Source organism: Malaclemys terrapin, chromosome 2 (assembly GCF_027887155.1).
Source record: "Malaclemys terrapin pileata isolate rMalTer1 chromosome 2, rMalTer1.hap1, whole genome shotgun sequence".
Lineage (NCBI taxonomy): Eukaryota > Metazoa > Chordata > Testudines > Emydidae > Malaclemys > Malaclemys terrapin.
In genome coordinates, this window is record NC_071506.1 from 90564591 (window position 1) to 90786752 (window position 222162).

At 42.7% G+C, this 222162-nt stretch overlaps 1 protein-coding gene and 1 pseudogene across 1 annotated transcript; one reads left to right on the top strand and one right to left on the bottom strand.

Moving 5' to 3' along the window:
• The first annotated feature begins 7373 nt into the window (after positions 1 to 7373).
• On the top strand, positions 7374 to 210818 carry CEP192 (centrosomal protein 192). Its single transcript, XM_054017577.1, has 57 exons — positions 7374 to 7655; positions 10663 to 10713; positions 12826 to 12972; positions 15575 to 15786; positions 17903 to 18001; positions 19289 to 19429; positions 19789 to 19946; positions 20766 to 20916; positions 24230 to 24413; positions 29733 to 29746; positions 30518 to 30712; positions 31542 to 31619; positions 33650 to 33835; positions 40112 to 40237; positions 47346 to 47503; positions 50331 to 50380; positions 51474 to 51606; positions 61978 to 62132; positions 69102 to 69233; positions 69519 to 69663; positions 78059 to 78249; positions 80904 to 81264; positions 81624 to 81779; positions 83982 to 84046; positions 84141 to 84344; positions 85723 to 85849; positions 95392 to 95522; positions 102162 to 103251; positions 103350 to 103476; positions 104961 to 105135; positions 123336 to 124245; positions 127334 to 127482; positions 128398 to 128628; positions 131693 to 131818; positions 132497 to 132640; positions 133236 to 133299; positions 133652 to 133791; positions 133900 to 133992; positions 147585 to 147703; positions 154430 to 154606; positions 159568 to 159658; positions 160164 to 160340; positions 161533 to 161793; positions 162047 to 162168; positions 165395 to 165504; positions 174212 to 174353; positions 180027 to 180199; positions 180600 to 180723; positions 187490 to 187595; positions 192489 to 192690; positions 195542 to 195621; positions 196263 to 196358; positions 199528 to 199647; positions 206615 to 206736; positions 208127 to 208250; positions 208757 to 208815; positions 210363 to 210818. Exons 1-57 carry the CDS (start codon positions 7545 to 7547, stop codon positions 210499 to 210501), a joined length of 9654 nt encoding a protein of 3217 aa, XP_053873552.1. The 5' UTR covers positions 7374 to 7544; the 3' UTR covers positions 210502 to 210818.
• An 8242-nt stretch (positions 210819 to 219060) lies between these two features.
• Positions 219061 to 222162, bottom strand: part of LOC128831267 (uncharacterized) — a 5737-nt pseudogene continuing 2635 nt past the window's right edge.

Genomic DNA, 222162 nt, shown 5'->3' on the forward strand with positions numbered 1-222162 from the left:
TGTATCTGAGTTATGTCCAGAAAAGAGGGGAATATTTGAGAATGTCAGTCTATCACGCATGACTGTACGGAGAAGAATAGCTGACATTTCTACCAATTTAAGTGATCAGTTAAAGCAGAGGGTCAGTGAATTCTGCTTTTACTCCCTAGCTATGGATGAAAGCACCGATTTAAAAGACACAGCCCAACTTCTTATTTTTATTAGAGGTATTGATAAAAACTTTGAAATTACTGAAGAACTTGCTGGCATGTGCTCCATGACGGGTCGCACAACCGGAAAAGAAATCTCCAGTGAAGTGATAAAGTGCATGAATGATAAGTCGGGATTAGATTTCACAAACTTGGTGGCCATTTGTACTGATGGTGCTCCTGCTATGTGCCAAAAAAATGATGGAGCGGTTACTCTTCTTGAAGACTTTATCGGGAGAGAAATAACCAAACATCACTGCATTATACATCAGCAGGTTTTTTGTAGCAAAGTCTTAAAATTTGAGCGTGTAATGTCAGTGGTAGTTTCCATTGTAAACTACGTCCATTCTAGAGGACTAAAACATAGGACATTTCGAGCCTTTCTTGAAGGGGTAGACACCGAGTGCAATGACTTCATCTACCATACAGAAATGAGGTGATTGAGTCGAGGAAGAGTGCTCCAGCATTTCGTTGCTTTGAAAGAGGAGGTAGCAAAATTCCTAGAAAATGGGCCAATAAAATTCCCAGAGCTTGAAAATGAGTCCTGGAATCAAGATCTCTTTTTCTTTTGTGATATTACAGCACACCTGAATGATCTCAACATTCAACTTCAGGGAAAAAATCAACTTATATTTCAAATGTGTGCAGCAGTGAAAGCTTTCAAAATGAAATTGAAACTTTTCAGAAGTCAGCTGTCAAAAGATGAAATGTGTCACTTTCCCACTTGTGCACAGCGAATCCCTCAGCACAAACACGCCGAGTTAGGAGAAAAATACGCAAAGCACATCATTCTTTTGATTGAAGAATTTGACAGAAGACTTACTTTGTCTAAAGAAGAAGACGTCCAGTTGAAGTTGATTGAAGATCCCTTTTCTGTGGATCCAGAGGAAGTGCCACTAGATTTGCAGTTGGAGGTTATTGAACTTCAGTGTTCGGCAGTTTACCGAAATAAGCACAGAGAAAGCAGCTTGCGGGACTTCTACAAAAGTCTGGACAATGAAGTTGCACTGAAAACGTTCAGCATTTTTGGACGCATTTACATATGTGAACAAACATTTTCCATCATGAACATGAATAAAAACAAGCAACGTTCTTCTCTGACTGACGACCATTTGGAAGATATTATGAAAATATCCACTTCAAATATGACCCCCGAATGCGACAAGCTTGTTGCCGAAAAGAGATGTAATATTTCTCATTAAATTTGCAAGGTAATTATGAAAAGTACAAATGTTTTCTTTCAACGGAACAGATATTTTTTCATTTTTCCATGATTAATAAAAAAAATTAAAATAATTAAAAAAATTGTTTGATTTAATGGAAAAATTCTTAATAAAGTATCACACACCCTCCCCCCCAAACCTTAGCTGTTTCGGCGGGGCGGTGCTGGGGAAGGAGGGTTTGTTTCCGCGGGGCTGGGTGGCGCTGCGGGGGGGTGTTTCCGCGGGGCTGGGGGGTTTCGGCCCTCAGCTGTTTTCTTTGGAGTAATATGGCCCTCACCGCTTTACGAGTTGTGCAGGCCTGGTATAAGGTTTCACTTTATTATGATTATTTATCATCAATTTTAAACTGACCAGTTTAGTACTGCTTAGGCAGTATGATCATTTTCTATCAGTGCTGAGGTGGGTTCCTAGCATCAAAACCCATTGTTCCTAGTCTGTGCATCACAAATGCCATCTGAATTAACTAGTGTTCTGGTAGAGTGCCATTTTTAACTGCAGCTGGAGATACACGTAGATTAGTTAGGTGTCCACTTCTGTTTAACAATTAATTAACTAGGATCTTTCTATTTTTGGATATCAGGGCCAGATCCTCAGCTGATGTAAACTGGCCTATCTCCGCAGATTCCATGGGCTGAGAATCTGGCCATCGGTCTTAAAAATATATTATATTGATATTCTGGACTTAAAAAGTTCATTATATTTTAAATTTGACAGAAATTATATATTCACTAGTTCTTTGAGATTTTTAAACCTTGATTAAGTCACTGAATCATACAAGCTGCAAAAGAATGGATTGTTTGACAGATGACTTACTCTGTATGACTGGAAACAATTCTGGAAAAAATGAAGCACTATTCTTTATAATCAACAGAGGACGGAACAAGAAAGTCATCTTTCATCAAAAAGCAAACAAAAAACCCCCATTCAGAAACACTACTGTGAATTATAGAACTTATAAGCAGCATTAACGTTATTACTCACAAAAAATGACTAACCAACAAACGTTTGAAAGAACCAATAAAGAATTGAAATTTTATTATATAAATGTCCATAAACATATTTTAAGGAAGGACACACTATTTTATTTCTGATTAGCAATGACTGGATGGTCCTAGATGAGGGCATGGGTATTGTATCACATTTTTTCTATATCATTATAAAGTAAAATCACTTTGTGTTTCAAATGTCTGTGGTTTTATTATACCATCCCAACAAATAATATGAATACAATTTTTAATTACAGCACTGGAAACACCAAGTGTGACCAACTTTACTTGCTTTCATGTATTTTATTCCTTTTACTTAACCTACTATAAATTAACCTCCAGAGTTTTTACAAATGCTTGGAAGTAAGTAAGGTGCCTTCAATAGCATGTGATGGTTATACCCCTGCAAATCAGTCTGGTGTCCTCCTTGAAGAGTGATTCTTGCAGTGTAGCTCTCATTAGTTTCTCAATCATTTTGGGATCCAGTTCAAAATTACCTTATTGTTTTTCAAAACCCTCCACAAACTTGCTGCAATTGATTCCCACAGGCTTTGGACCAAATTCCCCTTTGGAGTAAGCAGACTCAAATGAATTGACCTAATTTCTATGAGAATGATTTGCAAATCTTTTTCTGCCCAACTTCTTCCTCTGCATTCAGATTTGAAATTTAAAGTGTCTGAAAGTATGTCGACACTTAAAACGCTACTGTGGCTCAGCTTCAGTGTAGACACTCACTACAGCAACAAGAGGAGTTCTCCTCTTGCTGCAGTTAATCCACCTCCCCAAGAGCTGGTAGCTAGCTTAATGTAAGAATTTTTCTATCGACCTACCACTGTCTATATCGGGGGTTAGGTCGGTTTTACTACGTCACTCCAGGTGTGGATTTTTCACTCACAAGCAACGTAGCTGGGTTGACTTAACTTTTTAATATAGGTCTGGCCTCAGACATCTCCTCTTGAATATCCTGCTGCTAGCTCAGAGTAAATATGTCAAAAACTGAAGTATATATCTCTTTTCCAAAACCCTTATCTTTTATTCTCCATAACTATCTAGTTAGTTGGGAATTGGTCCTGCTTTGAGCAGGGGGTTGGACTAGATGACCTCTTGAGGTCCCTTCCAACCCTGATTTTCTATGAGTCTATGATTCTATGATCAACAATGTTACCATTCTCCCTACCCCTCTAGCTCACAACCTAGTATAACTGTTTTAAACTTTATCCTTCTCCCCCAACATTGTCACTATCACTAATTTATGCTTATTCTACAAAACAGGTCAGAAACCCGATCATTCTTCACCTCTCCTATCACCCACACTTGTCCATGTTTTGATCATCTTGTGTCTTCTTGACATCTGTACCCACATCCTCTCTGTTTTCTGTTTCATACTCCTGCAATCCATCCGAAACTCAGCTGAATAATGTATCTACCTCACCTATAGCTTTGACCACATTCAGCCCATCTGCAAATTCCTTCACTTGTTTCCTCTCACCTTCTTCATCAAATGCAAGTTTTTTGTCCTTTCCTTTAAAACCTGCCACAACTTAGTCCTATGTCTAGCCCTAGAGGCTGATCTCATGCTCTAGACTAGAGCACATGGGCTTATGTGACAATCACCATCACAGAGCATACAGGACTCACAGCAGAATCAAGCCAGTGGTCCAACAGCGGCCAGACAATATGAAACCTAAAGAGAAAACAAAAGTGAATTATAAACTGATGCACTGAGAATTCCTCTTAACCTGTGTAATAGGTATATTAACTATGCATTGCCATAACAGAATGTTTCGTAGATTGAATTTTGTCAATAATCACCTACTGCCATCTATTGTTATATAATATCCATATTAATTATATTTATAAAATATAAATTGTAAGTTACCTTTTAATGTTTTAAATAGGCCTGTATAAAAACACAAAGGGTGACATTCACCTGGTTCAGAAGACAAGATGATAAACGTACAGCTTTCAGTATTGTCAGGAAAACATCCCAGATTTCCCATGAAATTCTGTCCTGGTATTGTCTAAAAAAGAATGGTAATACTTTTTTTTTTCTAATCTAACTTTGAGTAATGAATGTGAGTAGATTCAGTTAGACATTATTTTATATTCACTACTTTGTGCTTTTATATGATCCATTCCTAATTTTATGCACCTGTTGGTTTGTTTGCGTGCAGTTGAGAAACTCAATCAGCAACATCCATTAACATCTTTTTTTTGTAAAGATATTTCTGTGGGGAAGGGCGTGGGCTTTTTCAGGTTCACCAGAGACCTATAAGACCCTATAAGAAACTTGGAGCAGTCTATTTGTCCAGAATCATCAAAAAGGTTGTTTAAATATATAGCATGCTAGAAAAATTACTAGTTACACCTCTACCTCGATATAACGCTGACCTTGGGAGCCAAAAAATCTTACCGTGTTATAGTGAAACCGCGTTATATCGAACTTGCTTTGATCCTCTGGAGTGCGCAACCTTCCCCCCCCCCCCCGGGAGCACTGCTTTACCGCATTATATCAGAATTCCTGTTATATTGGGTCACGTTATATCAGAGTGAGGTGTATAATTAGGGGACTGGATGCTTGGTGGCTTATTTAGTCCAAGCTTATTGCACACACCAGGAGCTCCTTCCATTCCTCCATAAAGTTTGCAGATTACACAAAAATTGGGAGAAGCGTTAAAAAATGAAAAGGATATATCACTGATTCAGAGCAGTGTGGATGGCTTGGTAAACTAGGTGCAAGCGAACAATATGCATTTTAATATGGCTAAATGTGAATCTAGATATATAGGAACTAAGAATATAGGCCATAATTACAGGATGGGGGACTCTCCCAGCGCCATAAAAAACCCACCCCAACGAGGGGAGTAGCTACCAGCTACTCCCTCCTCCAGTTTTTTCACACCCCCCCCCGGAATGAGAAAGTTTCAGCCCTGTAAAGTGGCAGTGTAGACAAGGCCTAAGCATTGCTCTCCGCCAGGCAGGGCCGGCTTTAGCAAGAGCGGGGCCCGATTCCTGGGGGCGGGGCTTGCTGTAAGCCCCGCCCCCAGGAATCAAGCCGCGCCGCGGGGGGGACAGGGGGGGAGGGACCCGAGCCGCGGGGGGGGGGGGACGGGGGAGACCCAAGCCGCGCCGCGCCGCGGGGGGGGGGGGTGGGGACGTGACCCGAGCCGCGCCGCGGGGACCGGGCCGGGCCAGAGCCGACCCGAGCCGCGGGGACCGGGCCGGGCCAGAGCCGCTGGGGCCTGCGAGAACGGGCCGCGCCTCCCCGGAGCCCTTCTCGCGCCCCCACCCCCACCCCAGCTTACCTTGTGCTGCTGGCCCGCCCCTGCTTCTTTTCAGACTTCCCGCGAATCTCTGATTCGCGGGAAGCAGGGGAGGGGGCGGGGCATTCAGGGGAGGGGAGGAGGGGCCGGGGAAGTGAGCTGGGGGCGGGGTTCATAGCTGCAGCGCGGGGCCCTCTTGGCGCAGGGCCCAATTCAGCCGAATTGGCTGAATCGGCCTAAAGCCGGCCCTGCCGCCAGGCACGAGGAAAGCAAAGATGCTGTGCCATCTGGGTTTGATGGAAAAGAGGCATAGAACTGTTTGTACCATGTGCATCTTGATAGGACTACAGCCCAAATTGTTTTATTATTTTCCTCAGCATGACATACAGGAGGGGCAATCAAAATCAGCCTGGCAGAATGTGCATGAGAACGGTCTCTGGACAGATAAGCAATTGATCAAAATCACATTCTCTGATCTCTTGGGGCCAAATCCTGTTCCCATTGAAATAAAAAAAAGTTTTGCTATTCAGTTCAATGGGAACAGGCTTTGACATTTGGAGAGGAAAAAACAAAACCACTCAAGCAAGGGCTATGTTGCTTCAGATATCAAAGGCTGCTGATTCATGTGAGAAAGTCAGCAAACATCTGATCTTTGTCCACTACAAGGAAGAAATCAGCAATGAGGCTAAAACAGTCTCTGTTCTATATATCCAACTCATAAGTTCATCTGCAGAGGATCAAGGAAATACGAAGGTTCCAGATTACCTTAAAGTTTTCAGTTCCTTGGTTAGAATGCTCATAGTCAAGGCTGGAGCAGGAATCAAAAACACTGTTTAAACACCTTCTGTCCCACTCACCCCTCCCCTCTTGAGGACTTCTGACCAACTTAACAGCACACTACATATGCTAACAAACTAAGGGCAGCTCTTCAGTACGGGGGGGGTGTGTCGATTTAAGATACTCAAATTCGAATTTGACCTGTCAGAGCCGACTTACCCCACCGTGAGGACGGCGGCAAAATCGACCTCCACGGCTCCCCGTCGACAGCGCTTACTCCCACCTCCGCTGGTGGAGTAAAAGCGTCGATTCGGGGATCGATTGTCGCGTCCCGACGAGACATGATAATTCGATCCCCGAGAGATTGATTTCTACCCGCCAATTCAGGGGGGTAGTGTAAACCTAGCCTTAAACAAAGCCTTTAAGTTTGTTAGCATATGTATCGTGCAGTTAAACCCATATAAAAAATGAATGCCCTCCCTAGCCTAGTTCTTCTCCTTTAAAGAACAGAGTGCAGCTCTACCCCCCCCCCCCATGTCTTTCCAGTATCCCATACCCGCTAAAAATCTCTTGCTGGTACTGCATACTGGACTAGGGTGACCAGATGTCCTGATTTTATAGGGACAGTCCTGATTTTTGGGTCTTTTTCTTATATAGGCTCCTATTACCCCCACCCCGTCCTGATTTTACACATTTGCTGTCGGGTCACCCTAACTGGAGCATACCACCCTACTTGCATTCCAGGTTATAGCCCACAAAAGCTTATGTCCAAATAAGTTTGTTAGTCTCTAAGGTGCCACAAGGCCTCCTCCCTGTTTTTATATGGGAAAGGCTCGCGCCAGAGAACACCCGCACACCCGCAGTAGGAGGCGGGGCCACGATGCGCTCGCGCAGATTCCCGAGCGCTAGGAAACAGCCTTCCCTGCGCTGCGCGTGACGCCTCGGCTCGCCCTCTGATGGAGCGCGAGGGACGCTCCCTCGTGCGCACGCGCGAGCCACCCTCGCTCTGTCCCGGGGGTGAGAGCGAGGCGCGGTTGCCCCGCGCGGGGGGAAGCCGTAGCGGCGCGCTCGGAGGGAAGCGGAACCGGCGGCGGCCCAGGCTGGGGGATGTTCGTGGCGCGCAGCATCGCGGCCGATCACCGCGACCTCATCCACGATGTCTCCTTCGACTTCCACGGGCGGCGCATGGCGACCTGCTCCAGCGACCAGAGCGTCAAGGTGCGGGGGCCCCGCCGCTGTGTCCCTGCCGGGCGCCAGGACGCCCCAGCCGCTCAGTCCCGGGGAGGGCGCTGCGGGGGGCGGGAAGCGGGCCCAGGGCTGGACGGGGAGGGTTACAATAGTTCCGCCCTTCTGTGGGGGCGGCAAGACTTGGGTTCGGCCGGCTTTGACCGACGTCCAGCCTGCCCCGTGAGCCCGGCCCCAGGCCCAGCCGTGCCGTGAGAGCTCCCCCCACTCCCCCCCCCGTCTCTGCCGCCCTGGGCCGTGCCTGCTGCTCGCCAAGCCCCGCGGCGAAGTGCCCAGTGTTAATGTTTTGTTCATCTTCTGGTAGCTCCCTCAGAGCCGCGGTGGGGGCGGCAGCCAGCAGCCTTCAGCCCCTGCCACGTGTGTCGGGCACCGAGTAACTAGCGAGCCCTTAGTACTGGTCAAAGCCTCAAAGGGAGCAGGTGTGAGTGTCCGCGGGTAAAAGAAACGTAGTGTCCGAGCACCTTACTGGGTTATTACCAGGGCAGTGAGGAGGAAGCCACAGTGAGGGGGGGGCGAGTTTTGTTATAATTAATAAATAAACGTAGGAATTAACAACTCATTAAAACTGAGAAATCAAACACCCAAGTCGAGAAATGCCAAATATTCAGGGTTCTCCTGCCCAGGTTTAACCATAGTGCACTCTGATGCTGTATTCTGTTTGCTGGTTGTCTACCTTGCCTTAATATATTATAAATGATACATATTTTTATACATAGCATAAAATATACACTATAAAAAGATTACGTTTTACATTTTGCAGAGAAAACGAGAATAGAAAATATTTTGCATGTTGTGTTCATATTGCTTTTTGGAACTGTCAACTTTTGACATTTCCTGATTTGCAAATACATGATTTTTCAGTCTTTCTTTTATATAGCTAACATTAACATATTGCATTTAACTTTATTCTTTTTAAAGAAAAGAAAATGTTAACAGGTTCCTTGTAGAGGACTGATGTGACAGTAAACTTAACTTTTCTATATTGTTTGGAAGATTTAATAGCACTGTAATTTAAAATTAAGCAGAAGTAACATAAATAATGAGTTAAATGTTCTATCATGTATGCTCAGACAGGTACTTTTCTAATTCCCACACTTTAAACTACTCAACTCTTTCATATTTAATTTGCTCTTTCCTCCCTCAGTGAGGATTAAAATCATGGTAAATGGGAAATGTATAGTATGAGTTGCTTTTAAGTTATGTAAAGTTAATGGAATGCTGGTCAAAGTCTTGAAGTCATATGTTTTTGCTGCTTTCCTGTAACTCAAAAATAACTTGACCAATTTACCTCAAACTTAAAAAAACAAACAACCTTTGATCTGAGAACAAGTTTAACTTCTGCCTGGAGAAAATGTGCTTTAGAAAGTTATGGGTGATTGTTAAAAGGGGGAAAATACGCGTTAGAATAGAAGGTTTAGCTCTAGAGTTCATTGCGTGAACAGTATAATATTACTTGCCATTTATAATAGCACCTTTTTATCAGAGAACCTTGATAAGATTTACATTCATTATGTATCACAGTGCTCCTGTAAGTTACGTATTGGTAATTTTTTAGTCCCGTCTGCTTTACAAATAGGGTACAAATCTAGGAAATTGTTTGTAACTGTGGTTGTGTCCTAAACTGGTTACAACCAGGGTCGCATCAGAGGGCCATAAAGTGGGGCCTGGAGGCAACATGATTTATCTAAGGCCTGGTCTACACTGGGGGGGATCGACCTAAGATACGCAACTTCAGCTATGAGAATAGCGTAGCTGAAGTTGACATATCTTAGTTCGACTTAGCTTGCGTCTTCATGGCGCGGGGTCAGTTTCTGCGGCTCCCCCGTCGACTTTGCTTCCGCCTCTCGCGGAGTTCAGCAATCGACGGGAGAGCGATCGGGAATCGATTTATCGCGTCTACTCTACATGTGATAAATCGATCCCCAATAGATCGATTGCTACCCGCTGATCCGGTGGGTAGTGTAGCCATACCCTAAGATTACACAGTGAATGAGAGGAAGAGTTGGGAATAGATTCCAGATCCAGTGTACTCAGTTATCTGCACTAACCAGTAACTACCTCCATGGTTTATTTGAAAACACAGTAAAGGTGGGTAAGGATTATCTTTTTTTTTTTTGCATGTGGGGTAACTGAGGCAGAGAGAGGTTGTGATATGTTCAAGATCATACTGAAGTTAGAGGAGGGGGGAATAAGAAATTCAGCCTTCAGCCTCATATCCTGTTTACTAGACCACAGTGGCCCACAAAGGGGGAGGGGTCGTCAGTTGCATCAAAATTTTAATCTTAAAAGTATTTTATTAAAAATTGTTGGGTTGGATGTATATATATTGAAATAATATTTAATTGTTTAAAAACATCACTACATAAGAGTTGAAAAATTATTCACATCAACAATGTTAAGCTACAACTTTCAGCCACCGTATTGGGAATGCTGAGTTTTTACCATTTTAACGTTTTGTTTCCAGTTATACAGTTATCTTTCTGCTTGGACACAGTGGAACATTCTGGATTTTTCTTTGAACAAAGTAGCCTTACAGTAATAACCTTTATAATATAATTTACACACGTGTAGGCAGTCATAATTTCACAGCTTAGTTATTATAGGCTTTTACCTTGAGTGTAACAGGGTGTGAAACTAAGATTTTTTTGAATTCTCATGCTATTCTCAGATTAAGATGAAGTGAGCAGGATGTGTCCCTTTATTAATAAAATTTTTTATACAAAAATAAATAAGGCTCCTGTTTTTCAAATGGCTTGCATGAGTTGACCTTACAACCTAGTCCTGAAACTGCCTCCATCTAGATGCAAGGGTATGTAGGAAGGGGCAGGGTTTTCAGGGGGAAAAGGTTACTACATGGTATATGTGAATTGTGCCTCTGTGTGCAAGGATTGTATTGTAAGTTTTGCTTACCTTCCATTTCTTGCAGGAAGAAAAGGCTTAGATCAACAAAGTATATGATTGCATTTTGGTTTCTTAATAGGTTTGGGACAAAAGTGAAAATGGGGATTGGCATTGTACTGCCAGTTGGAAGGTAAGCATTATTATTTTAGTATAACTATCAATGGTTATGCCAGGGACTCCCCAGTATTTTGTCATTAAATAATCTTACTGAAGTATTTGCTGGCTCATATAGTTTTGTACAGTAGAAATTCCCGGATTATCATGTTGCTAATCTGCAAATCCAATTATTCTCATTTTAAAAAGTCCATCAGTCTCACCCCATTTCTCAAAGTTTAAAGAGCAGAGGCTGTAGTGATTTTTTTTTTACTATAGACTTCATTATATTTACAGATATATTTAGTAAATGTACAGTAACTTCAGTAGCCAGAACAGACAAAATACAATAGAGAGTTTTGGTTATTGTTGCTCAGACTTTGCATTATTATTATTTTCCAGTCCAGGGGTGGGCAAACTACGGCCCGGATCCAGGCCATCAGGGCTTTGGATCCAGCCTGCAGGATTGCCAACCCTTTGGCGCAGCAGGGCTAAGGCAGGCTCCCTGCCTGCCCTGGCCCCATGCCGCACCTGGAAGCATACGGCACCATGTCTCTGTGGCCCTTGGGGGGGCAGAGGACTCTGCCCTTGCAGGTCCCATTGGCTGGGAACGGGGAACTGTGGCCAATGGGAGCTTTGGGGGAAGTACTCGCAGGCGAGGGCATGCGGTGCCCTCTGTCCCCCTCTCCAGGGGCCTCAGAGGCGTGGTGCCGTCCGCTTCCGGGAGCGGCGCGGGGCCAGGGTAGGCAAGGAGCCTGCCTTAGCCCCATTGTGCGCCACTGCCATCCCGGAGCCGCTCAAGGTAAGCAGCGCCGGGCCAGAGCCCGCACCCCGAACCCCTCCTGCACTCTGCACCACAACCCCCTCCTGCACCCCAACCTGCTGCCCTAAAGACTTTTTGCTAGATGTTGAAATTATGGCGTCAAGGAACATACACAACTTTTCTTGCCAAAATTTATATATTCATCACAGCTCATGCTTACTGAGGCATGTATTGACATTGGAATTTATTGGTGCTATGCTCTTTTAATATTCTACCAAAGCTTATTACGGTGGAACTGGTATTTATTGTATCTAGCCTTTATAATAACTTTCTATCATTGCTTCAAACTATTTTATTGTTGTGTAAATTAACTTAATTTTTACTGAGCCCCACCCCTCTGCCGTACCCTGCACACCTCCTGCATCCCAGCCCCCTGCCCTGAGCCCCTTCCTGCACCCCACACTCCCTCCCACACCCGAACCCCAGCCCTGCATGCAATTTCCCCACCCAAATGTGGCTCTCAGGCCAAAAAGTTTGCCCACCCCTGTTCTAGTCTCATTATGGGACATGAAAATGGCAAAAAGTCATTTTAATCAACTGTATAGGTAGAGAGCCCTGTGGAGATACAAAATTTGTATCCGCGTTGGATCTGCAAAAATGGTCCGTGGGTATCTGCAGATGTAAAGCAGATATCCATGAATTTCGAGGGGTCTAGTATTAGGACATGACTTCTCAGAAAAAGTTATGGAAAAGAGCTTCTCAATGAGGCCAATCGGCATAGTTACCCAAGAGAACTGTGGTGGTCAATTTTTGAGTTGTTTTGCAGTTTGTATAACTGGAGTCCTCTTCCTCTAGGAAAAGAAGTAGGCAGACAGAGAGACTTGAAAAAGGAGCAGCAGGCAGGAAAGAAAATCAACTGTGTTCCGTATGGACTTTGGAGAAGTGCCCATGAAGCCAGAGATGATGGCAGCAGCATATGGCAGTTTAAAATATAGCTTTCATTTATATGTCAATACACATTCTTTAGCTTCTTAACCACTTCTCCAAATTTAGGGGTGTAGTAGTAATGTCTAAACTTGAGAAATAAACCCATATACTTTATTGGTTAACTTGTAGTTGATCTTTCCAGTGACTATGGAATTTTGAACATGGTTTTCAATAAGTAATATAGCTGATGTAGAATTTGGAGCCTTATTAGTGAGGATTCATTTGAAATAAGTACTTTAAAAGCCTTTTAGATTTGTTACTTTTTTGCTTTTACAGCTTTAATTCCTTACCTCCCTAGAAAACTTGATACTACTTAAAAATAAGATATTAACTTGAAATTTCCCATGATTCCAAGTGAAATACACATACTTCAGACTGCAATGTTTTTTTATTTCCCAGACACACAGTGGGTCCGTATGGCGTGTGACATGGGCTCATCCTGAGTTTGGACAGGTCCTGGCTTCCTGTTCTTTTGACAGAACTGCTGTAGTATGGGAAGAAATAGTGGGAGAGTCGAATGATAAACTTCGAGGGCAGAGTCACTGGGTGAGACTTGAAATATTATTGTTAGTTTTGATACACACTTTAATTCTCCTATACTTTATGCCTCATCTATTGATTGTTCAGTATTAAGGACCACAGATTTCAGCTGCTAAAACTCCAGAATTAAATAGAGGACCAGGGTGGATTTGATTTCAGTCACTATTCAGGAAGACTTGATTTAATCATGGATTTCTGCATAAAAGTGCATTCTTGTTGGTTGTTATAACCTTAATACATATTCTTCACAACTCAGAGAGAGATGAGACCCAAACTGGGTCTCTTTTACGGGCTGCTGCCATTATAGGTTTTCCCTTCTAGTGATAGAATGGTATGGTATATCTCAAATCAATGAAGGCTACACTCAGAAAGACCTCAAGACTTCTGGAATATGCTGCTCAAACAGTTTCACTTTTGTTTCTACTGCCTGTCCCTCCCTTCTCACATTTATCTCCAGACTTCTCCTTGTCCAGATGTATTCCGCCCCTAACAATCTTCTGTTCATTTAACTTTTTGAAACTTTGCACTTTTAGAGAGAGGTAAGGGACTGACTTTGTGTACACAAATTTGCAGAGGGACAATAGGGTTGAGGTCTGTTATTTCTCCTATCTAATCTATCTATCTAATCTATCTACATTTTTGCTGTTAACAAGCATGTTATCTCTGGAGACACAAATCCACAGTTTGAGAACTGCCAAACTAAGCATCTCTGATGGTATTTTGTAGACTGAGCACTCAGTCCCATTGGGTAAATAGAAAGATTAACCTAAATAATCTATACAGAAGTCCCTGGGACCCCATAATATTGGGTCCCTAATCCATGAACTACTGGAACTCAGTTACAAAACTTTTCTTAAACATTACATGAATATATTGTCTCATACTATAGAATTAGAATTTATAATCCCTATTCCATGATAAGATATCTTTGAGCTATAATGTATTTTAATTAAAACTATCTTTAGATAGGTTTTTTCCTCAAAAAGCATTTTATCAAAAAAATCCTATTTAAATTAAAAAAAATCTGATTTTTTTTAAATCATTGATTTTTATCCACCCTGTAGAGGACTGAACTTGGCTAAATTAGAAATTGTTCCAAACTGCAAGTATGGTAACTTGGTGAGAGTTCTCTTTTCTTCAACCCATTTTCTGTTCCCAAATAGAGCTAGAGAGTGTCCTTTTCCATGAAGCTTTTCTGTTACTATAAAATAATAGTCATTTATTTCACAATTGCCCTTGTTAATTTAGGATTGTGCTTTGTCTAAGCTCGTTTTAAATGACTGGCATGGTTTTCAGCATACAACCTGACAAATAGATGTCACTATTAAAAAGTGTTTACTAACATCAAGCTAAAGTGTTGCCTTTTCTCAACTTCATTATAGAGTGATGAGTGTACCTCTAAATTTGCAGCCTTTTTATATTATACATTTTACTTTGGTATCCCCTCTCTCTGTTCAAAAAACATTCACTGAGGAAAAAATTTTTACCTCAAAATTCTAATCTTCTATTTTGCACATTAGACCCTTCCTATGCCGCAGGAATCCCAGAATTATGTACGATTGCTCCCACCTACCCCCACACTCAGTGCACCATGTAACAATAAGTATGGTATCCTTTATTTTGATATTCAGCTCATTTTAGGCTGTTACCAAATTTAACGTGCAAAGATTTTGGTATTCAAAATGTATAATTACCCTAAATATCATGGGTGGGTGAAAAGTTAAAGGTTTGACTTCTGCGCAGGGGATATTTACGGCTTTTGGCACCTCAAAACAGGTGTGGAAGCTGATTTTGGTGGTTTTTTTTAAGTGCACAGGCAACATGCTTTGATACAGGTGAGGAAATGTACCTCTGTGTGCATGCACAAATGTATCTCTGTGTGCACGTTCGCTCTTTCACTTTTTTGGCTAGAGGGATGATTACTCTAAATAGGGGGGAAGGGATTGAAATTTCTCATCCCAATAAACCTTAACAAATTGTCTGGCCCCTGTAGCTACCCGAAACTATCACCAAGAGCAAAGAAGTATATTATCTTGATGTTCCTTCTAAAATGATCAACAGTGAAATAGTTAACAATATTGATATTTGAAAACATCATCATTAGGCCTCACAGTCAGCATCTCCATTTATATGAACAGAATATTTCACATCTCCCGGACATATAGTTTCAAGTTGGCTGAAAATTCAGGCAGATATACTTGTCAGTGCACATTTGTTCCACATTTTCAAGATTGTTTCCAAACTTAGAGCTTGATGCTATTCGCTGGCCTACATACATTGTTTGTGCACTGATTTAATTATTTGGTTAGAAACTGGTTTTGGTAAACTTACCTAATCAAGCTATATCAATATTAACACTTTTATATGGATATAATTGTGCTCACAATAGATTGGACTAATTTAACTGTATGTGGTTCTTAACCAGTATAGTTACACTGGTGCTGAAAGTGTCTGTAGGCAAGCCCTTAGGGATTTTTAAGATGAAACTCTAGACCTTGGAGCACTAGTACATGACAATTTATATGGCCACACAACTGCATCATAAACTGGTAACTAAATAATTGATGGAAGCGTTTTTTTCTTCAATGATTACTGCATTTACTTTCAGGTAAAAAGGACCACTCTGGTAGACAGTAGGACATCTGTTACAGATGTGAAGTTTGCTCCCAAGCATATGGGTCTTATGTTAGCAACCTGTTCGGCAGATGGAGTAGTGAGGATATACGAAGCTCCTGATGTTATGAATCTCAGTCAGTGGTCACTGCAGCATGAAATCTCATGTAAGCTAAGCTGCAGTTGCATTTCTTGGAATCCATCAAGGTAAGTTATAAAGCATCATTTAGACAGGTTTAAAGAATGAATGGAAGAAAAGTCCAAAGATTAGTTTGTCTAAAACTTATTAATGCAGTAAAAATCCAAAAGATTTTGTCAGGTCTAGAAGAAAACTTTACTAAAGACTTTGACCTAGTTTGATTGGATCAAATTATAAGTGAGAGTTTGAGAATGAATGATAATTGTGGGGGTGGGGGAGTAGTGACGTCTACATTAAGTTTGCCTAACTTTGTTATAAAGGATTCTTGAGACCTTTCTTTGAGAAGCTCTCCTCTGTTGTTTTCAGCAAGCCTTTGATATTTAACAGGAGGAATCTCTTTGGGCTACAGAAGTTTCTTTTCTTTGTTTCATGAAACAGCATTCAAATTTGCCCGAGAGATAGTGTTAAATATTGCCATTTCCTTTCTGTCATTTGTATTCAGGAAAATGTTACAAGACTGCCCAAGTCACTGAACATTGAGGCCAGGTTGATGCCGCTGTTAAAGCAGTAACACATGCTGAACAGGGAATACCCAGTGACCTGTCAAAGTGGCCTTTGGGGAAGGAGAGGGGACTTAAAAGAGAGGTGGTCTGGGCTCACTCGTAAACCCTACAGGGCTCCATGGGGCAAGTGCTCCTCCATCCCTTGGGGAGGGATGGAGTGAGAGACAGGATGGTCCCTACCAGGCTACCCCTAGATCCAGTGCATGACACCAGTCTCCTCTCTGGTGGGGAAACACTTGGGACAAGAGTTCCCCTAATACCAGGGATTGGGGTAGGAGGAGCCAGACAGGGCTACACTTCCTTGGATTTTTCACCTCTAGACCTGGTAACTCACCCCTTCTTTTGGAAAAATAGCCTTCTTCTGGAGCCAGCTAATATGTTTAGCTGTGTAGCTCACATAGTAGTAATCTGTGCTTCAGCACTGAAGGTTCAGGTTTAGACACTCCTAATTCATTATGTGAGGTGGAAATTCTTAAAGTTACACACAGTTTATTTTATCTTTTACTTTACTTAAAAACAAATTCAAAACCCTAAGAAATTACACATCAAATTAATAGTTAAAAATGTTATTTAGGTTGCAAAGACAAACACTTGCAAGTTAGGAAATGCCCAATTTATGATTACAACTCCAATTCTATCTCCATGTGTTTATGCATTAAATCAAAGATGCGCAAACTACGGCCCACGGGCCACATCCGTCCTGCGGGACCGTCCTGCCTGGCCCTTGATCTCCCGGCCGGGGAGGCTAGCCCCCAGTCCCTCCCCTGCAGCCATGCTGCCGCGCAGGCAGCACTCTGGGTGGTGGGACTGCAAGCTCCTGCGGGGCAGCGCAGCAGCATGTCTGGCTCCGGCTGAGCGGCGCAGCTGCCAGACATGCTGGTCTGAGCGGCATGGTAAGGGGGCCAGGGGATTGGGTAAGGGGCAGGGTGTCCCGGGGGGCAGTCAGGGGACAGGGAGCGGGGGAGGGGTTGGATAGGGCAGAGGTTCTGGGGGGAAGGGGGCGGGTGGTCAAGGGATGGGGAACAGGGGCGGGTTGGATAAGTGTGGGAGTCCCGGGGGGGCGTGTCGGGGGTGGGGGTGTGAATAGGGGATGGGGAAGTCAGGGGACACGGAGCGGGGGGGGGAGGGGTTGGATGGGGTGGGGTCCCAGGGGAGCAGTTAGGGTCGGGGGGGTCCCAGGAGGGGGCTGTCAGGGGACAAGGAGTGGGGGGTGGTTCTGAGGGGGGGCAGTCAGGGGATGGGAAGTGGGGGTGGGGGGAAGGCTGTTGGGGGGAGGGAGCACAGCCTTCCCTATCTGGCCCTCCATACAGTTTTGCAACCCCGATGTGGTCCTTGGGCCAAAAAGTTTGCCCACTGCTGCATTAAATGATAGTCTTCAGTTACATGCTGCTTTTTCCACTGGGCCCTAGTCTCATTCACTGAGGAGGATGGTCATTCTAGGGGGCAGAATTATGGTTGCACAGCCAGCTGAAAATCTGCCATTTCTTAACTTTTGAGTGCTTGACTTTGCAATCTAATTAACATTTTTAATTTTTTTAATCTGTAATACTTAAAATAGTTTAATTTGTATTATGCATGGTAGCAATTTGTAAATGTAATGGCACTTATTTTTCACTTGTAGCTCTCGAGCTCATTCTCCGATGATAGCTGTAGGAAGTGATGACAACAGTCCAAATATACTGGCTAAGGTTCAAATTTATGAATACAATGAAAACACCAGGTAAACTAAGGAATAAACCAGTACAGTAGAATTTCAGAGTTATGAATACCAGAGTTACGGACTGACCAGTCAACCACACATGTTGTTTGGAACCAGAGGTACACAATCAGGCAGCAGTAGAAACCAAAAAAAAAAGCAAATACAGTACTGTTAAATGTAAACTACTAATAAAATGGAAAGCATTTTTCTTCTGCATAGTAAAGTTTCAAAGCTGTATTAAATTAATGTTCAGTTGTAAACTTTTGAAAGAATGACCATAACGCTTTGTTCAGAGTTACAACACAGTTATGAACAGCCTCCATTCCCGAGGTGTTCGTAACCTGAGATTGTACTGTATAATCTTTATAATGGGTTTAGAATGTCTATTTGCTGGTTTATAACAACATAGTGATTAAATAATTCTCACTATTGTGTATAGATAGAAGTACAAAATATACTTTTGAGTAATAAAACATGTAAATTGTAAGAAGTTTGAAATGATGTTTGAAATACTGCCTCATTGTAGTTGCTGCATATATTCCTGTATCATGGAATGGGTAGAAGGAGAAGGATCTCAGAATGTTGGCTGATGTTGCACATCATGGTCATGGACCATGGCTAGTGCTGCCATTCCGAACACAAAAACCCCATGAGTGTCACTAGGATTTTCATGCAGAGATCTAAGGCCCCAGTCCTGCAAAGATTTACTTAAGGTGCTTAAAGTTAAACAGATGCATAACTCTTAGCAGGATTGGGATACAGTTGATGGTAGAAAATCCTGTGAATCATCAGCATTCTTTGAAAGCTATTAAGAAAGCATTAGATTTGTTAAATTAGTCACTCCAGTAAGAAAATGCACAGATGTGCATGTGAAACCTTAATTTTATGATAAACTATTTGATTATGAGATCACATATTAGAATCCTGCCTCATTCAGTGTGCCTGTTGAATAGTGCACGAGGCAGGAGAATCCTGAGGATTCATACCTCTTTCTGGGCCAGATTCTGTCTGCAGTGACAGTTGAGCAAATCTAATAATCACTTACTCTGATAAAGCAGAATTTGGCCCTAGTACAAAAGATGCTCATTATATAGCGAATGAGGCAGACAGAAGCCAGTCGTTGAACACAGATTACACAAATTAAAAGAAATTAATTTGTAACTATAACATTAATGATTCTTATTTTTAATTTATATTTGATTGCTGGACCCTTCTCTGTCCAGTAATTCCGTCTGTCTACTCCATGTTTGCATTAGTGGCTATGTTGTCAGCACTCATCAAATGAATAACCTGTCTGTTGCTCCTCAGGAAGTATGCAAAAGCAGAAACTCTTATGACAGTCACTGATCCTGTACATGATATTGCATTTGCTCCGAACCTGGGAAGATCCTTCCATATTTTAGCTGTAGCTACCAAAGATGTACGAATTTTCACACTGAAACCTGTAAGGTGAGCTTTTGAACCAGATTTCTTAACAAGAAAGCATATAGTTGTGTAGTCTTATGCTAATATGCTCAGGAGATAAAACAAAACATTATCAGTACTTAATACTTAAGCCTATCCAGAAAGAGTTGCTCTTAGCAGTCTATTAAAGGCAACCAACGAACTAGCACAACAAAATTTTCTTTCAATATCATTTACTGTTACTTGTTCAAGGAAAATATTGTCACAAACCTTGGAAAACATAGCTCCCTTTTGTTGTTGCACATTCAAGACAATTTGTATTTTCTTTGGTCAGAATTAGTAATGTTTATTGTCTTAAAATACAGATGCATGTAGAATTTTTACCCGCTTTTTTTTCTTAACAGGAAAGAATTGACTACTTCTGGAGGACTAACAAAATTTGAAATTCAGATAGTAGCTCAGTTTGATAATCACAATTCCCAGGTCTGGCGAGTAAGCTGGAACATTACAGGCACAGTGCTTGCATCATCTGGTGATGATGGCTGTGTTAGACTATGGAAAGGTAAGAAATTAGAGTTCTGTAGGGTACACATTAAGGTATTTTAGATTGCTTTGTCAAATGTTGAAAGATTGACCTGTACTTATGGGAAAACTTAATTGGTTCTGGAATGCAAGTTTCTTTGAATTGGTTTGTGGACCGTAAGACTTTCTATTGCTGCATGTATTTGGAAAAGAAAAGAAAATCTTTTATTTGCTGGACCTCAGAGAGCACTTGCTTTGTTTGATTTATAATACGGTAATAGCCAACAGAACTTGTCTTCTGAATTGTTCAGTTTGTTCTAACTAAAGTAGTACAAGTTAATGTGACCTTTTATCTCATGAACATGTCTTCTGCAGTCAGGAATAAATGTGAGATGTATACAAAACTCTACAATATCAAAGTTACAATTTCTGTTGCTGTCTTCACCTGATGGCAGAAGAGTGAAAAATCTATATTCCCCAGATCCTGCTCAGGGAACGATACAGATACTTAATCTTTAACATGTCCAACTAATACTTTGTAATTTTATCAGTACTAACATTTTTGCATATAGTTACTTACAGGAAGGTTCAACTTTACCACTTGTATTTTACTGATTTACTGAATAGTGAAGTTTTCAATCTTAATAAAGAGGAAATTGAAAAAAATAGTGTGGAAAGAAAATGTCAAACAGTTAAAGAGCTGTCTGAAATTGATATAGCTCCTCTGGCTTCAGTGGTACTTCACCGACTTACACCAGCTGAGAATCTGTCCAAAATGTTGTAACCTTATCAAATGTTCTTGGAGCTTAGGGATGGAAATGAAAACTATTTTTTTTTTTTTTTTTTAATGATTTTGCAGCTAATTACATGGACAACTGGAAGTGCACTGGTATACTGAAAGGTAACGGGAGTCCAGTCAGTGGTAGTTCTCAGCAGGGAATGTTTAATGCTTCTCTAGGTTCAGCCAATACAAGCCTACAGAATTCATTAAATGGATCAGCTGCTGGCAGGTAGGCTAATTTATACATAGTATATTCAAAAATTCTAGAGTCTATCTTTTGTGTATCTACTTCACTCTTAGGTTCCCCCAATTCTGATGTCCCTTTTATGGTTTTTAGGTCTGGTGGTAATGCTTATGTTTTTTATTTTTGTACTAGTGGTTTTTCCTGTTATACTAACATTTAGAAAAGTGCTTACTAAATTATTTAATTTTGCATTTGTAAGGCAATCATAGATTCCAGCATATAGCAGGTACCCTTTTTCAGGGCTCTGTGTACTCTGCAGCACAATGGGATCAAATTCCACAGCAGAATTTTCCAAATTCTGCAGCAAACATTATTTTATACTATCACTGTGAAATATCCTTCATTTCCATTCTTAGGCAAATGCAATTGTGGTTCATAGTTCAAAATATTCATTCACATAAAATTCAGTGATTATTTTTGAGGATGGGTATCTTTCCTATGCTCTCCAGGTGGCCTGGCTCCACAACTCAAGCCTTGGCTCCCGTGATGTTGTCCAGGAGGCCCAGCTCAGAAGCTCCTTCCCTTGTGTGTACTAGGGAAGGGGGAAGCTTGTAGCTGGCTTCAGCAGGTTATCTCCCTGATTTCCCAAGTGTCGGCTGCTACTCTGCTATCCCGGCAGCCCAGCTGGCCAGCCTATGCTTCTGGCTCCTCCTTCTCTTGGCTGTAAGCTGAACTCCAGCTCTGGCCCTCAATGGAACAGTGCAGGGATCATGCACTGTAATCTAATTAACTCTCCTTTGTGGGGAAAGCTAGAGAGCCAAGAGGCAGCTGCAGACCAAATCCCAGGAGGACAGGAAGACAAAAGTCAGCTGGTTGCAGCAAAAATGTTGAACTCTATATCATCTTGCAAAAATGCTGTATTCTACAGTTGTGGAATTGTAGACTCCACAGGGCCCTGACTGTGATGGATGGGACAGTTTACACCTCTTAGAGCTATTGTTTCAGGCTCTTGGCAGACTCGGGCAGCCACCACTTCATTGGTGTATGTTTCCAAGGTTATCTCCACAATTCTAAGGACTAGAAACATACTTTTAAAAAAAGAGAAATGTAAGATTCTTGTTCACAATTCTGCAGCAGGGGTGAATTCCACTGTGACGTCTACGGCCATGGAATCTCTGACTATACTGGGTCCTGCCCTTTATGATAGAGCCTTACTGTGTGAGAAAGTATTTACCTACCTATTTTGCTTTGTAACTACATTGGGTTGAAAGTTAGCTTAAAAATCATATCTATAATGTGCTTTAGTGGATTTTAAGTTTAATAAAAACAAAGCATATATTAACTATTGACCAAATTGGATTGGACCACCATTAGATTGCTTTTAGGCTGTCTCTAGGCTCTGACTTTCAATGCATTGTACATTTAAAGAGCTATGGGGCAGTTAAACTATAATAAGATTTCAATCTTTGGAAAATCAAATTTATCAGAATAAGTACATCATACCACTTATGCTTTCCAAACTGTGGGTTAGTGATAAAAATAGTTTTGGAATGATTTGAAACATGAAAATAAATTACTGGAAAACCCACACTCAGCAGTGCTGTGTTCTTATTGTGCTGATAACCACATGTGCCTAGATTTGTGATGCATTTTCCCTTCTCCATTTGTATTATGTCCTTTTTAACAGAAAACAGAGCTGATATCAACCTAACTGGAGTAACTTTGCTGTTTTGCTGCTTGTTGCATGCACACAGGAATGGAAAGAGAACTTCTTTTTCCCCTCCCCAACGCCGTTTGACCTCTCCCAAGACACCAGCAGCCTGATAACTACTAAAAGCAATTCAAAAGGCCTTTTTAAAAATACACTGTATACCTTTTTGTACTAGCCATTGCAGTTTGACACTGTTGGAACTTCTGAAAGAAAGATAATTGGAGAGGGTTCTTGTTGAGACAGATTTCCACCAAAATAGGTTTCCCCCCCCACCCCCGACTCCCCGCCCTGGAAAGCTCATGCAACTAATGGACTAGTAAATGGATTAAGAGGATTTGTTGTCCTTAGCTGGGGTGTGAGGAGGGAAAAGATTGCTTAATGACCATTAAAGTCAGTTAATTTTCATTAAATTGTTTTGAGTGTTGATTTTGTTTTACATTTTGTAGTATTCAAATATATAATTGATTCCTAAACATTACAGCTTTGTAATTACTTTGTAATATACTGAAACTGTTTAGTCTAAAAGGAATAAGAGAACAGTCTGATTTGACAACTGTACAGATAATAGCTTAATTTAATGTGGCGTTGCTTCATTTATAAATTTGAACTACTTCAAAGAAATGTTTTGTAAATGCTGTCATACTTTCTTCAGGCTCACTAAAAATACTTTTTTCTGATAATGTGTTTGTATGTTCCTGTGGTGTGATTCCAGAGAGTAATTATGATTCCCTGTGAGCACAACATTCTGAAACTTACAGTAATCTAGGAAACACCTAAATTCAGATCAACATGCATCTTTAAATGTGGATTATCCCAGGATTTATTAATTACTTGGCCACGCCATTCTGTAAATATTCTCGGAGCAAAAAACAAGACAGATAATGTCTCCAAATATTTTAATAGTTATATTAAAGTGCATAAATGTTACGGGTAAGTCATAATAGAAGTCGGCAAAATGACATGAAATGGCATTCTCTGAGCATTGTGTTGATCAGAAATCTTTAGCTTGTTCTGAGATTTCTGCAGAAATATGTAAATACATACAAAGATTGTATTTAATTGAAAAGAGTAGTCCTTCCTTGTAAATGTATATTGTGATCTCTAAGTATTGTAAAAACAATTTCATGTTTTTACATCTGTTCTAGAAACTTGCAGTAAAATTGATCTGAGTTGGATGCAAATGCAGCATGTGTACTTGCATAATATTTAATGTCTGCGTGGTGTTGCAAATGAAGCATTATTAAAGTCTCTGTTAATAAGTTGCATGAATTCTAGGAGAACCGTGTGCATCAAAGATGTTGATAGCTATGTTAGAAAATCCTTTTAATTTACAAAGTAACTTGTTTCTTTGTAAAATGCATATTAGGAATGTATTTACAATATTCTTTTTTATGAGGCTTTCAGTGGAAAAGAGTATACTTTTTTTTCTTTAAAGAACAGTTTCCAGACTTGTTCAATCAATCTTGTTTTGAATGAGTGCCTTGATTTCTGCGGTTACGTTTCATTGGTTTTGGCATGGATATACTAAAGCTTTGTTTTTCCAGCATGTCTTTTCTCCCCTTTGGTTCTCCTTGTATTTACTACTTTTCTCTTTTTCTTCTGTTTCTTTTTTGTTTTGGTGTTTTGTTCCTGTCTTAATTGTTTCAGGTATTTCTTTCCCCCTCTGGATTCCCCACGGGCTGGATCGAGATGGTCCAGTTATGCCCAGCTCCTACCTCCTCCTCCTCTGATAGAGCACTCTTGTGATGCTGACACTGCCAACCTCCAGTATCCTCACCCAAGCAGACGATATATCTCTCAGCCTCTTAACCTTTTACCTGAGAATGAAGGGGTTTAATATACATACTCAAAATAAATCCGAAAGGGCCTTATTCAGATGCTTGTAAATGCTTCAGTTTTTGGCTGCTTTCATTTTTCACTTTTCCTCCAAAAGCTTTTAAAAAATCAGGGCTTTCTTGCACGTTTTGCAAACACCACAGTATTTGGAACCTAATGTTTGTGCTTGTGCATCAAAGGGATATTAGCTCTATTATTTAGTACCCTTTGATGAACTATGATTGCACACAAGCAGCATTAACTGTGAGCTATATAGAGAGAGTAGCTGACTTCAAAGTGCCTATCTAATAGTTGGGAGTTTTTTGTGCTCGGTTTATTGTGGTCTTGAGTTTCTTACGTTATACGATATATCACAACCATAAATGTGAAATGTGTCGTCAAAGTTCAACACGCCTTCAAGAAACTGTTCTAGAGCTTTAAAAGATAATTTGAATTGACATCTAAAATAAAAGAAAATATTCCTGCATATACTACAATAGAAGTTTAATTAGGTGTGTTTGATCACTTTTAGAATTTTCCACCTTCTTGCATAAAATAAATTTTATAATTATTAGGTAGGTCAATTAAACTTATTTTAAAAGGTTTGTATTAGTTTGCTCTTTTTTCATCAAAAGGAATACTATTAATATGATAGAGCCTTTCTGATGCAAATATCCAATCTAACACATTTACAGTGGGGTACATGTGAGCGAATTAAGCAACTTCTTCAGAAGGCTTACAACTCAAATTTCGTGTATTGTTTCCTTTAAATACTTTCAAACAAGATTTGGCTGTTAGTATGCAAGACATAACAGCTTGCTGATTGTGACTACAGTAGTTGAGTGATCACCAAAAGTCTTGTCTAGTACACTTCTTTACTGGCTTATGATGTATAAAGAACTGAAAGTAAGTTGTATTTTTTCCCCTCATTTTTAATTTAGAAATTCAGGTTTTGTGTGAAATTTTATCAAAAGGGGCAAAGGTGTGAAAGGTAAGGAAGTGAGAGGGGAACTTTTTTAAATGCTTATCACTGACATTTGTAAAGTCAATGATAAGCATTTTACATAACGGATGTCTTAAAAGATTCAATGCCTCCTGCCCTTTCAGTTGAGGTGCAAGACCCTGATACATATCTTCAGAGCCCCCGCTATGTTCAAGAGCAAAACACAGCAGAGCCTGGTGTTAACATTCCCAATAGCTAAGATTTTTTTTTAAAAGCAGAACAAAAGTTAGATCTTTATGCCCTAAGTACCAAAAATGGCCCAAGCCCAGTTGCTCAAAAATTAGTAACAGATTATCTTTAAGACTGCAAAACAGTTGCCATTCTACCCCTTGTTTTAACATACTACAGCTTTACACAAGATATGGATTGAAATTTCCCAATATTCTGCAACACTCAAGCATATGCTTTAACATTGTGTGAGAGTATTCTCATTCACTTCAGAGGGTTTGCTCCTATTTGTAAAGTTAACCATGTGCAGAAGTGTTGGTAGAACTGAGAACTGCTTGAAGTTGACTGTTTTTTGTTCTATTTTAAGTTACAGCTCCTGCTCCCTGTCCTGAGAATGGGGAGTAAAAAGCTTGTGCAGTGTGTAGTTGGGAAAAACAAACAAAACCAAAAACCATTTTCTCTTTGCTGACCAGTACTCAGTGTACCTCTTCCTGATAACTAAAATGCCTGAATTTCAGAGTTTAAAATTGTGGTATGCAAGTTAACCTTTATGAGTACGGCCCTAGCTGATTATTTTTAAAATAAAGTATAAATATTTGAAAATGCAAGACTAAAAATGTGCACTAGCTTAACGTTTTCTATCATCTGTACACTGAAAGTATGATATGTATGTACAGGTGCTTTTGTAGCTATTTGGTGTCCTGAATTTACAAGCTCAGCTGCTGAAGCAAGAGAAGATTGTTCCACAGGGGCTGGTGGTTTTTTTTTATTGGGGGGGAGGATTTTTTCCTACATAAACAAATGCAGAATAATTGTAGTGAAAGAGTGCATCCGCATGATTTGTTTGTTCTGGCTTAAGATATGGTGGTTGTGGATCATTGTATTTATGCAACTTGGGCCAGATATCCTACGGTGCAGTGGCTCCAATCCAAATGTACTTAGGAGGAAGGGACACTGACACTTTTCCCCCATGCGGCAGCAGGAAGCCATATTGTAGCAGGACAGTACCCCGAAGTGCAAGGTTTGTGCTTGGGGGAATTTTGTGCCCCAAAATTAAAAATTCTGCACAAGATATTTTAAAATTCTGCATATTTTTTATTTGTTAAATTAACACACTATAATCATGCCTGTTTCAATTATGTTGGGAAATTATTTCAAAATACTTGTCAGCAAGTATATAACAATGCAGACAAAAAAGGTCAACAAATGTTTTCTGTCAAATAAGGTTCCTTATTAGGCATATTAATACAGATCTCTGAGTAATAATTCATTTAAAGTACAATACAGAAATGTATTTCCTGCACACCTCAGAAGCAATGCAAAGGCTTGGGGGCGTTGGGGATAATGGAGGAGCTGAGGAAGAGGGAAGTAAGTGCTAGGAAGGAGCCTGAGACTGAACGTGGAGGTTGGTTGGGTGTGGATAGGAGAAGCAGGGAACTTTCTGTGGGGCGGGGGAGGAGGATTGTTAGGGAGTGGGGGAGCTCCTGTATACAACCCCTGCCTGACCCTTAGCCTCTTCCATTCATTTAGGCACATCTGCCCCTATCCCAATGTGCCCCCGCACTTCCCTCTCCCCATGTGTGTGTATCCCCACTTAGCCATCCTTCTTCCTCTGTCCTTGTGTTGCTGAACCCCGGTGCTCTGTCCTTGCACCCCTACACTCCTGGCTTAGTGCTGTCACCCCACTAGCTGCTGTACCCCCACTCCAGTCTCTGACTACCCAGCAGCCCTGTGTGCCCCATCTTTCTGGTAATCCATGCCTCCTTACCTGCCCCCACAAGCAGGGTGCTGTGAAGAAAGCAACCTCTCCATGGCTGGTTGCTCTGGCCCAGAGCCAACTGCTGTCTTTTCTGGCACCACAGTGGCCCCTGGTCTGTGAAAAGTGTAATTGCAGCACATCCTGGGCAGAATGTACATGGGGGGGCGGGGCACTTAATTCTCTGTGTGTGCAGTGGCACAGAATTCCCCCAGGAGTAAAGTTGCTACTGCTGTCAGCACTGGTGGACCCGTCACATCACCTCAGTGCTACGGTATAGGAGTGTGGCTATGGTCTATAGTGGGGTGGGCAAACTTTTTGGCCCAAGGGCACCATCTGAGTATAGAAATTGTATGGTGGGCCATGAATGCTCATTAAATTAGGGATTGGGGTACAGGAGGGGGTGAGGGCCCTGGGGATGAGGGGCTGGGAGTGCAGGAGGGTGCTCTGGACTGGGACTGAGGGGTTTGGAGGGCAGGAGGGGGATCAGGGCTGGGGTGGGGGTTGGTGTGCGGAAGGGGGCCAGGGGTGCAGGCTCTGGGTGGCGCTTACCTCTAGTAGCTCATAGAAGCAGAGGCATATCCTCCCTCCGGCTTCTCTGCGGAGGCACATCCAGGCAGCTCTGTGTGATGCCCTGTCCACAGGCACCACCCCTGCAGCTCCCATTGCCTGTGATTCCTGGCCAATGGATGCTGCGGGGGCGGTGCTTGGGGTGGGGGCAGCATGTGGAGCCCCCTGGCTGCCCCTATGCATCGGAGCCAGAGGGGGACATGCTGCTGCTTCCAGGAGCTGCGTGGAGTGGGGCAAGCCCCCGACCCGTCTCCCCAACGGGAGCTTGAGGGCTGGATTAAAATGTCTGGAGGGCCAGATGCAGCCCCGGGCTGTAGTTTGCCCATCTCTGGCCTATAGTGTGTAAGAGCAGAAGGGGTGAGTGTGAGTAAGGTAGTCGATAGTGGAGACTGTGCTCTTTCAAAACTATAATAACTTCCAAGATTGAGCTTTTTTCTCTGTTGTCCTAAATAGTATTTTGCTTGCTCTTCGTACATAATGGCTGCAGACACTGCTGCTCCTTATGTTCATTGCACCTTCTCTTCTCAGTTCCTTTAGTGTTGCTTAATTTTTGAGGGGGTTTGTATTAATTTAGTCCTAAAAATATAACATTCAGGTTACTAATCTAATCCAAGAAGCACTTTCTGGTGGTCACAGAAAGCTGTCTGCTCATAGGGTGCTGGTTCTTGTTTCCAGCTAAGAGAAATTAAAGTGGAAGGAGAGGGAAATGAAATGTTCACCAAAAGTAAATGGTGAGGTTTATTTTCTTTAAAAAAAAAAAAAAAAAAAAAAAGACAAAACACATGGAGCAAATAAAAATATGGTAAATACTTTTGAAATACTATTTTCCTATGTTATGTGGTTATAAAGAAGGGGGCAAAAAAACTAGAGCCAAAATGTTCTTGAAAAAATTGGTCTAGTAACATAGGGCATGCATTATGAAAAAGTTAGGGAGACACTCAACTAATAGCATCTACCTACCTAACAGCTCCTAGATTTGTTATTCTAGTATAGATTCTCAACCTGTTCCAGACTGTAACTCAAACAAGAAAATTTGGGATTGCCCTCAAGAAAAGAAAAAGAAGGTGGATGGGACATCCCATGCCCCCAGTCCAGTTTTGAAAACGTGTTCTTGAATCTTTGTATTATTATCGCCCAGTACTGGAGGGAATGCCAGGCTTATGATTGTACATGTTGCCCATTAAAGTGTGTAGCCTATGGAAGATAAGCTCTAACTACAGTACTACAACAAAAGCATAAATCAATCATGGCAAAATAGATGCTCAGAGGAACCTACAAAACAGAATTCAAAACCTGACATGAAATTTTCCTTTAAAATATAATTTTTGGGAGAGAAAAGCCGTAATCTAAAACAGGAACTCTAAAAGAAAGACTTCTAATAGCATTTTTTGACAAAAAATGCTAACCTGTTGACTATTGTGCTTCTGGGATTCACTCCCTATGTATGGTATCTACTGAACTAATCAAAATTTTTCATTATCTTGGGTATTTTTTAGAGCTTCTACTGTTTTATTTAGGCACTTGTCCAAAAGTCATTTTATTTTCCTACCTAGCTGAGGAAGTACTGCTATTGGGTATCTTCCATTAACAATATGCCAGTCACACTTTTTCCTCAAAAGAAGTTGTACTATTTATAGCTCTCTGGCATATGAGTTATTATTCTATCCAATGAATAATGTATGTTAGAAATATCTCCTTTAAAAGTCTGGGATGTTTAATATCAGTATTTTGATAGTCATGAAATGTTTATGTGCATACAGTAAGATATTTGAAACATTTACCCCATAACTTTCTTTTACTGTTAATTTTAATGTTAATGCAAAATAAACTTATTGCAGACTCAGGGTCTCAGGTAAGATGTTTTTGCGTGCTTGTTCTATGCATACTGTTGAATTGTGTGTGGAAATTTTGTTTTTTAGCTTTTAGATCACGATCAGGTATGCAGGTTGGCCATCTGCAATGTGTGTTAATTCTGGCCCATCCTGTGATTCACACGGTATCTATGGTATCCCAAAACAGCTATTTCATACAACTCGGTCACTAATACAGCAGGTGCAGCTAGACAGCTCTAGAAGTGTATTTAATAAAGTACCATGTGTCATAACAACTGCTCCCAGCAGGAACTCAGAAGCTGTACATAGGGCACCCTGACTTATGCTTCACATGCTAGGCTCTCAGGGAACGCAGAAAGGGTCGGGCCCCCTGATTGACCTCAGCCTCACATGACGGCCCACATTGCTTCTCAGGAGCCCTTGAGCGGGGCTAGGCATTCCCTGCAGTCACCTGCTCTCAGCTCTGCACAGGGCTGGGCGGCAAGAGGCTCGCAGTGGAAGTCAGCGGGAACTGCACCTCAGCGCATCAGCTCCCTGACTTGCCCACAATCGCTGAAGCTGCCCCCCGGCCCTCACCCATTAGCGAAGAGGTGTGGGCTCAAGTCTCTCCCTCCCCTCCCCCGACAGGGGCTGGGCTGGTGTCACTCACAGCAGCCGGGGGAGGGGGTTAGTTGCGTCATGCCTCTCTCCCCCAATCAGAAACCTAGTCCAGGCTTTTCTTTTTAACCGGAGCTGCCCAATGCCAAGTGCCAGCTCCCGCTTTTTTTTTTTTTCCGGTTCCTTTGGCCCAGCCCCCGGGCCAGCACGGGCAGCCTGGCGCGGCGAATGCGCGCCCCCGGAGGGGAGAGAAAGAGTCGCAGAGCCTGGTGGGAGCGTGCGCGCGTACGTCCGCGCGCCCTGGGGGGAGGATCTCGCGGGCGGCGCGGGGTGTCTCGCGCACAAATCCGGCGGAGCGGCGGCAGCGCGCGCCTTCTGCGCTGGGGCTGGTGAGTGAACGAGCGAGCGCGGCGCCTGCGGGAGGAGGCGGAGGGAAGCTGAGCGGCGGTTTGAAGTTGTGGCGGTTGGGTGGCCGGGCTGCTCCTGGCTCTGCTCCGTCCGTGCCGGTGTCGGATCCCGGCTGCTGCTTTTCCCCCTCGCCGTGTTGGCTCCCCCGCCCCAGGCACACGCGGCAGGGCCGGGCAGTCAGGTGTGTGGGGAGTGGGGGGCTGTAGGTACGGGGGCGGGGTAAGGCTCGCTCTCTGCCCCGCTCTCTGCCCCGGTCCCCCGGCTGTCCGAGGGCAGCTGTGCCCCGGACCCCGCGAGCGAATAGCGCCCCCGCAGGGAGGCTCCTGCCCCAGCTCCGTAGGACTCCCGTGTCCCTGCCCCGCTGCCCGGGGCCGTCTCTGGGGCCGGTGGCGTGAGGGGGTGTGTGGAAGGACGGAGTCGGCTGTAGCCTGTGGCTGGCTATTGAATGGGCCAAGTGATGCGAGCTAACCCAGGAAAGGGCGTCCTTATGCCGGAGCGAGCGTGTCCACACTCGGAGCGGTACCGAGATCATTGGGCTGTGCAGATGAGCCCTCGCTCTAGTTGCTTCCTTGCTCCATAACCTATCCCGTCCCCTGTGCGGGGAGTCAGCAGTCAGCAAGGCCAAGGGGTGTGAAATCTGCTCCTTGTGGTGCCTGTGAGCTCCCTGGCTATGGACCGGACAGGAGGGAGGAGTGTGTTGTGGGGGAGCCTAATTTCTAGGTGCCCATCGCTGGGATCATCCTGGACCTTCGTCTCTGATTCAGCAAGTTTAATGAAGGTGATGCTTTACATAGTGTGTGTTTTTTATAGGCTCCTTCGGGTGCTTGAGGCCTGTAGAAACAGAGGAAGATGCTGTCTGCTCCAAGCAACTTTACAAGCTAAATACAGGTCAGGCACCTGAGGGCTCTAACTTGGAGTTAATGTCTCTTTAAAAAACAAAACAAAAAACACCTTGCACCAAAGACACCTTCCTTCTTCTTGAAGGAAGAAGTTTAAATAAGTTTGTAGATATAGTTGTGCTTCTATCCGTAAAGGATATGGCCAGTGTATTGTCTAGATTTTTTTTTTAAATCGGAAACAAACAGAGCGGCAACAAGTTACTTATGTTATTGTAAATGCAGTTGATTTGCTTTTATATTCAGATGTTGCTTAATCAGGATGTGTCCTGCTTTCAGTCAGTCTCTTCTGTGGCACCTATCACAGTCTAGTAAATTTGCTGGCATTCTGATTTTTATCCTACTTAGAAAGTCCAAGCTGACTTCTTGTCCCACCATGCTGCTTTTGGGTAGTCTTTAGTGGCTTCCCAGGTAAACTTCAGTACCTGTTCCAGTGCCAAAATGTGATCCTGTTGGATAATAGTCTGCAGATTGTTATTTAAGCTAAGAAAATAACGGGGGCTGATTTTTGTAGCTTTAACTGAGTACACTACTCAAGGTGTGTTCTATGCACCTTGGAAAAAAAAATCACCAGTCTTACAATCTTTTACTGATTTTGTTTTTTAAAGACTTTATTAATATAGTGTTAAAGATCTTGGATGGAGACGGAGTGCACTGAACAGTGAAGGAGATAGAAGCACAAGGAAACTAGCTTTTTACTTGGGTACTCTAAATGTTTTGTTTTAGTGGTTGTGAATTTGAAATTTTTTGAAATTGAGTTAAGTATCAGAGGGGTAGCCTGTAAAAAGCAACAAAGAGTCCTGTGGCACCTTATAGACTAACAGATGTATTGGAGCATAAGCTTTCGTGGGTGACTACCCACTTCGTCAGACAGCTATTCACCCATGAAAGCTTATGCTCCAATACATCTGTTAATCTATAAGGTGCCACAGGACTCTTTGTTGAAATTGAGTTAAATCTCCCAAACACTTATTTGATAAAGCACCCTTTAAATAACATACCTGAAACTTTAAAGTGAATGTTTTCTGCTCCCTTGTTGAAATTTTATGAGGGCTTTTCTGCATAGGTGACATTGACTATAAAAAGTAATGATGAAACTGATTATATTCAAAGCTGTCAAATGCATGTTTTCACTAGCATTCTGTAATTCCTTTCAGTTCTGACAATGTTGTGTATTAACTACAGTAGGTATAAAATTTTAAAATGTGACTTTTTAAAAACAATGGTTTTATTTGGACTTAGTAGCAGATTGGCTTGAAGACTAACAAATGGATAGTGTCCATTGCTTTTTTTGGTGAAACTTGCTCTAGCCAAAGGAAGCATACCATCCGGTATCTTTGACTTGTCTGATTTTACTTTGGGTGAGTGTTCGTACCATTCTGGACTCAACCGTTGTTTTAAAGAATACATCTTTTTTCATACATGTAATATTTTAGCCAACTGTATACCTATGCTAGATTGGTTTTTTTTTTTAATATATGAAAGGAGTACCGTTGCTGTTGGTAGTCAGCAAAACTATGTTTAGACCTTGTGTGTACTGGTAACTGTAGGGAAATCTAGCACTGCTTCAGCTTCATTGGTGCTAGTAATAGTGTAATCTGGTCACCAGTGATTTTGTCATTTAATTTTGTGATCTAGATGACATTTTGGAGTAACACTGCTGACTTGATGATAAGTTTAAGCTAATGCTGTTAAAGTAACTACTGTTAGTAGTGCTGGTGAAGCTTCAGTGCTAGTACAATGGAGGGAGATGACTCTAAAACTGTAGCTTTTTAGGCCATGGATAATTGTTAAGAACTGTAGTACATAATTCAGAATCAGGATTACTTTTGTGAAAGTCATGTATCTGGACTTGGAGTCCTTCCATCCTGGTCTGTGAAAATAAAATCTTTCTATATCTGCAGCTTGAAGAATCTGGCTGTGTTGCTTCCAATGGGAGTTTACATGACTTTAGTGACAATTCTTTGAGTATCCTCTTGTTTGTTATGCTGAACTGACTTATTCCAATTCATTTTTAAACAGTGTGCTATTGTATGGCAGGATGGAAGACTTCAGAAATATTGCAGATGAGACATTTCCAAGCTTTTTGGCTAACTCACTGAACAGTAATACCAGTGGGATTTTGGAGAATGTCACCATTTCATCAAACCTTGGCTTACCTGTTGCAGCTTCAACTGTTGCCAGGAATAAAACAGGTTGTGACAACAGGTAAGACTGTCTTCCTAATAGTCTTTCATAACCTAAAATACACTTGCGTTATGGGGAAGGGTAGAGGTGTCTGATCTCTTCCAGAATGATTCCTCTTGCATACTGTCTGCTCAGAAAGCTGAAACTGGTTATTTGGATACTTCTGTAACATGCTGTGAATTCATGAAGTGCTGAAAAATGTCAGTGTGTTGTTGAATGAACTTCTGATGACTGCCACAAAATGAGTGATAAGGTAGGTGAGGTGATATCTTTTATTGGACCAACTTCTAATGGTGAAAGAGATAAGCTTTAAAGACAACAAGGAGTCTGGTGGCATCGTAAAGACTAACAGATTTATTTGGGCATAAACTTTCGTGGGTAAAAACCTCACTTCTTCGGATGAGAGCAGGGAAGTGCTCTCATCCAAAGAAGAGAGGTTTTTACCCACGAAAGTTTATGCCCAAATAAATCTGTTAGTCTTTAAGATGCCACCAGACTCCTTGTTGTTTTTGCAGATACAGACTAACACGGCTACCCCCTGAAGCTTTAAAGCTACACAGAGCTCTTCTTGGGTCTGGGAAAGGTATTCAGAGTGTCAAGTGGGCAGTTAACACCTCTGCAGCCATAGGACGACAAAAAAAAAAAGGGCGGGGGGCCTTTAAGGTTACAGATAGTTGAAATAATAAACCATACATCTGGTGTCTTTAAGACCAATATTAATAGTCTCTAGCAAAGTTATGAATTTAAGCTCCTTGGCTTGTCCTTTGAAGGTGTTGTGTACCTTCCCAGATTTAAGAGCTCTTTGTATCCCAAAAGCTTGTCTCTCTCACAACAGAAGTCAGTTCTATAAAAGATATTACCTCATCTACCATGTGCCTCTAATATCCAGGAAGGAACACAGCTACAAAACTGCATGCTATAAAATAAAGCATTTTGTCAAATAAAACTTAAGTTGCCATGCTTCATTACAAAATGTTAACTTGCTTTTTAGACTAGAGTTTTAAATGTATAGTGAGTTAATACCCTTTAACCTGAACAGTAACCTAACTCTGGAGCATCCTGTATTTCTTGCACATGATGTCAATAGTTATTAATTTTAGTAATTATTCGGAGAATAATGGTTCTGTAGTACTTTGCTTGAAACCAGAAAGATTAGTTATGTACAATTAACTTACAGTAGTTTGTGCCGATACTATAGTGGGAAAACAATTAGGAAATACTTAAGCTACTGTTGTATTTTTGGTCACAATTATTTTTTGTTCAAGGTGACTATTACACTATACTGACTCGGGTCAAACAAATTTTGGTACCAAAGATAAAACCTGTACAGTAGTGAGTAAAGCGCATGATCCATCCTTAAAATTTAGCCAAATGACACACAGAATCTGTTGCCTCCTTTATGGATGTAACATGTCAAACTGAGTTTGGGATCATTGGGCATTACCGCTTCCAGGAGAGTATGATGCAGAGTTTGCAGAAATAAATTGTTGTGTAGTTTTTCCCATAATTCTCTTGTCCAGGAGTCTGTGTTGGCCTAGTACAGGGGTAGGCAACCTATGGCACGTGTGCCAAAGGCGGCATGCGTGCTGATTTTCAGAGGCACTCACACTGCCCGAGTCCTGGCCACCACTACGGGGGACTCCGCATTTTAATTAAATTTTAAATGAAGCTTCTTAAACATTTTAAAAACTTTATTTACTTTACATACAACAATAGTTTAGTTATATATTATAGACTTCTTCTAAAAACGTTAAAATGTATTACTGGCACGCAAAACCTTAAATTAGAGTGAATAAATGAAGACTAGGCACACGACTTCTGAAAGGTTGCCGACCCCTGGCCTAGAATATTGTTCTCCAGCCCAGTCTTGTTTCACTCTTGGTTTCTGGCACCATCTTTTTTTAATTTTAAACCGGTGGGTTTATCTGAGATGTCAGACGTTTGAGCTACATTACATTCCTGGCAACTATATGTGATAGCTTATGGACAGAGTGCAAGTTCCTGTAGTATATTGACCCATTCCACCAGCGATTTCTTGGCTGTGTAGCTGGCCGTAACGATGAAGCATAAGAATTGCTAGTCTAGTGACTGAGAATTATCTGTAACTGGTTAGCTGACTCCTGTACTAGCCAGGCATCTAGGTTTGCTCAAGAAAGTTGTTTGAAAACACTTCTATCCCACTTTTGTTTTCTTCTCTCTAAACTGCCAGAGTTGATCAGAGTTCCTCATAGTGAACAGTTCTTTGGTGAACATTACTGTTATTAGACTGTTATTGGCTGGTAATTTTTTTTAATTTAAATTTATAAAATGCAAAAATAAAAACTGAAAGGCTACACAACATAAATTATAGATAGACTTGTAGTAAATGAATTTCTTCGGAGTACTTGTTTGGCAAGAAAAACAAGTGGTTTCATCATTTAGCCTGATGAAACCCTGACTAAACTGGGAATAAAGATGAAACTAGGTACTTTGCCATCCCTTTTTATATGGGATTAGATTCCTACAATCCTTTTGTGGTGCTAAAGTAGTATTCAGATACTCTATAAGAAACAACACAACTTGACATACATCATGCTTTAAATTATTTTCTTATATAGAGTTATTGAGTACCTTCATCACCAGTGTAACCAGAAAATATTTAAATATTCTTACACCACCAACACTGGTTGCTGTCCTGTCTCTAGTCTTGTTTCTGCTCTCCTCTCCACGCTATGCCTAGGCTTCAGTCGTTTGACAGTACACTATTGATAACTCATGCTGCCTTTCTACTCTGCCATGAAATTTAAGCCATGCTAGAACAGAGCTCTTAAGCTGAGGAAGGGAAACTGTTGTCCCACAGAATGCTGTGTATCTTAAAATCCATCACTAGAGCAGTAAGAACTAATGGAAACCTAATGGTGCAAGGAAGGGATGCTCTGAGTCCTGAGTACTGTTTGCTGGTGGTCCAGTTGAACACCACAGGAATCCAGTTTTGAGGAGCAAAAGATGGAGAATGCTTTATCAGATTGGGATATGGGAAAAAGTGTTTCATTCACTTCACAAATACTTTTGAAGAATGGGAGGAAACAAACTTTTAGAACTGAATAAGACAAAACTGTGGTGACTGATAAGAATCTTGAAACTAAATTTTACAGCTTTCAAATGAGCGATTAACCAAAAAAAGATTTAATCAAGGATGATAAGCCTTCAGGCTTGACATAACTGCAGTCTCTCTGAGAACGTTCCCAATATAGTAGCTTCCTCAGAATGACCCCTTTGCATTTGGAAGGTTAGGCTCTTACAACCTGAAACTACCAAATCAATCCTCTGTGCTAAAGGCTTGCCAAAAAATAACTTCTTGTAGGTTATGTAGATCATATCAGCCTAGCTATATTCATCTTTTGGTGCAAATACCTCACATACTTAGCAACATACAGTAACGCCTCACTTAAAGTCGTCTCGGTTAACTTTGTTTCGTTGTTGATCAATTAGGGAACATGCTTGTTTAAAGTTGTGCAATGCTCCCGCCTGCTTTGTCCACTGCTTGCAGGAAGAGCAGCCCATTGCAGCTAGCTGATGGGGGGCTTCTAACCAGGGTGGACCAGCCGCCCCCAGTCAGCTCCCCGCTCCCCTAAATTCCCTGTGCTGCAGCTGCCCAGCAGGCTATCAATCAGCAGTTCATCTGTCCCTCCCCGCACTGCCGTGTGCTGCTCCTGCCCTCTGCCTTGGAGCTGCTCCCAGAGACTCCTGCTTGCTGTGTGTGGGGGGCTAATGTCAGGGTGCTCCCTGCTCCTGCACCCTCCTTACCCCTTCTCCATATAGAGCAGGGAGGGGACACTGATGGGGAGAGACAGAGAGAGCTGTCTCAACTTCATGATCCACTTAAAAAGACAATGCACTTAAGAGTGGGTCAGCTTACTTAAAGGGGCAGTGTACATCTGTCTCTCTCTCTCTTCCCCACACACAAGGTGTGTGTCTGTCTCTGTCTGCTATGCTGTCTCCCCTCCCTCCTGTTTGGGCTGCCTTGATGAGAGGCTATATTAACAACAGTGTGTTAACCCTTGAGGGCTCAGCTGAGGGTTAGTTCATCATTTAGCAGCAAGGCATTTCCTGGGAAATATCCCTCCCTCTTCCACCCTCTAACTTCACCACCTCAACCAAGCTTCACAATCATCATCATAGCTGTGAACAGTATTAAATTGTTTGTTTAAAACGTCTACTGTGTGACTATCTATATAATATATAATTTTTTTGTCTGGTGAAAAAAATTTCCCTGGAACCTAACCCCCTCCGTTTACATTAATTCTTATGGGGGAATCGGATTCACTTAACATTGTTTTGCTTAGTCGCATTTTTCAGGAACATAACTACAACGTTAAGTGAGGAGTTACTGTATTCCCCAAAATCACACTTAGTCTACTTCTGTGGAGCTTGACAGATGGCTGTATATAGGGATTGCTGACTGATTTACAGAAGAAAGTAAAGACTGAGATTTGCTGGCCAGTATTTGGTGGAAAGAAAGGAATTATACTCACACCAGATGAGTCTTGTCCTTTATCAGGGCGCACTTATCCCCTGAGCTAGGCTTGCTCAATTTCCATTCACTTCAGTGGGAGCTATATGCATGCAAATAACAAGATGAGCAGGCCTCATAGGTATTAAGTGCGTGAATAGTGTACAGAATCAGGAGGAAGGGAAGGAGAGAGCCTCTGAAATACCTCTTCTCTGTTCCACCAAGAAAAAAATAAAATGATCTTTAATCCGTTCACTGTTCTTGAAAGATGAAATCTAGTTGATCGCAAATGGGTTTGGAGAAACAAGGAACTTGCACCCTCCCTTGGAGGAGCTCTGATCTCAAGTCCCTAAATATAAATAGCCAATAGCAAGAAATGAACCTTATGCCCTGTCATCTAAATCTCATCCCCCAAGATCATTTTCCATTCCAAATGAGAGAAATCAAATCGGCCACCTCAAATATTGAGATGGCAACACTTAATTATTTCAGAATTGATTTTCATTAATAAAGTTCAAATGATTCTAGTATTCATTTAAAGTCTGATGAAGTGGGTTTTAGCCCAAGAAAGCTTATGCCCAAATAAATTTGTTAGTCTCTAAGGTGCCACTAGTACTCGTTGTTATTTTTGCTGATATAGACTAACACGGCTACCACTCTGAGAGCTCCTTGCGTGCATCCCACAGATGACAGGCCTGCCTTGTTGCACTGTGGGTTCCACACACTCTTAGACTGGATCTGTGCTCTCCAGACCCATGGTTCCCAGCATTTAGTGACACAGGCCCAATTTGTTTTGGCACCTGTAAGAGTTTCCCTTTGAGAGCATGCGACTGTATATGTTTGCAGTGATACAGAAACAGCTTCTTCAAAGCATTATTCATTCCTCAAAGGTACAAAGCACATGGAGCAAAGAGTTTAAAAAACCCAAAACAATAAAATGCCTACACTCATGGTCTTGCACCTTCAGCTTTCCTTTCCATTTGTAAATTCTCTTCAGCCTAGCTAACTTCATCTCTGGCAGGGAGAAGCAGCCTTTCCCGCTCACAGCATCTGTCTCCCTGTCTTTGTGTAGCTCCTTGTCAGCTTGTTGGCTTTCACTGATACCCTAAGAAGTTTCTGGCCACTCACTGAACCCTTCTTTCCTTTTCTAGGCTCTTTGAGGTTTTTGATCCTAGGCTCAGTCTTGAGAAAAGTAAACCATTCTAGCTTGGAAAGAGCCAGACGGGACAGTCCCCAATTGATAACTCACCTCCCCAACCCCATTGTTTCCTCAAGGAGCCTCATCTTTGCCATTGATTTGTTAGAATCATAGAATATCAGGGTTGGAAGGGACCTCAGGAAGTCATCTAGTCCAACCTCCTGCTCAAAGCAGGACCAATCCCCAGACCAATTTTTACCCCAGTTCTCTAAATGGCCCCCTCAAGGATTGGACTCACAACCCTGGGTTTAGCAGGCCAATGCTCAAACCACTGAGCTATCCTTGCTCCCCCTCTTTTTGTGTTTCCCCTCTTTACAGCCTCCTTTGATTTACCTTTGGCATCAGGCAGCTTAATATCAAACAGGTAACCTGAAGGGCATATGATATTTATAAATGAGGAAAAAAAACTATACAGCTCCCTCATTCATCACCTAATATATACTTGCAAAACCAGATATACTAATTAAAAAACAGTTTTCAGTTATTCAGGATCATCCACTTAGAATAGATGGGGTATGCATTCTTGTTAGGTTCATTTTTGTCAACTCTTTCAAGAATTGAAAAGATGCAAATTTGAACAGTTAAAATTGTTTTTTTTCCCCAACAGGCTTTCTGATATTCAAGCTTCTTATCTAGAAGAAGGGAGATTTTCACTGCCATCAGCATCTTCTCATAGTGGTCAGTCTGCTTCGGAGCCAAGGGGGAAGTTAGCTCTCAGCTTTCAGGGTGACTTGTAAGTGATATTGCTGTTTAATCCTTTTAAAAAAGATTGGAAAAATTACTTATAGGAAATTCTGTTATAATTGTACGTATCAATGACTTTACTCTGAATTGTTTTTTCTTTATGAAATAACAGTATTGGCTGCAGTTAAATGCTTTATTTTGCTCCTACCTACTTATCAATACAATTTATAGTGTTTTTCATGATTCATTAAAATTTGTTGCCTAAATCCAGGATCTGAGGAATATACTTGCTTTAAAAGGAATGTCTGAAGACCGTGAAGTTATTGGAGTTTAATTCTAGTTCAGTGGTTCTTTAATTTTTTTTCATTTGCTGGATAACTTCATAAAACTGGGGCTCCTTATTACTTGTGCCCATTTCAAAACAGTTTTTGCTCTGGAGATATTTCCTTCATTATAGTTTGTGCAAATATTTCAATTAATTCTCTGTAGTCTTGCTATGCGATTCTGTAAGCTTTCTAGGTAGAGCTCCAGTGCCATGCATGTGAGGCTCATAGAGTAGTTTGTGAATTGGTAATCACAATTAAGTCATAAGTGCAAGCAAATATAACTTTTATAGGTTTTCAAACTGTATGAAGTGACTTCAGAAAAAATAGCTTATGAATATCTTGTCTAAAGTCAATATTCTGCAGAACACAGGGAAGTGGGAAATCACTGCTTCTTGGTATCTTAACAAGAACTTACATAGGTTGTGAACAGATTATAAAAGCCTCAGTAGCAACTCCATGGTTGAGATGGAGTTTTTAACTTAAAGCAGGGATTCAATCTCTTAAGTATGAAGCGTGTAATTTTCAAGAGAGTACATAATTTACTTTGAATACAGAATAAATTTTCTGAGAATTCCAAGTAAATCTCTTATTTAGTTTAAGAAATAAAATTAAAAATAGGCTTCTTGAGAAATTTGGTACCCTGTGTGAGACCTCTTTTTCCCCTGATAATTGCAGTAACAGAATAATACAAATGCTATAGCAGCACATCTGTAGTGTAGACACTTTTCACAGCAATACAAGAGGTTTTTCCATCACCATAATTAATCCACTCCTCCAACAGGTGGTAGCTAGGTTGTCTTTACCGCCTCTGACAGATGTGAAAAATTCACATCCCTGAGCAATGGAGCTACATCAACCTAGATTTTAGGTGTAGACCAGGCATGAATGCTCTAAAATCCATATGGTTACTCAGATTGCCTTGAAATTTGGTGTCTCTCATGGGGGAGGCAGGCTTTGATTAATTACCCAAATTTGGGGCTGTTTGATCAAGGGGTTTCTGAGAGACAGCTTTGTGTGGCAGGATTTGTAGAGGCTCCTGCCCATCTATAGGGGTCTGACCTCCTGCCCCCTCACATGAGCTGGCAACTGGGTCCTTACCTGCCATATGTGCCCGGGTCAGGGGAAGCCCTGCCATCTGGGTGTGAAGCAGAGAACTGGCATAAGTACCAAGAACTCTGCTAACACTGAGGCAAAGAGTTGAGAATGGGCATGCTTGATCCATATTACAGGCTCTCCAGCCCTGGTGAGGAGGGGATGGGAACACCCACTGACATGAACAGAACACTTCACACATATTAGGGCTGTTGTTTCAAGTGTATCCATCTCCATCCAATGGTCTTACTCTGCTGAGAGCATCTTATTGAGATGAATGGGCCACTTGACACCACTCAGAGCTTCTTATTTTCAGGATTATCCTTTGCTGGGGAATCTGCACACAGCAAAGCAATTATTAATGATTAATTTTAATATATGTTATGGTTAATGCCCTCCTTAATTTGTGATATTGTGGAAATTACAGATCCTGCAATATTAAGCATCCACTACAATTTTGTCAGCTGGGTGGCTGGCGACCTGAGTCCCGCTGCTCAACCTGGGTGGCTGGTGTCGCGAATCCTGCTGCTGTCCCCAGGCATTAATGACTGTAATAGAGTTGATACCCAAAATGTCTGGGTATCAAAAATAAATAAATAAATAGCAGGCATAACGTAATACTTGAGTGTTTAAATTGTTCCAGCAAGTTTTTCTTAAACAAATAGTTTTTTTTGGCTTTTCCAAATTACTGCAATTACAATAGAACCTCAGAATTATGAACACTTCAGGACAGTTACAAACATTTCAGAGTTAGGAACTGAACAAAATGTTATGGTGGTTCTTTCAGAAGTTTACAAGTGAACGTTGACTTAATACAGCTTTGAAACTTTACTATTCAGAAGAATAATGCTGCTTTTAACCATCTTAATTTAAATGAAACAGGCACAGAAACAGTTTCCTTACCATGTCTAAACTTTCCCTTTATTTTTTTTATTAGTTTATGTTTAACACAGTGCCTTACTGTATCTGCTTTTTTGGGGGGTGGGTGGGAAGGGATCTCTACTGCTGCTTGACTGCGTACTTCCAGTTCCAAATTAAGTATGTGGTTGACTGGTCAGTTCATAACACTGGTATTTGCAACTCTGAAGTTCTACTGTAATAAATATCTGTTATTACTTTTCCATGATTTTCCATGTCTTGTCCGCAACTCAGCTGCAATTATTTGACAATTATCCCACGATTCAAGTAGGACCATAGTTATGGTGGAATGCCAGCTCTGCTATACTTAAGATTGAAAAGTTTTTTTCCTGTATAAAGGACAATGTTTCTAAATTTTCCAAAACTCTAAGATGTATCTGGATTTTCTTGAAATGTGCTGCGCCTTTTGAAGATGCAGGGTATAGTTAGTGATGCAAATTTGGGATCATTTGAATAAGAGGTTCCTGAGATGCAGGATGCAACAAAAACAGGTTTTTTGTTTTTTGTTTTTAAGTTCACAGATTCTCCTGGCTTCTGAAATGCTAAGTATTTAATGGGACAGGAACAGGAGGATGAGCTGGAAATGATGGCTGTGTGTGTGTGTGTGTGTGTGTGTGTGTTGAGGGAAATAAGGGGAGGAGAGAAACCAGTCTTCTTTCATATGCTTAGTTACTGTAACCATCAGGTAATAAAATTGTCCAGTTCTTGGGATATAGACCATGTCTGAGACCTCTCTTATTGGCTCTGTTAGCAGTTAGACTCCAAAGGTTTTAAAGCAAGACCATTATCTACTTTTCAGTACAAGAGAGCATACAGAGGTAGGGGATACACTTAGGAATCACATAACCGGGTGGCCTACTGTAGAGAACAATCAAAGAAATTTGGGCTCTATTTCTGGCTCTGCCACTGTGCTTCTGGGTAACTTTGGCCAAGTCACTTCACTGCTCCGTGCCTCAGTTTTCCCATCTCTGTAAGGGGAAAGTTTCCCTTTTTTGAGATCTACTGATGAAAGACTGCATTGTAAGAACTAGATATTATTACTTGGTCACAGGACCATCTGAACTGCACACCTAGATTATAATTATAACTGCCTAGATTACCACCAACTACTGGCAGTAGCACTTCTTTCTATTTGGTGTTTGTTTATTTTTTTTAAATAACCAAACCTTGTTAATTCACCATTACGGTTGCCTGGTGATAGCTCATTCCCTTCCAGAACATCAAATTCAGCAAGACTCAAAAGTTGTGAAAATAAGGGAATACAAAGTTAACGTATGCACCCACAGAACTTTAACTGTGCCGCCTTTTCAGCAATATCCTAGTATGTCTAACACATACTTGCTCTCTGCCTTTGCAGAGCAGGAGCTCCTTACCCTCATACACTTAGCCTCCTCCCTGCAGTCATACACATCTATTAAATTTTGCAATTCCATCAATCCCTCTTACAGCCCCTTCAGCCTTGTCGACCTTCACTCAACTAAGACCGCACTCATTTCCTTAACCTAACTATGGTTCTAACCTAACTATAATCTATCTATGGACAATCCCCAGGGCAAGAAGACCACTATGCCCTGCTGCTGACACAGCCTACACACTGCAGCAATTAAATGAGGCATACTTCGTCTCCCATGGTACACATGCTCTTATTTTCTTTGATCACACACAGGGGTAAGGGAGATGGGCGTTCTCACCTCCAGAAGGCCACAACCTCCCGTCACTTCAGGTCAACTTTCAAGCTGCTCTGTCTTACTCCTCCACCATTCAGTGCAGCTACACCTACCTAATGTGAATGCAGCTGGATTGCATGCATATGATTCCCAGTGGCTATTGCTAGTTCCAGGGGGGCACAGTTAAGGGTGCCCGGGCATGTTCTGTAACTCTATATTTCCTGGTTTTCACAAGTTTATTTTACTGAACTCTGCAAAGAGCACAAGCTGTCACCAGTCAACTTTAACTTGGCATTCACAAAGGTTTTTGCCATTTCATAAAAACTTGCTCAGATCTTGTGCACAGGTTACGTTTGAGTAGTTTTTGACAAGGTTTTAATGGTCATTTCCTCCCCCTCCTCCCTGGCCCGATAATTCTTCTTCAGTAAAAACCTTAACTCTGCTCTTTAGTGACACCATGCCAAAACATATGATGATGATTAAAGCATTTTAGTGTTTGTGGACTCGAAATAGATGAAGTAGGTTTTTAAAGACAAAGCAGATATCAACATATTTTGATTCACGGTATTGCGATACATCAGAATTAAGTCTTTGGATGAAGGAAAAAAGACCATTAATCCTTAAGGAAAAAAAAAATCAAATATATCCTATGCATAGGATTTCAGTGAGTTTTAAGTGTATATGGGAAGCTTGAAGAACCTGTGACGGGGTGGAGTTTTGAGTGCCCTAATTGCATTTTCATACATTAACGTGTTTGGATTTCTTTTAAGTTTCCTGATTTTTTTATAATGGTTTGCTTTGTGATAATTACAACATCCCTGTTTATGTAGCATCGCATAAATTATTAACTCTCCAACCTTAACTCCATTTTAGCAATGTTTGGCTGAGACTATTAATAGTACTTTAAAGTCACAAACGTAAGAGTGGTGTAAACAGAGTTGTACCAATTTAACTAAACTTGTGCCTTAAGCTAGTTCAGAACCTTGCATTGGCTTCTATTGGTTTAGCTCACATTGGTTCAGAGTTAAACTGCTGTAAGTCAGGCTCACACTGGTAGAAGGATTTGCACTGGTTTTAAAATTGGTTTTAGTTAATCCTGGTGCAACTTCTATATGTAGAGAAGGCCACACATTGTTACAATTTTCAGTTGCATCGTAAATATAGTTAATTGCCTAGAAAGTACCTCAAATAGGTTTTTCTACACTCTGACAAAAAATACTGTCTATGTTTCATCAGTACAACGGGTGTAGTGCTGTTACTGGTAGCAATAGCATAGGTGGGTATCGTATACGTACCAACTCATTTTATAATCTTGCTCAAAGTATTGTTAAATACAATTGTGGTAAAAATGGCAGAGACCAATCTGTGCTACAGCTACTACCATTTACTCCTGGGGGGGATTCTGCGTGACTGTGTGACGGTAGAATATGCCCTCCTCCCTTGCAGAATTACTGAGCTTCTGTGCGGAATATGGCAGGGAAGCAAAGGGAAGCCGTGTGGGTGGGGGGGAAGGAGAGGGATGACCATGGGCACATTTTTTTGGGGGGGATTACTCCCCCCTAACAGAGGTGAGGCATAGGGGGGCACATGGGGTTACATGCCACTGGCCGCCGCTGGCCTCCCCTTCTCCCATTTCTGCAAGTGCAGAGCTGCCCAGCTGAGGGAGGCTGTGTCTGGGTTCCGCTGACTCTGCAGCTGAACGCCGCCTCCTGGGTCCTAGTGCCAGTCCCGCTCCCCTTCTGTGTTCTGGGAGCCTTCCTGTTTTCTGTGCAAAAGTGGATGCCCGCAGTGGGGCTGGGTAAGGAGAAATGAAGGAAGGAGGTGTGTGAGGAAGAGGCAGTGGGGAAGGAAGTGGGGTGGAACAGGGCAGGGGGAGGAGAATGTGGGAGTGAAGGAGGAGGATGGAGACAAAAAGGGAATAAGGGAATGGCAGGCCTCCGAGCACCCCACACCAAGACCCCAGTCCCTCTAATCCCAGCCAGCTGCACCTGGACTCCCACCTCTCAAGCCCCACTCCCCCAACCCATACCCCCTTTGCCGAGCCCATCTTCTTACACCCAGACGCCTCGCTAAGCCCCAACCATCTTCACCTGGATCCCCTGCAGAGTCCCATTGTGCCTGCACCCAAAAACTCCAATGAGCCCCTGTGCATCCAGATCTCCCACTGAGCCACCCGCACCCAGATTGTCCCACACAGAAACCTCTCTCTCCACACCTGGATCCTCCCACACCAAGCCCCTCCACACTTGGATTCCACCCATATCTGGTGCACCTGGCGCAGAGGGGCAGGGTCCTGGCATGTTTCTGGGGCAGGCTGAGCCCATGCACTGTGTCAGGGGCAGGTGCAGCATCACTGCCAAGTCCCTGTACTGGAGGAAAGTGGGGGCTTTAGGGTGATCTCGCACATCAATGCAGCCAGTGGCCTGTGCTCCCCACTGCCATGCTGGAGCTACATTTATTTGACAAATAAAATTTGCAGAATTTTAAAATATTGTGCATATAATTTTGTGGCACAGAATTTTTAGGTTTTTTTTGGTGCAGAATTCCCTCAGTAGTAACTGTTGATGCCACTGATGGAGGTGCAGTAGTGGTGATTTGTGTGCACTTTGACTAGTGTAGACAAGACTTAGGCCTAAAGGCTTCTACGTGATAACCAGAAGCAAGAGGGTAATTTGAAATTGGGATAGGGGAATGTTATTTAACCCTTAAATTAAAACCTAATACTATATCTGAAAGACTAAAGGAATAAATACCTCTTTATTTTAATTATTTTGAGCATTTAACAGTGTGTTGTGTAGCCAGTCTGTTTTTCACACAGCAACAGTATAGAGAAACACTTGTAATACATTTTCCTATTTGTCAAAACCACAAATTGTTAGCAGAGACTCAGTAACAAGTAGTACTTTGAACTACTACTGTGGAAGTGACTAGATTTTTAAAGTTCAGTATTCTTTTAATAGGTAGCAGATATTTCTCGCCATTTTATAACAATCTTTAAATATATCCGGGATAGGTTAGACAGCAGTGTTTGTACTCTGGGTTATAAAGAGAATAAACACACACTTATATGTCCACAAAGTAAGAGAAATTGTATACTGATTGTGATCAAATTTTGGCTTAAGTAAAGTGTCACTAAATTTATTTATTTTTCTAGGGGAGTTACTACACTAATTACAGACGCTCCACCTGTTCCTGATGGCTTGAAAGAGTCCAACTTAATGCAAAAAGGGCACAACCAGAATGCCATCGCTGACTGTTTAAGTCTCAGTCAAGATACCTTGTTTGACATATTACCAATTGAACACTTGGAAGGTATTTAACTTTTAGAAATTCTTGCACTTAGTGGTCCAGTGTACTTACATCTTTGTTCTGGTGTATTTTGTTTTGGTATAACATAAATAAGAATAGCTCTTCTCTACTGGAAATCTTTAATTCAGTTTCCATTCTCTACAAATCAATTAGTCTTTGGTCTGGGACTTGTTATATTAAGTCTAAATCTGTGGTAAAAAAGGAAACCAAGACTAGGGGGCCAGTGACAAATCTCCAGTCTGATGTCTTACAAATAGTAAACTAGAAACTAATCCTGAACACTACTGGAAAATTGTGGGTTTCAGTATTCCAGTGGTATACATCACTTATTTATCAGGTATGAAACCACAAAATCATATTTTTATTAGCATCTTTCCTTTTTCGTCTTCCACTCTGATATGAATTCAGTGACCATTACCTTCAGTTGCACTGACTTCTAGATCTTGCTTTATATCGTCTAAAAACATTTAATCTAGTTTTCAAATGACATGATACATTAATACCTAACTCCAGTGGTTTGGAATACCAGCTGCTAAAATCATGCTGCCGTGAAATAAGAATAGAGAGTTAAGGGGAAGCAAGATAGTAATAAGTAACCTGATCTTAAAAAAATGTTGTCAGTATTTTATTAAAATAGCTTTCCAATATTTGAGTGCAGATATTAGGAAACCCAGGGACTCCATAAAATGCTCTATTTGTAGTTTGGTTCCCTGTCCAACCCACCCTTCCCCCCGCCCCCTGCAAAAAAAAGAGAGAGAGAGGGGGAGAGAGAGAAAACCGAAACAAAACCCCACAAAAGACTGAGAGAAAATTTGCATTCTTCATAGCTGCTGAAGTCCTGTGGGGTAGAAAAGGATAACTTTAAATTGTTAGAAGTCAAGTAATTTTATTTTATAAACTATTACAAATATTTAGTTAGTTTAGAGCAGCAAGAAATGGTAGGCCAGCTCTTACTAGGAGCACTTTATCCCTATATTTTATGGTTTGATAAAGAGCTTCAGTGTTACTTTTCTCTGAAGTCTTTTTTGTGCTTACCAGTTGGTCTTTACAATTAAAGCTTCCATCAAATATTCTATATAAAGCACCAGTTACAACCACCAAGCTTACATCCATTTTTCAAAACATAGTATAAAAGAAATAGTTTAAAATACAGACTTTTTTGAATTTATATAAACTCTTTTTTAGAGGTAAGTAGGGAAATTTTAGGGAAATCTTAGTGAAATTTGCTTGTTCTTGGGGGGACAAAGCAGAAAACTCCTGCAGTTTCTTTAGCCAGTCTGAATGTTTTACAATATAACTAGAATATACACACATATTGTTATATTTTCAATAGGGCTGTCAAATGATTAAAAAATTATGATTAATTGCACTGTCAAACAATATTATTTTTAATAATAAATATTTTATGCATCACTAGTGAGGTCTCTCTCCTATATTCCTGTTTCTCCATTCAATGGGAAATACTAGCTAGTTATAAAAATATCAGATTAGAAAAGATGCATCCACTTTAGTGGCCTAATGAAACTAGAAAATAGTTCCTCTTGAACATAAAACAGATTTCTTGAAATTTCAGCAGTAATCTTGGACTAAAATACCCATTCCTATTTTATAGGAAGAGGTAACCATTGCAAAAATGCCAAGACAAACTTCAGTTGTGGTTTTTTTTGTTTGTTTGTTTATTTGGAACTGGGAAGCTTGCGGAGTTAACTGTCGAGTATTCCAGAATTATATTACGTGATACCAATGCCTTTCGGTAACATCTTTGGTCCACTTGGGCTTGAAACATTTCTGTAGACCAATAAGAATAAATTCTGGATTAGTGAATTTATCAAGGCAGTGGTTCATGCCAAGTTGTTGGTGTTTTTTTCCCTATTGCACTGGTACCTAGAGATCCCACTTGGGGTTCAGAGCCCTACGGTGCTAAAGACAAAAAGAAAGGACCCTCTGCTCATGAAGAGCTTAAAATACAGTAATTGAAACAATGTGTGGGTAATGTATGGAAGGAAACACAAGGTAATTGTAAGTGATGAAAGAAACAGTGTGACACAGTGGCTAGAACATAGCACAGAAGGCATGTCTATACTTACCTCTGGAGCGATTGATCCAGCAGGGTCAATTTATCGCGTCTAGCGAAGACACGATAAATTGACCGCCGAGTGCTCTCCCATCAACTCCAGTACTCCACCAGAGCGAGAAGCATAGGAGGAGTCGACGGGGGAGCGGCAGCAGTCGACCTACTGCAGTGAAGACACCATGTTAAGTTGCTCTGATTACGTCGATTTCAGCTACGCTATTTTCGTAGCTGAAGTTGTGAAATTTAGACCAACTTAGCTCCCCCCACACCTTCCATGTAGACCAGGCCTGAGACTCAAAACACCTGTTATTTCAGTGTCTGCCACTGACTCTGTGATCTTCAGCAAGTCACTTCAACCTTCTATTTTCCTCCCATCCTATCTTGTTTAAGTAGATTCTAAGACCTTGCAGTAAACATTTTCTTGTTCAGTTTGTGCACTGAAGCCATGAAGCCGCAATTTCTGTTGGGGGTATCTTGATATTAGTGTAATAAGAATAATCAGAAATACATAATCCCATAAACGTGGATTTTGTCATAAGGTAACTTATTTTATGGTACTGTAAAGTGTGCATAATACTTGACAAACTAAATAACAAGTCCTTGCCCCAAGAAGCTTAGTTTGTTGTATTATAATTATAGTTATAATTATTCCTTGTTCGCAAGGGAACTGTGAATATACAAATTTAGTACTGTAATATAGGAACAAATTCAAGGTGCTGTTAAATAACTCTTTTTTTGTCGTTGTTGTTGTTACAGATTTGTCCATTGGAATATGTTCACTGCCACAAAGTAAAAAGGAAAACCAGGTAAATCTGTTCCATGTGCTGGGAAACTAAAGAACTCTTTTTAAACAAGAAGAACTGTATTAACATAAATAAGGGGATAAGTTTTCTGTAGAGAGAAACAAACCTTACTGGCTCAGTTTATTATCTTCTGTGTCCCTTAAATTTGTGACATCCTCCACGTTGCAACATAATTCACAGTAATAAAGGCAGAAATAACTTGCTACTGACATTTTGCAGCTTTGCAAAATAATGGCTTGATGGCTTTCCCTTTAACTTCAAAACTTGACTTCCGGAAAAAGGGATGTTGATCTTGCAATGAGTCACCCAGATAATTTGAATTTTGTCCTAGGTAGTTTAATCCCTCATTTTAGAGGGGACTACTAATTGCCTTTAAACTCCTAAAAATTGATTCCTTATTCATAAAGGCCCTACTTGAATCACATCCAAGAAGTTCTGTCATTTCGGTAAGTTCTCAGTGTTTGTTGATAGTCTTACAAGTGGAACTGGAATGAATCATCTGCTTGTTACGGTGTTGATATGATATAAATGTGTATAAGTGTATGTAGATCTCAAAGGTATAGAATTTTTAAAATACTTCATTTTTAGTTAACTGGAGTCAGCTGAAACAAAATTTCAAAACTAACTTTTCAATAATCGTGTGACTTTCCATGCAACAATTTCCATTGGGTTAGTGTATGAGGCCCACATGGGCTGGAGTTTTGCTTTAACAGGTCATGAGCCTGTTCAAGCAAGTCCTTCTGCATGCTTCATTGTAGGATATGGGAGTAATGACTGTTTTTTCCACATGGAAAACTTCAAGTACTTAGCTTTCCATCTAGAAATCTTTAAACATTTACTATGGTTAAGAGTTAGCCTTTTCCTCTCTACTTTCCAAGCTCCTGTATCTGTCTCTATTACTCTTTCTGGGAACGGCTGCAAGGAGAACACAAAGTGCATCACAACCAGAACTCATGGTGAGAGAATGCAAAGAGAGGGAAGAGTCGTGGTTCGATTACTAAAGAAAGTGACTAACATATGAAGAAGCCGTTTAAACTACTGATTTATACAGTAGTTGGGAACGCTTAAGCACTTATATGCTTTAATTTTTTCATAGATTGGTGCACCTGAACCTGGAGAAAAAATTTCACCTTCCACCAACTTAAGTGACCATTTCAGCACAAGTCTTTCAGGTTCCTTAGAAAATGAGAAACTGCTGTCTCTTGCAAGCCTAGAAGGAAACTCAACTGGTACAGTATATTCTAATTTAACTTGTAGCATGTTTTCATTTATATTGGTTCCAACAGATAACTTTTTTAATGACATGAATCCACTCTTGCTACTAATCCTGCATGAGAGGAGCATAAACTTCGATGAAAATAAAGTACCTCTAAAATTTAAGGCTAGTTTTTTTTTTTGAAGTTATGCTTAAAATGAGTAAGTAGACTTCTACAATTAATGGTACCTTCCCAGAGGCACCCTACAGCTGTTGGAATATTGGTGCATAGAGAATTCATTGCTGAACTTGGTATTAACTGACATGATTTTAGCTAGCTAGAAATTAAAAGGTGAACTGTGCTCTGTTGGTGCTGTGAATCAAAAGTTTAAGGAGAAAAGCAGTCAATTTACATAGAGACTAGCAACTCGGGGTAGTGAATACAACTATAACTAGTTGTCTGTTGTGACAGAACTGAACATTTAAGCCTGAATTGTAGACTTAGAAGTGCACACTTGAAATCTTCTAGTTCTTTATTTCCGATTGTGAGACTTTTAACCTTACTTATATATTGCATACAAAAAAAGTTAAAAGAAACTTACTTAAATTGCAGTGTCAGGGGACTGAAATTTGCAAAAGTTCATTCTGTCTCCTAGAGCACATGCGTTATGATAGTATGCAATTAAAGACTTTCTTCATCTCATCATCTCCCACAGTTCGTGAGGTGTGGGCTGCTCTCCTCTCTCTGAAGTTCATGGAGGCAAATCAGACTTTGGGAGTCGCATAATCTGGCCACAGCTCCTGCTTGCTTCCAGTTTCTCTGCCTCTGTGGCAGTGTGCTAATGGTGATTTTTACAGCTTTCATCTTCACATCTGCTTAATATTTTTTTGGTCAAAATTTGGGTCTTAGTAAGCAATGACTTCCCTTCTCCCAATGTGCCAATTTTTTAGTTGGGTGTTGGAAGTCGCCCCCAGAGCCTCAGCTGCAGTGCTTCCCTGCTGACTCCTCTGCACTTCCAGGTATGGCAGAGCAGCCTAAAAGGCACTAAGTGAAATCCAAACAGTACTCCATTTGTGAGACTGCCCTCCCAGACTTGGCAGATGGTGAGTTGTTCCCAGCCTGCCTCCAGCCTTCTGTCCCTGACTCTGTTAGGTTCCTTGGCAATTAGTCAGACTGGCACATGGGATCTTGTATGTACAGAAGCAGCCACAATGCCGACACAGGAAAAATGGACCAGAAGTCTAGAGCCTCTCCCTGCTCTGGCCAAGGATGAGGACGACCCTGGTCAACCAACTCAAGGGGAAAGTTCCAAGGGGCCCCTGGAGAACACAGATGGCAGACTTGAGGGGTCACAATCCTCCTTCTCCCCTCTCTCCAGTCCTAAAATGGTTCCTGAGCGCTCTTGGAAAAGCAGGGTTTATCAGCACTCCCCTCTTTCCCAATTTGGCCAGGAGGGTTCTGGAAGTGTTTCCCTCCCTTCCTAGGGAATTGGTCCCAGCAGGCGATGACTCAGCTAGAGATCTTGCAAGAGGACTTCAGGCCCTCAGCAAGGATAGCTGCAAAAGGCTGAACTAAACCTGCGATGGAGTTTGTACACTCTCTAAGCAAGCTAAAAAATCAAAGCAGAAAAGGAAAAGCATAAAAGATCTAGGAGGTATGAGTAGTCTTCCTCTTCTCCCTCCTCTATAGAGGATGGTGAATTGTCGGGCTGGGACTCTGATCAGGACCAGGAAAAGACTCAGCAAAGGTTATGTGCAACAAGGTTGTGTGCACTATTCAGATTGAATCTGAGTAAAATCCTGAGAATAAACCTCTGAGCAAATTTATCCTCTCAAAATCCTACTTTGAGGACATGATTCTCCTGCACTCCTCCTTCAACTTAGTAATCGGGGATGAATGGGGTAGGCCAGATAAGGGCAAGCGCATTAACAAAAATGAACTCTTGGTTCCTGAATCCTATAGCACCTAAGTCCCAATTACTGAGATACGAAGATTGCTGCTACTGTAGCTTCCCTTAACAAAGATATTGTTATCCCCTCAGAAGAGGCGTTGTTGCATAAAACTCCCATGGATAGAAAAATGGAGGCCCCTCTCAAATAAGGCTCTGAGGCCTCCTCACTCAGGGCATACCTTTGCAGCTGCTTGCTTTGCTAGGGCATCTCTCTCCTAGCTGGAAGATCTCCGAGCCCTCAAGAATAGAGATCACCCTGATTTTGGCTCTACATTAAAGAAAGTTTCCCTGGCAACAGCATTAGTTGCTGATTCCAAGAGTGACCATATTTCCCAAAGGGAAAATGAGACCCAGTGCAGGGCTCGCCTGACCCCGTCCCCCTGTGCACGGCTGGCCCGAGCTGCTCCTCTGAACATTCCTCTGTGCCACGCTTGAGGGGCACACCCCACTTTTTGGCAAAACTGGGATTTTGTGGTGGTTGCTCTTGCCATCTGATGATCAGATGGCAAGAGCAAATGGGACATATGCCCAGTTTTGCCAAAAAAATCAGGATGTCCAGGCCTGTCCTGGCCAAAACTGGACGTATGGTCACCCTACTGATGTCTCAATGAATGATGAGATTCTCAGTCAAAGCTGTGGCCTCCAGCTCAGTAATCAGGTGCCACCAATAGCTTCACCCTGGAAGGTGGATGGCTACTCAAAGCAGGTGCTGTGCTCTGCCAAATTTACAAAAGCTATGATTTTCAGTGAGAAGCTAGACAAGATAGTGGTGGACATGGCTATAAAATCTAAATAGTTCCTTCCGATGCCACATGATGCTTTTTTTGATAGGATGCTCAAGGATGTTGTACCGGTTTCTGGATCCTGTTTCTCCTTTGTCTGCGGACCACTTGTCCCACTTCAGCTGGGTCTGGACCTGTATCACTACAGACTGTTGTGTACTGAACACAGTGGAAGTGGGATATACCCTCCAGTTCAGTTCTACCCCTCCTTCCCACCCTCCCTCTCTGTCCCTCCTCAGGGACCCCTCTCACGAGCAACTTCTAGCCTAGTAAGTTCAGTCATTCCTTTAAGTGGAAGTTGTGGATGAGATCTAAGGGACAAAGAATTTTACTCCCATTATTTCCTAATTCCAAAAGTCAGGAGTGGTCTCAGAGCTATTCTAGACCTGTGCCAGCTCATCAATTACCTTAGGAAGCTGAAGTTCCTTTTGGTCTCCTTGGCTTCCATTATCCCCTCCCTGGATCCAGGGGACTGGTACACCACCCTCGATTAGAGACGTGCCTACTTTCACATATTGATCTTTCAAGGACACAGAAGGTTCCTCAGGTTTATCATGAACCACACACACTACCAATTCGCAGTCTTCTGTTTGTCCTGTCAGCAACCCAGCGAGCGTTTCCAAAGTGCATGGCGGTAGTTGTGGCCGAACTGAAGGGACGAGGGGTGCATGCATAGATAGGGTCTACCCATATCTGGATGACTGGCTGGTCAGGGATCAGGTGGAGTCCAGTATCCACCTTATCCAGTCAACAGTCAAGGCCCTAGGCCTGCTAATAAACATTCTGAAATCCACACTCACTCCAGTGCAGAGGATAGAGTTTATTGGAGCGGTGCTCAACTCTACCCAGGCCAGAGCCTTCCTCCCAGAAGATCGATTTCAGACAATCAAGTCCCTGATTCTACGCCTCAAGGACCACCTGATTACAACAGCCTGGAGTGGTTTGAGGCTTTTGAGCCACATGGCTGCATTTACGTACATGGTACAGTACACAAGACTATGCCTCAGGTTCCTCCAGGCATGGCTGACCTTACTGTACTCGCCAAACCACCACACTCTGGACTTGGTTATCACAGTACCTCCACCAGTTTTTCTCCTCCCTCAACTGGTGGCTGGATCCTCTGGCGGTTGGCACAGGTGTTCTGACAGATGGGTTTTGGAAATGATTTCCCATGGATATTTGATCCACTTCACCTGCCTTCTCCCCACTCCTGTCCCTCTTCAGGGACCCTTCTCACAAGAGACTATTAAGAGAGAGATCACCTCCTCTGCCTAAGAGCCATAGAACCCATCCCACTGCATCTCGAAGGCAAAGTGTTATACTCTCAATATTTTCTGTTCCCCAAGAAAAAGGGAGGATGTAGCTCTGGATCTCAGAGCACTGAACAAACACATAAAGGCTCAAAAATGCAAGATGGTCACACTGGCTGCAATTATTCCATCTCTGCAACAGGGAGATTGATTCTTGACCTCCAGGATGCATATTTCTATATATCGATCCTGCCATCCCACAGATGTTTCCTCCGATATACTCTGGGTCAGGACCATTGCCAGTACAGAGTACTCTCTTTTGGCCTCTCACTGGCTCCCAAAGTCAACAAGGTCCTCTCCATAGTGGCGGCCCACCTACGTACCCAGGGGATCATGATCTAGCCATATTTAGATGACTGTCTTCTCAGGGCCCACGCCTTCGAAGAAGCCCTGCGGCCATCCACAGAATTATGGATGTATTCGTGAAACGGGAATACTAATTAATATCCACAAATTAACCCTAACTTTGGTACAATGCTTTGAATTTATAGGGGCTGATCTCGATTCACTGCAAGCAAGAGCTCTCCTTCCACAGCACAGATTTCACAGCCTGTCTGTGCTTATAGAGACCGTGGAAACCAGGCCTGAAATGTCAGCCAGACATTGCCTCCAGCTTCTGGGACACATGGTGGCAGGCATGTTGGTAATATCTCATGCCCGACTTCATGTAAGGGGCCTGCAGATGTGGTTCAGCTTGGTTCACAGGCCAATGACAGGTTAGACAAACCTCTCTCGATTCCTTCCTGGGCCAAACACTCCTTGGATTGGTGAAAAGACCCAACAAACATTTGCACAGGTGTCCCATTCACACAGCCACCACCTCAATACTTCTCACTATGGATGCATCCCTCATAGGTTGAAGTGCCCATCTCAACCACCTCACGACTCAGGGCAAATGGTTGCCTGCGGAGGATACTCTCTACATCAACCTCCTTGAACTCAGAGTGGTCATGAATGCTTGCACTTATTTTCTTCCACTGATCAGAGGTACACACACAAAAGTCATGACAGACAACATTGTGTGCATGTACTACATAAATTATTGGGGGCACCAGGTCATCCGCCCTCTGCGCAAAAGCGCTAAAGCTCTGGAACAGGTGCATTTCCCACAATGTTCTAATATCAGTGACCTATCTACCAGGAGTGCAGAACACAACAACAGAGGGTCTGAGTTGCAAGTTCTCACACGACCACAAGTGGGAAATGAACCCAGCAGTACTTGACAACCTATTTTGTCAATGTGGGATAAAGACGATAGGCCACTTACCTGAACAAGAAATGCCTATGCTATTGTTCCAAGGCAGGCCTTCGACAGTACTCATTTGGGATGCTCTCCTCCTTCCATGGAACGAGGGCCTTCTACATGTGTTCCCTCTGCTGTTGAAGGTCCTGTTAAAAATAAAAAGAGAGAAATCAAATGTCATACTGACTGCTCCCACCTGACAGATGTATCTGTACCTGGCGGTGTCTACAGATCTCTCTTCAACTCACTCCTTACCTCTTCTCGCAGAACGAAGGACGCACTCTCCATTGCAACCTGTGGATACTCTGGTTTAAGGCCTGGTTACTTCCTGGTTCCAACACAGAGAGCTCCTGCTCTGTGGAGATACATGAAGTTTTACTATACAGTAGGAAATCAGCTACCTGTAAAATTTATACAAAAGTGGACCAGGTTTCAAGTTTGGTGCAATTCCAGGCAAATTACCCTGGCATCTGCTACTCTTCCCCCATAGTTTTAAATGACAAACTGACTCAAGAAATCAGGGTTATCTCTCAGTTCACTCAATGTACACCTGGCGGCCATCAACAAATAGAGGGATACTCAGTTTTCTCACTCAGCTACAAAGAGATTGCTCGAGCATAGCAAACCTCTTTGCTCAGCCCAGACATCCAGTCCCATGTTGGGTAGGAACTTAATTTTAAAGAGCCTGACTAGACTGTCCTTTGAATCTATAATCCCTTGTTTGTTCACACACCTGTCAATGAAAATGGCATTTCTGGTCGCCATCACCTTGGCAAGGAGAATAGGGGAAATAGTGACATTTATTGTGCACCCCAGTTTTACGGTTTTCTTTAACGACAAGGTTACTCTCTGGCCACACCCAAAGTTCATACCCTAGATGACTTCATCTTTTCACATGAACCAACCAGTTCACCTCCTGACCTTTTATCCTTAACTTTACCATGATAACAGAGGCTATACTACACATGCTAGATGTTAGGGAAAGCCCTGGCCTTCTACCTGGATAGAACAAAGGCTTTTAGGAAATCTCCTAAGCTTGTTCTTTCCATTGCAGATCAGTCTAAAGGTGTGGCGATATCAGCCAAAGGCTCTCCAAATGGGTCTCTTACTGTATCAAATGCTGCTATCAGGTTCCCAGTATAATACCTCCATCTGGAACTGCACACACTCCACAAGGTTGGTTGCCTTCCTCAAGAATGTCCCAACTTGGAAATCTGAAGAGCAGCCACTTGGGCATCCATGCATACCTTTGCAGAACACAATGCAATTACTGGGAACTCTGCTTCTGATGCTAGCTTTAGCAGTGCAGTATTATCATCCATAAAAGGCTCAATGCTGAAGCCCCAACCTTCTATCTGGGTACTGCTGAGGAGTCACCCACACTGGAGCACCCATAGGGACACTACTCAAAGAAGAAGAGGAAGTTACTCACCTTGTGCAGTAACAATGGTTCTTCAAGATGTGTCTTCCTATGGGTCCTCCACAACCTGCCCTCCTCCTCTCTACTTTGGAGTTCTTGATAAGGAGTCTGTGGTAGAGAAGGAACTGAGGGTAGCTCACCTACACAGCACTAAATAGCCTTGAGGCAGAGCATGAGGTGGAGGAATGCATGTGCAGGCGGACGGATACTGCTACCAAAGATCTCCGATCAGAAGCACATGGACGCAGATACACCTATAGTAAAACACCGATAGGGGGACACATCTCGAAGAACCATTGTTTCTGCGCAAGGTGAGTAACTTAATCTTCTCATTTGGTGCACAGGATGCATTATATTTAGAATGATGCAGCTACTCAGTACTTATTTTTATCTTCATTCAAAATGTGGCCTGATCTCTTACTGTATTGTATAAAAATACGAAGTGTCGTAGCACAATATTACTGAAAAATTGCTTACTTTCTCTTTTTTGCCATATAATTATAAATCAATTGGAATATAAGTATTGTACTTACATTTCAGTGTATAGTGTGGAGAGCAGTATAAACAAGTCATTGCCTGTATGAAATTTTAGTTTATACTGACTTCATTAGTGCTTTTTACGTAGCCTGTTGTAAAACTAGGCAAATATCTAGATGAGTTGCTGTAACCCCTGGAAGACCTCTGCATACCCCCAGCGGTAAGTGTACCACTGGTTGAGAACTACTGGTGTACATCACCATGGTATCTGAAGCTTGCAAACATTAGCTTATCTTGATTGCTACCTTGTGAGATAGCAGATCATTATTCCCAATATACAAATGGGGAATTGAGGCTTAGGGAGACAGAGGCCAGATTTTGCGAATGTCACCACTAATTGGAGGTCCTAAGTTGAGACACCTAGCGCCAACTTTTCAAAGTACTCCAGCATTATATAGCACTATATGTTCAAAGTACTATACAGATATTAATTAATGGGTTAGTATAGCCCCATTTTACATATTGAGTGGGAATTGACAAAGGCAGTATGAACTTCCCCAAAGCCACACAGGAGAGTCAGTGGCAGAGCGATTATTAGGACTTTGAACCTCTTGGCTCTCAACTCTAGGCTCATTCGTCCAGGCAATGTTGTTTTTACTACCAAAGTTGCTGAGGATCCACATTTTGCATTTGACTTTATTTGTTGGTGTTTAGTGCTCAGAATTTCTGTGGATCAGGCCCTAGGCATCTCAAGTTGGCCATCCAGAAACAGAGGAACACACAATTAGAGACCACCTGTGAAAAGCTTGGTTTAAGTGACTTGTCCAGCTTTATAAAAGTAGGGATAGAATCCAGTTCTCCAGGGTGGCATTCTACTGCTTAAACATGAGATCATACTTTATTTTCTGCAATCCTTTGTCTTATTCATGGTACACTTTCCAACTTCTACAAGAGATAAAACTGGGTCCCACAGGCCAAGGCCTCCTTTGACCAAAAGGCCTAATGTGATCTTTGGATATATAAACAGGGGAATCTTGAGTAGGAATAGAGAGGTTATTTTACCTCAGTATTTGGCACTGCTGCTGGAATACTGTGTCCAGTTTGGTGTCCACAATTCAAGAAGGATATTGATAAATTTGAGAGGGCTCAGAGAAGAACCATGAGAATGATTGAAGGGTTAGAAAACATAACTTATAGTGACAAACAGATTGAGCTCTTTCGGCCTAACTTGACAAAGAAGTTTGAGGTGATTTAATTAGTCTTTAAGCACATACATAGGGAACAAATACTTGATAATGGGCTCTTCAATCTAGCAATGGTATAACATCATCCAGTGCCTGGAATTTGAAGCTAGACAAACTCAGGTGTAAATTTTTAACTGTGAGGATAAATAACCATTGTACCAATTTATCAAGTTTTGTGATGGTCTCCATCACTGATCACTTTTAAATCAAGATTGGATGCTTTTCTAAAAGAGATGCTTTTGAAATTATTTTGTAAGTTCTGTGGCCTGTTATACAAGAGGTCGGACAAGATGATCATAATGGACCCTTCTGACCTCAGAATCTATGAATCTGTGTGACTACCCTGAAGACTGCCCATTCTGTTCACTGAATGAGAATGGCTTTGTAGGGGTTTGGGGTGGGTGTGGAACGTAAGTAATGATTAAAGACTAGTACAACCAACTCTGCTCCCTTGTGGATATGCATGGCATTCCTAACTGTTTCTATTATGAAGATAAAATTGCCAGAAAATCTCAAATGTCCAAATCAATTTGAAGACAAATTTTCTTTCTTTAGTCTGAAAACAAACTTTTGCTTAATATCTCTATGCAACTCCTTTAGGAGACTATCTTCTTAAAGCGTTTTTAGAAAAAATATAGTGTAGCATAAAATGTTCTCATGACTGCAATGAAATAAGAGCAAATCTTGGTGTTAATTAATACTTAAAATATATTTTACAGTAGTTCTGAAAGCTTTACTGTTGTCATTCCTTAAGATACTGAGTTGCAGTTACAGTAGCAGACTATATTATCGGCTTTCTAGTAGGAGACCAGCCATTTATAAAGGGCGTTGGTCTCTTAGGGTATGTCTACACTGCAATTAGATACTCACGGCTGGCCTCTGCCAGATCACTCAGGCTTGTGGGGCTTGGGCTGTTTAATTGCAGTGTAGCCTTTCAGGCTCGGGCTGCAGCAGGAGTTCTGGGACCCTCCCACCTTGCAGGGTCCTAGAGCCCAGGTTCCAGCTCAAGCCTGAATGTCTACACTGCAATTAAACAACTCCTTAGCGTGAGTCTCGCTATCCTGAGTCAACAGGCACAGATCAGCACGGGTGTCTAACTGAGTGTAGAGGCATGCTTAGTGATAGCTACCACTTCAGTTAAATATGTACTGAAACAGTGGTGGGTGTTTTTAAAAGCACTATCAAAGTCATCTTCAGCATGGTTACAAAAATGTAACTAAAAGTGTAAGTAAATGTTTCAACTGACCTGAATTGAAAAAATATTTGGGCTTTTTGGTTTGTGAGCATTCGAAATTTTAATTTTTCATCCTGTTTCAGGAATAGGAAGAATTTCCAACATTTTTATGGGATGGGAAAACAATTTCTCTTAGATTGACAAATTGTGTACCTGTTGATCAACTTAATAACTAGGTTTCAATTTTGACCATTTTTATTTTAAAAAGGCTTTGTACTATAATTCGCTTACATTCAAAATACTGTAAAAGTTTATAATTCATTTTGTTTAGAAAATGTCAAAACATCTTGTTTAGACAACTTTGAAACTTTTTTTCAAATTTGAGTTGAGAAACTGATGAAAACCAATCCCTTCCTGCAACATTTTTGTTTTGAGTAATTGACATTTTTTAATAAAAAGACATTTTATCAAAAAAAAAAAATCCCGATTAGCTGTACTTTGCAGATCCAGGTCCAATTGCTTGCTTTACCATAGTTTTCTTGTGTAACATTGGGTAAGTCATAGTCTCTTTGCCTCAGTTCTCTGTTGATAACATGGGGACAATAGTATTTCCCTGCCTCATAAGGGTGTTGTGATGTTCAGTACATTGAATATTATGACATGCACCGATGCTATGGTAATAGGGGTCATTTTTATCTGTCTATATCTATATCTATAGATATTATTTATATAGATATATAGATATATATAATTTATACATCTCTAGCAATACAAACTTTTAATGCATTTCTGTATATCAATAGATGACGATATTGACGATGAAGAGTTCTATGACAACCAACTGGAAGCCTATTTCAAACAGCTGGTGTCACCAGAAGTGCCAAGGGGTGATTGTGAAAGACAGGAACTTTCAGAATGTAGTACAGCATTGAAGCTGCCTGAAAATGGATTAAAACAGGTAAGCCTAAGCATAATGGGCTTAGGCCAACAGCTTAATGGGACTAAATCAGGTGGCCCAGATAATCTTCACCCAAGAATATTAAAGGAACTGGCACATGAAATTGCAAGCCCATTAGCAAGAATTTTTAATGAATCTGTAAACTCAGGGGTTGTACCGTATGACTGGAGAATTGCTAACATAGTTCCTATTTTTAAGAAAGGGGAAAAAAAATGATCCGGGTAACTACAGGCCTGTCAGTTTGACATCTGTAGTATGCAAGGTCTTGGAAAAAATTTTGAAGGAGAAAATAGTTAAGGACGTTGAGGTCAATGGTAATTGGGACGAAATACAACATGGTTTTACAAAAGGTAGATCATGCCAAACCAACCTGATCTCCTTCTTTGAGAAGGTATCAGATTTTTTAGACAAAGGAAACACAGTGGATCTAATTTACCTCGATTTCAGTAAGGCATTTGATACGGTTCCACATGGGGAATTATTAGTTTAATTGGAAAAGAGGAGGATCAATATGAAAATTGAAAGGTGGATAAGAAACTGGTTAAAGGGGAGACTACAGCAGGTCATAATGAAAGGTGAACTGTCAGGCTGGAGGGAGGTTACTAGTGGAGTTCCTCAGGGATCAATTTTGGGGCCAATCTTATTTAATCTTTTTATTACTGTCCTTGGCACAGAAAGTGGGAGTGCGCTAATAAAGTTTGCGGATGACATAAAGCTGGGGAGGTATTGCCAATACAAAGAAGGACCGGGATATCATACAGGAAGATCTAGATGACCTTGTAAACTGGACTAATAGTAATAGGATGAAATGTAATAGTGAAAAGTGCAATGTCATGCATTTAGGGATTAATAACAAGAATTTTTGTTATAAGCTGGGGACTTATCAGTTAGACGTAACAGAGGAGGAGAAAGACCTCGACGTGTTGGTTGATCACAGGATGACTATGAGCCGCCAATGTAATATGGCTGTGAAAAAGGCTAATGCAGTCTTGGGATGCATTACGCGAGGTATTTCCAGTAAAGATAAGGAGGTGTTAGTACCGTTATACAAGGCACTGGTGAGACCTCGTCTGGAATACTGTGTGCAGTTCTGGTCTCCCATGTTTAAGGAGGATGAATTCAAACTGGAACAGGTAAAGAGAAGGGCTACTAGGATGATCCGAGGAATGGAAAATCTGTCTTATGAAAGGAGACTCAAAGAGCTCGGCTTGTTTAGCTTAACCAAAAGAAGGCTGAGGGGAGATATAAATCTCTCTCTCTCTCTCTCTCTCTCTCTCTCTCTCTATTATATAGATATAGATAGAGATATAGAGATATAATCGGAGGGATAAATACCAGGTAGGGAGAGGAATTATTTAAGCTCAATACCAATTTGGACACAAGAAGAAATGGATATAAACTGGCCATCAGGAAGTTTAGACTTGAAATTAGACAAAGGTTTCTAACCATCAGAAGAGTGAAGTTCTAGAACAGGCTTCCAAGGGGAGCAGTGGAGGCAAAAGACATGTCTGGCTTCAAGACTAAGCTTGATAAATTTATGGAGGGGATGGTCTGATGGGATAGCCTAATTTTGGCAATTGATCTTTGACTATTAGCGGTAAATATGCCTGATGGGATGTTAGATAGGGTGGCATCTGAGTTACTACAGAGAATTCTTTCCTGGATGTCTAGCTGGCGAGTCTTGCCCACATGCTCAGGGTTTAGCTGATTGCCATATTTGGGGTCGAGTAGGAATTTTCCTCCAGGGCAGATTGGCAGAGGCCCTGGGGGTTTTTCGCCTTCCTCTGTAGCGTGGGGCATGGGGTCACTTGCTGGAGGACTCCCTGCACCCTGAAGTCTTATAACTATGCTTTGAGGATTTCAATGGCTCAGAAATAAGTCAGGGGTTTGTTGCGGGAGTGGGTGGGTGAGATTCTGCGGCCTGCGTTGTTTAGGAGGTCAGACTAGACGATCATATTGGTCCCTTCTGACCTTAGTCTCTGAGTCTATAATTCAAGGCTCCGTATGCTTAAAGGCTTTTTAAGTCTGTGTGATAAATGACTGTTAATCCTCTTCTAGTACACATTAGGTTTTCACCGCTTCCAGCCTTTTTCAGAAAACAGTCCTTCGGTAAAAGGAGGATTTGTCTTCAGTATATTAATTTAAAGGCCTAATACAAAAATATAAATAAATAGTTTTGTTCTAAATTTCTTAGATCCTGTTTCCATTTCCATTTAGGTTTCCCTTCAAGAGAAAAAGATACAAAATGGGCAAGCAGCCTGCTAGTCAGACTCTCCCCCTGCTTTGCTTGCTTTCTTTCTCTTCCTGGTGCATAGAGCTAAGAGCAGATGTAGCAGTCAGTTACACTAGTTCCTATGTCCAGGATTGTGGCAGGGAAGGAGAGTTTGCTCAGGCTATGGCTACACTAGAGAGCTTACAGTGGTGCAGCTGCGCCGATGCAGCTGCGCCACAGTAGTTCTCTAGTGTAGCTGCTCTAAGTCAATGGGAGAAGCTCTCCTGCTGCCATAGCACTGTCTGTTCTAGAGCTTGTGTGTGTGTGTCTCCCTTTAATGGACAGCCAGCCAGTTAGCTGTAAAATCCCTCTTGGTAGCTGTTCTCTACTTGCTTTACCAGTAATGGGTTAAAACGTCCTCCTGGTGTGTGTGGGTTTAAAAAAAAAAAAAGTGGGCACCTGACCAAAAGAGGGAAAGCTAGAACTTCTTAAAATTGGGAAAGAAACTTTCCCTTTGTCTGTTGTTCTCTCTGGGATGACGAGACGGGACAGCAGGAATGCTGTGTAAAGTTTTAAACCAGATATGAAAATCATCAGATCATATCTAGAACTACTTTTAACATCCCAAATATGTAAGTAAATTAGGAATGTTTAGGAAGATGTTATTAGGTTTATTTCTGTTTGTTTTTTTAAGGCTTGTGGACTCCTCTGTGCTAACACCAGATGCTTTTGTTTGCTTGTAACCTTTAAGCTAACCCCCAAGAAAGCTATTTTGGGTGCTTAATTTTTGGAATTGCTCTTTTAAAAATCTAGCAAAAGCCTGAGTTCCAGATGTATTTTCTTCTTTTTTGTTTTTAATAAAATTTACCTTTTTTTAAAAACAGGATTGGATTTTTGGTGTCCTAAGAGGTTTGTGCATGTTTGATAAACTGGTAGCAAAAGCTAATTTCCTTTGGGGAAAAAGCTGAGAAAGAAAACAGAGGGGGGATGAAAGAACTTGAGGGTACCCCACAGGGAGGAATTCCCCAGTGCTCTTTCCTGGATCCAAAGGATTTTTTTTCATTTGGGTGGTGGCAGTGTTTACCAAGCCAAGATCAGAGAAAAGCTGTAACCTTGGGAGTTTAATACAAGCCTGGAGTGGCAAGTATTCATTTTAAAAATCCTTGTGGGCCCCACCCTCTGTATTCAAAGTGACAGAGTGGGGATTCGGCCTTGACAGCTTAGGTCAGTGTAACTTGTGTCGCTCGGGGGGTTGCTTATTCACACCCTGAGTGACATAAGTTATACCAACATAAGTGGTAGTGGTATAGACATAGCCCAAGTGACAGGCAGATGGTTGTCTTTCGGGGTTATGGGAAATAAGTTGGGATAATTGGTGAGACATAAGCATGCCGTTTCCAGCAGGGTAGGGCACTATCTTGGAGTGTAGACTTTGCTTTGTTTACATTTTTTTTCTTTTACATCAATTCTTCCTCTGTCCTTCTTTTGTGCATTTTCCTGGCATTCTTCTTACCACTGGTGGGCACTAGTGGCAGAGAAGCCTGTGGGTTCAGTTCTGTTGGTGCTGCTGTATCTCCTAAAGAAGAAAACTATAATCATCTGTGTCCAGTTCTTTTTTTCTCCTGTGGGATGGCTGGGAGCTTAAAATCAGGGAGGGGGTTGTTCTCTGATGATTGACTTTTGCAAAAAAGTGATGTCAGTAGAAAAGCCTTTCCACCAGTCTGTCTGAGTCTTCTAAATTGGCCTTCGCAATATGGACCAAGAATTCCTCAAAACAAAGTCCTTTGCTTAAATGAAAAGGACTACATTTCTGAACAGCCTAGGGCTAAGTCCTTAAAGGCTTAATGTTATTCTAGGATGTGAATATATGAAGTTGGATCATCTTGGTTAGCTTGATCTAATGCATTCTGAAATGTTACTGAGCACAGGGGAAGTTTGTAATTTAGCTAAACTAGACAAATTAAAGCCAACTTGCCAGTTTGGCACGTGCAGAAGTACAACTTGCGTTGTCTTTAGTAGTGTTTTTTTAAGTAGATCTTAGATCAAGCTAGCTAACGTGATCTAACATCATACCTTTTTAAGGAATTGTCTTGACTAGGATTTAGAGACTCAGTTTAGAGATAGTGTGACAAAGTTCTGTCCTTGACTCTGTGGGTCCTGCGTTTCCTGGCGGATTTTGCTAGTCTCAGAGGCTCACTGTGACCCTCCACATAGCCCTTGTCTCTCTAGAGGCAAGGGTCAGTCTACTGAGCCATTTTCATCATAAGCCAGCAAGGGAGGTGAGGAGAAATAACCCTCCCTCACACAGTCTCTGTTGTCTCCCAGTATCCGTGATTAATCAGGGAGGGGAGTGGGGGAGCCCAGGCCTGCCCTCTACTCCAGGTTCCAGCCCAGGGACCCTAAACTTAGCAACTATGGAAGCTCCCTTTTTGGAAATAGGGCATGTACAATTCCCTGGGCTACTTCCCCACAGCAGCCCCCACTCAATATCTTCTTCACAATTATCTCAGGGCCTCCTTCCTTGCACCTGAAATGGATTCATACTACTTCGTTCCTCCAACAGCTCCCTCCTATAGCTCCTGACACCCACACTGCACTGACTAACTGGGAGGCTTTTAACTAGTTCCAGCCAGTCCTTGATTGGTTTCAGGTGTCCCAATCAATCTAGCTATCTCCACTGCCTTCTAGAAGGATCTTAATTGGCCCCAGGTGTCTTGATTAGCCTGGAGCAACTGCCATTTGGTTACCATGGTACAAGGGATTTGTTTAGCCTGGGGCTAACATACCTGTTCCTCACTACTTTACTGTAGCCATCTGGCCTTGCCCCATCACAATAGGTGTAACCATTTTTCTGTCTATTATAGTCTTCTCTACAAATTCCTCATCCCATCCCAAATGCCTGTTTCAAGATAGTGAGATATCTCTCAGGCTAAGGGTTCAGGGTCCTCTGAAGACTACTGGAAGAAGGAGCTCCTCAACTGTGACTAAGCCCATTTATAGTGGACTGCCAACTCTACTGTAGTTAAGCTTTAGACCAGCTTTCTGTTTAAAGCTCAACTCTAGGTGCTCTAAAATCTGCATGGTTGCTTGAATTGCCCTGAAATTTGATGTGTCCCATAGGACATGCAGGGTAGAGTTAATAACCCAAATAATTTCATCAGCCTCACGGGGAAAAAAAGCTTTCTGATGGCTCATGGTCTTGACCAACATATTTTTTGCCCAAGATAAGATTCAAACCAGAGCTGTGATCGTTGCATCAGGGTCTCAGTTGCTTGAGAGTTACCTCCAAAGAGTGCATGCCACCCACTAGCCCTTTGGAGAAGCAAAAATCCCATTATTAACAAAAGTTTAAACATACCTAACACTCTTAAACTAAACTGAGTACATTGAGCATGCATAGAGACACAAGAGTGTGTGTAGCCTTGAAAGCGTCACAGCAGCTGGGGAGAGCTCAAGGGTCCTTTGTGTCAGTAGTGGGGCACAGAGCTGGCCTTGCTAATGGGATTGTCATCAGTGAGGTGTGGAATGAGAGCAGTCTGTGAATCATGGGTTAGTGAAAGTATAATGTAAGAGTTGGGGGCTGTAAGATTTAACAAGTGGGAGGGTTGTTTCTGGGGAGAAGGCTTAGTGTTTGAGAATAGAACAGATGTAGGCAGCTCCTGTTCAGTACAGCTCACCTAAAAATGGTAAAATAACTATCACTTTTAATCCCAGGAGTCTTTGGGGAATGTGTGATTTTCCCAATGTTAGTCTGAATGGCAATCAGGGCTTGCCTGATTTTCTCTGAATACAGAGGAGAATTTCCCTTACAGGAAGCTATCCTTCCTCTGAAACTGTACCTATTACCCATAAACTACTTACCTTTATGACCTTAGTTTTGAATTTAACAGCCCCTACAAGATCTTTTGTCTCATAGTAGTGGTTAAGCCTATTTCCTATTCTTTCCATTTTCACCTTGGACAAAGTCTCCCACTCCATTTTTCCACTTGGTCTGTACAAGTGGTAAATAGCATTTACCTTGACTTGATATTTAAAGGTCTTTTGAAGTAACATAAGAAAATTTTCATATTCTAAAGGGCTTTGAATCATTTTTTTTTCAGTATATTGGGGGCCACAGGAAGGTCATTACAGTCTCCAAGTGAACGTCCTCATGTTTAAGACAGTATTTTGGCATTCTATACCCCCAGAAGGAGAAATCCCTTCTTGAGGGAATTAAAGGCTGCTCCAGGGACCATATCTGGGAATGGTGTGCATATTACCTTACAGTAACTACAGAGCAGTGAGGTGGCCCTATTTCACATGTTTCATTATGTTGAATGTTGCTGCACTTGCTGATTCAGCGTTTAGAATTACATTTATGTTAAATAGCCCTTCTTAGGGTTCTGTGTGGATGGAATGGGAGTATTATTTGAAGAAACCTTGCTGATCTACCAAGCCTTGTTCCATTGCTTTTCTAAAGTTTAAGGAAATGCATGGTGTGTGTTTTTGTGGTTTTTTTTTTTTGCACAGTATTTTCATAATATTTACTACATTAATCTGCAAGACCCTTAGCTAAAGTATCTTGTAATATTTGTCTGCAGAAACTATTGTAGCTGTAACATCAGATTAACATCGGGGATTATAACATGAAAGTGAACAGTGTACTTCTGGTCAAAGGAGGTACTTTGCTTCACACAATTCAATATTGTGGAGGCAGTGACTGTTAAGAATAATCAAATGTTGTTACTATAGCTGAATTGTAAATGTTAATGCATTAGGAGAATTTCCAAGTGCCTCACATTCACCAAGCTGCCACAGAAATGGATTCTGCAACTGCTAGTGATGAAGATTCACATGAATTGGAGAAAGCTGGACATAATGTACAAAGAGAACCATTCTTGCCAAAAACGGTAAGATAATTGGTATGTAGGACTGTTTGATGATAAATCTTATTAAACTGTCTCCTTCATTATCTAAATAACCTCCCTTGGAACAGACGCCTGAAAGTAAGTTTGAAAGCTGGTAAGTGACTAAGCTAACAGGGATAGTACTTTTCCTCATCAGAAAGTTTATTAAAATTGAATAACTCTTAATCTTAAATCTTTGCACAAGTGTTATTTTGTAAATGGTTTACTGTTAACTTGACCAACTCTGTAGATTTATCTAATGTAGCTCTGCACCTATTTCTTCAACAGATAGGCGAAACTGACAAGCCAAGTTTTAGACCTGGACTAGAAGGCAATAGTGCTGATGAGACTTCTGTTGGAACAGTAGCCAATAATTCCAAAATAGAATACAGTCAGTCTGCAGAGGATCAGATTATTGGTCCATCGGTAACAGGTACATGTATTTGGCAGTTGTGTACTTCCTTTTGGTAAGTTTAGAGCTTATGTTCATAAATTGCTAATGCGCACTACTTGAAAACTTTGTCACAGGAAAGACACTAAAATGTAGTTGAGATTACACTTCTTTTCAACCCCCTTAAAAAAATGGGTAGGCAACTCTCCCCCCGAAAACGAATACAGAAAATTAGTGTGACTACCTAAATTAAAATAAAAATGGATTGATGTTGGTGTTACTCCAAGTCTTTTGTAACTTAGAATCTTCCCAGAACAGTATTTTTATTAATTTAAAATTATAAACAATTATGGTTCCCAAACTTCCCTGGTAACTAATTACTCAGCTATGTCCATCCACTCTTTGAGGCTGGGGAAAACAAAGCCCCCAGTGAGTAAACTTAGGAAACCGTGACTGTGTTAGAGCAATCTCAAAGGTGGTTCATCCAAGAATTCAAGATTTATAGAAGGTTTTGGAATTCAATTGGTGTTGGGCGTTGTTGCTGGGAAGGAGTAGGGGGTAAAAAAGTACCAAATGTACATATTTTCTTAAGGTTAGCGCTCAGTATTTCAGTTCCTATCTCTCACCTTAATCTTGTCTGGCAAAGTTGTTAGTTAGCCATTTAAGAACATTGAGATTCTGAATCTGAGGAATTATATCCCTTCCATACTCTTGTTTTATGGCCTGATTCAATAAACTCCTGTAGACTTAATGGGCTTTGGATGAGAACAGAGTCCATTCATGGGTGGAGCAGCAATTTCTGTTGAGCTAATCCACTAAATCATTTTGGATGCCTGGTAAGTCAAGGACTATTAGGCTGATCCGATGAAGGATACAGTGGTGTTCTTCTGGCCAAAGATGTCAGGTTTGATGCTGCTGTCAAGAATGTGGACCAATTTTTTGCGGGGGATCATTTCCCTTTCATTCTTTTGGCAACTTTCTTTTTTTGCGGTTTCACAGACTGCAGTTACTACTGACCAATGGGCCTTGGAAGTTATCTAGAAGGGACATGCAAGTCAAGTCCTCTGCCATCTCCTCCCTCTCCTCAGGGACCCCTCTCAGAATTGCCTATTGCATTCAGAGAGACTCTTCTGTTGGGTGCAGTGGAGATGATGCCTCGAGTTCTGCAGCAAGGGATTCTATTCCCATTACTTCCTTATTCAGAAGAAGAAAAGAGGATGTTATCCTCTTCATTTGTCACTTCAGGTGTCAAATGCTCATCTTTTTTTCTGTAATCCCCGCTTTAGAGCCCATGAATTATTTCATGAGTCAGTTTGTAGATGCTTCCATGTGTACATTCGTTCAGCTAACAAGTATCTGTGCTTCATGGTCAATGACCTTCTTTATCAGTTCAGAATCTGACCATTTGGATTGTCAATATCTCCAAGGATTTTTACCAAATCTCTTTTGGTGGTAGCAACTCACCTGAGAAGACACGGCCTTTAATTGTACCCATATCTTGATAACAGGTTGATTTGGGGGCCACTGATCACAGCAGGTCACAAAAGGAGGTTCAAATAATTCTCCCTCTATTCTCCTGGCTAGACCTGAGGCTTAATACAGGCAAAATCCACCCTCACCCCTATCCATTTTATAGTTTATATGGGCAGTGGTGATGTCTTTCTCAAGGAAAGTTTTGCGCAGTGTCATTTCACTTCACACCTCTTCTCTGCCAAAAATCTCAGTGAAGAGTCGGCCTCCGTTTGTTGTGACACATACTGTGACACTAGTTTTTGTGACCTCCATGTGCAAGGTTAAGTCTCTACCATCTTTAGATGGGTGAAATCTGTTTACCAACTGATTAGACACAGCATGGACTTACCTGTAGCTGTCCCACGGAAGTGCTGGAATCTCTGCTGTGGTGGACAGACCTTTAAAACATCTTCTGTGGTGTAATGTTTTAATTCTCTCTCCCCCGTCCCTCAAACCTTTGTTATAGACTCATCCAAAGAGGGCTGAGGCATCTAGACAACCGTTAAGTACAGGTCCTGTGGTCCAGGGTGGAGCACGTTGCACATAATACTAGAATTCAGGGCTATCCATCTAGCCTGCAAGGAGTTTCTACCCCTCCTGCAGGGCATCACAACCCCAAATCCTGATGAACAGTGTGACACCAGTGTGTTACAGAAACAGATGGAGTGAGATTGCCTCCCTTAAATCAGGAAGTGGGATTGGTCCATCCTTCATCAGCTCAACCTAATGGTCTTTCACTTACCAGGCATCCAAAATGATCTAGTGGATTAGCTCAGCAGAAATGGCTGCGTCACCTATAAATGGAGTCTAGGACTCCGTTCTTGATCAGAATTTCCTAGAATGGTGGGTCCGTGGGCCCCCCCCCCCCTCCACCATAGACCTCTTTGTATTGACTTTGGTAGCATAGTGTCCTATATTTTTGCTCCTAGGGAGGAGTCTGAGTTCTCTGGCAAATATATTCCTGATTCAGTTGGAAGGGAACTCCTGTATATTTCCTCCCATCTTTTTAAATCCCAGAATCCTGAGGAAGGTATGACCGACAGTGGCCAGCTGGCATTGGTGTGTCAGTTCTGGTACTCCAATGGGATGCACCTGACACTCTCTCCCACTTCCAAACTTTCCAGGCATCGTTTCTGAGAACCAAAGTCTTGGGTTGTCTGGACCAGGCAACTCTCTAACTAACAGCATGAAGACTAGCTGGCTGGCTGTTGACAGGAGTTGTTCCGAGGCAGTACAGGACATTTTGGCTCAGAACAAGAAGGTTTCTAAAAGACTGACATAGAGATAAGTGGAGGTGTTTTTCAGTGTGATCCATTAAAAGATCTCTTCAACCCATGGATTCCTCTGTTCCTGTTACCTTGGACTACCTTCTGTCTTCGAAGCACTCAGGTCTGTCTATTAGCTCTGTTGCAGTGTACTTAACTGCTGTCATCACATCATCCACCTTTTGAGGATCATTCAGTTTTTCCCACCCCACTGTATTAGGGTTTCAGGTGAGCCTGCTTCATATGTTTCCACCAGTCAATGAGCCCTTTCTTATCTAAGACTTGAATGTGGTGCTTCTATCATTGATATATAACCTCTTTACTTAACCTATGTTATAGTCATTCTACCACCTTTCCATTAAGACAGTGTTTTTGGTGGCTATTACTTTGGCTCACGTTGTATGAAATCCAGCTGTTGGTAGCAGGCCCTGTATACACCATATTTCCCAAGGACCGTGCTATTCTTATACTGCATCTGAAACTTTTTTGCCAAAAGTGGTTTCAGATTTTCTTATTAAGCAATTTATACACTTACCTGTATTTTGTTCCTAACTCTCATAGTTCTTCTGCCTTGACTATGTTCATTCACTGAATGTTCTTAGATTGTCTTTTTAACTGTGAACAGCACAGCCGTTTTGTAAATAGTTTAGGCTCTTCGTAAATTTTGAAGATCAATCTGAGGCAAACTCTTTCCCACTTCAAGAATCTGAGAGGAATCACAGTATTAGGGTCTCCAATGTGTTGAACAAACAACCACCTCTCTCTTAGGTTAGGATATCGTCTGTTAAAGGTCAGATAACATCAGTAGTAGCATGCTTCCATGGGAGTCCCTCTTTCAGAAATTTATAGGTCAGCTACTTGGAGTTTGTCATACATTTACTAATCATTACTTCATTGTTCAGCCTGTAGATGAGACCCAATTTGGCAAGCTGCCCTACAATTATTTAGATAGGACTCTTATCACTTGCCTTCACTAGGAGGTAAATTGATGGGATCCATGTAGCAAATACTAGAAGAAGACCATTATTTACCTTACAGCAACTGTTCCTTCAAGATGCTTTTGGCCAGATAGATCCCACAGCCTATTCTCCTCCTCTATTGAGATAGAGCACAGTATAGGTTTGGAGAGGGTCCAGGAGATTTCTCATAGACTTGTGGACCTTCTGAGTTAGGCAGAACTATGCTAGAAGGCCCTGCCGATCAATGACAACATACTAGAGCCCGCCAAATCCTTGTGGCAGATGCCATCCTCTGTGCCTCTGACAGCTAGAAGAACTGAGAGAATGTACCATGTCTGTTTCCAAGGATATGAACATTTATATACCCATCCTTCTCAAGGTTCTGTAGTTGTCTCAGCAGTGAATGAAAGAATGAGTCAGGGTTGTCCCTCTTCTACCCCAAAAGACAAGGAGGTAAAGAAGTTAGACTTGTTTGGTAGAAAAATGTATTCTTCATCTTGTCTACAATTCCACGTTGCTAATCCACAAACATTATTGGATAGATACAACATCTCCCTCTCGGGCAATATGCTTAAGTTCTCAGGTTGCCAGAGGATGCCAGACAGGAATTCCAGGCTCAGTTAGAGGAGTGCAAGATGATTGCTCGCACTCTCTGCAATCATTCTTAGGAGAGGCAGATTTGGGGGCCAGAGTCCTGGCATCTGCAATATGTGCAGATGTTCATGGCTTCAATCCTTGGGCCTTGAGCAGGAGGTCCGGCAGACTATGCAGCATCTCCTTTTTGAAGGTCCTATCTTTTCTTGACGAAGTAGGCTGAAATGTTCCACGATCTCAGAGTCGAAAGCCACATTGAAATTGTTGGAAATTGACACGTCTTTCCCTAAAAGAAAGCAATTCTGCCTTAATCTCTGTAGAGATACCTACCTTTTCCACTGGGACAGCCTGATCAATATAGAAAACAAGGCAAAACAGGAGAAGACAAACTCTTTCACTTCAGTTGGTTCTCCAACTGTTAGGAAATTCCAAATAGTCTGTGTGCCTGTATTGTCAAGGACAAAATACCAGATTGCGATGTACCAGTTTCTCAATTCTCTCCCCCCCCCCTTTTTTTTTTTGGTAGGTTACCCATTTCCTATGTGCCTGGTCCCATATTACCACATATTGATAAATCCTAAGTACTGTGAAACAGGGATATACCTTGTAGCTTTTCTATCTCCACACCACATCGTGTTGCTCTTCAGCTCATGAAGATGTTTTCATCTGAAAAGTACAGTCTCTTCTCTGTTTGGGAGCTACTGAAGAGGTTCCCACTCTTAAGCGAAAGAAAAGTTTCTATTTATGCTATTTCCTGATTCCGAAGGCAAAAGAAGGTCTTGGGGACCAACCTGGACTGGCAAAATTTGAACAAATGTTTGCATGGTCACCCTAGACTCTGTCATCCCTCTCACTGGGTCCCAGGAACTGGTACGCTGCCCTCGACTTTATAAGGAGTAGACAGTATGTTCAGGATCCAACACCTCTTCAGTGTTCTGTTCCAGACATTGTTAGGCTTTTGAGATCTATAGAAATGTTTATCTATTTACAACAATAAGAAACTGCCGCAGTCTACTGGGGCACGTGGCCTACTTGCATGTATGTGGTTTGGTATGCCAAATTTTGTCTCAAAGTTGCAAGGCTGGTTAAAATCATGTACTTTCTGGCTAGTCATCCATTGGCCATGCTGATTTGAGTGTCTGCAGGAGTGCTGGCCACCTTGGACTGGCGACTTGATCTGGCCAAAATATATATGGGAGTTCCATCTGCCCTGCTCTTTTATCAACATTGACTCTGTTTACAGATGCTTTTCTAGATTGGAGAGCTCACCTAGGAAACCTGCCAACTCAGGGTCTGTGGTTTCATCAAGATTTGGCTCTCCACATAAATGTTCAGGAGTTGCAGGCCATGCTTCTGGCCTGTCAGGGTTTTCGTCCTCACGGATCCCATTATTGAAGCTCTGTATGAACAGACAGAGGGGCCACATCAGACAACATTTGTCAAAAGGCAATACATCTTTGGAAGTTTTGTATCTCCAAAGTAAATCATGTAAATGCTTCCTACCTTCCTGGTGTTCAGAACAGCTTGGTGGATCACCTGAGCAGATAATTTGCGGGGGGGGGAGGAGGGAATCATGAATGGTTTCTTAGCTCAGATATTATGAGAATAATTTTTCAAAGCTGGTGTATCCCTCACTTAGACTTGTTTTTGCTCCTTGGTTGGTTAACTTTTTTTAAGAGTTGAGGAATCTATTCCTTGAAGCTAGGCAAGTCATTGGGCTCTCTCATTAAGGATTCCTACCACTTGAACATTCCTTGATCTCATCTAATTATTCTAGGTTTTTTCTGTCTATGAATACAGTTTTTGAGGTTAAAGTGTCACTGTTTTGTTTTTGCGGCTTCTGAGAGATCCATTTTGCTAACTCTGCTCTCATATTTATTAGAGATGGTCTCTATCCAATCATAATTTAGATTTTTGTAATGAACATACTTCACGATACAGTTATAAACCCAAATAATCCAATACATTTTTATTTGCCTCCCTTGCTGCATGCCTTTCTATTTTAAGATGATGTAGGAGTATTTTGCTATAGCCTTGAGTCGATGACTTAAAGAAATGACCCTCTACTTTTTCTCTTCCCTTTCCAAGTAACAAACTTTTATGGGTATTTGTAACCCTTTTTTGTTTGACAATTTTTCAATTTTTTACACTGTATTAGGATTTTTCTCTTTTTGGTTGGGTGCTTAATTGTGTAATTCTAATGTGACCTTTTTTCAGTGCTAGGGCCTTTCTTAATTTGATTTTTAATTGCTTAACTTTGTCAAATTACTTTGCATGAAACTTATCAAGAGTTTTGACCCAGAAGTACCTTTTTATAGAAATCCATGTGACTGAGTTACTCATGTAACTTAAATTCAACCACTTCCTGATTAGAGTATTTAACTGTACAGCCTTAGTATACTCCTGGTGTAGCTATTGGTATGCTTATAAACATGACTTCAAAAATTTACCCAACACCTACTAGCCCAAGTAATAAGTCTGCTTGCCATGTCAAAGTATGTGGGTGCTTTGTTACACCCCTTCTGCTCAGTCTTTTGTTGACTAGGTTGGGCCTGAAAAGTAGTCTCCTGAAAGCTGAAGTCTCAACCCATCCCCCCAGTAATGTTGCCGCCTCCATATACCAATCAGTTAATGGTGGGCCACCCTAATAACATACTCCCATCCTGCCCAAATATAGGGAGCAGCAGACTGAGGAACAGAATCCACAGTCATCCAGAAACGAGCAGTGGTGGGTGCCCTGCCTTTCATTGTAGCAGGGCACTCTTTTCTAGGGAGTTGGCCCTGTTAACAGCACCCTAACAGGCAGAAGGCTCTTAAGGTTTAAGGGAGTTCTTGCCACACTAGCAAAGATTTCTACATGTGGGGGCCATCCAAGCAGAGGGCTCTGAGGGAGGCAGAGAAGTGCAGCGAGACCCAGCCATCTGCTGGGATGGTGGTGTCATTAAGGGGGTCCCACACACTCCTACCTTGAATGGGGTAGGTTGGATCCCCAAGACCCTCTATTACAATGGTGAGCATCCACCTAGTACACCTTACTCTGACTGCTCTACCCTTATCTCCCCTAATAGTGGCAGTGCTGGATGTCTCTGCGTACTTAGTAAGACATTACTACATTAGTTACATTCAGTACATGTTTGGTAAGTTCTCTTCAACCATAACAGCATAAAGCTTAAGCAGTTTTTGTAATAAATTAAACTGCAGAAGGTAATGATGCTTGCCTGGCAAAAATTTCTACTTGCTAGTTCTGCTTATAATGCATGCTTTAGACTCATTTACAGACCGTAAATTTTAATAGAATCACTTGGTGATTTGCACCTGCAAATAGCTTGTTTGAGCAAGTTGCCTAGTAACCTAACCTTCAAAAATTATACTCTTGGAAATAGTTCAAACTTCAGGATTATTTTCGCAGTAGAACAGAATGGATAGAGAAACGGCAACCATCGTTCAGACTGAGACTCAAAAGCAGCAAACTAAAAGGCAGATTGCCTTTCCATATTCATTTGAAATAGCACTGAAACAGATAAGTTCTGGCATACAAAAGAAAAATAGGAAACCAGATTTTCAGGATACTCTAGATTGATGCTTCTAAACCTTTTCCATACTGTGACCACATGTTGCAACAGAATTTGTGGATACATCTGGTCACTAAACCAAAGCAGCCCTTGGAAACCTGTTTGTAACCCTTATGTTTTGACCCTTTGCCCTAAATGACTGCATGTTAAACTACTATGGAACACATGTGACCACCTCAGGTCTCTGGGTCCAGCCAGGGAATTGCCAAGTGTCTGAACCTCAGCTGTTGTTTCAAACAAACATGTTATTACTGACCCAACAAGCTACCCTCTCTTACCTTTTGACCGGCCAGGCAGACTTTGGACCACATTGAACATTTATGTTTTGCTTAGCAACATAAGCAATAACACTCCAATTCAGATTGGACAACTCAAAGATCAGTTTTTAAGATCATTGGACCTTAGTCAGTGAGTTACAAGAGAGCCAAAATTACCTCATGGTAAGTCTTTCCAAAGTGAACCACTTTGTGGGTGTTCTCACAGCAGAAAACTTAAATTAATACTAGTAAACCACTTTATTTCTCTTGTGCTGCAGGAAATGGTTGTGGCTTTGGAGATCTTGGTAGTGGAAGTGAAGGAACAGCTTTGGTAACACTATTTCCCCCTAACATGCAGAGTTTTGATACAGGGGGAATTGGAAGAAACCTAACTGGAGAAGAAAATGAAGTCTTAGTCCAGGCTTCTTTCAAATGTATGACTCTTGATGATATTCCTACTCACAATGAGGTACAAGCATTTTGTTACAAAGAAAAAAATCAATTTTTTTTGTGGTTGCATGCTTCCAATAAGTCTGTATTTAAAATATTCTGTCTTAATTTTCTGAGGACTTGTGTATTATCAATGTGGGGTCTTTGGCAATGTGTCTGCAGCTCCAGGTGTCAATAAACATCGTATTTGGCTCTGTAGGATGTGAAGAAGAAGGGATATTGCTCCTCTAGCGATGAGCAGGGAGGAGATGTATACCTAGTCTATACAATCTCATCCTCTTTTCCTCCTCTTCCAAGACAGTGCTGAATGGGCTGATGTGTACAGATTTCTGGAACTGTACTTCTGAGTCAGCCCTTAGAGCAGAGGGAAGACTCCAGAAGAGGGGAAGCAGAGTTAATTGAGATGGGTCCTCTTTAGGTGGCCATATAATAAAGACTAGTATATCCTCCTCCTCCTGAAAGTATTCTACGCCAAAAATTTAAAACATCTGCGCCCAAAAAAATAAAAATTCTGCGCACAATATTTTAAAATTCTGCAAATTGTATTTGTCAAATGTGGAGGCTCCAGCATGGCATTGGGGAGCACAGGCCACTGCCTTCACAGAGGTGGAAGATGACTGCAGTTCCCCCCGGCACATGAACTCAGTGGTGAAGCTGCACCCAACCCTGACACACTGCAATAAACAAGCCTGCCCCAGAAACATCCAGGACCCTTCCCCTCTGTGCCAGGTGCACCAGGGGTGGGCAGGCAGGCTCAGCAAGGAAAGATCCAAGTGTGGAGGGGCTTAGTGTGGAGGGATCCAGGTGTGGGTTGAGAGGGTTCTGTGTGGGGCAATCTGGGTGCGTGTGGGGGGGCAGTGTCTGGATGCACAGGGACTTGTTGGGGGTTCTAAGTACAACAGTAATGGGTCCAGGTGAAGGTAGTTGGGGCTCAGTGGCGGGGAGGGGGAATCTGGGTGTGTGGGAGGATAGAGCTCGGTGGGAGTTTGGCTGTGGGGGCTCATTGCGGGGGTCCAGATCCTGGGGCTCAATGGGGTGGAGATCCAGGTGCAACTGGTTGGGGCTTGGTGGGGTGGGATGGGGATCTGGATGCGGGTGGCTTGTCGGGATGGTCCAGGTGCCGGGGGAGTGGGGCTCGTCGGGGACAGGGTTCTGAGTGCGGGGGTAGGGGGTGAGATGTGGCGGGAGGGTCTCAGTATGAGGGGGGGGTCTCGATGCCTGGGGTTTGGGCGGATGGGGGAACAGCTCCCTGTACAGGAATCCTTCCCCCTGGAGTTGAGGAGCAATGGGTGCACGAACCAGGGGGGTTTGGGGGGCAGGGGTGTGTGTGTGTGTGTTTGCAGAGCTTTCTTCAGATGGGGGAGAAATCTGGGGGGTGAGTCTGACCCAGCCCAGGGTGCCATGCAGGGGAAGAGGAAGTCCCATCCTCCCCAGCCCGGCTGGGACTAGCAGTTGAGCCCATCACACAGTAGAAGCCACCATCTGGGTCTTCCCCAGTCCCACCCCGTGCCCCACAGGGATTTACCTCTCTGCTGGCTGCCCTGGGCACCCGAAACATACTCCTGGGGAGGGTTGTATGACCGTTCTTGCGGCTTCCTTTTGCTTCCCCATCAGAAAGTCTTTGCTACTCTGCAGAAAAATGAAATCTGCAGGGGACATAAATTCTGCGCATGCTCAGTGGTGCAGAATTCCCCCAGGAGTAATCTCCGTGGACTATTTCAGGATGGTTTTAAAATAGCTTTCCTAAAAAGATAGTTGTCTCTTGTATACGGGTATCACTGTATTTTGTCACTACAAATGGTCAGGTCTCTTTCCTTCCGACCCCCTCCATCCTGATTCCTTAAATTTGTGGCATTAGCTTAGGAGATCTGGGATGTAATTTCTGGCTTCCGTGAGAGTATTCATTGAATCCTGTTTAATGTATCCCTTCTTACTTATCTTAAATGCTGCTTCAGCATAGTATTAATAACCTTGCTGCTTAATACCGCATGAGGGGAAGAGAATATGAAAAAAAACTAATGTGGGGCCACAAACACTAAAATTGTCTTAATCATAATTGTATGGTTATGGCATGGCATCACTACAGGGCACAGTGGATATTGTTTCTGTCTTACTATGTATTTCCACAGTTTGGCTTGGTTCAATTTCTGTTGTTTATAATCTTAACTATAAAGTTCCAGTGTTTGTAATGCTTGTTTTGGGAATAATTACATTACAGGGATGTAAGTTTCTGATACATACTTTCAACTTGAACTCATTGTAATGTAGTTTGGGGTTTTTTGGCTGGAATAAGTTAAGTTTGAGTATATGTTGAGGTCTTCATTTTACTTGATTATAGCCAGCCTTAAAAATATAGCGTGGATCCAATTGGAAATGGTGATAAGATGACTTCAGCATTATCAAATGGGATCATAACATAAGAGAGAGGCTAGTAAGACTGCATGTTAATGTTAGTAGTTCCTAATTTAAGTAGGTCTAAAAATTAGACCAAATTATTTTAATTTTAGTTTAAATGCGCATTCTATATTCAGCTGCTACTTAAAACAATGATCTAATCTGTGTAAACTGGACAGGATGGCTTAAAGCCAAATTTAACTAGAAACGCTTGCTGGTTTTGTTTGTGTACAGATACAGTGTGAACTACTTTGTTAATTTTTTGTTGTTGTTCTTAAGGATGCCATTAATGGTGAAGATGTACTAAATTCCATCAATGTTGCTGAATTCAAACTAGATTCATTATACCTTCAGCATATGGGTATCAATAAGACTGTGGTTGATCTCTCCGATGCCATTTTAGAGCAGAGAACACAATTCTCTAACTTGTGTCATGCTTTTTCATCTGATGCTGAAGAAGTATTGCACTTGACAGATGAGGTATTTGTGTATGACACAGCTCCTCAAAGTCCTGTTAATGAAAATGCAGCTGTGACTGATACAAATCCAGTTGATGAGTGTGAACTTGGTCTGGCTGATACTTACCTGTCTCCAACTGCTGGTGGTAGAGCAAATGAATATCAAGATGCAGCAGAAGAAGGTTAGTTGCTGTAAAAATAGCCCATTGGTTTGTATGGTGAGGGAACTAAAATTGCAAGTTAAGCTTTTTCCTAAATATACCAGAAGTTTATAAGAAAAGATCTAAGTCTAACTTAATTAGAAGAAATATCTAGTTCAATTCTGAATACCATTTTTTATTGATGCTGTTTAATATATTAAATCACATAGTAAAACTTAAATTGTGGCGTGTTGTACAGTTCATAAAAATGTTATTTCAATGACAGTAACTAATATAAATTACAAGTTAGAAAATGTAACTAACCAGCAAACAAATTGGTAGAATTTAAGAGGCAACTTTTTTTTTTTGTACCCCTTTATCTTGCCCTAAAGTAAATTCAGCATTTTATGACCTGGATGACCCACCACACAGTGTTGTCTATCAAAACGAAGAGGGAAAATGGGTGACTGATCTGGCATATTATACCTCATTTGATAAAGAGCAAGACTTAAATCTACCTGCAGACAATAAAATAAGTGAGGACTTCATAACTGCATGTAAGTAACCTTTTTTCCTTGTTCTATTGACTACTTGGTTCATATAATTAAGACTGCTTTCTTTCCAATACATGAGCATAGGAATGATTGGTGCTACTACAGTCTCTAGTATCAAGTATAAGTCTCTGGTCCTGGAATCTATGGATTTCCCAAGAATGGATCATATGGCTAAGGCTATGTTTATGTCACGGAGGTCATGGAATCCGTGAATTCCAGAGACCACCATGACGTTCTCTGCTTTAGCCCTAGGGGCTGCAGGATTATGGAGGTGAAAGCCAGTGGGGTCCTGGTAGGTTTCCGGCAACAGCAGCGACAAGCGACGGGGGGGACCTGCAAAGTTCCAGCGACAGGTGACAGACTCCTGAGGGGGTACTCCTCAGGGTTCCAGTGATGGGCGACAGCCTCATGGGGGGGGGGGGGGGGGGGAGAGACGCCTCAGGCAAGTGGCTGGGGTATCCCGTTTTCTCTTTGGGAGAGAACCCCACAGCTTCCCACCTTCCTGGTGGCTGGAGAAACCATGGAGCTGCAGTAGCAAAAGTCGCAGACAAGTCACAGCTTCCGTGAATTTTTGTTTATTGCCTGTGACCTGTCCATGACTTTTTTCTACTAAAAATAACCCATGACAAAATCTTAGCCTTACATAAGGCTAATGGCTTCTTTCCCATGTCTTTTCCCTCCATCCTCCAGTGAGTATTGTGGTTTAAAGGATCTGTTGACTCTCACACAGATGTGTGTGATTACTGTTGTGTAAGTGAACTGGATGTCTGAATGGTACAGGAGTGTAGAACAAAATTGCTTTTGCTCTAGGGCCGGGGTTCTCAAGCTGGGGGTCATGACCCCTCAGGGAGTCATGTGGTTATTACCTGGCGGTGTCACGAGCTGTCAGCCTCCGCCCCAAACCTCACTTCACCACCAGCCTCCGCCCCAAACCTCAGTTCACCACCAGCATTTATAATAGTGTTAAATATAAATTAAAAACACCTTTTTTTATAAGGGGGGTTGCACTCAGAGACTTGCTGTGTGAAAGGGGTCACTACCAGAAAAGTTTGAGAACCACTGCTCTAGGAGATGCTTTTTCCAAAGGTACTGAGCATTTGCAGCTCCTATAAACTTCAGGGTTGAGTGCTTAGCATTTCTGAAAGCCAGGTCCTAGGCATCTCAAGTGATGTGCGCAGAATTGTAGGAACACACAACTAATCAGAATCTTCAGAAGTAGCTGCTATAGTGACTTAGTAATTTTTAGAAGTCTTTGGCAGAGCAAGGATAGGAGTTATCCTAGTTGCCAGTTCAAGTGCTTAATCACCCGATCATTTCCCCCCACATACTACCTGGTGTTCCCCTTCATTTACTAAACACCTTCTAACTTCTGCTTCAGATGAGTCAAGGGTCATGTGGAAAACAACCTTACTTCGCAACACAACCCTGTAACATTCTCAATTCATCCTGTACACTGGATGAACAGGGTTGCTACATTGTGTGATCATAGAATTAAAGACTGTATCATAATGCACATGTACAAGGAGACAAGTCAGCTTGCATGGCAACCTTACAATAGACCTATGTTCTCAATCACAACTGCTTATTGTAGGGACCAAAGCATTTATTATTTTGTATATGCTAATAATGTAGCTGCAATTCAAGCATGTACATCTAAAACACAAAGATGTGTTAAATTTACCATATTGGTTACTGTGTATGGATGTTGCAAAAACCTGGTACACTACAACTCTGAAATGCTTTAATTTATGGGAGGCATTTTGAAACTTTGAAGATAATTTTTCATGGAGGATACATGGGTTTGAAAGCCAAAAGCTGTTTGAGTTCTGTTTGAGATAGGCCCTACAGTGTTGAAGACTATTGCTACAGACACTGTACCAAAAAAGGATTGACAGTTAGGGCTTTTTTTGCTGCCAGGAGGACTACATTACATCTAAAATGAAAGCTTAAGTTTTTTATACCTAAGGAGTGGGGGCTAGATTTACAAAGGTATTCAAAGCAGGGGCTTTTGTAAATCCCCCACTCGCATCTTTGTGTGTCTATATACCTTTGTAAATCTGGTCCTTGTATGCATAGTTACACATGCTTTAGTAGAAAACATTTGTCATTGACTTGGAAAAATGCTTCAAACTTTATGAAATTTTAATTTCAAATCAGTTTTATATCATTCGCTATGTTGTAGTTAATTATTTTCATTTTTTAAAGCTGAAGCAATAGCTAAGATCACACAAGATCAAGAAGAATTTGAGAGGGATCACAGATTTTTGCAGGTTAGTGACTTTATAAAAAGTTAACTTTCTGAGAACTGCAGAAGGGTGATCTACTTATTTTGAACTACTTTCAAAATGATTTTTTCATTCACAGGAAGAAAAAATAGACACACACAATACATCTGAAGTAGAGGATACATCATGGAAATCTGCCAATAGCTATAACCTGCTGAAGGCGTCCCAAACAACATCTGATCTTAGTAAAGACGCTAGCTACTTACGTTTGTCTTTGGGGGAGTTCTTTGGTCAGAGATCGGAAGCTCTTGGCTGTCTTGGCGGAGGCAGTGACGTGAGAAGGGTATGTGGCTGACTAACATTTTAATGCAAAGAACTGGACTTCAGTGTAAAGAAGAAAAGGATAAGAGGAACATAGCTGGAACTCCTGTTCTTCTATTGCATTTGTAACCAATGCTTCCAGAAGAGTCTTATCTTCTAGACTAATCCAATTGCTAATAATTCTCTGTTCTAGCACGTGAGAGAGATTGGATTAGTTTGGTTCCCAGGCTGGGAGTTATTAGAGAGCGGGTATAGGGTATGCGTTGTGTTATTTAAGGGACCACTTTGACTACCAGTGGGTTTCAAATGCCACCTTTTGAAGAAGTAATATTGTACATTGGGCTATAGCAGGGGTGCGCAAAATACGGCCCACGGGCTGGATTTGGCCCATCTAACATTTCTGTCTGGTCTCCTCTTCCCCCAGCGATCTCAGTCCAGGCTGCTAAAAGTCCCTCTGTGCAGCGGAGCGCTCAGGCAGGCTGCCTACCTGCTGTAGCCCCACACCACTCCTGGAAGTGGCTGGCTGCTGCTGACATATCTCTGCACGTCCCTGGTGGGCGGGGAGGCGGCTCCCTGCATGGCCCCTGCCCCCAGCACCATCCTCAAAGCTTCCATTGGCCAGAAAACAGCCAATGGGAGCTGTGGGGGGTGGTGCTTGCGAGCGTGGGCGACACACGGAGACCCGCTGTCTCCCTCCCCCCAAGGGGCACGCAGAGATGTGCCAGCAGCAGCCGGCCGCAGCTGCTTCTGGGAGTGGCATGGGGCCATGGCATGCAGGCAGCCTGCCTGAATCTTGCTCTGCTGCCGGCCAGGAGCCGCCTGCGGTAAGCGCCTCCCAGCCAGAGCCTGCAACTTGCACCTCCTTCTGCACCCCTGCCCCAGGTCAGAACCCCCTCCTGCACCCAAACTTCCTCCCAGACACTGCACCTCCTCCTGCACCCCAATCCCCTGCCCCAGCCTTGAGCCCCCTCCTGCACCAAACTCCCAGAACTCACACCCCTCACCCTCTCCATCACCCCAACACTCTGTACCAGCCCAGAGCTCCCTCCTGCACCCAAACTCCCTCCCAGATCCCGCACCCTCTCCATTAATATAGTAGAAATGTGCAGCCTGTGACGACTTACCAAAATTCGTGGCGTGGCCCTCGTGCAAAAATTATTGCCCACCCCTGGGCTATAGTATATAGTATAAGTAGGCCAGGAGGATCATTGGAGGTCTGTGGAGATTATCCTCTTTTGGGGTAGTGAGAAAAATTTGTTCAGCTAAACAAAAATGTTTTAAGAATTAAAACAATTATGTTAGTTTTTTTTTTATGTGCTACCTAAACACTCTACAGACAGTTTTTAGGATGTTATAAAACTACTTGAGGAAAAAATCACTAACTGACTTATTTTTTACAGCCATCTTTTGGTTATCATATTACATCTCCAGAGAAAAGGCAACCTGTAGCTTTGTTAAGGCAGTCTGATGCATCAAGAGGCAACTCTGAGCAAGAGAGTTCACAAATTTCTGATACGTTTTTTCCAGGTACTATAAAATGGGTAAAATAGCAGGATCAATTTGTGAATTGTTAGCTATATGTGAATATTCCTAACCACTAAAATTAGAATTTGTGAAGACTATTATGAATAAACTCTCAAAGGGGGCAATCACTGAAATATTTTTTACCAGTAGTTATTTTCTCTTCTAAAATTAAAGAACACAAAATCTTTATAAGGATTGCATAAGGTCCTAATGCCAGAGAGCAACTTGAATTGTTCTGGCCATCTCCACATCTTTCAGGAACACTGGAAAATTGCAGGAAATTACATTTTCAAGTCTTGCAGATCACTTTGGGACACTTAACACTTATTTAGCCTGTTACTAGTTAAATACTATTTACACTACATCATCTACATGTCTACTCTTGTACAAGAATTCAAACTAGGTCCCTACCTGGAGAGACAGTAGACATTGGGTGGGCAAGGAAAGGGTGAGAGTCATAACCTAGAACTTTCAGTAATTTGTTTTATTCATTTTTTTTTGAAGTGGTGGGAAGAACAAGCTTTTGCTTGTGAGTAGAGGGTAAATGTTATTAGGGTGGAACATTTCTGTGACCTTAGTCTGGATATCCCCCTGAAAGGAAAAAAATCCCCATAGTTCACTTATCAAATAAAATAGATAATTGTTGCCTGGGGAGCGGAGAGGGGAGTCAAGCATCCTCAGGTTCCTTCCTCATTGCAGAATTAAGGTCCCAGAGACCTACGCTTTTATAGCTCAGGGGAGGAAAAGCCTCCAGAATCTTAGAGAAGTTTCATACCTTCTTCCTTGTCAGGGTGCAGCACTCAAACTTCCTCTTAATACTTCCCTCTCCAGCCCCTTTCCCCAGGAGCAGCACAATGTCAGCCAAAAACATGTCTCCTCTCAGGAAGACAATACCCTTTTGGAATCACGCCATAAAGGTGAGGAACCCAATAAACAACACACCCGCACTCTCCGAAATTGCTTGAGAAAATGACCAGGAGAATCATAGTAGCTATTGAAATAATCAGGAAGGTGAATCAAAAACTCAGGCATGGCAGCGCTGTTCTGTAAACACGTGGCTTAAGTTCAAGTGGTGTTCCCTTTGTGAAACAGCACTTACAGGCTCTACAATGGGTGAATTATGCCCTGCCTGTTCCCTGCCAGCCAACACTGGTACAGGGCTCAGTTGGACTGGTATGTTGGGGCCCCATCTTTGCCTGAAGAACTGCAATTTCAACACAAAAAAGGTGTTCCCAGACTGGATCAAGTTCTTGCTTCAAGTTCTACAGGTACAGTGTAGAGAACTAGGAGGAGGACTTGAACTCCCTCTTTTTTGTATCCTTTATGTGAACTGTCTTGAAAGTTAATCTTCTCTGCCCAGGACTTTATTTCCAGTGTCACAGAAAAGTTTTGACTCGCTATTTCCTGCTTTTGGAAGGGATATAAATACTTAAGCCTCAATTATAAGCCAACCTCCAGTGGGAGATAGGAGACTTCCTCTGTGAGTATTGTAATTTCTCATTCTGTGATTTCTTGCACCTTCTACTGATGCAGATGGTACTGATCACTGTCAGACAGACCAATGGACTTGATGGACCACTGGCCATGGGTTTTGCTTTTATTTTAATTTTTTAAGTGAGATTGATGTGTTGAAATTAACTAAAATGATGTATACTATGAATCTGAGCCTCAGTGACTTTTCAGGAGTTAGTGAAGCAGGTTGTGCCTTCTCTTTTTCCTCCTTCCTTCTTGATGGCAGGAGAGGAACATACATGCCTTCTCTATCAAAGGACTTTTGAGTCAGATGTCAACACTTTCTTAAACACCAATATAGAAAATGATTGAAGCCCCAACTGGCTACTGCTCAGAAGGCTCTTCAACCACAGGAAAAGCAGCTAAAAATCGCACTCTTTTCAAATGCAAGGCCTAAAACCAACCTACCTTTTCTCCTGGACAGTAGCAGGATTTTTAGTATGCTTTCATGGCTATACTTCTAGGTGAAAGGAACATCAGGAAGATCTGACCAGACAAAGCTCATGGGACATTAATAGCTTTAACTTGAATGTCATTTTTAATTCTCCCATTGTCATGGTTTCAGTACCTCCAGTCTTGCTTCCAGTTCTACCAGATGATTTTGCTCTTACAAGCAATTTTTTCTATGCATTGATCTGAAACCACTGTAGTGGCATGCACAGTGATTTGAGTTTAGGCTTTGAGTCACTTTAGGAAGTTCAAGATAATTCTTTTGCAGAGTTAAAAGCCTTCAACAAAAAAAATCTTGAAGTACAAGTTTTTATTGCAAATGTTTTGTTGGTTTCCATAGTTCCTTTCATCTGGGGTTTTACTTAGTTTGGTTGTCTTTCAATGCTGTTTCAAGCACGTCCGAATATTGGCTGTTCAGTCGGAGCTGTACCAGTCTCTCTCAGTGCATAATTCTTTACTACTCCTTCTGTGAAGAGAGATTTTTGAATTATCTCTTTTTTTGTGAACCAGCACCTTTCTGGGACACAGACTTGGAAACTAAGCAACTGCCTTTGAGCTGTTAGCTAATAAAAGGGTTCTCCTACACTTTTAAAAAAACTGTATTTTTAGAACAGAGGTTTGAGAAGGAATTTGAAGGTAGATAATGTAGCTTTGTGTATAGGATGTGCCTCCCAAGTGTGTGGGGTAGCATGGGAGAAAGCACTAAGTTAGGAAAATGATCTTTGTTGCAGCATTCTGAATGGATATGAGATGGGTAAGATTAGATTTTTCATGTTCATGGAGAAGGGCATTGCAGTGATCAAGATGCAAGATAAGAATTTGGATTAGAGCTTTTTAGCTGTGGAGCTAGGAAAGCCCATGTCTAAAGGATTTTACTCAGAATTGGCAAGATACAGACAGGACACAGGACCTAGAGAGAAGTCAGTTGAAGATGGCAATGTCTGAGTAATAGGCAGGATGATGGTGTCCACAATGATCAAAAAAGGAGGTAATAGGGAGGGCTTTGGGGACAAGATTAGGAGCTGAGTTTTATTCATGTTGAGCTTAAGCTGACCGCTAGGAATCCATGAGGAGATGTCTGAGAGACAGGCCAAGAATTGATATTGTGCAGAAGGCGACAGATCTGAAGCAGTGAGGTAGATCAGTGAATTGTCCACACAGAAATGGTAATTGAACTTGTGGTTGCAAATATTACTCAAAGGTAAGGTGTAGAGGGAGAAGAGAAGGTGACCAAGGACAGAGCCCTGTGAAACCTCCACAGAAAGCTGGAGCATGAGGAGGGTCATCCAAAACACATGCTAAGGAGTTATTGAAGAGAGGGAGAACCAGGACAGGACAAAGATTTCAAGAAGAGTATGATCAGTAGTATTGAAGACCACTGAAAGGTCAGTGAGGATGAAGAACTGGTTCTGAGCTTTAGCTAGGAAGAGGTCATTAGTAATTTTTGGCAAGTGGTTTCTGTGGAGTGCAGGAGGTGGAGGCTGGGTTGGAAAAGGTCTAGGATGGAACTGAAGGAGAGCAAGCAGCTCCAGACAGTGATTGTAGACTGTGTGTTCAATGCGCTTGGATATCAAAGGAAGATGTGGTAGTAGTTGGAGAGGCAAGTGGAGTTCAAGGTGGGTTTTTAAGATGGGAGAGACTAGACCATGCCTTTATTATGAGGGGAAAGAGCCAGAGGAAAACAAGAGCTTAAGGAGAAGAATAAGAGAGGGGGATGAGAGTAGGCACAAGGGAGATCAAGAGATGAGGCGGGGTCACTGCAGCAAGTGAAGGGGTTAGGGTAGAAGAGCAGACTGACTTCTGCATCCGTGATGGGAGAAGAGAGAGTTGTAGGAGGAGAAGGGAAGGCAGTCTGAGGGAAGGGGCGATGTTTTGTCAGTTTTCTTTTGGAAGATACGCGTGAGATCCTGTTAGGAGAGAGTGCAAGCAGGAGGAGTAGAGGATCTGAGGAGGGAGTCAAAAGGTGGCTGGTTGTGCTGTTTCTCAAGGTACCCAAGAGTGATTCACTTTGTTGCCACCTGCCTACAGTGTGAGGTGTTGCCTCCCTAACATAACCGGAGTGTCAGCCACTCAAGCACTCTCCTCTGGGCTATATCAGCCCTGGCTTTACCCTGCAGATTAACAATAGATGCACCCTTGTGAACACTACTTTAGTGTCCCCCTGTGATATTCAGCCCCAATCACTGGATAGCCACAGAAATCCCAGATCTTCCATTCCCAAAGGAGCCATGCATCCCAATTTTACCTTAGTCCAGTGCTGCTGTGTCTCTAACACCACTTGAGTTCAATTATAGTAAAACAAAAGGACAGTTATTTGAGAGAGAATAGAGATTCAAGTGGAAGCAAGTGTGAAACAGTTATGTACAAATCAAAATCATAAAACTAGAGCCTATACTTTATTAACAGTTACCTTTCTTATCTAATAAAGTAGATTCCTTTTGCAATGTTTGCTAGCTCAAAGGAGCTAGGAGCGCTGCTTCTTTCATGAAGCACCCTGGCTTTAGCAAGATACCTTCTCAGTGAGTGGATCCAGGGGTCTTTCTTCACTCTACGATATACTGAATCAGTGTTCTGTCTTCATTCACAGACAGGGCAATCCCCTTGCTGTCATATCACTTCCATGTCATTTTCACTTCCGAGTGGTTTTGATGTTTATGGTTTGTCTTTGATGGTCTTCCATTGACTTTTCTGGGTTGGTGAAAAGGTAAACAATTGAACAACACATTACGTAATCAGCTAGCCAGGGAGGCTCAACTCCCTCCTACCTGAATGGGCGCTCAACAAGACACCTTATTCCCTGGTGACTTACTTTCACTCCAAGATCATAGGGCATAACTTTCAACATAGTTACATTATTCCTTAAATATTACCTGTATATACATCTCACAATGATGTGTATCAGTAAGTTACAAGACTTCAGTAGAGAACTCACATGTTGCCCTTTATGGATGAATACCGTGAAAATGGTCTTTTGGGTGTAGTGAGTTTGGCAGGTCTGAGATAGAAGTTACTTCTAAAGAACAGTGAACACTTTGCCAGTTGGCACCAATGGGCCTCTGTGCCAGACTGGTGTATTCTGTGATGAGATTCAATTAAATTGGAGAAATAGAGTTGTTTGGCAAGGAAGATAGCAGAACTGAGGGAAAAGAGAACAAATTTGTAGTGCAAGTCAGCCGAATTTTGGGATGCTCTGCAGTGTGAGAGCAGGATCATAGGAAGATGATGGGAGTGAGCTGGGATTGGCAGGTTTGCATCTTGTGTTGGGGGAGAGGGACAAGAGTCAAGAGTGGAGGAGTGAAGCATGCAGAGACTCAACAATCCTGTTAAGGGAGGAGAGAGCTGAGAGCAGACACAAGGAAGTAATCAATACTGGTGGATGGGAAATCATGGAAAGGCTGAGTGACAGGTTGTGTGGAGGGGTTGGGGCTGATGAGCAATGCTGAACGAGACCAAGTGATGGTCAGAGTAAATTCTGTAGCAGAGAGCACAGTGGTTGGTGAAGAACCAGCCTTCTTAGTGAGTATGAGAATTGAATGAGGAGTGCAGGTCAAATGGAGAGTTGAGGGTGAGGAAGTGAGTAGCTAAAGGGTCGAATGGAAGTTGGTGTTCCTGAGGGTTACTGTGGGAGATTGACACCTGGCTCTCTTTTCCTATCCAATCAGAGGAAGGATGATGTGGAAAAGTCGGATGGATGGTAGATGAGAGCAACATGGAGTGTGAGAGGAGAGAAAAGTTGTCCTTTTTCAAAAGAGGAGAGAGAATGAGAAGGGAAAGGAGTAGGGGGGGAGGTGTTGGTTTTGGATTGGAAGTGGTGGGAATGAAGAGAAGCCCACCACACTCTGATCTGGGGGAAGGGTGGGGGGAAATGTGTGATGCTTCCCGGGAGTATCTAGGGTTGTGAGGCATCTCGCCACAAGCAACACAACCCCCTAGGTCTATGTAGGCTGTGCGCTTGGTCGCGCACTCTCTCTCTCTTCAGGTTAGTGATACGCACACTCCAACCACCAAGCTCTCCAAGGTCTCCCTAGAGTGTCTGGCCCCTATTCCACGGGATACTCTCAATATTTACCGATTCACTGCTCCCAAAGAAGCAGTAAAAGCTTACAAGTTACACCTCAGATTGCAGCTCCACTAAACACAGAACACTTTGATATGTTTGTAGTGAAAACAAATAAGCATATTAATGAAGTATAGAGATTCCGGTAATGGTAAGTAGAAGTATTGGAAACAGATGGTTACATGTAAAATGAAATCACTCTCATTCTAGTGCCTAGACTTTTAGACATGAGAGTATCTTGTTAATTAAGTATTGCTCACCAGTGCTTTCTAGCCAGGCAGGCTGTGATATCCCTTGTTTTATGAAACAAAGCATAGAATCAGAAGTGTAGGACTGGAAGGGACCTCAGCAGGTCATCTAGTCTGACTCCCTGCACTCAAAGTAGGACTACATAATAACTAGACCATTCCTGACAGGTGTTTGTCTAACCTGTTCTTAAAAAAAACCCAGTGACGGAGATTCTACAACCTCCCTAGGCAATTTGTTCCACTTCTTAACTACTCTTACAGTTAGGAAGCTTTTCCTAATGTCCAACCTAACCCTTGCTGCTGCAATTTAAGACCATTGCTTCTTGTTCTGTCTTCAGAGGTTAATAAGAACTATTTTTCACCCTCCTCCTTGTAACAACCTTTTATATACTTGAAAACTGTTATCGTGTCCTTAGTCTTCTCTTCTCCAGACTAAACAAATCCAATTTTTTTCAATCTTTCCTCATATGTCATGTTTTTTAGACCTTTAATTATTTTTGTTGCTCTCCTCTGGGCTCTGTCCAATTTTTCCACATCTTTCCTGAATTGTGGCACCCAAAGCTGGACACAATACTCCAGTTGAAGCTTTGTCAGCACAGAGTAGAGTGAAAGAATTACTTCTTGTGTCTTGCTTACAACACTCCTGTTAATACATCCCAGAATGATATTCGCTTTTTTTCCAACAGTTGACTCATATTTAGCTTGTGGTCCAATATGACCCCCCAGATCCCTTTCTGCAGTACTCCTTTGTAGGCAGTCATTTCCCATTTTGTATGTGTGCAATGGATTGTTCCTTCCTAAGTGGAGTACTTTGCATTTGTCCTTAGTAAATTTCATCCTATTTACTTCAGATCATTTCTTCCATTTGTCCAGATTATTTTGAATTTTAATGCTATCCTCCAAAGCACTTGAAACCACTCCCCGCTTGGTATTGTCCGCAGACTTTATAAGTGTACTCTCTATGCAATTATTTGAATCATTAAGATATTGAACAGAACCAGGACTGATCCCAGTGGGGCTGCACTTGATATGTCCTCCTAGCTTGAGTGTGAACCACTGATAACTACTCTCTGGAAAGGGTTTTCCAACCAGTTATGCACCCACTTTTATAGTAGCTCCATCTAGGCTATATTTCCCTAGTTTGTTTATGAGAAGGTCATGCAAGGCAGTATCAAAAGCCTTACTGAAGTCAAGATCTATCTCATCTACCGCTTCCCCGCCATCCAAAAGGCTTGTTACCTTGTCAAAAAAAGCTAGTAGAGTTGGTTTGACATTTTTTTCGTGATAAATCAATGTTGACTGTTACTTATCTTCTTAGTTTCTAGGTGTTTGCAAACTGATTGCTTGATTATTTGCTCCATTATCTTTCTGGGTACTGAAGTTAAGATGACTGGTCTGTAATTCCCTGGGTTGCCCTTATTCCCCTTATGATAGATGGGCACTGTATTTGCCCTCTTCCAGTCTTCTGGAATCTCTTCTGTATTCCATGAGTTTTTGAAGATAATTGCTAATGGCTCAGATATCTCCTCAGTCAGCTCCTTGAGTATACTAGGATGTATTTCATCAAGCCTTGCTGACTTGAAGACATCTAACTTGTCTAGGTCATTTTTAACTTGTTTTCCTTATTTTAGCCTCAGATCCTACCTCATTTTCACTTGCATTCAGTAGGTTAGATGTCCAGTCATTACTAACCTTTTGGTGAAAACTGAAACAAAAGTCATTTAGCATTTCTGCCATTTCCACATTTTCTGTTATTGTTTCCCCTTCCCATTGAGTAAATGGCCTGCCCTGTCCTTGGTTTTCTTCTTGCTGTTTCCAGAATGTTTTCTTGTTACCCTTTGTCTTTAGCAAGTTTAATCTCATTTTTTGCCTTGGCCTTTCTAATTTTGTCCCTACATGCTTGTGGTGTTTGTTTATATTCATCGTTCGTAATTCGATCTAGTTTCCACTTTCTGTTTGACTTTCTTTTGAGTTTCAGATTGAAGATCTCCTGGTTAAGCCAGGGTGGTCTCTTGCCATACTTCCTATCTTTCGTACACAGTGGGATAGTTTGCTTTTGTGCTGTTAATAATGTCTCTTTAAAAAACTGCCAGATCTCTCGAGCTGTTTTTCTCCTTAGACTTGCTTCTCATGGGATCTTACCAGCTCCCCGAGTTTGCTGAAGTCTGCCTTCTTGAAATCCATTATCTGTATTGTTCTGTTTTCCTTCCTACCGTTCCTTAGAATCATGAACTCTCTCATTTCATGATCACTTTGACCCAAGCTGCCTTCCACTTTCAAATTCTCAACCAGTTCCTCCTATTTGTCAAAATCAAATCTAAAACAGCCTCCTCACCTAATTGCTTTCTACATCTTCTGAAATAAAAAAAATTATTTCCAGTGCATTCCAAGAACTTGTTGGATCATCTGTGTCCTGCTGTCAGCTTGTTTCCTAGGTGAAGGAAGCTGTGTTTCCTTGTATTCCCTGATAGAGCAGACCAATCCTTTTGATCTTAGCCATAAAGGGGATACCCGTGTGCTGATTATTTTCCTATAGGTTTCCTTGTAGATTTTGCAATCTTATGCCTGGTATCTGGCTTGGTATGCAAATAGGCGTCTATTTTATGTCATACAATACACACGTGACCAGAGAGATAACTGCAAGAGAAGTGTAGAGGGATGGGTGTGAAGCTAGGAATGGTGGCACCGGAGGGGTAGAAGTTGTAGTGGAAATGGGTGTGGCAGGGGGAGAGGATGGGGATGGAGAGAAGGCCTTGGTTGGGACAAATGGCTCCAAAGGTGAGGAGAAGGCAGAAGAGGAGGGTGGATGTAGGCTCTGGATTAATGCTGGTGGGACAAAGGGTTGATGCTATGTGGGGGAGTGGCAGATGGGTGAGAGGAAAAAATAAATTTGATAAATGCTGTGGAAGTAATGCTTTTGTAGCCCCCCTCAGGAAGCTGGTGTTAGTTGCCTTTCCCTTCTGAGGAGGAGGAAAAGTGAGCAGCAGAGTTCTGCCCTGGTACATTGTAGCAGGGGGGACCCAGGAGCTGATCATCTCATCAGGTGCTTTTGCAGCCCTCCCTCCCCCACCCCCCCATGAAGCTGGAGTTCGTAAAAAGGGCTGTTGCCCCAACAGGCCTCACTGTTTGGATTTGCAAAGGAAGACATAAGGTCCTGATGATCACTGCTTTCAGCAGAACTTGAGGGGTGGGGTGGGTACATCCCAAGAAAATGGGTATTTAAACAATCTGTTTATCAGTAACTACTTCTTATCCTTTTTTTTTCTCTGTTTTTATAGAAGTCATAAAAGTGCACACAAGGGAATATCCAGACTCTGTGTCAGCCACGTTCACTGTTGATGAAATGGAGACTACAGCAGGAATAAATAAAAGCATAAATACGCAAACTGCTACTGAAAATAAAATAGAGGTATCTCCATGTATTTATAATATAAAAGTATAGGGAAAACTCATAATTCATCTGAGCTGTGACTATTAATTAAAATTAATAAGATATCAAATGTGAGCTTTCACAATGAGCCATTGCTTTTTTTTCCTTTTGTAAAGTAGATCATGTCAAATGGGCAGTACAGCATGGGGAGAAGGTGGCCAACCCTCTGTGGAGAAAGAAGTGGTGCGGGACTATTTAGAAAAACTGGACGTGCACAAGTCCATGGGGCCGGATGCGCTGCATCCGAGGGTGCTAAAGGAGTTGGCGGGTGAGATTGCAGAGCCATTAGCCATTATTTTTGAAAACTCATGGCGATCGGGGGAGGTCCCAGATGACTGGAAAAAGGCTAATGTAGTGCCCATCTTTAAAAAAGGGAAGAAGGAGGATCTGGGGAACTACAGGCCAGTCAGCCTCACCTCAGTCCCTGGAAAAATCATGGAGCAGGTCCTCAAGGAATCAATTATGAAACATTTAGAGGAGAGGAAAGTGATCAGGAACAGTCAGCATGGATTCACGAAGGGGAAGTCGTGCCTGACTAACCTAATTGCCTTCTATGATGAGATAGATGGCTCTGTGGTTGAGGGGAAAGCAGTGGATGTGTTATTTCTTGACTTTAGCAAAGCTTTTGATACTGTCTCCCACAGTATTCTTGCCACCAAGTTAAAGAAGTATGGGCTGGATGAATGGACTGTAAGGTGGATAGAAAGCTGGCTAGATCGTCGGGCTCAACGGGTAGTGATCAATGGCTCCATGTCTAGTTGGCAGCCGGTTTCAAGTGGAGTGCCCCAAGGGTCGGTCCTGGGGCCGGTTTTGTTTAATATCTTTATTAATGATCTGGAGGATGGTGTGGACTGCACTCTCAGCAAGTTTGCAGATGACACTAAACTAGGAGGCGTGGTAGATACACTAGAGGGTAGGGATCGGATACAGAGGGACCTAGACAAATTAGAGGATTGGGCAGAAAAAAACCTGATGAGGTTCAACAAGGACAAGTGCAGAGTCCTGCACTTAGGACGGAAGAATCCCATGCACTGCTACAGACTAGGGACCGAATGGCTAGGTAGCAGTTCTGCTGAAAAGGACCTAGGGGTCACAGTGGACGAGAAGCTGGATATGAGTCAACAGTGTGCTCTTGTTGCCAAGAAGGCTAACGGCATTTTGGGCTGTATAAGTAGGGGCATTGCCAGCAGATCGAGGAACGTGATCGTTCCCCTTTATTCGACATTGGTGAGGCCTCATCTGGAATACTGTGTCCAGTTTTGGTCCCCACACTACAAGAAGGATGTGGAAAAATTGGAAAGAGTCCAGCGGAGGGCAACAAAAATGATTAGGGGTCTGGAGCACATGACTTATGAGGAGAGGCTGAGAGAACTGGGATTGTTTAGTCTCCAGAAGAGAAGAATGAGGGGGGATTTGATAGCAGCCTTCAACTACCTGAAGGGGGGTTCCAAAGAGGATGGAGCTCGGCTGTTCTCAGTGGTGGCAGATGACAGAACAAGGAGCAATGGTCTCAAGTTGCAGTGGGGGAGGTCCAGGTTGGATATCAGGAAAAACTATTTCACTAGGAGGGTGGTGAAACACTGGAATGCGTTACCTAGGGAGGTGGTGGAGTCTCCTTCCTTGGAGGTTTTTAAGGCCCGGCTTGACAAAGCCCTGGCTGGGATGATTTAGCTGGGAATTGGTCCTGCTTTGAGCAGGGGGTTGGACTAGATGACCTCTTGAGGTCCCTTCCAACTCTGATATTCTATGATTCTATGCTTATCTGTTCTAGAGCAGTAACAATCTCTAGCTCTGTTCAGGATCCTTTCACACAAGAAGCTGCCTCTTGATCACCATCTTATTTTTCTCCCCTCTCCCACTCCCCAACTGTCTGTGAGGCTTCTTAGTATGTTGACTCACTGCTGTCTACCTGTGGTGGATGGGGAAACGGTCTTTAGTCTCCGCTATCTAGAGCTTGAGTTTTAAAATTAAAAGGCATGTCTTGCCTCAAACACATTTTCTAAAGAACTTTGATCATTAACAGCTCAGCAAAGCTGTTTTGGCATTTAGCAGTGCAAAACCAAAATAAGTTTGATCTTGAAAATAGCTAATTTTGAATTTGTTAATCTCAGGGCTCTTACCTTTTAATCTGGTGAGGCAAGATCTATCCCCCCGTACGTAGAAACGGTCACCTGGTGGAATTAATGTATAAGGAATTGAATCACCCTGTTGGCAGTTTACCTTCCGAGAGTTCAGAATGTGTTGGTGGACACTTTCAGTAGGCATTTCACTATTGATTATGAGTGGAAGCTGCATGATTTGGTAGTGAGTAGTGTCTTTGCTCAGTAGGGACCTCCCTTCTGGGTTCTAGTAGTCTCCCAAATGAACAACATCTACTGTTTCAGGGGAGCTGTAGGTCTAGGTCTATACTCTCAAGGCAATGCTCTCCTTCCCTGGTCAGGACAGCTGAAATAGGCCTCTCTTCCCTTATTGCTTCTACTGTGAGTCCTATAGAAATTTGACAGAACAGGGACAAGTCATCCTCATCGTCCCCAATTGTCCCTGACAATTTTGGTTTCCAAATCTCCTTTTAATATTATTTCATCTTTCAATCAGCATCTAGTCCTTTTGCAATCTCTTGATGGAGGGGGAAGGCAGGATCAAGCATCCTGACCCTAAAACACTTAATCTTATGGCTTGGTTTTTGAATGGGTATCAACCCTAGAATATTCCTACTCTGAAGCTGTATTAAGGTAAAAAGATTCTAATGGGAAATGCTATTCAGCCGAGTGGAAGTGGGCACAGCTGAAACATGTATCTCCTGAGTCAGCAGATATTAACCTCACTTTGTGCTATCTTCTTTCTCTCAAGATGACTGGGCTGTCCTTCAGTTCTGTACAAGTCCACCTGGCAACAATCAGTGTGTGCCACCCACCATATGGTGCTATGGAATTTCACCTAGTCAAGTAAGGGGTTGTCACCGACTGCCCTGTAACGATTGGTGTTTCTGTGCTATGCAGATTTGGCTCCAAGCCCTGACACCAGCAGCCTGCTAACCATAGGTGACCTCGCTTTGGCTTCCATCAGGCTTTTTGTTCCTTGCAGAGTGACACCACTAGTCCTTCCAGTCCCGAGTCTCCCCAAAATTATCTCCCCGTCAGTGTCCAGTCCTTCACTGGACCCTCACAGAAGTTATCCAGTTTGCTGCTTCCAAAGAGAGACAATTCATTATGCATCCATTCCTGTTAATTTGGGTGAAGACCCACAATTTGGTTTAATACACAGCACTGAGATGGCTTTGTAGTAAAAGAAAAATAAGTTTATTAACAAAGAACATAGGTTTAAGTGATTACAAGGAAGAGTGAAAGAGGGAGGAAAGGTTACAAGTAAATCAAACATGCTTTCTAGTGACTAAATCTTAATTCTAACAATTTCCAATACTTGCCTAAGCAGTTTCCTTACTTACATTATCAGCATCCTTCCTGCTCTAGACCAGGGGACCCAATTTTCATTGATTTGAAGGATGCTGCACCCTGTATCCCCTCAGTGATGGATAACAAAATGGCTTTTTGCCTCTGCTGGTATCTTCCCAGTTCATTGACCCTGTTTCAAGAGATAAGGCTGCTTCCTGGGGGTGCAGTCTCCATCCCCCATTGATATTAAGTGGTCATCTTCCCCCACTTGCTTACCTGATGGCTTTGTTGACCTTGCATGTAAATGTGCTTTTCATAGTCTCTGGTCACACTTCGCTTAATTTATATTGGAGACGGTCAAACCTGCAAAACAGTCTTTTGTCTAGGATAGGCTAGGCTTAGGCATTGTCTATCAAACACATTTTAGGAACATATTTCCAGCAGACAGCTATAATTCTTTATACACCACCCATATATACATAACACAATATTAATAATGACCAGCATATTACCAGTTTGCATATGAAACATTACATGACATCTTTTTAGATACAGATTATGACAGCAGTGAGTTGGGGCAATGAGTGCATCAGGCCTGCTGCAAGTTATGGTGTGGTGTGCCCTTTGCTAGTTGGCAAAGGGGCTCCCCGGGTCACATACTTATCAATGAAAGTTGCAGTCCTTGTGGCCATCACCTCAGCCTGAAGTGTAGATGAGCTTGGAACCCTAATGATGGATTCACCATACATTCCATTCCATTAGGACAAAGTCTCATTAAGGCTAAATCTGAATTTAACCCCCAAGGTACTTTCGGAGTTCCGTTTAAACCAGTCAGTCCACTTACCTGTGTCTTTTCTAAAACCACATTCATCTGAAGAGGAGAAGAGACTTTCATTTCCTCCTCCAATATGTAATGAGCATTGGCTTTTTATCTACAAAGGTAGGAACCAATCAGAAAATCACCTAGACCAGAGGTGGGCAAACTACGGCCCGCGGGCCACATCCGGCCCGCGGGATCGTCCTGCCTGGCCCCTGAGCTCCTGGCTGATCAGCTAGCCCCCGGCCCCTCCCCTACTGTCGCTCCCTCTCACCCGCAGCCACGCTCATGCAGGGCAGTGTGGCAGTGTGTTTGGCTCTGGCCAGGAGGCACGGCTTCAGACATGCTGCTCTGAGCCGCATGGTAAGGGGGCTGGGGCCGGGGGTTAGCTATGGGGCAGGGGATTCTGGGGGGCAATCAAGGGACAGGGAGCAGGGGGCGGTTGGATGAGGCAGAGGTTTGGGGGGGGCAGGGGATAAGGAACGGGGGATTGGGGGGGGACGGGGTCCCGGGAGGCCTGTTAGGGGATGGGTGTGTGGCTAGGGGTCGGGGGGGGCAGGGGATGGGGGGGTGGGGCTTGATGGGGGGGGCAGTTAAGGGTGGGGGTCCCAGGAAGGGGCGGTCAGGGGACAAGGAACCGGGCGGGTTGGATGGGTCAGGGGTTCTGAGGGGGGCAGTCAGGGGGCGGGAAATGGGAGGGGGCGGATAGGGGGCAGGGGCCAGGCTGTTGGGGGAGCACAGCCTTCCTTACTCGGCCCTCCATACAGTTTCACACCCTGATGTGGCCCTTGGGCCCATCCCGACCTAGACTGTTTTGTGCCATAGCAGAATGACTCTGAGGTCAAGCTGTATCTTTCCAGAGGCTCTTTAAATGGATCTCTGGCAATTTCCTACTTTGCTACTAGCTATAACAACTTTCTTCCCCTTATCCAGTAAGGGCTCATTCTGCAAATGCAGAAGCAACATCACGGGTATTGCTTCAGGCTGTAGCTTTACTTGATGTTTTCAAGGCAGCTACTTGGAGTTTCATTCACACTTTCACAAGACATTATGCTCTAGTACAGGACTTCTCTACTGACTCATCTTTTGGGACAGCGGTCTGTCAAAAAGTTTTGCTGTCTGCATCCTGCCACCCTCTCCTACTTTAGTACTGCTTCAGCCACCCACAGTGTAACTATACATAGGAAACAACACTCAAAGAAGAGGAAGTTACTTACCTTATAGTAACTGGAGATTCTTTGAGATGTGTGGTCCTAGTCTGTATTCCACTACCCACTCTCCTTCCCCTCTGCCTCCAGTCATTCCTGAATTCGCTGTAGAAAAGGGACTGGAGAGGCAGTTGATCTACTCTGCCCTTTATACTTTCTGTTTGAGGCATGAGGAGAGCAAGGGTGCACCTGTGGGCCAATGGACACTGCTTGTAAGAATTCTCCAATTCCATGGACATGAAGTGAATATGTACGTGCAGTGGAAAACAGACAGTGACCACCCATTTCCCAAGAACCTCCAGTTACTATAAGTAACTTTTCCTCAGGCAGGAAAAGAAGTATAAAGAAGCCTGCTGGTGAGTAGTATGTTTTCAGAAATTGGCTTCAGTTAGGGCTCTTTATCCAGAGATTCTCTCTCTTTATCATGTCTGAAGCCTCTCCCCTCTTTCTTGTAAACTGGCATGTTTCTGTCCCAGTCTCCATTATCTTAGTCCTGGTTTCTTAAGTTGAATTGATAGGAGGCATGGAGAGGACTTTTTTTTAACTGTGATAGGCTCCCAGGATGCCTTCTGTACTAATTCTTATGAAACTTGCCAGCTTGTTGCTTTCATTAGATCTTTTCTAGACATTTTCTGAAACTCTTGTGAAGTATGGATCTAACTTCTTATGGTACTCTTTTTATAAGCAAACTAAATAATGTTTGTTCCTTATAAGATATTCCAAGGCATTTACAAGTCACTCACAAAATTTATAACACTCCTGTAGGCAGACATGTCAAACCCACAGAAAAAACGCAGAAATTGGGCTTGTTTTTGGTTTAATTGGCTTGTTGGCTAGTTTTTGGTTTGTAGCTTGTTTGGCTTGCAGATTGTTGCTGCTTTTTTTATCAACTCCCAGCAAGGTGAGTGGGGAGGGGGCACAAGCAGGGACAAGGGTGGGGGGGGGAAGAGAATTGGGCCCACCACAGTCCCAGACTGCACACCAGGGGGATCTAGTCAGTGTTGGGCTTTTTAGGGATTGGCTTGTTTTGGCCTTATTTTGAAATGGAATTAACTTGATTTTTGGCTTATTGTGAAAGTCATGGTGCTTATTTACCGTGTGAAAGTTGGTGACTGTGCCTGTAGGAGGCTAAGGCTGAATTACAAAGTTATTTTTAAGTAAAATTTGGGTTAAGCTTGTATTTAACTTTATTTCATTTTAGGAAAGACTTGATAAAAACAAATCTGAAGACAAGCTGCCTGATTTCACAGACCCTATCCTGAGCATAAGCACAATTGCTTCAGCTATTGCTAATGCATCTGCTAGTGCTGATCCTTCTCAATTAGCTGCTATGATAATGGCTCTTTCAAATAAAAGTAGAGAGAAACCCTTTCTTCCTGAAGCTGATAAATATACAGACCTCTCCTTCATCAATCAGCTTTTATCCAGCAAAAAAGAAAAGCATAATGCTTTCAATATGGAGAAATATCTTAAAAAGACTGAAGAGGCTGGGCATGAAAGTGAGCCTGAAAACTTTACAAGATCTGATGTATCTGTCCATGACCTTATTTGGGATAGTTCTTTACCATATAAACATAAAAGTCAAGATACTCAGGCAGCAGACTTGCTAAATAGTAATCTTCTTATGAAGCAAGGAGGAGAGAAATGGCTTCTGGACTATACGGAAAGCTTTTATGAAGAAAATGGCACCCAGGATTCCTCTTGTGCATCTAACTTTCCTGAGAATAGAAAGAAAACTGTAAACAGGGCTAACCATTCAGAAAAATCATCTGATTTGATAACTGGTAAACAACCACAGCCAAAGAGAACTAGCCTCACTTTAAATGTACTAGATACAGAAAAGACATCCAGTGAAAATGAGAGACAAGGATTTTTGAGTGTGCCTGCAACAAAAAAGGAGATGGTGTGTATAGGCAAGTGTGCTTCATTAAAGCAATTTGCTAGCCAAACAAATAGCCTCACAAACTCGCATATTAACGATTCCAATGAAAATAAAGAAACAACTCATCAGGTGATGAACAAAATTGTTCCTAGATCAAGTAATGACTCAGTGAAGAGAGCAACTACAGAAAGCACCGTGTCAACCAACAGCTTAAAACTTGTCCAGCAGTCTAGTATTCCGTTACCTACAAGTCCTACCAAAGCAAAATCTACACAGAAATTGAGCAAAGATGAAAAGAGACAAGATGGAAAAATGCAAAAAGGAATCAAGGAGGCTAGTGCTACTTGCAATAATTTTGTAAAACACGTGACTTTTGAAAAGCCTTCTGTGACTTCCCCAAAAAATATTGGTAAGTAGATGTATTGTCTCGATCCATTTCCTATATGGCCTGTTTTGAAAACAGTCTTGTTACTTTCATTGTGCTTAAAGAGATTATTCTGTTAACAGATCAGAAACCCACATCTTCTGAATGTGACTTACAGTCTTTAGAGGATGAACAATATAGCTTCAGACCCTCAACTTCACCACTAATTCATTCTTCTCCCAGCGAAGCTTCTGGAACAACTCTTTCAGGGTAAACTTTTTTGATGGGGGAGTGAGGAACTAACATTTCCGTATACCCCTATTTATGCTGTATTTTGAAATGTCTACCTGAAAAGGTAATGCCAGAACTCAATTTATTGTAGGATCTTGTTTCAGTAATGCATGACTCTAGTGTCCTTTAGTTATAAGAATCGGTAGTTTTTTTTTTTTCAAATATGCAAGTGACAGGAGCCTTGAGCAATAATTGGCTTTCTGTATTTCCCTGCTGGTTTGAGCAGAAGATCTCCGCTTTAGATATCAACTTTTAATTGTTTTGTGGCATTGAGATGAATGTGGCAGTTCACACTTCTCACAGGTATTTTTTTCCAGGGTAACTCAAGCAGACATCACTGGATTGGTTGCAATTTGTGGGCTTTTAAAGTTTTATTTGCAACCATAAGGGCTGGAAGCTTTCTGTCTGTCTTTCTTTCACAGCTCAGGTTCTAAAAATTGCAAAATTTAATTGGGATTGTAGGCCTGGACCTGTAATACTGATGTTTAATTTGGCCCTGGTCAATATAGTTCTAAATTAATATACTAAGCCATAGCTAATGATGATAAATGGAACATGGCCCCCTCAACAAAACAAATATGATAACCTTACCCTAATTTTCATGTTTTCAGTTACTGTTAAACAGTAACTTTTGTTTAGAATTAAAACGTTAATGCTATATTGTACATGCTGTTAATTTTCAGAATTTTGGGGCATGCAGTTTTTTCCAGAAGTTAATACACAATTTTGGATGAATAATCTTTTATGCCCCTTATGTATTACAAGATGTGAAATATATAGCTTTGGGGTATCTTGATAAATAATAGTATGATGATATTATTGGTGACTCCTTTATATAAAAGCTTTCATAGTTGCCCCTCCCTTGAACTCTGGAAAGGTGTTCTCCATGCAGAAAATGTACGTTTTAGATGTTAAGTAAAAGGAGATGTTGGATGCTCTTTGGGAAAAATATCTACTTCTGTTGATCTGGATGTTAAGGAATGCCATATGGTGTTAAACATAATGCAAGAAATACAGACCTGCTTATAGTGAAGGCTTCTTTGTGCCATAGCAGTTTACTTTTTAGTTTTAGATTCTTAAACCATTTCCATAACCATAGTATCAGTGTGTCCAAGCTTCAGTTTTATGGCTCAAGATGTGCCCTTGGCAACCCAAATGTAGATCCTATTGAAACTGGGGAATTGTGCATACATATCCAAGGGCAGAATTGTGACTGGTACACAAATCATAAGAAACAGAAGTTTTATTATTCAGAATCCTAGTGTTGACTTGGGTATCTTTTGGTGGTTGACCTATCCAGTTATTTTTCAACAGTAAATAGTCTACAGATTGAATTGAACAAAGCAGCTAATTCAGATAATTAAATACCTAAAAAGTGGTTTCTGACATTTAAATTTTGATTTTGGGGGGATGAGGTGGGAACGTAGAAGTCAATATTGATATACTTTGCATTTCCTCCTCAGATCTGAAGCTGATTCTCCTTGCACAGCACCTTATTTTCAGAGTTCTGCCTGCAATGACAGCACCTTAATTCAGTCAGTATGTTCAAGTCCTAGCATGAGTCGACTGACATATGTCTCTGCAACTGACAATACTCTTAAGAATATAGCCATCATACCTAGTGCAGCGAGACGTGAGGTAAGATAGTCTTGATCTGTAGTTTAACCATGTATGAACAAGTATTTTTTTTAATTCATTAAATTCTCTTTGAAATACTAAACATTTTTATGAATTACCTACAGTTTAACTTTTGACAGGGGGCTTTAAAATATAACTTGAATAAAAAGTTTGTGGCAATCTTTATTTAAGTGAATAGTTGTCACCTTTTACTGAATCAATTTGTCTTTAAAATTGACTTGTTGAAAGAGAGTTGCCCTTTTTTGCCTCTACATTCATTAAAGGAAGTATGAGGCTTTTCCAGTTTGTTTTTTTTACACTGGGGAAATATCAGGGCTTGACTTATCTGTTGGGTGCCCTTCTGAGAGTGGAAAACATGAGATAAGAGCACAAAAGACTAAAACCTGAGCAGATAAATGCGGAAGGTATTTTAGTTATTCTCTGAAATTGTTCTTTGAGTGATTGCTCGTGTATTCCATAATAGGTGTGCGTGTTCGCCACATGCACCGGTGCCGGAAGTTTTTTTCCCCTAGCAGTACCCATAGGAGAGCGTCCCTAGCGACCCCTGGAGTGGTGCCTCCATGGTGCAGTATAAGGGGTGCTGTGCGCTCCCCCCACCCTCAGTTCCTTCTTGCCGCTTGTGCTTCGGAACTGCTTTGCTCCAGCTTGTCTGCAGCTTTCCTTCACAACACTTGTTCATTCAGTGTAGTACCACCAGTAGTTGAAGTAGTTGGTGTAACTTAGTTTAGTTTAGTGCGCCTAGGCCGGGCATGCCCCATGCCCTGGGTTTTAAGTCATGTGACACTTGTAGGCGACCGATGCCAGTGAGTGATCCACACACGACTGTTTACGCCGTCTGGGCGAAACCTATCTCAGCGATCGCTGGAAGATTTGCAGGTCTTTCAAGACTCAGACCAAGAGAGAGAGATATTCATCTCTGGGCTATCCTGATGGAGTCGGTGTTGACCCTGACTCTGGTGCGCCGCTCTGAGTCAGTACTGGGTACCGCGGTGTCAGTGCGCGGTGATCCCTTGGTGCTGTCTACCAGTTGGCACCGCTCCCCGTCCGCGGGGCACTCCAAAAAGGCTAAGAAGAGGCCTTTGCTGCCGGAGCAAGATCGGGGGAGAGACTAGATCCAAGTTGGGCAGTCCTCAGTCCCCATCAGCCTCCAGTCCTCCGACTCAGGTTGAGCGGAGTAGCCTGGCCCATTCGGAGCAGGCTTCCCTGGATGTCCTCCACACTGGAGGCCCAGCAAGCGGCCCGGGATGTTATGTCCATGCTGGTACCAGGGGCACCGCTAACACTGGTTCCAGAGTTCAGAGGCAAGCCACTGCTGGGATCTCCGCAGTTGCCCCAGCTTGGTACCATTCGTGGTTGAGGGAATCTTCCTGATGCCGTTTGCTGCTCATCGACCCTCCCATGCTTAGTCCATGCCGGTCATTGTCGACCCTCACCAGGTGTCTGGTTGGGTTCCGACTGACGGGCTCCAGGCACTGCTCCGACTCGAGGAGCGGGCACTGTTGAGACAGATGACACTGAAGGGCTTTGTCTCCGAGGGGCTACCGTAGCTGTCGCAACACGAACGTCAACGCCATTCCCGTTGGTCGCCTCGCTCCTGGATCCCGCCATGGCACCGCTGGTTCAGTTCTGGGTGTCGATTGCCGGTGCCTCGCAGTTGCGGATCTGCCCGCTGGAGCCGATCACGGAGCAGCTGCTACCGGCAGTACCGTTCCTCCACGTCTGGTTCATGGTCTCGTGGTTGGTACCGTTCCCGACACCGCCGCTCCTCCCGGTCCAGGGACAGTGGCAGGTCGTACACCAGCCCGGCCTCCCTTCATAGTCATCGATTGATGGGACAGGCCAGTCAGGCTGAACAGCCTGCTCCCCCGGTGCCACAGCAGGTGCAATGGCACTGGGCTCTGTGGCCGGCACAGTGGTACCAATGTGCCCCGTGGCCCCCAACTCAGCCCCTGGTGGGGGCTCGCCGTTGGCCTCCCTGTCCCAGCCTCCGAGAATGGAGTCGGTGGAACGTGCATCTTCAATGCCGTGCCTGAAGGGCGACCAAGTGGTGAGTCCTCTGGTATCTGTAGACACGCAAAGTACCGCGCCTGCCTCATCACCCTCCCCTGATGAGGCGATTACGGTCCCTCCTCCTAAAGCCCACCAGGAACTATTGGAAAGGTTGGCATCAAGCCTCAGCCTTCAGGCTGAGGAGGTGGAGGAGCCCTCGGAATCCCTCTTCAACATCCTATCCGCCTCGGTGCCGGGCAGGGTGGCTCTTCCACTCCAAGAAGGGGTGGCAAAAATTTCAAATGCTTTATGGCAAACCCCAGCTTCCTTGCCCCCCATCTCTAAGAGGGCTGAACGGAAGTACTTTGTGCCTGCCAAAGGACATGAATACTTGTACACCTACCCTGCCCCCAACTCCCTGGTAGTAGAGTTGGTCAATCACAGGGAACGGTAGGGCCAACCAGCCCCTACTCCGAAAAATAAAGACTCAAGGAGGCTGCACTAATTTGGGGGAGAGGTTTATTCATCCTCGAGTTTCCAGTTAAGGATGGTGAAGCATCAGGCTCTCCTGGGTCAGTATAAGTTCAATTTATGGGGCTCTCTTCCCAAATTCAAGAACTCCCTCCAGGACCGTGACAAGAAGGAGTTCAAAGCTCTGGTGGAGGAGGGTACAGCAGCTGCCAGGGCAAGCCTGCAGGCAGCATCAGATGTGGCAGATATGGCTGCATGGTCCATGGCTCTGTGGTGTCCATGAGGAGGATGTAGTGGCTCCTGCTGTCTAGACTGTCCAGTGAGGTGCAGAACTCCTTGCAGGACCTGCCGTTTGATGGCAAGGCTCAGTTTGCGGAACAAATAGACATAAAGCTGCCCGGCCTGAAAAATTCCTGCACTATGCTTAAGACGCTTGGCCTCCATGTTCCCGCTCCGGCTAGACCTAAGTTTAAGCCGCAGCAGACTCCCACTCAGGCCACCCACTCTAAATATGAACCCCCTTGTAAAAAAGTCACGGGATTATAAGAAACGCCCGCAAAAGCAGTCACAGTCTGCCCACCAATGGCAAACAGGTGGGGAAGCGACGGTTTTGACGGGACGCCCGGGGGTGACTTACCAGTTCACATCAGGGATCCACCCACAATAAAGCTTCCCTTCTCCAACCGGTTGTGTGCTTTTCTCCTGGAGTGGTCGCGATGGGTCCTCAACACCATCTCCTGGGGTTACACTCTCCAGTTTACCTCTACCCCGCCCAACCACCCTCTCACAAGGCCCTGCTTGAGCAGGAGGTGGAGCAGCTCCTTGGCTGAGGAGCGGTGGAAGTGGTGCCAGCGGAGTTTAAACACAAGGGGTACTATTTCTGCTATTTCCTTATCCCGAAGGCCAAAGGGGGATCAGGCCCATCCTGGACCTGCGAGGTCTGAACCAGTACATGGTAAAGTTCAAGTTCTTCTTCGAGTGCTTGCTCATATCCATTCCATTAGGTGTGTGCGCGCCGCGTGCACGATCGTCGGAAGATTTTCTACCCTAGCAACACCGGCGGGTCGGCTGTGGAGCCCCCTAGAGTGGCGCCTTCATGGCGCTGAATATATACCCCAGCCGACCCGGCGCCCCCTCAGTTCCTTCTTACCGCCCCTGACGGTCGTTGGAACTGTGGAGCGCTGCTTAGCTGTTCTCCACTCTCCCTAGCTTAGTTTGTTGTATCACAGTTATAGTTATAGTTATAGTGTTTATAGTTAAATAGTTAAATAGTTTAAAAGTTGTTCTAATTGTTCTAAGTAGTTCAGGGGATTAAGGGGGTCGTCTCCCCCTTTCTCCCCCGGCCGCGGGGCCGGGCTCATGCCCAACGCTCCCGGCTTCAAGCAGTGCGCCTCCTGCGCTAAGCCTATGCCCACGAGCGACCCGCACGACTCCTGTCTGAAGTGCCTGGGAGAGTCCCATCAAACAGACAAGTGCAAGATCTGTAAGGCCTTCAGACCAAGGACCAAGAAGGAGCGGGACTTTCGGCTCCGGCAACTCCTGATGGAGGCGGCACTTAGTCCGGACGCTCCATCTACAAGTCAGGCCCCGGCACCTAGCACCTCGGTGCGCAGTGCCCCGGCGGCACCGGCTATGACGACCACACGAGTGGCGTCAGACAAGCCTCCCCGGCACCGGACCTCGTCGGCACCGCAAGCAGTGCCTCGGCGCCGGTCATTATCCCCGGGGCATAAAAAAGCCCATAAGACGGGGACATCCGTGCCGAAGACGCCGGCTCCCCCAGTGCCGGGGGTAGAGCCGCGTCCGCCGGTGGAGCACCGGAAACAGGTGCCTCCAGCACCGTCGACTCCGGCGCCGAGGCCGTTGAGTCCGGTGCAGATAGCGTCTCCACCGAGACCGGCGGTGATACAGTGCCTCCCGTCGACTCCAGAGACCTTCGCGGCGGCGAGAGACTTAATAGCTCTCACGGAGCCGGCACCGCCTCAACCACCGGCACCGACTGCACCGTTGACTCGCCCGGTCCAGTCGAGGGGGAAACCTGCCTTGATGCGCCCTCCATCGCAAGGGCTGGAACCTCGGCACCGATCCAGGTCCCGAAGCAGGTCCCCACGCCGCTCGCAGTCCCGGCACCGAATATCGCCTCGGCACCGGTCGTACTCGCGGCCAAGATCTTCTTCGCGGCACCGCTCTACGTCTCGGCACCGCTATGATCGTCGGCACCGATCAACGTCGAGACGTAGTTCTCGGCACCGCTACGGTCGACGCTCGACGTCGAGAGGCCGTTCCCGGCACCGGGCATACTCCAGGTCCTCGTCGAGGTCCAGATCCGACTCCCGGCACCAACGAGGTCATCGGCACCGGTCGCGGTCCCGGCACCGATCGCCGGCACCGCGTAGAGATAGATCATCTCCGGACCGGCACCGTGCGGCACCGCAGCCAATGGGAATCGTCTCGACGCTCTCGGCACCGCCGTGGCCATCGAGATCGGTGTCCCACTCCTCGGAGGACCTCTCGAGATCGGCATACCCCCCCTCAGGGGCAAGCCGAGGAACAGGACTTGGGCCATTGGCAGGAGATGGCAGAGGACCATTCTCATGGCCCATCTCACTGGTCGTTTTGGACCCCGTGGGCGTACCATCAGGCGCAAGGGGCTCCAATTGCTTCGACCTCTCGCTCCGGTCACTCCATCAGAGGGGCCCCGGAGTCCACCATTTCTCGGCCTCCGCCAGGGGGCATGGAGGCTTCTGGGTCCGGACCACCTGACGCCCTGGACCCAGGCACAGGTGATGCTCCAGCCCAGGAACAGGGAGACCAGGACCAGCCCTTGGATCCTGTTCCACCGGAGGCATCTTCCTCTTCTTCTCCGGATGAGGCAGTGGCGGGCACATCGTGCACAGGCCCACCTCCAATAGATCTTCGGGCTCACCAGGATTTTCTGCGCAGGATGGCCCGTAACATGGACCTGCAGGCGGAGGAGATAGTGGAGGTGCACGACCCGATCGTGAATATCCTTGGAGCGGATGCCCCATCGAGGGTGGCGTTACCCCTGATCCGCACGATTCAAACGAATGCGGATACGATATGGCAAACTCCTGCCTCTATCCCACCCACAGCGAGAGGGGTGGAAAGGAAATACTTTGTCCCGTCTAAGGACTACGGGTACTTGTATACCCACCCCCAACCGTGTTCACTGGTGGTGGAATCAGTGAACGCACGAGAGCGCCACGGCCAGCAGGCTGCAGCGCCTAAATCAAAAGAGGCTAAGCGGCTCGATTTGTTTGGCCGTAAGGTTTACTCAGCCGGAGGGCTGCAACTTAGAGCGGCGAACCAACAGGCGCTACTGAGCCGCTACAATTTTAACTCCTGGAACTCTATGGGGAAGTTTAAGGAGTTGATTCCCCAGGAGTCCAGGGAAGAGTTTGGAGCCATGGTAGAGGAGGGCAAGAAGGTGGCTCGGACCTCCTTGCAGGCCTCCTTGGACATAGCAGACTCAGCTGCGAGGACCCTGGCTTCGGGTATCGCTATGCGCAGGATCTCCTGGCTTCAGGTTTCGGGTTTGCCTCCGGAGCTGCAGCAAACCCTACAGGATCTGCCCTTTGAGGGACATGGATTGTTCTCAGACAAGACGGACTCTCGCCTGCAGAGCCTCAAGGACTCGAGAACAATCATGCGCTCCCTGGGGATGCATGTTGTGGGCCCTCAGCGCAGACCATTTAGGCCGCAGCCTCAGCGCTTCTACCCCCCCCCCCCCCGCCTCGTCAGAGACAAGACTCGGCCCGGAGGCGAGGGCGAGGTGGTAGGAGAAGATGGGCTGGCCCTCAACCCGGTCAGAACCAGGGGCCACCAAGACCACCTTCAGGTCCTAGACAGAACTTTTGAAGGTGCGGTCGAGGACGGCGCCCCAGTCATCCCCCAGGATCCAGCCCCCTCCTTTCAGGATCGTCTCTCCCACTTCCACCGCGCTTGGTCCCTTATAACTTTGGACTGTTGGGTCCTCCGCACGGTGGAGAGGGGATACGCTATCCAGTTTTCTTCTATCCCCCCCTCCCACCCCCCTTCCCCGTCCCTCTTCAGGGACCCTTCTCACGAGCAACTTCTTATACAGGAGGTTTCTACGCTCCTGGCCATGGGGGCCATAGAGGAGGTTCCGATAGAGTTAAGGGGCAGGGGATTTTATTCCCGTTACTTCCTGATCCCCAAGTCCAAAGGAGGTCTGCGGCCCATCTTGGACTTGCGCGGACTCAACAAATTCGTAGTAAAGTTGAAGTTCCGCATGGTCTCTTTGGGGGCCATTATCCCTTCCCTCGATCCTGGAGACTGGTTCGCCGCCCTCGACATGAAAGACGCATACTTTCACATCTCAATTTACCCACCTCACAGACGCTTCCTGCGATTCGTGGTAAACGCGGTGCACTACCAATTTGCAGTCCTTCCCTTCGGCCTATCCTCGGCCCCAAGAGTGTTCACGAAATGTATGGCTGTCGTGGCAGCGTACCTTCGTCGGCAAGGGATACAGGTGTTCCCGTACCTAGACGACTGGCTGGTACGCGGTCGCACCAAGGAGCAAGTTCAAGCTCACGTCCACATAATAGTGCACACATTCAACGAGTTGGGCATCCTACTCAACAAGGACAAATCCACTCTAGAACCTACCCAGAGAATAGAATTCATAGGCGCAGTTCTAGACTCCAGACGTGCACAAGCCATCCTGCCAGACAACCGATTTGGCACCATCACGAGCCTCATTCAAGGGCTCCAGGCGTTCCCAACTACCACGGTGAGGTCGTGCCTTACCCTGCTGGGTCACATGGCTTCCTGCACGTACGTAACCAGGCATGCCAGACTTCGGCTTCGCCCACTCCAGACCTGGGTGTCGTCGATATATCGACCACATCGGGACAGCCTGAACATGGTGGTCACGGTCCCGATCTCGGTCCTGACCTCCCTCACCTGGTGGCTAGATCACAATGTGGTCTGCGAGGGGATGCCATTTCACGCCCCACAACCCTCTCTGCACCTGGTCACAGACGCTTCATCTCTGGGTTGGGGCGCCCATCTCAACGAACACCATACCCAGGGCCTGTGGACTGCACCCCAGCTAGCCCTGCACATCAATGTTCGGGAACTGATGGCGGTGCGCCTGGCGTGCCAGGCATTTCTCAACCTCCTACGTGGCCGATGTGTGTTAGTTCTCATCGACAACACCACGGCCATGTTTTACATCAACAAGCAAGGAGGAGCACGTTCGTCAATTCTATGCCAAGAGGCCATTCGCCTGTGGGACTTCTGCATCGCCCACTCAATCCATCTCACGGCATCGTTCCTCCCTGGAGTCCAGAACACTCTAGCGGACCGACTCAGCAGGTCCTTCCAGACGCACGAGTGGTCTATCCGTCCGGACATCATACATTCCATCTTCCAAAAGTGGGGGTTTCCCCAGATAGACCTGTTTGCATCTCGAGACAACAGGAAGTGCCACGTGTTCTGCTCCCTACAAGGTCGAGCTCCGGGCTCCCTCTCGGATGCGTTTCTCCTTCCCTGGAAAGACCACCTGTTTTATGCCTTCCCTCCGTTTCCTCTGGTCCACAAGGTACTGCTCAAATTGCGCAGAGACCAGGCACAGGTAATTCTGGTCGCTCCAGCGTGGCCGAGACAACATTGGTACACCACACTGTTGGAACTCTCGGTTCAGACACCGATCCCGCTTCCGTTGTGTCCGGATCTCATCTCTCAGGACCACGGTCGGCTGCGTCACCCCGACCTGCAATCACTCCACCTCACGGCGTGGCTGCTCCATGGTTCACCCAGGCAGAGCAGCAATGCTCGCACTCTGTCCAACAGATTCTGCTGAGCAGTAGGAAGCCCTCAACACGCACCACGTACCTGGCCAAGTGGAAGCGGTTCTCCTGTTGGTGCGAACAACGAGCCATGTCCCCGTTGCAGGCACCCATTCCTCTCATTTTGGAATATCTCCTCTCCCTAAAACAGCAGGGGTTGGCGATATCTTCAATTAGAGTTCACCTGGCCGCTATATCGGCCTTTCACCCAGGGGAACTCGCGTCCTCGGTATTCTCTAACCCGATGGTCGTTAGATTCCTCAAGGGCTTAGACCGGATGTACCCACAACAACGTCAGCCCGTTCAGACGTGGGACCTCAACCTGGTTCTCTCCAAGCTCACAGGTCCTCCATTCGAGCCACTGGCCACCTGTTCACTTTTGTACCTATCCTGGAAGACAGCCTTCCTTGTAGCCATCACCTCAGCAAGGCGCGTTTCTGAACTCAGGGCGCTTACATCCGAGCCCCCTTATACAGTTTTCCATAAGGATAAAGTGCAGCTTCGTCCACATCCTGCCTTTCTCCCTAAGGTGGTTTCTCCTTTTCATATCAACCAGGACATCTTTCTCCCGGTCTTTCATCCCAAACCACATGCCACTCGCCAGGATCAACGTTTGCATTCCCTGGACGTACGAAGGGCCCTGGCCTTCTATATTGACCGCACAAAGCACTTTAGAAAGACGACGCAACTCTTCGTTGCAGTGGCCGACCGAATGAAAGGCTCACCGGTCTCCTCACAACGCCTATCCTCCTGGATTACGTCTTGCCTCCGGACTTGCTATGACCTGGCAGGTGTCTCAGCACCGCACCTCACCGCTCACTCCACGAGGGCCCAGGCTTCCTCGACGGCTTTCCTGGCACGAGTTCCGATCCAGGACATTTGTAGAGCAGCGGTTTGGTCATCAGTCCACACATTTACAGCTCACTATGCACTAGTGCAGCAGTCCAGAGACGATGCTGCTTTTGGATCAGCGGTTTTGCACACAGCAATGTCTCACTCCGACCCCACCACCTAAGTTGGGCTTGGGAGTCACCTAATGGAATGGATATGAGCAAGCACTCGAAGAAGAAAAGACGGTTACTCACCGTTGTAACTGTTGTTCTTCGAGATGTGTTGCTCATATCCATTCCAAACCCGCCCCCCGTCCCCACTGTCGGAGTAGCCGGCAAGAAGGAACTGAGGGTGCGCCGGGTCGGCTGGGGTATATATTCAGCGCCATGAAGGCGCCACTCTAGGGGGCTCCACAGCCGACCCGCCGGTGTTGCTAGGGTAGAAAATCTTCCGACGATCGTGCACGCGGCGCGCACACACCTAATGGAATGGATATGAGCAACACATCTCGAAGAACAACAGTTACAACGGTGAGTAACCGTCTTTTCCACGTGGTCTCTCTGGCCTCCATCATCCCCTCCCTGGATCCCGGGGACTGGTATGCCGCCCTCGATCTGCAGGACACATACTTCCACATCCATGTATTCAAGGGGCAGAGGTGCTTCCTCCATTTCACGGTTGGGCAGGAACACTACCAATTTCCAGTCCTCCTGTTTGGCCTGTCCACTGCTCCCAGGGTATTCACAAAGTGCATGTCTGTGGTTGTGGCCTACCTCAGACGTACTGGGGTCCAGATCTTCCCCTATCTGGATGACTGGCTGGTCAAGGGCAGCTCCAGTTGCAGGTGCGGGATCATGTAGTGCTCCTTCACGTCCGCTACCGTGGCTGTTGCTGTCCCTCCCGGACCTGTCTCCCAGGGCTGCCTCCTCCACCCCAACCTAGCGGCATTCTACCTCACAGCGTGGCTTCTCAATGGTTAGGCTGAGAGGAAAGGACATGCTCGGAGGAGGTTCAGCATGTCCTCTTGGAAAACAAGCGACCCTCCATGCGTCAAGCCTACTTGGCAAAAAGTGGTCTTGGTTTTCCTGATGGGCAGCTGACTGGGGCATTTCCCCTGTGGCTGCCCCGATCCAGCTCATTTTAGACTATCTCCTGTATCTTAGAGCCCAAGGCCTGGCGCCCTCCTCCGTCAGGGTGCACTTGGCGGCCATATCCACTTTCCACCCACTGGTGCAGGGGCACACAATTTTCTCCCATGCTATGACTGGCTAATTCCTTAAGAGATTGGATCGTCTCTTCCCATATGTTAGGCCCCCAGTCCCGCAGTGGGACCTGAACTTGGTGTTGGCCCGATTGACGGGTCCCCCCCTTCAAGCCATTAGCTACATGCTCCTGGTTGCACCTCTCGTGGAAGGTAGCCTTCCTGGTGGCGATCACGTCTACTAGATGGGTCTTGGAACTCAGGGCCCTGACCTCCGAGCCCCCGTACATGGTGTTCCATAAGGATAAAGTCCAGCTCCACCCCATCATTCCTCACGAAGGTGGTCTCCGCCTACCACATGGGTCAGAACATTTTCCTGCCGGTCCTCTGCCTCATGCTGGATGTGAGATGGGCTCTGGCCTTTTACCTGGAGTGGACTAAGCCGTTCAGGAAGTCTTCGCAGCTGTTCATCACCTCGGCCGAATACATGAGGGGTTGGCTGATCTCCACTCAGTGGCTCTCCAATTGGATCACCTCGTGCATCCGTACCTGTTACGACTTGGCGGGTATCCCCCGCGCCGTCAGTTGTGAGGGTACATTCGACTAGGGTGCAGGCATTGTCGGCTGCCTTTTTAGCTCATGTCCCCACTGCAGGGTTTGAGGTTTGAGTACCCTATGGGTACTACTAGGGGAAAAACTTCCGGCACCGGTGCACGTGGCGAGCATGCACACCTATTGTGGAATAGACATGAGCAACACCTCTCGAAGAACATCAGTTACAGAAAAGGTAAGTCTTTTTTTGCTAGTATCTATTTAATTCAAACTCTTACAAACACTTTGGGTAGGTCTACACTGCGGTAAACCCATGACACTGAGTCTCGGAGCCCAGGTCAGCTGACTCAGACTTGTGTGGCTCAGGCTGCGGGGCTATAAAATTGCAATGTAGACGTTTGGGCTCGGGCTGGAGCCTGGGCTCTGAAACCCTACCCCCTTGTGGGGTCTCCAGAGCCCAGACTCCAGCTTGAACCTGAAGATCTACACTGTAATTTTATAGCCCCCAGGAGCCTGTCTCAGCTGATCTGGGCCAGCTGTGGCCAGGCTGCTGGTCCTTGATTGTAGTGTAGATATACCAGTAGAAGAGAAGTTCAGAGATTTAACGCACCTTCTTTTTCAGTTGAGGACTGAGGATGCTCCAACTATAGTTTTCCGATCCTTCGAAAAAATCGATCAAAACTACAAGAAAATTCTCCTTTTTTTAAACTTTAAAAAACAAATATTAAACAGCTTTTTAAAAATAAAAACAAAACATAAAATCAGATCTTTTTATGAGTTATAAAGGCAAAACACACTCTTCCCCATTTGCATGTTAGCTTTGATACAGTTTCTCATTTCTTGAGTCTTTGTGCTTCAGTATGTGTGCACTAGAGGATGAGAAAATGATGCAGTGGCAGTGTTTCATAGCAGAGTTTTGATTTATGTTAGATTATTTTTGTCTTAAATGTAAACTCTCTTCCATGTGTTTCCATAATTCTACTCCTTAAACCACTGTTTGGTAAAATCAGCTCATCTTGTCTGTGGGCAAGGATACTTTTCAAATGACTGCCCCCAACAAAATATGGTCTATTTTAGTCCTCCCCTCCTAGACTCCTGAAAGTATCAAAGTATTCAGTCTACACTGTGTTGTGAGAACTATTGATCTTGGTTGTAATTTTGAGTTTTTATCTAGTGTTCATCATGCTAAGGTCCACAGATATGTAACAATGGGTATCAAGTATCACGGGGTAGCCGTGTTAGTCTGTATCTACAAAAACAACAAGGAGTCTCTTGTTGTTTTAACAACGGGTACTTCACCCTGTTTACAACTTGGGAGCAGAGCCAGTCACAAGCATCAGAGGAATGTCTCACCTCCTGAAATTTTTGCTGCTTTTATTTGTCTCCAAGGCAGGCTTATCTAATCCTCTTGGCTACAGAGCTTTTCTGATAAATGCCAGCCGTTGACTTCAAATTTCTGACTAACAATTTGGCTAATTTGTAGTCATGTCCCAGGTCTCTACTTGGCTCTTAGGAAGCTTTTCCTCTTTGCTCAGTTCTCTCTTTTCAGGTCCTTCCCTAGCTGGTGCTGCTTCAGAGTGAGAGCGAAGTGTCCACTTGTTCTTCCCCTTCTTATCAAGTGTCTCATTGAAGCTTGGCCTTCTCTGTGGGCAAAATATAGTTTCCATTTAAAGCCTAGTCTAGGCAGGGTCACTCTAGCCCTGTCTCCTGGCCAAGAAAGGAGCTAGGCAGGGTTAGAAAAGCCAACTTCAATGCAAGCAGTGCCTCCACCCCAACTTTGAAGGGATTGATGCCAAAAGGCAGCACACCAGATGGAAGACTTCCAAAATCCCTAAAGCCCACACCAGCAGTCATGCTCCTGATAGCAAAGCTCAACTGCCTCCTCCCCTCTTTTATCAGGCTGTGGTGGACGACAGTGGACGCAGCATGAGCACTGCCAGCACCAGAAAGTACAGTAAGGGATTTTTGGGTCCAGCTATCTACTTGCTGATACCTCTGTCACAAGACTCTCGGAGGTCCCCACTCATATTCCAAGATGGGGGCTCCAAAGGAAGCAAACCTATATGGAGCCCTGCACTAAAGGGGGGCAAAATATTGGGGAATCCATTCTTGAGACCCAAAGGAGGCCCTGAATGCTGTGAAACAGAAGTTTGTGACTTCCATGGACAAACAGCGCCTATGTATAGCTTCCTAAGGACCATGAGACAAGACCATAATAGAGGCATCAGGATTTCCTGCCACATCTAAGACTAGGAAAGTACAAGTGTATTGTCCCCAGCTGCTCTTGTCCCCATCAGTTGCTACAAGTTGCTGTGTCTTGCCGTCATCACCACCTCATTTCCAACAGCTGGCTGTGCAATGATGAGAGCCCAGATGTGGAAGCAGGCAGTAAGACCTTTTAGCTTACTGTTTGTTTTCTAGCCCTACTGGTATCCATTTTATAAGGTTCCTCAGTGTGTACAAATCAAAATTCAACCAGCGGTCACTAGGAGACATGTAGCGATCTTTCTTGGTGGCCCGGGACACAGTGTTTCCAACTAGAGGAGACTTTTTTTACCTGAAGGAGTCGTCCACTCACTTTACAGGCCTTTCACAGGGAGTCCAATCTGGACAGGCCTTGCCTAAATCTACTTTCACTTGGCACAAAAGCTATCAGGTGACATCAGACAGACACAAGAGAAACTACGAGGTGTTATTTGACACCACAAGTGCTTTCACAGTAATAGGAATGTGACTGAACAGTGTTTTAGATTGGGTCATTTTCAACTTAAAAATCTAACTTAAAAAATGGCATGAGGGCTTCTTTCTGACATAGTGGAATACAAATCCTTTTCATGCAAGTATATGGGGCTCTGCTCATTGAGAGCAGAATCCAGGCAAATCAATTCCCAGTTCTTAGTACTTCATTAGAGAATTTAATAGGCTTTTGGTGTAATTGGAAAAAAGGCTACTTGCAATTCTTTTAGTGATTGCACGTGTGCATTCCACTCTTGGTGTGTGTGAACCCTGAGAACAGTTGTTGAAAATTTTTCCCTTACCAGTACCCATTGGTGCAGCTCAAGCAACCTCTGCTTGTGAATGCCTCTGCATGCAGTTATAAAAGGCGAAGCTGCCCCGACACCCATCACTTCTTTCTTACTGCCTGTGACCGTTGTTGGAACCTACTGGTCTTGCTTTAGCAAGTGCTCTCAAGATGTCTTTTGTTATATGTAGTTACATATTTGTATAGTTATTAGGGTTAGTGTTTGTTGAGTTAATTTAATATCTGTTAGTTTTTCCTCAGTTCCCCAAGTTTGGGGTTCTGTTATCAGTACCGAGGAATGCATTCGTCACCAAGCTGCCTAGCATGCTCAAAGCTCAGACCTGTGAGCAGCCCACACTCTAGTTGTTTGAAGAGGTTGGATGAGTTTCATGGTGGGGATTGGTGCCAAATTTCCAAGGATGTCAAGCCTACGACCAAGAAGAATCATGAGGCCAGGCTTAAGTTTATTTTGATGGAGGCTGCTCTGAGACCACCTTGAGAGCCTTCTTGTTTGTAGAGGGTACTGAGCACTTCAGCATCTGTGAGAAGTGCACCTCTGATGCTGACTGAGTTCTGGCACCGCTCTTCTTCACTGATGCCCAGGAAAAGCAGAAGGCTTCTAAGGACACTGCTGGAAGAGGCAGCTCTCTGTTCCCTAAGTCTGCCAAGAATGGGAACAGTGTGTTGAATAGAGTGCAGTCAAAATCAAAGCACTTCTCCATCAGTGAAGCTGACTCTCTGTGCCAGGGCAGGCACTGTCTAGTCCGGGGCCCAAAGCAGACTTCCATAGGTACTGGCCCCACGGACGTCTCTTGTGCCCTGGTCAGAGGCTATTCTGGTATAGTCTATGCCAGAGGCATTTCAAGCTGCAAAGGATTTGCTGAGCTTCAGTTCTGATGTCCTTGGTGGTGCAGGAGATTGCTCCTATGGTACTGGTAAACCACGCAGCGCCAGCCTTCTCAGTGCAGTTCCCAACACAGAATCAACCTCCTATGTCCTGGAACTCTCATCTTTTAGTACCATTGAGTGGGAAGTCAGCAGTGATAGCCTCTCTTCGCTCTTCCCCCGGACTCTCGGCACTGATACCCAGCACTGACTGGAGTGGCCCCTCCACAGAGAGGAAAAGGCGACTTTTCTTTTGACACAGAGGTTGGCTCTTAGGTTTCCCAGCTGCAGAGTGTCTTGCCATTCCCATCCTCGGCCTCATCTCCTGGGGTACTTGTGAGACCCTGCGATTGATGCTGGCATGGATATGTGGGCTGCAAGACGTTGGGATCCAGTGCCCTTTAAGTGGTCTTTTGGAACCCATATAGGTTTCCCCCCATTTCCAGATCTTCCCTAGCTCAATTGTATTCTTTGCTAGATGTGGGGAGTCAGCTCGTTGAGCCCCTCCTGATCATTGGTATAGAGTCCAATACCAACCTGGAAGAATGTGTTCAGGAGTATTCGGCAGGACAGCTAACAGAAGGCACAGCCTCAATCTGTGCTGGCTTAATCTTCCACCTATCCAGATGAAGCAGTTTTCTCAGGGGTGTCTTCATCCCCTATTGATGACTACAGGGCTCACCAGGTACTCTTAAAAAGAGTAGCCTTGGCCTTGGACATTCAAGTAGAGTTGGTTAAGGAATCTTCATGCCACCTTGTTGATATTCTGGCCTTGGGTGGTGGTGCCAATTAATGAGGCAATTTGAGAACTTACCAAGGCTCTCTGGTAAATCCCTCCTTGCTCCCTCCCATATCTGAGCAAGCAGAGTATAGGTATTATGTGCCCTCGTGGGTTTTGAGAACTTTTATTCCCACCCTTCTCCAGGGTCACTAGTTGTCTCTCTTGCCAACAAGAGGGAGAGCCAGGGCCAACAGGTCAAGGGACAAAAAAGCTAGACTTGTTTGGTAGAAAAATGTATTCTATGGCAGGATTACAGTTTAGAATTGCCAGTCAGCAGGCTTTATTAGGGCTGTATGACTTTAATATCTAGGATGTTACTCTAAAATGTAAAAAGCAACAGAGGGTCCTGTAGCACCTTTAAGACTAACAGAAGTATTGGGGGCATAAGCTTTTGTGGGTAAGAACCTCACTTCTTCATATGTTGTTCTAAAAGGTAAATACAAATTGCTTGAGGATGCTAAGCAGGAGTACCTTTCACTGGTAGATGAAGGGAAGCTGGTGGCGAGAATGTGATTCAGCTGCTAGGACCATGGCCTCTACCGTCACACTGTTCAGGTGCCCATGGCTGCAAACTGTGTGGTTGCCCCAAAAGGTTCAGCAGACAGTGCAGGACCGGTTACTTGAACGGTCATCCCTCTTTTCCTCTTGGAGGATAAACTTCATAGCTTAAAGAACTCCAGGGTAACTGAAGTCAATGGGCATGTATACATCTGCTCAGTCCAGGAAGCACAACATAGAAGTCTCTGCAGTGTCATGTTCAGGAAAAAAGTCCTCTGCAATTGCAACATTAAAACTTCTGTAGGCGATTACCCTGATTCCAGTCTTAGAAGGTCATAGACCACAATATTGGCACCTTACTCATACTTAAAGCTCTATTTAAACTGAACTCCTGCAGAACTTGTTCTTTTTAAGTAACTTTCCCAATAGTTGGTACTTCCAGTTAGGTAAGTTTTCAAATTCAGGAGCTTTTTCTGAAGAAACCCAGAATTGTACCTTTAAATTCAGAGAAGTAATTATCTCAGCAACATACTACTGATTCCCAAAGTAAACTTTTTTGGTCACAAAATTCAAAAAATATTTATTCTGTCCAGCATCACAGCCCAATCCTTAAAAGCGCTGAATTTCATGGACAGAAAAGTAATGCATCCCTTAATGAGATCTCCTACATGGCCACATTGCCATCAGTATGTAAGTTCATCAGTAAAACAAATTTGTTATCCAATCTTTGTCCAATGCCATGTTTTGGCAGACATCTTTATGCTATAGTTCCTAGTAAAGGTAAGCTGGGATACAATTTACTTCATTTGTGGATGTCCATATTTAAAGAATAATCCTGTTTTACACCCTGGAGTAGCACTTCTATGAAAATTCCACTGTGATGGATAAGAGGAAAACTTTATCCAAGCTTTCTAGACAGAAAACTTGAATATTCACCCCTTCTTGTCAACTGTTGAGAATAGGCCACTTACATCTGAATTGAAGTGGCCTCATTAGCACTGACCCCCCCCCACTTGGTAAGGCAACTCCCATCTTTTCATGTGCTGTAATATATGTGTATGTGTGTGTGTATATGTATATATATATATAATGTGTACTGCTTACTGTAGCTTTCACTCCATGTATCTGATGAAGTGGGTTTTAGCCCACGAAAGCTTATGCTCAGATAAATTAGTCTCTAAGGTGCCACAAGGACTCCTCGTTGTTTTTGCTGATACAGACTAACACGGCTACCACTCTGAAAAGTGATCATCCAGAGTCAAATAAAAAACTGACTTTTAAAGATTCAGGTTTATTTAGTTAGGGGAACCTATCCTTTGCTCTGTAGTAGAAGAAACTTGGGTTTATTTATTTTTAATTTATTTATTTAGAAATGCAGTTAGCACAATATGTACTTTAGGAAAGTGGGATGGAGTTACATTAGCCATGGAAGCTAACTTAACTGGTGGGAACTTGAGGAAGTGGGGCATTCCTCAGCAACTTACAGGTCTAGTTCTCTCCCCAAGTTCCAGGCAGTTGGAGGCACCTACTGTAATTTATCTGTGGACCTTATTACTAGAAGAAAGGGAACTTCCAGAAATTTGGTTAAACTTTATTATGTCAAGTGGCCCTGTAGATATTTCCAAGCAAAGATTCCTGTTCCACTTTTTGGTATGTACCAATGTAAACGCTAATATTTTTCCTATAATTAGGTTAGGCAGAATTCAGTGTTTACTTTCTATAATTTTGATAGATAATATTAATGATTATTTTAAGCTTTCCCACTTCCCCTCAATTTTTATCTATTAAGTTTTCATAGTGGCAGGAAATTATGGTGAGGAGGTCAGACAATTATTTAATGACAGTAGATGTTGATATTCAAAAATTCAGAGCTTTATAACTGTTACAACAGTGTCAACATCATATGTCAAAATATACAAAGTAAATATCCTTATACTATAGTTCTCAAACAGCGTTTTTCTTTCTTTTTCTATCTGTAAATTTTGATTAGGGATGGAAATATTTCATCCGTTTATGTACAGTGAAATTGACTTTTACTGACCTTTACTGATAAAAATCTCATCCTTCCAAGCCTACCTATAACTTTTTAAATATTTAATATTAATGTGTGCTATTTAACAACTTCTGTTCTAGAGTAATAATGCTAGTGGGTTGAGCACAACAATAATTCGATCCAGTCCAACTCCATTAGTAGAACAGACTACTGAAAAACCCAAAGACTTCTCATGGCAAAGAAATAGAAGAGGAACATCACGAAACACTAGTCAGAAGAACATGAATGAGAAACCAGAAGCAAGTGAGTCTACAGGTCCTAGCAACAAACTTGAAGATTCAGTACCTAACCATAAATTGTCCAGAGTGTGTTTGCCAAGAAGTGAAAATGAGTTTACATCTAGTCTTCCAAACACAACACCCAGTCAGAACGAAATGGGACATGTTAATCCAGCTTTACCAAGCAAGTCATGTGTCCTTCAGTCATTATCTGTTAATGTCGATACACCTGTAGCTTGGCAGGATCATATGAACAAAACAAAGAAACCAGGATTATCCTCTTTAAATATGGTACCCACATACAGTGCATTAGGTGTTTATATTCCATTAAATCAAAACACGTGTGGTGAACAGTATATTCCTATTTCAAGCTTCAAATCCCATGGATCTGCCTCTGAGACTCAGACAGTGTCTTCTGCAATTCCCACGCTACTTACTGGACGTTCACTTGCAACAACAGCATTTGCTCAACAATACCTGGGAAACATGCAATCAAGTGGAAATGTTGCTTTGTCTCAGTATGGTGGCAGCTGCACCGGTTGTTGTCTTCCACCTGGACTTCCTTTTTCTAGCATCCCAGCAGGACATGTTCAGAATTCAGTTACAGTAGGAATTCCTTTAGGTCCAAGTGTTGGGCCTGGATTGTTGGGTACATCTTCACTTTGTAATCCACACTCTGGTTCCTGGAACCCGAATATTTTAAGTACAGAATCGTACAATGGGCAATCTGCTGGCCCTAATGGAAGTAAACGGTGGGAGCCTTCTGGGTTTGGTAAGTTGATTCTTTTCTAAACATCATAATTTTGTTTAAAATACTGTTACTGATCAAAACAGGTTTTTAAATGGTAAATCATAAACTTAATTTACCTCAAGAAATAGAAACTGTTTCATGGATATACAGCTGCAGCTGTCATATGGCTTGTTTCATATACACTGGTTTTTTATTCTTTTCATCTTTATTTAAATTTTGTGTTAAATCAACATTTACTTAAATAGTATCAGTCTCTAAGATACTATTTTAGTTATTAGAAGTACTAGGTCCTGGCATTCTTCTTTGTAGAGGATTTGGTAGGCTCTTTAGGGAACGTGAGTGGTGACATCACGGTAGAAACCTGCACTGCAGTTCTTCCTGTTTCCAGTTGAGTGAGTAGGAGATGGTAAGTCACACTCCACCTAAAATCCAAGACTCTGCATCCTGTTCTACTCCCACAGGACACTAAAAGTGCTGCAGCCCTTGGTTTCACCCTCACTTGCTGTCACTGCTCAGCCAAATACTTTCCTCTCCCTCAGGCAAAAAATAATTAAGTCCTGACTTCCCTTTCTGGAGAAAAAAACCTTTTTTGTCTTTCACTGTACTTTTCTCGTTTCCTATTGAGAGCAGGAAATGGGAGCTCCTGACTTCGCTTTTGCATACCTTCTGCATACCTTCGCTTTTGCATACCTTTGTCTCTGTTACGTTGCTGATCAATTAGAGAACATGTTCGTTTAAAGTTGCGCAGTGCTTCCTTATAACATTGTTTGGCATCTGCCTGCTTTGTCCACTGCTTGCAGAAAGAGCAGCCTGTTGGAGCTAGCTGGCAGGGGCTTGGAACCAGGGTGGACCGGCAGCTCCCCGCTCCCCTAAGTTCCCTGTGTAGCAGCTGCCCAGCAGGCTATCAATTGCCAGGCAGTTCAGCTGTCCCTCCCCCCACTGCCGTGTGCTGCTCCTGCCCTCTGCCTTGGAGCTGCTCCCGGGAGCCTCCTGCTTGCTGTGCAAGGGGTGGGGAAAGAGGGGTGCTACTGTCAGGGTGTTCTCCTCCCTCCTGCTCCTGTACCCCCATCTCCACAGAGTGGGGGGGAGGAGGGGGGGAAGGGGACAGGGCCCAGGATGGAGGGAGCTTGCTGGCAGCAGCTGCTATCTCAACTTGCTGATCTACTTAAAAAGGCAATGTACTTAGAGTGGTGTCAGCATATTTAAAGGGGCAATGTACATCTCCCTCTCACACAGTGTGTCTGTCTCTCTCTCTGCCATGCTGTCTCCCCTCCCTCCATTTGTGCTGCCTTGTAGAGTGTAGGGCTACATTAACAACAATGTATTAACATGGAGGGCTCAGCTGAGTGCTAGTTCATCATTTAGCACCAAGGCATTGTCTGGGAAATATCCCACCCTCTGACTTCACCACCTCAACCAAGCTTCACAATCATCATTGCTGTGTACAGTATTAAATTGTTGGTTTAGAACTTAGTGTGTGTGTGTGTGTGTGTGTGTGTGTATACGTACACAGCTTATACTGTGTGTATATCTGTGTGTGTGTGTGTCACAGTCAGTCAGTCTTTGGCAAAAAAATTTCCCTGGAACCTAACCCCTCCCATTTACATTAATTCTTATGGGGAAATTAGATTTGCTTAACATCATTTCGCTTAAAGTAGCATTTTTCAGGAACACAATTACAACATTAAGCGAGGAGTTACTGTCTCTTAATTGAACTTGTTCACAATGCCTTGGTCACCTTCCTGAATAGTTAATTAAACCTACTGGCCATTGATATGACTAGTTCAGTCCATTCCTTTCAAAGTCCATTATGTAAATCTTAGGCTGATGCACTAAGTGTAGGCTTTCTGTTTCAGATTCCTGGCATTGAGACTCTTCTAAAGGTATTCCACCTCTGCTAGGGAATTGGCTCACCTAAATTTTGTCCTTCAAGTTTTAAGATCTCCCTAGTCACTCCCTTTTCCCATGCAATTAATTCATTTATACTGGTCTTAGTACAGATCTCTACCTTAATGTTACATTAATGGTGCTCATTTAATTTAATTTCCCTTTTAAGAGTGGGAGAATAAGGATAGCTGAAATACATGCTTGAATTTAGAAGCTAAGGCAGCCCTAAAATAAAATTATGGTTGTTGCAGTCATGCAAAAAACTGGTGATTTTCAAACAATTTCAAATCTACTGAACTCTTAAACAGCTTTAGTGTTCCAGTCTAATAGGAGAGGTTTTTCAATTTAATGACACAAATCAGTGTGTAATTTATGTAGTGTTCTAGAACAGGGGTTGGCAACCTCTGGCACACGGCTCGCCAGGGTAAGCACCCTGGCAGGCCGGGCCGGTTTGTTTACCTGCTGCGTCCGCAGGTTCGGCCGATTGCGGCTCCCACTGACTGCAGTTCACCGTCCCCATTGGCCCGGAGCAGCGAACTGCGGCCAGTGGGAGCCGCGATCGGCCGAACCTGGAAAACGCGGCAGGTAAACAAACCAGCCCGGCCCACCGGGGTGCTTACCTTGGTGGGCCACGTGCCAAAGGTTGCCAACCCCTGTTCTAGAACTTAGTTTAAAGAGTAGAAACCTAAAGTCGGCAGTCAGTTTTGTAATAAGTTATCACTTTAAGTACAGTAAATGAGCCTAATCAGTATTGTGGTGCTGGATGCTTACAAAAACACCTCATTTCCTGTAAGTTGTACATAATGAACCCCTCAGTTACTATTCCATTTGATGTGAAACCTTAAGCTGCGTACAGTTCAGTCAGTACTGTGTGGTTGTTGGTGGTTGGTTTTTTTTTTTTTTTTTTGGGTTGGCTTTAGTAACTGCATTTGGCACACTTTCCTTAAACATCCTCATTTTTAAGGACACTAGAATCTTGAACACTTAACTAAAATCCTCAAGTTCATGAGGAAATATTCCCAGGAAATCTCAGAGCAATGTTAGTAATGTTTGGAATGAGGGTGTATTTGTCAAGCCAGGTTATGAACTATTTAACTCCAGACTATCAAATTGGTCATGGTTTAGCTACCTTTATCAGGGTGCTCATGATAGCAATTGTAGATGCGTATATTTTGTAAATATATAGATATTGGTTATTAATAGAGATGGTTTTCTTTCCTAGGACATGTGAGAGTACCAGAAGAGCTGAAGTTCGCCAATGCTTGTTGTGTAGGAATTGCATCACAAACTAGTCTTGGTATTTTTAATCCAACTGAAAGATGGTTGCAGGTCAGCATTGGAATTTTCAGTATTTCAATTAATGGAGAAAAGGTAAGCTTTTTCTGTATAGTTTTTAGTGTACAGTACAATGTTTAAAGTGCTAGGGACAATGACTATAGAGTCCTATGAATTCTTAAATTCTTTCTAAACTCGTCCCCTCCTGCAGTTTTAATCCGTCAAAAACTTAAACGCCATTCCTGCTATTATGACACAAATTCCAGTAGGAAAAAGTTCTCTAGTTGGCTCCTTCCAGACCAATTGGTGCTTATTTTTCCCCCCCTTCTCTCAGCATTGTAGCATGTAGCCTCTACTACACTGGTAGCTTCTTATCAGCTATGAACTCATGATCCCAACTTAAATCCCTGCATGGCAGGTGGTGCAAACATCTACCTACCAAGCTGGCTTATACTTAGTACTGCTCTAACATTTGAAACCAGAACTGGTAAAAACTATTTATGTTGAGTTTTATGTAGCAGCTTACTCTTCTTGTGTACTCTGTTCTGGAACAGTGTAAGGTATATTACTTCATTTTGTAAAACTAGTTCTTCATATACAATGTCTATAGGAATAGTGGAGAACAAACATAAATATATTCATGTTACAGGAAGCTTAGGATGTAAAACATTCCTTATTCTACTTGTTCTATACAGTCTTATGTATATTACAATAAGCTATAGGATCTGAGCAGGCCAGTGATCTTGATGCTGTACAAACTGGGAGAGGGATTTTTCCAAAAACTGAAAATATAAAATTCAAACGATGCAACAGTTGGATGAGACAGACACATGGGGAAAGGGGCAGGAGAAGGTAACATTAAAACCATTAAGCAAAAACATGATCATCAAGTACCAGTTGACCACCTACCGAGCCATTGTTACTTACCTTTGTGGGTAGAGGTAAGTCTTAAGGGTGGAATACTTTGCCTTTTTTTACTTTTGCAGAAACTAATAAGGCTTATTTTTTTAGATGGATCCTCTGAAATGTCAATGTCTAGTGTTCAAGAACAAAACCATCATAGGACCTCATTCTACAGAAGAGCTGAAAATACTTTTCTTACCTTGTCATCCTGGAATCTTCCAGTGTGTCTTCAGTATTTCATCTTGGCCGGTTTCTGCAGATGCTGAGACAATAGTCCAGGCAGAAGCTTTGGCAACTAGGGTAGTTTTGACAGCAGTTGCTGAAAATCCTAATCTCGAGGTAAGAAGCAGTTTGTTATATTGAACTGATATATTCTTATGTGTTTGCTTTTTCTAAATACTTAAACTATTTGGAGAGCTCAAGATTACTTTATTTCGAAAGGAGATGAGAATACTTCATGTAAATGGCAATGTACCAGAAGTATAAACTTTAACACAAGATACTTAGCAAAATTCATTTGCAGAAGGGCCCCTATATGGGGCATTGGAGACTTCCGCTTCATGAGTAATTAGCATTTTGTCTATGCTAAGGTATGGTGCATAGTTTCTCATTTCATTCAGTCTTAATAATTGGGTGGCTAAAATATGAGGAATAAGTAAGTTTTTTTTCTTTGAGTAATTGTCCACAGGGATCCTCCTTCTGTTGCACATACTCCATGTTTGTGAGATTGGATTTTTTTGGCCAGCTGTGTGTGTGAGCCATTCCTGTGCTGTGGATGCTCATATGCTCTTCCCCAACCTGGGCCCTTTACCCTTCATCAAGATGATGGGTGGTTTCTACTAACTCCTGAAGAAAACTCTTGATCTAACCATTCATTCCTGTCTGTTAATGCTGGTTAAAACAAGGAGGCAAGCCTGGATATGAAAACAGAAAAACCTATTCCAGAGTCTCAATTGTGGCAAATTCTTGCTGTCTCAGGAGCTGATCAGTCTGTCCTTGGGTCTATGCTGTCACTGAAGAGTTTCTGTTGGAGCCTTTGTGAATTTGAGAGAACAAGTCAGTTCCTTGACCCAGTTAAACTGTCACAAAATGGATGATGATTCTGGTTCTGTGATTCCAGTCCTAATGCAACAGGCATGCTTTCAAATACAGCTGCTCCAGCTTTGTATACTTGCATGTTAGTCATGCTGCTCTAAGCTCTCTTGCCTGTCTCTGTAGTTACTAGTTCTCTTTTCCTCACCTGTCGCTTGCAAGATAAGTTTGTCACCAGGAATAGTCTTTGGTTGCCACCATCACTCAGATTGGAGGGTAGTCATGACTAATTTGTTGCTTGGGGTACAATTTCATTGAAACCACAAAGTGGCAAAAGTATGCTGATCAGGAGAATGCTCTGCTGCTGACTAGGAGTGAATTATTAGTATACAACTTGCATCTTAAACCAAGGAGAAGCCAAACACTGTCATCACAGTGTCATATATTAATCAGGAACCAAAGAGCAGGAGATAGTTACAGAGGCTTGTTTAGCACTTTGTAAGCAAAGATCTGTTTTATGTTTCTCTGAGCCAACTTTTCTGCCGAGGTTTTGAAATCCAGGATATAAGCAGCTGAGCTGTGGCTAGTACCATCTGGAAAAAGTGAAAGACACAACTTCAGCACTCTCCTGTCTTTCTGCAGTGGGGAACTTTGAAGTGAATAAAAGCTTTCAAGTAAAATGAAGAGAGGATGGGGTGAGAGTGAGAGCCAACCTGCAGACTTTGCTGGCCCCTGAAAAACCTCTGATTCTCTCCTTGACTTTGACTTCCTTTGTTTGCCTTCAAAAATAGTCTGAATAGAATCATCCTGTGATAACCCTAAATATCCACAAAGGCCTTGGTTTGCTGGAAATGCCAAATCTCTACCAATACAAACTTTTCCTTTCCTGTCTTCCCATCCTCCCCGGCTATACCTTTTTATGTCATCAACAGATAAGAATTATCTTTTTGCTTAAGTGATTGCTGAGTGAGCATATGTGGAAAAAGGTTGAGTAGGTTTTTACTGTGCTCATAGATAGGAAGTCTAAATCTGCATATTTGATTCTTGGTAACTTTCAGAATCTGGTGTATAGATTCAAATACCAGATTTAAGATTCTTGTTTTACAGGATTATATGGATTAAGGCTGAGGGTCCAAGTGGCAATGCAAAGGGCCTGAAGCAGAGCTTTATGTTCTGAGTCCTCATTCAGAAGTGACTTATCTTGCAAAGTGTACACTTTGGTCTCCTTTGGTCTATGCATTCTAGTCATTCTAGTTCTTAAAGCATCCTGTCATGTTCTCTTTGAACTCTTGAGAGATTCTCCAATATCTGCGTCATTCATGTCTATTTGCTTAACCAGGGTGGATAAATAAACATTCTGCCTATTTCATCAAGATGGGGAACATGTTTAATCACTATTTCGTTTCCAAGGTAGTATTTTTCAAAATATTCACAAATGTGAGCATTGTCAGTCTCATTCATAAGAGAGCTTTTCTTTATCCTGTCTGCACCTGCTGATTTGGAAGACTTTTTTTACCATGATCTGAACTGCACAGAATGACTCTAAGGAATTCTGTTGAAATAGCAATTATTTCTTACATATCTCTTCAGCCTCTCAAAGATTGATAGCATCTCTTTATTGAAATAAAGGTTTTAAGATCACTAATGGGTAGCTATTTGAAATTTAAGTGTACATTAGTAAGTTAGTCAAAAATCAAAATTTGCTCTTCTGTGAGTACCTCAGTGCAGCATGTAATTTTGGTTCAGTTCTTGATATTACCAGCATGTAAACATTATACATATCCTTTCGTTCCTATTTAAAAATCTTTTTAGCAGCTTATGAACAAACATTCTTAGGGTAGTTCTCAGAAGGTTCAATTTTTTTCTTCCCTCAAACTGTCCTCCTGAGATCTCAACTGTAAATTAAATGAATCTTGAAGAAAGGATAATACAAAGTTTTTGATTAATTAAGCTGATTTCATGAAGTGTTTATATCAAACAAAACACACTTCTAAAATTAAACATCAGGTTTGTGTTCTCTGTGAGCTTTGAAATATGGATTTTTGTGAATTCTGCATTTTTACTGAGCTGCTTTTACAATGCTGCTGTTAAATTCCTATGTCCTGATACCCAGCCTGTTCCTCTACTGCTAGCCTTGTGTGCTTACTTTATCCTGCCTATCCCATAGAAATAGATTCAGGCTCAAAGTGTGGGAGACATTCAATTGGATGGTGCTGCTTGTTGGTGTCAAAGCCAGCTTCTCCCTTCTTCCACTTCTGACAGCAGGGGAACTGCACTGTATTGCTGGGTGCAGGGAAGGAGAGAGGCAATATGTGGAAAAGCATGGTCCTTCCCTCAAATTTATAAAGGCTATATCTATGTCTAATATCAGGTGGAAACAGGAAAGACAGATGGTCTAGATTTTGGTGACCTATCATCTGGCAGTTGGAAGGCTCTTCCACTAAAACTAATCAACAAGACCCATGCTTCTGTGCCCATCAGACTTATTATCAAAGCAGTAAGTACATTAAGTTATATATCTCTAAAGGTGGAATCAGAGGACTAGAAGGGACCTCGAGAGGTCATCTAGTCCAGTCCCCTGCACTCATGACAGGACTAAGTATTAACTAGACCATCCCTGACACGTGTTTTCTAACCTGCTCTTAAAAATCTCCAGTGATGGAATAAACTTATCTGTATCAGGGGGTAGCCGTGTTAGTCTGTATCTACAAAAACAACAAGGAGTCTGGTGGCACCTTAAAGACTAACAGATTTATTTGGGCATAAGCTTTCGTGAGTAAAAACCTCACTTCTTCGGATGCATCATGCATCCGAAGAAGTGAGGTTTTTTCTCACGAAAGCTTATGCCCAAATAAATCTGTTAGTCTTTAAGGTGCCACCAGACTCCTTGTTGTTTTTGTAAACTTATCTGTAACATTGATTACTAGAATTACTGTAGATAGGGATGAACTTGTCATGGGAGAAGCATATTTTATATGTATCTGTTATGGCTGCTTTCCTGTATTGCTAGGATATGTTTCCACAAAAGGATAATTTTGAATTATCAATTCTGTGACAGCCTCAAAGGCTATACCCATACCTAGAGAAGTATCCTCAAAACTTCCATGTCTATATATTACTTTTGAAAATATGGATCTTAATATTTTATTTTTAAAAAGCGGTTTCATTATGACAGAATGCTGTAGCGTGGCGTTGCTTCACATTTTCCAAGGAACCAGTTAATACTTTTATTGAATGTTCACCTCAGACTGATGCAATCTCTCAGCTAGCAGCTCCATCAGTTGTGAACCATGTGATACACGCAAGTTATGATGGACAAGTAAGTATCTCATAACAATATTAGTTTTTGCAATTGTTCCTTTAAAATTATTCTAGTTAGATAACTGAATCCACACTAACTGTATGAAGGGTAGTGATGTGATCAATATTGTTTTCTTGTTTTGAGTTGATTTTGGTTTTCTGGTAGTGGGAGTGATCAGGCAGTAGTTTAACTGTAAGAGTGTTTTTGGGTGGTGGAGAGTGTAGGTAACTTTTATCGTCATAATTTAAAATACTAACTAAAAATCAAACTATTGGGATTTTCCAAGAAAGTAGATTCAAGATTGTTCAGAGCTTTTACTTTACTGTTTAATTCCCTCTTACACTTCAGGTATACTAAGGGAAACCTGGATAGCTTCTCTGTATATTAGCTCACTTTAACTAAGAAACTATTTTTTTGTAACCTATAAAAGGAGCGTTCATAGTAAAACTCTCTTTGGTTGTTTTGTATTAGAAACACTGCTTTTCCAGATTTGAGTCTAGACATGTAAATCTTCAATATAATGAATGTCTTGTTCAGACTATCTATTGGACAGTTTAAAAGTTGAAATTTTCAGTAGATGTGTGTAAAGTATCAAATATATTCCTTTTTTCAGGATCCTGAAATCTTAGTAGTGTGGGTCCTGTTCCACGCACCAAAGAAACAAATCTCTCTTTCAGGTATAGTAGTTTGACTTCCATTTTAACTACTTTTGTGTATTACAAGTTTGCTTTAGGACTAAAAGGATGAGTCACTAACGCAGATAAAACATTTCAGTAACTTTTTTGCTCTGGTGCCCTAATCTGCGTACGTCCATCCTGGCATTGACAGATCAGTTTTAATACTTGAAATTAAATAATACCCAAAATAAAAGTACAGTTATATCTTAAGTAATTAAGGCCCCCATTACCATAATAACCACTTCAAAATAAAATATTGAGCTTCAAGTTGGTTATAGTTCAGGCATCAAACTTTAAGAATTTTGCAGGTAAAAAATGTTTAACTCTTTTGTTGAATTTAAAATCCTTCTAGATATCTTGGGTCCAGCAGATGAGTTCTTAGCAAGAGTTGATATAGAGGTTGACAGTCCAGGGCCTACTAGTGTGATAAAAAGTATTCCCCTCAGAGCAAGAGCTGGAACAGCTAGGATACATGCTCCGAAGGACTTACAGGTATTCTACAATTTTTTTTTATAAATTGTGTACTTTAGCTTCTTTGCTGTTGGTAGTTCTGTATTCTTTGTAAAATACAACCGCCTTTTTTTTTTTTTTTTTTTTAAGGCCATGTGTCTGTCTGCTAGTGTGGGTTCTTCAGCCAAGCAGCAACTGCCTTTAAAGAATGCTGGAAATATTGAAGTCTATTTAAAAATTAAGGTAGGGAGACATCTTAATTTTCTAAATAGTAGTCTTAAAATCATTGGTTTTGTGCTGCCCACATTGCATTGAAATTAGAGCTGACCTCTGGAAGCCCCACAAACCTTGCAGTCTGGTTTTTCCCTCTGGCTTTTTGGGGGGGACTGTAGCTGGCAAGGGTGTCCTCCATATTATTTTTTTTAAGTAAAGTTTCCTGACGCTTTATTAGAAGAGAAGCCTTGAAAATTAAATCAGTCACTAGGGTTGGAAGTTTATTGCAGTGGTTTTTGTTCCCTGAAAGTCATAGGCTATTCAGTCACTTTTATAATTGTGTATGCTTGGCTTGTGAGTATGTCAGTATTAAATAGCTAATTTTGTGAGTTTGTAGCTGTAGGTAGTACCACTTGTCACAGAGGCTCTGTGTGTCCAGTGCAGGGTTGATACACTGCATCACACAATCGTCAGGACTCTGAGCTGGGCCAGACAGCCATAACCAGGGACTCCGGCCCTCTGGTTGGAGTGGAGCAAATGAACAATCTGTAGCTCTTAGCCTCCTGACTGGGGCTGATAATAACAGTCTGGGGTTTTGGCCCTCGGGCGAGACAGAGCAAACCAACTACACCGCTACCTCGATATAACGCGACCCGATATAACACGAATTTGGATATAACGCAGTAAAGCAGTGCTCTGGGGGGGCGGGGCTGCGCACTCCGGTGGATCAAAGCAAGTTCAATATAACGCGGTTTCACCTATAACGCGGTAAGATTTTTTTGGCTCCCGAGGACAGTATTATATCGGGGTAGAGGTGTACTTATATCAGCGATCCCTGACAATAATGCGTAGTGGCAAGTGCAGGATGAGATAAGGGCAGGGCACCCAGGGCGCTAAGAAGCCAATGATCAACTTATTAAGGGTCAAGTGGCGGCTCCCAATGCGTTCCCTGTGTCACTTCCAACCCTTGAGTCTCCTGCAGGCTTGTTCTCCATAGGCTGTGGCTTGGCATCTGTTTGCCTCCGTTAATGGGGGCTCTCCCATAGTGTAGTCAGGGATACCCCCCTTTGCAGTCAAGAGATCTGACGGTACTTCAGAAGGAGTCGGCAGTGCATGTCCCTCCTCCTCCTCAGCCAGCCCAGACTGGAGTGAGCTGCTTCCTTTTATCTGCTCTCTCCACCAGAAGCATGTGCAGCAATGTTGAGGGTCATGGCCATTTGGGCCCACAGTGAGTGATGAACTCCTGTTTGCCCAGTCTGGGGTTGATACACCCCATCACACCACTCAGACTATGCTTTAAGTTTCTTCCCCAGTTAGTTTCTGCAAGTGTCTGCTTTTTTTGCTCAGCACACAGTATAGCTCTCAGTGTAGAAGGTAGGTTATCTACAGTAGTTGCATGAGACAGTGTGGACTAAATGTTTGATTGAACAAAGGTTTCCTTCATTCTAATTCATACTCAAATATTGACTTCCTTATGGCTTTGATCAAATCACTTAAGTTTTCTCTATCACAAGTACAAGGGATAATAGCTTTATTGGAGACTTATTTGGATGACTAGTTAATGTGCAGTGGATATCTCATTGGAGATGAGAGCTTGGGGAGAAAACATAAGGGCAGAACAAAAGTGGATTCAGGAAAGGAAAAACAGTAATACTAGAGCAAGCTAAGAGTTGAACCACCTAGTATGGGATGTATTTGAAAGAATAAGGGAATGGGGATGTTGATCTAAAAGAGAATAGAAGCAATAGGCAATTAATCAATATTTTATTCCATTGCCTGATACAGAGGCAGAATGAGTGACATGGAAGAGAGAGAATTAAAAAAAACAAAACCAAAAAACAACATAAAATTGTTTGTGGTAGATGTCCTAGGTCTCCTCTCTGAAAGAAAGGGGTGGAATGGCTATCTTGAACACACTACACCTCTACCCCGATATAACGCTGTCCTCTGGAGCCAAAAAATCTTACCACATTATAGATGAAATTGCGTTATATCGAACTTGCTTTGATCCGCCGGTGCGTGCAGCCCTGCCTCACTGGAGCGCTGCTTTACCGCGTTATATCCGAATTTGTTATATTGGGTCACATTATATTGGGGTGGAGGTGTACTATTTTTATTTCAGTTTATGTACACTAACACAAAAATACTTGACTATCTCAAGGTATTGTTATAGCGAGAGATGGCTACCTTCATGTGAGTTGTAGATCCAAAGATAATCAGACCTCTTTAAAGCCGATGTGTGCACCAAATAATCTTTCAGGCTCAACAGAAGGATTGAATAAGACCCCTTTTTGTAGTAAGAATAGCTATACGCTATGGAGCTACCACTCAAGGTACTAGGCAACATAGCAGGTCAGAGCTAAGCCATGTGGAGTGAATCGTTCTCTCAGAGACTGACTAGGAGATTTAATTGCACCGCATATGTGTTGGAGTCAGAAAAGCATGTAGAAGGAGTTGAGCATGATCCTGAGAGGAATTAGAGAGAACTTTGTGGGTGCAGAACTCACTGGAGTGGTAGACTTGGATTACTGAGCAAGAAAGCTGCCTGCTAGGTTTTTTTTTTTTTCCTACTTCATTGAAGGAGACCAAACTTTATGTATATTTTTTTGTAAATAAGCAAGATAGCAGTAAGAATATATCTGTCTCATCACTGATTTCTTCTTATAGTGGAAATAACCCTAAATATTAGCCAGCTTTGTGGATCAAAAAGGCAACACTAGATTGTTAAATTAGTTATCATGTTAAAGTTGTTAATATTACTAGCTACTCAGGATTATAGTTAAACTACAGAAAGACTTGATAAATAACCCAAAATAAGCCTGCACACATCCCTCCAGAAAATAGGAATTCTGTGGCCCTCAGACTCTGAGCTTATTTGGAGAATTACCCTTTGAAATGCTTTCAGCATTTTGGCAATTATGTATAAAGCTATAGGGTTCCAATTCTGCACCCGGTGGCAGCAAAAAGTCTGTCTTCCTTTCTTTCCTGTCATCAGTCAGTTAATGATGCATTTGGATGTACCTCAAATAATTACTTCAGACTTTTTACTAAAATCCTGAGGCAGTCCTGGACAGGAGTTGGTGATTTTGTGTGGGGAAAGTTGTTTTATAGATCAATCCTACATATCAAGACCACTGCACCTGGTAGAAATGCTGCTGTGATACAGATTTTTAGTGTTCCCGGCACGCTAAAGCCCAGGCTGAAAAAGGTTACAAACAAAGCCTCATGTACTCTGTAGCAAGCTGTGGTGAGATTCTTAGATTCTGTGACATGGCCTTGCAGAAGACAGAAAATTTTCATGTAATTGAAAGAAAAATAGTAAAAATGTACCTGAGTAATCATCCCCCTATTTGTTATAGCTTTCAGCTGAACAATCCTTTGAGATTAATGGAGTGGGTTCATGTCTTCTACAGCTATTTTTTCAGGCTGTCTACAAACTCAGGAAGATAGCACTGCATTAACTTAAATTTGGCTCAGGTTTTTTTCAGCAATGGTTAGAAACATTTTTTTTCCTTTTAACTAAAAACATGATTTCTGGAGCACAGCTTTGTGATGAGGTAGGTTCTGTGGCAAATTCTGTGGCCCCGGAACTTCAGAATGCATGGGTCTCTGATTAGAACACTTGCTGTCAACTGTTGATAAATAACTTTTAAAACAAATCTGCCAAGAAATAGAAAACTTGATTAGTTAATATACTGACAAATCCAGATAAAAAAGCTAAAACGAAGGCCCAGAGAAACTAATCACTATTTAACTTAACATTTCTAGCTTGTAGTTATTCTACGAACTCAGTACAATTGAGTTGCCTCTGGTATACACTGGAGGCAGCTGAAAATGGGGGTATCTATGGGGGTTATGAGTTTGGCTGTGCCTCAAACAGTTTCAGACCATATTCCCTGCCTCCAACCAGCTAAACAAAGCAGTGTCTCTGCTCTTGCACTCATCCTGGCTCTTAAAGCCATTCTAAAGCTGTAGTAATGAATCCTGTTCTCTTCTCCCAGCCCTCCTTCTCTTCGTTCACTGGAGACCAATTTAAAACAACAAAGATCTTTCCCAGAATAAGACATCTATTACATTCCCCGTTTTTCGTGCTTTCCTATCCTATGGCAGAGTTGGTCAAATAGAGCAGGCAAATGGCCAGAGGATTCCCTCCATCTGATAAAGATCTTTTGAGGAGCCACAAAAGGGAAGCTCTGCCACATCTGGTCCCAGCCTGTGAACCCTGGCTCTGCCAGGTGAAGGGTTTAGAGCCTGTACAATTTTGGGGGCTCCTAATTTCCCCATATTGGTGGTTCCTGAGGGACCTCTGCAAGGATAGATTGGTTCTTCTAACAGGCAGCCAGGACCATCTTTCTAAATTAAGGATTCATCAGAGGTGAATGTTCCCCTTCTCTGCACAGTACTGGCTTCATCACGTACAAGGGTTCCATGTCAAATCTTGGAGAGTAATAGTCTCTTGACAAAAAGACTAGAATCCTCGCTGACTCCCATTCCTCCCAGAGGATGGTTTGGACTCCCTCAGGGATGTGCTCCTTGCATGTGATTTTTAGAAAACTCATCAGACAAGGAGCACAGGTATTTAAGGCCCCTCTCCACAGGCTAAAATACAAAAATAGCACTATGTAGGAAGAGGGACTGACTCTCAGATGGGGGACAGAATCTTCCCTTTGATTTCCAGCCTTATGTGAGTTAAAGAAGGAAAAATTATTTCAGATCTTCATCCTCTCTAATTAGCTCCAGTTCTTACCCAAAAAAGTCTTCATATTACAATAACCCTAAACCAGACAAGTAAGAGAGGTTCTTCTTCGAGTGGTTGCTCATGTCAGTTCCAATTAGGTGTGTGCGTGCTGCGTGCATGGCAGCTGGAAGGTTTTTCCCCTAGCGGTACCGGTCAGGTCTGTCTGGGTGCCCCCTGGGGTCATAGAATCATAGAATATCAGGGTTGGAAGGGACCTCAGGAGGTCATCTAGTCCAACTTCCTGCTCAAAGCAGGACCAATTTCCAACTAAATATCCCAGCCAGGGCTTTGTCAAGCCTGACCTTAAAAACCTCTAAGGAAGGAGATTCCACCACCTCCCTAGGTAACCCATTCCAGTGCTTCACCACCCTCCTAGTGGAAAAAGTTTTTCCTAATATCCAACCTAAACCTCCCCCACCACAGCTTGAGACCATTACTCCTTGTTGTGTCATCTGGTACCACTGAGAACAGTCTAGATCCACCCTCTTTGGAACCCCCTTTCAGGTAGTTGAAAGCAGCTATCAAATCCCCCCTCCCCATTCGTCTCTTCTGCAGACTAAACAATCCCAGTTCCCTCAGCCTCTCCTCATAAGTCATGTGTTCCAGCCCCCTAATCATTTTTGTTGCCCTCCTCTGGACTCTTTCCAATTTTTCCACATCCTTCTTGTAGTGTGGGGCCCAAAATTGGACACAGTACTCCAAGTGAGGCATCACCGACTAGAGGGGAATGATCACATCCCTCGATCTGCTGGCAGTGCCCCTACTTATGTAGCCCAAAATGCCGTTAGCCTTCTTGGCACATTGTTGACGCACCTTCATGGCGCTGAATATAGAGCCCTGCCGACCTGCCACCACTTCAGTTCCTTCTGACAGCCTGTGACGGTTAGCCGAAACACTCATAGCTCTTGCTTTGTAAGTGCAACTTCTCTAGTAGGTTGAACTTTTGTCCTGTAAATAGGTAGGTTTATAGTAGTATAGTTTAATATAGTGCTAGATAAGTTTCAGTTGGGGGTAACCCCCCTCTTTTGCTCCACCTTTTCCCCGGTACCAAGGAATCCCTTGATCCCGGGGGTTTAAACCCTGCACAGTGTGTGGGGCAAGTCTATGCCAAGAAGTGACCTCCACACTTCCTGCTTGAAGTGTTTGTGGGAAAGCCACCAGAAAGAACGCTGCAAGATCTGCAGGGGATTTCATCTAAGGACTCAGAGGGATCAGCGCCTCAAGATCCTGCTAATGGTGGCTGCTCTACATCCTCACTCGGACCCTGGCTCAGTGGAGCAGACGTCATGCACAGCCAAGGCATGAGTCGGCGCTGAGGAAGGACTCTGCCAGAGACCCTCGGCACCAGCAGGGTTCCACACAGGGAAGTGGACGGCACCATTCTCAATCCCCTGTGCCCCACAGGAAGAGGAGACCCGAAAGGGGCTGCTCCCCCATGCCCAGACTGGCGCAGGAGCCCACCACCGTGAGACCCGCATTGGGCCACAGGTGTTCAGCACCACTGACTAGGGTCACGTCTACTCCTGCCCCAGCACAGGAACAGTCGAGTCCAGGCCCCCAGCACTCCCCAATCTGGGAGGACCATGATCTCCAGTTGCCTTTCACGCCGGAGTCATTCGAGGCCACCAACGACTTCATCTGCCGCTACACCTTCCCCTCTGAGGAGAGACAGGACACTGAGCTCGGTTTCAGCGGCACCCGTGAGACCCTCTGTGCCATCCAGAGGCAAACCTTCTATGGTACTGCATCAGTTGCCATCTCCTTGGTACCAGTCGCCTGTACAATCCATCAGTGGACCCATAGGGGAGTCGCACTGGTCTCCGAGTTCCAGGCATTGCTCCTCCATGGTCCTCGTATAGTGAATGCTCAGAGTTGGATGCAGAGTCCCACAGATCCAGGAAGAGCGACGATTCAGGTCTGACAGATGCGGGCACAGTGGACTCATCTGGTGCCGTGGCCTGGTCAGTGGCAAACTCTCACCCAGTGGCCATTCCGGACCCCCTGGGCATTCCGCCAGGGCTAGAGCCAGAGGTGGTCCTCTAGGTCGGCGTCTGTGGCGTTAGCTTAATATGTGCCTCCGGCACCTCACCAGGGGCAGGACCTAGGATGGGCTACGCTGCCGGCACTGACACCACCAGCATCCACTGCACCGCTACCAACATGACCTGCGATGGAATACCAGGTGCCGCATGATCCCATTGGTGCCAAGGGCAGGGAACAGGTCCCACTTCCAGCTAAGGCCTTGTCCTTGCCTGATGAGGTGGTGGCGGGAATGTCAATGGCCCCCATCCTGGAGGAGAGTAGAATGCGCCAGCAGCTGCTGAGGAGGGCAGCACAGAACCTTTGGATCCAGGCAGAGGAGGTGGTCGAGACATCAGACCCCATGGTGGACATTCTCGCCCCTTCTGATTACTCCCGTATTGCCTTGCCACTTATTAATACAATTCAAGGTACCACGAAGATGCTGTGGCAAACCCCTGCTTCTTTACCACCAATAGCAAAGAGGAACAAACAAATACTTCTTTCCCTCTAAGGGGTTCGAGCACCTTTTCACACCTCCCCCACCAGACACCCTAGTCGTAGCAGTGGCTAATGAATGGGAGTGCCAAAGCTATCAGAGACCCTCCCTGAAAAACCGGGAGGCCGAAAAGTTGGACCTCTTTGGAAGAAAAATCTATTCCACATGGGGACTCCAGCTCCAAATTTCTAATCACCAGGCTGTCCTCAGTAGATACAGGGGGTCCTGTGGCACCTTTAAGACTAACAGAAGTACTGGGAGCATAAGCTTTCGCAGGTAAGAACCTCACTTCTTCAGATGCAAGAAGTATTGAAGGTGCCACAGGACCTTCTGTTGCTTTTTACAGATTCAGACTAACACGGCTACTCCTTTGATCAGTAGATATAGTTACAACTCCTGCAGCGTGATGGCAAAATTGATGGAGCTGTTGCCGCAAGACTCCAGGGCAGAGTTCTCCTTCTTGGTAGAGGAGAGTAAGCTCATTGCCTGGACTTCGCTGCAGGCAGCCCTCCACGTGGCAGATTTGTCCACTCACACTATGGCCTCTGGAGTAGCTATGAGAAGGATCTGGCTACAGGTCTCAGGTCTACTGTTTTGAGGTCCAACAAACCATCCAGGACTGTCCTATTTCTGCCCTACGTGGACCGATATTACATCGGATCACTGGGTACTCCGCACGGTAGAAAGGGAATACTCCTTCCAACCCCTTCCCCGTGCCTCTTCAGGGACTCTTCTCATGAGCAACAACTTGCGCAGGAGGTGCACTTGATCCTAACTCTGGAGGCAATGGAAAAGGTTCCTCAGGAGCTGAAGGGCAAAGGTTTCTATTCATGTTATTTCCTAATACTGAAAGTCAAAGGCAGCCTCAGGCCCATCCTAGACCTGTGAAATCTCGACAATGTCATGAAGGAACTGAAGTTCCGCATGGTCTCTTTGGCCTCTATCATCCCTTTCTTGGATCTGGGGGACTGGTATGCCGCCCTCGATTTGAAGGATGCTTACTTTCATGTTTTGATAACGCCATCCCACAGAAGGTACCTCAGGTTCATGGTGAACCACAATCATCAGTTCACTATCCTCCCGTTTGGCCTGTCAGCAGCTCATTGAGTGTTTACCAAGTGCATGGCAGTTGTGGCTGTGTTCCTACGCAAGCACCAGGTGTAGGTGTTTCCATACCTCGACAACTGGCTAATCAAGGGCTGCTCCAATGTGCAAGTGGAGACACAAGTGAGCATCATCGGGCTACTTTCAATGAGCTGGGTCTTCTACTGAATGTACAGAATGTACAGAAATCCCCCATTCAGCGGATAGTTTATAGGGGCGGTATTGGACTCTAAACAGGTGAGGGTGTTCCTCCAGAGTAGTGTTTCCGGTCCCTGTGCAACATACGAAGTCTCAGGCAGTTCCCTATACCACAGCAAGGAATTGCCTAAAGCTTCTGGGACACATGACTGCTTGTTCCTATGTAATACAGCAAGCCAGACTGAGACTCCGGACTCTACAGGTGTGGCTGGCTTTGGTGCATCAGCCGATTCAGAACTGTCTAGACAAGATCGCTCTTGTCCGGTCCTTGACTCCCTCCTATGGTGGCTTGACCCGCAGGCGGTGTGTGTGGGTGTTCCTTTTGCCAGACCACAGCCAGCCCTCTCGCTGGTGACGGAAGCATCAGCATTGGGGTGGGGTGCATACCTGGGAGACCTCAGAACTCAGGGCGTCTGGTCCCAAGTGGAGATCTCACTTCACATCAACATCAGAGAGCTGAGAGCGGTCTGTCTGGCATGCCAGACATTCCAAGTTCATTTGGAAGGAAAATGTGTATTGTCATGACAGACAATACAACAGTGATGTGGGGTGTATGCTCCGCTCCTCTGTGCCAGGAAAGCCCTCAGACCATGGGACTTTTGCATAGCTCACTCAATACACCTGGAGGCGTCGTATCTCTCCAGAGTACAGAACGAGTTGGCGGACTATCTCAGCAGGTCTTTTCATGGCCATGAGTGGTCCCTATGCCTAGGTATCGCAAATACCATCTTCCAACAGTGGGAGTTTCCCCCGATAGACTTGTTTGCCACGCATCACAGCAGGAAGTGCCTGAAGTTCTGCTCCTTCCTGAATCACAGACTGTATTCCATTGCAGACCCGTTCCTCCTTCCCTGGAAGGGACACCTGTTGTACACGTTTCCTCCAATACCGCTCGTTTACAAGGTGCTCCTCAAGGTTTGAAGGGATGAGGCTGCTGTGTTATTGATAGCTCCAGCCTGGCCTTGCCAGCACTGGTACACATCCCTCCTGCAAATGTCCGTGGAAACCCCGATCATCTTACCACTGTTTCCGGACCTGATAACCCAAGATCACGGCCACTTCCAGACGCGAACCCTCTAATCGCTTCACCTCACGGCATGGAATCTCCATGGCTGAATCCAATGGAGTTTGCCAGTTCAGGTCCGATCAAAGAAGTCCTCCTTGGCAGTAGGAAACACTCCACTAGGGCTACCTACCTGGCCAAATGGAAGAGATTCACAATTTGGTCTTCACAATACCTCCCATCTCCAACACTTGTGTCCATACCTGTCATATTGGACTACTTTCTTCACCTCAAACAGCAAGGGCTTTCCATGTTGTCAGTAAAGGTTCACTTGGCTGCCATTTCTGCCTTCCATCCAGGCATGGTGGGCTGATCGGTCTTTGTCAGTCATTTCCTAAAAGGCCTCGACAGACTGTACCCTTATATTCGACAGCCGGTCCCAGCCTGGCACCTTAATCTGGTCCTTTCCAGACTAATGGGGCAAACTTTCAAATTGCTGGCAACATGTTCTTTCCTGTACCTCTCGTATAAGGTGGCGTTTCTGGTAGCAATAACATCGACCAGGAGGGTGTCTGAGCTCAAGGCCCTAATGTCCAAGCCTCCTTACACTGTGTTCTATAAGGACAAAGTTCAGCTCCGACTGCATCCGGCTTTTCTCCCCTAATGTTGTCTCCAAGTTTCATGTTAACCAGGGTATCTTTCTCCCAGTTTTCTACCCTAAGCCGCAGTCAAGCAGCAGTGAGCAAAAACTTCGCTCGTTGGACATTTGCCGGGTGTTAGCATTCTATATCAAGCAAACAAAACTGTTCTGGAAGTCCATTCAGCTGTTTATCGCGGTAACAGACAGAATGAAAGGGCTTCCAGTCTCCTCCCAAAGGATTTCATCATGAATCATGTCTGGATCTAGCGAAGGTACCGGCCCCTCCGCTGACAGCGCATTCCACCAGGGTGCAGGCATCTTCATCAGCATTCCTTGCCCATGTTCTGACACAAGAGATCTGCAGAGCTGTGTCTGGATCGTCTATAGATACTTTTATCTGACATTATGCTATTACCCAGCAGGCTAGAGATAATGCAGCCTTTGGTAGGGCGGTGCTTCAGTCTGTGAACCTGTGAGCTCTGACCCTGCATCCAAAACTTAGGCTTGGTAATCACCTAATTGGAATTGACATGAGCAATCACTCAAAGAAGAAAAATTGTTACCTACCTTTTGTAGCTGTTGTTCTTCGAGATGTGTTGCTCATGTCCATTCCAATACCCACCTGCCTACCTCTGTTGGAGCAATCCGGCAAGAAGGAACTAAAGTGGCAGTGGGTCAGTAGGGCCCTATATTCAGCGCCATGAAAGTGCAATCCCAGAGATCGTCCGGACCGATCCGCTGGTACTGCTAGGGGAAAAACCTTCCGGCTGCGCGCACACCTAATTGGAATGGACATGAGCAACAAATCTCAAAGAGCAACAGTTAGGAAAGGTAGGTAACTGGTTTTTTGTCTCCTCCAGGCATGTTTGAAATAGAGGGTAAAAGGCAGTGACCATCAAGATTCAACCAGATAAGGAGAATAAACATACAACATTTCCTCCAAACAAGACAGAATTTGCAGTCTCATTCATTGCTTCAAGTATGATATTAGGGAAGACCAGGGAAATGTGCATAATAGAAAGGGTGATTTGGCAAGTCATGAAATTCTGAGACAAGCATACTCTCTCTGCTCCAAGGTATTGGTGGCATTGGCATACCTGCTTAAGGAGAGGGCTTTTTCCTACAGATAGGAAGATGTAAGCCACTTTCAAAAGGGATGTTGAAACTTTGTCAATGCCTTGCAGATACTCATTAGAAATTACATGTTTTTTCAAGGCCACAGAATCTTGAGAGACAAGGATTTGTTGTGACTTATTTGCTGTCCAGCTTCAGCCTCCTCAAAATATTGACCAACTTAAGTCATGATTGAAGAAAGTGTTTTTGACCATTGTTTATCAGATCCGTGAGGCTGTTGGTGAGAGCCATGGTAGCAAATTCAGTGGCTAGTTTTAAATCAAATCCTTGGCAGAGCATAATTAAAACAAATCTATGTCTGAGAAAACGATAGGCAAAGCTTATTAATGGAGAAATTTCATAGGTAGTAGTTGAAAATATGGACAAGACAAAGTATTTGCTTGCTACTCCCGACAAGCATAAAAATTAAAAGCCCTCATACAGGAGCAAAAGATTAATATTCACAGCAATAGGTATGTGAGAGATGAGATGTAAGCATGGAACTCCAGAGGGAAACAAATCATGAAATGAGCCCAATTTTTTCCAGTAAGTGTATAGAGTCAGTCTAACCGCAATCAACCTTGTCCCCACCCAGAAATAGATCTAGCCTACAATTCATAGACAGACTGTACCAGACTCAGCAAGTAGGTACAGGAGAGTGTAGTGGGATTATTCTGGAGTTTCAGGCTCATCCACATCTGATCTTAATTTCCCCTCCAAACTTGAGGCATTCAGAGAAGCATCAAATTATTGTGAAATAAGTTACACGCCTCCTGGAATGAGGGAAATACAGACTGCCCTTCAATGTGAAGGATACTCAGGACTGTATCACTAGCATTACCAAAAACCTCAGTTGGAATTTGGCCCCATATACTGAAAAAGCACCAGAGAGACAGTCCCTGATTTACTACCAGAAGTAAGTAACTTCAGTTTGTCTTTGGAAGTAGCTACTAGCAATACAAAATGCTGTTCTTCAGCCTGTTAGCTTCCCTCTTTTCCCTCAGTGTTCATGAAGGTATTGGTAATAGACAGGCTGAAGAGTATAGAGTATTCTAAATGCTCATTCCTATCTTACATTCTTATCAAGCATCATTAGAAAAGTTAGATGGGGTGACTTGTCTTGAAAGACCTTTTCTATGCTTTAGGATCAAGGGATTATGGTGAATTTTAAAAAGATCCAGAGCAAATCATATTTAGCAGATAAAACAGAGAGGGTCAATCTTCCTGAAACAGAGAAATTTGTTAAGATCTGGACACTAATCTCCATGATGTCTGTCCTCCATCCAGTCCTGGCTATAGTTCTGAGGTAACTTCTGCAAGATTATTCCTTGGACGGGGGCTTCATAGATATTTCTTGAAGGCTCAGATCTGCCCTGTAAAAGATGGTGAAGAAAGAGGGCAACTTCCAGTATCTAGTCGGTTGGTTGAAGTATGAAGTAAACATTATAGTAGATCTTCCCTTCACAGACTGGATTCCAAAAAATACTGACTATAAATGTTTAGTTTTCTGGATAGGAAGTGCACTTGGTGCACCATAAGTTACAGGGAATGTGATCAGGATCAGAGATTTCAGCACACTGCAGTTTGAGATGAAAGCAGTCAGACTGGCTTTTCTGGTCTTTCAGGATCACCTGAGAGGATTATGATTCTGGTCCAACCCGGGAAAACAAATTGGCAAGAAGCTCAAGCTTAAACATCAGAGCAATGCATTCTCTCCTAGCTTCTGTCAGAGTAATCCATATTAAAGTGCCACTGAAAATGAGAGCAGACTAGCTGAGCTTTCAGACTCTTTAGAATGGTCCCTGAACCAAGAGTTTGTTCTGGCTGATATCCCAGGAACTAAGCTACCTTACGTGAGCCTATTTACGATCAATCAAAATGCTCACCTTTCCCCCACTACTAATGTTTCCATATTGCTTGCTACGTTCCAATCCTATCTGAGTGGGCAAAAGTCTAGATCCGTAAAATAAAACTTACCTGATCTCCTTTTGTGGAGTTACTTCTTCCCAGTTGACTCCACCCAAAATGTTCTCTAGGTTCTTCTACAGGTCTTCATTGTCACTGATGTCATTAGCATAGTTGAATAAGAAATATCTATTTAAGAACTTTATATTTAGTTTGCTAAAGTAGGGTTTCTGTGCAGTGTTGGAACTATTTACTTGGTGCAGGATTGTTGGCTGTTTTGGGAATTTCCCATGTATGTGTCTGGGCTGCCTCTGATGTATGTACTGAAAGAGAGGCATAACACATCAAAGCAGACTGGAGGGGGATTAATCCTGAAAAAGTAAATGGTTTTTTGTATCGTCAGACATCAGGTCAAGACAACTGCATTTCTGTTGAACCTGAGGATCTTTTCCTTATGCCTGGAGAAGAACAAGAAGTGGCAGTCCTATTTTCTCCAAAAGATTTAAAAATCAGTAGTGAAAGGTAAGGTATAATCTGCTTGATGGTCAGTTATTTAAAACAGAGATTCTCAGTCTGTGGGTTGTGAACAGATGTTAAAGGGTCCCACATAATTTCATATAATTCAGAGTAAGGGTTTTTTGTCAGGATGTGCCAGCCTCCCAAGTATCTTGTATTTGTTGCCATTTATTTTGTCATTTAGCTGCTTTGGTGTTCAAAGATTGATGCCAAGCAACTTAAATGTGTCTACTAGACTGGGAGCAGAGGGTGGGGGAGAAATAGTGTGATCCTCTCTTCCCGTGGTTTTATTTCCTGAAGGCAGAGATCTTTGCTCTCAAGTTAGTTCTCCAGTTCCTTTGGAAAGTCTGATTCATGGTAATTTTTCTACAAGTGTCCACTGCATATTCCCACTGTTGGGCATGTCAACCAGTGCAGTGAGGATGGTGGAACCTTCTGGTGGCAGTGCTTGTTAGACCGTTCATGCACCTCTTCCGCTCTTTCCTGTCAGCTGTGTGGCATGTTTTGAGGGCATGGCCAAAGAAGGGGGCAGGGTACTGGGTGACTTCCACCCACCACAGCAAAAGAAAATGTACCCCTCCAAATCACAAGGATTGGTAACTAAAAATAGTGCCTTCTATTTTTGTAGATTAGTTTTAGGATGTCAGTTTAGCTAAGCAAGATAGATATTTACCTGGTATAATATCGTGGCAGGTCTGAATTGAAAAAATCCGGATTTAAAAGGTGTACATCATGCTCAACCGTCTTCCCAGCATCTTACTCATGTCCAGTGCCTGAAATCTTAGGAGAAAAACATTCTCCTTCACATTATGCTATTTGCAGCATATTTACTTCTCGGGCCCATAAAGAGAGACAGAAAAGACTTCATTTGCTTTTGTTATAAGAGGCTTTGTCAGCCAAACCTCTGGAGTTGTATATAGCTATACTATGGTGATGCGAGGGAAAGGATAGGACATTTGAATCAGCTCAGATTGTTTCCAGATCCAAGAAGGCTTAATGAAGGTTCCAGCCTCGGCACCAAACTCCAGTTCCAAGTCAACTGAGCTTGCAGGAGCCAAATATATTCAGAAAGGCAGATTTCAACAGACTCAGAGAAATAGTAGGCAAGGCCCCATGGAAAGACCAATTAGGACAGTGGTGCCAAAACTTTTCCTGTTGCCTGTCCTCCCTTCCCACCAATGGAGTCTGTCCCTGGCGCCTCCGCTTCCCCACCCCCCCCATTGCTACACAGTTGGCTCAGCAGAGGAGCTTGGGCTGAAGGTAGAGCTGGGGACGAGGGTGGAGCTGGGGCCAGAGCGGAGCTGCAGCTGGGGCCGGAGCAGAGCTGGGTGGCAATCCCTTCCCACTCCCATTCTTCCACACCCCATAGTTTGGGGACCACTGAATTAGGAAGAAAAGGAGTCAAAGGGAGTTGGCAGTTCTTAAAAGATGTAAAACTAGAGGCTCAACATCAAGCTGTTCCAACACAGACAAACAATAAGAGCCACAGGAGGCCAATGTGGCTGCACAAGGAGCTTTTTAGCTATCTTAAAACCCAAAAGGGATACATACAGGAAATGGAAGAAAGGGCATGTCACCAAGGAACTATACATGGGAATAGCGCAAGACTGTAGGGATAAAATCAGGAAAGCCAAGGCAAAGAATGTGTGTTAAGGCTTGCAAGAAACGCTAGAGACAACAGGAACGGGTTCTTCAAATATGTCAGACAAAAAAGAAAGATCAAGGACGTCGTGGGTCCACCGCTCAATGGAGGTGAGCTGGTAACGGAAGATGATAGTAAGGCAGAGCTGCTCAATGAATGCCTACTTTGCCTCAATCTTCTCAAAAAAAATGTGACCAGATGACTAGCAAAGTTACCTTAGACAGTAAAGGGGAAGGGATACAGATTGGGATAAGTAAAGAACACATCAGAGAACTTCTGACCAATATGAATGAATTCAGATCAGTGGGGTCAGATGCTATTCACCTGAGGGTACTGAAGGAATTAGCTGAAGAAATCTTGGAGCCACTGGTAATAACATTTACAAACTCATGCAGAACAGGAGAGGTCCCGGAAGACCAGAAGTGCTAAAGTAGTGTCCATCTTTAAAAAGGGGGAAAAGGAGGAGCCGGGAAACTATAGGTGAGCCTGACTTCGATACCTGGGAAGCTACTAGAGCAATGTTTCTATCTTAATCCACACCAGAAGGAGAAACTAGGGCATTCTTTGAAGCTTAATAGACCTTCAAAATGTGCTTAAACAGAGAAGAAACAGTCTAGGGAATGGATTCCCTTCTTGTTCTCTTCCAAGATTAGAAGAGGCCTCAGGAAGTCCAGATGAAGCCCATTTATGGGCAAAAGGATCAGGTTCTTAAAAGGCTGGAGAAGATCTCTCTCCAATAAGATTTAAAGCTAATTTCCTTAGAACCATGAGCTAGAGAAAGGAAGGTATCTGTGGCCAAATTAGCAAAGCTGCTTTCTGGCACTTATTGTATATGAGCGTGCCCTTTGACTGCAGAGTGCTCAGGGCTTTTGTGAGATGCTTTCTCTTCAGGACAGTGTGTGCAGGGGTCAGAGATTCCTGTTTCCCATAGCTCTCCTTTAGCCACTCACTTTGATATCAGTTTCAAGTCTTTTCCCGTAGATTGATAGATTCTAAGGCCAGATGGGACAATTGTGATCATCTAGTCTGACATCCTATATAATATGGGCCATAGAACTTCCTCAAAATAATTCCTTTTGAACCAGAGCATATCTTGAATTAAAAATTACCAGTGATGAAGAATCCACCAAGACCCTTGGTAACTTGTTCCAATGATTAATTACTGTTAAAAATTTACATCTTATTTCTAGTCATAATTTGTCTCAACTAACTTTTGCATATGCATGGTGCTCACTTAATAAGCAGCTACTGAATATTTTTCTCATGATTGTTTAGTGTGCGACTCTATGCCTTACTGCACACTATTCAAACCCTGCTCCGAAGACCGAATTAATTTCCTCATGGGCTTTTCTGTGGTGCTCAGCAGTATAATATTCAAGTGCATCACAACATGAATTTATTTTCACAACGTAACTTTGATATTACGGGGGAATTTTCCTCATTTTACAAGATGGGAAGTGAGAGACAGATTCAAGTCAAAAGTGGACACCAAAATTAGTGACTAATTTGAGAATTTAAGACCTGATTTTTCAAGGTACTTAATATGTTGCAGCATTTGACACATTCAACACACAGCTTACATTAAATTTAATTGCAGTTGTGAGTGCTCACCCCTTCTGCAAATGAGACCCCAGGGTCTCAAGTCAGGGCCTCATAAAATGAGGAATATAATTAGTGGCCCTCTCTGAGAAGTTTAGTTTAACTGATGCTTCCAGGGGGCACTCAGTGCTGTGAGGCTCCTCACTACTATCTGCCTATAGCGTGAGGAGGCCTTGTCTGAGCGTGCCAGGGGTCAGCTCCCTGATGCCACAGGCTACACAAATGCTCCCCTCTCACCTGCGCAGTCTTAGCTGTCCCTCAGCAGTAGGGTGACCAATTTCCCAAAGTGTGAACACTGTGTGGCTGGCCTGAGGGACTTCTCTCCCCCCCTTCGCCCCCAAGCAAGGCTGGCATAAAGGGTCACCCTATCCCCTCCTCCTACCCCTGCAGGGCTGGCTCGAGGGGGCCCCACCATGGCACTGCTGAACACCCCCCCCCCCCCCCCCCGAACTTTCCTCCATGTCCCCTTAGAGGGGTGTGCCCGACTGTTTTTTGGCAAAACTGGGCCTTGATCATCAGTTGGCAAGAGCAAACCAGACAAACGCCCAGTTTTGCCAAAAAACTCGAGATGCCCAGGACAGGGCATAAAAAGGCGACTGTCCGGCCAAAGTGAGACATGTAAACCTACTCAGCAGGTAAGTAATAGGTATGCTCCAACCTATGAGTGCTTTGAGCTTCCCGCTGGAGTGTCCAGCCCCTGTTACACTGGCTACTTGCAGAATTCACAGATAAGGTGTTCCCAAAAGAAAAGTACACCTCAGTTTACCAGTTACATCTCAGGTTCACCACTCTGCCCAACTCTCAGCATTTAGATATGTTTATGGTGAAAACAAATATAAGTTTATTTTACAAAGATTTGAAAAGAAGCAAGCAGAATTAATGAAAACAAATGGCTATTTATAAAATAAAATCATAGCATGCTTTTTAGAGCCTAAACTTAACTAACAAGGCGTTTTTCTGTCTTTTAAAGGTTACCTCACCCAGAATCTTTCTCCCAGCTTTAAACAGGCAAACCAGCTGTCATCCTCTGTTTATAAAACAAATAAAACAAACCTGCTGGCAGCTTGTCCCCTAGGTGAAGGATACCCGGATTTACCTTTGTAACTTCAGATATAGTTTCAACAATCCATCGTCTTCACTAATGACAGGATATCTCCTGCTGCTTGTTTTTCCTGTTGAGAATCTCCCCTGGAGACTTCACAAATTTTAGCATTTTGCTCAGATGGTCAATAGGCATTCATTGAAGTATACAATACTTAATTTACATATAGCTAGACACGAAAGTAATCATCTCCTGCCTGAAGAAACGTATTCATCGCCTTTTGGTGACCAGCCCCAACTCTCCGACTTTAAGAGCATAATTTTTAGTATGTATACATGACTCTTTACATATTATCCATACATACATTTTACAATGGTTGATATTCACTGGAACTTAAGCTTTCATTAGAGATCTTCTGTGACACCTTTTGACAAACTATTATGTAGGGTCCAAACCCAAGGGATCCCTCTAAATCCTCTGTGCCCCTGTGCAGTCTGCTAGTTGGCACCAAGAGGTCCCTGGATCACAATGGCTTGCTTCATATCACCTAAGAAATCTGTGGCAGAGGCAGGTATACAATCTACTTCTTCAATGGAGAATTCAGCTGTCTTAACTATAAAACCCTCCTTTCTCTTTCTGCACTTCACTGCCTTGTTTATTACACACCTTCCAGTTTCAGCAACAAATGAGACAGGTGTCCTACTGACAACAGCCTACTTCACAACACCGTCCTTATTTCATCCCTGGACTACTGTTCATCCTGTTCATAGAATGAAGCAGGGATCCGGGAGGGAAGAGGGGAAGTATGTGGTCATGGAATTAGATTGTATCATAATGCATATACACGAGAGCTGAATTAGGTTGCATAGACGACCTTAATTTTAACACTTTCTAAGTGCTTGACTTTGCAACCTTACAGTTCTTTGAATGTAGCTTTTTGTGTGTAATTTCCATGGTTTTAAAAAAAGCAAACCTATAAAAACCAAATTCCATCATGTGGTATATTGAGACCCACACGGTTCATCAGCAGGGTTGGATTTAGATCCCTACTACAGACTCCTGCCACTTGAGCTAATGGAATAAATTATAGCAATAGTAAATTGTCATGTTCTGTGGAACAACACTAGAAGGAGATGGGACACTGTGCCAGTGTGTTTGCCAGATGCTATTTGCTGACAGCAGAGGAATAGTGAGACTAAGGAATCTTGGGTTTCATTCCAGGCTTCAAACGGGAGTGTGCTCTAGTAGTCACAGACACCTTCTGCCTGTTCTTTGCCCCCCAAAGCTTGATCCTTCTGCCCATGTCGTTCATTGTGTCCCTGATCCAGTCCTGTCTGTTCCCCACCTCTGGCTCTTCATCCTAGTCTCAACTGAGGCTTCTTACCAAGTAATTCCTAGTCTCTCACGTCTGGACTCCCCACTAGTCTCCCCATCCCCCAGCTCCTTGTTCCCAGGGTTGGTCAGGGTGTGTGTGGGAGAACTGGGATTGCCTGCTCTTTGTGTAATCTGTCCTCCGTGCCCCCTCCCCCCCGCCACCAACTGGTTCCTAATCCCAGTCTATTTGCCCACCTAGTCCAAGGCTTCTCCTAGCTCCTTGTCAGTTGTCTTCCCTCCATGGCTCCCACTCCTTGTTTCCCTGTCCAGCTAGTTCTAGTTCCTTCACCCCAATTCCCAGTTTCACATGGTCCTCCCTTCAGTCCCAGGTCCTTGTTCCAATCTACTACTCCTGCTGTGCTCAGACCAACATCCAGATCTTGTCATTGTTACATTCAAATAAAGCAGTTTTCTCCTACATGCTGCCTGGGCCACAGTAGGTGAATGGTTAGTGAGAGCACAGAAGAGAAAGGGTCTCAGTCCTAGTGCCTTGGCCCACAGCAGTTGAAGCTGTAATTGCTGGGAAAGTCCTGCTCAGCCCCAGGATGGAGCTTTCTGAGCATGGACAGAATCTTAGGGAAATCTAACCATGGAGCTCTAGCAAGTCTTTACTGGGTGTGTGCAAATTGAAGTTTGGTTTTTTGAAGGCTTGTAACTTGGCTGAATTTGAGTGGATTTTCATATGGATGACAACAAGCATATTCCTGACATGCTGCACACCCACTTGATAAATTTGAAGTCCCTGATTCAAAACATGGGTTACTAGGGTGTCTCAAAGGAAAGGTTGCCAAAATGTTGAGATGCGCAAAGTTGTATTTTCCCCAACATTGTTGGAAATAGCACAACTGTTGTCTGAAATTTTCCATGATGAGTGTCTACCTCAAACAGTTTAAAGTTTGGCAACTGAAAATATGGTCTTACGTTGGGAGTGGTTACCCAACACTTTTTGGATGGAGCAATTTGCTCTGCCTAAAATAAATACTGTGGGTAATGTTATATACAACTAATTTACGTGACAGTTTGCATGATGAAATCCCTTGCTTATCAGATGACTTTCAGGATTTTCTACTTGTAGTATCTTGAAAATCCTTGTGTTGCCATCTGGACCTCAGTATGAAGTGGTGGTAAAAGGTGAGGTGAATATTTTGGGAAACAGACCACTGGCAACGACTTCCTGCTACTCAGACATTCCACCCATTCTCTCCAATAAGCAGTTCATGGCATGGGGAGGAGTTACACTTGGAAGAACAGTGTAAGTACCAGCAGTTCAGTTCTTCACATTTAATGTCCCATTAATATTGTAATGCACTTCTATGCAGTGTAATTTTTTTGCTATGCTTGCATTTAGAGACTGAAAATGCAATGATAGACTAGATTTATTAAATGTCTTCCTAAGTTCATGTACCTAGTGTTGAGCGTACATTACATATATAATAAACCTTTTACTTTTTATGTGGGAAATCTTTAGAGACTCAAACTGTAATCTTGCTTTAGCTCTTGACTTTGCTTAACTTTCTGATGGCAGTGGCTGGAAAAATATATCCTGAACTAGTTTTAGAGAAAAGGAAACTAGTTCAGAGAGTTCTATAGTATTAGAAACACATCCAAAGTATTGTGTTGAAAAATTGTGAATGTATAAGTTGTTTTGATACCAAGCAGCCACTAGCAATAATAGTTTGCTATAAATATGGATCACTTTAAAAGCCCTGTTTAGATTTTAAGGCCAGAAGGGACTATTGTGAATGTCTAGTATGATCTGTATAACACGGGCCATGGGATCTAATATGAATCAATTCCAATCTTGACTTTAGAATTTGTATTGATGGTGAATCCATCACAACCTTTAGAAAGTTGTTCCAATGGCTAATTACTCTTATTGTTAAAAACTTGTGCCTTATTTCTTATTTGAATTTGTGTACCTTCAACTTCCAGACGTTGGATCTTGTTATACCCGTGTCTACTAGTTTTGAAGAGCCCTCGGTTATCAAATTTCTGTTCCCCCCCTTAGATACTTATAGACTGTGATCAAATCACACCATGACATTCTGTTTAAGCTTGTTGGGTGAGAAATGAGATCTACTCCAATTTAGGCTTAAACATTTCTTTTAGCTTTTATTATGCTTGTTTTAAGACAATGCTATTATCACCTATTAATTATACATACATGCAATAACAGAATCAGCAAGAAAAGTAAATGATAGTTAGTTTCCTCAGGGACAGGGCAACTCTTTTCACATCTCTGATCTCTGCAATGTTCAGTTATTCTTCTCCTATATCTTCTCCACTCTTATTGTCAGTCCTCTACCTTTTATCCTCTGTTCTGCAACTTTGTGCAGCTACCTCATCTGTGTTCTAATGAAAACCATTTTCATGCATGATTTCCAGTAACTAACCTAATACATTTTTGCTTATCCTGCTAAATCTTACTTTGTTCTCTCTGGTTCCCAACTCATCTGTTCCTTGCTATCACCCCCATTGACTCCATCCAGTTCTTATTTTACAGTATTTATTCTTTCTGGTCTGTTTTTGTGGCCTGAGGTTTTTACTTGTTAGCTTGTCTTGTTGGGAAGGTGTGTGTGCACCTGATTTATTGCAAAGCTAATAGCTCCCTCTTGACTCTTCGCTTTACCCTGCTATCTGTATAGCCAAGATTTTTACAAATAAGGCACAAAAACCAGTTTTCTGATTTATAAACGCTCTTAGAAAAATCTGAAATGCTATATCAGTAGAAACATACAAAAAGCAAAAAAATCTATTTCTTCTATATAAATATTCATTTATCTAACATTTAGTATATATTTGACTAACATGATTCATTACACAGTTCTCTAACAAGCTAGTAAGATTGATATCCTTGAGTCTGTTACCATAAGGCTTGTTTTCTGATCCTTTAATCAGTCTCATGGCTCTTCTCTGAGCTCTCCCTCTAGTTTTTTGATACCCTTGAATTGTGGACACCAGTGCTGAATACAAAGGTAATATAACTTTCCTATTAGATATTGCCTTGTTAATACATCCCAGGATCACATTATCCCTATAGCCACAGCGTTACACTCGGAACTCATGGTCAGCTGATTATCCACCATGACCCCCATTTTCTCTTCAGTGCCACCACTTACTAGTATATTCTCCAAACATGTAAGTGTGCCCTATGGTCTTTGTTCTTAGATGCATGACTACATTTGGCTATATTGAAGAACATATTGCTTCCCTGCTTATCAAGCAGTCCAAATCACTCTGTATCAGCAACTTGTCCTTTTCGTTATTTACTATTCCCACAGTCTGTATCAGCTGCAAAGTTTATCTGTGACTTCTGTTTTCTTCCAGGTTAAAAGATAAAAATGTTAAGTAGTGTAGGACCAAGAACCAGTCCCTCCAGGACCACACCAGAAACACCCATTTGATTTCAATTTCCAATTAAGTTTTGAGATCCATCAGGCAATTATTAATCCATGTAATGTGTACCAGGTTGATTTTGTATCATTGTGGTTTCTTTAATCAAAATGTTGGTGCAGTATCAAGTCAGATAATTTAGAGCAGGGGTTGGCAACGTTTGGCACGTGGCTTGCCAGGGTAAGCACCCTAGCGGGCCAGGCCAGTTTATTTACCTGCTGACCCGGCAGGTTCGGCCGATCGCGGCCCCCACTGGCTGCGGTTCACCGTCCCGGGCCAATGGGGGAAGCGGCGCGGGCCGAGGGATGTGCTGACTGCGGCTTCCCACAGCCCCCATTGGCCCGGGACGGCGAACCACGGCCAGTGGGAGCCGCGATCGGCCGAACCTGCCGCGTCAGCAGGTAAATAAACTGGCCCGGCCCGCTAGGGTGCTTACCCTGGCGAGCCGCGTGCCAAACGTTGCCAACCCCTGCTTTAGAGGTTGAAGTATATTACGTAACCATACTTGTAATCTCATTTTTTAAAAAGTCAAGTTAATGTGTTAAGGTCTGTTTTCCATAAAGTTATGCTGGATTGGCATAATGTTAGCCTCTTTTAATTCTTTATTAATAGTCATGTATCAGCTGATGGTTTGCTTTGCATGGGATCGATGTCAGGCCTATAATTTCCCGTATCATCCCATTTACTCTTTTTTTTTTTTTTTAAATATTCCAGTCCTGTGGAATTTTCCCAGTATTCCCAGACTGATTGAAAATCAACATTAATGGTCCAGCGAGCCCTTTTAAAACTCTTGGATGAAAGTTATCCTCACCTGATGATTGTAAAAATGTCTTTCTTCAATAGCTGATGTTCAATATCATCCCAAATTGTCGTTTAAATGGGAAATAATTCATCACCATGTGATATGAAAATATCATCTGCCTTTTTTTCAAATATTAGAACTAAAACTTGTTGAACTCTTATGCCTATTTTGAATTATTGACAATTGACATCTAGACTAGCATCATTGTTAGGATTCCTTTTGTTCCTACTATACTTAAATTCCTGTTGGCCAAAGATTTCTCAATGTGTCCTTTGGCTTCCCTTATCATTTTTTCTATATTTCTTAGCTTCTAGTTTATATTCATTGCCATCAACTTCCTCTTTTTTCTATTTGTTAATATATTGCTTTTTTAACTTTTATAGATGCTTTCACTATCCTTCTAAATGAGGCTGATTTTTTTATTTATTTATTTTTTAAACCAGTGTAGCCCTCTTTCTCTGTTGTGGTATTGTAGCTTTATGAGCATCTAGTAAAATGTTCTTAAACAATTTATCATTGTAAAGTGATCCATATATATTGCAAAATATTAATGCTGATGGCTTTTTTCCTAGAAAAAATCTATTATTTTGCTTTTTTGTTTTAATTTCCAGCTAGGGTAACTTTTAAATAATTTAGTTGGTAAATATGTACATTTCTTTTTAGAAAAGGGTGTTTTTCAGGTACTGCATTGCTGATGTTTATACACACACACTCTAAACTACACTGTATTACCCAGATGTGAATCAAGTCAAAAACTTTATTTAGAACTCTTAATAAAATGAGCCTTATGAAAGGAGTCATCTGGTTGGCTATCAAATATTGCAGTTGTGCCGGTATTCACAGGCTAGAAATATAGTTCACCATTTAAAGCTTTATAACTGCCTCTTTCAAGTATTCAACACTAATATGGTGATCCTTATATAAAATGTTTCATTAGATGAAAGGTAAAACTAGTGAAGAGCTCTTTTGAATGTTTATAACCGCATTTACATGTTGGCATATGTTTTAAGCTCTGTTCTCATAAAACAACTTAAAAAGCAACTCTTTTCATATTCCTTCTTGAAATTTGTGTTTTGGCAATGTGTAGTTTAGGATTTAATATATGTGTCATGTTAATATATATTGGGATGGAGATAGCCTTGTAATATAGATCTTGTATCCTACTCAAGGCAAGTTCTTGGATGGACACGCTTGTTTTCAACAGCCCAAAACTTCATTTTCTGGGAAATATCACAAATCCCGTGAAATATCACAAATGCAATGGACATGTTAAGAACATAATGGCCATATGGGGTCAGACCAGTGGCTCATTTAGCCCAGTGTCCTGTATTCCAACAGTGGCGAGTGCCAAGTTCTTGTGAAGGAATGAACAGAACAAGGCAGTTATTGAATGATCCATCCCCTATCATCCAGTTCCAGCTTCTGGGAGTCTCAGGTTTTAAGGACACCCAGAGCAAGGAGTTGTGTCCCTGATTATCTTGGCTAATAGCCAATGATAGACCATTCCTCCAATGTTAACTACTGATTGTGTAATCTGAGGCCTTGAAAAAGCTGCACCAGGTCAATTTAAATTGGTTGTTGAACTGGTGCATAGAATGTGTTTTAAATAGTCTTCTTTTGGTTTAGCCTAAATTCCTAAATTACTTAAGCCTGGTTTAAGGTGAAAGTGTCTGTTCAGCCTCTTGCACCCCATTTCACTTAAATCTGTTTAAATAACACCTTTTGTTAAAGAGGTACATAGACTCCAGCCCCGGATCATGCCCTTTGGAGAGGGAAGCAGTAATGTAACAACTTTCTCCAAAAGAGTGTAGCAGGGTGTAAATAAAAAGTGTAACAAAGAGGAATGCAGTTTGCATCTAATTGACATGCAAATAGCAGTCACTTCTGCAGCAGGTAGAACTTCAGTCCCTCTTGCTTGGTTTGAAGGGTGAGGGTCAGAACCACTATTATCCCTTTAACATTAATAAACGTGTTTAAATAAATCCTGTGTAGCTGAAACTATCCTAAATATTTTTCAGTCAACAGAAACTAACTCTAAGAAATAACTCTCCATCTGCAACTCAGCATTTACGACTTTTGATAAGAGGTCAAGATCAGAACTGCTTTCAGGTTAGCATAATGCAAACTTCTGTAACACTTTTAACCAAAGTTATAAAAAGTCTTTATTTTAGTAAAACTCCAAAACTCTGCTTGTCTAATATTTAAGCTTGATATGGCATTTTATCTAAAAATGTTTGCTCATACAGGTAGCCTCATTAGAGAATCTTAATTTACATTAAGGGATCATATTCCAAGGGTCATATGTGAATCAGTTTCAGTACAAACAGTAAAATTCTTGAGTTCATTCTAAAACAGCAGGCCAGTCCATCTCCATTTTAGAGGATGGGTTAAGTCCTTTCAAACCAGTTTCTTTGGTGCCTGTCTCTTTGAAATAGCCAGTTTGAAATAGTGTAAGACAGATATTAGAGGCTGCAATCCCAAGTGTCTGCCTTCCACTGTCAATTTCAGGTTTAGTTAGTTTGAAACTCATTTTATAAAGTTAAACTTTTTTGAATTAACAGTGAAATGTTGTTGCTGGTTTTTATTGCACTCAATCATTTTATTTTTTTTATAGTTGAGAAATACATTTGGTACAGAAGAGCGGTTGACTAGTAATCAGGAGCTCAAAATCCGCCCAAGAGAAGATTCCAATATCTTCTTGATGTTTGCACCCACTCATGTAGCTTGCATGTTAGCAAAGCTTGAAATCAAACAGTTGGGGATTCAGTCGCAACCAGGAGTTAAGTTTACTGTAAGAGTTCTGACTTAATTTTGTAATATTTCTAGTGAGTGAGCTCCTGGCTTCTCCCCTCCTGGGGCGGGGCAGAGGGTGGCAGGCAGCAGCAGTGGGTGTGTGGGAGGCTTGTGTGCAGGAGTGCTGCAGGGAGGTGGGCGAGCTCCTGTCACCTCTTCCCAACTTCTCAAGGAGTGTAACAGGCCTCACCCACCCTTCCATGTGAACCCCTGAAAGGCTGGGGGTGTGGGCAAGCACTCTTCCCAGCAGGTGTGTGGGGAGACAGCATGGAGCTAGCAGGAGCTGGTGTGGAGAAGGGAGTGTGTGGGGGGGAGGCTGTTTGGGGGTGAGGGAAGCTGAATGCTGAGAGGAATGTGCATGGCCAAAGGGAGTGTGTGTGTAGAGGAGTTAGGGTGACTTGCTTCCTGCGCATGTCCCCTCCTCTCCCCCCCCACCCCCCGCCCCCCAGCCTGGGTTGGGTCTAGGTGAAGTGGTGTTTTTTTATGATTTTATCAGCTGGAGCCTGGGCTCTAGAACCCCGCAGGATCTGGGGCCTTCCCATCCTGCAGGGTCCTTGAGCTAGGGCTCTAGCCCAAGCACAGAGGTCTACACAGCAGTGAAACATCCTCGCAAGCCCAAGTCAGCTGGCCAGCCACAGGTTTTTCTTTGATGTGTAGACATACCCTTAAGGCCTGAGTGATGCGTGTTGACCCCACTTACATACATGGTAGGGTAACATGCACTATAGGGGTGTCATTTCTGAAGCACGCTAATGTGTTGTGTCCCGGTGTGCCTTAAAAGTTCCTTAATGGATACATATTAAAATGCACTAGGAAACTCTCAGTTTTTAGCAGGCTTTACACAGATGAACTGATGTGCTTTACACAGGTTTATATTGTACAAACATGTTTGTGCACTTCAGAAATCATACTGCACATTACCCCACCATGTAGGCAAGCCCTCAGATGTTCTTGCAACTGCTAGAAGGGTGTTAACAGAATTTTAAACAGTCTGAGGTAAAATACAATAAAATTAATTTACACTTAATGCCACTTCGAAAAGATCTATTTTCAGTGCATCACATTTAAAGCTTTTTCATGGGTCCCTCCCTTAACCATTTGGATTCTTTGTAAACCTTAGTAGCTTTCATAACACTGTTTTTTTAGAGACATTCTTAAAATGTTAGCTGAATTACTATTTTTATTTTCAGATACCTTTGTCTGGATATGGGGGAACAAGCAATGTAATTTTAGAAAAAGTTAAAAAACTGTCTGACAGTTACATGGTAACACTGAATGAATTATTGCCTGATAAATCTAGAGAAGTTACTTTCCGCATAAGAAATATGGGCTCTCGAGCTGCCTATGTTAAAGCACTATGCTTTAGGGACCTTCAGTCAAAAGCTGTCATGGATCCTAAAGTGATGATTGTTTCTCCAGAGAAATTTGTTCTTAAGGAAGGAACACAAGAGGTAAGTGTAAAAGCCCAATTCAACACAAGTTGTATTAATTAAATTGAAGCTAACCTATCCAACTAATATGACCTGTAAAATGTGTACAAATTCTCCAATTGAACTGTATTCAAGTTTATGAAATCCAGAAGACTAAACTAGCTTGGCGTTATAGTACACTTCATTGACACTGACTTTATTTTACCAAACTTGATACTAATTTCAAGGAAAAAACTTTGAAAATTCAATTATTTAAAGACTTTCTTTCTATCAGGTGGTTACAGTAACATGTAATCTTGTGGAAAGGGAAGAAATGTTACATAAAACAAGCACATCGTTGTTATCTACAATATGCTTCTTTTGTGGAGATGAAGTTTCCAGGCAACAGTATCGCAGGTAAGGTTGAATTTACTACTCTGAAATAGTCAGCTATTTTATTACGAGTATGTTAAGTCAAATGTAAAGTACTACTTATGTGGTTTCTACAGTGTCTCTAAGGATAACATGAATATCCTTGCTGATATTATGAAGACTCATTAAGTCTAGCATACTTTGGATTTGTGTGACTCTAGTATCAGAAGAGAGATTCTACCTTTTTATTCCTAATATGCTTTGCTCTTAACTTTATATAGCCTTTACTTAAATTCAAAAAAATTGAGAACTCTTGAGAGGAAGAGTGTAGATGTTCAATTTTTTTATATTAGTCTTCAATGAGATCCTCACCTTGGCTTGCTGATTTGTACTCTTGTGTGGAGAGGGTTCGGGATGCGTGTGTATGCACAAATGAAATCTAGGATATTTAGACGTTCACACTTCAGAGGTTATTCAAGTAATTCAGGTGTGGACAATGGATCTGAGGTATAAATGTTTAATTGTAATAAGATGAAAAATTAACCAGCCACTCTACTTTTAGTAAGATAAGTTTAAGGAGCACTTTTGCTGCATCTAGAACAGGTGATCTGATCATATATTGAAGTTGCAAACTAAGTATCAAAACACCAAACCATCTATCACTCAGAACATTCAGCCCAAGTTTCCCAAAAATGGATTCCAAAATTAGTGAGCATAGACGTCTTATGGGGGAATTGGCTAGGCTTTAGGTTGACTGGCTATATCCACCCAAGCCTTGCAAAGTTCTGGAAGACATGTGGCTCATTGAAATAAATGATCCTTACGTAAATCAACTGTGTTTCAAAAGCTAAGTTTTTTCCTGTTTGTGCACCAACTATCGGAGGACTTATGGGCAGTTCTATAGAACACCACTACACAGGTCAGAGTTGCTGCTTACATTTACCCCAGGACTCATCCAGTCTGGGACTCTGACCTGTAGGGAGGAAATATACAAAGCAAACAGTTTTTCCAATTTTATTAATGAATCTAAGTAAACAACATCATAAAATAAAATACATATAAACTTTTGATTTAGTTTATATCAAACCAATATATCAAACTGATTAAACCATACCAAATAAACCAACAGTTCCTTGTAAATTTCTGTGTAATAACTTAGCTAAACAAGACTGTCCCCAAAGTAACAGGGCATGATCAATCTCACTGCCACTCAGTTATATTTAGGTTCCAACTAAATAGTTGATAGTCATAAAGCATCAAACCACTTCCAGGATGAAGCTAATGTTGAGACTACAGCTCTGATGCCAATTAATGTAGCTTTCCCAAATTATATAGGCGGTTAGGTAACTGCCAGTATCTTCACTCCATCCCCCAAACATAGAGGGTTACTTGCAATATTCCAATACAATTCAAAATGACACGGCAGGTTATATTTGAAATTCAAATAAATTTAGGTGAAAACCTTATTTTTCCTGATTAAACATACACCACCTAACCCATGAAATATATGCATGTGTGATCTTTTAGACAGCAAGGCAGTTTAACTTAGGAACTATTCGATAGGCACGCTTCTCAGATGAATTCCGTTGGTTCTAGCCATCCACACGCGCTCACTACCAGCCATCTGCCAGAGTTAAAAACAAGTGCAGGAATGTTGAGGTAGAGGCATCCCTCTACTAATACCTAGAAAACAAAATAAATTTGAAAAGTTGATACTTAGGAAGGATGTGTTTTACTCTAGTAGCTACATTCAGCTTCGGGAAACTGGTACATGGTTGAAAAGATTAGTTGGCACTTTCATTGGCTTAGATGTTGTGTATGGACTTACTGGCTAGCAAGCTGGAGGCTGCTTGCTTGTAGATGTCACACCTCAAATGTTGCTTGTTGATGGAGTCTTATCCCTTGGTAGCCAGCCAGCAGGGTGGAGGAAGCACAGGGTCTCTGTCGGGCATGATGGCATTGCTTAGCCAGAGGTCAGTGACTATAGCAGTCGCCATTGGAGGCATGTAAGCAAGTCAACAAGTAAAGTTGTCTTCCTTTCATTCAGTTTTTGAAGAGGGTGGCCTAACGCGTTTCTCATGCTTGGAGCTACTCCTCAGGAGTCCTGTAGTGAATCAGAATAGGAGACTCCCTTGAGATCATTGACATAGGGACTTGATTAATTCACCTTTATGTAAACGAAGAACTTTGCCATTCCAGTAATTTCATGCTCAAAGTCCATGAATCCAAAAATATATCCAGTCAGCAGGTCTTTAGGTTTTTGTGACATTTGAGTTGTAGGTCAATCAACCTAACAAAGTCCTGAATTTAAAATAATTTAAAAATGCAAAACCAGCAAAAATTCCTAAGCCATGCTCATATAGGTACATTTACTAGTCTATAGACAGATGTTTATAACTTCCCCGTGTGTTTTGGTACTCAATGACTCAACTTTAAATAACGTTTTTGACGCACCTTTTTGGATGAAAGGTTAGACTTTTAACTCAGAGCAAAATGTCTCTTCCTCCTAAAATCACAATTTTGGAGTTCAGTTTTTATATGCAAGCCTAAATCCGTATTGCTATCCCTAGGTAACTAAATAAGTGGCCTAACTTTCAAAAGTGACTTCAAAAGGATTTGTTAGCACTTGTCAAAATCAGATCCAATCAGTTAAGCCTCATGACTACAGCACTTGCCAATGAAGGACTGTCATTGGAAATATGCTCAGAGAATGGGGCAATAAGTGGCCACACCACACTAACATTATATCTATTTTGAAGAAACCATTTGTGAAACTTTGTAGAAATCCAGACAAATATTAACATGTTAGAATAGGCTTCCAAATTCCTGAAGCCCAGATTATAACAACCATGTGAATCCACTCAGATTTCAGATTTTTGGAGTGCTAACATCATACTCACTCTGAAGATGAAAATGTTGTGTGGTACCACAGACAACTAATTTAAAATTAAAACAGTGTGGGAGTGGGCAAGTTCTTCAGAAATTCATTTAACTGAACCAGCAGTGAAAATAAAAAATATCAGACTGTCTCAATTCACAAGTTCCTACATCATGGAGCAGTAGAACAGATATTTCTTGAATGAGGTATGCTCATAAAAACAGTCACATCACTGAAGAAAGTTACAGGTTTGGTGTATTTAAAAAAATAGAGTAAAGGTTGTTTTGGTGGTAGACTTTTTTCCCTCCCACTGAGATGTACTTTTTGTCTTAGCCTAAGTGGTAAAAATGAGTGAGGATCCCAAATATGTTTTTCTGATATTTCTCTTAACAGAGCTGTGCTGTATAAACCAGAGGCAGCAAAACAAATACTCCCTCAAAACAGCATACTGAGAAACATTACCTTTGATGAAGAATTTCAAGGGGAACAGCTAGTGACTGAAGGTAAACATGTAACTTCTGAAAAAGTACCATTACAAATATTTATTCCTGAAATGTTTGTTCTAGACATCACTCCTAATAAAAATATTTGTGCAATATTTGGTAAATACAGAATAGAAATCCTGATTTGCACAAAATTTACCTCCTCTTATTCTCTACCCAGACCTACTTATTTTTGCCTATCTGTTATGTGGGGTTTTTTTGGTTGTAAGCTCTTTGTGGCAAGGACTGCCATTTGCTAAGCTTGTACAGTACGCTCATGGCAAAACAGGACTCTTACTTGATTGACCTGTAGGCAGTATTGCATTATAAATGTTAAATAATGGTTTCAATAGCTTCTTCCTCTCATTGCTGCTTCAAAAATATTATATTCGGGCACTTCTTCAATGCAAATTTGTCACTGTTAATTTATTCTGATTTTTATAAAATTATCTTTAAGAAGTGACCATTTTATAGTTTCTAAAGAACATTTTTTAAAAGTAGTGCAAAAATTACTTATACCAAAAAAAGAAGTATTTCAAGCAGTGCCTTTTCTTCCTCTGCTTTGTACCAGGAAGGAATTTATTATCCAGATTATTAAGAGTCTCTACTTCGGCCTCTGAGGGTGTCCTTTTTTTGTGAGTTGGTGAAAACCCTCAATATCTCATCGGAACAAAAACAAATTTCATATTGAATGCCAAAAACTTATTTACTTACTGAGCACCAAAAGTGTTAAATAGTATTCAGGGACAAACAGAAATTATGTTGCTTAAGGATTTACAGGTGAATATAATCTAGACTGATTCTTTCCCCATGTATTCTTTTCTATTAAATGTTTGCCTTGTCTTTACAACAACAAAAGATGTGAAGCTTGAAAGCTTGTCTCTCACCAGCTGAGGTTGGTCCAATAACCGATATTATCTCACCCACCTTGTCTCTCTAATATCCTGGGACCGACAAGCCAAAAACAATGTAATATTGGTGAAGCATTCATGATATGTTGAGCACCATAGAAAAATGAATGAGGAAATTAATTATTATTAGGACTGTTAAGTGATTAAAAAATTTAATCACTATTAATTGCATGATTTTAAAAATTAATCGTGATTAATCACACTGTTAGTAATAGAATACCATTTAATTAAATATTTTTGGATGTTTTCTATATTTTCAAATATATTGGTTTCAATTACAACACAGAATACCAAGTGTATAGTGCTCACTTTATATTTATTTTTGATTACAAGTATTTGCACTGTAAAAAACCAAAAGAAATAGTATTTTTCAATTCACCTAATACAAGTTCTGTAGTGCAATCTCTTCATCATGAAAGTTGAACTTACAGATGTAGAATTATATACACAAAAACTGCATTCAAAAATATAACAATGTAAAATTTTAGAGCCTGCAAGTCCACTCTGTCCTCTTTCTTATTCAGCCAATCACTCAGACAAACAAGTGTGTTTACATTTGCAGGAGATAATGCTGCCCACTTCTTGTTTACAATGTCACCTGAAAGTGAGAACAGGCGTTCACATGGCACTGTTGTAGCTGGTGTTGCAAGATATTTACGTACCAGATGTTCTAAAGATTCATATGTCCCTTCATGCTTCAACCACCATTCCAGAGGACATGCGTCCATGCTGATGATGGGTTCTGCTCAATAACAATCCAAAGCAGTGCAGAGCAACACATGTTCATTTTCATTGTCTGAATCAGATGCCACCAGCAGAAGGTTGATTTTCATTTTTGGTGGTTCAGGTTCTGTAGTTTCTGCCTCGGAGTGTTGCTCTTTTAAGACTGCTGAACGCATGCTCCACATCTCGTCCCTCTCAGTTTGGAAGGCATGTCAGATTCTTAAGCCTTGTGTCGGGTGCTGTAGCTATCTTTAGAAATCTCACATTGGTCCTTCTTTGGGTTTTGTGAAATCTGCAGGGAAAGTGTTCTTAAAATGAACAACATGTGCTGGGTCATCATCTGAGACTGCTATAACATGAGATATATGGCAGAATGTGGGTAAAACAGAGCAGGGAACATAGAATTCTCTCCCAAGGAGTTCAGTCAGAAATTGAATTAACGCATTATTTTTTTAACAAGCGTCATCAGCATGGAAGCATGTTCTCTGGAATGGCGGCCGAATCATGAAGGGGCATATGAATGTTCAGCAATCTGGCACGTAAATACCTTGCCAATGCTGGCTACAAAAGTGCAATGCAAATGCCTGTTCTCACTTTCTGGTGACATTGGAAACAAGAAGAGGGCAACATTATCTCTTGTAAATGTAAACACACTTGTTTGTCTTAACAACTGGCTGGGCAAGAAGTAGCACTGAATGAACTTGTAGGCTCTGAAGTTTTACATTGTTTTGTTTTTGAGTGCAGTTATGTAACAAAAAAAATCTACATTTGTAAGTTGCACTTTCATGACAGATTGCACTACAGTACTAGTATGAGGTGAATTGAAAAATACTGTTCCTTTTATCATTTTTACTATGCAAATATTTGTAATAAAAATAATATACACGTTGATTTCAATTACAACACAATACAATATATATGAAAATGTAGAAAAACATCCAAAATATTTAATAAACTTCAATTGGTTTTCTATTGTTTAACAGCGCAATTAAAACTGCGATTAATCGCGATTTTTTAGTTAATTGCGTGAGTTAACTGCTGTTAATCAACAGCCCTAATTATATATTTAGTTGGGTTGGGGTTGGATGGTGTGCAGTAAATAAAGCCCGTGGCTACATATTCAATGAGGAGAATAAAAACAAATTCTGATTAGCTAGCCATTCAGTAACTACAGTCCATTTGTGCACTGAATGAAGCAGAGGTCCTGTGGAAAAAATAGTATGTTATCATGTAATTATAGAATGTGTCAGAATGCGGATGCACAATGGGAGCAAACTAAGGTTGCCCGGACATCCTTAGTTCTAGCATTTTCTTTTTTTGGTGCTTTACTAAACATCTTTTAACATAGATCTCTGTATGTAATTGTTACATACATTGACTTATTAAACCTGCTACTTCTCTTCAAGGTGCAATAATAGCTCTTTTGAGACACTGCATGGAGGCTGTGGCTGTTGACAGTTATCTAAGCTATCTAGCAGTCACATTTAAATGGCATTTCTTGTTCCAAAAGATACCCAAGGGTTTTATGAAATGTGTACATACTACATACTGGATCCTTGGAGGCATTAGGTGGCAGGGGAAGGCTGTGCTTCCTGAATGCTATAAATAGGTATTTTTAAATTCAGTGGCTTTCAACCTGTGGTCCACGGAGCCCTAGGGGTCTGCAGACTGTCTAAGGGGTCAACAAAACCTTGTTACCACCATAGAACAGTGGTTTTCAACTTGTGGTCTGCAGACCCCAGGGGTCCACAGACTATGCCTAAGATTTCCAAAGGGGTCTGTACCTCCATTTAAAATTTTTTTAGGAGTCCACAAATGAAAAAAGGTTGAAAACTACTATTTTAGTTGGTTTCTGTGTGTCAAGTAAAATTGACGTTTACCAACAACTAACAAATTAAATCAATACCTGCCGAGCCTAATACTACCAATTAAAAATCAGCATTAACTAGTTAACTGATGATCACTTAGCAAATAAAAATGGGGAAGGGTATAGAAGTGATACCTACTATGTGGGAGGGCTGGGTTTGGAATTGAGATTTTCTGCAGGTATAGAAATGAAGCAGGGGGGAGATGTGAGGAAAGAGGGAGAGAAACAAAAGGGAGAATAGGATGAAGGAGGGTAGAAATAGTGTTTCTAAGGCTGACCATATTTGCTGGCTAAGTGGTGCTAAATGTGCCAGCTGCAGAACAAATAGCACAATTCAGTTACTGCATAAAGGCCAGATTCTGCCCTTGATCATTTTCTAAACTTTCCATTGACATCAGAGAGTTACATGATGGATTGGAAATCCAAATGAAATTTGACACTCGACAGAATGTGTGACACTCTTGATCCAAGTATTCCTAATCTGGCATTTAGGTGCTATACAACAGTAATAATTGTCCTTTCTAGCTACTATGCAGCAGAGCCAATAATACACATTGACCTGCGTTGTTTATAGTAAGAGAGTACATATCCTGTGGATTTGAAGTTATCAGAAGTTTCATCTGTTCATTTTCTTCTTTGAGTGATGATACCTATGTGTGCATTGTCCCTGATTTTGGAAGTTTTTAGTAAGCACTGTCCATTGGTGCACACATGCGCTGCTGTTCTCTTTGTGCTCCGAACCGAGGGTATAAAGGGTAGTGTGGACAGACGGCTCTCTGGTTTCCAGTCTTCCCTGTCAGTTGATCCCTCATACTCGCACTACTGGAGACCTTGGGATCCTACCCCTAGGCACTTGGAATGGGTACATGAGCCTTATATACCATCTCCTTGCCAACCCTGACCGGTCCCATCAGAGGATGAAGGTGAAATGAAGCTGATGAATCTGACTGCTTTGGGAGCAGTTTCATCATCTTGCCCTGGATGAGGTGGTTACCCCATCTTCACCTGACAATTTCAGGCACTGTCAGAAACTCTTTCACAAAGTGGTATCCGAGGCGCAGATACAGTTTGAAGTTCAGGAGCCCCAACATAGATTTCTGGACATTTTTCAACCCTCAGCCTTTTGGATCCTGCAAAAAAAACTGTGGCACATTCCCACTTCTTGTGCTTCCATCCTGAAGAAGGCTGAGAAGCACTACTTAGCCCCATCCAAGGTGGGAGAGTTCCTATTCTCACACCCACTGCCTAACTCCTTGGTGTTACAAGCTGCCACTGAGAGGTGAAGGCTGCAACACTCTAAAACTATTCCCTCAGACAAAGGTCCAAATGGCTTGGTCTCCTGGGAAGAAAGGTCGTCTTCACCTCGCTCCAATTCAGTATTTTAAACTACTTGACTTTTCTAACTCAATATGATTTCACCAGTTATACTAAGTTTTTAAGTTTTAAAGACCAGCTTCTTCGGGAAAATAGACCCTGCTTCATTTCTTAATTGATGAGGGCAAATTGGTTGCCAAGGCTTACCTTCAAGTGTTCTTCTATTTGGGCTAGCTACAGCACCGAGAGTCTTTACAAAAGTTTTTTTTTCAGTGATGGCAGCTTGGATGAAAAGAAATGGGTTCACAGTCTTCCCATATCTTGACGACTGGCTTCTAATGAGCAGGTCATATGAGGAAGTCCAGCTGGCAATCTGTTTCTGCTTTGCATCTTTACTTCTGTAGGAGTTTAACTACAAGAAGTCTGCTTTGAGCCCCCACGTGGTCCATAAACTTTGTAGGAATGAACTTGGACTCAACTACAGCAAGAGGCTATCTCTTTATCAAGAGGTTCCATGCCATGCAGGCTTTCATAAACCAGGTCACCTTCAGGCTCCAGTTAGAATGTGCCTGTTTCTCCTCGGCCACATGGCCTCATGCACACGTGATACTATTTGCAAGGCTCCATTTCTGTTGTCTGAAAACCTAGCTTTTCTCTGTCTACTCACCGGTGGGGTGCAATATCTGTGCCATACTGACAGTTCCATCCAAGGTTCTGAACTCTTTCACCTGGTGGACAAGCCAAAGACTGTTTGAGTGGGGATCCCTTTCTTCACATAGATACCCAAGGCAGGCATCTTTACTGATGTCTGCCTGTTAGGTTGAATAGCTCATGTGGATGATTGTTCTGCACAAGGCATATGGACCCCCTTGGGAGTCCAGAATGCATATCAATTTACTAGAAATGAGCATTCTGTTGGGCCTGCAATGCCTTCCTCCCACTCATCCAATCCTGGCATATTCAAATAATGCTGTACAAAATGACAACTGTCTTCAGTATAAAGAAGCAGGAGAGAACAAGGTTCCTCCGTCTTTGAATAGAGTCAGTCAACCTTTGGACCTGTAGCATCCACCATCACATAAACCATTCAGCAGCATATTTACCAGGTGTGTAGAACTACCTAGTAGACCATCTCATAGGCATTTTTCCACAGATCATGAATGGGAGATTGAGAATTCAGTCCTGGATGAGGTCTTCACCCAGTCTTGGGACCTTTTTGCCTCACAGCTTAACAGGAAACTTTGCCTATACTGCTTGAGAGGCACTCTAGGCAAAGGCCCGAAGGGAGATGCCCTTCTGCTAACGTGGAAGGATCACCTCGGTATGCTTTCACTCCCATCCCATTAATAGCACGGGTCCTACAGAAAATTTATCATGACAGAGTTTGTCATCCTTATTTCATCCAACTGGCCAAGACAGTTCTAGTTCATGTATTTACTTTAGTTCTTGAAGTGATTGCACATGTGCTTTCCAGTTATAGTACGAGCATGCTCGTTCACAATCATCAGACATTTTTCCCTTAGTGATACCTGTTGGGGTGGCTTGAGCACCTTCTGTTACTGAACATCCCTGTGTGCCAGTATAAAGGGCTCAGCTGCCCCCAAGCACCCTCAGTTCCTTCTTATCACCTGTGATGGTTGTTGAAATAGCTTGGCTGGCCTTAACAAATGCTCTGTGTGTTCAAATAACTGTTGTTTGAGAGGTGTTGCACGTGTCCATTCCACAACCCTTCCTCCTACACCTCTGCATTGGAGTTGTCTGGCAAGAAGGAGCTGAGGAGCCGTGGGGGGCTGGGCCCTTTATATCCATGTACTTGGCAACAGGGGTGCTCGAGCTGCCCAATACGTAACACTGAGAAAAATTTCCAATGACTGTGTGCCTGCAGGCTCACACCGAAGGTGGAATGGACATGTGCAACACACTTAAAATAAAATGTTTAGGGAAAATTAGTATCTTTTTTTTTTTCTCCTCAGCTTGTCCACCCATAAGCATTCACCCTTTTCCAGACCTTCTAACACAAGCAAACCTTAGAATATCAGGGTTGGAAGGGACTTCAGGAGGTCATCTAGTCCAACCCCCTGCTGAAAGCAGGACCAATCCCCAGACAGATTTTTTTTGCCCCCATCCCTAAATGGCCCCCTCAAGGCTTGAACTCACAACCCTGGGTTTAGCAGGCCAATGCTCAAACCCCTGAGCTATCCCTCCCCCCCTCCCTCCACCTTTAGACATCTCAGCCCAGAACCACTGCATCTCAGGAACTGGTATTTGGATGGGCATCAGATGTAGAGCATTCATGTTTCATAAATCCATTGTCAATCAAAGTAGAAGAGTCTACCAGAAGATGTTCTTCAGCTAAATGGAAGCATTTCTCCTCTTGGGCTCAATGACACCAGTTATTTCCAGAATCTGCTGGGATCCATGCTATTCTGGAATATATACTTACTGTTAAGACACTGAGTCTCTCTTAGTTCTGTTTTGGGTTCATTTGGCAGCAGTCAGTGCTTTTCTTTCCCCCTGTTGACAACCACACTATTTGTTACTCATCCTGCAACAACTAAATTTTTGAATGGCCTTCTTCAATCTTTCCCACCATTGGTGGTGAAACTCGCATCCCAGTGGTACCTTCATTCTTTTGTTTCACCAGACCTCCCATCAAGCCTTCAGTACCCCGTATTTCAATGAAAGTTGCTTTCCTATTCACCATAACATCAGCCAGAATCAGTGAGCTGGGAACACACACACACACCCTACCTGAATCTCATCTCTACGGACATCTGAAGGGCACTGCCCTTTTGTTTACGAAGAATAAAGGCAATTAGAAAGACACCTAAACTGTTTGTTTCCATAGCAAAGAGGTCAAGGGGTCAACCTGTATCTGCGCAGAAACATTTTTGTAAATGGATCGCTGGTGGTGTTATCTTTTGCTACCAATTACTTCACCTCCCTCCCCCAGAGGGGGTGAGGGCTCATTCCACCAGAGCGCAGACCAGGTCTACTGGAGATATGTACGGCAGCTGTCTAGAGCTCCTTGCACACCTTCAGGAGCCATTACACTTTGGTCTAGCTGTCTTCTACAGATATAGCTGTGGGGACAGCACTATTACAGTCCGCTATCACTTCTGTGTCTTCGCACTCACCTCCTATTTGACTACTGCTTGCTAATCTCCAATGTGTGGAATACACATAGGGACAATCACTCAAAGAAGAAATGGAGGTTACTTACCTGTAACCAGAGATTCTTTGAGATGTGTGGTCTTTTATCTGTATTCCACTACCCTCCCTCCATACCCTCTGCTGCAGATTATAATCTGGATTTGCAGTAAAATAAGAAACTGGGGAAGTGTTGGTCCACATTGCCTTTTATACCCTTGGTTTGGAGCATGAGGAGAATAGCTGTGCAAGTGTGGACCAGATGCAGCTTAGTAAAAAATCTGTAGACTCAAGTGAATGGTGAGCTGGTGTAGCCACAAGTGGAATACTAATAAGGACCTCACATCTCAAAGACCTCCAATTATAAGTAACCTCTGTTTCATACACCATTTTACCTTTTACCTGCCAAAACTATTTTATTGTGACTGGTAAGCCTAAAATCATAGCATTGTAGCATTTGCATAAAAATGTAGAAGAAACTTAAATATTCTTAATACAACTTTTCAATCCAAATATGCAAAAACACTAAAATTGCTGTATGGTGAAGCTCTCATTGGGTTCTATGTTCATGTTAGCTCATGTCTGCATGTTGGAAGCCAACCAACACTTATTTTCCAAAAACAAATCTATTTTAGGTTCAGTAATGCAAACTCTCTATTAGTTTATTATAGGTATCTTTTCTGAAATGTCTAGTCTAATTGTTATGTTATCCTTTTTAGATTTTTTTCCCCCCTTTTTAATCCTTCAAAATATCTTTTCTTAGTGTATGACCTACCACAAAGGACAAATGACATTGAGCTTTTTTATGGAAATATGCGTAAAGTTATTCTTTCTGTGGTTGGAGATTCCAGTTTTAAGAGGGATTGTCTTCAGCAGTCTCCAGGACATAGCTTGGAGTCAGACAGGTAAAGTGAACATTAGATTTAATTCATATAAAAATCATTATGATTTTCTGCTAATTAGGGGAGTCATGTTACTTTTCACATTTAAAGCTAGATAAAGCTTTTTAGTGGTACTGGTGTATGGGACAGTGACATTGTCGGTGACAAAAACTAGATCAAAAAGTTCAGCTGTCTTTTTTTTTTTCTTCCACTCCCTCATTTCTCCATGGATTAGGAAGGGTTTTGGCAGTACCCTGAAAATGGTGATTTCTGAGTTGAATACACCTCTACCTCGATATAACGCTGTCCTTGGGAGCCAAAAAATCTTACCGCGTTATAGGTGAAACCGCGTTATATTGAAATTGCTTTGATCCACCGGAGTGCACAGCCCCGTCCCCCTGGAGCACTGCTTTAGCGCGATGTATCCAAATTCGTGTTATATCTGGTGGCGTTATATTGAGGTAGTGGTGTATTACAATGGATCTTGTTTTTGCATTTTGACATACATTCTGATAGAATTGTGATAACTAAAATTCTAAACTAATAAAAAGTTGATGGTGCACCCCTTCCTGCAATTTATGGATATCTCTTCTGCTGCATTCTGTCAACTGGCAAAGAGAATGTATTTTTTCAAAATAAATTATGCCCCTCATTTTAGAGATTAAGGCTTGTTTGGGGGTAGGTGGGAGAAGCTAGCTGAAGTTTTGATGCCTCTGTGAGGAGAAAAAACTTATTATGGGGAACTGATCAGCTGTTACACTGACATATCCATCACACGAAGCCCTCGAAGGTTGTGGAACCCACATTGCTTCCCTAAAGGAATAACAAGATCAATCCAGAAGTCAACTTTCCCTCAAACTGCTAGTGTTCCAGTTCAGAGATCAGTTCTGTGAGGACTATGGAGCCGTTCTGTGGAACACTATTAGATATGTCAAAGTACATTTGTCCCTGTTTTTTTTTCATCCCTTGCCCATCAGTTAGCTAATGACAAACATTATGGCACCACCTACCGGAAGCTATGAGGCAAAATATTTATCAGTTAAGTCTGATATATCTGTCAGTGTGTTCTCTTTTCTGCCTCCTAACCTGGAAGCATAACATGCTACCTAATACTTCAGTTCTCAGCTATTTTTCTGTCCTTCCTAAACTCCTATTCCTCCTTCTGAACTTAATAGGGAAGAAAAGGGAAAAACCCAGTGAGTGTAGGAATCTTCTGCTGCTGAGACCTGTTTCAAAGCTCTCTAGCCAGACAGGAGCCTTACAGGAGAGGGCAGAACATCATCCACTCTCTTCCTCCCTTTCTCCCCCACCAGTCTTCCTCAAAGGCTCTGAACCCCTGGGGGACTGAGTGCTCTTAAGATTCAGCTCTGTCTGCAAGAAGTGACGCTTGTCTTGTCTTCATGGCCTGGCAGCCAACGTTAGAGATCCTTGTCCAGGTAAAGCTATTTGGGATTCTCAGTCCAAATGACAGACCCCTGGCAGGCTGCATTATCACCAGGATAAACCCAATTGTGCAGGCCTTTCTTTACATTCAGAAACTTTGTGCTTCATTGACCGGGGCTGATCTTATTGGGTAAAATCTCCACCCTTCTTCTGCTAGTATGTTTGTTTACTCTCTCTCTTCCCCCTTCCCCCCCCCAGTAGTATCAACACTGGAACTGACTGCTGCATACTCCAATATTTCAGACACTCTCCATTTCTCCATAGATCAGTTCCCTCTAGGGCTCCCGCTGTCTAATATAATTCTGAAGCAGATTCTCCCTGCGTGTATGATATGCTGCCTGCTACTGAAGTGCTGTCTCTCTACCTCTGAGGATTCTGGGAAGAGTGCTTCCTCTTTCTCAGACTTGTCAGGTCCTTACTTTACCAATGATATCCATAAATCAAGTTGCAGAATAGCTTATTTTTTTCCTGGCCTAAAGTAATTATTCCTTTATTATGTCCTTGAGTAAGGAAACAAAAGTTTGTCACCTGGTGGGGAGGGTCCTGCACCTGGCTGCAACTTTAGCCTCTGGGTGTAAACTAGGTAGAATTTAAAATCTGCACCCCTCAGAATTGCTGAGATTGTCTTTTTCCCACTTGCTGCTAATTTCTCTCCCAGATCAGGGCACATTTGATACCTTCTAGACCCTGCTCCCTACTTTGTCTTCTGTTTAGAGTCCTAAAGCATCCAGCACAGCCCTGGGGATTTAAACCCTCCCAATTCAAATCAGTAAAGATTACTAGGTTGTCTGCCATCTTTTTTTATTTTACTTTATTTAAGGGCAGCATACTGGAGCTCTGGCCCCTATCTTCAGTAATAGTACAGAGTCCTCCATCAGTGCTGTGTCTTTGAAATGTAATAACAGGATGGCCGGGGCCTGGGATACAAGGAGTCCTCCTGCATTCCAAAGCCTTGTTGCTGGTTTCCTGAGTGAAATCTCTGCTTCTTTGAGTGTTGGTCCCTAAGTGTATATCATTGTGGGTAGGCACGTGCTTGAGACTGGAAGACTTCTGCTAATGATGTCTGTTGGTCCATGGTTGCAACCTCTCATGGTCTGAATTGAGGATTTAAGGAACAGTACAGACAGAGTGCCTTTCCAGTTCCATTCTACCGCTACGTGGTCTGAGAGGGAACCCTCCATTGTCCACAGAGCTGATCCTGTAACTTCGAACCTGTAAACATTGCTAAAGAAATGTTATTACTTAAATATTAGTTCTGGTTAGTTTTGTTGGTTTTTAGGGACCTCTTCCACTCTAGGTCTGCCCCAGCCCTGATGGGAGTCACATTATGCCCAGGATCCCAGGCTTTGTGATGCATCTGGGGCAAGACACAGTTCTTGGTCAGCAACAACCGTCAAAGGTGCCTGTACTGCCTTAGAGAAGCTTATATTTTGACTTTGTGCAGTATCTGCCACTCTTCCAAGCGGAACCTGGCAAGCATGGGAATTCAAACTTAGGATGCTCCACAAGGAGTATTTTTTTTGAGGCCTCAGTCTGATCCAAAGTGGGCAGACCCCCTCTGCTCATCATGCATAGGTGTTAATGAATGTTTCATCTAGCACTGTCACCTCTGACACATGGGTGAGCAAAGTTAGAGTTGAGAAGCCCTTTTCCCCAGCTTCCCGTGAGGCTAGAAAGTCCTCTTAAAAAGCCTAAAGAAAAATCCCCTTCCAGAACCACCTAAATGAAAAGGGGGTACTTCTCCGATATCCTTCTCAGTTGGGTGACTCTTCATGCTCTAGGTTCAAGAGCCTATAAAGGGCACAGTACCAACCCGCAGGTTTTGAGGAGTCAGAGAACCTTTGCATTGGCACCATTGAGAGAGGAAGGACTCTCAATACTAAGAACGGAGTGTAACAAACCAAGACCGGCACAACCACCAGTACCATCAAAGGATACATGAGAACTTCATGGACTGTTGGTACTGACATGAGCGCATAAGGAAACACCAGTGTCCAAGAACAGACTCATATACCACGCCTGAGGATATTTTTTGTAATTCTGAACCCAGAATCCCCCCTTCTAATGGACCTGGTACTTAAAACGATAATTTTAACACTAGCAGTCTACAAATACCACAAGAGAAACCAATTCCTCATTCTATCTACTAGTTGCATTAGGGCTACATAGATGGTACCAACGTCACCACAAATGGAACTGGAACTCTCATTTTCTTCTTCAGGGGAATCTGACATGGAGATGGGACTGCCATCACCCCACCAAGAGATATAAGCCCAGACAAAGAAGTTAGAATATCCTGGGTTCTGCCACAGCCTCATAATGAGGTTCCCTCCCCTCACCCCAGGACTGTTGGTCTCCTCTATGCCAGGGGTTCTCAAACTTCATTGCAATGCGACCCCCTTCTTACAACAAAAATTATTTCATGACCCCAGGAGGGGGTACCGAAGCCTGAGCCCACCCAAGTCCCACTGCCCGGGGAGGGGCAAAGCCCAAGTCCCTCCGCTCCAGGCAGGGGGGTCAAAGCTGAAGCTCAAGGGCCGGGGGCCTACAACCTGAGTCCTGCCGCCCAGGGCTGAAGCCCTCAGGTTTTGGCTTTGGCCCTGGGCAGTGGGGTTCGGGCTTCAGCACTGAGCCCAGCAAGTCTAAGCCAGCCCTAGCGACCCCATTCAGGGTCCCAATCCACAGTTTGAGAACCGTTGCTCTATGCCTTGCGGCCCTTGTCAACCTATGGTGGATCCCTCTCATTGGCTGTGTTGGGAACTGTGGATAATATTTTGCATTATCCAGAATTGGTACAGCATTGAGGAAAAGGCAGAGCCAGATCTAGTGGTACTGCCAGTTCCAACAGGAATATCTTAAACTCCAGATGAGGCGCTTGCTCTGGCCTCGTCATCTCCGCCAGTTGACCATAAACAGTTTCAAGATTTATTGAGGAGAGTTGCAGATGAGCTCTAGATTCCTCTGGAGGAAATTGAGGAGACACCCCACAAACTCCTGGATATATTATCGAGTCTGGGACCTAGTAGAGTTGCACTCTGTTAACAATTCCCTACATATTACTCCATACATATTCGCTTATTGCCATTTCTCATTTTTCCCCTGGTCTAGGCCATTCTTTGGATTCAATTCAAAAAGGAATCAAAGATGAGTTTGGAGTTTTGTGTTAACTAGCCTGTTTTATCTCCAGTGTTGCCATCTTTTGTTGTATCAGAGAAGGAATCTTTTTGGGAGTCAAGCAAACTATCTCACAGAAAGATTTAGAAGAGTTCTGTTTTTTTTTTAAAGATCATAACGAGGGACAGATGACCGTCAAATCCAAAATAATCTGTGTGGTTTAAAAATTGCATCCGAAAGCAAGCTAATCAGCTGCATCCAAAATTGTTATACCTTTTTGTAATAGGCATGACAACTTTCTATTGGATCAAAGGGTTGAAGTATCTCTTTTTAGAAATTTGAACGGTAGTCACCTAATTACTTCCTGACCTCTTCATCTGACAATGCCAACTAGATTTTTTTTTTTGTAAACTTCTCTGCTGATGTTTGTTGACCATGCTCCAAGCACAACTGTGAAGTAAGCCCAACTCATCTGGCTCGATGCTTTCGATTTCTGCTATCAGAAATGGTTTCTGGGTGGGAAGTAAGATACATCAAGGGAAAATTACTTGCAAGTAGCATTTGTTTGTAGTTATCCTCTTCTATCCTCTCTCTCTCTCTCTCTCTCTCTCCTGCCTTCCGTCAGAGTGTTGCTTGGAGTTGTGACCTCATTATCTAATACTTTTCTCCAGAAACGTCAAACTGGGGAGAGGCGGGGAGTAGTAAGTTCAAAAGTAGACTTACTTCTGGTAGGAAGAGCTATTATGGTGTCAACAATTGCTGTTGCTGGGTTAGATGTCAGGAGACTACTATGAAATTCGAAATTACCAACAAGTAATTTTCCCTCACCAGTTACTGAAATGCAGCCTTCTCAAAGAATTTCATTTGCTACTTTTCAAATTTTATGTAAACTAAACTACCCACTGTCCTATGTCAATTATATATGAGTACTGAATTTCAATAATTTCCTATTAATGGAAACTTCAGTTGAAATTGAGGCCCTAGTAAACTGAGCATATGTATTAGTTTCAGCTGCTAAAATCAGAAAATCAAACTAGTGCTCAAAAGAAAAACAAAATGTTACCATGGTTAACTAACTTTGCATAAAGAAATTACTTTTGTCTGCATTAAAAGCTTTCTTATGTCATGATTTCATTTTAGACTTGGAAGCACTGATACACATACCAACACAACTTTGGATGTTCTTCCAGTTAAAGGACCTCAAGGTTCCCCATTATCTTTAAATACTGATGACCCTGTTCAGAATAAATTGATTTCTCGAGAGACATGGGCCGTTCAGCCTGAACACTTAATTTTGACATCTCCTTCTATTAGTGAGTATTTTTTTAAGTTTGGATACGTACAATAACTGGTCTAACTAGTGAATATTCCTAACCTACTGAGGCATTTAAGTTTGGCTTTGGTGATACCTTTACTACAGTTCTGTTGAATTTCCTCACCAAATAGTTTGAGCTGTGGCTTTGGTTTGTCAGTTGAAGTTGCTTTCAAAATACCTTGAGTTGCCAGAAACAGAGATTCTGAGATGGAGTGTATTTTAGAAATTAATCAAAGGCCAGCAAGAAGAACCACCAAGGTACGAAACATGACAAAGGGATGTTAAGTAGCAAACAGTATCCTTCTTAATCAATGGAGCTGTCAGTTTTTGATCTGCTGTAATTTTATTCATGTAAAATATTATAGCTGAACTAAACCATTTTTTATATTGTACAATAGGTGGAACAGCAGAAACTGGCCATATACAAATTATGAACAATTGTAATAGGTCATTGAAATTTGAACTTTCTTGGCCAGCTCATTGTCTTACAATAACACCTCAACATGGAATTATTGAGCCAGAGTAAGTCTCTTTTCATTGTTCTTTTTCTACTATGAAAGGTGTTTTGTTGCTGTTAAGATTACTTTGATCATTGAATCTGGTAAAAGTTTGAGCTTTCATGAATATACACACCACATAGGTCCTAATATATTAGATATTTTACTGTTATTTTTGGTGTTTTAACAATTAATTATAATTGTAAATTAAAATTGGATATGATTTATCTAAAAGTCTTTGAGATCAGTTGTATCACTGCTCACTAAGCACATACCACTATAGCTATGCCAGTATAACTCCACATGTGAACACACTTCTAGCATAAATGTGATTTTATTTCCAGTATAATTGTATGAAGTAATTATACTGGAATAATGTCACTTATTCCAGAAAAGTGTCCACGCAATAAGTTACACCAACATAGATATATTGGTATATTATATTGCTATAGTTCTGCTGGTAAGTTTTCCAGTGTAGAAAGCCTCTTATGAAGGATCTTATTACTGGATAGGATTGGGAAAGAGGGGTGCCTACTCATTAATGAGGCCATTCTGGACCCAACTAGAACCACTTGGCAAATCCCAGCATTGGTGATACCTACATGCAAGCAGATGGACAAAAAATATTACGTCCCAGCATGGGAGACTGATCGTCTCCTGCCTCCCACCCAACTCCATCATGGTGGATGCTGTTAATTCCTGCGGCCATCAACACCAGGTGAGGTCCATTCCCTACAATAAGGACTAGAAGCCTTTAGACCTTTTCAGAAGGAAGGCCACATTTAGTTTCAGATTGCCAACTACCAAGTCCTGATGGCTAAATAGAACTACATAAACTATTTGAAACTGAGCGATTTTATTGAGAAGCCCCCTGAATCACATTGCGATCAATTCAAGGCCATTGTTCAGGAGGGACAGTTAGTAGCAAAATAACACTACAGTCTGCCCTCGACACAGCAGCCAGGTCCATCTCTGGTGGTGGTGATGCGACGTGCATCATGGTTCCATTTCTTGGGCTTCCTGAAGGAGGTACAGTCAACCATCAAAGACCTTCCCTTTGAAAGCACTAAACTCTTTGTGAAAGGACTGATGCCTCTCTTCACATGCTGAAAGAGTCTCAAGCCACTCTCTGTTCTCTTGGCATCTATACACTGGGACAAAAGAGGAAGTTTAGTCTGCAGCCCCAGCACAAACCACGCACCTCCCAATATCTAGCTCAATGCTACTATGACCCACGGGGGAAGAAGAATAAATTTTTGAGGCATAAACTATCTGGCCTGCAAACTTCCTCATCCCAGCCATCCACATCCAAACACTAATTTTGATGTGTTGGTTGAGATATTGATAGACCACTCCCCCCATTTGCTACAGCCAACCACCGCCATCCACCCATTTGGTCACCAGCCAGTAGAATTCTATAGCAGAATTCCTCAGCACTTGGGAACGCATAACATCGGACCAATGGGTCCTAGCAATCATTCGCAATGTATCCATTTTACCTCTCTGTCCCCTCCATAACAACCTTCCCCGTCCCTCTTCAGGGACCCTTCTCACAAAAGTTTACTATGGCAAGAGGTAGGTAGTCTCCTCCAGTTAAGGAGCTATAGAACCAATACCTCAACATCTATGGTGCAAAGGGTTCTACTCGCTGTTTCCTAATACCCAAGAGGAAAGGAGGTTGGAGACCCATACTAGACCTCAGAGCTCTCAAGTTTGTCAAAGCTCAAAAATTCAAGATGGTCACTAGCAACAATTGTTCCAGCATTGGAATAGGGAGACTGGCTTTCATCCTTCAACCTTCAAGACATCTTTCATGTCTCAGTCCTACCGACTCTCAGACTATTTCTTAGATTCACTCTGGAACAAGACAACTACCAGTACTCCCCTTAGGGCTATCATTGGCCCCTAGAGTATTTTCAAGGTTCTCTCAGTAATGGACACGCACTTATGCTCCCAAGGGATCATGATTTACCCTTATCTGGACGATTGCCTCCTCAGAGCCTGGTCTCTCCAAGAGACTCACCGAGTCATCAAAGCTGCAATGTGCTTGTTTACAGACTTGGGCTTACAGATCAATGCCTAAAAATCAACCCTCATTCCAGTGCAAAACCTGGAATTCATAGGGGCCGACCTCGACTCGTTACAGGCCAGAGCTCTCCTACCTCAACACAGATTTCTCTCCATGGCCACGCTCCTAGAGACCATTCAAAGTAGCCCACAAATATCAACCAGACAGTGCCTCCAACTCTTGGGGCATATGGCAGCAAGCACAACAATAATACCACATGCCAGGCTTCACATGTGATGCCTTCAGATGTGGTTCAGCTCAGTTTATAGACCAAAGAGGGACAGACTAGACAAACCCCTGTCACTACCCAACAGAATCAAGAACTCCTTAGATTAGTGGAAAGACCCAGCCAAGGTTTGCAAGGGGATCCCCTTCTCCCAAACTCCCCTGTTTTTTCTCTGATAGGGTGGAGTGCACATATAAACGACCTCATGACACAAGGCAAGTGGTCACCCACAGGTATCTCTTCATGCCATCCTCCTGAAGCTGAGAGCATCAGAAATGCCCTTACTCACTTCCTCCCATTGGCCAAAGGATCGCACACAAAAGTCCTAACAGACAACCTAGCCTGTATGTACTACATAAATCAACAAGGGGCAGTCAGGTCGCCCCTCCCTCTGTGCGGAGGTGATGAGACTATGGAACTGGTGTATCTCCCATGACCTTACACTGTCAACAGCCTACCTCCCGGGCACAAAAAATTCAATAGCAGACACTCTCAGTTGCCGATTCCAACACGAACATGAGTGGGAGCTAGACCCAGTAGTACTACACTATCTATTCAGGTGGTAGAGGACGCCGAACACAGACCTGTTTGCCACTTACGTGAACAAGAAATGTCCACACTACTGCTCCAGAGCAGAGATAAGACAACACTGCCTGGGCGATGCTCTCGTCTCCATTGGGATGGAAACCTTCTCTATGCCTTTCCTCCATTTCCCCTACTGTTGAAGTCCTGCTGAAAATAAAAAGAAATGGGGCACGTCATGTACCCTTACCTCTCACAGCTTGGGACATGCCTGCCAATCCCTCTCCAAGCCACTCCGTACCTCCTCTTGCAGAACAAATGACGTACTCTACATCCCAGCCTGAGGATTCTCTACCTCAAAGCGTGGCTCCTTCTTAGTTTCCAACATCTAGAAAGCTCCTGTTTGAAGGAGGTACAAGAGGGGTTACTACACAGTAGAAATGACATACTTACCTGCAAAAATGGTCCAGGTTTCGGACGTGGTATACTTCCCAACAAATCTCCCTGACATCTGCAACTCTTCCACGTATCTTAGATTATTCACTGACGATAAAAAGATTGGGGCTCTCTGAGTCCACCTACCAGCTATAGCAGCCTTCCACCAACCGGTAGAGGGATACTTAGTACTGTCACACCAAACCATTAATAGGTTCCTCAAGGGTATAGTAAATCTTTGCCACAACCTCGATTTCCTTCTCCCACATGGGACCTAAACCTGGTATTAAAAAGACTGACTAGGCCTCCCTTCAAACCCATGGCCACATGTTCACTTACATACATCTCAATGAAAATGGCCTTCCTGATAGCAATCACCTCAGCAAGGAGAATAGGAGAAATAGCAGCTCTGATGGCACATTCCCTCCCACCCCCACTCCCCACAGTTCTTTAGGGACAAAGGTACACTCAGGCCACATCCAAAATTCATTCCTAAGGTAGCCTCCCTGTTCCACATGAACCAATTGATTCCCCTTCCAATATTCTACCCAGAGCCTTACTTTGACAACAGGGAGGCTATATTACACACAGTAGATGTCAGGAGAGCCCTAGCCTTTTACCTGGATTAGATGAAGGCTTTCCGGAAGTCACCTAATCTTTTCCTTTTTGTTGCGGAAAGATCAAAGGGCAAAGCAATATCACCCCAGAGGCTCTCCAAATGGGTCTCAAACTGCATTAGACAATGTTATCAGGTTCACAACGTGACCCCTTCAGATAGTATTCTCTCTCACTCCACGAGGTCAATCTCTTGATATGTTGACTTCTTTAAGAATGTCTCTATCTCAGAAATCTGTAGAGCAGTGACATGGGCATCAGACCACACCTTTGCAGAACAGTGTGCGATCACTGGGGACTCCGCCTCCAATGCCATCTTTGGCTCCACAGTACCGTCATCTGTAACTGACCTGACTCCAAAGTCCCAGCCCTCCGGTGGGCATACTGTTCAAGAGTTGCCTACTGTGGAGAGCCCATAGGGATACTACTTGAAGGAGTTACTCACCTTGTGCAATAACCATGGTTCTTCAAGATGTCCCTCTATGGTTGCTCCGCAACCCACATCTGAAGTAGAGTTCTTGTCAATGGCTCCGCGATAGAGAAGGAACTAAGGGGGATTAGCCTGTATGCGCTGACTAGCCTTGTGGCGGGGCACAAGGGGAGGCAGCACATCTGTGGGCCTAGCAGACACTGCTACTGAAGTTCGTCAATCTGCAGCACAGGGACTCAAGCACTCCTACAGCGGAGCAACCATTAGGGGAAACATCTCTAAGAACCATCGTTACTGCATAAGGTGAGTAACTTCTTCATCTTACAGAGATAGATTAAAAGATACAGGTAGTAGAAAATAATATACTGGCGTTAATGGGAGGTAGCCAGCGGGTAGACTATGTACATGGAAGAAATTAGGGAAAAGATGAACTTGGAACTTTCAGTGATAGGCTGGAGAAGAGCATGTTTGAGCTGTGTGTGACATGATAAGAATGGGAAAAGAATGGCCAGCAAGAAAGGATGTGGAAGATTGAGGATATGATGGAAAGACTCTGTCAAGAGAAGTTTGAAAAGAAAAGGACTGGAACCCATGCCATCAACTGGGAGTGACAAAGAATCACGGGCACCTCCAACTTCCTGTAAACAGGAAAAGGAGTTGAAAAGTAAAGTACTTTTTGAGTTGAAGTTTCTCACATAAGATCAAATTGTGGCAGACTTTAGTTTTAACTTTCAGACTCACATGACTGATTTGTTTCTATACTAACTTCTTCAAACATGAAGCACTACTAGAGATTCATCCCAAATTAATTCCTGTGGGTGGGGCTTGGGGTTGTCTCAAAATGAATCATCCTATCAGTTTTTTTCTTAGTTCCATTCTTATCCCAACAAAGGCTTGCTCTACAAACCAAATGTTAAAGATCACTAGACCCAAACCAGTTACAGACTTTAGACTGTCCACCCAGCTCTTAGCTTAATACCAACAAAATCTGTCCCCAAGACAGATTGTGTTTCTCATTGTTTGTTTATATTCTGGTAGGGAAGTAGCTCCAAGGTCATACGTCTCATGCAGGATATTTGTAAAACAACCACAAGTAATTCTCCACATTCCTTAATCTCTCATGTTGGCATTTGCTTGGGTCTTGTATTCGGGTGCGTATGATATTTCTGTATTACTAAATGTAATCAATTTCTTCAGCATCTTGGGAGGAAGGAAGACCAGCCACTCAGGCGCATCCATTTAATTCTGTTCTGCTGCATTGACATGGCTGGAAATTGTCTGATGTTTCATTCTCGTGGGAGTAAGCCACCAAATGCGGGGGGTGGCTACCTGCAAATGTCTCCTGAACACTTAAGATATGTGAGACTGCCTCCAACGTCTGCCTTGAGACATTCTAGAAAGATTTCCATAAGTTCAAATCAAGACCAGCCTGGAGTGCGTCAGAGGGTAAACTCTAAAAGTAATGGCCTGATTTCACCGTGGCTATTGAGTCCCAAGACTCTGTCAGCACTGCAAGCATTGGAGCAAACCAAGTATTCCCCATGTAATTTCACCTCCAAAATGCTTGGTACACTCATGCTCAAAGTAGAAAGGTTCCTCAGATTCCAGATGCACTTGAAGCCTCAGCACTTTGTCAGTAGTACAGAGTTCTGGTGCATCTGATGAGGTGGAGTCTTTCAAAGAAGAGGTCAAGACTCAAAAGAATTGAAAAAGTGAGCACTTCTGACATATCGGTGCTCCGAACTTCCTGCAGCTTTGTAACAAGATCTTTTTAATTCCAATGTACTTCCTTTGTACCCAGGTTCATAACATAGGAAGTTAAATCAGTATTAGTGTGCTCTCTTTAGCCAAACTTTGTGTTCTTCTGAGACCATGAAGTCCTCAATAGACTTCAAGGCATCCCTCTGGCTCTGCATTATGATTGGTGGGACCCTTCAGTGCAATTGGAATGCTTTTATTTTCACCAAAATCAGTGGCAACTGCAAGGAAAAGAGGAAGAAAACTGGCTTTCATGTTAACTGGTTTAAAGGGTGCCTTAAATATTCCTTACCTAAGTCACATTGCCCCAACAGTATAAACTAGAGCCCACGAGTCCTTAAGTCCTGTTTTCAATGAACACCACAAAACTATCTTTTCTAGGGGTTCTTGAACATATAGCCAGCTTCCTGCTTTCTCAAAGGCAGATGAGGACAACTTTTACAACCATTGGCACTTACATTTAAGTGTAGTGTACATATATGCAGTTACAATCAAGGTTTTGAAACATACAGGGACCATAAATTGCAGTAATACATAGGATATAAATTTAATACTAGGAATTGCATTTACCCACTGCATTAAGATCTAGAATTTTAAAGTCGTATATCTAACGTTCGCTTTTACAGTGTTCAGTGATTTTTATATGTCATGAGTTATGATGTGCAAAGAGAATTAACCGAATAGATTTTCAGTTTTGTATGTAGATACTATAGTTTTTACTGCCTTTTTTTGTTTAGGACCAGTATCTTAATTCTTGTGAGTCCTAATCCATCACTTGCCACAAAGCCTTCAGTATTTCCTTGGAGTGGTCTAATTTATATACATTGTGACAATGGACAAAAGGTAAAAGTGGTTTTCTTAAAGTTTCCATGAAGTCTTAAGATAATTGTTGGTTACCATTCTGCTAAAAGTCAGTTTAATTTTGGGACGCTAATTCATTACTTTACCATTCTACTAAACTTACTTTTCCCATGAAAGTCTGTTCTGTAAGCCTGTAAAACTCATTGGGGAGAAAACCATTCAAGTAGGGGTTTATTTAAATGTAAAGATAGGTTACGGACACTTAATAGGGAATATTTCATTTAATTGAATAGGTTAAAGCTGTTTTGGGATCCAAAGGTTCTTGGTTTGATAGGGGTTATCAGTCTTTGAAGAAGAATGGTGGGCTCCTTAAATTGACTGAGTTATATCTACAATTGCCACACACCTGTTAAGCACTTACACTTTATACTATAATTTAGTATCTCAGTAAGTATGAGATACTAAAATGCGAAGAACTATAGTAGTTTGTTGCTAGACAAGGGTGGTGAGCACTTGCTTGTTTTGGGCCTGATTCAGCAAAACGTATCTAGCCTTCTGGAGTCTGCAGAACTGTAAAAAGCAATAGACTAGGTCTGTGGCAAGGAGTATACAAACACCAGTCTTTTCCCTTCTTTTTCTGTCTACCTGCTTCTATCCAAATACATTTTTTCTGCCAATATCTGTTTTGAATTAAGGAATTTAAATGCAGAAATATATTTCTAAGGGAGCAAAGTTTGTATTCTATTGATTTAGTGTATTTAAAAGGTACAAGGTCTCTTGTGAATCTCAATCAAAGATATTGACATCAGTCAATACTATACAGTTGAATTGGCTTGAGAGATTCCTGGAGTATTTCATATAAATATGAAACAACACATAAGAAAACTTCATGCACTAATATTAATTAGGGAAGGCAAAAGTCCTCTTGCATTATCCAGTTCATCCTCCTGCCAAATATAGGATGGTTCCTTGTGTGGTGGTCTTTCTAGCGTTTTCCCAACTTGTTCAACAGTACCAAGTGATGGGGGTTATCCTTCCTGTGGGAGAGTATTCTGCAATATGATAGGAGTTTGCTGTTTACAATGCAGAGTTTGGTGTACAACATTTATGAACTCAACCCATTTAATATTCTGATTGGATTTCTGAAATTGTAATGTTACAATTAATATACTGTATATGACAATATTTCCATAGAAATATCTTTTATATGATAATTAAAACTCTATCACTCATAAAATGAACCAGTCTCTTTAGGTATTACCACCTTTAGCTAACAAAGGTAATCAAAGATTTTGGATGTTTCTAAAAGCTTAGTCATGAGCTCGGGCTAGCTGATCATTTATACGTCCCAAAAAAATTCAACCTCTGTGGGTGCCCATCAAGTGCTTTGGCTGCCATTTGGGACTAAACTAAAATATACAACACAGAGTTAAAATACTACACCTCTACCCCAATATAGTGCAACCCGATATAACACAAATTTGGATATAAGGTGGTAAAGCAGTGCTCCGGGCGAGGGCTGTGCACTCCGGTGGATCAAAGCAAATTTGATATAACGCGGTTTCACCTATAATGCGGTAAGATTTTTTTGGCTCCCGAGGACAGCATTATATCGAGGTAGAGGTGTACTTCTTTCTTGGGAAGTCACTTCTATAAGAAATCATATACTAATTGAATTGAATTATAGAAATTTCAACCTGTACCTCAGATTCTGAATAAAAGTTTGATACAAATTTGACTACCATCTCACTGCCCAATATAATGTAGGACCTTTTATTTGTCCAAAGAGGCAAGGTAAAGTTACTAAGATTAAACTGATGCAGTGCTGTCTCCTTAAAATCCGCAGACACGCCGCTCCAGTGACTTAGCGTTTTTACAAGCTGCAGGAGAGCTTTGTCAGATTTCACTGCTGTCTTTCAGATCTCTGTAGTCAGCAGTAAAACTTGAAAAAATCAGTTAAATTTTATCATGGGAAAGCTAGAAGTAACAGCAGAGACAACCACTGGAATGGTTTGTTGCAGAAGGAGACTCAAAAATGAAGTCTGTGGAAAGAGTAGTAGCAGAAACTTCACCTTGCAGCAGCCAGTGGGCTCTTCTCCCTTCCAGCTGCCAGAGATGGCTAGATAGATAGGCAGAGCTTCAGATTCTTTCCCTACTACGTGGAGGCTGATAGGAATTGTAGCAGCTGGTGGTGGGTTGGATGTTGGCTGCTTGCTTTGGACGCTGCCTCTCAATGGCGAGGTATCCCATCTTTTATAGCTCTCTATAGCTAATAAGCCTAGTCCTCCAGCTATTCAGTTTCTAGTAAAATTTCCAAATCAGTTTTTTGGGTGCATGGCTGAGGATGGGCAAGAGAAAAGTACAATTTTAGAGACATTTTGGGAAGAGGAGAAAGGTCAAGAATGGGGTAAGATGAGGAAGTAAGGAAATGGGTACTGCAGAAATCAGCTCAAGATGTACTATGCTCTATTGTAGAAAAAACTGGGGTGAAGACAGGAAACGTATAACAGAACCAATGGATGTAGCAAATAGGGTTTAGTCAAATTGTATTTGTCCATTCAACTAACTTTAACTATATGGAAATTTATTCATTTGCTTAAACACTATTTTGTGGTGTTTGACCTGCCAAACATGATTAAGCAAATAAATAATATATTAATACTTGTGGAATTCAAATATAATTAGTGAATACTTTGTTATTTGACCAGCACTTACTACTATAGTGGCCCCATTTAAAGTTCATTCCAATTTTAGAGGTATTACCATTTCCAGCTGTATTTCCCATTTTAAGTGTAGAGAATATCACTGTAATCAGTTGTACCTCTAACCAGACTAAACTTTAAGAATATTCAGAAGGCTGCATTGCTTGTTTGCTTGTTTGTAAAAACAACTATTGGTTAGAGGAAGGGGCACAGCCTCTTCGAAGTGCATAATGTCACCAGTATTTTTCATCTTGCCTGTTAAGCTTGGTTCTCAGGCTAGTAGGTTTTGGGTAAATGCTTCCATCCTTGTTTGTGAACCATTCAGTTTACAATGCATACACTATTTGAAACTTTAAAAATGAGACCACATATCTTCAAAATTGTTTACGGGCATCTGAAAGTTTCTCTCTCTCAAGTGAAAGTGTCATTACTACTTTTAGGGGAGGAAAAATAAAATCTGGTAAACTACGTAGGGAACCACCTGATTGAAAATACTAGTATTTTGACACTGTAGTGGTCATTAGTGGTTTTCTAATATAAACCTTTTTACAGTCAAAAAACAAATACACATTAGAATTCTTTCCTTCAAACTATTTTTCTTTAATGGTTTACTTAGAGAAGATTTTTGAAACCAAGGATAAAGGATAGGATGGCATATTCACTGACATGGGAAATATAAAATCAAATTAACGAGATTAAAAAAGGTATAGTAGTATCATCGAGAGAGAGAGAGGAAAAGAAATGTGACTAAAAAGCTTTCTAAAGTTACATTACTCTGCTCTTGTGACCATGCTCACTCAAGAATTTTCAGTTGAGAGTTTCATACTGGGACAATTTTAGTCCCTAAATTAGTAGAAGAAACATAGTGATTCTGTGTGTGCTTGCATATGTCCATTACACAGTAGGGGTGTGTGTCTCATGCATCAACGGAGGAGAGTTACCCCTAACTGAGTTCACCAATCCTGTCATGGCCAGATTACTTAACAGTCAAGATAGATTATTCCTTCCTGTTTGTGACCCAGTGCCCATTAGGGACTTCAAATTTAGTATTGTCTGCGCTTATGAGTCCCCCATTTCAAACCCTTAGTATCTCTTTTTGTTTGTACATCTGTCACTGAAGTAGGCTTCCTGGTGGTCATCACTTCAGCCAGGCGAGAGAGGGAATTGCAGGCACTTGTCACAGATCCCCAGAACTGATTTTTATATGGACAAAATTCAGCTCGGACATCATCCAAAATTTCTGTCAATGGTGGTTTCAGATTTCCACCTTAATCTCTGTACTTACCTGTTTCCTCCCCCCAAAAGCCACATCTTCACAAGGATGAAGAAAAGCTGCACTCCCTAGATATGCATTGAGCTTTTGTCATTTTACCTGGACAGAATAAACTTTTCAGGGTCTATACCTAGTTGCTTGTTTCCTGTTCAGAACACCTGAAGGGACACCCAATTATGATTCAGACTCTCAAAATAGATTATCAGTTGCATCTCTTATGTTGCAATGGGCAGGATGCTACCTGAAAAGTTGATGGCATGCACTACTAGGACATATGCAGCCTTGGCAGGATTAGTGGTGCATGTCCCTATTATGGATATTTGGAGACCACTGATGTCTTCTGGCCACACATGTATTGCTTAGCACTGCATCAGGAGTGGGAAAAGCAGTCTTGAAGTCCTTCCAATGAGCCTCTGAGACCCAACACATTTGATAAGAGCTTCATAATCACCTACAATGTAGTGGACATAACCAAGCACTCGAAGAGTTTATTCACCTTCTCATAATTGTTGCATATGTCCATTACATGACTCACTCTCCTTCCCCAACACATTGGAGTCTGTCTTCGGTTTTTGGTGCTAAGAAACTGAAGGGAAGGGTATGATAATGTCACCCTTTATACCCTGGACATGGAGCACAAGGAGATAAGCTAGGACAAAGCCACCCTAACAGATACTGCTAGGGAATACTCTCCGTTGATGCATTAGACGCATGCACACCTGCAGTGTAATGGACAAATTCAACATATATCTCTAGGAACAACAGTTCTGAGAAGGTGAGTAACCATTTTTTCTATTTGTTAAAGCCATTGATAACATGGTTACTGCTTTTGTACCATTGAGGCATAAGTAGAGCTTGTTGTTGGGATGTGTGTGTCTCAAAGTAAATAAGAACTAGCTATTTGGATTGACTTGTAATATAACGTTGTTGTTCTTTTTTTACCCCAAAATTGTGCAAAAGTTCATTAAAGTTCAGATTCGAGAAGACATTGCCCAGGATGTATCTTCAACAGGTTCAGCATCTAAAAAGCTGGATGTCCTTATACCATCATCGGAGTCTGTCATTCATATGATAAAACCACTTCCAAAGCTACCTTCAACAAAAGTTGAAATAAAGAACAGAACTATTATTTTTCCTGAAACAAGATTTGGTGAAAGCTCAGGTAATATCCATTATTCATAAAATTACCACATCTGCTAGCGTCAAATGTTCAGCATTTAAGTTTGCTACGTTGCAAGTTTGAAAATAACTTATTTATCATTTTTATTCCTTTAGCGACTAGTATGACCAACCAAACCCACTCTTTTGATGTAATTTCATGTAATGAAAGTTTTATGTCTGCAGAGCTCTTAATTTTTTTGAACACAATATAGCCACATAAATTTCTGACAGATTGTGTACAAATACCTCAATGAGAAGTTTCGTAGATAATGTTTCTCTAAGAGGGCTTTTTTGATAAATGAAGGGGGCGGAGGTAGCTCCCTTTTATAGACACCCAGACAGCCAGTTAGCTATAAAATTCCTCTTAGTAGCTGTTCTCTACTTGCTTTACCTGTAAAGGGTTAACAAGGCCACAGGTAAAAGGAAAGGAGTGGGCACCTGACCAAAAGAGCGGATGTGGGAGGGCTAGAACTTTTTAAAATTGGGAAAAAGCTTCCGTGTGTGTGTGTGTGTGTTGTGATTCTCCGAGGAAGAGGGGAACAGGGCAGCAGTTATGCTGTGAGAAGCTTTAAGCCAGGTATGACAAACCATCAGATCATACCTAGAGATTACATATCTGAAACCCCAGATACGTATGTAAATTAGGGAATGTCTAGGAAGGCGTGATTAGGTTTATCTCTCTTTATTTCTTATTGGCTTGTGGACTCCTCTGTGCTAACCCCAAATGCGTTTTGTTTTGCTTGTAACCTTTAAGCTGGACCTCAAGAAGGTTATTCTTGATGTTCAATTTTTGTAAGTGGGTTTTTTTTTTAAATCTAGCAAAAGCCTAAGTTCCGGATATATTTTCTTTCTTTTTGTTTTTAATAAAATTTACCTTTTTTAATAACAGGATTGGATTTTAGGTGTCCTAAGAAGTTTGTGCATATATTGCTTAATTAGCTGGTGGCAACAGGTGATTTCCTTTTTCTTTCTCAGCTCTTCTCTGGGGGGTGGGGTGAAAGGGCTTGAGGGTACTCTACAGGGAGGAATTCCCAAGTGCGCCTTCCTGGATCTCTCCCCCTTCCCCTCCCCCTTTTTTTTGCACTTGGTGGTAGCAGCATCTACCCATCCAAGGTGAGAGAAACTGTGTTTGGAGTTTAATATCAGCCTGGAGTGGCCAGTATTAATTTTTTAGAATCCTTGCAAGCCCCCACCTTCTGCACTCAGTGTCAGAGTGGGGAATCATCCTTGACAGCATTGTTGGTAATAAAGTAGATCTGTGAACCCTCAGTCTGTTTCTGTAAGTCTAAGAATGCTCAAAACTACTGTATTAAATTGCCTCGCCACTAGGTAACTACTGAATTTTCACCAATATCAGCCATTTGTTACTGCTAATAGATCAGGAGTTATATAGTGATGCACTGGCTTTATAGTTTACTGAATCCTAATACTCCAAGAATTTTCTAGGCTTATTTGATCAATTAATTTTTTCCTATTATATTATTTTGAGGGAAAGCTATGTTGTTTGTGAAACTGAGATGGATGTTCTCTTCCCATTCCTCCCCCCTGTAAATATCTGCCTACTTTAATATAAGCTGCTCAGCTCCTTAAAATGCTACCTCAGGCAGATGTGATTTTGAAGGTATTATTATGAGCACTGGCTTTATTTGCTTGGGAAAGATTCATGATATTTCAAGGTATGAAATGTGTTCCAAGATGTAACTTTGACCCATCATCATCTGAGAATACCATCAGGTGATTATTCTTGGCCTCCTTCAGGTCAAAGTTAATGTTATTGTTTCATGGCCCACATTGAGTTTTCACCATGTTGGAGTTAGGGCTGTGTTGGAGGCTTGGGTACAGGTTTCACTCAAATAGCCCCACAGTGAAGCTTCAGCAGCCACTATGTGCAGCGAACATCAAAGCTTCAATAACTAAAATGCCAGTGCTGGAAGCTTTGATTCTGTTTTTCCCATGGTCTGGACTTAAAGGAAAAGGCATCAGATGTCCAGGATAAAATAGTAGGGTCAGACCTGACAAAGATGTAGAGAATGAGTTTGTAGTATTTATTGCCAACTATGGCGGTGTCGTACCTTGGACAGTCAAATACCACTATTTGGGAAGGGGTCAGAAGTGCTTCTCTACTTGTGGGTTTTTTGGATCAGCTTATCCAGTAATATGTGGCTACAGTGCATTGAGACCTGGGCAGATGAGTTTGGATTGTTTACATCTTGGTGAGCTGGTAAACCTAGCTGCCATTCACCATGCTGTATTCTGTCTATAGCTACAGGTTTTCTAGCACAAACTAGCCATTGACCTACTTAGCATCAGCCAAACCTTGCGTTAGCCAAGGTGCAAAGTCTGTAGATATGCCAGATTTTATGCATCTGATGAGCTAGATGCTTGAGTTGTCCCTTGCCAATGATTTATACTCTTCAAAGATAGTTAATCAGTTTACCATGAGAGGGTAGCTTGTACCATTCAGATTCAATTGAGAAACACCAGCGATTTCAAGGACAACTTTTGTTTGAGGCTCTAGGTCTTGTAGATGTGTCCATATGATCCTTCATTAGATGATGAAGAGTAATAGGCTTAAATCCACATTCCAGATTAAACACAGTTGGCTGTTCAACCCCCAAGAATTTTGTAATAGAGGTTGATAAAACGTATAAAGCGGAATCGAGCAAAGCAAGTTATTTGGCATTCTGAGACGTGAAGGTTGTTCGTGAGTTGTTACTACTCTTGTCAACACCACAAGTATCATTTATTCTTCATCACTCTTTATTTAAAGGTATAAAGACTCAAAAAGAGTTATAAAACACATGTACTGAATTTCTCACTTCATGTTTACTAACCTGAGGCCTTTCTTTTAGAAAACTACCTAGAGATGGAAAATAATGGGAATGAAGATGTGAGGTGGCATTTGTCATCTTTTGCCCCACCATATGTCAAGGTGAGATAACATTTGTATTGGAAATAGTGTGTGTTAAATTTTCAACAGGCATTTTTAACAGATGTTATACTTATTAACTTTAATCTCTTCAGATAATATTTCTCCTAGCTTAACATTCTCCCTGCGTTAGGAAATATTTGTACTTGGGTAGCTAGATGACTTATTCATTGCTGTTCTCCTCTAGTTCAGTGGTCCCCAAACTCTGTGTGTGTGGTTAGTGGACAACAAGTTGTCCATGGGGCACTACTGGATTTGTAGAGAGCTGGATGGTCACCTGATGTTGACTCTCAAGAAATCAAACATGTTATTTTCCTAATTTTTCTATGTTTAATCGCTGTGGATGTGAGGGATAACATTTGATTGCCAATGGGTGGGGCCTAGGCCAATGCAATCATGAACTGGAGAGAAGGTGGTCCATGAGACAATCTTAGATGTGACCCACACTATGAAAATGCTTGAGAACCCCTACTTCTAGCTAATGTACTACTATTTCTATTACAAGTCATTAGACCACAATAGTTTTGTAAATATTATAGAATATTCTTCATTTGCTTACGAACTTGGTGGATGCTTCTAGAACACATTTTTATGAAGCAGATTATTATAGTTGATTTATCAAAACTTAATTATCTCATTTGTAGGGCGTAGATGAAAGTGGAGATGTTTACAGGGCTACCTACACAGCTTTCAGATGTTCCCGTGTTTCTGGTACACTTGGAGCTCATGGAAAAGAAAAAGTAAGCTTTTTTTAGTGTTATGATGAATTTAAGCAGACAAACGTTGTGTCTTAACTGTAATGTAACTACTTACATGACGAATACGCACTCTGTGAAATATGACCTCATTTCAGATGGACTTCTTTAAAGTTGGAAATAGTTTAACATGCGTCTCAACATATATTTAAATGGTAATGATAAAACACTGGCCATCCAAAATAGGGCCAGATGTACTCCATTTTCGGATGTATCAGAAAGGTCATTAGCATCCACTCATCAATATGTCTCTTCATGTAAACTCAATTGACAATACTAGAAAAAGCCCTACAATACATACATTATATTTTGCATCTATGAAGCTATTTTCTTAGGAGAGCAATTCCTTTATTTAACAATACTTTTTGAAACTGAAATGCATATAAGGAATCACTGAATATTTGTGAATTTTTTTAGCTTTAGACCTTCTCCAGCTATTCACTCTTTCACCGCATTATGTCTCCTACTCATCCGTTGTAGTTTGTGAAGTTTTTTTGAGTAACATATGTGCAGTGATGCAGTTTTATAAAGCCTACGCTAAAAAACATTTTGATTTTTAATGTTGCATCTGTTAATACAATGGAACTGAGCAGTGGTTCTCAACCAGGGCTCCGGGACCCACTCGGAGGCTGTGAGCAGGTTTCAAGGGCCTGTATTAGACTCACTAAGACCTAGGGCAAAAAGCCAGAGCCCCACTGCGGAGGACTGCAACCCGGGGCCCCAAGCCCACCAACCGGGACTAAAGTCAAAGCCTGAGCAACTTAACTTCACAATGCCCTCTGTGGCATGGGGCCCTGAGCAGTTGCCCTTCTTACTACCTACTAATGCTGATCCTAGCTTTTCTGTGCAGAAAAAACAGTTGTGGCACAGCTGGGCCATGGCGTTTTTATAGCGTGTTGGGGGGGCTCAGAAAGAAAAAGCTTGAGAACCCCTGAAATAGGGAATGCTTTCAGGCTTCCTGATAGAAGCTATTGCAAATGTATGTGGTGAACTTAAAAGAATATATGCTTTGTACTGCTGGAAAGCTTATTGCTAGTCTGCTAGCGCTGAAAGCCAACATTTCAGATGAATACCATTCTAAATGCAAAAGCAGCAAAGAGTCCTGGGGCACTTTATAGACTAACAGACGTATTGGAGCATGAGCTTTCGTGGGTCAATACCCACTTCGTCGGATGCATCCGACGAAGTGGGTATTCACCCACGAAAGCTCATGCTCCCATATGTCTGTTAGTCTATAAGGTGCCCCAGGACTCTTTGCTGCTTTTACAGATCCAGACTAACACGGCTACCCCTCTGATTCTAAATGCAGAAGTTACACCAATTCAACCTGAGGCTTCATTTTAAATTGTCTTCATAAAACTCATGCAGAAAGCAGTGTGGATGCTTGCTTCAGCTAAAACCAGACTTATTTTGGTTTTACTTAAGTTGAATTGACTTGTGCACCAGTTTAACAAATTCGCGTTAAAGTGATTAAGTCAAACCAGTTCACTTTTGACCTTGTCTTCACACAAACTTGCACCAATTTAGTTAAACTAAACCAAGTCCGTCTTATAGTGCACTAGGAACTTCCAGTTCTCAGTAGCCAAGTCTATGCAGTCTGTTAGTATGCGCAGGCTAGTGTATTTTATCTTCTTACCCCTGTTTGCTGTGTACACAAGTCCATAGACTACGAGTACTCATACAGGGCTTTGCACCAGGTTAACTAAGTCTGTTTTAAATTAATGTTTTAGTTAAATTGATGCACCCTTCCATAGAGACAAGCCCTTTCTCATGTAGACAAGGCCTAAGGCTGTTCAAATGAAGTTGCCTCATAGGCAATTCATTGTAGTGCATATTTAAATCGCCTCGAACAAGTGCAGCACATTCGCTCACAAGCAAGTTTGGAACTTAGGGAACTTGTAACTTGTGTAACTTGGTGTGACGGGGTCCCCAGGTGCAACCTGGACTGCTGAGCCCTCTGTCCCACCAACCTGGGGTATCCCTCTCACACTGTGATGCTGTGGCAAGCCACAAATCTCTGATAGGTACTGCACTTACACAGACATCAACAGGTAAGGATACACCCCACTGAGTTACATGAATGCTTTCCCAGCCTTACATAATCATCAGTAGCTCCCGCCAATTTTCTCCAGCTCCCCAGTCTTGCACCCCAGAACTGTACCATCTTGCACTGGTCAGAAGCCTGGCCAGTTAAAATTCATTACTCAGTCCACCCTTCCCTCGATGTGGCGAGGACATACGCTAGCCTTTGTAAACTGAGCTGAGATTTCCCAAGCACTTCAACCAAAACACACTGTTTTAGGTAAAATATAAAATAGATTTATTAACTACAGAAAGCTAGATTTTAAGTGACTATAAGTAGCAGGCATAGAGATCAGAGTTGGTTACTTAAGAAACAAAAATAAATTCACAGTTTAAATTCTACACATGATCTTATTTGAATCAAGAAATGTCTCATCCTGGCAGATGGTACAAACAGATCACAGATCCTCAATACACAGGCTGGGATTCTCTCAGCCTAGGACCACCCTCCCCCAGTTCAAAGTCTTTGTCCTCCAGACATGTTTCCAGGTGTTGAGTTGTGGCAGGGAGTGAGTCTAAGTCACTTCCCCTCTTTTATAGTTTCTTCCAGCTTACTGGAAAGACCTTTGCTGTGAGGTGGGTAATCCACCCCCATTGGTCAAGCAGTTTCCATTGTCTGTGTGTTCTCTCTGAGAACTCTCCATTGTATATAGTTTCTGGAATAGTGGATTCTTTCCTTAATGGGTGTTGATGAATCATTAACTGCTGTCTGGCTACTCCATTGTTGTATCTGAAAGGTAGGTGTTCCCAACCTCACAACATATTTCAGTAACACACAGATAGCAAAACTTCATAATTTCACATAAAATGATAGCACATACGATCCAACAGGATAATAATGCTCAACAGATCAAGACTTTTAAAATGATACAAGGTATACTTTGTACAAAACATATCATAATTATGACAGTGGTGAGTATGGGGGTTCCAGGGTGCTGCTTTGAGGTACAGTGTCACACTTAGGTTGTGAATTTAAACTGATATAATTAAACCAGTACAAAATACTACAAGGTTGTAGTGGTATATAAAAATCTAAGTAAACTTTCACTAACACTTTACCCTATCCTGGTAGGTTGCTATCATCTTTTTACCTAGGGATAGAGGAGATTATGCTCAATTTTGGGACCTTGAGTGTCATCCACTTGCAGAACCTCACATGAAACATAAACTAAGATTTCAGCTTTCTGGAGTGGTAAGTATATGAACACCATAAGCTGCTAATCAGTATTTGTCCACATCACTTGCTAAAGTGGGATAATATATATATATATATATATATATTATGTCCAAAACATATTAAGAACATAATTAAATTTTAGAGTAAGTCTTTAATTGCAGGTAGTCTCAATTCTTTTTTTTCATAATCATTATTTTAAAAAGATATAACACTTTTTGCTCAACATAGCAATTTGAAGGTTTATATAACTAAAGTGATTACCTTACCCTAATTCTAACATTTTATTTTGCATTTACTGTTTTGAAGGGAATTATAAAATACTTACCCCTTCTGGTAACTACTGGTTTAGTGACAGATTTACCTATCTTGTGGGGCTTTAAATCCATGGACTTGCATCAAATCACAGAACATACATCTTTTATACCCATTCTTGGACAACACCCCAATCAAAGCCCTGTCCATCTGGAAATGCTTCAAATGTGATGGTATTCAAGAACAAGAGCTGTCTGACCCCAACCCAGAGAAGCACCCCAGAAAAGCAATAGGCACAGTTCTGGCCAGAATTTTCCCAGCATTAGACATTCATAATTTAGTGTCTTTGGTTTCTGGGTGTCCTGCATCCATCTCATTCCCTGACTGCAATACCACTTCTCTAAAAATTCCTGGTGAAGATGTGGAAAGCTTCCTACGTGTAATTCAGAATTGAGTATCTGTTTTGGATTAGGTATGAATGTCTGTTCACAGGCAAATGAACTTTTAACTCCAGCGTATTGCTAACGAGCTATGGAAGCAAGTGCCGTAGGATTGAAAGATAAGATGACCAGCAATTATGGGCCTTCAGTAAAAAGGAAGATAAAATCTTGAAAAATCACTTGTTGATGCAATCTTCTGGTTGGCTTTGACAATATATCTGGTCATGTCTGCGGAACCACCAAAGGATAACAAATACTCATTACTACTCTCAGAAGTAGTGGAAATTTCTTTTCTGACCAGAGAAGAACCTGGTGCCTTTTCAATGTGCCCTTTACATGAACTTCCTTGAAATGTGTGGAGGTCAACCTCCTGGGCCCTCATGGCCTACCCGAGAGATGGTTTTTGGACCAGCTAGAGCTAGCAAAGCATCTTTCACTGCGCCTGCAGAATAGACAAGACCTGTTGAACCACAGGATCCTTTTTAATCTCAGCTGAGGCCACTTGTGATTATGCAGCCTTGGCATTGAAAAGTACCAGGGATTTTCTGTTGGGATCATTGATAATTGAGCATCTAGATTCTTCTAGAACAAACATTGTATGTATACTTTTATTTATATGCCAGGCCATCAATGTACATGATGGTTTTAAAAATACATTTAAGCAAGTTAAGACAAGATCCTTGCCCCAAACACCTTAAAACCTAAACTGACTAGGCAAACATACAGAAATTAACTCAGAAGGGAGTGGAGAAAGGAGATGAGAATTCAGACATTAAACCTTCTCCCCCAACACAAAGAGAAAAGGTGTACAGCCATTAAGATGCCTTCTGCCTACCTAGCATAAGTGCATTAAAATAATTTTTTCTTTTTAGAATTGCCATGTGTTCATGTAATTTCATTTTTCTTTTCTTTAGTAACTGTTCAGGCTTGAATAATATTCACATTTAAATGTTACCCTAACATTGCTAAAAAAGGTAACGTACTTCTTTCCATTTTTTTAAAACTAAATTTCAATGTTTTGCATTTTTGAGATCAAATAACTCAGTTAAGTAACGTTTTTTGTAACTAAGCATAAGTATTGAAGGCTATTGGGGACTGTAAAGTCTCCTTTTTTTTTTATTACTATTGTCCTAATAAATTCGTGCCTTAAAATATTTGACCAGTCAATTGACCAATCATTTTTTAGACCCATCAAAGGTAAGCTCTGTGGGACAGGGACAGTGCCTTGGTTCATTTGGTCAAGTTTTCATTTCTGATTGGAGGGCAAATAAAAATCCCAAAGACTAGTGATCTTGGCTATACTAGAGTTTCTCTAGCATGGTTTGGAGAGACAGTCTTATAACTAAGCACCCCCAAAAAATAGTTACCAGCCTCTAGTGACACTTGTTATGTAGATGCATCAGATTCCTTGACTGCCCGTCCCCAAGATTTAGCAGAATGCCTGGATTAGACAAACCTGTGGTGAATCCTACCTCCTTGCAATGATATTTACCAGTGCCCTTATGGCACATTTCAAAATGAGTGCACATAATTCTTTTTTTATTTGTTCGTCAAGTCCTGCTTTTCTGGTAATTACTTCTGAAAGACCAATGAGCAACGATATTAATAGAAGTCAGTTGTGCTTCTATGAGGACAATTTTGTGCTCACATCTTGAGAAACACTTCTGCCAGAGGTGTATACATCTTTTTAATCTTCCCAGGAGATGAATACCATCATTTTGTCTATCTGCAGCATCCTTTGGAAAATCGTCATAACAGGATGTTCATAGAACTCTAGAAGGTATATTGAGGATATGGAGTACATGCATATATCATATGAATCTGTAAACTCGGGGGTGGTCCCGTTAGACTGGAGAATAGCTAATGTGGTTCCTATTTTCAAGAAAGGGAAAAAAAGTAATCCGGGTAACTACAGGCCTGTTAGTTTAACATCTGAAGTGTGCAAGGTGTTAGAGAAAATTCTGAAAGAGAAACTAGTTGAGGACCTGGAGGGTAGTGGCAATTGCGATAAATTACAACATGGTTTTACGAAGGGCAGATCGTGCCAAACGAATCTGATCTCCTTCTTTGAGAAAGTAACAGATTTATTAGATAAGGGAAATGCGGTGGACCTAATATACCTGGATTTCAGTAAAGCGTTTGATACTGTACCCCATGAGGAATTATTAGTTAAACTGAAAAACATGGGGATCGATATGAAAATCCAGAGGTGGATAAGGAATTGGTTAATGGGGAGAATGCAGCGGGTTGTATTAAAGGGTGAACTGTCAGGTTGGAGGGAGGTTACTAGTGGAGTGCCTCAAGGTTCGGTTTTGGGACCCATTTTATTTAATCTATTTATAACTGACCTCGGAACCGATTGCAGGAGTGGGCTGATAAAGTTTGCGGATGATACGAAGGTGGGAGGCGTTGTGAATTCGGAGGAGGATAGGGATATCCTGCAGGGAGACTTGAATGAGCTTGTGAATTGGAGTATCAGAAATAAGATGAAATTTAATAGTGAAAAGTGTAAGGTGATGCATTGGGGGATGACTAATAACAATTTTAGTTACAAGATCGGGACGCATTGGTTAGAAGTAACGGAAGAGGAAAAGGACCTAGGGGTTCTTGTAGACCGCAGGATGACTGAGTCGACAATGTGACGTGGCGGTGAAAAAAGCCAATGCTGTCTTGGGATGCATTAGGCGAGGTATATCTAGTAGGGATAAGGAGGTCCTGCTTCCGTTGTACAAGGCACTGGTGAGACCTCATTTGGAGTACTGTGTGCAGTTCTGGTCTCCCATGTTTAAAAAAGATGAACTCAAACTGGAACGGGTGCAGAGAAGGGCCACTAGGATGATCAGAGGAATGGAAAACCTGTCGTACGAAAGGAGACTAGAGGAGCTTGGGTTGTTTAGTCTGACAAAGCGAAGGATGAGGGGGGATATGATTGCTATCTTTAAATATATTAGAGGGATTAATAGAAGGGAGGGAGAAGAATTATTCCAGCTTAGTACGAACGTGGATACAAGAACGAATGGATATAAACTGGCCGTGGGGAAGTTCAGACTTGAAATTAGACGAAGGTTTCTGACCGTCAGAGGGGTGAAATATTGGAATGGCCTACCGAGGGAAACGGTGGGGGCGACGGACCTGTCTGGTTTTAAGATTAAGTTAGATAAGTTTATGGAGGGAATGGTTTAATGGTAAAACATAGTAGTCAAGGAAAGCCAAGCAATGGTAGGTAAATAGTATAATTGCTAACAGGGGTCGGGCTGGAGACTCTTGCCTATATGCTCGGGGTCTTACTGATCGCCATATTTGGGGTCGGGAAGGAATTTTCCTCCAGGGCAGATTGGCTGAGCCTCTGGAGGTTTTTCGCCTTCCTCCGCAGCATGGGGCAGGGATCTCTAGCAGGAGGGTCTCTGCCGATTGAAGTCACTAAAAACAGGATTGGGGACTTCAACAGCAGAGTCCAGGGAAGGGGTAGGGACGGTTTTATGGCCTGCAGCATGCAGGGGGTCAGACCAGATGATCATAATGGTCCCTTCTGACCTTAAAGTCTATGAGTCTGAGTCTATATTACTCCTGGGGGAATTCTGCACCACTTCGCATGCACAGAATTTGTCCCGTGCAGATTTCTTTTCCCCCTGTGGAAAAATAACCTTCTGACAGGGAAGCAAAGGGAAGCCACAAAAAGCTATCATGCAACCCTCCACAGCAGTATGTTTCGGGTGCCCAGGGCAGCCAGCAGAGAGGTAGATCACTGTGGGGCACGGGGCGGGACTGGGGAAGACTCAACTGGTGGCTCCTACCCTGCGCTGGGCTCAGCTGCTAGTCCTGGCTGGGCTGGGGAGGACGGTACTTCCTCTTCCCCTGCACGGCATCCAGGGTCAGACCCCTCTCAGATTTCTCCCCCAGCTTTAGGAAGCTCTGCAAACTCCCTCTCCTCTTCTCCTCCCTCCCCCTTCCTGCACCCATCACTCCTCAGCTGTAGGAGAAGGGATCCCTGTACAGGAAGCTGGTTCCCCATCCATCCAGACCCCCTGATACCCAGACCCTCCTGCTGAGCCTCAAACACCCCCCCCGCACACAGACTCCCCCCTCCGATAAGCCCCCCTGCACCTGGATCACCCCAATGAGACACCTGCACCCAGATCCCCACCCCACCAAGCCCCAACCAGCTGCACCTGGATCCCCACCCCGCTGAGCCCCACTCCCCCAGCATCTGGACACCCCACTGAGCACTGTCCCCCACACACCCAGGCCCCCCATGCTGAGCCCCAACCACGTTCACCTGGACCCCCTGCAGAGTCCCATTACTGTTGCACCCAGAACCCCCAACAAGCTCCTGTGCATCCAGATTCCCATGCACCCTAATCCACCACTGAGGTGCCTGCACCCAGATTGCCCCACATTTGGATCCCTCCACACTAAGCCCCTCTATGTTGGATCCTGCCTTGCTGTGTCTGCCAGGTGCGCCAGGTGTAGGCAAGCACAGAGGGGCAAGGGTCTGGGGTGTTTCTGGGGCAGGCCCGGTCCTTGTGCTGTGTCAGGGTTGGGTGCAGCCTCACTGCTGAGTACGTGTCCCAGTAGGGAGCTGCACAGTGATCTCCCATCTCTCTGCTCCCCAAAGCCATGCTGGAGCCTCCACATTTATTTAACAAATAAAATTTGCAGAATTTTAAAATGTGTGCAGAATTTAATTTTTTGGTGCCGAATGCCCTCAGGAGTAGAATTATATCCTTTGTATCCATTCTATCCAAAATGATAGGGCCTCAAAGCAGCTGCTGACAAGATATATGCCAAGCAATGCAGAACTTAACACCTGGAAAATCATTCCTTTAAGGGAGTCTAGGCTCCACGTGCAAGGTTCCAGGAGGAATTGTGGGCTGGAAACATTTTTTTGTCAGAGAATTTGCATAACCATGCCATGATCCTCATACAGTTCATTATCAAACTCTGCAAAGGGGGGTTCTGTTTCTCTGTAGAAGGGGTCGGCAACCTTTCAGAAGTGGTGTGCCGAGTCTTCATTTATTCACTCTAATGTAAGGTTTCGCATGCCAGTAATAATTTTAACATTTTTAGAAGGTCTCTTTCTATAAGTCTATAATATAAAACTAAACTATTGTTGCATGTAAAGTAAATAAGGTTTTTAAAATGTTTAAGAAGCTTCATTTAAAATTAAATTAAAATGCGGAGCAATTGGCCAGGACCCGAGCAGTGTGAGTGCCACTGAAAATCAGCTCGTGTGCCGCCTTCAGCACATGTGCCATAGGTTGCCTATCCCTGCTCTATAGAGACCTCCTCTTACTGGAAAATGCTATATCGTTATGGTTTGCTTTCCAAATTAGAAATCTCTCGTTATGTAAGAATGCATATTTCTATCTGTCCTACTGTAAAAATGTTGGTTTTATCCTTTCCATACCTGCTTCTTTGTTTCATTGATCACTGTTTGCCATTTGTAGAGTATGAGGGGAGAAACTGTATGGCAGAATAGAAAATTCTTAGCACGGTCTTCTCTATTAGCAGCTTTTCTCTTCATTCTAACCACGCGGGTGGCTTATTGCAGGACCAGAATAACTTGTAACATTTGGAATTTTTTTTTCTAATGCAACATGTATAATTTGCTCTTTAATGTTAATACAATTTCAGATTCTTGTTTTTGTTTTAACCAGCTGTTCTTCCAAAGATGTAAAGACACTAACTTTTCTTGTGGCCACACGTGAGGGGTGGGACTTCAAGGAACAACTTCTGAATTCCATAGGGAAAAGTCATAGCCTCCTTGTAGAAAATGAGGGAAGAAGTTGCTCACAAAGAATTAATGTTAAGAAATCCATTCATTTACCGCAACCCTCATAATTTGCCTGGAAAGGTAAAATTTCAGGTTGTGGCTAAGATGCTAAATAGTTTGAGAGGCTGAAGCCACTTAAGAAGTAATCTCATTTGTACTCCATAATGAGACATTCCAAAGGGAAACCTACTGTCCAAATGGATCAGTTGCCAACAATCTTGGAATAGTTTACTGCTGTGAAGTGGTTTAAGAGGCATGCAAGTATGTAGTATGATTCCTGCAAGTATGTAGTATGATTCCTGCAGAGGCAGTGTATATCAAAGAACAATAAGTAAATTCTCTTGTTCCAGAATATTGTAAAACTGTGGCACAAACCATGAGTTAATATTTTCAATAAAGCAAAAACACTATTCAGGTTGAGCCATATTTGAGGAACTATGTAAATGTTGTCACTTAATGTTTAAATTTTAAATTTTAAAATTCCAAATATTAACTGTAGGGTTTTTCTTACCAATAGGGTGCTAAAACAGAAAATGAAGCTGTAAATGCAAAAGTTTCCACATGTGCCCTAATAAAAACTGAAATTCCAGTTATGCCAAGAAGAAGAGCTGGCTCTGAAGCTTCTACACTTAAAACTGGGTATGTATATTTTTAGTTTAAAAAAAAAAAAGAGGGGGGCGGGCAAAATAGTTGAGAACACTTGTGTGGCAAACCTCTTCTATGATTCTTAGCCTTTCATCATAAGCAAACTTGCCATATTTTCATTAGTTCAAAACTAGTTATGTGTGGTTGTGATTTGCTACTATGGGACAACTGGTGCAGGCATTAGAACCACTTTGAAGTGTGAAACCGTTTCAAGATGGTACTAGCTAAGAGTGCATTATCTAGTGATTTCGATGAGTTTTCGCAATATTTGTCCAGCTTTCTCCTTTGTTTCTTTCCCTTTTTGCCGGTCAGGGTTTGTCTACACGGTGCATTAATTCTCACTGGATAGGTGTAAATTATAGTGGGCACTAATGTTTTGCATGCTAATTGGCTCGTCTTGGCCCTGCTGGCACACACTAAATGTTCCCTAGTGCACATTAGCGTTCTACTGTTTGAAATGGACCACATGGGCCAGTTAGCACACAACATGTTAGTGCACACTACCATTTATGTCCCTCTAGTTTGGATTAATTCACCATGTTGATGAGCACTCGGTGTTTCTTCTCCCTCTTCAGTTTTCCCATGCTTTTGGAAGTATTTCTAATCCTGTTCTCATCTGGAGTTAGTTACAAGATCCCAGGATGTTTCCAAAACACTTCACATATTTAGATGAGTGCAAATCTTCACCAACGGAATCCAGTTGCCCTCGGTTTGCTATTCTAGAGCAGTCCCTCCATTTGTGATCTGCATGTCTGGTTTGAGCTTGGTGCAGTTTTGCTGCTCTTCTCAGTCAATTACCCAGAATTGAAAGTAGCATTTGATTCCTAATTGGGTTTTAGGCCTGGACATGGTTCACACACAGGCCTTTCCCTCAAAAATATGATTTCCCCCAAGATCATTGTACTAATCTTTCCCTGTCATCCTCCAACCTTCAAAGATTGAAATGGTGGATGTGAAACACAATGAAATATGCACTTCCTTTTTATGGGTGTGACCTGATCCCTGGTGCACATACGGAAATGTTCATCTCCTAGGTCTCCAGTAAAGCATATGGGCACAACTCAAGGCTGTGAAAGTATAGAGTAAATTATTCTGATTACCACTTCACCATAGTATTCCTCTAAATTGTAATCTCTTAATTAACTGAATGTGCCAAATAGTAGCCCTAAAAGCCCTTAGAGTGACTCCGTACTGCTTTAAAACTGACAGTATCTTACAGCCCTATATCTTAAAAGACCAAATTACTTTTTACTTTTCAGTGATTCTGAATGTATTTCTATTTTGGAACTGCTTTTCAAACCATGTGATGGGAAACTATTGGTACATTCAGATCATGTAATATAAATAGGGAACTTAATGATTTCAAACTTTTTTTGAAAACCAGGCAAAATGAAGTAATTCGAGGAGTATATGCCCGAGAAGATCATTATACGTTTCTACCAACCAGAGTTGGGGAATCAAGCACTTTAAAAGTCAATTTGCGGAATAATACTTTTATTACTCATGTGGTAAGTTTTTGACACTTTAATTCAAAACATTTAAAATCGCACTTAATTGCCTGAACAATATCTAACCATTTTCTTTTCTGATATTTCATTAAACTGTTGGTTCCAAACGTCATACTTTAAATTTTTATATATTCAAAGAAAGTTCATTTTTATAGGCTTCTTATAACTTTAGTTTTTCTTTTGCTTGTTGACTCTTAAGTATCAAGAGTTTTCTGAATAGCATACTTAAACTATCACCTCTTTCAACTGTCATAGGCTGATTATAGGCTTGTTGTTGAAGTCTAATTTTTAAAACTAATTTAATGTCTTAAGTCCTGCAGTGTGATTTTTAGCTTATTCATTATGTATAAAGCTGGGCATGTTCCATTCTTAAATCTTGGCTTTTTCTTTAAAGTTATATCTAAGTCTGTAGTTGGAAGCTTCATGAGTTGTATTGAAGTGTGTGCTAAAATAGTTACAGTAGTGCTTGCCTGTTGTTTTTTAAAGTGTTTCATATTAAATTGCAGCTGAAGTTTGTAAATCCCAGAGAGCCTTTCCACATCAGGCACTCGAAATATTCTTTGAGGTGAGTTAAGTGTATACTAAAATTTTACTAAGAAACATTAGAGGTTTCAAAACAAATCTAATCTATTTTGTAAGGTAAAACCCTATAACCAGTAAGGATATATCATGCTGAAATATAGACTTAAGGTCCACTTTCGGACTTTAGAGTAATTTCAACATTGTGGCCTTCTAATTAAAAATGTATATCTTTGCACAAATCGTAACCAGTCTCCCCATCTTAGAGATGGGAAAAGTGAGGCATAAAGCAACATCAGAGTGAGTCAGTGGAACAGCCAGGAAAGTCAGGTCTCCTGACTCCCAATCCAACATCCTGTCCTCTGATCCATGCTATAACACCAGATTGTACAGCACCTGGGTTTTTTTCTTGGAAGTCTTTAGACCAAGAAGTGTCACACAGTGAAACAATCATACATTGTAGTAGTATGATTTTTTTTGTTTTAAAAGAATTTGTAGAAGCAACAGTGTATCCTGTGTGAACAGTCTTTCAAATGTTAAATATGGCAACAAAATTTCAGGGTTTTGTTTAACGTACCAGTGATCGATCAAACTTGCACTCTAATAAAAAAAAAAAAGCCTTAACATGACCTTGACCTTGGCAGAGTTAAGGCAGAATAACTTTCCAAATACATGGAATATGAGACAGATCTGCTTATAACTGATTTAAAAGTGTGAGATGTTTTTTGAGTTAGAGTATGAGTTTGAAGTTGGGGTATCTATTGCTTTTGGATATCTGGAGATGAAAGTGAAACCCTTATGGAAGGTTGTAGTGTGTTACTGATAGTGTTGTAGGCAATGTGAAGGTGGAAAGAAATGCACAAGTCTTTCCCCTTATTTTCAGCCTTTTAAGATTGTGTGTGTATGGAGTGTTTCTAACTGCAATCTTAATTGTCACTAAATGTAGCGTTGGTTGGCTAACAAGACTAAATCACAGCTGCCAGAAGTAATACATACAGTATTAGCACTATCTGTAGATCTATTCTGCTAGGTGGTGACTTTATGAATTTAATCTTTTAAGAGATTTTACATCACACTGTTACATTCAAGTTCTGATTCCTCCTTTTTTTTCGAGATCCCTATTGCTTTGCTTATGTTAGGTAGTAAATCAGGTCTTGATGCTGCAAAATGTTTAATTCTGTGAATTGCTTCTACATGATTCCTTTTAAATTTTCTGTTTCAGTGATCAATTGATGTACATGTGAAGTTTGTTTGCAAAATTCTTTCTAAAGTAAAAGCATGCAATATTACTACTTTTTAATAAGGCTTCCAAACTGTCAATACTATAGCAGAGATACAGAACAGAGTTTCTTCAGATAAGCCAGCGACAGTAGCTATCCAAGTATCGTAGTATTTTGACTGGCTGATAGGACAGCAGCAACTTCATATTTCTAACACTGAACACCAGTAATGTGAACTTTAAAAAAGATAACTCAAGGCTATCTCTGGGTCTCTTCTCAGAAAGCATAATAAACTGGAAAAATATTTGTATGCCTAGCAAGATTTAGTTATTAATGTCACTAATGCTGCAAACCGACTGTCTCCTTTTTACAGATCCCAGCATTATATCAACCTGCCAGTCCAGTTCAAGCCAAAGTCAGCAGGCAGATTCGAAGGTCTGTTGGTTGTGCACATAGACAAATATGGCAGTCTTGGTATTCGATTACTTGGTGAAGCTCATGTAAAAGAGTAATTGGAGAACAGCTTTATTAATAATCCAAAGTAAATTATTGAAGTATTGGTGTTATATTTTCCTTACTAACGTACTAATTTTTTGTACATTATGATGCTACTTTTGCGTAAAATCTTTTGTAAGTTAAATTGAGGTGATTGTGAAAGCAAAGATTCATTTGTTAAACATTCTAAAATGAGGATAAATCACTTTGTATGCTTAAAATTATCATGTTCTAGCTTATATTTCTGCACCTTTTTATAAGGGAGAAAAGTGTTCTATTTTTTCATTGATTATGATTTGCTAAATACAGATTATTTATTTTAAATTTAGTTCAGAAATAAATTTGTAATTCACATTTTTAATAAACTTATTTTTCATGTGAATCTTAAGTTTTTAGAGTGCCCATCACTGTATATTCCAAATATTATATAGCTTATATGCAAAATGGACGTTAATCCCCACAGCAATTTCACTTATATTGATATTGGATCCTTCATAGGATACTTACACAAACATACAAAATCTCAGAAATTCAGGGTGACTCCCATCTATGTGCAGTTTAAGGACTAGCAATTATCAACAATTGAGGACTAAAAATTTGGAATATGGAGGGGAAAAAAAAATCCTCTGAATATATCTAGTACAGTGCCCCTTAACATCTCTAGTACAATTATATCCTAGGTATGCAGTTCCCTTAAGCATCATAAAGATATTATTAAATCTAAATACCCCTGCTGGGCTATACAGGATCAATTACATGGTACTCAGACTCAGGAATATAAATCTGTCAAAAGTTTCAATGTACTGTCCTTCTGGGAGCTATATTATAAAATCGGGGGAGAAACCAAAACAAATTACTTGTTATGAAGGCTAGATTATTTTTTCCTAACCTGGTGGTGAGTCACTGTATAGCAATGTAATACTTCAGTTGCTTAGATCACTTACATAAAGTACATCAGAACAATCTGTTTACGTGTTTTATAAGGGTCCGGCTAAAAGATTTACAAATAAATAATGCCTTGCTGCTTAGGTGCAATTTGTTTTTGCTATTGATGCTAAATTGGCATCCTATAGAATGAAGTTCTCTAGCCACAGAAATAGGATGACGTGCAGTAATGAGTTCAGGTTTCTTCATGTTGCCCTTCAACTGTGCCTCAACCTTAAGTGAAAGTAATTACCTCTTATAGGTTTTGTTTACACCTTTTTTCCTCATAGAATTTCCTACAACTGATTCAGCTCTGCTAATGATAGACATGGTGGCCACTGGTAACTTAATAGGGTTGAACAACAGTCCTTAAAATGCCAGTAGGCCCTTGGAGCCCTGTTTATATAAGCAGTGGTCTGGAAAAGATAGTAACTATTTCTCCAGCGGTTCTCGCCTTGCTGCGGTTGTGGACCGATCGTGAGAATGTCTTGGAAGGAGTCCCGTTCGACAATCCGACTCCATCTGTTGAGCTAGTGTCTGATGCTTCGGACCTCAGTTGGGGGGGGCGCACCTTGGACATCTCCGGACCAGGGGATGTGGACCCCAGAGGAGACAACGTTACACACAAATGTCAGAGTTCAGAGCGGTCCGGCTGGTCTGTGGGGTCTTCCTGCCACACCTGTTGGACAAAGTGGTGAGAGTCCTGACGGACAATAACGGCCTCTATATTCTACATCAACAGGCAAGGAAGAGTGCCAAGAGGCACTCCATCTCTGGGACTTCTGCATCAACCACGGCATCCATCTGGAAGCTAGTCACTTCCCTGGCATCAGGAATGCCCTAGCAGATCGCCTCAGCAGGGACTTCTCCTCTCACCACGTGTGGTTGTTCCACCCGGAGGTGGCCTTGCATGATCTTCCAGGGTGGGAAACTCCCCAGGTAGATCTGTTTGCCACTAGGCAAAACATAAAGTGCCATCGGTTTTGCTCCCAGCAGGACCTGAGCAAGGGCTCCCTCTCCGATGCCTTTCTCCTGTCTTGGGCCGAGGGGTTGATGTACGCGTTCCCTCTGATCCCTCTGGTCAATCGGGTCCTAGTAAAGATCAAGACGGACAAGGCACCTGATATCGTAATCACCCGAGTGGCCTCACCAGCACTAGTTCGGCATGCTCATGAACATGGCGATGGCCCCTCCCTGGCCCCTTCCCTATCACCTGGACCTGCTGTTACAGGGTCACGGTCGGCTCCTACACTAACTTTGAGTCTCTACACCTCTCAGCATGAATGCTCTGTGGTTGAACCTGGAGGAGTGTACCTGCTTGGAGGCGGTCCAGTGGGTCCTCGGAAGTAGGAAGCCATCCACAAGTCTAACTTACCTGGCCAAGTGGACGAGGTTTTCTCGCTGGGTGTTGGAGCGCAGCATTTCTCCCTCACGTTCTTCAGTGCAGTCCAACTTGGACTATTTATTGCAACTCAGGACCCAGGGTCTAGCGCATTCTTCTGTTAGAATGCACCTTGCGGCCATTTCTGCATTCCACCAGCCAATCCAAGGTCAGATGGTCTTTTCTCATGACATGACTGTCAGGTTCCTGAGGGGCCTCAAGAGGCTTTACCCGCAGGTACGGGCCCCTGTCCTGCAGTGGGACCTTTAACCTGGTCCTCTCCAGGCTCACCAGCCCGCCTTTCGAGCCGCTGGCGCCTGCTCCCATTTCTACTTGTCCCGGAAGGTCGCTTTCCTGGTTGCGGTGTCGTCAGCGATTCAAGTCTCAGATTAAGCCCTTGACGTCGGACCTGCCTTAGACAGTGTTTTGTAAGGACAGGGTCCAGCTGCGGCCCCACCCAGCCTTTCTACCGAAGGTGATATCTTCCTTCCACATGAGCCAGAACGTATTCCTGCCTGTGTGCTGTCCCAAGCTGCACAAGACTGCTGAGGAAAGGCATCTGCACGCACTGGCCGTCCGGAGGGCCTTGGCTTTTTTACTTGGACCATACCACACCTTTCCATAAATCGACCCAGCTCTTCGTCGCTACGGCAGATAGGATGAGGGCCTTCTGGTTTCTTCGCAGAGGATTTCCAACTGGATCACCTCTTCCATAAAGACCTGTTATGAGCTAGCAAAGGTCCTGCTGCCGCTGATCATCAGGGTCCATTCGACCAGAGTGCAAGCATCTCCAGCAGCCTTTCTGGTGCCCATACCCATCCAGGACATTTGTAGAGCCATGCCATGGTCCTCAGTCCACACGTTCACATCTCATTATGCCATCACTCAGCAGGCCAGAAAGGACGCTGTGTTCGGCAGAGCTGTATTACAAGCTGCACGACCGTGAACTCCTACCTGCCTCCACGGGAACTGCTGGGAGTCACCTAATGTGGAATGGACATGAGCAAGCACTCGAAGAAAAGACAGTTACCTTTTCTGTAACTGGTGTTCTTTGAGATGTGTTGCTCATGTCCATTCCCCAACTCGCCCTCCTCCCCACTGCTGGAGTTTCCAGCAAGAAGGAACTGAGGGTGTGGGGAGCCAGTGGCGCCCCTTAAACCACGTCATGCGGGTGCCACTCCCCTACAGATACTCTTGAGGGGAAAACTTGCAGCACCAGTGCATGTGGTGAGCACACACACCTAATGTGGGATGGACATGAGCAACACATCTCGAAGATCACCAGTTATGGAAAGATAACTGTCTTTTTCTGGTGGATATGAAAAGGGTCAGACATTTGATACAGAGTCAGAGCTGTTTATGGAACCTTAACTGAATATCCTGGTTTTCAAAAACAGCTACGTTCTAAAGATTTAAATTAAACTCAAAGAGTAATGGGGCAGAGCAGAGTTCATGGCCTACTTACTCCTCGGTCTGTGTAGATAAAGATTTAAAGACATACACTGTATGTAAGATGCTGAATGTTTGGGAGTACTGCCCATTTGCTTATGGTGATGTCTAATACTTTTGGTGTAAAGTGCTGGTGAGGCAACAGTAAGTGACTAAACATCTCATTGTGGAGGTCAGTGCTTGTCTTGCTGACTTCCAAACCACATTTGCAAGTTCACAAGTGAAGCTATGTTCCTGTTACCAGCCTGTAAACTAAATTTGGGATTGAAAAGTAGGTCTGCGTTCTTCCAAGCTTTCACATCATCTTAATAAAGATTCTGATATCGGAATATAGCAACTAATCTGTTAATGCATGATCCACAACAGATTGCAGTTCACTATTCCATAGCAGAGTTGGCTGTATAGTACTAACAAACATGTATATTAAAAAGTACATGTTACTTGCAGTTTGCACTAGGACTGCATAGAGTTAAAAGGAGAGAAAAGGTAGGTGAGGTAATATTTTTTATTGGACCAACTTCTGTTGGTGGAAGGTTCACACTTCAAAGAGCTCTCCTTCAGGTCTGGGCAAGGAAATCAGTGTGTCAGAGCTTGTAGTGTTCCAAATTTAGACAGTAATACAGTTTCAGCTGCACCGCTGTTGCTCTTCAGTGTAGACACTACCTACACCAATGGGAGGAGTTCTTTCGACAGTGTAGGTAATCCACCTTCCTGAGAGGCGGTACTTAGGGGGACAGAAGAAAATTCGTCAACCTAGCACACTTTGAGCAGGAATTTAGATTGGCTTTTTCACACCCCCGAATGAAGTAGCTGAGTCTATCTAATTTTCTAGTGTAGGCCAGCCGTAAGAAGTTGGGGCACATAGTTAAACACAAGGGGTTTACAGTGCTGTAAGAGACCACTAAAAAAGGAGTGGGCAATTAAGGATGAGCTGGCAGTGCAGTGAGTTACAAATCATTGTAACACGCCATAAAGCCACGTTCTAAGTCAAGTCCATGTTTTTTAGCTTCTAGCAGAGTTATGAATGTAAGTTCCCAGGCTTGTCTTCTGAAGGTGTTGTGCAGGTTTTCTTTGAGGATGAAGGGTATTTTTACACAACCATTTTTTTTTTTAACTATTCCTTAAGGATTTCACAAGCTTAATGTAATGCCATAGAATCATAGAATATCAGGGTTGGAAGGGACCTCAGAAGGTCATCTAGTCCAACCCTCTGCTTAAAGCAGGACCAATCCCCAGACAGATTTTTGCCTAAGATCCCTAAATGGTCCCCTCAAGGATTGAATTCACAACCCTGGGTTTAGCAGACCAATGCTCAAACCACTGAGCTATCCCTTCCCCCATGCTGAATTCCATAATACTATCTTGAACACCTTCAGTATTGCCAACGGCAAATGTTCAAAATTCATGAGTCAGGTTCATCAAAAATCATGAGATTGGCTTTAAAATCATGAGATTATGTAAACATCATAATTTGGTGTTCTTTATATTAGCCTTATGTTTTTTTGAGTCTTTAGGATGCACTGACATCACATTTTGAAGCTTTCTCCACAGCCATGAGCACTAGAAATTTACTTTCTTTAAGAATGAAGGCTGAAATCATCACATATCCACTTGACCTAGGACTTGGGGCTTTAAGAAAAACAATAATTATCATGAGACTCATGACAAAATGATGAGTTGACAACACTGCACCTTACATGCAGCAGATGAATTTCAATGATATACAGTAAAACCTCAGCGTTAGGAACTAACCAGTCAACCACACACCTCATTTGGAACTGGAAGTATGCAATCACGCAGCAGCAGACACCCCCCGCCCCAAGCAAATACTGTACAGTACTGTGTTAAACGTAAACAATTTATTTTTAAAGAAAAAAGGAAAATGTAAACGAAAATATTTGACAAGGTACGGAAACTGTTTTTGTGCTTGTTTCATTTAAATTAAGATAGTTAAAAGCAGCATTTTTCTTCTGCCTTGTAAAGTTTCAAAGCTGTATTAAGTCAATGTTAAGTCAAAGTCCCAATGGTGGGTAGGGAAACCCAGGCCTGTCATCTACTCTGGGTTCCAGCCCAGGGATCCTACAACATGCAGCCAAGATCTGCTTAGTCCCCCACCCCCAATTTTGCTGCTTACTCCCTGGACTGCTTCTTAACCTGGCACTCCCCCCTTTCTGGGGTTTGCTGGCCTCTGTATGCCTTCTTCCCAGGGAGCAACCAGGGTCTACTTCTCTCTGTAGCCCTCAAAAACACCTCCCTTCTCCCAGGCAATGACTGCAGACTAGCTCCCTGCAGCCCCCTTCCTGTTAGCAGCTCTCTGGCTTTATAGAAGCCTCTGCTCTTCCCATACAGGTGGGCTTCCCCTAATTGGGGCTTTCCTCTGTCTTCTAGGTTAATTGGCTCATCTGGCCTCCATTAACCCCTTCAGGGCTGGAGACAACAGAAACATGGGATTTTTTTTTTTTCTGGCTCCTGCTATTCATCCCACAGTGCAGAGCAAGAAAAAGGCCAGAATGCACACTGCTCAACAGTGAAGCGAAGGACCATTGGATATTCTCTGAATGCCACATACTTAGTACGCAGCAAACCCCTGCCATGTGTACATAATGATGTAAATTGAAAGAGGCACAGTTATCCCTTCTGCATGCTATTAGTGTGGCTTATGTACTGCGAGTTAAATAATGTGCTACTAATCAATCCAGTTTAAACCCCCATGTAAAAAAGCCCTTACTCACTTTTACTCTCTCTAGGCTAGACTGTGATATGTTTACTCATGTTGCATAACACCTTACTCCACCTGTACTCCTGCTGATTTCAAGGAGACTTCTTGTGAAGTAAGTAGCTATGCAACATGAGTAAGGGTACAAGTCTACCATTTCAGTAGTACCTTACTCCATCAGTAGTCACTCAAAGTGAGTAAGGCTGGCAGAATCTGGCCTATAGCTTGTTTTCGTATTTTTTTTCCTCTCAAGATCTAATTTGAAGAAAAACTTTGCAAAGAAGCTTTCATAAGATGTGACTCAGTGTAGCACTAATATTCTTCTGGGGTTTTATAATCATTCCTAACACATTCCTGGCAGTACATTTAAACTTTCTGAAAAGGGTTGTATTCCACTCTGAATGGTTATCTGGTATTCACAACACAAAATAAGCATTTGAATATTTATTGTGAGCAGGTTGCATTTTGTAGAGAACACACAAAGATCTCTTACCACAATTATCTTGTTCCAGCTTTAATATATTAGCTGTCACCTCTTTAACGGATCTTGTGAGAAAGGAAAGTTTCTTTTTTACTCTTTTTTCCCCCCTGAACGCAATTACCACCTCATTCACAGCTCTTTGTGTCCACCTAATCTCTCTGATTATGTCTCTGACACCATCACAATACTACATGACTGACATACCTGACAGCTCTGACTAGTGACAGAATACTCACAATGAAAAACAGCTCTATGCGGGATGAGTATTACCTACCGCTAGCCTTGCAGAACAAACATGGAAGGAAGGTAAAAAAGGGGTGGAGGCATTTCAAGACTAGTCTAACCCCTACTGATTTTTTTTTTTCCTTTTAATGTTAGAGCCAAACAGCATTGAAGAGAACAGTCTTTGTACATACCTACCTAATGAACAAATTGTTGAATGAACACAAAGAGTGCCCATTAGTATTTTAATTTTGAATTCATAGAGTGGAAAATGCATGTTTGGAGATCTGACTTACAAGTAGGCCTTGATGAACCATTTTGTCTTCCCCTGGCCCTTTTACATTCCTACATGACAACTCCCAGCTGGAGCTCAACTGCCAGGTTTAGGCAGGTGGTAACACATTACAGCCTGTAAAGAATGCTGCACCTGAATACACCATTCTGAGACAGCAAACTGTCCTTCTCAACCAAAATTTCATGGCAGAACTGTTTCAGAATGTGGTTAATCTGAGCCATAAATAAATATAAAATGCCTGCAATAAAGAACTCGCTAACAAAGTAACACATACTAATGAGGAACAAATATAAAGAGACAAAGCACAAAACGCTCTGTAAAATATTCTAAACAAGTTTTATCCTTTCTAATCCATCCACGGCTTGTGACAGTAAAAGAAATTCAAACAAATCTGACTTAGTCAATGGTCAAAATTTTCAAATGTGGATATCTAAAGGTTAGTCTCCTACACCTATATTTAGGGCCCCAGGATTTAGAGATTCTCAGCACCTGTTAAAATCATACTACAGCTCTAGATGCCTAAATATAAATTTAAATGCCTAACTTTAGACTCCCACATAAAATAATTTACATACACGTTAAATTACAAATTTGACAACAGTCCATTTAAAGACTCCTCAGGACATCAAAAACAAAATAAAATCCACAACCTTTTAAAAAAAAAAAAAAAAAAAAAACCCTGATGACTACTCTTTTGAGCCTGAAATGTTGGCTACTGCCTGCTCTGCTGCTCATTTGTTACAGTAGAATCTCAGAGTTACGAACACCTCAGGAATGCACTGTACCCTGAAAAGAGGGAACGCTGAGTGACCTGGCCAGAGGGCTGAGTCATGAAGAGGATGCTGCAGTTCCTGGAGTGAGACAGGCTGCAGACCAGAAGGAGAGAGGGAGTGAGGGCGTGGGGAAGAGGCATTGACCTCGCAGATCTAATCCCTAGAGCGGCCAGGAGGAGGCGGCACCAGACTAGTGGCGAGTGGAGCACCCCGTCTCAGCCCCAGGCTTCCTCTCTGGGCAGGCTAGCACCATTTGCCAACCAAGATGGATGCAACAATGCTCTGTGCCACTGGGCTGGCAACTGAGAATACACAGAGGCTTTTTGGGCTGTATTTCATCCCTCAAAGCCAGTCAGTTTGGTTTTGGACTTTGCCTGCAGACCATATGATGTGGCAACAAAAGCAGCTCTTCCAGCAGCAGAAGGGTCTTCAGCCATAGGGCTGGAGCGCACACGAAAAAATACTGAGCAATTCTTAACCTGGCACTCCCCCGTCTCTGGGGTTTACTGGCCTCTGTACGCGGTCTTCCCACCCACTGGCAGCCAGCTCCCTCCCCCGCTCCAGTGCCTCCTGTCCGCCAGCAGCCCTGCTGATCAACTCCGCTCCCTCCCTCCTGGCACCTCCTGCCCACCGCAGATCAGATGTTCTGTGGTGGGCAGGAGGTGTTGGGGGGAGGTGGAGGAGTGGGGATGGGACACAGTGGAGGGAGGGGGTGGGAAGCGGGAGGGGTGGGGACTTGGGGGAAGGGGTGCAGAGAGGGTTTGGGGTTGAGCAGGGGTTAAGCACCCCTGGGACAAGGAGGAAGCCGGCACCTGTGTCTGCAGCGGTAGCAGAGGAAGTGGAACAAGGACAGGTAAGAGGACGCTGAGAAGCTGATAGTAGAAGAACTGTCCTGCATTCCAGCACCCCCCACAGTTCTTGACATCTGGACTGCTTTCCTCACCCTGCAGCTCACGAAGATGGATCAGCATTTTGGTGCCATGGCTCTGGTCATACTTTCTCTGGTCCTTTTTTGTAGCCAAATTCTCTGCCTCCACAGCAGCGTATGGGCGCTTGCTCTATTGCTCGTCTACCTTCTGTCTTCAGGGTGGGGTGTTTTTTTTTTTGGGGGGGGGGGGGGGGGAGGGTAACTAAATTGAGGGCAACAGTGAGCAATGTTCTCTTCTTTAGCCCTATCTTTCTCACTGAGTTGATTTTTAGTCTGGTAGCTGAACCCACCTAGAGTTTCCACTGAAGTTGCCTTCCTGCTGGTTCTTCTGCACCTTTTCTGGATTGCAGAGCAGCCTGAAAAGCACCTTAATCTAAACGGTGCTCCATCTGTGATGCTGCTTTCTCAGGCTTGGCAGTTGTGCCCAACCTGTACCCAGCCTTCCATCCCTCACTCTGTAAGGTCTCAGGGCTATGCGTTGGACAGGCCTGTGGGATCCCCTATACACCAGATCAGCTGCAGTTTCAGCATGGAAAAAATGGACCAGGAGTCTCTGAGCAGAGAAGGGTGAGGCTCCAAAGATGAGGAGGACCCCAGCCAGCCAACTACAGGGTCACAAATCCCCTGCCCCCCAAAAGTCTTAAAGTGGGTCCAGATTGCACTGGAAAAAGTAGGGCTCATTAACTGCCCCACTTCTTCACAGTTTGGGTAGGAGGGCTCTGGCAGCATATCCCTTCCCGTTCCCTGGGAGAATGGGACCTAGCAGGCAAGTACTCAGCTCCCATGAGAGGACTTCGGGCCCTAAGGAAGGATAGCCACAAAAAGCCTCACAGGAACTCCTATGCTCTCAAAGTATGCTGAAAGGGAATGAAAAAGCACATAGAATTCAGGAGGTGAGAGTCCTCGGACTTCTCTTCCTCTCCCTCCTCCCCTGGGAATGGTGAATTGTCATACTCTGAATCTGAGCAGGACCAGGGAAAAACTAAACAAAGATTTCCCCCACACACGCCCCGATAAATTTGAGGCCATGTGTGCAGCAAGGTGTTGTCTCCACTATTCAGATTCAACCCAAACAGACTCCTGAAAGTAAGCTCCAGAGTAAATGCCTTCCCTCAAGATCCTCTCTGGAGGCTGTGATTCCCCAACGCTCCTCCTCCAAGGAAGTGATCAGGAATGAACAGGTTAAGCCCAACAAGGGCAAGCACATTAATAATGATGTTCGTCCATCGTTATCGATGAAGACCTCAACAACTCATTCTTTCAATGACCGGGCTCTGTGTGTCCGAAGATGACTGATCAGTCCGATTCGGGCGTGGAATGTCCTGTCACACATCGGGCAGACATGTAATGGCACTGTCGATGATGTATGAGCAGATCTGGACTTGCGCAGCTCATGCTTTTTTTCAGCTTCAGCAATACACCTCACCTCAGAGGTATTACTGCCTATGTGAATGAGGCTGCGCCATGCTGGACGGTTCAGTGCGAAGGTTTCCCATGTGTCAGTGTTGATCTCGAAGGACTTCAAAGAGGTCTTCAGCATGTCCTTGAACTGCTTCTTTAGTCTTCCATGGGAGCGCTTTCCCTGAGTGGAGTTCTCCGTAGAAGAGCTGTTTAGGAATGTGTTCTTCTGACATTCTCACAACATGTCCAGCCCACCTGGTCTGGGCTCTCATCAGCAATGTGTGAACTGATGGCAGCCTGGTTCTAGTAAGGACATCCGTATCGGGCACTTTGTCCTGCCATCTGATTTTTAGAAGCTTTCGCAGACAGGAAATGTGGAAGTGATTGAGCCTTTGTGCATGACTCCGATAGACAGTCCACGTCTCGCAGGCGTACAGCAGAGTTGGAAGCACCACTGCTCAGTAGACCTTCAGCTTCGTTGGTAGGCTGATCTCTCGACGTTCCCAAACGTTGGAGCGCAATCGGCCAATTGCAGAGCTGGCTTTAGCAATTCTGCAGTTTACTTCATCATCGATTGACATTGCTCGGGAGAGGGTACTGCCCAGATACGTGAAGTGGTCCACTGTCTGAAGTATCTGTCCATTTACAGTGATGGACGGTTCTGAGTACGGAGCGTGGGGAGCTGGCTGGTGCATGACCTCAGTCATCTTGATGTTAATGGTGAGACCGAAGTTGTTGCATGCAGTTGAAAACTTGTCCATACTGGCTTGCATTTCTGGCTCTGTACTAGCATTCAGAGCACAATCATCGGCAAAGAGAAAGTCTTGAAGTACAGTTTCCTTCACCTTGGTGATGGCACGCAGTCATCTCAGATTGAATAGTTTCCTGTCAGTTCTATACTTCAGCCTACTCCTTCAGTGCAGTGTTGAAAGGCATCAGAGTGGCAGAGAATATGCTGAACAAAGTGGGTGCTAAAACACACCCTTGCTTGATGCCATTGGTGACTGGGAAGGCCTCAGATGTTTCACCGTCATCCAGGACACGAGCCATCATACCGTGATGAAATTGATGTACCATTCGTATAAATCTGTCTGGATAGCCAAATTTC

Excerpts from the sequence above, each read along its gene's own strand:
- CEP192 (XM_054017577.1), top strand. The coding sequence starts at position 7,545 with ATGTTCGTGGCGCGCAGCATCGCGGCCGATCACCGCGACCTCATCCAC. Across the intron at positions 10,714-12,825 it reads ATTGTACTGCCAGTTGGAAG|ACACACAGTGGGTCCGTATG; the intron begins GTAAGCATTATT and ends TTTATTTCCCAG. Across the intron at positions 206,737-208,126 it reads GCTTCTACACTTAAAACTGG|GCAAAATGAAGTAATTCGAG; the intron begins GTATGTATATTT and ends TTTGAAAACCAG.